General features: G+C 47.4%; 9 protein-coding genes and 1 non-coding gene across 26 annotated transcripts in view; 6 read left to right on the top strand and 4 right to left on the bottom strand.

Moving 5' to 3' along the window:
* Positions 1 to 14,155, top strand: part of SP1 (Sp1 transcription factor) — a 31,167-nt gene extending 17,012 nt beyond the window's left edge. For all 4 annotated transcript variants that reach the window (XM_058673893.1, XM_004583178.3, XM_058673892.1 and 1 more), the window contains exons 4-6: positions 5,744 to 5,912; positions 9,175 to 9,374; positions 10,911 to 14,155. In XM_058673893.1, coding sequence (XP_058529876.1) covers positions 5,744 to 5,912; positions 9,175 to 9,374; positions 10,911 to 11,224 — 683 coding nt within the window. In that variant the 3' untranslated portion in view covers positions 11,225 to 14,155. The remainder of the gene's footprint in view (positions 1 to 5,743; positions 5,913 to 9,174; positions 9,375 to 10,910) is intronic.
* A 16,992-nt stretch (positions 14,156 to 31,147) lies between these two features.
* AMHR2 (anti-Mullerian hormone receptor type 2) lies at positions 31,148 to 39,568 on the top strand. Of its 3 annotated transcripts, XM_058673457.1 has the most exons (11): positions 31,148 to 31,422; positions 31,667 to 31,849; positions 32,003 to 32,194; positions 32,510 to 32,584; positions 32,770 to 32,882; positions 32,980 to 33,210; positions 37,296 to 37,410; positions 37,563 to 37,735; positions 37,899 to 38,046; positions 38,215 to 38,354; positions 39,179 to 39,568. In XM_058673457.1, the coding sequence occupies exons 1-11, from the start codon at positions 31,374 to 31,376 to the stop codon at positions 39,440 to 39,442; spliced, it is 1,683 nt and encodes a 560-aa protein (XP_058529440.1). In that variant the 5' UTR covers positions 31,148 to 31,373; the 3' UTR covers positions 39,443 to 39,568. The 3 variants fall into 3 exon arrangements, with proteins under 3 accessions (XP_058529440.1, XP_058529442.1, XP_058529441.1); XM_058673459.1 differs by lacking the exon at positions 32,003 to 32,194; XM_058673458.1 differs by lacking the exon at positions 32,510 to 32,584 and having other exon boundaries at positions 31,150 to 31,422.
* A 6,893-nt stretch (positions 39,569 to 46,461) lies between these two features.
* Positions 46,462 to 49,327, top strand: PRR13 (proline rich 13). Its single transcript, XM_058673634.1, has 4 exons — positions 46,462 to 46,569; positions 46,998 to 47,038; positions 47,305 to 47,657; positions 49,092 to 49,327. The coding sequence occupies exons 2-4, from the start codon at positions 47,020 to 47,022 to the stop codon at positions 49,131 to 49,133; spliced, it is 414 nt and encodes a 137-aa protein (XP_058529617.1). The 5' UTR covers positions 46,462 to 46,569; positions 46,998 to 47,019; the 3' UTR covers positions 49,134 to 49,327.
* A 15,162-nt stretch (positions 49,328 to 64,489) lies between these two features.
* On the top strand, positions 64,490 to 87,252 carry PCBP2 (poly(rC) binding protein 2). 6 transcript variants are annotated; one of them, XM_058673860.1, is made up of 15 exons: positions 64,490 to 64,704; positions 66,783 to 66,923; positions 67,501 to 67,524; positions 67,612 to 67,644; positions 68,256 to 68,372; positions 71,698 to 71,829; positions 72,638 to 72,766; positions 73,695 to 73,769; positions 75,460 to 75,552; positions 76,701 to 76,742; positions 77,937 to 78,009; positions 78,515 to 78,553; positions 79,471 to 79,526; positions 81,219 to 81,388; positions 86,825 to 87,252. In XM_058673860.1, the coding sequence occupies exons 2-15, from the start codon at positions 66,855 to 66,857 to the stop codon at positions 86,859 to 86,861; spliced, it is 1,089 nt and encodes a 362-aa protein (XP_058529843.1). In that variant the 5' UTR covers positions 64,490 to 64,704; positions 66,783 to 66,854; the 3' UTR covers positions 86,862 to 87,252. The 6 variants fall into 6 exon arrangements, with proteins under 6 accessions (XP_058529843.1, XP_004583227.1, XP_058529840.1 ...); XM_004583170.3 differs by lacking the exon at positions 64,490 to 64,704 and having other exon boundaries at positions 66,820 to 66,923; positions 79,474 to 79,526; XM_058673857.1 differs by lacking the exons at positions 64,490 to 64,704; positions 66,783 to 66,923; positions 67,501 to 67,524 and having other exon boundaries at positions 73,683 to 73,769; positions 79,474 to 79,526.
* A 1,157-nt stretch (positions 87,253 to 88,409) lies between these two features.
* MAP3K12 (mitogen-activated protein kinase kinase kinase 12) lies at positions 88,410 to 101,566 on the bottom strand. Of its 2 annotated transcripts, none has more exons than XM_004583167.4 (14): positions 101,323 to 101,566; positions 92,773 to 93,262; positions 92,502 to 92,685; positions 92,128 to 92,319; positions 91,777 to 91,935; positions 91,511 to 91,669; positions 90,894 to 91,002; positions 90,670 to 90,779; positions 90,451 to 90,567; positions 90,191 to 90,328; positions 89,443 to 90,067; positions 89,251 to 89,321; positions 88,884 to 89,157; positions 88,410 to 88,571 (listed from the first exon to the last, which is right to left on the bottom strand). In XM_004583167.4, exons 2-14 carry the CDS (start codon positions 93,218 to 93,220, stop codon positions 88,473 to 88,475), a joined length of 2,685 nt encoding a protein of 894 aa, XP_004583224.2. In that variant the 5' UTR covers positions 93,221 to 93,262; positions 101,323 to 101,566; the 3' UTR covers positions 88,410 to 88,472. The 2 variants fall into 2 exon arrangements, with proteins under 2 accessions (XP_004583224.2, XP_058529838.1); XM_058673855.1 differs by lacking the exon at positions 101,323 to 101,566 and adding an exon at positions 94,411 to 94,815.
* Positions 101,567 to 102,959: 1,393 nt separating this feature from the next.
* On the top strand, positions 102,960 to 106,986 carry TARBP2 (TARBP2 subunit of RISC loading complex). 3 transcript variants are annotated; one of them, XM_004583165.2, is made up of 9 exons: positions 102,960 to 103,190; positions 103,738 to 103,907; positions 104,392 to 104,494; positions 104,883 to 104,978; positions 105,380 to 105,452; positions 105,667 to 105,784; positions 105,950 to 106,077; positions 106,294 to 106,495; positions 106,611 to 106,986. In XM_004583165.2, exons 1-9 carry the CDS (start codon positions 103,138 to 103,140, stop codon positions 106,766 to 106,768), a joined length of 1,101 nt encoding a protein of 366 aa, XP_004583222.2. In that variant the 5' UTR covers positions 102,960 to 103,137; the 3' UTR covers positions 106,769 to 106,986. The 3 variants fall into 3 exon arrangements, with proteins under 3 accessions (XP_004583222.2, XP_058529257.1, XP_058529258.1); XM_058673274.1 differs by lacking the exon at positions 102,960 to 103,190 and adding an exon at positions 103,296 to 103,444; XM_058673275.1 differs by lacking the exon at positions 102,960 to 103,190 and having other exon boundaries at positions 103,834 to 103,907; positions 104,900 to 104,978.
* Positions 106,987 to 107,334: 348 nt separating this feature from the next.
* On the bottom strand, positions 107,335 to 108,586 carry NPFF (neuropeptide FF-amide peptide precursor). Its single transcript, XM_012926301.2, has 3 exons — positions 107,921 to 108,586; positions 107,572 to 107,693; positions 107,335 to 107,462 (listed from the first exon to the last, which is right to left on the bottom strand). Exons 1-3 carry the CDS (start codon positions 108,026 to 108,028, stop codon positions 107,345 to 107,347), a joined length of 348 nt encoding a protein of 115 aa, XP_012781755.1. The 5' UTR covers positions 108,029 to 108,586; the 3' UTR covers positions 107,335 to 107,344.
* Positions 108,587 to 115,330: 6,744 nt separating this feature from the next.
* On the bottom strand, positions 115,331 to 212,595 carry LOC101530922 (cyclic AMP-dependent transcription factor ATF-7). 3 transcript variants are annotated; one of them, XM_036492307.2, is made up of 11 exons: positions 212,317 to 212,595; positions 186,238 to 186,306; positions 138,865 to 138,908; positions 133,320 to 133,457; positions 128,481 to 128,638; positions 127,405 to 127,504; positions 126,766 to 126,879; positions 126,014 to 126,166; positions 122,505 to 122,702; positions 120,043 to 120,151; positions 115,331 to 116,180 (listed from the first exon to the last, which is right to left on the bottom strand). In XM_036492307.2, exons 2-11 carry the CDS (start codon positions 186,290 to 186,292, stop codon positions 115,963 to 115,965), a joined length of 1,287 nt encoding a protein of 428 aa, XP_036348200.1. In that variant the 5' UTR covers positions 186,293 to 186,306; positions 212,317 to 212,595; the 3' UTR covers positions 115,331 to 115,962. The 3 variants fall into 3 exon arrangements, with proteins under 3 accessions (XP_036348200.1, XP_058529255.1, XP_058529256.1); XM_058673272.1 differs by lacking the exons at positions 138,865 to 138,908; positions 186,238 to 186,306; positions 212,317 to 212,595 and adding an exon at positions 144,345 to 144,441 and having other exon boundaries at positions 115,331 to 116,183; XM_058673273.1 differs by lacking the exons at positions 138,865 to 138,908; positions 186,238 to 186,306; positions 212,317 to 212,595 and adding an exon at positions 144,345 to 144,441.
* Positions 212,596 to 249,949: 37,354 nt separating this feature from the next.
* On the bottom strand, positions 249,950 to 256,418 carry ATP5MC2 (ATP synthase membrane subunit c locus 2). 2 transcript variants are annotated; one of them, XM_058673277.1, is made up of 5 exons: positions 256,333 to 256,418; positions 253,634 to 253,702; positions 252,358 to 252,435; positions 251,661 to 251,854; positions 249,950 to 250,212 (listed from the first exon to the last, which is right to left on the bottom strand). In XM_058673277.1, exons 2-5 carry the CDS (start codon positions 253,670 to 253,672, stop codon positions 250,098 to 250,100), a joined length of 426 nt encoding a protein of 141 aa, XP_058529260.1. In that variant the 5' UTR covers positions 253,673 to 253,702; positions 256,333 to 256,418; the 3' UTR covers positions 249,950 to 250,097. The 2 variants fall into 2 exon arrangements, with proteins under 2 accessions (XP_058529260.1, XP_058529259.1); XM_058673276.1 differs by lacking the exon at positions 256,333 to 256,418 and adding an exon at positions 255,897 to 255,918.
* Positions 256,419 to 264,953: 8,535 nt separating this feature from the next.
* LOC118757633 (small nucleolar RNA U13) lies at positions 264,954 to 265,058 on the top strand. Its single transcript, XR_004995303.2, has one exon. It is a non-coding gene; the product is annotated as a small nucleolar RNA U13 (small nucleolar RNA).
* Positions 265,059 to 282,395: the final 17,337 nt, after the last annotated feature.

The following is a 282,395-nucleotide window of genomic DNA, read 5'->3' as shown; positions in this document are numbered from 1 at the left end:
TTTTTTTTAAAGATTTATTTATTTTTTATTACAAAGTCAGATATACAGAGAGGAGGATAGACAGAGAGGAAGATCTTCCGTCCGATGATTCACTCCCCAAGTGAGCCCCAGCGGGCCGGTGCGCGCCGATCCGAAGCCGGGAACCTGGAACCTCTTCTGGGTCTCCCACACGGGTGCAGGGTCCCAATGCATTGGGCCGTCCTCGACTGCTTTCCCAGGCCACAAGCAGGGAGCTGGATGGGAAATGGAGCTGCCGGGATTAGAACCGGCGCCCATATGGGATCCCGGCGCGTTCAAGGCGAGGACTTTAGCCGCTAGGCCATGCCGCCAGGCCCCATGCGAAAACTATTGGTTTTCTGAACCAATTCTTAACTCTCTGAAACCGTAGAAATGTACCAGAAAAACAGGGATGTGCATAGAGTAACTGTCCTTATGGATATGTTTTCTTTTTAAAGATTTATTTATTTTTATTGGAAAGTTGGGTATACAGACAGGAGGAGGAGAGACAGGGAGAAAGATCTTCTGTCCATTGATTCATTCCCCAAGCAGCCACAACGGCTGGAGCTGCGCTGATCTGAAGCCAGGAGCCTGGAGCCTTTTTGGTTCTTCCTGGAGGGTACAGGGTCCCAAAGTTTGGGCCATCCTCAACTGCTTTCTCAGGCCATAAGCAGGAAGCTGGATGGAAAGTAGGCCTCCGGAATTAGAACCTATGCTCATATGGGATCCTAGTGCATGCAAAGCGAAGACTTTAGCCATGAAGCTATTGTGCTGGGCTGTTGAGCTGGATGGGAGGTTTAAATTTCTAAAAGTGTTTTTAAATTTTTTGTTTTTGGGCCTGGGACGTTGGCTCAGTGGGTTAATCCTCCACCTAACAGGGCTAGCATCCTATATGGGCACTGGTTCTGGTCCTGGCTGCTCTACTTCCTATTCAGTTCTCTGCTTGTAGTCTGGTAAACGGAGCAGATGTCCGAAAGCCTTGGGAACCCTGCACGTAAGTGGGAGACCTGAGAGAAAATCCTGGCTCCTGGCTTCGAATCAGCTCATCTCAGCTCTGGCCATTGTGACAATGTGGGGAGTGAACCAGCAGATGGAAGATCTTTCTCTTTTCTTGTCTCTGTAAAATTACCTTTCTGAGTAAAAATAATAACGCTTTGAAAATTAAAAAAATAGTACATTTTAAAAATTTATATTTAAAAAATATTTATTTGAATGGTAAAGCATTGCATACAGAGGAGGCAGAAATCTTTCATTCACAGCTTCATTTCCCAGGTGGCCATGATTGCTGGTGTCTGGCCCAGGCAGAATTCTACCAGCTTTCCCACATGGGAGGCAGGGGCCCAAGCACTTGCCATTTTCCACTGTTTCCAGGGGCGTTAGGAGAGAGCTGGATTGGAAGTGGAGCAGGTGGGACTCGAACCAGCACCCATATGGCATACCAGCATCAGGCAAAGCTTACCCCACTGAACCACAATGCTGGCATTTAAAATAAATTTTCTTAATTCAGTTATTTGAGGGTGAGAGTCCTTATCCTCTTCCTGTTCACTACTCAAGTGAACTACACAACACCTAGGACTGGGTAGTGCCCCAGCGAGGAGCTGGGAACTCGGGGCATTTTTTGCTTGAGGAAAATATCTGAGCCATCACTTCTGCCTATCAACATCTTCATTAACAAAAGTTTGAGTCAGGCTCTGGAGCCAGACGTGGAAGTTGGGTACACTGATAAGAACTAAAGTTGTCTTAACCAGTACTTTAAGTGCTATGTTAAATGTCCACCCCTATATTTAAATTATTACTATTTTTTATTTTTAGGCAGGTGCTGTGGTTTGTCACACCAGCATCCCATATTGAAATGTTTCTTGGAGTCCAAGCTACTCAGCTTCTAACCCAGTTTGCTGCTAACATCTAGAGAGTAATAGCCCGAGTACTTGGGTTCTTACCCACCAATGTGGGAGGCCCAGATGAAGTACTGGTTCCTGATTTGAGCCTGGTTCAACCCAGGCTGTTGCCTACTTTTGGGGACTAAACCAGCAGATGGAAGATGTTTTTGTGTGTCTTGCCTTTGCTCTTGATCACTCTACCTTTTTTTTTTTTTTTTAAGATTTATTTATTTTGGGCCCAGTGTGATAGCATAGTGGTCAAAGTCCTTGCCTTGCAGGCGCTGGGATCCCATATGGGCGCCGGTTCTAATCCCAGCGGCCCTGCTTTCCACCCAGCTCCCTGCTTGTGGCCTGGGAAGGCAGTTGAGGACGGCCCAAAGCCTTGGGACCCTGCACCCGTGTGGGAGACCCGGAAGAGCTCCTGGCTCCTGCCTTCGGATTGTTAGTTCAGCTCCTGCCGTTGCGGCTGCTTGGGGAGTGAATAATCAGATGGAAGATCTTTCTCTCTGTCTCTCCTACTCTCTGTATATCTGACTTTCCAATAAAAATAAAATGAGACAGAGAGGAAGATCTTCCATCTGATTATTCACTCCCCAAGTGAGCACAACAGCTGGTGCTATGCTGACTCAAAGCTAGGATCCAGGAACCTTCCCCAGGTCTCCCACATGGGTGCAGGGTCCCAAAGCTTTGGTAGAGCTGCTGGGATTAGAGCTGGTGCCCATATGGGATCCCAGGTGCATTCAAGGTGAGGACTTTAGCCGCTAGACCACGCCGTCGGGCCCAAAGATTTATTTATTTTTATTGGAAAGTTGGATATACAAAGAGGAAGACTTTCCGTTCGTTGATTCACTCCCCACGTGACCGCAATGGCTGGATCTGAGCCAATCTGAAGCCATGAGCCAGAAACTTCTTTCCGGGTCTCCCACACTGGTGCGGGATCCCAAGGCTTTGGGCCGTCCTCGACTGCTCTCCCAGGCCGCAGGCAGGGAGCTGGATGGGAAGTAGATCTCCCAGGATTAGAACCCGTGCCCACATGGGATCCCGGTGCATACAAGGTGAAGACTAGCTGCTATGCCACCACGCCTGGCCTGATCACTCTAGTTTTATATAAATAATGGGGAGGAGTTGATATTTGAGAGAGAAAAGAAAATTTGTTCTTGCTTCCAGTGCCAGAAAGTCTGGGGAGAGCTGAAAGCCAGTAATGCAACTGAGAACACCGATTATTATGGGAGAAACCTAATTATTTGAGGTACCACTGCTGGCTTTCAGATGTGCATTAATGAGAACCTGAGATCAGGAGTGGGGCCCGAATCAAGCAGAGACACTGCCAATCAAATGCAGTCACTCCTGTGTGGGTCATGGAACTGTTCAAGCCGATGGCTCGCTCCTGCCTGGCTTTGTGTATAAGCTAAATACATGGGTCAGAGCAGCATCACCTTATTTTTACTTTTTTATTTTATTTTATTTTTTTTTAAAGATTTATTCATTTTTATTTATTTATTTATTTATTTTTTAAGATTTATTTTATTTTTATTACAAAGTCAGATATACTGAGAGGAGGAGAGACAGAGAGGAAGTGGAGCTGCCGGGATTAGAACCAGCGGCCATATGGGATCAAGGCGAGGACCTTAGCCACTAGGCCACGCTGCCAAGCCCCATTAAAGATTTATTCATTTTTATTACAGCCAGATATACACAGAGAAGGAGAGACAGAGAGGAAGATCTTCCCTCCGATGATTCACTCCCCAAGTGAGCTGCAACGGGCCGATGTGCGCTGATCCGAAGCTGGGAACCTGGAACCTCCTCCGGGTCTCCCACACGGCTGCAGGGTCCCAGTGCATTGGGCCGTCCTCAACTGCTTTCCCAGGCCACAAGCAGGGAGCTGGATGGGAAGTGGAGCTGCTGGGATTAGAACCGGCGCCCATATGGGATCCCGGGGCGTTCAGGGCGAGGACTTTAGCCGCTAGGCCACGCCGCCGGGCCCCATCACCTTATTTTTAGTGTGATTGTCATTTCCTGCCTGATTGGTTAATATGTATTACAGTATGAGCATTTCTTTCAAATTGTCACCTTTCTTTTAAAGATGTGTTTATTTTAATTTGAAAGATGGAAGTACAGAGAGATGACACAGAGAGATCTTTGTATCTGCTGGTTCATTCCCAAAAGAACCACAATGGCTGGAGCTGTGCTGGTCCAGAACCTGGAGCCAGGCGCTCCCTGCGGGTCTTCTGCATAGGTTCAGGAGATCAAACACTTGAGCCATCTTTTGCTGATTTATTTATTTTTTTTAAGATTTATTTATTTTTATTGGAAAGGCAGATATACAGAGAGGAGGAGAGACAGACAGAAGAGAGGAAGATCTTCCATCTGCTGATTCACTCCCTAAGTGGCTGCAATGGCCTGAGCTGCACACAGTCTGAAGCTAGGATCCCGTAGCCTCTTTCGTTTCTCCCACGTGGGTGCAGGGTCCCAAAGCTTTGGCTTGTCCTCGACTATTTTCCCAGGCCACAATCAGGGGGCTGGATGGAAAATGAGGCTGCTGGGAATAGAACCGGGCCCCAATCTTTTGCTTTCCCTAGGGCTATTAAGAGGGAACTGAATCAGAAGTGGATCAGGCAGGACAGGAACAGGCCTGTGTGAGGAGGCAGCATTGCAGGAAGTGGCTTTACCCATTGTGGTAGAAAACGGGGTTCTATGCTGTATTTCTAAACTGAGTTCATAGTAGCTACTGGTTCACTCCCCCATTTCCATTCCAATGTATACTTCTTTGTATTAAATCTGTTGTATAAAATGAAACATGTTTGGGTCCAGCACGACAGCGTAATGGTTCAGTTCCTCGCCTTGAATGGACTGGCATCCTATATGGGTGCCAGTTCTAATCCCAGCAGCTCCACTTCCCATCCAGCTCCCTGCTTGTGGCCTGGGAAAGCAGTTGAGGACGGTCCAATCCATTGGGACACTGCACCCATGTGGGAGACCCGGAAGAGGTTCCAGGTTCCCGGCTTTGGATCGGCACAGCACTGGCTGTTGCGGCCACTTGGGAAGTGAATCATCGGAGGGAAGATCTTCCTCTCTGTCTCTCCTGCTCTCTGTATATCTGGCTGTAATAAAAATCAATAAATCTTTAAAAAAAAATAAATGAGGAAGATCTTCCCTCCAATGATTCGCTCCCCAAGTGAGCCGCAACGGGCCGATGCGCGCCGATCTGAAGCCGGGAACCTGGAACCTCTTCCGGGTCTCCCACATGGGTGCAGTGTCCCAATGGATTGGACCGTCCTCAACTGCTTTCCCAGGCAACAAGCAGGGAGTTGGATGTGAAGTGGAGCAGATGGGATACAAACTGACACCCACATGGGATCCTGGCACATGCAAGGTGAGGACTTAGCCACTAGGCTTACCATGCTGGGCCGCAGAATAATCATTTAAAGCTTAACTGGAAAACGATACCTCGGGCCCGGCGGCTTGGCCTAGCGGCTAAAGTCCTCGCCTTGGAAGCCCCGGAATCCCATATGGGCGCCGGTTCTAATCCCGGCAGCTCCACTTCCCATCCAGCTCCCTGCTTGTGGCCTGGGAAAGAGGTCAAGCCCAAAGCCTTGGGACCTTGCACCCGCGTGGAAGACATGTAAGAGGCTCCTGGCTCCTGACTCCTGGCTTCTGATAGGCTCGGCTGTTGCTGTTGTGGGAACTTGGGGAAGGAACCAGTGGATTGAACACCTTTCTGTTTTTTATTTTCTCTCTAAATCTGCCTTTCCAATGAAAATAAATAAACCTTTGAAAAATAAATAAAAAATATATGGAGGACGTCCCTGGAATGGTTGGGGCTGTGATGATCTGCTCATTTGCTGCCCTTGATTTCCCCATTTCAGGTGATCATGGCGCTCAGCTTGGCCTCCATGGTGCGGGTGGTGATGGCATGCATGACGATCCAGCAGGCGGAGAGGAGGGCGAGAACAGCCCCGATCCCCAGCCTCAGGCTGGCCGCAGGACCCGGCGGGAAGCGTGCACCTGTCCCTACTGCAAGGACAGTGAAGGAAGGTAAGGTACAAGGCTCAGTAGATCCCTTTGTGGTTCTGGAGCATGTTTGGCTTTACATGCTGTGGTGTGTGTGAAATGTAACTCCTTCAGACCAAAACATAAGCAGTAACAAAAGGATCACAGTGCGTTTGTGTACTTTGTATTTTAGGAGCTTTGTTCCAGCGCAGACCCTTTCACTGCCTGTACCATTGCATGCTAAGCCTCTGCCTGTAGCGCTGCCATCCCATATGAGCTTCAGTTTGAGTCCTTGGTGCTCCACTGTTGATTGATTCAGTTCCCTGCTGATGGCCTAGGAAAGGAGCAGAGGATGGCCAGACACTTGGGAGACATGGAAGAGGCTCTGAGTTTCGTGCTTCAGACCAGCTCAGATCCAGCCATTTGGGAAGTGAACCAGGCCTGAAGCCAGGCGTCATGAGTTTGTTCCAGATCCCCCAAGTGGGTGTAGAGTCTGAAATACCTGGGCCATCTTTTGTGGCTTTCCAGGGTGGTGGCATAGCAGCCAGAACTCATCATGGTACCTATATGGGATGCCGGTGTTGCAGGCTACATCTTTTCTTTTAAAGAGAAACAGAGATCTTCCATCGCCTGGTTCACTGTTCAAATGACCACAATAGCTAGGAACCAGGATTATCTGCATCTCCCACAAGAGTGGCAGGGACTTAAATGCTTGGGCATCTTCCACTGCCTTTCCATGTGCATTAGGAGAGAGCCGGATTAAAATGAGGAGGCCAAGTCTTAAACCAGTACCCGTTTTGGATGTCAGCATTGCAGGCAGCGGTTGAACCCATTCTGCCACAACGCTGGCCCCTCGAGATGATTTTAACCAGTTTGCTTACAGAGTCACAAACACCTGCCTACTATCATGATTTCCGAATCCAGAGTTTTCCAGTCCTATTTTCCCTGGAAGTAGACAGAAGTGCCATCTCCATATAAGAGATTCTTCCATCAGAGAAGAATCCTACAGACCAGAGTTATGACAAGTTTTCTTACTAGCAGCACTTATTATTTATTTCTGGATAGTTGCCTGTTCTTTTTCCTTTAGATCACTGCTTCTGAAGAATAACAGAAAGCCGTAGTCTTTTGTCCATTATTTTATTTATTTGAAAGAGAACACTCTTTTTTTTAAAAAAAGATTTATTTATTTTTATTGGAAAGGCAGATATACAGAGAGGAGGAGAGACAGAGAGGAAGATCTTCCATCCGATGATTCACTCCCCAAGTGAGCGCAACAGCCGGTGTTGCACTGATCCGGATCCAGGAACCAGGTCTCCTGCGCGGGTGCAGGATCCCAAAGCTTTAGGCCGTCCTCGACTGCTTTCCAAGATCTTAAGCAGGGAGCTGGATGGGAAATGGAGCAGCTGGAATTAGAACCGGCACCCATATTGGATCCCAGCGTGTTCAAGGCGAGGACTTTAGCCACTAGGCCATGCCGCTGGGCCCAGAGAACACTCTCTTTTTACTGGTTTACTCCCTAAATGCTGCAGCCATGGCTAGGCCAGGCTGAAACCAGAAGCCTGGGACTCTCTGGGTCGCTTACAAAACAGGCCGGGACCCAAGGGCTTGGCATCACCTGCTTCACCACTGGTCCTCTCTGTCTCCTAAGTGACATGCAAAAAATCTTTTAAAATGTTCCAATAAAATTAAAAAAGAAAAAATAGCAAAATCAGGAAACTGCTAAAACAGAAAAGTAGTTTGGCTTCCTTGTTGTTTTTCCTGTGTTACAGGCAATCAGACCCTGTAAAGGAAGGTTCTGCTTTCCTTTAATAAAACCTAAGCCAATGAACTTATTTTGCTTTTGTTTTTGTTTTTAAGATTTTTTTTTTTTTTGAAAAGTCAGATACGCAAAGAGGAAGAGAGACAGAAAAATCTTCCATCTGATGGTTCACTCCCCAAGTGGGCATAATGGCCAGAGCTGTGCCAGTCTGAAGCCAGGAGCCAGGAGCTTCTTCTGTGTCTCCCATGTGGGTACAGGGTCCCAAGACTTAAGGCCATCGTTGACTGCTTTCTCTGACCACAAGCATGGAGCTGGATGCGAAGTGGGGCCACTGGGATTAGAACCGGTGCCCACATGGGATCCTAGCACGTGCAAGGCAAGGACTTTAGCTACTAGGCTACTGTGCCGGGCCTGAACCCAGGTTTTTTTGTGTGTGTTACAGCTGGATACACCATCGTGTGTGACAGTGGCATCCCCTGTCAGAGTAGCAGTTCAAGTCTCTAGTTTTGATCCAGCTTAATGCTGTTGAATTTGAGAACACAGAATAAAATGGCTGAAGTTGTTGCGCCTTTGCCAGACCAGGACAGAATCCTGGCTTTGGCAGTTGATGTTAACAGGCAATTGGAGAAGTGACAGCTCCTGGCTGCTGACTGTCTCATCTGTTTTTTTAACTACTTAAACCAGGGTAGGTGTTTAGCCTCCTAGTTATGATGCTGGTTAAGAGCCTCGGTTCATTTTCCATCTTGGGCTCCTAGCTTTAGCTCTCTGCCAGTACGGACACTGGAGGCAGCAGTGATGGCTCAGATCATTAGCTCTTCTGTCCTGAGAGGCCTAGCTGGAGTTCCTGGCTCCCGCCATCAGTGCTGGCCATGGCAGCTGTTTGGAGAATGAGCGAATGGGCATTCTTACTCTGTTTTTCTTTGTTTTTCCTTCTTCCGCTCTGAAGAAAAGTTAAAAATGAGTTAACTTCCTGAAAAGTACAATTGAAAAGCTTCATAAATACTCTGAACATGATTATCTCTTGAACTTAATGACAGTGAGATTGGTTAAGGAATAGGAGAGCAGGAAAGAACAAATGCCCACTAGAGGACAAACCTACAACTTCAATTTTGGGGATTAAGAGCAGAATTATTTGAATATTTATCTCTTTTCATTTAGGGTGTGTGTGTGTGTGTGTGTGTGTGTGTGTGTGTGTGTGTATCTATCTGTATTTGAAAGACAGAATGAAAGAGGAAGAGATTTTCCATTTGTTGGTTCACTCCTGAACAGCCAGGTGTGGGCCTGGCCCAGTTTGGTAGTCAGAAACTCCATCCCACATGGTGCAGGTCCCACGTACTACGCCATCATTTGCTGCCTTCCCAGGGATATCTGCCGGGAGCTGGATGACCAACAGAGCAGCTGGACTTTGTATGCTGGCTATGCCAACAGTGCTGACTCTGAAAGAGGAACCTTTTCAAAAATAAAGTTTGGGTTCATTTTGGGTAGGTTAGATAATTGCAGTTAATATTTTTTGTCTCTAGGATGTGTGATAAATTTGTGTTCTTTCAGGAGCTCTGGGGATCCTGGCAAGAAGAAACAGCATATTTGCCACATTCAAGGCTGTGGCAAAGTGTATGGCAAGACTTCACACCTACGGGCACATTTGCGCTGGCATACAGGCGAAAGACCATTCATGTGTACCTGGTCCTACTGTGGGAAACGCTTCACACGTTCGGATGAACTTCAGAGGCACAAACGCACACACACAGGTGAGCATGAGCTTAGGGAAGACAGAATAATAATAAACCAGCATGAAAAAATATATACTGTCCCTATGACACAAGTAGTTGAACTTTCTGAGCCGCTTGCTTTGGAAACTGAAATACATATATGGGTCACATTGAAATTGGAGTTAAATCTAGAAAACATTTCAGAAGGATTGAATGGGGCTAGTGTTGCTGTGCGATAGGTTGAGTTCACCATTAGATGCCGGCATCCTCTATGAATACCTGTTCCAGTCCCAGTTACTTCATCTGCAAATCCTGTTTCCCACTAATGTGTGTGGAAACATAGTGGAAAACGGCGTAATTGCTTGGGTCCCTGCACCCCTTTTTCCTGTTTATTTATTTTTATTGGAAAGTCAGATATACAAAGAGGAGGAGAGAGAGGGAGGAAGATTTTCCATCCGATGATTCACTCCCCAAGTGACTGCAACGGCCAATGCAGCGCCAATCTGAAGCCAGGAGCCAGGCACCCATTTTCCTTCAACAAAACCCAAATCAGGAAGACCTGGAAGAAAATCCAGGTTCTTGGCTTCAGATTGGCCCAGCTGTGGACATCTTGGCTATTTGGGACGTGACCCTCTCTCTATGTACCTCTGCTTTTCCTATAAAACTAAATAAATCTTTTGAAGAACTTTTAAAAAGATTTATCTATTTTTATTAGAAAGGCAGATTTATTGAGAGAAGGAGAAACAGAAATCTTGCATCAGCTGGTTCACACCCTAAAATGACTGCAACGGCCAATCTGAAGCCAGAAGCTTCTTCTAGGTCTCCCATGCAGGAGTAGGATCCCAAGGCATTGGGCCATCCTCTGCTGCTTTCCCAGGCCACAAGTAGGGAGCTGGATGGCAGGTGGAGCAGTTGGAACGTGAAGCGGTGCCCATATTGGATTGTCAGTGCTGAAAGGTGGAGAATTAGCCAATTAAGCCATTCCACTGGCCCCAAAAGTTTAACAGATTTAAGCAAAGAAGGAACTAGGTTTCAATCTGGTTTTGAAAGAGGGGTGTTTGTCTCTCTCTCTTTTTTTTTGTTCTGTGTTGCTTCCCAATTCCTACTTTGTTCTTTCCCCCAAAAAGAAGGTATTTACCAGAAGGTAAATACTAGAAGGTATTTACCAGGTATTTATCTTTTTGCTCTTGTCACTTACAAGACTGGTCTTTTGCCTAAAAGTTTGAAGGCAGTGGATTAGTGGTTTGTTGAAAAAATATCCATCACTAGTTTGTTCCATGAATGGCTGCAAAGGCCACTTCTGGGCCAGAACAAAGCCAGGAGCCAGAAACTTCTTGAAAGTCTCCCATATGGGTAACAGAAGCCCAAACACTCAGGCCGTCTTCGGCTGCATTTTCCAGGCTGTTAGCAGGGACCTGGATTGGAAGTGGAGCAGCTAGGACATGGACTTGGTATTCATATATGATACTGACATTGTAAGTGGTAGCTTAATGTGCTATGCCACAATGCTAGTCCCATTATTGTTGATTTCTTACCTCCTTTCTTTCTTTCTTTTTTTTTTCTTTTTTTACCTAGGTGAAAAGAAATTTGCCTGCCCTGAGTGTCCTAAGCGCTTCATGAGGAGTGACCACCTGTCAAAGCATATCAAGACCCACCAGAACAAGAAGGCAGGCCCTGGCGTAGCCCTGAGTGTGGGCCCTTTGCCCCTGGACGCTGCAGCAGGCTCAGAAGGCAGTGGCACTGCCACCCCCTCAGCCCTTATTACCACCAATATGGTTGCCATGGAGGCCATCTGTCCAGAGGGTATTGCCCGTCTTGCCAACAGTGGCATCAACGTCATGCAGGTGGCGGATCTGCAGTCCATTAATATCAGTGGCAATGGCTTCTGAGATGAGGCACCCTGGGGCCAGAGACACATGGGCCATACCCATCAACCCTGGGATGCAAGGTAGCATGGGTCCAAGAGGCGCGTGGGAGAGTGAACCATGAGGCATTAAACTGCATGGTGTTAGGAAAAATGGGGCAATGAAAACGAGAAGAGATGGGGAACCCACCTCTGTATCATCAGTGCCTTTTTGAAGGCGGGAAATATTAGTGAACATTCTGTTGCTGCCACCCTTGGATGAGTGTTGGACCCCGGTTTCTTTTTCCTCTTCTCACCCCAGCCTCTCCTTCCTACATTGCCCTTTTCAGCTCTCTCATGATGGATCCCCCCACCCTTTCCTAAAGCCATCATGCCTTGATAAATATATATGATCATTGAAATACTTTTTAACAAAAAACAGATTCTATATTATATATATAAATATATATAAAAAGATATATAAAGATACATTCACAGGGGTTGGCTGGGAGGAGGAAGGAGACCATTGTGTGACCAATACGCCTTGGTCATATTTTTTATATATATATATATATATTGCCTTATTTTCTGTGGCTGAGCCTTGTTTTGACACATCAAGCTTTTCTATGGATGTTGTCTTGGCTTCCCACCAGATTCAGCGTTCCTATCTTAAACTTTTAGTTTAATTATACAAACATAATGTTTTCCCATTCTTAATTTTATCTTTTTATTTGGGATCAGCTTCTTGCACTCCTTTCCTTGATTGAACCCTCTCTGTCTCCCCTTCTCTCAGCCGGTCACTTCATACTTTGTTTTTTATAATGATCCCTGGATGAGGCACTTCTGTCAATCTTTTTAAAGACGTTAGTTCCAACAGCAGAATGGAAAACCATTTACACTCGGGCTGACACTTGAGGTAGCTGTGGTGGGAGTATACAAAATATACTACTGACGCAGGCACCTTCTTGGCGCCAGAGAGTCAACTGCAGCTCCTCTCTTGATTAGAATCAGAAGCCCTTCTGTGGATTGAACAAGAGAGGCTTCAAAGGTGATTGTCTAAGATCAGTTTGTATCACCTGTGGGGAAAAAGAAATTGGGGGTCAAATAATAATGCGTAGAGGCTTTCAGTAGGGAAAAAAGATAGGTTCAGGAGAGGAAGTGATGCATAGTAGCCGGACTCAGGAGTTAGGGGAGCATTTGGACTTGGGTACCATTGTCTTCCAGGGCAACATTAAGCCTTGATGTGTGAGCTTCCAAATTCAGAATCAGAAAGGAAATATCCTTCCTCCTGAACACCCTGATGAATTTCTTTTCCGCTGTGTTGTGAAGGGGTATCAGCCAATGAATGTGTTCCAGGTTTCCATTCTGCAGAACTCCAGAGCAAGTCCTAAGAGGCAAGACAGTTGTTCTTAAGGTCTTTTCCCCAAACCTTTCCTTGTCATGTACTTGGCTGGTTCCTAGGGGAAAAGAAGCATGTGATCAAGGGAATGATAGCCCAGAACAAAAAAAAATCTTGTCTTACCACTGGTCTGTAAAAGAGATGGGGGGAGAGATCATCCTACTTTCTCTGTGGCCTGATTTCAGAAGAGACTGATCCAAAAATTATAGCGGCAGGGAACTCTTAGTGCGTTGGGCCCTGAGAGGTGAACGCAGCCATGGTTGTCCTCAAGGCCCAGCCAGTAAAAAGCATTGTCTCTCTTGACCTTCTGGTATCTGTCAGAGAGCTTTTCACTGTGAGGAAGTGTGGAAACGGCTGTGTGGTATGCGTGTAATCTGTTAGGTTGGGGATAGGTTTTTTTTTTTTTTTTTTTTTTTTTTTTTTTTAAGCTAATATGAAGAGAGACCTGCAATAAAAAAAAAAAGTACCCTGATCTGATAGAAAGTGAAATGTTTCTGTATGATTGTGTGTGTGAATGTGGGTTTGTTCCTGTATATATCTACATACAGATGAGAAATTATATTTGAAATTGTTGGAAAATAAATCACATTCAGATCAAATGCCTTTCAGGCCCATTACCTAGAAATCTGCCTTGAAACCTGGGTGTGTTCCCGAGGTAATCTCTCTGCTTTTGCTAAATCATTTACAATTGTGAATGGGGGATATTCTACTGCACTTTTTAAAGGAGGAACTATTTTTGTGTTTCAAAGTGAAACCAACATTCAGAGCTATAGCAGAGTCTTGTTCTTAAGTGTGTTTTTTTTTTTGTTGTTGTTTTTAAATCTTGGCTACAAAAGGTGATGCTATGATCCTACTATATATTTTATATAAAAGACACCCACATTAGGTTTTGGGTAAGTTTGTGTTGTTTAACCCGAGATACAATAACTGTTAACACCCTAAACAATAATTCACTCTTTTCTCTGCAGACTTACTAGAACACTCAGGAACTGTTTTAAGGAACTTTCCCCAGTTCAGATTCAATTAGTGCTGAAGTCACAGCCTTCCCTGGCCAGCCACTCTCATGCCCTTGATTCCCACTGAAAGGCGGGACTCAGACCTGTCGTCTTCCATCTGTGATCATGTACTGGGTCTTAGTGTGGGGGAAAGGAGCAGGGCCAGCAGGAGGAGGCAGTATTCAAGGAATGGAATCTTGTTCAGTATGACATGACAAGTTCTAAACTAGCTTAATGATGTGAAAGAGTATAAGCCTTTAGGTTATTTGATAATGTGTCTTGAATGAGAAGCTGCTGGTCTACCGTCAGCCCCCTTCAATAGCATTACTGGGAGTGACTTGACAGCCAGTTCTTTGCACTTGCGCTATGACCTCCTTATTACCAAGGAAACTCTATGTCCAGTACCTTCCCTGGCCCCTTTGTCTTCCTGCGGTGATTGAGTCATTTAGTCTTTTCCCATCAGAAGTTAAAAGGCTACGTGCTTCAGAATCGGGAGCTTGCTCTTTAAATCCCCTCTCCTGCAACTTTGGGCCAGCAGAAATGAACTGATGTGCTTATTGATCTTCAAGTTGTTTTTGCATGAGATTTTGGGTTGTTGTTTTTTTTTTTTTTTGTAATGACCAAACCTCACAGGGCGGGGGATGCCCAGAAAAGCGGCGGTGGGAGTCACTGGCTCCCTCATCCGTGCAGGTTTTCCAGTCATTTGCTTCTCCTTTGGTTTTTCTCACTTTTTACCCAGTAAAATGTGTAACAATTCACACCTTCATCCTTCAGGAACCTTCTAGCCTGCACTCTGTGTGTGGGTGCTACTCAGAATGCAATTTAATGGGTTGTTTTTCAGCTTGGTTTTAAAAAATAAATAGTACTTTTGATCCCAGCAAGTGTAGTCTGAAGTGTGGGGGTAAAGATTATGATTGTGGGAAGGGTGGAGACAAAAGCTGTAAATTACTATGGCTGATTTATTTCTACTATATACATATATATATTTTTTGCTTTTGTATATCCTATATAGGAAATTAAGCGTATTTTTTTAACAAATCTGAGAAAGCACTATGAACTGCAGGTGTTCGACTTTCAGAGTATATTTTGTATTGTTAATATCTTCACATTGTGTGAATACTGGAAGCTGCAGATCTTTGCTAGAACGCAATAAATTTATATACTTTTTAAGGGGGTTCTTCTGGGGGTGCTAATCAGGCCCCTGTTGTGCTTTAGGGGAGCCCTGGTGCTATTTCCTTCAATTTGAAGTGCCCTGATGCCTTTTGAACCCTGGGATCAGGTCAGAATAATTTTGGAGATCAGGTACCCAGAGAGAGAAGGGACAATTGAAGCTAGCACCAAGTGAAGGGTCCCTTTGTGTAACTCTTCTTCCCTCTAGCAGAAGCTGGGCGGCTTCTGGGAGTTGGGAGGAGAGATGTGAAATCTCAGAGAGCCCGTAACTTAGGCACAAGGATGAAAGGTGGCAGTGGTAGTTTGGGGCAAAGGGAGGAGGATATGGCACTTCTCCAGCCCCGGAAACGTTGCCTTTGAAAACTGCTGATAAAAGATGGGCAGGTTATTACTTTAGTTTGGGAGACTGTTCTCTCTCTGGTTCCTCTTGGCTGTCGTCTGGGGCGTGGGAGTAGGGGGACAACAGCAGACTTTGCTGGGAGGATAGCAGGCCAGCTTTGAGGTTGACCTGACTTTTTTGTTTTTCCTCTGTCTGCCTTCCCTAAACAACAGCCCCCTGGAAAACATCAAGCAGCCATAGGCTTCAATTTCTTTTCCCCCTTCCAGATTTGGCTCACTTGCCTTAGATTAAAAATTGGGAAAAGAAACAAAGGGGAATCCATTGCTTCATTTCTCCCCTCGATCTTTTCTACCCTGACCTTCCCAAACCGCAGAAGACTTTGTTTCTTCCACAATTTTGTGTAAAAGTGGAGAATTTCATCCTTTCTTCAGTATAAAAGAGCCCCAGCCTTCTTGGTTTGTGCTGAGTTGAAGTGTGCTGATTTGTCTTCCCAAGTCCCAGCACAGTATCAGAAAAGGAAAAAAACAAAGAAAAAATGTAAAAGGAGGGTGTTAGGCTGAGACTACATGTAGTGAAGATTATTCAAGCCTTCCCTGGACTCTGTGTTTTCCTCTATTTTGCCTTCAGGAATTACACTGTGCCTTCTCCACGGGGAAGTGGGCTTGCTCTACCCAGTCCTCCTTTCGCAGTAACTGCTCTTGACAACGTGGACAAAGGCAGGTCTTCATCCTCCTCAGGATCCCTGCTGCCCACTGACATCCCATAGTCCTGTTGTAGAGTCTTAAGACACAAAGATTTTGGGGAGAACAATGCTGAGGTGAACCGGAGGAGATCCCTTCTCCATACACACCCGGGCCTGCCCCGTCTTTCCAAACCAAGTCCGTCATCCTCGGGGCGAGGGGTAGTGTTCCAATCTCTGGTGCCTAAAACAAATTAATTTTTCTCTTAATACTGGCAACAACCAGCCTGCACACCACTGTGGCCTTTTCCTGAGAATCTCACACTGTGTTTGTTACTGGTTTCAGTCCAGTTATCACCAGGGCTGTGTGGGTAAATTCGTTAAAATGCTCCCTCATCCTGCTCTTTCCTCCCATACTCATGGGGATGTACGATGCTAACCTGTGACCTTCCACCCTCCTGCTCCTCTTGTATCTTACTTTCTTGTCTCTCTTCCCCCCAACCCCACCTTTTGTCTCTGGGTATTTGGGGGCTTTTTTTTTTTTTTTTTTTTTGCCTTTTGTACAAAGATTAGTTTCATTGTAGTCTGTAGCTCCTTTGTAAACCAATTAAAAATTTTTTTAATAAAAAGCCATGTCTCTGGTGTATTCACAGGGTTGGGAATGGGGAGAATTCTAAATCCAACAAAGATTTCCAACTACACTGTAGTGTTCCCATCCATATGTGATTGTTGTACACTTAACTGACAAGTGCCACAGCTCCTTAGAAGTAGGGAGGATTAAAAGAGGGATATACTTTCTTTTTTCAATACTTCTGGAAAAATAACAAACAAAAATTAAGCTCTTTGCTCAAATAATTTTGAATGTGGTGAAATTGCCACCATAGTATGGAGTTGCCAAATAATCCTCACCTGCTTTTCCCTCTGGTTGACATGCTACTGTAGTACATTGTCAACATGCGAAAACTCACGTGGGAATGTCACACTCAACTGCAGACCGGGTGTAGCCACTTTTCAGTTTGAGGTCCTTTTGTCTTGCAGGATCAGTTCCAAGGTATAACATCTCCCTAGCGTGTCTCTCCAGTCTCTGTGACAGTTTCTCTTGGCTTGCCTTGTTTCCCATGACCTTCACGGTGTTTGAGGATACTATAGATCAAGTATCCTGTTGAATATCCCCCAGTCAGGTTCTTTGATGTTTTGTTGTGAATTTAAAGAATACTATAGAGGTGAAGTACGTTTCCCATTGCATAGTGTTAGAGAATGTGTGGTATCTGCTTAACACCATCGGTGACTGAGTTTATTAGTGTTTTTCAAGTTTCTAACTGTAAAATTACAATTTTCCTCTTCCCTGTTCTCTGGAAGTGAATCAGTAAGAATAGGGAATCAAAGCAGGGCCACTGCCCCTTCCTGCATTCCTACTAGTCCACAGCTCCCCTTGGGGAGTATGGGGAGCCAGAGCTGAGTTTGGGCCAGGCAAGGCTGCAACATTTGTTAGCATTTGTGAGGGCCAGGTCTGGGGTCAAGCCAGGGTAGGCCAGGCCTCAGCACTGAATAGCATGCAGGAAAGTCGGGACAGGGTGTGAGCCACACTGGGATAGGCTGGGCCTGGCTGGGCTGCAGTGCCCACCAACGACAGCTGAGACAGCACAGGCAAGACCCAGGGCTAGGGAAATGCCTGATAGGGGAACTGTGGAGACTGCCTTACAGGGCTTCAGATCCTGCTGGTGATCGCAAGAGCTGGGGTTGTGAGCAGACCCGGCTGGCCAAGGCTATAGCACCCATTAGAATGTGTGTGGGTTAAGTCTAAGGGCGAAGCAAACTGCACAGGCCTCCAGCACCCGTTGGTGCTCATGAGAGCCAGAGGGTGTGACACAGGCCAAGCTAGGCAATGGCACCCACCAGGTCACGTGAAATCCAGGTCAAGGGCTGAGAGCCTGAATGGGTACAGGCCAGTCAAGCTGGGTTATGGTACCCACCAGTGAGTGCCAGCATTGGGGGCTGACCATATCAGTCTGGGCAGCAGCACCTGACAGCACATGTGGGATCCAGGATTAGGACTAGGCCTGATAGAGAAACTTGAACAATTTCCCTGCTAGGCACAGCTCTTGCTAGTGAGTGCAAGAGCCAGGGCTGGTAGCAGGCTGGACAGGCTGGGCTGCAGCACCTGTTGGCACATGTGTGGACTGGATCTGGGGATGGGATGAATTGAGGGCCAGAACAGAGTACAGCCAGGATAGGTTGGACCGCAACACCTGCTGAGGGTGAGCCAGGCTGGGCTAGTCTGTTGCTCCAATTTTCAAGATCTAGGGGTGGGCTGGGCTGAGTCAGGCTAATAGCACCTGCTGGCGAATGCTGAGAATGCGGGCGGTCTACTCCACCCTGGGCCATAGCACCTGCTGGTTCATGCAGAATACAGATCTGGGAGCAGGCTTGCTAGAGGAACTTCGGGTACTCCCTGGCTGGGCTGCTGCTTGCAATGGTGAGTGGGTGAACTGATCTGGGAGCAGGTCAGGCTGGGATGGGCTGCTGTATCTGCTGGTATTCACAAGAGCCAGGATGGGTGTGGGCCAGCTGAGCTAGGTTGCAGCACCAGTTAGCAAGTGCTGAGACTGGGTGCGAGTCATGTTAGACTGGACCACACTAACCCTTGGCAGGCGCAAAATCCAGGGCTGGGACATGCCTCTCAGGGGGAACTATAGGCACTCCCCTGCTAGATTGTATCATTACTGGTGAGCACAAGAACTAGGGCTGGGGACTGGCCGTGCTACAAGATGGTGGCATATGTCAGCATTCATGAGGGCCAGGTTTGGGAGTGGGTCAGGCTGAGCTAAGTCACAGATCCCATGGATGTGTACAAGAGATAGATGGGATGTGGGCTAGGTCAGGTTGGGCTGAAGCAGACACCAGCTCACACAAACTGGGGGCTGCTGTTAGGCCTGGTAGAGGTATTGGGAGTTACCCCTACTGGACCTCCCACTTAAGGACCAGGTCTGTGGTAGGCTGGCTGGACTGGGCTGCTCCACCCATCAGTTCACGTGAAATATGGGGCTAAGGTGGAACTGATGAAGCTGCCTCCACTGGTATGTGCATTGAATGCTGCAGGTGACAGACTAAACCTGACCCTGAACTGGCCGGTGCAAATAGGGATTGGGTCTGAGGTCACTCCAGGCGACATTTCTTGGGAGACTCCTCGACTGGACTGATGGACTCAGATCCTGGCCACAGGGGTAATCGCAGGATGTGTGGTCCGACCTTGGAGAGCATGTATTGGAACTGGACCTCCTTAGTTGCTGATGCCTGTGCAGTGAACAGCATGTCCAGATGCACATGGGTGACACGATAGCCGCTCAGCTAGGCCAGCAGAGGACATCAACTGCCTTGTCAGAGATGGGAAGCAGAACAGTTGGGACAATCCTCCTGACCAAGATTTGCAGCGTGTTCCTGGGTTTGCGCAGGCATTAAGGTGAACTTTGTCAGCCAGTAGACCTTGGAAGGATTTTCTCAACCCTGAAACATTGCAACCGACGTCTCGGGGCTATCAAAACCACTCAAGTGGGCCTGGTGCAATAGCATAGCAGTTAAAGCCCTCACCTTGAACGCCCTGGGATCCCATATGGGTGCCAGTTCTAATGCCGGTGGCTCTGCTTCCCATTCAGCTCCCTGCTTGTGGCCTGGGAAAGCAGTTGAGGACAGCCCAATGCTTTGGGACCCTGCACCCGTGTGGGACACCTGGAGGAAGTTCCTGGCTCCTGGCTTCAGATTGGCTCAGTTCCGGCCGTTGCAGTCACTTGGGGAGTGAGCCATCGGACGGAGGATCTTCCTCTCTGTCTCTCCTCCTCTCTGTATATCTACCAATTATATATACAGATATACAGAGATATAGATATATCCTCACATATCCTCACATTAGCTGCTAGGCCACCATGCCGGGGCCCAAAAATAAATAAAATTTTTTTTTTTTTTTTTTTTTAGTCTCTCACTGACACTGACACGCAGTCACAGACAGAAGGGCACATGGGGACCACAAGTCTCCCACTTGCTACATAGTTTTACATTTTAGCTGTGAAAGTCAGTTTCCAGAGCCAATTGGCTTTTTTTTTTTTTTAAGATTTATTATTATTGGAAAGCCGGATATACAGAGAGGAGGAGAAACAGAGAGGAAGATCTTCCATCCGATGATTCACTCCCCAAGTGAGCCGCAACGGCCAGTGCAACGCCGATCCGATGCTGGGAACCAGGAACCTCTTCCAGGTCTCCCACATGGGTGCAGGGCCCCAAAGCTTTGGGCCGTCCTCGACTGCCCTCCCAGGCCACAAGCAGGGAGCTGGATGGGCAGCGGAGCCGCCGGGACAAGAACCGGCGCCCATATGGGATCCCGGGGCTTTCAAGGCGAGGACTTTTAGCCGCGAGGCCACGCCACTTGGCCCTAAATGAAATCTTAAAAAAAAAAACAACAAAAAAAAAACCAAAAAAAAAACAAGTAACACTCTGCCTCATAATGGGGTTTCTGGGGTGTCACCAAAGGATCATTTCAATCCCTGGGTGCTGATGTGGTCTGACAGCACGGAGCACCCCCCTCTCTCCGCTGCAGACACAGGAGAAAAAAGGAAAAATACTGAAACGTGTCCCACCCACCTTCTGTGCTCAACCCTCTCCACCCTAATCAAGTCCACCTGGGCATGCATCCCTCTCAACTCTGTAAACAATATTAATTTAAAAAAAGCAAGGCACGTGCTGTTAGGCTGATGGGAGTAGAACCTCATCCAGGGGAGGCAGTATCCACACTTTTGTCTGCACTGGGGCTGCTGTCCTCCATTGCTGCCTCGTCCCATTGTGCAGTGCTGCCTCTGGGAACACTTAGATTGGCTCCTGTATCTCCTAGGTACATTTATATTATTTTGTTTGTTTGAGAACCAGAGAACTGACATCTGCTGGTTCAGTCTCCAAATGCCCACAAGTCTGGGCTGGGCTGAAATGCAAAATTGGGCATTCAGTCCAGGTCTCTTCCAGTGTGGGTGGTGAGAGCCCAACTGCTTGAACCATTACTTCCTTCCCAAGCAAGGTCCACATACACAGGAAACAAGTCAGGAGCCGGAACCTCATGCTGAACACAGGAGTTCCAACATAGCACATGGGTGTCTGTCTTTACTAGGCTAAATGTGGGCTTCCGTTTTTTGTTTTTTTTTTAATCAGTTTTTGTCTTTGCATTTTGCAAAATTATATTCTGAGACTTTTAAAAAGTGACTTTATTTTTGGAGGGTATGAAGAGGCAGAGATAAAGAGCTTCTATCCACTGGTTCATTCCCAAATGGCTGCAACTGCCAGGAGCTTCAACCAGGTTTCCCACGTGGGTGGCAGGGACCCACAAACACTTGAGTCATTCTACTGCTTTCTTGGGCTATTAACAGAGAGCTGGTTCGCAAGTGAGGCAGCCGGAACACAAGCTGCAGATGGGAGCTTTGCCTGCTATCCTGCTATGCCATAACATCAGCCCCAAGATTATTCATTTTTTTTTAATTTAAGATTTGTTCCTTTTTTTAAAAGATTTTTTAAAATTGGAAACTAAGTAAAATATCAGATGTACAGAGAGAAGAGACAGAAAGATCCTCCATCTGCTGATTCACTCTGCAGGTGGCTGCAGCAGCTGGAGCTGAGCTGATCCGAAGCCAGGAGCCAGGAGCTTCTTCGTGTCTGCTATGTGAGTGCAGGGTCCCAAAGCATTGGGCCGTCCTCAACTGCTTTCCCAGGCCACAAGCAGGGAGCTGGATGGGAAGTGGAGCAGCTGGAATATGAACTGACGCCCATATGGGGTCCCAGCATGTGGTAGATGAGGACTTTACCCAGCAGGCTACTCCACCAGGTCCTGTTCATTTTTATTGGAAAGACATTGACAGAGAGGAGAAACGGAAAGACCTTCTATCCACTGGTTCACTTCCCAAATGGACGCAACGGCCACAGTTGAGCTGATCTGAAGCCAGGAGCCTCTTCTAAGTCCTCCACGTAAGTCCAGTGTCCCAAGCTTTGGGACCATCATTTGCTGCTTTCTCAGGATACAATCAAAGAGCTGGATGGGAAAGTGGAACAGCTGGAACATGAATTGGTGCCTATATGGGATGCTGGCGATTGCAGGTGGAGGATTAGCCAATTGAGCCATTGCACCAGGCCCTATTCTCTTGTTTTTAAAATATTATATGCTGAAGAATATGCCTCCTGATCTGCCAGATAATATCCCCCCACCCCCATGGACGTTGTCATCCCACTTCTACCACGGAGTCTATTGCAAAACCTTCCCCGTGTCTCCCATTGACCATCTTTGCTTCATTGAATATTATCTTTTTAAAAAATTTCTTTTTATTTTCTTTTTAAAACTGTGTATAATTGAGAGAGATGTACACCCATGTGCACCTCTGATTAGGATGGGGAAGGTCAGGTGTGGTGGGTATTGCAACCAAGCCCAGATGGGTGCAGCCCACACCCTGTCCTGGCTTTCCTGAGAGCCAGAGGTGCTGTGGCCTGGCCCAGCCCACACCAGTACTGCAGCCTTGCCTGTCCTGACCCATCCCCAGCCCTAGCTACTGTGCTCCCTGGCAGTACCTCAAGTTCCCCTACCAGGCATGCTCCCAGCACTGGATCTCACATATACCCAGTGGATGCCATGGCCCTGCTTGCCATGGTCTGCTCTCAGTTCTGGCCTTTGCATATGCTAGTGGGTGCTACAACCTGGCCCAGCCCAACCCTCTCCAAGCCCCTGTTCCCATTAATGTTGGATGAATTTTGTGGCCCAGTCTGGCTCAGCCCATCACCACCCCAGCTTTCCGCGCAAACTGATGGTTGCCTACAGTCCCACAGAGATAATCCCATGAGTCCCCTAAAGAAGCTGCCCCCAGATCCAGTTCTGTCACAGTCTGGTGGATGGTATGGCCCTATTTAATGTGGCCCACCCCCTGCTCCAACACTCACAGGCAGGCACTGTGGCCTGGCCCATCCAGATATGCCCACAGCCTCAGCTTTTTCATGTACCAGTGGGTAAGCAGGTGATGCAGCCCAGGTCTCCCAGGTGGCTGGGGGTCTTGGCCTGACCCATACATGCCTTCCGGTTTCCCCCACCCCCTCTAAAACACTTCGTCTCTGCTCCCTTGCCTACCTGCATGTGTAGTGGTCTGGTCCATGGAAGACCCTAGAAGTTATTCCTCCCCTGTTAAACATGCCCTCAGATGCTCCCACTTCACTATGTCCCCAGGCCCCCTTCCCCGGGCATTCTGCAGCATCTCCACTGTGGGGGCCAGGGTGGCAGTCCTGGCTCTGAATTTCCTGCTTCTCCGCATAATCTTTAAAAAGCTAAAAATAGACTAGGCAACTATGCTGGCACACTGATATAGTTAACATAAATTTGGCATTAACCAGGCCCAGAATGCCTACCAGCTACTGGCTGCTTTTCTCCCAGTAATAGAACACTTTCCTAGGTACAGAACAACCTAGGCAGTTGCCTACAGCTGGGGAAAATGATTAAGTCTTTTAAAGTTACAAACACCAGCCCCTGCCAGGAAGTCTTCAAAGTTGGAAAGATGGATACCATTAATTACTAATTTTCCATTTCATTGTTAGCGGACGATTTGCCTCTTAGTTCAAGGGGAAAAAGTGGAAGTGTCTATTTTCAAAATTGCCTCTTCTCTAAAAAAACAGTAGACAGAAAACTTTAAAACATTAGTGGGGTCAGCACAAGTGTCTGGCTTCCATCTGTGTAGGCGGGCTTGTAGCAGCCTGGTGGGATGGACTTTCTGGGGGATGGTGCCGGCGGGGGGAGAGTGGGGATCTGGGGGCTCACACTGAGGCAGGCGGAGTGAGCCTGGGCATTTCCGTACGTGCTTGATTCTGGGTGGGGTGAAGGGAGGGCAGAGCCCTTAGTTAGCATGCTGGCATGGTGTGCTGGTGTTACGGGCTTGGGGACCTGTACATGTACTTTAATCTTAGGTGGGCAATGGTGTAGAGTCCCAGGCCAGCATGCGTGCCAGGAGCTTGGGACCCTAGTGGGCAATCAGAGCTCCAGGCAAGTATGCCACCCCACTGGAAGACTGGGCTGGGGAAGACTGGGCTGGGGAACCCATGTACTGTGCACAGGTACTGTGGATTGCTCAGGGAAGGGAGTTACAGGGATGTGTGGAAGAAGGCATAACCGCTGAGGGAATATGTTGCAGGTGAGAAATGACTTCTGGGGGACATCCACTGGCAATTCACTGTACTTACAGGTAAGCAAGGGGGCTGAGACCAAGCAGTTTGGAGAAGGGATGCTAGAGGGCCTTTCTGGGTCATACCAATGCACCAGCCCATGTGGGAGATCTGAGCTGAACTAGTTAGCATTGACCACCACTACTGACCATCACCACTGGTGGACACTAAAGCTAAGGCTAAATCACAGTACCCACCAGTGAGTGTGTCAGAACATGAGATTGGTTATGTTAGGTGGGCCATGGCACTAATCAACACACGAGAGAACCAGGACTGGGGACAGATTTTGTGCGAGATGTATGGGCTCATCCCTGTAGAACTGCAATATCTGCTGGTTAGCTTAAGAGCTGGGGGTTGACAGGCTGAGCTAGGATGACCATGACCATGAACCCCAAGACACTCATGCGCATGATGTTGGGAACAGACTGGGTTGGTCCAAGCCACATCACCCTTAAGTGCACCCAAGAATAGGGTGCAGGGTGGACCAGTCCACAACATTCACCGGCTCACACAATGGTCAAGACAGAGGCGGCAGACTATACCAGGTAAGGGCTTAGCACCTGTTGGCACATGTGAGAGCTGGGTCTGGGAAAGGGCCTAGTGGGAGAACTTAATGAACTCCCCTGGTGGTCTGTGGCTCTTGTTGGTGAGCACATGAGTCAGTGCTGGGTGTTGGTCAGGCCAATCAACACTGTTCCACTTGTCAGCAACTGTGTGGGCTGGTTCTGAGCGGGGTGGACCAGGCAGAGCCAGGCCAAACCTTAGCACCATTGCATGTACAGGAGCCAGAGTGGAGTGGGCCATACTGGGCTAGACTGTCACACCTACCAGTTTGCATGAAAGCCAGGGATGGGGCAGACTTGGCAGGGCTAGGTTGTAGCAGCCACCAGTTAGTAGAGACTGGGTGCAGCTGGGCCAGGCCAGGCTGCAGCATCCAATGGCAAGGCCAACACAGGGGATGGACTATACTGGGCTGGGTCAGAGCAACCAAGATCTGAGGCTGGGAGCAAACCTTGTTGGGGAACGAAGGAGATGTCCTGGCTTGGTTGTGGTTCCTGCTGGGAGCACAAGAACCAGAATGGTGGAGAACTGTGCTGGATGTGGCTGCAGTATACCTCAGCATGGTTGTGGACTAGGTCTGGGGTACATCAGACTCTGCTGGTGCTCGTGAGAGCCAAGGTTGGTTATAGGATGGGCTGGGCTAGATCTCAGCATCTGTTGAACCATGCAAGAGCTATGTCTGGGGGTGGGCCAGGCAGGGCTGGGCTGTAGCACCTAATAGTAGGGGATGGAATGGACATGGGCTGGTTGGACAAGGACACCCGTACCTGCCAGGACCCAAGGGGGACCAAGTCAGGTTGGACCAAGCACCCACCAGTGTGCTCGAGATCTGCGACTGGGAGGTGGCCTGATAGAGTTTGGGGAACTCCTGTCAGGATGCAGTGAGTGCAAGAAGCAAGCCTGGGAGCAGCCCAGACCAGGCCAGGCTACAGTACCTGCTGGCATACAAGTGAGTCAGGTCTGGGAGTGGGCCAGGATGGGCCAGTTCACAATACCCACTGGCAGATCTGAGAACCAGGGGGGTGCAGGACAGGCCAGTTTGGGTCACAACACCAGCCAGTTCACATCAGGGCTGGGATTGGGGGCTGGCTGGGCTAGGCTAGGCTGTAGCACCCACCAGCATGAGCTGGAAGTGGGGGCAGGCTGTAACACCTGCCAGCAAATGCTGAGGTGAGGTGGGCCATATCAGACTGGGCTGCAACGCACAGCACATATAAGACTGGCAGCAGGGGAGGGTGAAAGAGAGTGAGTCTGATAGGGAGGCAGCAAGGACACCCTTGATGGACCACTGCTCCCTCTGGTGAGAGTGAGAACTGGGACTTGGGGCAGACCAGGCTAAGCAGGGCTACAACACCTGTTGGCCTGCATATGGGTTGGTTTAGGCAGAGATCCAGGCTGGGCTAAGTGACTATATCCACTGGTTATTGCATGAAGCAGAGTAAGTGCAGGCTAGGCAGGTTTTGCCACAGCATCAGCTGGCAAGTGCTGGGAATGGGAGAAAATCCTGTCAAGTTAGACTGCAGAAGCACCTGGAAAGTACAAGATCCGGGACCAGGAGTGAGCCTAGTAGGGACACTGGGGATGCAGCTCCTATGGTGAACATGAGAATCAGGACTGGGGGTGGACCTGGCTGGACAGGTGGTAGCACCCAGCGGCATGAGTGTAGGCTGGATAGTGGAGTCAGTGGGGCTGAGCTAGGCAACAACACCTACTGGTAAGTACAAAAGCCAAGCGGAATATGGGATGGACTGGACCAATCTACTGTACATACTGTCGTTTGCAGGAAATGGGAGTGGGCCTGGTGGGGGTTACTCACTTGCTGAATATGATGCGACGAACAACATGCCAGATGGTCATGGGGGTATGGCAGTCGGTTGGGACCTGCAGAGAACATCTAGTACCACTGCAGAGGATGGAGGGCAGAACAAATTGGACAACTCTCCCAGACAAACGTCAATAGCAAGTATCTGTGTGAGTGGAGACTCTAGGATGAACTGTGTCAGCCAAGGGTCCTTGGAAGGATGTCCTAATCTTTGCCACAGGGTGACACTGACACTCCTGAATTCCCCTCATTGCTTCTTTCCCTGTTGCTCCAAGGCGTTGTTTTCTTCATTGCTTCTCTCCCTTAAGTCCTGCCCACTCTTACCTAAATGTTGTTCTCTCCCAAATCTTGAGTCCTCAATTTTTTTTTTCTTCTCCTGCAAGCCTGCTTTCTGGACGTCTTTACCTAAACATCCTACAGGTAGCACTAAATGTGTGAGAAGGGAAATCCCTTCTGTTCCATATATTACTTAACCATGGATGACCTGACCTTTGAATATTCCTGCTGGAAACCTCAGCATCATCTGTTAGTTCTCTCCCTGTTTGGGAGGCAGAGCAACAGAAATGCCTGCATTAGCTAGGAATGGGACCAGACTAAAGCCAGGAACCCAGAAATCCACATCCACCTCCCAGGTGACTGGTAGGGGCCCAAGTGCTTGTGTCTTCCAGGTTGCACAGTAGCGGAGGTAGAATTGAAATCCAGTTACCTCGGTGATGAGTTGTGGAAGTCCCAAGCGGCAGCTTCACCCACTGTGTCACCCATCATTGCAGGAGATCTCCCTTGGTTCTCTGTCTGCTACCTGGTGGGCGTGGCTCACAGCCTGCCTGCATGCAAGACCTGTAACATGACTGGAGGATCGAGGGGAATAGACATGCCTTCTAGCCAATTACAGTGTCACTGGGGTGGGACGGACTGTCAAAAGATGCCCTTCTGCCCTCCCCTTTCCTAGCCTTTATAAGCTTGTAGTTTCTTCACAATAAATGGACATCCTTCACCTGTTTGTCTCTGGTGATTCTTGTGGCAGAAAGCCATCACCGTACCCCTCGGAGGCCTCAGGTCCAGCTAGCAGGAATAAACCCAGAGAGTCCATCCTATTACCTAAGGTCTTGGTATGATTTCCCTCATCTCCATTCATCCTTCTTCATGTGGGCCTATAATTCTCGGTTTTATCCCTGTGCTATACTCTGGCCACACCCTTGAATTAAACGCTTTGCCATCTTCTTGTCTTTGGAGATGATACAAGTATCCTTTCTTTGTTTTTTAAACAATTTATTTTTATTGGCAAGGTAGATTTATAATGTACAGAGAGGAGATACAGAGGGAAAGATCTTCCATCCACTGGTTCACTCCCCAAGTGGCTGCAATGGCTGGAGTTGAGCCAAATCTGATGCCAGGATTTTTTTTTTTTTAAGATTTATTTTTATTACAAAGTCAGATATACAGAGAGGAGGAGAGACAGAGAGGAAGATCTTCCCTCCGATGATTCACTCCCCAAGTGAGCACAACGGCTGGTGCTGCGCCGATCCAAAGCCAGGAACCAGGAACCTCTTCCAGGTCTCCTGCGCGGGTGCAGGGTCCCAAGGCTTTGGGCCGTCCTCGACTGCTTTCCCAGGCCCCAAGCAGGGAGCTAGATGGGAAGCGGAGCTGCTGGGACTAGAACCGGCGCCCATATGGGATCCCGGCGCGTTCAAGGCGAGGACCTTAGCCGCTAGGCCATGCCACCGGGCCCATTGATGCTAGGATCTTCTTCTGGGTCTCCCGAGTGGCCACAGGGTTCCAAGACTCTGGGTCATCCTCTACCACTTTCCCAGGCTGCAAACAGGGAGCTGGGTGAGAAGTGAAGCAGCCGGGACATGAATGGGATCCTGGTGCCTGCAAGGTGAGGATTAGCCAATTGAGCATCACGAGAAACCTTGGGGGAGGTGGTCGGGGTGGAGCACTTTCCTCTTCATTAGTGTCTATACCCCAGGTTGAATTAACTTCTTTGCTCTTGGCCTGGACAATTTCTTGTTGCTACATCTAATGGAAGAATTCTGTTGTTTGCTTGCTAACATGCCTTTCTAGACTAAATTTCTTTCTTTTTTTATCTATTTTTAAAATTTTAAATTAATTTATTAATTTTATTGGAAAGGCGGATATACAGAGAGGAAGAGAGACAGAGAGGAAGATCCTCCATCCGATGATTTACTCTCCAAGTGGCTGCAGCAGTCAATACTATGCCGAACCGAAGCCAGGAGACAGGAACTTCCTCCATATCTTCCACGCAGGTGCAGGGTCCCAAGACTTTGGGCCGTCCTCGACTGCTTTCCCAGGCCACAAGCAGGGAGCTGGATGGGAAGTGGAGCCACCGGGATTAGAACCGGTGCCTACATGGGATCCCGGGCACATTCAAGGTGAGGCTAGGCCACCGCACCGGGCATAGACTAAATTTCTAAAAAGCTGGAATCATGTTAGCTTTTGCTGCACCAACTCCTAGTAAAATAGCCCCATTTTTTGTGTGGGGTGGTTAGGCTGTGCTCTAATAATTTGCTGAATGAATGAACAGATCACTAAACCCTATAGTCAGTGGTTTAAAGCTAAATTAGTGTCACTGCTGCCTTAAACCCAGGTCCCTAATGAAGTTCATGGTGAAGGTACAGTCTGAGAAGTCTTCCCTCTTTAACTGTAAAGCCTTTTCAGGATCTTCCGCCCCAGAATTAAGATTTTTTTTTTTTTTTTTTTTTACACCTCAACTCTAAAATCTGACTGCCCCAGGTAGGTACGGTTTCTCTCTGGACAGGGCTAGTTACTCCAGGTTTTCTGGGGTGGGGGGAGACTCTTCTTTCTCATCCTGCTCCCACTCCGAAGGAGTTGCCTGAGACACTCCAGACAGAAGAAGTTATTTGACCTTCAACTTCCCCCACCGACTACCACCCTCCTCAACCCCCTTCCTTCCCAGACTTATCTGATCTGGGGGTCCAAAGACGGCTGGAGCTAAGTACAGCATTCCTGCTGGCTGGCACGGCCCTGCAGGCTCCTGAAAGGGGCCCTAGGGAGGGTGAGCAGCTGTCTCCAGCTGCAGTTTCATAGCTATTGGGGCTTCTTGTTCTCCCCAGGAGAAAAACCGCTGAAGCCCAGAGCCCTGGTCTCCGTCAGATCACTCTGAGAAAGGGCTTCTAGTCCGACACTAGGGGTACAAAAAGGCTGGGGAGACATCGCCTGGAGGGCCCGTCCCATTCATAATGGAGGCAGCTGCTCACAGGTGTAGAACTGCTTAGTGTTGGCCAGGTTCATAGTCCAGGCAAGAGTCAGCTGAAGTTGGCACTCCTGTCTTGCAGCGGGAGCCACAGCCCTCTCCTACTAGCGTGCTGACATTCTCCCCGCACGCCCTATGTCCTCCCTTCTCTCGTTACAGTCCTTGTCCCTGGGACTTGAGATACATCCTGGGTGATGCACGACACGTCCTTGTAGCCCCAGTATAGCCCGGGGTTCCCGTGTCTGCCGACCTCTGGTGGTGACTGTGTGAACTGCATCCTAGCCTTTTCCTGTCAGTGGCCTGCGAGCAGGTTATGTACCTGTTTTCTCAGTAATAACAATATTTAGTGAAAATCTCTCTCTTATTGCTGAATTTTATTTACTTTCATTGGAAAGTCAGATATACAGAGAGGAAGATCTTCTTGATTCACTCCCCAAGTACTGCAACGGCCGGAGCTGAACCCCTCCGAAGCCAGGAGCCAGGAGATTCCTCTGGGTCTCCCACGTGGGTGCAGGGTTCCAAGGCTTTGGGCCATCCTCAACTGTTTTCCTAGGACACAAGCAGGGAGTTGGATGGGAAGCTGGGCCACCGGGCTTAGAACTTGTACCCATGTGGGATCCTGGTGCATGCAAGGTGAGGGCTTTAACCGCTAGGCTATCGTGCCAGGCCCTATTCCTGAATTTTATGTATCTATCTCAGGCATATGGTATATTACAAAGAACAAATCCTGAGCTTTAGAGTCAGACTTGACCCAGGTTCAGCTCCAGCTGAGTGACCTTGGGCAACTTACCTAGGCTCACTCTTTGGAACCATCTCCGTGGTAGAAGTGAGGTGATTGTAAAGGAAAAGGTCATTGCTGCACCCTGGCATGCAATAGATGCCCAATTAAAACACAAAAGCTTACCTTTTCAATAATGGTGATGTGTTCGATGTATGACTCAATGTCATTTCTTAAATATAATGTTTAAAAATTTTTTTTATTTGAAAAGAGATTCACATATTTAAAGAAGAAACAGAGAGAAAGACCTTCCATCTGCTGGTTCGTTCCCCAAATGACTGTAACAGCCAGAGCTGAGCTGATCCAATACCAGGAGCCAGAATCTCCCACGCAGATGCAGGGTCCCAAGGCTTTGGGCCATCCTCTGCTGCTTTCCCAGGCCACAACCAAAGAGCTGGATCAGAATTGAAGCAGCCAGGACTAGAACCAGCACCCACATGGGATCCCAATGTCATAGGCAAAGGATTAGACTCTTGAGCCACCATGTCAACCTCATGGTTTTGTTTTTAACTCTTTCTAATGCTTGAGTTTGAAAAACAAAGACCCTGATAATACAGGTTGTGAAGTTTCCCTCTCCTGAATATATGGAGAGTGTAGGATGTTTCAAAGGAGTTGACATCACTTGGGTTTCCAGCCTGAGAAACACCCAGCGGGCCCAGCACCTTCTTAGGGTCAGCGAGAGGCAGAGATTGGATGTCCGGCATCACCAGGCTCGCAGCTGGGCCTCCAGGGCCCCTTTTTTCCCACTGCGCAGTGAAAAGAGGAGGATAGGAGATTGGTTCCATCCTCCTCCCTTTCCCGGCTCTCCCCACACCCACCCTCTCCCCCACAGCCTCCTTCTCCCTGGAGACTGGGCTAGGACGAAGGAGGGGCGGAGTTGGGGACTAGGGGATCTGAAGCCCCACCATGCCCCATATCTAAAGGAAGCTGCGGCCAGGGCCAGCCGTGCTGGCTCCCGCAACTGCCCCCTCATCCAGGCCTACCAAGAGCAGGATGCTGGGCCCACTCGGGCTTTGGACGCTGCTTCCCACGTCTGTACAAGGTAAGTGTACCCCAGGGAGTGGTGGGGCCCATGAGGGACACGGGCACTTGGGAGAGATGGTGGAGCTAAAGAGCTCATGTGTCCCAGCGGGAATTGGGGGCAGGTTCCAGGCCCCATCCTTCTGTGGCCTCACCACACTGACTGTGCAAGATAAAAACTGCGCTTTAGCTACTGGGTTTTTTATTTTTGCTCCAACATTAACTCCCCTTTTTGAATCTTCCCCTTTTCCCACCCGGACCCTCAGCACCCCCAAACAGGAGGACCTGTGTGTTTTTTGAGGCTCCTGGCGTGCGAGGCAGCACAAAGACACTGGGGGAGCTGCTAGATGCAGGACCGGGACCTCCCAAGGTTATCCGCTGCCTCTACAGCCGCTGCTGCTTCGGGATCTGGAATTTAACCCAAGACCAGGCACAGGTGGAGATGCAAGGTGACTGACTGACAGGTGGTGGCCAGGATGGGAGACCGGACATGCTGGGTGGTACTGAAAGGGGAGGCATGGAATGTGTGGAGGGGGAGACAGGTGACTTAGTTCCAGGCCACACCCTGCTCTCCCCCTTATCCCTGCTTTCTCTTCTATCAGGATGCCGAGACAGCGATGAGCCAGGCTGCGAGGTGCTCAGTTGTAACCCCAGCGCCCGAGCCCACACTGGTCCTGGCTCCACTCTCTTTACCTGTTCTTGTGGCGCAGACTTCTGCAATGCCAATTACAGCCATGTGCCTCTGCTGGGAAGCCCTGGAATTCCTGGCCCCCAGGGTCCCCAGGCTGCCCCAGGTAGCCATACAACCCCCTCCCCACAGTAGTACTGCTGGAACCTAGCGTGTGGAGGTGGCAACAGCACAGCTGTGAGGGGTGCGGGGGGGTGGCTAGGTTAGTGTGAGAGACAGATGTAGGGCCAATTCTCGCCCTACCTCCCTGCCCCGGAGCTTCCCTCTCTTGGCCTTGAGAAGTTGGTTGCCCTGGTGACGGGAGATAAGGGGGCTGGCGACCAAGGTGGGGGTGAGTTGGGGGTGGTAGTGGGGTGGGAGGGCGGGGAGAAGAGTCTACAGCTGGATTTGGGGCTGGACTCACTGGCCTTCACCTTTCCAGGTGAGTCCCTGTGGATGGCACTGGTGCTGCCGGGACTGGTTCTGCTGCTGCTGCTGCTTGGCAGCATCGTCGTGGGTACTCACCTGCCCCACCCCTTCCTGTCCCACTAAGATGCTGCCCACTGTCCCCCACTGCCTGCTCCTCAAATCCTCATCCCTCTCTCCAGGCACTTCTCACCCCCATCACCTCTTGCTAAAAATCCCCCTCCTGTTTCCCCATGCCCTGTGAAGCCTAACTGCACGGCTTCTCTCTTGCCCTAGCTCTACTACAGAGGAAGTCCTATGGAGAGCAGAGCCGGCCAGAGCCAGAGGCAGACTCCCACAGGGACTGGAGTGAGGAGTTACTGGAGCTGCCCCAACTATGCTTCTCGCAGGTGCCCCGCCCCCCAGGGATGGGCGGGGGTGGGGGACAGGTGCCTCTGGTCATCACTCCTCCCCACCACCCCATACCAGACCTGTTTCCCCCACCAGGTCATCCGGGAAGGAGGTCATGCAGTTGTGTGGGCTGGGCAGCTACAAGGAGAGCCAGTGGCCATCAAGGTCTTCCCCCACCGGGCTGTGGCCCAGTTCCAAGCTGAGAAAGCCTTGTATGAGATGCCGGGCCTGCAGCACAACCATGTTGTCCGCTTTGTTGCTGCTGGCCAGGGGGGCCCCAGCCCCCTACCCTCTGGGCCTCTACTGGTACTGGAACTGCACCCCAAGGTAAGAACTAAGGAGTGTGTGTGTGCTTGTGTGTTTGTGTGTTGTACACGGCAGCAAGTACTTAATTCCTTATTGCCAGTGTAGGAGACTCGCACGGAATGGTTGGCTGCTGGCTTCCACTGGCCCAGCTCTAGCTGATGTGGGCATTCAGGGAGTGAATCAAGCTGATGGAAAAATCTCTCTCTGTCTCTGTTCCTCTGACTTGCAAATAAATGTAAAATAAATTTTCAAATTTAAAGACCTTTGCCCTCCAAACTCATTCAACAAAAATTTACAAACTGTGTCACACACTGTACTAGATGTTACGAAAAACACAGCCTCCACCTATGGATTTTATAGTCAAAAGGGGAAAGCAAATGGAACCAGTTAACCATGTCTGAATCTGTAGCGTGCAATTGGTTCACTTTATAGAAGTAAAATAAGCTATATTAAAAAAGAAAAGAGAAGAGGGCCTGGCACATAGCCTAGCAGCTAAAGTCCTCACCTCACCTTGCACGCACAGGAATCCCAGATGGGCGCCAGTTCTAATCCTGGCAGCCCAGCTTCCCATCCAACTCCCTGCTTGTAACCTGGGAAAGCAGCCAAGGATGGCTCAAACCCTTGGCACCCTGCACCCAAGTGGGAGACCTGGAGGAGGCTCCTGGCTCCTAGCTTCAGATCAGTGCAGTTCCAGCCGTTGAGTCAAAGGACAGAAGATCTCTCTCTCTCTCTGTCTCTCCTTCTCTTTGAATATCTAACTTTCAAATAAGAATAAAATAAATCTTTTAAAAAATCTAGTACTTTGAGATCTGCATTATGGCATAGTACATATAGCTGCCACCACTAACATCCTACAGGGATGCTGGTTCCAGACCCAGCTGCTCCATGTCCAATCCTACTTCCTGGTAATCCGCCTGGGAAAGGGCAGCAGATGACACAGGTACTTGGACCCTTGGACCCACATGGGAGGTCCAGAAGAAGTTCCTGGCTCCTGGCGTTGGCCTGGCCCAGCTCCAACTATTGTGGCCATTTGGGGATTAACCAGTAGATGGGAGATCTCTGTCTCTTTGTGCAACTCTGCCTTTTAAATAAATAAATAAACAAAAGCATTTTTTTAAAAGATTTTATTATTATTGGAAAGCCGGATATACAGAGAGGAGGAGAGACAGAGAGGAAGATCTTCCGTCTGATGTTTCACTCCTCAAGTGAGCCGCAACGGGCTGATGCGCTCCGATCCGAAGCCGGGAACCAGGAACCTCCTCCAGGTCTCCCACACGGGTGCAGGGTCCCAAGGCTTTGGGCCGTCCTCGACTGCTTTCCCAGGCCACAAGCAGAAAGCTGGATGGGAAGTGGAGCTGCTGGGATTAGAACCGGCGCCCATATGGGATCCAGGGGCTTTCAAGGCGAGGACTTTAGCCTCTAAGCCACACCAGGCCCTAAACACATTTTTTTAAATTTGAAAAAAAATCTAGGACTTTGCCTGGATTCTGTGCCATTTCCCCATCTACTTCCTGCTCTGCATTACGTAGGAAGTTTCAACACATTTCTGAATACTTTTTTTATTTATTTGAAAAGTGTGTCCAGGGAAAGACAGAGATCTTCCATCTGCTGGAATATTACTCCACAAATATCCGCAGTCAGTACTGGGCCACTGGGACTGGACCAGGCCAACGTCATCAGCCAGGAACCAGGAACCTCATCTCCCAGGAAGGTGGCAGGGCCCAAATACTTAGGCCATCTTCTGCTGCTTTCCCAGGAATGTTAGCAGGGATTAGAGTAGAGCCATAGGACTCAAACAGACATGCTTTGGATTGGGTCAGCTGTGGCTGTGGCAGCCATCTGGGGAGTGAACCAGTAGATGGAAGATCTTTCTCTGTGTCTCTCCTTCTGTCTGTAAATCTGCCTTCCCAGTAAAAATAAAGAAATCAAAGAGAGAAAGAACAGAGGGAAGGAGGGAAGGAGGAAGGAAGGAAGGAAGGGGCTGGCATTGAGGATGCGAGCTGTACCTGATGCACCACGACAATGCTCCACTTTTTTTTAGACTTGACCTTCACCAGGAACACTATAAATGCTCCTGACTAGCTCGTCCATCCTCCTCTGCTTCTGTGTTGGTCCCAAGATCTCTGAGGGAATAAGAGATGATGCTTAATAGTGAGTGATGTGAGTCAGCGTGGATTCATGGTTTTCATTTTCTCACTCACAGGCCGCAAAGAAGCCAGCTGAAGTCTGGCTTATTTTATATAGCTTATTTTACTTCTATAAAGCAGGAATTCTGGGTCTAGCACGAAGGTTCAATTAGCTCATCCTCCCCTTGCCCCCGTGTGAGAGACCTGGAAGGAGCTGCTGCCTCCTGCTTTTGGATCGGCTCAGCTCTGCCCATTGCGGCCATTTGGGGAGTAAATCAGAAGATGCAAATTTTTCTCTCTCTCTCCTTCTCTCTGCCTTTCCAATATCATCATAATAACAATATATATTTTTTTAAAGTAGGGATTCTGATCCACCTGGAGCTCACAGATGTGTGTGACTGGAAGCCTGCTCCACCTCATCTGTGCTAGCTCTCTCCTCCATCAGGGCTAGGAGCCAGAGGTGTCTTCCAGGTCTCCCACGCGGTGTAGAGTCCCAAGGCTTTGGGCCATTCTCTACTCTAATGTAGCCTGGCCTGCCTCTACCCACCCCAAGTCCCAAATCTCACTGGTGGTGCCATAGCCTATCCCTGCTTTCCCAGGCCACAAGCAGGGAGCTGGATGGGAAGTGGAGCAGCCAGGACTTGAACCAGTGCATATGTGGGATCCTGGCACTTTCAGGAGAGGCTTAGCTAATTGAGTCATTCTTTCCATTCCTGTTCACCCTCTCCAAATGTCACAGCCCCTGCCCCTACTCTGTCAGTCCCTGCACCTCTGGAGAGCCCCCTCGTTGACTCCTTGCCACTGGGCCAGCTACAAAATCATTGCTGATTTTTGCCAGCCAGCAAAAATCATTGCCATTTGTTGGACTTTCTCTCCCTTCCCAGACAATGTTAGTCATCCCTGTTCTATGCTCGTGACACTCGATTCACGTCCCTATCCTGGGGTTTATGGCACCCTGCATTTTATGGGCATCATTATCTCTTCGCTGACCTGGGCAACTTGGGGTTGGAACATACTCCTGGACGTGCCCAACACTAGCTGAATGAGAAGGAACCCCTGTTACTCCTGGCCCATCACTTATAATCTGCCCCCTACTTGCTGTTCTCCTACCCTCCCCGTGGGTTCCACCCATCCTAGCCCAAACGCACCAGGACCCCCTTGGGCCAGATAGTTCATGAGGAATGCCCCTGACCACCTGCTAAGCCTTGTCTGTCTTTGGCTGTCTGAGTCAGTAGAAGGTGGAGCTCAGAAGTGAGTGGTGAGTCAGTTTGCATTCAAGGTCCTCTGTCTCATGTGAGAAGTATTGAGGCCGCAGAAGCACCTGCCCCTCCTAGGGTTGTTGCAAAGGTTACAGGAGGCCCTGTGGGCTGGGCCTACAGCTCAAGGTATTCTCAGTGCCCCTGGCTGCCATGTCCAACCTCCTGACCCAGGCCCATGCTCGCTCCTCCACTATGGAGTCTGCCTGAGTTTGTCAACATGTCTTTCCTTCTGGAAGGTGCAGGAAAAAGCTGATTTCTTTCTTTCCTTCCCTTTTCTTTCTTTCTCTTTCTCCCTCTCTCTCTCTCTCTTCCTTCCTTCCTTCCTTTCTTTTGTTCTTTCTTTCTTTGATTTCTTTATTTTTACTGGGAAGGCAGATTTACAGACAGAAGGAGAGACACAGAGAAAGATCTTCCATCTACTGGTTCACTCCCCAGATGGCTGCCACAGCCACAGCTGACCCAATCCAAAGCCAGGAGCCAGAAGCTTCTTCTGGGTCTCCCATGTGGGTTCAGGGGCCCAAGGCTCTGCTGCTCTCCCAGGGCACAAGCAGGGAGCTGGATGGGAAATGGAGAAGCAGCTGGGACACTAACAGGCATGCTTGTGCTTACAGGTGGAAGGTTAACCGATTGAGCCACCACGCTGGCCCTGTCAGTAGGTTGCTGTTCCAGTATGGAGCTGTGTGTGTCTTGTTCTTCTTTCTGCTTCCCCCATCCCCTCCAGGGCTCCCTGTGCCAGTACTTGGCCCAGCACACCAGTGACTGGAGAAGCTCTCTGAGGATGGCATTGTCCCTAGCCCAGGGCCTGGCATTTCTCCATGAGGAGCGCTGGCAGGATGGTAAGCATGAGCTGGGAGCGGGAAATTGGAGGCAGGGGAGCCAGGAACCACGTAGCTGCACCCCTGATTCTCCCTTCACATGGAGGGGACCAATCAGGTTCAAAGAAAAACGAAGAGGATCCATAACCCTCTAACATGGGACTTCCTCCCAGGCCAATACAAGCCAGGGATCGCCCACCGGGACCTGAGCAGCCAGAATGTGCTGATTCGGGAAGACGGGTCATGTGCCATCGGAGACCTGGGCCTTGCACTGGTGCTCCCTGGCTTTGCCCAGCCCCCAGCCTGGGCCCCAGCTGAACCCCGAGGCCCAGCTGCCATCATGGAGGTGAGTTCTCCAGGTGGAGGTGCTGCTCCCAGAGACAACCACCTGCTGTGGCTGTCCTCCAGCAGGGACTGCTTGGCATCGGCGTGGTGGAGGATGCCCTTGAGCCCGCAGTAGGGACTGGCCCAGAGATAAAACCCGGCCCTCCACGCATGGTCCTTTCCAGGCCGGCACACAAAGGTACATGGCGCCAGAGCTCCTGGACAAGTCTCTGGACCTCCAGGACTGGGGTACGGCCCTCCGGCGAGCTGACGTCTATTCTCTGGCCTTGCTCCTCTGGGAGATCCTGAGCCGCTGCCCAGATCTGAGGCCCGGTAAGGACGGCTGGGTTAGTCCACCACCCCGGCTCCAGCTCCCTATTTACCTACTTGAGGGCCAACCACCTCTTGACCTTGTTCCCAGAAAACTATGACTGCCCCCCTCACCCCACTGCTAATACTGACACCCGCCCCTCTGTCTGCCCTCTACTATCCTGCCCTCAGACAACAGACCACCACCACCCTTCCAACTGGCCTATGAGGCAGAGCTGGGCAGCGCCCCCTCCGCCTGCGAGCTGTGGGCCTTGGCTGTGGAAGAGAGGAGACGGCCCTGCATCCCAGACTCCTGGCACTGCTTTGTCACAGTAAGAGGCCACAGGCAAGCTGGGGGTGGGGGGGCTGAGCTTCGAGAACACCGTTACCATGGCAGGTCACCCCTCTGCACCTTTCTCTTCTCATAGCCCTCCACTTCTTTGTGTTCAGCTGCCGCTGGACACTTTTGTTCTGTCTACCCTACCTCTCCCACAGAGCCCACTCAGTCTGTCCACCTGAGACTCATGATAGGTGGCCCTTGGGCAGTGTCCCTTTCTCCTCCCTGTGGTTATTTAGCTCCGGTCCTCAGAGCTCTGTCCTCCTGGGAGCTCAAGCTGGTTTTGTTGCTTATCCTGTATCCTGCCCCAAGTACTGTGGAGCCCAACTATCGGCACCATTGGGCTTCCTTTCCTTCCTGAACATGGCTTTTGGCTGCGACTAGGTAAAAGCCAGGTCTAGGCATCAAGGTTCCAAGCAGTGGCCTCATGTAGTGTGTGTGTGTGTGTATGTGTGTGTGTATTGAAAAAATAATGCCCTAACAGGCAACCCCTTCTCTTACTACCTGCTCAGAACTTTCCACCGCTCACGTGTCCAGATGAAGGAAGCCAGGCTCTTAGTTGCTGGAGAGGAATAAGGCTGATTGGCTATTAGTGTGTTAAGCTGTATACATGAATTAGCTTTATAGAGGAACAAGGGGACCCTCATGGAAGGCACACAGGCGGCCCATCTCCTAGGGAATAAGACTTGGGCTGGGCTTCCATGAGGTGCAGTGCAAGGCTCCCAGCAAACACAGAAGGCGAACATGAACCAACAGGGCACACAGACCTTGCCCGCTAGCCTCCCGGGTTGTAGCCCGCCTCCCGATCCTTCTCCCCAGGAACCTGGAGCACTGAGGGAGCTCCTGGAGGACTGCTGGGACCCAGATCCAGAAGCGCGGCTGACCGCCGAGTGTGTACAGCAGCGCCTGGCTGCAATGCTTCACCCTCCGGAGGCGAGGCCCTTCTGGGAGGGATGTCCACTCGGCCGCCCCGAAGACGAGTCAGCCTCAGCTCCTGCCCCTGCCCTTCTCCCTGGCAGACCTCAACAGCCAGGCCCCAGCTCCCAGAAATCCCAACCTGCTGGCACCGTTTCTCACATGTAAATAAGGCAGCTTGCGTGCAGTCTGCAGAGGCGATCGCGTGCCTGTCTGCCCTGTCTCTCCACTGCCTTCCCCTTGACCCTGACCTAGTTAGTATTCAGGAAGAGAAATAAAGTCAGCTTTCCTAACGCATAACCTCGGGTGTTCCTCTTTTTGGGTGATCCTGGTACCCCCTGTGTCTCTTTCTCTCCTTCTTTCCCCAGCATTTGTGCTTAGGTGAGGTGGAAGATGGGAAGATACCATGCTGGACACTGGGCAATGAAAGATGAACGCCAGCAAATCCCTGCCTTGGAGGTGCTCAGAGACCTGGGACTCACACTGTTGGGGTCCTGCACCGTGTCCCTGGGGCACTGGGAGGAGGGGAGGTAGGTCCTGGAGGAGCAGGGATTTGCCAGGAGCACATGGGCAGAAGGGTATTCCCGACCCAATGAGGGAGGATAGCACACAATGTGGAAAACTGTACGCAATGTGGAAGACACATGTTTGAAAGGAAGAAAGGGAAAGTGACAGATTGTCTATCTGCTGGTTCACTCCTCAAATGTCTGCTAAAGCCAGGAACCTGAAACTTAACCCAAGTCACCCAAGTCAGGGGCAGGCACTGAGGATTTGAGAGCAGCATCAGCTGCCTCACCGAGCAAACATTAGCAGGAACCTGGAACAGAAGTGAAACAGCTAGGGGACTCATCAGAGGCTTATCTACTATGCCAGGGTGCTGGCCTGTGTCCTGGCTGCTCCATTTCCCATCCAGCTTCCTGCTTAAGGTCTGGCAACGCGGTGGAACCCGAGTCCTTGGGACTCTGCACCCACACAGGAGACAGAAGAAGCTCCTGGCTTCAGATCGACTCAGCTCCGACCATTGCAGCCACTTGGGGAGGGAGTCAATGGACAGAAGAGCTTTTTCTCTGTCTCTCTTTCTCTCTGTGAATCTGCCTTTTAAATAAAAATAAATCTTTAAGAAAAAAAAGGACAAATATGTGAAATGTCATGTACATAGTTATTCGTTTCAACATTGTTTTGAATTGCAGAAGTTTGGAACTAGCATAAAGGCCATTGATAGAGATCAGTCAAGTCAGTGATTGCATATCCTACAAAAGAATAAAATGCAATTGTAAAAGACTAAGCGGACACACATATAGAAAGATCCCTAGGATGTAGTATGGGAAGGAAACTGCAAGACCTTGAATAATTTGTGGCTTTGCTATTGAAAATGTAGTATGAAGGTGAAAGATTGTCCTAGTGGTTAACTCATCGGTGAGGACACCTTTCCTCCGAATCAGCGTCCTTGGGTTTGATCTCTGGCTTCAGCCTCCTGCTGAAATGGATTTTGGCTCAAGGGCTTGGATTGTTGCCAAGCACACAGGCGTGCCTGACTGCTGGCCTCAGTCCAGTCCAGGGCTGGCCACTGTGGGAATTAGGGGGGTAAACCGACCGATGGAGACTCTATTTCTTTACCTATCTGTCTCTCTCCCAGTACTTTTCAAAAAAAAAGAAGTTTGAATTTATTAAAAGAAAGGTAGGTGTCAATTTTTACTTATCTGAGCATACATGAACAATGGAAATGTGTGTGTGTGTGTATGGATAACTGGAGCATGCGGGCTGGGGAAGGCTAGATAAAAGAAAAGAGTGGAAAAGAGACCTCACTTTTTGTATTTCCATCTTTTTTGGCTTTTAAATTATGTGGACTGGGGGCCCAGCGGCTTGGCCTAGCGGCTAAAGTCCTCACCTTGAAAGCCCGGGATCCCATATGGGCGCCGGTTCTAATCCCAGCAGCTCCACTTCCCATCCAGCTCCCTGCTTGTGGCCTGGGAAAGCAGTCGAGGACGGCCAAAGCCTTGGGACTCTGCACCCGTGTGGGAGACCTGGAGGAGGTTCCTGGTTCCTGGCTTTGGATCGGCGCAGCACCGGCTGTTGCGGCTCACTTGGGGAGTGAATCATCTGATGGAAAGATCTTCCTCTCTGTCTCTCCTCCTCTCTGTATATCTGACTGTAATAAAATAAATAAATCTTTAAAAAATTATGTGTACTGGGACCAGCATTGTGGTACAGCCTGAATCACATATAGGTACCAATTCAAGCCATAGCTGCTCTGTTTCTAATCCAATTTGCTGCTAATATGCCTGGGAAAACAACACAGGATGGCCCAAAGCCGTGGGCCGCTGTACCCATGTGGGAGACCTAGAAGAATTTCCTGCCTCCTGACTTTGGATCAGCTCAGCTCAGCTGTTGTGTAGCCACTTGGTGAGTGAACTAGCAAATGGAAGATCTTTCTCTGTCTCTCCTTCTCTCTGTAAATCTGCCTTTCAAATAAAAATAAAGCAAGTCTTTAAAAAAAAAAGATAAAGAGCTCATCATGAACTGTAAGATCTGATTGTTATCCTCTGGAATGATGTTAGTCAAAGGCCAGTAGAAGTTGGAAGCCTTGGGCCTGGCAAAATAGCCTAGTGGCAAAAGTCCTCGCCTTGCATGTGCTGGGTTTCCCTTATGGGTACCAGTTCATTTCCTGGTAGCCCTACTTCCCATCCAGCTCTTTGCTTTTGGCCTAGGAAAGCAATAGAGGATGGGCCAAAGCCTTGGGACCCTATGGGATACCAATGCTCGCAGGTGGAAAATTAGCCAATTGAGCCATCGCACTAGCCCCAGCAAGCAATGATTTTGAGCCATCACCACTCACTAGCTCCCAAGGTTTGTATTAACAGGAAGCTGAAATCCTGGAGCTTAGTATTAAACCTAAAGCATTCTGATATGGGGCATTGGCTTTTTATCTACTGGCTCACATGCTCACCCCAAGGGCAGCCTCACCCTGGGGAGAATGAACCCACTCCGTTGAGAAAGACATAAATGTCTGTGAAAGGCACCACCTCTCCACACTATCGTACGCCAATCAAATTTCAACCATAGCTTTGCAGGGCACAAACCATATTCAAACACAACCCTGATTAATGTATAATCGAAAAGCAGGGCGGTATTCAGTACTTGCTTCACAAAAAGGAGCTGCCATACAAGGTAGTATAGATGGACTTGAAAACAAGATGTTGAATGAAGAATTCAGATAGCAGAGACCAAGTGTTATGTGAGCTCATTGATAGGGAACTCTAGAATGGGTAAATCAATGGAACGTTGTTAGTGGTTGTTTGGGGACTAGGCGGCTTAGGGTAGAGGTGGGAGAAGAGTGGAGGTTGATTGCTAATAGACATTGGGATTTCCTCCATTGGGAATGAACCTTTGCTAAAATTAGGTGATGGATGGAGTCAGCATTACAGCAAGGTAGTTTAAGCCTCAGATTTTGGCACCATTGTCCCTTGTGGGCACTGGTTTAAGACTTGACTGCTCCACTTCCAACCTACCTCCCTGCTCATGCACCTGGGAAAGCAGGGGAAGACGGCGCAAGTGCTTGGGCCCCTGTATCCATGTGGGAGACTTAGAAGAAACTCCCAGCTTTGACCTGGCACAGTCCCAGCTATTGCATCCATTTTGGGAATGAGCCAACAAATAGAAGTTTTTTCTCTTCCTGTTTTTTCCCCTATTGTAACCCTGCCTTTCAAATAAAAAAAAAATCTTTAGATAATAAATATTATTATTATTATTTATTAAAGATTTGCTTTTGTTGAAAAGACAAATCAATTTACAGAGAGAAGGAGAGACAGAGAGAAAGATCTTCCACCTCTAGTTCACTGCCCAAATGGCTGCAGTGGTCAGAGCTGAGCCAACCAAAGCCAGGAGCCCGAGCTAGGAGCTTCTACTCGGTTTCACACATGATGCAGGGTCCCAAGGCTTTGGGCCATCCTCCACTACTTTCAAAGGCACAAGGAGGGAGCTGGATGGGAAATGGAGTAGCTGGGGCATGAAACACTACCCATATCAGATACCAGAGCTTGCAAGGCGAGGATTGAGCCATTGAGCCATCATGCCAGAAGAAGCTCCTGTCTCCTGGTGCAGTTCTGGCCATTGTGTCCGTGTAGCGAGTGAACCAGTGGATGGAAGATGTTTGTCTCTCCTTCTCTCCAGAAATCTGATCTGCCTTTCCAATAAAAATTAATTGTAAAAGCTTTAATTAAAAAATGTTTTAATGTATCTGAAAGGGAAAGAGAGAGAATACTCTCAAATGTCCACGACAATTGTGTCTAGGCTGGGCTCCAGTGGGAGACAGGAACTCAATCCAGGTCCCCCACAGCAGTGACAGGGACTCAAGCAGCTGAGTCAGCATCACTTCCTCTCTAAGTCAACATTAGCAAGCGGCTGGTGTCAGCTGACAGAGCAGGGTATTGAATACAGGCCTTCTGAGGTGGGATGTGGGCGTCCTAACTGACATCTAATCACTAAGCTAAGCACTGCCCTATGATCCATTTCTTTTTTTTTTTTTAAAGATCTATTTTATTTTTATTACAAAGTCAGATGTACTGAGAGGAGGAGAGACAGAGAGGAAGTGGAGCCACCGGGATCAGAACCAGCGGCCACATGGGACCAAGGCGAGGACCCCAGCCACTAGGCCACGGTGCTGAGCCCCTTATGACCCATTTCTAAGTGTGGGTGTGTGAGTCTATATATGCTCATGAAGTCATTTGTTAATTGTATTGCTATGATACTGAGCCTCTATACCATGCCTTAAAACAAAAAGAGAGAGATTTATTTTTATTTGAAAGGCAGAGTTACAGAGAGCAGAGACAGGAGCGGGAGATCTTTTACCCGCTTGTTGATTCCCTAGATAGCTGTGGTAGATGGGGCTGTGTCAGGCCCGAGCCAGGAGCCTGGAACTTGTTGTGAGTGCAGCACTTGGGCCATCCTGCACTACATTCTCAGATACATTTGCAGGGAGCTATATCAGAAGTGGAGCAGCTTGAGTGGGGAGTCCAGAACGCTGGCTTAATTGGCTAACCCTCTACGGATGTGTGCCCTGGTTCTTCCACTTCCCATCCAGCTCCCTGTTATGGCCTGGGAAGGCAGCAGAGGATGGCCCAAAGCCTTGGGACCTTGCACTCGCATGGGTGATCCAGAAGAATCAGGAGATCCTGGCTCTTGGCTTTGGATCAGCTCAGCTCCAGCTGTTGTGGCCGTTTGAGGAGTTAACCAGTAGATGGAAGATCTTTCTTTCTGTCTCTCCTCTCTATAAATCTGCCTTTCAAATAAAAATAAATAAATCTTTAAAAGAGGAAGAAAGAGAAGGAGGAGGAAGAAGAGGAAGAGAAGTAGAACAGCCAGAACATGAACCGGCATCCATATAGGATGCTGGTGCTGCAGGTGGAAGCTTATCCTACTACTCCACTGTGCCTCTGATATACATATACACATGCTAGATGTTATCAGGTCTTAGTTTCTCACAATCTGGCAGTCTTCCTCTCTCTCTCTCTCTCTCTCTCTTTAAGATTTATTTATTTTTATTGGAAAGTCAGATTTACAGAGAGAAGGAGAGACAGACAGAAAGATCGTCTGTCTGCTGGTTCACTTTCCAAGTGACCGCAGTGGTTGGAGCTGAGCCAGTCTGGAGCCAGGAGCTTCTTCTGGATCTCCCACATGGGTGTAGGGTTCCAAGGCTTTGGGCCGTCCTCGACTCCACAAGCAGGGAGCTGGATGGGAAGTGTAGCAATTAGGGTATGAATCGGCACCCATATGGGGTCCTGGCATGTTCAAGGCAAGGATTTAGTCAATAGGCTATCACATTGTGTCCAGTCTCCCGCTCTTAAGTTAAAGTTTGGTTACCCTAATTTCATGGTTGCAAGCTCACTGTTAACTGAAGACTGACTCTTGGAATGGAGGAGTCCTGTTTGGGTCCTGGGTTAGAAGACCGAGTTATTCCAGCTGACACACGTTTAACATGTTTATGTCAGGATGTGACCTGAAGCCTTTGGAACTCCAGACTCCGAGTACACCAGCTATCAGTCACCTACTGGTGACCCCTGGACTGACATCACGAAGGTTCCTAAAAGAAGGGGCCAGCTCCCGGTGAAGCGCTGGCCAAACTGGTGGTGCCGACTTGGCCCCACCCTGGCTTTGGTGTCCATGTGGGAAGTAAATCACCAATGGAAGATCTCTCTCTCTCTGTAATTCTGCCTTTCACAAAAATAAAATAAATCTTAAAAAAAAAACTTTTAAAAATATAACTTTCCTAAGGCTGATTAAAGAGTTGCAGAACAACTAGTGGGCCTGTGCAACACTAATCTCTCAACCCCAACCTGACTTTTTTTTTTTAAGATTTATTCTTATTTTCATTGGAAAATCAGATATACAGAGGAGGAGGGACAGAGAGGCAGATCTCCTGTTCTTGATTCACTCCCCAAGTGACCTCCGACCACCCACTTGACTTAAGTTTCCCATTCCTGGAGTTAAAGCCACAGCCGCCTGGGCGCGTTGCTTTGCAAAGCCAAAAATCACCCCAGGCATCATCAGTCATGGGCCAAATTGGTCAAGACCAAGACTTTCCAGGTTGTGAGATATGCAACAGTTTGAGGGTGGAGGGTCGGGAGTGCAGGAAAAGCCATTGCAGTAATGGATGATGGTGCGTTGGAGGCAGAGGAGAAGACAGAAAGGGAGGTCTTTCATATCTGTGCAGGGGACGAATGTATACTGGGTGGTGTTGGCTTGGGGTGGGGGAGGAGGAGAAAGATGAAGCAGAGAATGGATCAAGGCTTGATCCAGCTTTCTGATTTAGACCAACTCATCGGAAGTGAGAGTCATGCCACTGAGATGAATCACGAGAGTTATTAGGAAATCTGTTATCTCCAGCAAGACTGTTTCTTGGCTTCCCGCGGAGGATTAAGAGGGCAGTAGCAGGAGGAACTATGGGCCTCGCTGTTTCGGGGCGTTTCCCTGGAGCTCTGTGTGTGTGTACCCCTGTGTTGACAACGCTTATCGCGTTGTAATCATCGTAGGAACAGGGAGCTCAGCTCCGGACTTTGCTCGGGGCACGGCTCCGCCCCCTGCCCCACCCACAGGCTTCCGGGAGTCACCGCTTCCTTATGGCACAGGCCGATATCAGTGATGGACAGGTGCGCTCTCCAATCTTCAGGCCGGGTGGACGCGCAGCTACCAATTAGGTGCTCACAGAGGCGGTTCCAAGAAGTATTGATTAGGGGTGACAAGGAAGGGAGAACCGAGATTGGGAAGGAGGCGACTCGAGTGTGGTCGGCGGTGGTAAGGTGACGGGGCACCTGGAGCTTTTCTAATTTACTTGTCTCATTCGTGGGTCGCGAGGTTCCCTGCGCAGCTGAGAACTGGGATCTGCATTTTTCTCTTCTGTGTATTGGAAGAGGGGTGTGACGTTTTCGAACTAACTTCTGGTGTGAAGCAGTTGAGGGTCTCGGGGAAGGGAGCTTGGGGGGCGGCCGGTCCTTTGTGGCCCCCGGTTGATTAGGACTCTCCGGAGGGGAGAGGAGTGCGGACTCTGTCTTCTTCGGAGGAGCCAAGGTCACCACGGGGCGAGGACGGGGCTGTGCCTAGAGAAGTGGGAATAAAGGGGGTCTTTCCTTAGTTGGAGTGCGTGCTGGATTGCTAAGTGGGAGAGACTCCGGTGGGCCGGAGAGGTTGGGGTCTGAGCGTATTTTTGCCTTGTTTCTTTACTCGTTAGGTTGCGGGTAACGCCTGAAAACATGTGGAATCCCAACTCGGGTATGTGTTTTTGTTGTTGTTGGATTTTTGGGGTGCTCGTGGTATCTTCTGCCTTGTATGGAGAACTTTCCCTGTCGGTTTTCCCCATCCCCACCCCCGCCTTTCCGCATTCAGTCTTCCCTGGCTCCCCACCCCTCCTTTCTCTTTCCTGCTGTTTTCATTTTTGTGGCGTGACAAAGCTGAGATTTCTTTCCTCGTGTGGTGGTTTTGTTATCAGATGCTCTGGGCAGTTCTAATGTTTGCTTATTTTCTGGTTCTTCCACCAGGACAACCAGGGCCAAATCAATACCCTCCCCCAGCCGGCTGCTACCCGGGAGGTCCCAATCCACCACCCCCCTGCAATCCGGCTTTTCCTCCGGGTCCCCATCCCCCTCCAGGACCTCCCCACTGCAATCCAGCTTTCCCCCCAGGTGGGCCTCATCCTCCTCATCATCCTCCTCATCATCATCCTGTGCCACAGCCAGGATGTCCAGGCTGCCATCCTCCAGGTCCCCACCCTGCTCCCTACCCGCCTGGCCCCGGCATGCCTCCTGGGCCAGGAATGGTGATGGATAAGAAGATGCGCAAGAAAATGAAGAAAGCTCACAAGAAGGCACACAAACACCACAAACATGGCAAGGTCAGTGCCCAACCCACCTGGGATTTAGGGGGAGTCAGTCTGTGGATGGCAGAGGTGGCCCTTATTGGGGGTCTAGGCTGTGGTTCTTCCTTTCTGGAAAGTATTTCCTTTATTTTATTCAATTTCTATTTTATTATTATTTTATGATACAGTTCCATAGCACCTGGGATTTCCCTTTTCCCCTCCCCAAATCCCCCTCTCACTGAGTTCCCCTATATCATTACTATAGTGTAGTTCTTCACTGTAAAGTGTTTCTACTGGGAAGAATTGAACTATCTTGAAATACAAGGGGGCGTCCAGAAGTTTCTGGGAAGATGGAGTTAAAAATGCGATTTAGTACAGAAATTTTTGAAACCCACGCATTTCCTCCTTGCCTCTCCCCCACTCCAGCCCCCGTGATACATTACCTGCCATGAACCTTTTGAGAAAGCCTGCATTTTAGGGCCCTTCTCATCTGGAAGGAGCAGTAGACTCCTGTCTGCTTTGAGCTCTCCCGAAACTTTCTCCCTTCCCTACCTCTCAGGTGTGGTTTGCGGAAGTCGGACACACCCAGTGAAGCCATTCTGAATGTGTCTTTATAGGGACAGCCCTGGAACAGTCTTCTATAATAATTAACAGGATCTTCTGGCCCTAGATGGCTGAGTGTTAATTGCAGCAGACTCAGCCAGGGGAACCTGAGGGCCTGAGCAGCCCTGGTTCAGCTGTCCACAAAGCCCGGGGCTAAGGGCGGTCATACTCCACTGCAAGGCCAGGTATCTTCCTTGTAAGGGAGTGTCAATGAACAGGGCTTAAGGACTGCTGTGTGAGGATTTAAACTTCCCCTGGATTTTGAGCAGAACTTTGTTTACATTTTCCTGTCCCCTTGTATCCCTCGCCCTGCCCCTCCCCCTCCTGTCTATTTACTTTGTGGGTTTCTCTAATCCTGAAAGTCTGAAGTTTTGATAGTTGGGAGTGTGCATGTAAGCCTTCACTCCGGACTTGCCACTTGCTCTGGTGGGTACTGATGGAGGAGGGCAAGCATCCACAGCTGCTGTCTCTACCCTCTTCTCAGAGTCATGGAATCTAGTTAGCATCCTAGCTCAGTAGGGACTTAACAGGCTACTCCACAATAAGCATTTGGGAGATAATGTGCCTGTGCCCTGAATTTCCCCCTCGCCAAAGCACTGGCTCAGGTAAGGAAAGTTGGTTACTTTCATGAGAAAAGCCGTATGTCTGTCAAAATCTGTGCAGTGAGACAGGAGGGTTTAATCCGTTCGTATAGGCTCAGTGTTGAAGGAAACCCTTTCATTTGTTGTTTAAGCCTAGTGCAGGAATCCGCACCTTCTTCCTGAAGCGGAAACCAGGAGGACTTGGCGGGAAGGGAGGGGCGCCACAAAGAGCCGTCCTGAGGCTGTTTGGATCTGATGCTGTCTCCTTTCCCCTCTCCCCTTGCAGCACTCCTCCTCCTCCTCCTCCTCCAGCAGTGATTCTGACTGAATGCAGGGCCCGGACCCTCCCCTCAAGCCTCACCAGTTCTGCTCTCCCGCCAAGCTTCAGATGCCATGTTGTCCTGGGCTCCATAGCCCCGGGTCCTGCACCCCCGCAACCCACCCCGCCTGAGCCTTTCTTTACCCTGCTGTTCCGGGCCCCCGACTGCCTAGGGAAAAAAACAGGAAGAAGATCGACAAGGGCTAAGCAAAGGCCGACTTATGACTGCTGGTCTAGATTTTAAGAGCTGAAGAGGGTTTTTTTGTTTTGTTTTGTTTTGTTTTTGCTTAATCAGGGGAACTGTTTTCTGAAGATATTGAGCTAAATGCTGAAGACAAGTTTAAGATCTGAAACGTGATTTTTTTTTTTCTCTGTAATACTTGTGATTGTGGGTTTGTGGACACTCTGACTCTGGAGAATAATCTGTACATTTGTTCTGATGGTGGCAGAGATGTTTGCCAGCAGGCCTTTCAATTGATTGCACCGACCACGAGGCTGCTGGGAAGTTCAGGGTCATTTGGTTAATGAACTTTGAGTGCTATTTTGGAACAGAATCTCACTCCGTAGTGAAAGCTGCTGTCTCTGATCTTTTTGTTTCACACTTCTGGGTCCAAATAAAGCCATTTCTCCTGGTTTCTGTTCATCTGTGCCATACCTTAGTTGGGCCCACCAAATTCTACTCCTTTTGCTACCCTTTTGCAAAGCCTTTAGTTTTTTTTTTTTTTTATTTGAAAGGCAGAGAGGTGGAGAAAGTTACCGTTTGCCACTTAATTGCCCACATGCCTGCAGTGACCTAGGCTGGTCCACGCCCAAGCTGGGAGCCAGGAACTCAATCACATCTCCCAAGTGGGTGGCAACAATGCAGCCGCTTGAGCTGTCACCTGCTCCTTCACAGTGCCAGTTCACAGGAAGCTGGAATGGGTGTGGACTGGACATGAAGTCTGATGTGGACTGCAGGTGTTTGAAACATCCGTGTAACTTGACTAGGCCAAAGTGCCTTCCCCCACAGGTCCGTTGAAGTCCATCTATTTAATGTTAAGAAACTAGAACATCATCAAAGAGGACATCAAGCTGTTCCAAGCTTGCTAAAGTGTAAAGAGCCTTCATGATTAATTAGATGAATAGATAGAGACGATTTTCTTATTTTAAAGATTTATTTATTTATATGAAAAGTAGAGCATGGAGGCTGGGGGAGTGGAAGAAGGAGGGAGAAAAAAAATCTTCCATCTGCTCATTCACTTCCCAAATAGCACTAGATCAGGCTGAATCCAAGACCCAAGAACTCCATCCATGGTCCCTTCTGAGGGCAGGGGACTATGATCTGCTGGATACCCAGGAGCATCAGCCAGAAGCTGGATGACAAGCAGAGCAGCTGGGGCTGGCACGGTGTTGTAGTAGGCTAATCCTCCGTCCTCTAGTGCCAATATCCCATATGGACTCCAGTTCCAATCCTAGCTGCTCTGCTTCTGATCTGACCATGTTTATGGCCTGGGAAAGCAGAAAAAGATGACCCAAGTCCTTAGGCCCTTGGATCCATGTGGGAGACCGAGAAACCCCTGGCTCTGGATCTGCTTGACTCAGGCTATTGTAGAAGCAAACCAGCAGATGGAAGATCTCTACCTCTCTGTAAAATCTGTATCTCAAATGAAAAACATTTTTTTAAATATTTATTTTTATTGGAAAGGCAGATATATAGAGAGGAGGAGAGACAGAGAGGACAATCTTCTGATGATTCGCTCCCCAAGCGGCTGCAACGGCTGGAACTGAGCCAATTTGAAGATAGGATCCTCTTCTGGATCTCCCACACGGGTGCAGGAACCCAAAGCTTCGGACCGCCCTTGACTGCTTTACCAGTCCACAAGCAGGGAGCTGGAACGGAAGCGGAGGTGCCGGGATTAAACTGGTGCCCATATGGGATTCCCGCACGTTCAAGGAGAGGACTTTAACCGCTACACTATTGTGCCAGGCCCTGAAAATATTTTGAAAGAAAAAAAAAAAAAGCAACCAGAGCAACTGGGACTCAGCCCAGCATTCTGATAGAGGCTGCTAGCAGTGCTACAAACTGCCAGGTGCATTTCAATTTTTTTTAATAATTTATATTGGAAAGTCAGACTGAGAGAAAGATCTTCCATCCACTGGTTAACTCCTCAAGTGGCCTCAATGGCCAGAGCTGAGCTGATTCGAAGCCAGGAGCTTTTTCCAGGTCACCCACATGAGTGCAGGATCCCAGGCTTTGGGCCATCCTACATTGCTTTCCCAGGCCACAAGCAGGGAAGTGAAAGGCAAGTGGAACAGCCTGGACACATGCGGGTGTCCATATGGGATCCTGGCACGTGCAAGGCAAGGACTTCAGCCACTATGAGCACCATATCAGGCCTGCAACTTTTTTTTTTTCAAACTTGTTAATAAAGGTTCTCAAGCCTGGATCCCAGGAGCCATGAGACAGGAATTTTGGAGTTTGACCCAAATCTATTCATTAAGATTTTGTAAGACCTGGTACAATGACTCAAGGCTGAATCCTCAATAGTATGGGCAATAGTGTATGTCCCAGCTGCTCCACTTCCCATCCAGCTCCCTGCTTGTGGCCTGGGAAAGCAGTCAAGGGCGGCCCAAAGTCTTGGGACCCTGCACCCACATGGGAGACCCAGAAGAAGCTCCTGGTTCCTGGCTTCAGATCGGTTCAGCACCTGCCATTGCAGCCACTTAGGGAGTGAACCAGTGGGTGGAAGATTTTTCTATCTATCCTCTCTGTAAATCCGCCTTTCCAATAAAAATGTTGAATCTTTAAAAATAAGTAAATAGGAGGCCTGGTGCTGTGGCCTAGCGGCTCAAGTCCTCACCTTGAATACCCTGGGATCCCATATGGGCGCCAGTTCTAGTCCCGACACCCCCGTTTCCCATCCAGCTCCCTGCTTGTGGCCTGGAAAAGCAGTCAAGGATGGCCCAAAACCTTGGGACCCTGCACCCGCTTGGGAGATAAGGAGGAGGTTCTGGGCTCCTGGTTTCGGATTGGTGCAGCACCGGCCGTCGCTGTCACTTGGAGCGTGAATCATCGGATGGAAGATCTTTCTCTCTGTCTCACCTCCTCTCTGTATATCTGACTTTGCAATAAAAATAAATAAATCTTTGAAAAAATAGGTAAATAATGCATCTTTGAAAAGCCAACACCATGACGTAGTAGGTTAAGCCTCTACCTCTACACAGTAGGTGATGCCAACATCCCATATAGATGCCAGTTTGAGTCCCAGCTGTTCCACTTCCTGATGTGCTACGGAAGGCAGTGAAAGATGGCCCAGGTCCTTGGGCCCCAGCACCCATGTGCGAGATCTGGAGGAAGTTCCAGGCTCTGGCTCCAAACCAGCCCAGTTCCGTGGCCATTGCTGCCATCTGGGGAGCTCTGCAAAACTGCCATTTGTTTGTTTATTTATTTATTTATTTATTTATCTATCTATTTATTTATTTAAAAAAGATTTATTTTCATTTGAAAAGCAGATTTTAGAGAGAAGAGGTAGAGAGAGGTTTTCCCTCCACTGGCTCGTTCCCCAGATAGCTGCAGTAGCCAGAACTGAACTGATATGAAGCCAGGAGCCTCTTCTGGGTCTCTCATGTGGGTACAGGGATCCTGGCACTTGGACCATCTCCCAGTGCTTTCCTAGGCTATATATATATATATATATATATATATATATATATATATATATATATGATGCTAGATATATATGTGATTATATATGATGCTATGATGCTGGGACATGAACCAGTGCCCATATTGGATGCTGGCACCACAGGGTGGAGGGTTTGCCTGTTGAGCTACTGTGCCAACATCTGTAAAACTATATTTACAAAATAAATTGTTTTTATTTGAAAGGCAAATTTACAGAGAGGAGAGACAAGTCTTCTCTCTGCTGCTTCCCTATTCCCAAGTGGCTGCAAATGCTGGAGCTGAGCCAATCTGAAACCAGGAACCAGGAGCTTCCTCTAGGTTTCACATGTGGGTGCAGGGTCCCAAGGCTTTGGCCCATCCTCAACTGCTTTCCCAGGCCACAAGCAGGGAGCTGGATGGAAATTGAAGTGGCCAGGACAGGAACTGGCACCCATATATGATGTGACACTTGGAGGCAGAGGATTAGTCAGCTGAGCCAACATACTGGCCTTCAACATAAGTAAATCTTTTAAAAACTAAATACATTTAAAAAAAGGATTTGTAAAACGCAACAAACTTATCAAGTGGATAGCAAAGACGTGCTTAGAGAAAAGACACATTGCTTGTTCGAGAATCAGGTGTGTTTGTGTTTTGGGTGCTGCAACTATGAAGATAAGAAAGACAACCTGCCTTTCAGAACCCTCAAAACCTGATGCAGCAGATGGACATGTGAAAGGGATGAAAATACAGTAAAAGTGACAACCATCAACCATCACGAATCAAGCAGAGGGAGGATTGATGATCTGGGGCTAGGTTCAGAATGAGTTCCAGTCTCTGAATGAGAAATAACATCAGCTAACACATGCTGAGCGTTTGTTCTGCACCCAGATAACTAGAGCAAGCTTCAAAGCTACTCTGAGGTGGTCCTGTTCCTCCCGCTTTGCGGAGGAGAAATGTTCAAGTGTCACAGGCTGATTCAAAGCTAGGAAACAGGAACTTCTTCTGGGTCTCCCAAGCGGGTGCAGGATCCCAAGGCTTTGGGCCATCCTTGACTGCTTTCCCAGGCCACAAGCAGGGAGCTGGATGGGAAGTGGACATGAACTGGCCCCATATTGGATCTTTGCATGTGTAAGGCGAAGACTTTACCCACTAGGCTATTGTGCTGGGCCTGAATCCTCCTAACTTATATTTCTGTTCTGATTTTTTAGAAAATCCAGGGTCCTCAGCGCAATCTCTGAGTGGCTAGATCCTCACATTGTATGGGCCAGGATCCCAAATGGGCATCAGTTTGTGTCTTGGCTGTTCTACTTCCCATTCAGCTCCCTGCCTGTGGACTGGGAAGCAGTAGAGGATAGCTCAAAGCCTCAGGACGCTGCACCTGTGTGGGAGATCCGGAAAAAACTCCTGGCTCCTGGCTTCTGATTGGCTCAGCTCTGGTTATTGTGGCTACTAGCGAATGGATCTTTCTTGCTGTAAATCTGCCTTTCTAATAAAAATAAATAACTCGGGAAAAAAAAACGAAGAAGAAAAGAAAATTCAAAGCTAATGCCCATTTTTCTTGTGTCCTGGATTTGGGGGTTATTATAATTTTTTTGTTTCTTTTAATTTATTTAAAAGGCAGAGTTACCAAGAAAGAGATCTTGCCTCTGCTGATTTGCTCCCCAAATAGCTGCAACAGCTAGAGTTGGGCTGATCTGAAGCCAGGAGCCAGGAATTTCTGCTGGGTCTTCTATGAGCGTTCGTAGAACCTAAGGACTTGGGCCAGCCTCTGCTGCTTTCCCAGGTCATTTGCTGGGAGCTGGATTGGAAGCAAGGCAGCTGAGACTCAAACTAGTGCCCCTATGGAATGTTGACACACAGGCAGCACGTTTATCAGATACACCATAGTCCTAGTCGCCCTCCCCCCCTTTTTTTCCCCTTCTGGCTGCTTTGTTTTCCATTCCCTTGCTCTTCCTTTTAGAGGAAGATGTGGGTATGGGGGAGACGGGAGGGGATGAGAAAAACATGTTGACATATTGACATACCAGAAAGAAGAGAGTGAATGGAAAACGGAGCAGAACTGGAAAAGAACATTGCCTCAGCCCCTTCCTATCCCTTCCTAACAGGAGCGCCCACCCCCCCCCCCCCAGCTGTTTCTAAGTCACAATACAGAGCACCTTTTGTTAGGGGTCGTTTTTTTGTTGTTGTTTTTCAGCTTTTTAACGGCCAGCGGTAATTCTGTGTATGTAGTTAGAGGGAAAATGCAACATTTTTTTTTTTAAGCAGGGAGTTCAGGAGAAATTAAGGTTTTCCTCTTATCTCCGATTGCTCCAGAAGAGCCACAAGTTTCAGACTCTTTTTTTTTTTAAGATTTATCTTATTGGAAAGGCAGATGTGCAGAAAGGAGGAGAGACAGAGAGGATCTTCCGTCTGATGATTTACTCCCCAAGTGGCCGGTGCTGCACCGATCTGAAGCCAGGAGCCATGAAATTCTTCCTTGGTCTCCCAAGCGGGTGCAGGGTCCCAAGGCTTTGGGCCATCCTTGACTGTTTTCCCAGGCCACAAGCAGGGGCTGGATGGGAAGTGGAGCTGCTGGGATTAGAACCGGCAAATATATGGGACCCCGGCACGTGCAAGGCAAGGACCCTAACCTTTACGCTATCGTGCCGGGCCCAAGTTTGACTCTTGCATATCTCTAGGGCTGTGCTGTGTGCAGTCACATTCCCCCCCGCCCTTTATTTCTATCCCTCCCCCGCTCCATATCAAACCAAAGCACATCATAAGCTCCCTTTCTATCTCACATTTTCATCTTTAGTCAGGTGTCCGGGAGTTGGCTTTGCGCGTTACTCACGTACAGTGCCATGTACCATAGAATGACATCTTGATGAACAGCCAGCACATATGATGGTGCACCCTTTGATGATGGTCACATAAGATTGTATTATCTACTGACATCACAGCTGTCTTTGTTGAAGGGCACTCTACAATGCTTGTCCAAGGATGAAATTCCCGTAGAGAATCATTTCTCATAGTAAACCCCTGTCATAGAGTGATGCATAGCCCTATGTGTGTGTTTCAAGACAGGTTGATTTATTTGAAAAAGAGAGAGAGAGATCTTTTATCTATCCTGTGGTTTGCTCCCTAAAAGGCCGCAACACCTACAATTGGGCTAGGCCAAAACGAGGACCCCTGGAACTCCATCTGGGTCTTGCATAGGGCAGGCAGGGTCCCAAGTACTTAAACCATTACCCGTTGCTTATCCAGGCACATTGGGTGGAAGCTGGGCTGGAAGCAGAGCAGGTGAGACTCTACCAGGTGCTGAAACAAGGGGTACCAGTGTGACACGTGGGGCTACAACACCAGTTCCCTGTCTGTATGTTTACAAAGCAATTAAATTCTCTTGCTGGCATTTGAATTATTCAACCAGTGTTACTGCTGCAAGTTTAGATTATTTTCAGTCTTGATATGAACATCAGTATTGTAGAGAGTATCTTGGTATAAATAATCTTTGCCAGAGTTTAAAGAATTGGTAGCCCATGGTTTTGGGTGGCTCTGAAGCATTTTTGGCGGACCTACTCTCTTTACTGGAATATCAGACATTTTCAGGGTAAAATCAATATTTCATATATATATATTTATTTATTTATTTATTTATTGGAAAGGCAGATCTACAGAGAAAAGGAGAGACAGAAAGAAAGATTTTCTATTCCTCAAGAGCTATAATGGTCAGAATTGAGCCTATCTGATGCCAGGAGTCAGGAACCTTTTCTGGGTCTCCCATGCAGGTGCAGGGTTGCAAGGCCTTGGGCCATCCTCCAGTGCTTTCCCAGGCCACAAGCAGACAGCTGGGTGGGGAGTGGAGCAGCTGGGATTCGAATCGGTGCCCATATGGGATCCTGGCGCTTGAAGATAGAGGATTAGCATAGGGCCTGGAAGAATCAAATCTTCAACTGAACCACTAGCCTATATTTCTGCAGGCAGAAAGTCCGGCCCTTTGTCTTGATCATTCTTTGTACACTTTAAAAAAGACATTTATTTTTATTGGAAAAGCAGAGTTAGAAAGATCTGTCTGCTGTTTCACTCCAGATGTCCAGAGATGAGCTGATCTGAAGCCAGGAGCCAGGAACTGCTTCTGGGTTTCCCCCGTAAGTGCAGGGTTCCAAGGCTTTGAGCCGTCCTCCACTGCTTTTCCAGGCCACAAGCAGGGAGCTGAAAGAGAAGTAGAACAGCTGGGATATGAACCAGCATCTGTATGGGATCCCAGCACATGCAAGGTGAGGAGTTTACGTACTAAGTTACCATGCCAGGCCCCTATAAATGGGTTTTGTACTCTTTAGTTTTCTATAATTCTCTCCCAACCTTTAAGACTTGTTTATTTGACGTCAGAATTGCAAAGAGAGAGGGATTAGGAGAGCTATCTTCCATCTGCTGAGTCACTCCCCCAATGACTGTCAGGTAGGTGTGGAGCCAGGCTGGACTGAAGCCAAGAGCTTCCTCTGTCTCCCACATAGGCATCCAGGGCCATCTTCTACTGTCCTTCTCAGATCATTAGCAGGGAGCTGGATCAGAAGCAGAGCAGCCAGAGGACACAAACCAGTGCCCATATTGGATCCCAGTGTCTTGCGCCCACTGAGCCACAGTGACAAGCCTTGGATAGTTTTTTGAGTTCCCGGTTCAAAGCTTGGAGCTGGCTCAGCTTTGGCTTTTGCAGATATTTTGCAGGTATTTTGATAGTGAGCTAGTAACTATGATCTTTCTGTCTCTCTTTAATAAATACAAACAAAAAAATATCTTCTATGAGATATGTGCTGATCTTGCCGCAAGTAACAGCACGAGCCTTTGCTTAATTGTTGCATTGTTGGAATCATCTCCCTGTATCAAATTGCTGTGCAGCCCTAGACAACTTTACCCCTTCTCTGTGCTATTTATTTATTTAAAAGGTTTATTTATGTTTATTGGAAAGTTAGATTTTACAGAGAGAAGGAGGGAGAGAGAAAGATCTTCTATCTGCTGGCTTACTTCCTAAGTAGCCACAACGGCGGAGCTGAGTCAATCCAAAATCAGGAGCCAGGAGCTTCTTCTGGGTCTCCCATATGAGTGCAAGGATCCCAAGGCTTTGGACTGTCTTCTACTGCTTTCCCAGGCCACAAGCAGGGAACTGGATGAGAAGTGGAGCAATTGGGATTAGAACTGGTGTCCATATGGGATCCTGGCGTGTTCAAGGTGAGGACTTTAGCGACTTGGCTGCTGCACCAGGCCCAAAATAGATAAAATCTTAAAAACAAAAATGTTTGTTTTGCTTGGGAAATCAGTTACAGAAAGAAAGAGCGAGAGATAAAGAGAGAGAGAGAGCTTTCATCTGCTGGTTCACTTCCCAACTGGATACAAGAGGCAGAATTAGGTTGGTCTGAGGCTGAGAACCAGGAGCTTCTTGCCGGGGTCCATACAGTAGGTGTGGATGGCACGAAGGTGTGAAGAGAACAGCTCCCCTGCTTGGCAGGGCCCGGGGGAGCTTCCAGCTGTTTAGCAGGGCCCGGCAGATTTCTCTCTGACCACCTTAAAGCAGTCTCTCCACCTTTTTGCATGGAAACTCAAGCACCCCACTAAGAATTCTGTAATCTATTGAGGCATTGTTTGCCCTGTGGGATGGCTTTAGGAATGTACTACTAATTAGCAGGTAATCGCATGTGCCTTAGCCTTGGAGTCCTAGCTGCCGCTCCATGACTACTGTTGAAGAATGAATAATGGCTTGCTTTGAAGAATATGAATACAGTGTTTTAAAGAATTATCTCTGGGGACACCTGCTTAGCCCTGAAGTGCAGACGGAATGACCGAATGTCTGTACATGCCCCCTTAGTCTTGAAATAAAAAAATAGAACAATTAGTTGCTTGTGCAAAAGCTGTGAGGTTTTGAGTAAATAAAAAGGACAGCTTTTTCTTGGGCTGTTGTGAGAACACACCAAGTGTCAGTGTCTGTGTCTTTCTTTATCGCCGACTCCACGCACCTTTCCCAAACTCCAGACTCTCGACTGGAGCTGGACTCCGACAGCTTCTTCTGGCTCTCCCATATGTGTGCAGGATCCCAAGGACTTGGGCCATTCTGCCCTGCTTCCCATGTCATTAGCAGGGAGCTGGATCAGAAGTGGAGAAGCCAGGACAATAATTGGCACCCATAGGGAATGTCAACTGTCACAGTGGAGGATTACTAAGCTATACCAACATGTTTCCCCATTTTTTTAAGATTTATTTTTAATTTAAGAGCCAGATTTATAGACAGAAGCATAGACAAAGAGCTACAGAGATCTTCCATCCACTGCTTTACTCTAATCTAGGAGGCAGGAGCTTCTTCCAGGTCTCCCATGTGGGTGCAGCTTCCCAAAGCTTTGAGCCATCCTGGACTGCTTTCCCAGACCATAAGCAGGGAGCTGGATGTGAAGTATGGCAACCAGGTCATGAACCAGCACCAGTGTAGGATACTGGCATTGCAGGTGGCATTGCATTACCCTTTTGGCCCCCTTAAAAAAAAAAAAAAATTTATTTTGGGCCCAGTGTACTAGTGGCTAATGTCCCGGCCTTGCATGCACCGGGATCCCACATGGGTGTTAGTTTGCGTGCTGGCGGCCCTGCTTCCAATCCAGCTCCCTTCTGGTCACCTAGGAAAGCAGTGGAGGATGGCCCAACGCCTTGGGACCCTGCACCTACATGGGAGAGCTTGCAGAAGCTCCAGGCTCCTGGCTTCGGACTGGCGCAGCTCTGGTCATTTCAGCCACTTGGAGAATGAATCACTGGATGGAAGATCTTACTCTCTGTCTTTCCCCCCACTCTGTATTTATGACTTTCCAATAATAAGTAGATAAATCCTAATTTAAAAATGAAAAGATTTAATCATTTGAAAGAATTACAGAGCGAGAACGAAAGATAAAAAGAGAGCTTTAGCTTACTGTTTTACTCTCTAAATGGCCGCAGCTGGGCCTGGGCCAGCCTGAAGGTCGAAGCTTCCTCACGGTCTCCCACACAGCTGCACGCTTCACAACTGCGTTAGCAAGGAGCTGCATCGGACCCAAACTGGTGCCCACTTGGGGTATAGGCATTGTGGGTGGTGGTTTATCTCAGTGTCCATGCTGACCCTAGATGGTTTCTTTTCTTTTTTCTTTTTTTTTAAAGATTTATTCATTTTATTACAGCTAGATATACAGAGAGGAGGAGAGACAGAGAGGAAGATCTTCCATCCGATGATTCACTCCCCAAGTGAGCCGCAACGGGCCGATGTGCGCCGATCCGAAGCTGGGAACCCGGAACCTCTTCCAGGTCTCCCACGCGGGTGCAGTGTCCTCGACTGCTTTCCCAGGTCACAAGCAGGGAGCTGGATGGGAAGTGGAGCTGCCGGGATTAGAACCGGCGCCCATATGGGATCCCGGGGCTTTCAAGGTGAGGACTTTAGCCGCTAGGCCACACCACTGGGCCCGTACATATTCATTTTTATCCCAATTGTCAGGGGGAAAAAGTGACCCTTCTCCATTTTTTTTTTTTAACACAGCTTCCATCCAGCTGGACTATTTCCCAGTTGCCTGCAATGCCCCCAACTTGGGCTGAAGTTGGGAGCTAGGAATTCTGTTCAGATCTCCCCTCTGGGTGGTAGCAGCACAGTCATGTAGGCCGTCACCTGCTGCATCCAGAATCTGCAGCATCAGGAAGCTGGATTCTGGAACTCCAGGCAGGCATTAAGCCCAGGCTGCCCACTCCGAGGTGAGTATCCTAACTGCCAGACTGCTGCTAGTCTTCCCTCCAACTGCAAAACTGTGAGCCTCGGCCCAGCCTCAGGTAAGTCAGCTCCTGTGTTGGCTTTGTATTTTTTTTTAAAGATTTATTTATTTTTATTGGAAAGTCCGATATGCAGAAAGGAGGAGAGACAGAGAGGAAGATCTTCCATCCGATGATTCACTCCCCAAGTGAGCCGCAATGGGCCGGTGCGCGCCGATCCGAAGCCAGGAACCTGCAACCTCTTCCAGGTCTCCCACGCGGGTGCAGGGTCCCAAAGCTTTGGGCCGTCCTCGACTGCTTTCCCAGGCCACAAGCAGGGAGCTGGATGGGAAGTGGAGCTGCCGGGATTAGAACCCGCACCCATATGGGATCCTGGGGCGTTCAAGGCGAGGACTTAATTTTTTTTTTAAGGATTTATTTATTTGAAATACAGAGGGGGCAGGGCTGACATCTCATTCACTTGATAGCTTGCTCCTGAAACACCTGCAGTAGCTGGGGTTGGACCAGGTGAAAGCCATTGGTCGGGAATTCAGTGTGGATGTCCCAGGGTGTTGGTTGGGATTTAACTAGTTTTTTTTTTTTTAATAGCAATTATTTGTTCATTTATTTGAAAGTCAGTTACAGAAAGAGAGAGAGCGCTTTCTTCTGCTGATTTACCTCCCAGATGGCTACAAAGGCTGGGGCTGTGCCAGGCCAAAACCAGGAGCCAGGAGCTTCTTCTGGGTCTCCCACATGGGTGCATGGTCCCAAGCTGTTTCCACTGCTTTCCCAGGCATATTAACAGGAAGCCTGATGGGATGTGGTGCAGCTGGGGCTGGAACTCACACCCCCTATGGAAATTAGGCCCTGCAAGCTGGAGTTGGACCAACCAGATTACAGCACTAGCCCCCTGGGATTTAACAACGTCTCCCCCTGGTGCTCCTGGGCTCTGCATTTGTCAGAATCTGCAATCAGAAGCCAGAGCATTTAATCCAGACATTCACATGTGTGACATGGGCGTTCCCAGCAGCATATCAATTGCCATGCTGGACAGCTGTCCTCCATCCATATAGGGGAGCTGTTTCTCTTCAGGTGACTCTCACTTCCTCTCCTGATTGCAGCTGCTCAACAAGCCTTGACTGATGTCAATGCCCACAGGACCTGGGCAAGGCTTGATACTCAGGCAGGATGGGTACTTGCTTTTCATTTCCTTATTTTGTCTTACTTCCTGCTAGAGTATCTCTCTGATCTTTTTTTTTTTTGAAGTTTTTTTTTTATTGGAAAGACTGATCAAATTGGCAGAGAGAAGGATCTGAAAACCAGGATGGGTGCAGGACGGGCTGGGTCTGACCACATCTCCAACCAGAGGAAAAAAAAAAAAAGACTCGGAGGAAGATCTTCATCCATTGGTTCACTCCCCAAATGGCTGAAATGGACAGAGTTGAGCCAATCCAAAGCCAGGAGCTTCTGCTGGGTCTTTCACGCAGGTGCAGGGTCTGACCATCCTTTACTGCTTTCCCAGGTCACAGACAGCTGGATGGGAAGTGGGCAGCTGGAACAAGAACTGGCATTCATATGGGATCCTGGCACTTGCATGGTCAGGATTAGGCAATTGAGTCATTGAGCTGAGCCCATTCTGATTTTTTGCTTGTTTTTGTTTTGTTCTGTTTTTTTTTTTTTTTAAACTTTAATGTAGGGGTTAGTTTTCTTCCACAGCAGGTTAAACCGCTGTTTGGAACACTCACAGGCCAGTCCTGGCTGTGCCCTTTGAGATCCAGCTTCCTGGGAGCCAGTAGGTACTAGCTGTAGTGCTCGGGCTCTTCACAGCCATGTGGGACGGAGCTCATCTCCTTGTTTTGGCCTGGCCTGGCCCTTGCTGCTTTGGGCATTTGGAAAGGAACCAGTAGTTGGAGAATCCTTCTCTCTGTTGCTCTCAAGGCGAACATTAACAAAAAAGGTGTTAATGTGGAAATTTCCAGATACATACATGGAGAGGGAAATTAGTTTCATGACCTGTATCCCCTCATGTAGCTTCAATAATTATAATGCCTGTCTTGTTCCAATCTGTATTGTTTTGCATTGTTAATGGGAATTGGCAAAGTTTAACAAACAGTACAACAACCAGCCATACGGCTGTCACCTACTCAGCAGTGTTCATATTTTGCCATATTTGCCTTATCAATGTTCCCACGTGAACCAATTGAAAGCTTGTTGTATGCAGCATGTCCTTGATGCTTTTCTATTTTTGAAAGACTTATTTATTTGAAAGTCAGAGTTACACAGAGAAGGGAAGAAAGAGAGAGGGAGAGAATTTTCTGTCTCCTGGTTTATTCCTCAAATGGCTATAATGGTTTGGCCAGGGTGGAAGCCAGGAGCTTCTCTAAATCTCCCAGGTGGGTGCTGGGGCCAAGCACTTGGGCCGTTTTCCACTGCTTTCCAGGCACATTAGCAGAGAGCAGCATTGGAAGTGGAGCAGGCGAGGTTTCAACCTGTGCACTTATGAGATGCAGGTGTCTGAGGCAGCAGCTTGCCCTACTTTGCCACAGCAGCAGCGCCAATCTTTATCCTTAACTATTACATCGTGCATGTCCGAAAAAGCATTTTTCTCTGTAATGATAATTCCATTATCACATTTTGGAATCTTCTCAATTGTTCCCAATGTGTATTTTTTTTTTTAAATTTTTTATTTATATTGTTGACAATCTTTACATAGTTAGTTACGGTAAAAAGGTTCAGGGGCTATAGGGAAGTGGGTAAGACTATTATGTCCATCCCAAAGTGTACTATATAGCCTTCCCCTCCCCACTAAAACCAGGATCCAAGCAAGATTTACACATTATATTTGGATTTTACTGCCTGAAAATTTTTTTCTTCCTTCTTGCTTTTCTTCTTCTCCTTTATTATGTTATTATGGAGAGACTGGGCTAGTTGTCATGTGGCCTGTTGCACATGTTGAATTTGTAGAATTTTTCCTAGTATTGGTATTTAATTTGTTCCTTTAGTCCATATAGATTTTCTCTAAGTTACTTGATTAGATCAAGATTAAGCAGCTTTGACAAGAATACTTAACAGATGATGTGTACTTCTTGTAGAAGCTAATCAACAGCCACACAATTGTTCTATTTTGCAAGTTTTACCACGTACTTAGGGAAGGTGCTGTCTGCCAGAACTCTCCATTTATTTAATTAATTAATTTATTTTTGGTCTTAATGTACGATTTGGAAATAACCTGTGAGGTGAGATTTGACGCCACAATATCCTATTCCCTAACAGCCCTTTTCTTGAAATTTTAATGATGGATGACACTCTGATACTTGCCTGAATTAATATTTCATTCCTGGTTGCAGAATGATGATTTTCTCACTCTTTGCTTCTAGATTTAGTGAAGTGAACTCTTTAAAAAGGAGATTTTGGTTGTTGATTTCAATTGAACGTAAAATCTCAGATCTTCCAATCACCACATTTTCGGTTAGGGGTTGGTGTATGAGTCACCTCAGATGTAAAAAGTTACCTCCTTTTTTCTGATCATTCTTTCTCGGAGTGTAGGAGTGCAGACAGCTGGGTTTTCCTCAGATCTCGTCATTTCCCCCCCCCCCCCACCGCGCCCCCCATCCGTGTCAGCTCCTCTGTGCTTAAATCCCAACTCTGCTGCCAGCTCTCCTCAGCGCGCTTAGCTGTGCTTCGCAGTAGGACCGCTAGGGGGAGACCGAGCCCTCTCCGCTCCCCCACCTCTTACGCTGCCGCTCTATCACCCTTCTCCGCCATTCGCTCTCAGTCACTCTCTCGCTGGTGCCGGCCGGGCCTCAGGAGCCGCTCTAGGCTGTCGGGAGGCCGCCCGCCTTTGCGTGGGGAAGGTGTGGACGACGCCTTCGCCTCGCCGGTCCCCGGGGCGGTTAGTGCTTCCGGGGTCGGAGGGTGCGCGGGGTTGAAAGCGGGCCGCTCCGCCCCGTCCCCCTCCCAGACCAGCAGAGGCAGCCGCCGGAGCAGCCGCAGCCTGCGCCCTCTCCCGCCCGCCCGCCCGCCCTCCGCCGCCCTCACCCGCCCCGGGGTCTCTGTCCCCCTTCCTCCTCCTCCTCCACCCCCCCTCCTCCGCCCGCCCGCGGGGCCCCCCTCGCCTTCCCGCCCGCCCCTATTGTTCCGCCCCCGGCCTCCCGCCCTTCCCCTTCCCGCCCGCTCCCCTTTTTTTCCCCCCCCCCGAGTCTCGCCTCGCGCCTGCAGGTAAGCTTCTTTAAGAAAAAAAAAATTTTTTTTTCTGTCTGTGTGCCCCCCCCCCCCCCGCCTTGGTGGTAGCTTGTCCGGGCCCCGTGGGCTCCGCGGGGAGCGCCGCCTCCCTCGGTCGCGGCCCCGGCCGGCCGTTCACGCGAGGCCCTGGCTCCGGCGCGGCCTAGTAGGCCTCGCGCGACGCCCGGCCCCCTCCCCCCCGGGCCCGGGCCGGCGGCGGCTGCGCAGGCGGCGGGGGGCGCGCGGCGGGGCGGGGGGCCCGGGCTCGGGGGCCGCGGGCTTCGGGGGGCCGGCGCCCCGCGGCTCGGGCGCTGCTGGCGCAGCCACGCGAGGAGGCGCCGCGGCCGGGCCCCTCCCCCGGGGGCGCAGCGCCCCCCCACGACCGCGCCGTTCATTAGGAGCGTTATTTATTTATTTTCCTGGGTTTTTTTTTTTTTTCGGTCGTGAGTAGGAGGAGGGGGAGGGTTTAAAAAAATTTTTTTTTTCTTAAAGCGGGAGAATGCTTGGAGGAGCGAGGGGCGGGGTGGATGCTGCGGAGTTCCGTGTCGGGCTCCCCACTTGGCCAGGGGATCGGGGACGTTGTCTCGGGGTAATGACGCCCTGAAGTCGAGCGGGCTATTTATAGAAGGGGGTGCTGGCGTGCGGGATGAGCAGCTGGATGCGGGGCTGGGCTGGCTGACCTAGTCTCCGGCGGCCATGGCGCGCCGTCAGAAATGCAGCTGGGTGCCTTGCCTCGAGTTCATGCAAGACTTGAGGTGTTTTCCATGCCCTTCCCCAGCTGGCATCGTGGGGAGCGGTGTTTGTAAAAGTGCTGTGGCTGTCGGAAGGAGGGTCATTCGCAACCTGACGTTGCCTCTACACCGATCCCCGTGTTGTTTTTTTTTTTTTTTTTAATGTGAGTGAAAAAATGTTGAATTCTGGGATTTTGCCAGCAATTAACTATAGGCTGAAAATAGAGAATGATGTGCTGTGGGGATGGCTGCACTTACATAATCACGCGTAATCGCACTCTGAAGTAGCCAGGGGACAAGTTTGCCATCAGTTCTGAAAATACTTCGGATGTGGGCTTTGTGTTTCAGCAAAGTCAAGCCAGTGACTGGTTTTGTGAAGCGAGAGAGGAGGGTTACCGTGGCGTTCTGAGGAGATGGGTGCTTAAAAATGTCATTGGAAATCAATTAGTGGAAGCTGGGAATTTTTTTTTTTTTTTTTTTTTTTAATTTGGATTAAGTGTGCTAAGCAGGGGTTGAAGACAAAAGCAAAACTAAAATCAGAGGGGAAGGACCTTCTTGGACAGTGAAAGTGTTGTTACTGTTATGGCTTCAGTTTTAAGGAATGCCAAGTTTGTTCTCTGGGAGAGATTTGAGACTTCGCAGAACAGGCTTGAATAAGGTTACTGCACAGACATGAGGGTGATCTCTTAATTCAGAGTAACTGTCAAGTTGTGCTGTGAGAAGAGGGCTCCTGTCATCCCCAGCAGGATGTGGAACCCCTCCTGCATGGAACACGCCTCGGTAATGCCTTTTTCAGTGAGGTGGTTGACCTACATCTTAATACTATCTATTGGTATATCCATCTGTTAGAATTAAAAATTTGTAGTATGAGGTATGTGTATTGTAGAAATTGCTTTGAGAGAGAATCGATGCGTTTTTTTTCTATAGTGTTTTAGGTGAAATGTTACCCAGTAGGGAAACAAATCATCTGCTGTGATTGTGTTTGTGTTGTTTGTATTGGGATTTGTCTTTGTAATTTCCAGGTATTTTCTCAATTTTTAATTTACTCTTCTGAAGGAGACTGCTGCACCTTTAGCAGTTTCCTTAGAACTCTGGTCTGTGGGAAGAATTCTCATCCCGAGAGTCAGCAGAAACCCTATCACTACTGTTCAGCACAAACTGGGAAGTCACCTTCTGTGTTGGGTAACAGATCTGAGCTGTAAATGTTACTGTCAGGCTGGTGTGTATGCAACGCTAATGGGATGTCATTTAAGGAAAATAATTAGAGACGTTGATAATAGTGACAATAATTTAAGAGAATGATTTCCCTATTGTTCTCTGACTGTGGCCATGGTTGCTTTTCAGTTTGGCCTTCACCCCCACCAGTGACCAAAGACTTGACCACTCGAAGTCCAGCTCCCAAGAACATTGCTCGACATGGACACCGGTGTGATTGAAGGTGGATTAAATGTCACTCTCACTATTCGGCTACTTATGCATGGCAAGGTAGGCACCAGCTTGGGAAATTAGGTCATAGTAACTGCTGAGGGAGGGGCGGGGAAGAGCTGACATGCATCTTGGAGCTCAGCAGATTAGCACTGTGGGGCGCCTGGCTTCAGCACTCTTCTGACTGGATATGTGTGTGGTGGGAAAATGGACAGACTTGACTAGGAAGCTCCACTGAGCAGGAAAGGCTTAGCAGAGGCTAGGGCCAAAGACTGTCTCCTGACTGGATGGTGTGGGTTTATTTATTTCTGATGGACTTTGTTGCAGCTCAGTTTACAAGTGTTTTATTGTGCCCAATTAATTACTGGAATCTTGTAGCAGGAAGACATTTTGGTATTTTCAGAAGTGATTTATAGTGAATGCAAATACTATTTAGTCACTTTTGCATTTTTTTCCCCCAAAACTTTTGGTAGCTTCTCTCTTAAATTATAAGAAAAGTAATTATTTGCCTTTTCAGTAAATCCTTTTTCCATTCCTTCAGGGTGGTACGGTGGGTTAGCTGGACAGTAAGAGGAATTCCTTTTCATAATTACCATTTCTGAGCTTCATTTATTAATGCTTGTTTCCTTCGTTGTAGGAAGTTGGCAGTATTATTGGAAAGGTAAGACAATTTCAACTCTGATTAGTGTTTTACTCAGTGTTGGTTGAAGTAGCAGTTGGAATTCATGCATGGCTTTTCCTCTTACAGAAAGGAGAATCTGTTAAGAAGATGCGCGAGGAGGTAAGTTATGAGAGGACATTGGGATTGTAGACTTTGAGAATTGAAAACTTTCTTTAATAACTTACTTTGGAAGTGAAGAAAAGGAGAGGCGGATGTTCCATTCACTGGTTCATTCCCCAGACGGCCATAACGGCTGCTGGGGCTGGACCAAGTGAAGCCAGGAGCTGCTCCTGGGTGTCTTGGGTAGAAAGTGCCTAAGCGCTTTGGCCACCTTCTGCTGCTTTTCCCAGGCTGTTAGCAGGGCAGCCAGCGCAGAAGAGGAGCAGCTCTGACACAAGCTTATGTCCATACGAAATGCCAGCTTGACCTGCTACATCAAGTGCTGTTAAAACAACTGGAAGGCCTCAATAGGAGGAATTTGTGTATATGTTTTTTTTCTGGTTTGGTTGTTTGTATTAGCAAGTAGTATTTTAGGAAATGGTTCTGACAAGCTTCAAAATTCAGGTAACTTGTAGATTTTGTTTGAAGACAGACTTGAAAGTTTGAAATGTTGCTGACTTTGCCTCATATCAGGATTGATTGTGTAGGTAGATTTCTTGCCCCTGTTACTTGGGAGGGACTGTTTGTCCTGTGTGTGCTGAGCTCTTCCGCATTTTGACTCTTTTATACAGAGCGGTGCACGGATCAACATCTCAGAGGGGAATTGTCCTGAGAGAATTATCACTTTGGCTGGACCCACTAATGCCATCTTCAAAGCCTTTGCTATGATCATTGACAAACTGGAAGAGGTTTGTTGACATGCCCCTCCCCCATTTTCAATTTTTGATGATTCCCATCTACTGGCTCAGTTCTCAGATACTACTGATGGCCACGATGATGTTAGAGCTGGAGGCTGGGAATGTAGTCCACAAGTCTCCTGTGGATGCCAGGAAGTGAGAGTAGGTAGCTACAGCTGGGAATCGGGTCGGGTCCACAGATGCTGCTGTGGGGCATAAGCTAAATATCCAATATATAGTAATGTTTAAGTGCATAAAAGTAGCTTTTTGTTTTTAGTTTACTTAATACAGATTAAAATACAGTTGTTCACTCCTCACATGCCTACAATAGCCTGTGCTGGGTTAGGCTGAGGCCGCAGGAATCTTGGGGCCCAGTTTGAATCTCCCATGTGGGTTTCAGGGAGCCAGCTACTTAAGCCGTCACCTGCCTGCTGCCCCCCAGGATGTACACTCTAGTGCAGTGGGAAGTTATAAGTGCAGTAGGAAGCCTATTTATTTATTTATTTATATTGGAAAGACAGATTTACAGAAAGAGCAAGTTTCTGTGATTTCACTCCCCAAGTGGCTGTAAGAGCCGGATCTGAGCCAACTTGAAGGCCAGAAGCTTATTCCAGGTCTCCCTCATGGGTGCATTGTTCCAAGCCTTTTGGGGTGCCCTCCACTGCTTTCCCAGGCCACAAGCAGGGAGCTGGATGGGGAGTAGAGAAGCCGGGGCATGAACCAGCATCCATGTGAGATCCTGGCACCTGCAAGGCAAAGATTGAGCCACTCAGCCGTTGTGTTGGGCACTTGTCTGAAGATTTTGTTGACCATCCTTCAGACTGAATAACCATTGTGGTTCTGTGTTTGGCTTCTACCTCCTTCTGCTGCAGTAATGCAGCTAATTGTGCAATTATACCAGTAAGGGCTGCTTACTTGGTGGTTGGCACTTAATGGTGCCTGAAATCTTACCCTTGTGAAGATCAGGAATGTTATCTTTGGACCCATAGTTCCATGTCCAAAATGTACTATTCATTTTTTTTTTTTTAAAGATTTTATTTTTATTACAAAGTCAGATATACAGAGAGGAGGAGAGATAGGAAGTGGAGCTGCCGGGATTAGAACCAGCGACCATATGGGATCCCAGCACATTCAAGGTGAGGACCTTAGCCACTAGGCCACGCCACTGGGCCCCTATTCATTTTTTTTTTTTTTTAAGATTTATTTATTTTTATTACAAAGTCAGATATACAGAGAGGAGGAGAGACAGAAATATCTTCCGTCCGATGATTCACTCCCCAAGTGAGCACAACGGCTGGTGCTGTGCCGATCCGAAGCCGGGAACCAGGAACCTCTTCTAGGTCTCCCACATGGGTACAGGGTCCCAAGGCTTTGTGCTGTCCTCGTCTGCTTTCCCAGGCCCCAAGCAGGGAGCTGGATAGGAAGCTGGGCTGCCGGGATTAGAACCAGCACCCGTACGGGATGACGGGGCGTTCAAGGCGAGGACTTTAGCTGCTAGGCCACGCCGCTGGGCTCTAAACGCGTGTTTTTTTTTAAAAAGATTTATTTTAATCGTAAAGTCAGATATACAGAGGAAGATCTTCTGTCTGATGATTGACTCCCCAAGTGACCGCAACAGCCAGTGCTGTGCCGATCTGAAGCCAGGAGGCTCTTCCAGGTCTCCTATGTGGGTGCAGAGTCCCGAGACTTTGGGCTGTCCTCGACTGCTTTCCCAGGCCACAGGCAGAAAACTGGATGGGAAAGCGGGGCTGCCGGGATTCGAACCTGCCCCCATATGGGATCCCAGCAATTTCAAGGCGAGGATTTTGGCCTTTGGGCCACCATGCAGGACCTGAAAATGTAGTATTCATTAACAGACGTTTTTCAGGGCTTATGCTTAAGCAGTTTTCAGGTCTTTTATTCATGGAGATTAAACTGATGAGTGTTATTTATACCACTTAAATCTTCAGAAAGCTTAACCAGGTTGAAACCTTGACTTTTTCTTGTTGCATTTTGTTAGGGAAAGTACGGGTTTTGAACCAATAGTATTTCATTTCCAGTCTAGTTTTTTTTTTTTTAAGATTTATTTTTATTAGAAAGATATACAGAGAGGATGAGGTCTCTACATATTCTGGTTCACTCTCCAAGTGACCACAATGGCTGGAGCTAAGCTGGTCTGACTTCCAAGTGGGTGCAGGTTCCCATGGCTTTGGGCTGTCCTAGGCTGTTTTCCCAGGCCAGAAGCAGGGAGCTGGAAGGGAAGTGGAGCCGCCAGGATATGAACCAGTGCATGCAAGGTGAGGATTTAGCCACTAGGCTACTGCACCAGGCTCTATAGCTTTCCTTTAAGATTTGTTTATTTAAATTAGTAGCACTTCTATCTATTGGTTCACTCCCCAAATGGCTACAACAGCCTTTATGGGGGCCAGGCTGAAGCCCGCTACCTGCTGTTCCTTTCAGGTCTCCTGTGTGAGTTGCTTGTTGAAGTGGTGTAAGTGTCTGAGCCTAAATTGCATTTACCTACCATAAAAATTTACAATAGTGTTTCTAGAGTGATGTTTTTTTGGTTTCTAACTTTTTAGTTTTATAAGGACAGAGTTGATTTGGATTGAAATGTTTTGCTTTTTAAGATTATATATTTGAAAGTTAACAGATCCTCGTAACCACTGATTCACTGTATAGCTGCAATGGGGAGGGTTGGACCAGGCTAAGCTAGGAGATTAGAACTCCATTCTGAGGTCTCGGATAGCAGGTACCCACGCACTGGCCATCTTTTACTGCTTTCCCAAGCACATTAGCAAGAAGCTGGATTGGAAGTGGAGCAGCAGCTGCTACTTAAACTGGTACTCCTGGGATTCCCCTGTTGCAGGATGTCTAACCTATTATACCATAATGCTTTTCACTGAGTTTGTGGTTCTTTTTAAAGTTTTTATTTGATTTGAAAGAGTTGTGGAGAGATCTTCCATCTGCTGGTTCACTCTCCAAATGGCCACAATGACAGGAGCCAGACCAGTGTAAAGCCAGCAGTTTTCTTCCAGGTCTCCCACACGTGTACACTTAGGCCATTTTCCTCTGCCTTCCCAGGCCATTAGTAGGTAGCTCGATTGAAAGCATATATATAAGGGGCTATGTTATCCCAGTATGGGATACTATTGCCACAGGTGGAGGCCTAACCCGTTGCCCTGTGGTAGTTGGCCCTGTACTTAACACATGACAAATGACTTGTTGGTCCATTTGTCAAATTGCTATAGTAAGCAGAACTGCCCTAGGCAGAAGCCGGAAGCTTTGTCTCTGTCCCCCATGTTGAGTGTGTTTCCAGGGTTCTACTCAAGCCTTCTGGTGTTCGTTCTTGTTGCAGGACATCAGCAGCTCTATGACCAACAGCACAGCTGCCAGCAGACCTCCAGTTACCCTGAGGCTTGTGGTTCCTGCAAGTCAGTGTGGCTCTCTCATTGGAAAGGGTGGTTGCAAGATCAAGGAAATACGAGAGGTTGGTGGCTGGTTTCTTTGGAAATGTCAACTAATTTCCAAGTGTGGCTCTACTAGATTTTGGGACAGCTTGGTAGTTTGTTTTTTAAACACAATTCCAAGGTTTGAGTAACATCAGAACGTGAAAATGTAATATCCAGTTACTGCATGTGATGTGTGCCCAGGTTTTTCTCCCCCTTCAGTTCTTCAGTTTTAATAACTTTATTAGGCTTACGTGATTATTTTCATGTGTAGAAGAGATTACAGTATTTTTGACCAAATTTCATAGCAAAGAGAAAATGAGAAGAAATATTGAAGTAGTTATAATTATACTTTCCATAAGTTACTGTAACTCCCATTATTTAGAAAGTTTAAACTGAAAGTCGCGCAGTTTGGTTTTGGGAGGAAATTGGATGGCTCCTGAAGCCACTCTGATGTCTTGGGAAGTGTACAGTACATGCCATGCAAGGTGAAATCTTGGTTTTGTTAGCTGATGTGCTGGCTGCACATTTTAATGGGAGCCTGACACAGTGGCTTTCATTAAGATATTTGTTCAGTAAGAATGGAAAGTTTATGATACTTATGAAGTTTGGTTCTCATAGAAGCAGTTAACAGAGGGATCGAAGGGCCTTTTTTCTTGAGCAGATTAAATTTATGCATTTTTTAAGCTTTTTTTTTTTTTAAGCTTATTTTTTCAATGCCTAATTTAACTTTTGTTAAACTGTCTGGGATAAGGAGAGTCCAGAGGGAAGATGGGAAGTGGGATAAGCATCCCTGACACTTGGTATGAGTTGTTTTTCTCTAATTTGAAATTTGTTTTTATCCCAAAGAGTACAGGGGCTCAGGTGCAGGTGGCAGGGGACATGCTCCCCAACTCAACCGAGCGCGCCATCACTATTGCTGGCATTCCTCAGTCGATCATTGAGTGTGTTAAACAGATCTGCGTGGTCATGTTGGAGGTAAGCCCTCAGGCTCATGCTGGGGGTGGGGGTGGGTGTTACTGGGGACAGAGGAACTAATCTATATTTAGTAAGACTAGAATTAGGTGAAGCTGTTAGAAGTCTCTACTGGGGGTGGGGAAAGAGGTTCCCTGAGTTCCTATTTTTCTTCCCCTAGCTTTGACTTTGTCTCTGAGTAAAAATAGAAACTGCTAAGCAGCAGTGATCTTTTGACTCACAACAATTCTAGTTGAGCTGGATACGGGAAGATTGAGTCTCTGGATTTAGACTTGGTGACCAAAAAAGCATTTAGATTCTTAAGAAATTTTCTTTTGGTTAGCATTCTTTTTCATTAGAGCATGATTTAATCAAAGTGGCGTAGGTAAAATAGAAAATCTTGGCTGGAATTTCTAATGAATTAGGTCCTTATGATAGAAGGAGAATAGCAAAATTAGGGGGAAGTTAATCTTTTTAAAACAGATGTATGGAGTTGGTCCTGTATTGGTTTGGAAATAGTTTCCAATTAGAATTTAGGAAAATCCTGATCAGATCTTTCGGTTATTTTTATGTAACTCTTATGTTCACATTGTTTGGGTATGTTATTTCTAATTTTGTCTTTTTGTCCTCTATTCAGGCTAAGATGGTAGAGCCTCAAAATTAGCAACTGAATATGAATTTGGGTGTACATAAGGTGTTCTGTGTTGGACAGATTTATCTGAAAATGTGGAAGTAGTGTCTGAGCTGATTACAGGGGCATCTTCCCTAATGGGTGCTAGTGTGAGCTGTGTAGGTAATGGGAGGTTAGATTGAGCCCAGGAGTGCGCCATAGATGAGAAGATGGAAATAGTGGTTTTTAATTTAACTGACCTGTGTGAGCTAAAGCCACACAGCTTAAGCAGCTTTGAAACCTTATCTCTTTTTGTTTTTTTCCCTTCTGACTCTCTCCCAGTCCCCCCCGAAGGGCGTGACCATCCCGTACCGGCCCAAGCCGTCCAGTTCTCCGGTCATCTTTGCAGGTGGTCAGGTAAGAGAATTATTTTCTTGTGGGCTGGAGTGAACAGAAATAATTTGAAATGTCAACATTGCCAGCAGCACAACCAAGCCACGCTGCATGCTTGCTGAAATCTACTCGCCATAGTTTGATTGCTTTTAGTTTTATTTTTTGTACTCGAGAAAGCTATGAATGCCAAGCCCTTACTTAATTTTTAGCAGGCAATGGAAGTTTTGTAGGCACTCGGAAGATGTAATCTATTTGATAATTTAAGGTGGGTTGAATGGAGAGTTACATTGCCTCGCAGTCACTACTTCTGTTCTTACCCCATCCACCTTTAAACATTTAGGGTGATGTTTAGAGGTCCAGATAAAGGTAGCAGAGAATTGGACCTCTGCATTAAATGGATGGTGGTCTCTAAATAGGGGATCCTTGAGTGTCCTACAAACTTCCCCTCCCCTCTCCTTCCCCTCCCCTACCCCTTCACTCCCAACCTCCAGTGGTGTTCCCTGGGCTCTTGGCCTGGTAAACCCTGGTGTGAAGCCTTGCGATGCAATAGATCAGCTGGGGTACAAATTCAGTGTGCAAGAGGAAGAGGAGGAGAGCATGTTGGGCTGTGGTGCTTGTGACCTTTGACATTAGAACACCAAAGCACCCTGTGGCCTCTCTTCTCGTCAGTCGGAGCTCTTGATCTTGGGCATGTGCTTATTCTGAAGTTAGACTTCAATGGCAAGAACCTTGATCAGCACTATGGCAGTTTTATGTTTTGTTGGTAAATATTTGAGGAGTAGGTAGAACAGCTTCTGGTTGGTGACTGCCTAACTAAACAAGTGCTTTGCTCACAGTGCCTGTTCCCCCTTGGGGCTGGCCTGTTAGAAGCATATTCAGTAAGTTGTTTGTATTTTATCTCAGAACCATTTAGAAGGGAAACAAACCTGGAGTCCATCTCATTCATGTTACTGAGTTGGCGCAAGTTTCAAGGGGGGGGCTTAGTTAAATAGTTCTGGGAGCTTTAATTAATCACTTGACATTTTTAGCCTGAAGAGTTGACTGCCTTTGGTCAGAGGGCTTGTACACAGCTCTGGGTAGTCGTGGTCTGCAGAGGTCAGGGACAGAGCAGCCAGGAGGGTTAGCTGTAGGAGTCCCTGTCCCACTGGAACTCCGCATTCCTGCTCTTCTGGATTCTCCCGCTCCGCTGTGGAGTGCTAGGTGACAGCAGTTCTGCCTTCCCTCCCGTCTCTTCCCCGTCCCACCTTTGCTTTCAAACCTGTCTGCTTCCCTGTCCTACCTCCCTGTTCAGTTGGTCACCCTTTAAAAGCTTGTAGCTTCTTCCATGAGGGGTCCTATGGGTTATTCCCAGGGGCCAATTTAAATACATTAGTTGATGCTGTGTCCACAGAAGGACATGTGTGTCTTTTGTGCCTTTGTGGCAAAGTGGGCTCTGTAGGGGCTTGAATTAATCTGACCCACGCTGACGGGAGCATCAGTCCTGTGGCCCCTTCTTTTGATTCTTACTGTAAATAGCCCATTTGTGCTGTGTGAAATCTGCCACTAGGTAACTTTTTTTTTTAATTCACTGATTGCAGCTCGTTTCAAATTGTGTTGTGAGCTCCTTTTTAAGGAAAAAGAAAACAATAAACAACTTTTTTTGTGTGAATTTCATGCTGGTGACAAGGTGCCGGATTGACAGCCCTGGAGACTGAAATCCTCTATTTATCCACAGGACAGGTACAGCACAGGCAGCGACAGTGCGAGCTTTCCCCACACCACCCCGTCCATGTGCCTCAACCCTGACCTGGAGGGACCACCTCTAGAGGTGAGAGGGGATGTTCAGTCTCCAAGGCTCACTCAATCCTTCCGCCTCAGACGAGACTGCCAACACATGGGGGGCCAGTGGCGCTGGTGATTTTTGTGCTGTGGACAACCACCTGTCCACGGGGACCTGGACTGACCCCCCCACCTCATTTCACACTGGCCGCGTAGCCCACCAGATGGTAACACCAACTTTTTTTGATTTTTTTTTTTGATTTTTTTTGATTTTTTTTTTTTTTTTTTTTTTGTTGTTGTTGTTGTTCAACCCTCTTCTCCCTCTCCCATTTCTCCCACCCCATTTTCACCTTCCTCTCACCCACACCTGGGTATACTTTTGTGGGTTCTGGCCTTGTGATGTGAGAAGCTTCACGTCTTGTTAACCAGCCGCTCCTTCCCTTCGCTCCCTTCCTGGTCCCTTTTCCTTTCTGCCTTGTAACCCACCCCATTGCCCTAATAGACCCAGCTCCCTTTTTGGGAGGTTATGGTGGTGGGAGGATGGCATCATGGGAGTTGCAAGTTCCTTTTATGGAGGGGAGGTAGTAGAAAGCAGGATGTAGAGCAGAGATTTTGGGTGTGTGTGTGCTCATGTGTCTGTGTGCATAGGCATCTGTGATCCCTAGTGTTAGGGACCAGCCAGCATCCATTGGCTTGAGATCTTCAGGCAGATGTAGAGAAAAGAATAGAGAAAAAGGGAATTGTCTGAAAACATTTGATAAAAGAAAAAGAAAAAATATGTGGTATAGGTTTGTACAGATAAGTCTTTGACATCACCATGATTGGGATTTGGGTTGGGGTGGTGAGGGACAGAGTATTTACCCTGGAGGGTGTGTAGAGAGAGGAAGGGGATCAGGGCTTGGTCAGTTGAGGCATTGTTTAATCTCACTTCCCATGTTTTTATTAAGAAGCAGGCAAGTTTATTTTTGCAGGGAGCCTGAACGTTTATGATCCCTAGAATAAAGTCATTGCAGGGCTCAAAGAAACCCGACTTGGGTCTGACTGTATCTGTGAGATTCCATTTACTGCCTCTATCTAGTTCTAGTTCAACTCTGGCTTCCTGGCTAGTTGAGGTCCCACCCCCACCCCCACCCCCACCCGCACTGAGTGGCTGTCCGTGATTGGTGTTTAATAGGAACTGTTTTCCTCCTTTTGTAGGCTTATACCATTCAAGGACAGTATGCCATTCCACAGCCAGATGTAAGTTTTGTTTTCACTTCTTGTTTTGAAAAGCTTCCTCTCCCATCCAAAATTGTCTCACTCCTTTCTTCTAAGTTGCCAGAAGTGAGTTGGGTCGTAAATGTTTACAATATTAAGTTGTTCTCTTCACAAAGTGAATCCCATACTTTGACACTTAAATAATCAATCTTTAAGCAGGGAATATTAACTGTTTTGACGTTTAATCCTGGAAATGATAATCCAGCAGCTGATCAGCTTCAACTTTCCCTCACTCTGCGTAAAGAGAATTGTGCTGTGTGTGCTGACATTTGTTGTCTTGACACAGTTGAAATTACGGTGGACTGTGCTTCCCTACAGTCTTCTCTTGGTTGGGGGGAAGTGGGAGGTTGTATTTGTCCTTGGATCCACCTTAATCTGAGGTGAAAATTTAAAAAGCATTTGGAGGGAGGGAGGGAGGAAGGGCTTTATTTGGGAGGGATAGGGAGCTGAAAATTTGGGAATTGATTTGAATTCAGTAAAACATTTTTTTTCCTTAAATATTCAAAAGTGCTGATATTTAGGCTTTAAGGACACTTCTGACATTACTAAACTTACTTGGGTGCTGAGCATTACATCGAGCAGTTGAGTTGGCTCTTTGTTAGCAGTAGCCCCCTAGAGGGAGAGGTAGACTAAAGTAGTAATGATTTTAAAATAGGATAGTTAACATAGGTGAGGGAAAAATAGGAGTAGAAGTCAGTGGTGGTAAGGGGGGGGGTGAAATCCCAGTTTGGTTTCTTCTCTGCTCCCTGCAGTCTCCCTGTCCCCCTCACCTCCTTCCCTCTTCCCAGTACTGATAGAACCCTGCATGGTGTGTTTCCCCTAGCACCAGTGCACAGTTTGTTTACCTAGCCTGTCTGTGCTTGTCCCTGGGGCAACTGTTGTGCAATGGCTGCAAACACCTTCATTAAATAGCCCACAAGGGGATGGTTGTTGGGCGGGTGCTGTTGCTTTTCTGGTCACACACCGAAAATGCATTCATTCTCCTACACTGACAGTACTCTTTACCTTTCGTATTCTGCCCCATCCCCAGGTCTGTAATGTAAGCCTCATCCCAACCTTGTGTTGCAGTTTCAGTAGTAGAATTAACTTTGGGGATCCGGAGCTCTGAGTACTTAGATCTGAATGTGTTTAAGCTTTGTTATTCTAATGCCAACTTCTCCTATTTCCTCCTTGCAGTTGACCAAGCTGCACCAGTTGGCAATGCAACAGTCCCATTTTCCCATGACGCATGGCAACACCGGATTCAGTGGTATGGATACCTCAGTGTTTATTTCTGTACGGTATAGTTCAAGGCAGAGGCCAGTCCCAAGGTCTCAGCTTGACATCTATTTAAAACAAACTTCATTACTCAGCATCCTGCTGTTTTAAACTTGGCCTGTCAATGGCTAGACCCAAGGAGGTAATGTGTTTGTTGATGTGCTTTTTATTTGGGTTGAGTTAATCTAAAAGAAAATAAGACCCTGGAAGGTTTTGGGGTAAGGTCTGGGGATGCTTGTCAGGTAAAGGGAAGGCTGTTATTTCTTCTAACCCATCCTGACTGCTGCCCCCTTGACCTGATCAGCACCTCCTTCTCCCCACTAGCTATTCAGATGGGTAGAGACAATCCATTTGTGCCAAATTGTGTAGTGTTTTTGGTTTTGTTTTGTTTTGGTTTTTTTTGGGCTTTTTGTTTTGTTTTGTTTTGTATAAGGAATAACTTGTCCGATAGGGCTAGGATGAGACCACCAAACTCATTTTCACTTGTATCTTAACAGGCATTGAATCCAGCTCTCCAGAGGTGAAAGGCTATTGGGGTAATGATTAAAAAAAAAATCTGTAGTATTCTACTGTTATATTAATAAACTGGTGGGAGTCTTGTTTCACTGCCCATGAACCATACCAGAAACACACATGGCAGAGAGGAGCTGAGAGAGCTAAGGGGTGGGCCTGGTGCCCCTGAGGGTCCCTTGATGGATCTGGCCAATCCCCTTTATAAAAACGCAGCTGAGAGTAAGATGAAGTTTGAGGGCTAGCTAGCTGACCTGGCCTTCCAGGTGTCACTGTAGCTGAATTAACGGTGTTTACTCATGGGTTTTTTTTTTCTTTTTCTTTAAAAAACATAAAAACCAGGAGAGATTATCAAGTAAAAAAAGATAGGCAATAAATCTGGAGAAACAAGCTCCCCTCACCTGACTGCCATTTCATTTTGACCTGTAAGTCTAGGTTAGGGGTTAGGTGGATAGGGGTGGAGGATGTTAATCTGATGCAAATATATTTAGAGCAACTCTTTGTATGCCAAACGTCCATGGTACCAGTAGGAGGCATGATATTGACACTGGTGCCAGTGAGCATCAGGTGAGAAAATTTGAATACAACAGCCGGAAATCCTAAGTAGAAAAGGAGTAGGACAGAATGGCTTGATGGATAGATTTTGGTTTTGTCTGAGGATACCACATTCCCTTGCCCCTTGCTTCCACTCCCTACCCCCAATACGCTGGGCTTTGCAGGAAATGGCATGAAATCAACTCTTCTGAATGTACAGAAGGACCTTTCCAGCAATATTCTACACCCCTCTCCCCTCTTTCCTCTTTGAGGCTTCCAAGTTAGTGATGAATCCCAACAGCCAATGCTTGGTTTCCAGTTAATTTCCTTCTGTTAGTGAAATGTGCTAATCAGTGGGGGTGTTAGAGTGCTGTGTATTTGAACGGCCTTGCTCTCTTCTGTCTTTCAGCAGGTCTGGATGCATCTGCTCAGACTACTTCTCATGAACTCACCATTCCAAATGATGTAAGTGTGTCAGTTGAAATGCATGTAATGAAAGTAAAATAATTTGATTTTAAAGACTAGAAATTCATTCAATAATTCCCTGCTACTTAATAGGTGTAGGGAAAGAATATTTGGACTTCAAATTAAATTTTTCTGAAGTACAATAAAATTGTAGCTACAAATCTGGAAGATACAAGGGAGAAAGAAGCTTTTTCTTTCTGCCAAATTCTGATGGTCTATGTTTCCTTATGTGCAATGATCCATTAGTTTTTGATCAACAGGGTAGTTTTTTTCCTTTTTTTTTTAGCATAATTTAAAAAAAAAATTTTGAAGATTTATTTTTATTGTAAAGTCAGATATACAGAGAGGAGGAGAGACAGAGAAAAAGAGCTTCCATCCGATGATTCACTCCCCAAGTGGCCGCAATGGCTGAAGCTGAGCCAATCTGAAGCCAGGAGCCAGTAGCCAGGAGCTTCTTCCAAGTCTCCCACGCAGGGTCCCTAAGCTTTGAGCCGTCCTCTACTGCTTTCCCAGGCTACGCGCAGGTAGCTGGATGGGAAGCAGGGCTGCTGGTATTAGAACCAGCCACCATGTGGGAGGACTTTAACCACTATGCTATTGCACCGGGCCCAGTTTTTTTCTTTGTTCAAGTCAGATATACAAAGTTAAAGATCTTTCATCTGATGAATGATTCAGTCCCCAAGTGGCAGCAGTAGCCGGAGGTGCTTCTGGGTCTCCCATGTGGGTGCAGGGTCCCCAGTGAGTAGGGCTGTCCTCAACTCCTTTCCCAGGCCTCAAGCAGGGAGTTGGATGGGAATTAGTACTCATGGGATCCCGATGCGTGCAAGGCGAGGACTTTAGCTATTAGGTGGGGCCAACCTGATAGTTTTTAAGCATGTATGGCTTTTGTTTTTTTTAAGATTTATTTTTGTTGGAAAAGCAGATATACAGAGAGGAAGATCTTCCATCTGCTAGTTCTCTCCATAAGTGGCCACAGTACCTGGAGCTGAGCCAATCTAGAGTCAGGAGCTGCTTTGGGATCTCCCACGCGCGTGCAGGGTCCCAAGGCTTTGGGCCATACTGAATTGCTTTCCCAGGCCACAGGCAGGGAGCTGGTTGGGATTGGAACAGCTGGGATATGAACTGGCACTCGTATGGGATACTGATGCATGCAAGGTGTCGCGCCCGCACGTATGGCTGTTTACATTGAGAATTATGAATAATCAGTTCAATGATTCAGTCTCAAGTCAGGTGCTCAGTAATCCCTTATGATTCGTAGTATTGCCAATTACAAATAGGACCCAGTTTTGCCTTTTACAATAGCAAAAAATCTTTGAACTTGCAGAATTTAGAAATGGGGGGACCAGTTGGCAATTCCCAGGCTAGTTGAATTTAAGCATTGTTGCTGCCCAGAAAAACTAAGGCCATCCAACTAACAAGTTTCATATCTTGCTTATGCTGGTGTTTGGGGTGGGGTGGTAATACTATGAGAAGAGAAATAATGAACAACTAATGCTGTTAGCTTAGAGTTGACTGATCTGTGGTGCTTATGTACAAGACTGTAATGTAATCTGCAAGTCAAGATTTTTTTTAATCAGGCAGGTATTGGGTAAAGTGCAGGTGGTAGTTTTTATTGCCATGTTCTTGAATTCAAGCTGTAGTTAAAGGGATAGGATGGAAGTTGTTAATTTGGTTTTATTTTTTCCCCTTAAGCTGATTGGCTGCATTATTGGGCGTCAAGGCGCCAAAATCAATGAGATCCGTCAGATGTCTGGGGCGCAGATCAAAATTGCGAACCCAGTAGAAGGATCTACTGACAGGCAGGTTACCATCACCGGATCTGCTGCCAGCATTAGCCTGGCTCAGTATCTAATCAATGTCAGGTAAGTTTGCCCTGTTTTATCTTATTAATGCCCACACAGTAATGTATGTGTTGGGGAATGTTGCAGTGTTGTTTTCATCTAGTGTAGCAGGGAAGTTACCAGATTGTGATAAATTTGCATGGGGAAGGGAAGCATGAATTGCTTGGGTTTAATTTATTAGCTGGGAAGTGGTGAGGGTAGTGTATTTGACTAGTAGGCAGAGCACCCAGGCTGACAAATGTGATCCTGGTCTCTTGTCCATGTCATGTAGACCAATGTTTCTATCACTGAATTTAGGTAATAGACCAGTGTGACATCAAGGCAGTCCTTGAAAGCAGTGGGTTACAAATGCATGCTGTTGTTCAGAGCTTGTGGGGGAAAGGAGGCAGGGTTTTCAGCAGAAATACAAAGAGTTGCTGTCTCACTGTTTTCACTGGTCTTCATCTGTTACAACTTCTTAAGGTTCAGTTACCCAAAAGTACCTACTCTGAGACAGTCAGAAGGACATCCTGGAGGGTGTTTGTATTTCTTGCTTTCTTAGCTTAAAGGCACATTCTTGATTGGTCACCATTTTAAACCAGTGTTAGCAGCGTTTTTCCCAAGGGACTTACTAGTTTTTGATCCTTTTTATGAGGAGTATGTCTAATACTCACCTTTTTCATGAAGTATTTGTGCTCTTAAGCATGAAAGATGAGGTCCCAGATGTAGTGCAAGGGAGAATTCCTCAGTATGATTGAGGCTTATATTGTCATGCTGGTGTTCCGTGTGTTGTTGTTGTAGTTTATAATCCTTCGTTTAGGAACATGATCTGCAGTAGTGATTCTGACTTGCACCATAACACTCTTTCCTTCCTTGGAAGGCTACCAGTCTTGGTATAGAAAGATGTTTTTTTCTGTGCTTGGCTCTGTCCTTAACATGTGAGAATTGCTGTTGATTGTAGTACATAGCAAGTTTGTGCACAGAGGCTGTCTGCAGAGGTGTGCCGCTTGTCTTAAAGGCTTGGGAAGTTCTTCTGCTTTGGGTAGGCTGACCCTGAGTGTTGTGACATGGCCTGCCCCTGGGTGGCAGTGATAGGTTTGGGTTAGTCCTTTCTGTATCATTCTCATTGAATGGCTGGCAGGCTTTCATGACGGTAAGGATTTGGGTCCGATTTGGAGGCGGGGTGTGGGATGAGAGGTTTTTACATGAAGGAAGAACTGTATGTATGGAAAAGCTTACTCTGTCACCTTGAACCCAGCTCATCTGCAAACTTATTAATACCAGGCAGAAAGGATTTTACTACTTTGTTAATGAGTTCTGAACATTGCTGCTTTGTGACTATGGAGTTTTTTGCTGACACAATCTGTTTGCTTCTGTTCATTCCTTTGTGAGTTACAGGACATAGGGTCGTCACAGTGGAGTCCTAGAGGAGAGCCTCTTTGACGCATTGCCGTCAGGGTTAGACTGGCCCCAGCATAGGCATTGGTGAGGTGCCCATCATTACTGTCTCTTGTATCAAGCTTGAGAGTAGAAGCAGTATCATTTTTTGCTTTCAAACATGACTTGGTAATGCTTGAGTTTCTCTTCCAGTTCTGTAAAGTTCATGTTGGAACTGTGGTCAGTCAGAGACACAGAGCCCTTTGTCCTCCCACCTTGCACTGGAACAGCTTTGGTGGTTTTTATTGACACTGGTGCTCCGCATTTTTCTTTGCATTCTGTCTGCTGCCTCTTCCCATCCTAGCTGTATATTGGGTTGTTTGCTGTGGCGATGTAGATAGACCGAAATATTTAAACTCCGTATAGGGGAATAAAATTCTGGTGATTGACATTCAAAGCTCTGCCAGGTAATTGATTTAGTTCATTTTTCTTTAGAATGATGAACTGACATTTGATCATATGAGACATTTCTTTGATTTAGGGGTTAGATAATATTTCTACCTGAAGTCGTTGTTTGTGACTTCTGGATTGGGTTATGAATATCAGATGCGTGGACGTGTAATGTTCTCTGTGATTGCTTAGTCAGCTTTTTCTTCAGTGTAGCCCTTTTCAGTGGTAAAGTAAAGGTGGTCAACTATATGGATTTAGAGGGTGGGACACAAGCTAATACAGACAGCTTGTTAGTTACTAGGTCTTCCTAATTGGCAGCCAGAGGAGCTTACTAATAAAACTGAAGCGGTTTTTGTCCTGTACTTTTTCCCTTTTGTGGTCTTCCCTTCCACCCACCCTTTTTTTTTTGTTCCTTTTTTCCTCTGTTACAGTTTAGAAAACGCTAAACCCTCCTCCCAGGCAGCCTCCGTCACGATCCCTGATCACCTCAGCATCAACCTCTCTCAACCCTCCACCCCTTCTTCTTCTTCTTCCTCCTCCACCACCACCCCCTCGCTCGCCACAGCGGGGACCTCCGACGCACCCTCCAGCCTCCCCAACCCTCTTCCGACCGCCCCTTGTGTCTCCAGTCTGCTTGGCATGAAACCCATCCCTCTCCTGGCTCTAAATGTTGTGTCTGCTGCTAAGGGTACCGGGGCTTCAGCTGCCACCACCACCACCTCTGCGGTGCCATGTGTAACTAACAAACTGAAAGGCGAAAAACAGAGATTCTCCCCCTACTGATTGCATATCTTGAGGTACCTCCTCAAGTGTTTTCTTGGTTCATTTTTATTTCCTTTGTTAACATTGGTGAGAACCCAAATATTGTGAGCTTGTGATCATTTCGTTTTTACTACTTGGGGTGGGGTGGGGTGGGGTGGGAGAAAGTGGGTGGGGGTGGGAGACAGTGGTAACCTTTGTCTAGGTTAGGCTGGTTCCGCTGAGTGCCTGTTTCAGAGGCTGACTTGTTGAATTCTTTATCTATAGAGCCACAGTTCTTGCTCTTCTTTCCCAATTCTGTTGTGGGTTTTTTATTTGTTTTTGTAGCTTTATTCTGCTTTAGAATATAACAATGTGTTAGGTTCTGTGTTAATGAATAAAAGTTTCTCCGTTAACCCCCTCCTTTTAAAAAAAAAGTTATTTAATGGTTAAGCTATCAATAGGCCTTGGTCATATTTGTGTTTCTAGCTGTAATAAAGTTGCCACACTAAGAACCCTAGCTCGCCGTGTGCTGTGAAGGGTAAAAGGGGTGGGAACTTGTGACTGCTCACTGTAGGGAGTCTGTACACCTGGCTGTGGCCTGTTTGTATCCCAGGTTAATTTTTAGAGTTCTTTGTCAGTATTCCCACCAGAAGCACTGGCCTTGGCAGTGGAGCTTGAGGGGCCTTCCTAATTGGCAGGAAGCGACACTACAGAAGAACAGCTTCTCTTGGTTCCCTCATCTTGTCAGTAGCAGCAGCAGAGCTACAGATACAGCCCTGCTGCTGTGTGCTCTGGAGAGTAATTACCGTGAGGAGCTTGTCCAAGGTACACAGACACAAGAATTCACTTCTTCACCCAGAATGGTGGGGTAAGGTTTGATAAATTGGATGGGCAGATTTTGTCTTCATTCCTCCCAAGTCCAGAAGTTAATGAAGGCTGAGAGAGCATCTGAAACCAGCTCTAAATGATCAACCGAATTCCTTTAACTTCCTACCTCCTGCCTTCCCGTCTCTGTGCCAGTATTGGAATGAATAAGAAATCATGTTTTTAGATTTAAGAGGAACTTTAGGGATCAGCTAATCTATAACTCTTCAGTTCACACTTAAGAGATAAACTGAAACCCCAAGAGAGGTTGAAGTTGTAGATCATAGAAATGACTAATGAGTGCTTCGCTTCTGCTTACCTCCCTGAATGAAACCTTATTTTCTTCCCCTACCATGGGAAGGGTCTCTAGATATTGACACATGGAATGCCAAAGGTTGTTGATACCCCCCTGTCCAACCTGGGTGTTGAAAGCCTCCTACACTTAGCAAGGCATGTGGAGATTTTTTTCCTTGACCACATTTCCCACATTCCCTCCCCTTCCTCTTAAAGCTAACTGCGTGCATCTCCCCTGTGTCATCTCTGGGATTGTGGTTCCTCCACACCAAATGGGGCCTTCCTGTAGTACATGCCCCAGGCTGCATGAAGGAAGGGGGTGGGTCAACAAACTGCTGTCTCCCTGTCCTGCTTAGGAGTTTAATTCCTCCTTTGCCATGCGGGCCAGCCCTCCCTTGGTAATCTCCTTTCTAGTTAGGACTTAATCATGCTGATACCATCTCCCCCCAGGGACCTGGTTTTTATTTATCTAATTCTTGATTGGAAGGCCTCTTAACCTAATGAATATTCTCTAAAGAAGGATTGCTGGGAAGGAATCCAGATGTTTAAGGGGCTGCTACATCACCACTTTCAAAGGTACTTGGTGTTAATTTTTTTAAAAGCTTAGAGCTCCCTCATGTGGTCCTTCTGTCCTAGAGCTCCCAGACATTTTGGTTCGCTTCTCCCCTCTCCTTCCTCACCCTACCTCAGTCTGGGGGCAAGAGTGCTTCTTACCTTTTTGAATCAACTCTTAATTCTTTTGGATTCTAGGCCAAGATAGTACCCAGCGATTCCTTTCTTAGACTACTTCCATTTCCACTGAACCCTTTCATTTAGGCCCCACTGTATATCTTGCCCGATATTATTCTATTTTTAAGGTTGGAGGCAAGAGTCTACCTCATTTTTAAGATCTAAATATTTATCTTCATGCAGTGGTGGATAAAACTTTTAAAAGTAAAGAGTCTGTATTCCAAAAACTTTCATTTTCTGGCCCTAGATTTTTGGCTACTTGGGTCAGCGTTTGGATTTTCATTGTGCACAAGATGCAGATGGTGGACTGTGCTCTTTTGGCCAGATAGAACAAATAGGTTACAGTGGTCAGTTTAAAATCACTATGAAGTGATGTGCATGTTACAAAGTGTAGTTGCTTACCTGATGTATTGGAAAGCATTCTGCATGCCCAGGTACCTTTCCCTCAATGCCCCAAATTTGATTCCTGGGCCTCGGATACATATCTGAACCAGAAAGACATCAACAGAGTGAGCCAGGGAATTACTCTGCCACCTTAAGTACTGAATGGTAGTGTTAACTGTATAATTCAGGTCCTTTTAACATCCATTCTACAGCCTCTTCATAGTGGTAGCCTTGATGCTGATAGAGGTAGCCAGAGCTAGTTTAAAGGCTTCTTAGGATTGGTTCAGCACTCACCCCTTGAGACTGAACTGGTATTCTCATAGCAGGAAGGGAAAAATGCACTCAGCAGTGATGAAACACTGGGTCTGTGTATCCTAATATTCCAAAGGGTGCTAGTCGTGAGCGACATATTTTCAGATTGCTTAACATTTCCCGCAAAGGCTCAAAGAACATAGTTAGAGGCAGTTGGTAACCCAGGCGGTGTTTCCCTCCATTCTTAGGGAATGTAGCAAACCGTCTCACTGGACAGCACAGCGGTGTGTGTGTATGCTCTCAGTGTCACCAGCCAGGCTGAGTCTGTGAGGTGTAGTGGGCACTGGGAAAACTAACTTTGAGTTCTTGTGTGTTTCTGTGTTACAGGCTTTCCTCGGAGACGGGTGGCATGGGGAGCAGCTAGAACAATGCAGATTCATCCATAATCCCTTTCTGCTGTTCACCACCACCCATGATCCATCTGTGTAGTTTCTGAACAGTCAGCGATTCCAGGTTTTAAATAGTTTGTAAATTTTCAGTTTCTACACACTTTATCATCCACTCGTGATTTTTTAATTAAAGCGTTTTAATTCCTTTCTCTGTTCAGCTGTTAATGCTGAGATCCATATTTAGTTTTATAAGCTCCCCCCCTTTTTTTTGTTTTTTTTTTTTTTTGGCTCATGAATTTTTCTGTTTGTCATGGAAATGTAAGAGTGGAATATTAATACATTTCAGTTTAGTTCTGTAATGTCAGGAATTTTTCAAAAAAAATTAAAAGATGGACTGGAGCTTTTCCTTTGTGAATAGAAACTGGACGCCACAGTGATTCATGCGGGTTTATTCCTGTTGTCCTGCTGTTATTTTTATACCTTTATGCCTCACAAGACCCTGTTCGGGTTCTGAATAGAAACCTCTCTACCCAGTGACTGACTGCCCACTCTGCTGGTTGTTTTAGTGGTCCCTGAGCTCATTTAACCCTGCCCTTGATTGACCCTTGTGTACACCTGTGCCCCAGATGGCGTTTGTTGTCTTCTGCGCAGGCAGGCACTTGCACTTATGGGGGGGAAGGATGCTCACACACAACACACAGGAGCAGCTTCACATGGAATTCAGCTGCTTTGGAGTGTCCTCTTGTTTATGCTTGCATATTACAAGTCCCTGTGTTTTAATAACTGTGTTTATAGTCCTTTATAATTACACGTATTTAAGTTCCACTTCTGTTCTTAACACTAAGAATTGTTTGGCAAAGTGTATCTGCTACTGTTTATGCTGGTAATTTTTTTACAGCTGGAGTTGATATTTAGTGAGGGACAAAGCCCAGAGGCAGCCACATATCCCAAAGTCCTCAGACTTGTCCCCGGCTTATGTGCACTACGCATTTATTGACCAAGAAAACCCTCAACAGCTGGGCCTGCATGGAGTGGTTATATTTCAGGGTTTTTTCACAGGGATTACAATGACAGTCCCCACCCCAATCAGGCACCAGGATAAAAGCAGGGACTAAACAGCACCCCAGTTCTTCAGCCTGAGCCATCACATGCTATCAGTCTCCTAACCTCCCCTGGGCCCCAAGCTGGTGCTTAGGAAGAGGAGTGGAGGGACAAGGAAATGAGATACGTTGCCACCTGAGAAACCTCAGAGGGGAGGACCCAGCCTTAGTCTCCCTCCTCCCAAGTGCAAAATGTGTAAACAGAGTAAACGGAAAACAGAAAAGTGCAGTCTTAAGTGGTTCCCTCTCTGGCCCCCCTCCCCTCCAGAAGGCATAGAGACCAGCCTGGCTTTCCTGTTGCCTCATGGCTTGCTGCACATAAGGAACAGAATGAAGCCGGTGCCCTTAACGCAAAGCTCCAGGGCAGTACTTGTTCATTTTGACAGCTGCCAGTGTCCCTACAGTTTATCAGGTGAATTGGTCAGGGGTCAGTCTCTCTCAAGTCTGGTTTAAGGCTGGGACAGCCCCATCATTTTCGGTTGATTATGTGGCGCATATATATAATTTTTATAAATATTTCTCTATGTACAGGGAATAAGGTGGCTTTCATGGAGGGAGGGAGGCTGGGGGCCGCAAGGCATCAATGCTGTTGGAGTTGTCCAATTCAGTGCTGTCACAGTCTGAGTCCTCAGAATTGGGAGGGCCCTGTGAGGAAGAGCAGAAATGCGATGAGGTGGAGCTCAGCATCTCTGGGCATCACAGATTAGATTTCCTTCAGGGCCTCCCACTTTACTAGCCAGATGCTAAGGCCATTGTCCCACAGCATCAGACCACCTATTCCGGGAGCCTTTCTTGGCTGCTATTTTTAACTGCTGTGGTAACTTCCTCACTCAGCTGCTTTGTAGCATTGACCTCATTTCACCATCTGGATATTTGTTCCCTGGTACTGGAGGAGTCTCCATCCTTTCTGGCTTATGCAGTTGCTCCTTAACAGCTGGTTCTGTTAATGTGACTCACCTGCTCACCTCTGAGTAGGTCCTGGTGTGGGACAGGCAGGGAGCTGGGTTCAGGATCCGCGGCCACCTCAGAAGCTGGTGGGTCCAATGGGATTTCTGAGCCCTGGGAGCACATGTCATCAGATCGTTCATCTGGCCGCTCATCTGTATTGGTACTGCCAACTTCAGGTGTGCCACCAGGGGAAGGCTCGCTAGCTGTACCTTCCTCCCCGTCTGATGGATTCTCAGAGCTGAAGGTAGAGAGTGACTGGCGCATGTTCAAGCCCTGCGGCCACCTACATTTGTAGAAATGGTGGGTTACAGCTTGCTGCTGCCTCTATGGCTCAGCAAGCAAGATGGTGCTGTTCTTCCCAAGTTGGGTTGCTCACCTCTGGCTTGATGTCAGCTCTACTTCACTGTCTACCTCTCCTTCCTCCTCCTCTGATGAGATGCCACGTTTCTGCAAGAGACGGGGTGGGGAGGGAGTCAAGTGGTTGGCAGAATGGCAGGTCATTAGGAACCTCAGAACAGGTGAATGGCACCTTAAACCAGCAGCGTAGTGGGGTGACGAGGAAAATTACCTGACTTCGTGTGACAGCAGCCCTGTACAGCAGTGCAGCTGGAGTCAAGTGCTGGGACCCAGCCCGGCTTCCTCCCCGGCCTGCAGTCCCTTCCCTTCCAGGTCCTAGCAGCCCCACACCTTCACCAGGCCCTCCTGGTGGAGGCGGCTCCCCTTTAGCTCCCCCAGGGGAATCTGGGCTGGTGGAGCCAGGAGCTGAGCCTTCACTTGGGGGGGTGTCACCCCGCATTGGAGGTGGCGATCCAGGATCCCCGGCTGCTCCCGGGGTGACCCGGCCCCGGGTTCCTAATGCTGCCGACAGCAGGTCTGGGGATGATGAAGACATCTTGCGGAGCAGAAGGTCATGGTGGAGCCCACGGAGGGCAGGGGGACAGGCCTCCCAAGCTGAAGGGCCCCCTCCCAGGGCCCCTGGGCCTCCTAGTCCTCCTGGGTCATGAGGTGGCACAGCTGCTCGAAGCCCAGGCAGGTCCCCACAGCTGCCCTTGGCGCTGGCCTTCCGGTGACGGGTCTTGCCACGGCGATTCCGTCCTGGTGATGGGGGTCCCTTAGGACATCCAGGAAGCCCCACCCCACTTAGGGCAGCATCTAGTTTAGGTAGTAAGGACTCAGTCTTGAGGATATCTGGCCTGGTGGGGAGGAGAGTTTGGAAGAGTCAGGCAAAGGAATGAATGCTCAAAGCAGCCTGTGAATACAGGGGTGGGGGGTGCAGGTGCGGACCCCTGCCTGGTCGGGCGTCTTCCCTTCCCCACCTTTTGCTGTGGGGCGACAGCTTCTGTGGCACATTCCTCTTCTTGATGAGCTTCTCCATAGTATTGCCATGCAGGAGTCCTCGGGAAGGGTGTGACTTGAGCAGGCCTGGACACCTCCGCTCCAGAGCTTGTTCCCGCCTACAGACCCACGCTCCCATTCAGTCTGGCGTTTGGGCAGGGAGGAGGGGCGCCCAGCCCCAGGGAGATGGGATGGGCAGGGAGAAAACAGGTCAGTGCTTGCAGACCAGCGCCGGCCTTACCTGAGCAGCTCCCGCTCCTTGAGTTCCAGCTGCAACATGAGGGCGTTGAGTTCCATGTACAAGTTGTTGGCTCGTTCCAGCTTCCGTTCGTAGTGCTCCCGAATGTCCAGCGCGTGTCTGAAACAGATTGTTCTTGGATGCACCCTGGGTTCCCCGGGCCCCTGCTGAGGACTGGGACCCCCTTGCCTGCCTCCTGCGCAGCACAGCCTTGGGGTGCACCTGAGCTCTTCTCGCCGCCGCATCACCAGCTCCTCCTCCAGGCGGTGCAGGCATGTCCCTTCCGACTTGATCTTCTCAAAGTGCAGCTTTACTTCTTCCCGCCACTCTGCCTGGGGGTGGAGAGGTAATGAGGGCTGAGGGCCATCCCTTCACCCCCTGGAAAGAGGACAGGTGTTGGTGGAAGGCAGTAAGAGTCAGGTCTTCCTGTTCCTACCCCTGCACACCTGGGACTTAAAGTAGGTCTCCTGGGGTGTGGAGAGCACATCCGCTGAGGCAATGTCCAGGTGGAGCAGGATCTGTCGGAATGACGGGCGGTTTCGGGGCTTGCTGTTCCTGGAGGGGAAGATGGTGGGCCAGATAGCAGCCTAGGACTTCTTTCCACAGTGAGACCCCGAGACCCTGATTCTGGAATGTATTGCATTCTTATGCTCCAGGAATTACCTACTCAAGTACAGTGCCCTGCTGTGTGTGGACCAACTTGCCAGCCTTAGTCACTGCAGAGATGAGGCAGGTCTATTTGGCCCCAGATGGAGCATTGCAGGCCCCCTGCCTTCCGAGCTAGCTCAGCTGTAACTGTCCCTACCCCTACCTGCCCCTTGGTGCACAGCAGATGTTACTGTACTCAGGGTTGATGCATGAGCCCATCCGAGGTCGAGGTACGAGTCTGTCAGACCCTTGTAGCCCCCAAACCCCCATAGTACACCTCTTGCTGCTGGGTTCATCTGGGAATTCAGCTGGATTTAGGACTGGAAGGCCAGGTTCTAGGTGGAGGCTACCCACCTGTGGCGCCTGCTTGGCTTCCCAGCTTTGTCATGCCCATCAGCCCAAGCCCCCTCCTCACCAGCACTGGCGAAGCAGGATCTTGAAGCCGTCCGGGCAGCTGGAGGGCACAGGCAGATGGAGACTGTTGCTTCCCACCCCCCAGATGATGGCAGAGGAGTCCACATCTTTGTAGGGAATCTCGCCAGTCAGCAGTTCCCACAGCACCACACCGAAGGACCTGAGGAGCAGAGGGGTTTCTTGTGGAAACCCTGCTTGCCACTGACATGGGGCTCAGGTCAATCCCCCAGTGTGCCTCCCCTCCCCTTTCCTGTGCAGGCTGCTCACCAGATGTCCACCTTCTCAGACACAGGCTCATTGCGGATCACCTCAGGGGCCATCCAGGCCACGGTGCCTGCAAAGGACATCTTGGTGCTCTTGTCACTCAGCTCCTTGGAAGTGCCGAAATCTGAGATCTTGACCACGTCATCGTAGGTGATTAGCATGCTGCAAAAAGGGCAGGTGCAGTCAGCTGCACCCTGTGACCCCCACACTCCCAGCCCTGCACCTGATTCCAGGGGTTTCCACGGCTGACAGACTAGCCACAGCCCTCCAGGATAGGCTGTCACTTTGAAATTTTCTGGGGTGGCCTTGGGGAACCTGGGCCAGAGGCTGGCAGCAGGGAGCTTGTGTACTCACTTGGGGGACTTGAGGTCTCTGTGGATGATCTTGTGCAGGTGTAGGTAGTTCATACCACCCGCGATGCCCATGGACCAGTCCACCAGCAGGGAGGGGGTGACAGGGCGGCCAGCCCGCAGCACCTCGTACAGCTGCCCCTGGGCGCAGAACTCCATGAGGATGCAGTAGCAGGGGGCCTGGGTGCACACGCCCCTGGGGGGCCAAACAGCAGTGTGAAGGCTTCTGCTGGCCAGCCTTCACCTCTCTTGCACTTGAAGCCAATCCCACTCCCCCACCCCACTGTTTCCTGACCATGCCATTTGGGGAAGGATGGGCCAGATTCCCATCAGCCCAGGAGGATCCCAGCCCCTCAGTTCCTGCCCTGGGGGTCTCACTTGAAAGTGATGATGTTGGGGTGCTTCAGCTTCCGCAGGTGCTTGATGTCTGTCTCCTTGAGGTCTCGCACCTTCTTCACAGCCACCTCCTCCCCATGGAAGCGCCCCAGGAAGACGGCGCCCTGGGCCCCCGAGCCCACCCACTGCAGGTCCAGGATTTCCTCAAAGGGCACTTCCCAAAGGTCTGCGGGTAGGAGGCATGGACCACAAGGTCAGGGTTAGAGCGCTGCCTGAGGCTGGGAGGGGCTCCCCCAAGGCCATTGTCGCCTACCTTCCTGCTGCTGCTTGTGCTCTGTGGAGTAGGCTTTGCCTATCATGGTCCAGACGGGGCGCAGGCAGCCAAAGAGGCCTTCGAGGAAGCCGCTGCCACTCTGGCACTGGAGCCGCACCTCGTCCGCTCGCACCCTGGAAGCCCTGCTCTCAGGAGACCCGGTAGCGCCCCCGGGCCCGCCCGCCTCCTGCTCATGGAGCTGCAGCACGCTGTTGGCAAAAGGCTCCGGAGGTGCCTCTCCCCCGGGGGAAGGGCTGGGCCCGCTACCACCACCCTGCCCAGTGAGGGGCACGACATCTCGAAGCACACACTGCGTAGGTGTCAGGTCCTTCTCAGGGGTGCAGTCTGAAGTGTCCGGGTCCAGCTTGCGCATGGATGCCTCGCTGAGGGTGGATACAAAGCCCCCAAAGGAAGGGGAGGGCGTGCGAGTGTCATGGAGGCAGGCCATGGTGGCTGGGCCCTGCGTTGATGGTGTGGCGATTGGCGGGTCCTGTGGAGAGGAAGGAGCAGGCAGTTAGGGCTGGTACCGGGGCTGCTGGGTCAGCACTGGAGCCTCACCCCCTCATCCCCATCCAGGCCACCACACATTCTTCAAATTTCCTTGCCTGTTAGGCACAGTAGGTGCACCTGCACCTCCCACTCAGGTACTTGAACTTGACCCCACAGGGACCCCTCTGGGGTGGGAGCCTATGACATGCTCCGTGCAAAGGGCAGATGCAGAAGCTGGGTCACACCAGGCCATGTCACTGCTGCTCCCCTTAGCTCCATCTTGTCCTGCTCCCCTCCTTCGTCAGGCCCTGCGAGGCTGCAGCTGCCCCGCAATCTGGGAAGTGGAGGTTGCTAGCTGTGTGCATGCTATGGGAAAGGCAAGCTCTACAAAACAACCCTCAAGTCCTTGCCCTCAGGGAAGCTGAGAACAGGGGTCTGCACCTGCGTGTGCGAAAGCGCTACCTGCCCTAGGAACAGCCAGCTCTTCCAGTCTTTGTCTGGTCCCCAACTTGACACCAGGAGAACTTGATCCTGAGCTCCCATTCCCTTCCCTCCCCACCTGCCACCTAGTCAGTAAGTCTTGAAGTCTGAGAACCCCTCTCCTACCTAGTTCCTCAGAGTAGGTCCTGTGTTGGTCCCCGAACCACCCTGGAAGGAGCTCCTGGCGCTGACGCACAGTCTGAGCTGGCCCTGGAAGATTCCCTTAGAGTGTGTGTGTTGGGGAAGCTGGAATTCACCTCCAGCTTACATCAGGGAAGCTGATGCCGCCCTAGATGCTCCCTGCTGGTCACATCCCTGCCCTCACGGGCATCCCGGACAGCAGCCACTTTGGGGCTTCCAAGTCTCCCGTAAGCCCAGTCTCTAAACGCAAACTGTCCTCAAGCCTCTACTAGCCCATCCACCGCCCTTGACCTAGCAATCTCAGCCGGTACCACCCCCAACCCAGGCCTCCCCAGCCTCATCCCCTTCCCCTTGCTGGTCCCCAGAACTCAGCCCTCCACGCGACCTCAGGCTTTTGAACAGGATACCCAGATAAGAGTGGAATCGCCAGTGCAGCCTCCCTGGCCCTGTACCACCTCCCACCAGCCGCCTGTGCTGTCCGCTGTAATGCACATGAGATTGGCGGGGTTGAATCGGGGTCGCGCTCACCTGCCTGATCTCTGGACCCCCAGGGCCGGGACTGGACTGTCCAGAGGCAAGGCCCCCAGGAGTCTCGGATGCTCTGCTGCCTGGGTTTGGCCAGGGAACAGGAATGGTGGCATTGGGTCGTCTAGGGAAGAACAGGGACCACCCACCGGGCCAAGAGTCCCCAAGTCCAAGTGAAGATCATTTCAAAGCGGAGAGGAAGGGGTTACGGCCTTAGAATCCCCTCCCCTCACTCCCGACCTCCTTCCCGGCTGTCACGTGGCTGGGGGCGGGGGTCCGGGTGGGCTAGAGGACAGGACAGAGCAGGCGAGTGAGGGAGGACAGAGCAGCACGCTGGGCGCTGCGGCGTAACCATGACGACTGGGCCCGAGGCAGCGCGTGAAGTCACCAGGACAAGATTAGCCCAGGGTCACGTGAGCGCGGGGGCGGGGCTGTGCCGAGTGGCCCGGACTGTCCACGCGGGTCTGCGTGCACCGACCCCGGCGGTGACCTGCCCGGCTCCGCCACTCCACCCACAGCGCCTCGCACGCGCAAGAACCTCCAGCTGGGGCAAGGCAGAAGGAGATCTGGGGGCTCGGGTACAGAGCCACGAAGGAAGGGGTCGAGGGCCAGGCGCAAAGGGCACCTCAGAGCGGAACCAACGCTGGGCTCCCGGCCCTCCGCAGGCTGCTCCGTGGTTTCCGGCTGGAAGCGTAGCCTGCAGGATGCACAACCCCGGACTGCTTACGGCCCCTCGCAGGCTGCAGCTGGCAGGGCTGGGCATAGGCAGGTGACCCAGGTCACTGAGCAAGTGGGAGATGATGGAGCCGGTAGGCAGCTTGGCCAGGCGCAGTCCACCCCCACCTCACCCCGGGAACCGGCCTGGGATCCCCTTCCCGGAACCCCTGATGCCCCTTTCTCAGTCTACTGGGAAGGCCTCCCCTCCCCCGCCAGGCCCCTTTCAGCCTCCTTTATCCCTCACCCACCAGCTGTGCCCCACTGCCCCCAGCTGCGCCCCTGGCGCCAGGGCTTAGGGGAGGGGGAAGGGTAGGATGGCAGGGGCCCCAGGCCCAGACATTCGGTCACCTTGGTGGGGGGAGCTGTCTCCCAGGTCATTAATTATTCAGCACTTGGAGGGGAGGGGCGGTTCACTTGTCTACCACTACATCACTCAGTGCAGACTTACTCATCATTTGCCTTGGACTCAGGCAAGGGGAGGGCGGAGTGGGCTCTCAGCCTGTCTGGATGCACTAACGTGGTAATATGGCTGTGGATGGGACCATTTATGCTTTGCTGGCGCCCCCTGGTTCAGGGTGAAAAAGAAGGCTGCAGGATGTAGTGGGGCAGAAGCCCGCCTCACCCCCACGCACTCTAGCCTAGGATGCTGAAGGCTGGCTGCTCCCGAGCCTGTGGGGGTACAGCTCACAGGCCAAGCCATCTGTCTGCACCCTGGGCCACCCTCCTCGTGGCTCGACACTGTCCTCTACTGCACACACTGGTCATCTGGGAAGGTCCCCCCTCACCCTCGGGTGCCTACAGGAGCTGCTGGGGGAAATACTTCAAGGAAAAGGCGTCCCAAGCTCCTGGAACTGCATGGGGATAGAGTCCCTCCGGGAGGCCCTGGGGTACTTCCCTGAGGTGGGGTCCACACAGCACCCCTAACCTTGGGCCTCGAGTAGCAGCTCCTGAGCTATGACATTGCTTTCAGGAGGTTGGGCAGAGACATGGGTGGCAGTGCCCGTCCCCCCCCCCCCACAGCCGTTGTTTAAGGGAGGGGCTCCCTAATCCACCTACTAGCTACTTCCTCTCTGTCAGGTAGAGGCCCCATCTCATCTGTGGGACCAGCTGGTGGGAGGGGGGTTGCCCCTTCTGCATTCCCCCCCAGCAGTGGAGGTCAGGTTCCAGTGGAACAGCAGGAGGCCCTGACCACTCCCCTTTGGAGTGCACCTGCTGGGAACTGCTAAGTAGCTCCTTCCTAGGCTCTCCTAGACTTCATGGGGGTTTTAGGCAAAGGGTGGTGGAGGAAGGGGTGGGTGGGAACCACAGGGGAACCTGGAAGAAGCCCAGCATGTTTTCACAGAGTTCCCGAGCTGGACCTACACTTGAAAAGTTAAGTTAAAGTAAGTAAAGCTGCTGCTAGAAATGCAGGCATCCCCTTATAAACACCAGGTTCCAAGTCCTGGCTGCTCCACTTGCAATGCATTCCCTGCTAATGGCCTGGGAAAAGCCCATGTGCTTCATCCTCTGCCACCCACCTGCAAGACCTGGAAGAAAGTCCTGGATTCCTGGCTTTGGCCTTACTCAGCCCTGGCTGTTGTGGCCATCTGGTGGGGGGACCAGTGGATGAAAGTGTTTTTTTTTTCTTTCTTTTTAAGATTTATTCATTTGTATTGGAAAGTCAGATATACAGAGAGGAGAAGAGGCAGAGAGAAAGATCTTCTATCCACTGATTCACTCCCCAAGTGACCGCAACGGCCGGTGCTGTGCCGATCCAAAGTCAAGAGCCCAGATAATCCTTTTCTGGGTCTCCCACACGGGTGCAGCGTTCCAAAGCTTTGGGCCGTCCTCGACTGCTCTCCCAGGCCACAAGCAGGGACCTGGATGGGAAGTGGGGCTGCCGGGATTAGAACCGGCCCCCATACGGGATCCTGGCGCGTTCAAGGTGAGGACTTTAGCTGCTAGGTCATGGGGTTGCGCCCCGAAAGTTTTTTTTTTTTTTAAAGATTTGTTTTATTCCGGGCTCCTGGTTTTGGATCAGCTCAGCTCCAGCCACTGTGGTCACTTGGGGACTGAATCAATACATGGAAGATCTTGCTCTTTCTCTCTCCTCCTCTCTGTGTATCTGCCTTTCCGTAGGAATAAAACAAATCTTTCTTTTTTTAAAAAAAAAGATTTATTTATTTCTATTACAAAGTCAGATATACAGAGAGGGTTCCAAAGCTTTGGGCCGTCCTCCACTGCTTTCCCAGGCCACAAGCAGGGAGCTGGGTGGGAAGTGGGGCTGCTGGGATTAGAACTGGCACCCATATGGGACTGTCAAGGCGAGGACTTTAGCCGCTAGGCTACCGTGCCGGGCCTGAAAGGTTGTTTGCTAATACTGTCTTGCAGAAAATAAATCTGGAACAAGAAAGTTTGGGGTATGTGTGGTGCTATAGCATGTTAAGCCCCCACTTGGGACACCAGCATCCCACATTTGGAGTCCTAGTTCCTCTTGCTGGTGTGCCTCCTGGGAAGGTAGCACAGAACAGCTCAAGTACTTGGGCATCTGCTGCTCAGGCAAGAGACCCTGAGGAGTTCCAGGTTCCTGACTTAGGCCTGGCCTAGCCTGCGTGGTGTGCACCTTTGGAGAATGAATCTGTGAGTGGGAAATGAGCCCTTCTTTCTCCTTTCTCTGTTGCTGTCTCTTTAAGCAGATGAGAATAAATACCTCAGGAGACCTGGCTGGAGTGCATGCTGGCTCAAAGGCTGAGTCGGCTTGGGGTATGGCTCTGCTCGTGTGTACCCCAGGAGGAAGTGATACTTCAAGTCTTTGGATCCCTGCCACCCACATGGGAGACCCAGATTGAATTCCAGGCTCCTGGCTTTGGCCTGGCATGGCTTTGCCAGCTTTTGCTGGCATTTGGAGAGTGAATCAGAGTATCTCCCCAGCTGCTGCTGTGGCATAGCACATTAAGCCTCTGCCCGCAGCACTGGACTCCCAGCTGCCCCTCTTCCCATCCAGCTCCCTGCTAATTGCCTGGAAAAACAGTGGAAGATGGCCCAAGTTCTCGGGTCCTGCACCCATGTTGGAGACTGGGAAGAAACTCTTGGCACCTGACTTCAGACCACCCCAGTTCAAGCTGGCACCATTTCGAGAGTGAATCAGCAGATGAAAAATCCCTCCGTTACGCTGCCTTTCAAAAGGAAAAAAAAAATCTTGGGTGGCAGGCTAATCCACCCTGTGACACTGGCATCCAATATGGGTGCCAGTTTGTATCCTAGCTACTACTTCCCATCCAGCTCCATTTGTGGCCTCAGAAAGCAGTAGAGAAAGAGGATGGCCCAAAGCCTTGGGACCCCACACCCATGTGGAGATCCAGAGGAAGCTCCTGGCTCCTGGCTTCAGATCGGCTCAGCTCTGGCCATTGCGGCCACTTGGGGAGTGAAACAGCGGACAGAAGATCTTTCTCTGCTTCTCCTTCTCTTTGTAAGTCTGCCTTTCCAATAAATATTAATTTTTATATATTTTTTTCTAGGCCTTTCAAGTAAAAAATATATTGCAAATAAGTAAAACTTTAAAGGCTGTAAAGACAAACACCAAAATGTAATCACATCTTGGTAGGTGAAATTAGGAGTATTTTAGATTTTTTAAAACAGATTTATTTACTTTTTTTTATTGCAAAGTCAGATATACAAAGAGGAGGAAAGACAGAGAGGAGGATCTTCCGTTCACTGATTCACTCCCCAAGCAGCTTCCGGGATTAGAACCGGCGCCCATATGGGATGCTGGAGCATTCAAGGCGAGGACTTTAGCTGCTAGGATACTATGCTGGGCCCAAATTTCTTCTTTTAACTCTATTTTCTAGTATTTAGGTACTCATTTTTATTTGCTTTTAAAAGAAGACATCAATTTTAAATGTCTTAAAAGATTCCAAAAGTATCTTTAATTTCCAAAGATAAAATGGATCTTCTGGAGCACCCCCATTTTGGGGCCCCTGTGCTACCAGTTGGGAGGAGTCGGGAGAGGGGTGTCCCCTGGGAATGCAGGCCTGGGACTCCCACAGACTGGCTGAGGTCTACTCTGGGCTCCTGAACAGCTGCAGGAGGACGGTGGTCAACCCTGCCTTGTTATGTACGGAAAGCAGCCCAGACAGACCCACTTGCAACTCTCACGGGCTTGTACAGTGGCTTAGGAGCCTAATCCTCCACCTGTGGTGTCCCATTCCATATGAGCGCTGGTTCAAATCCCAGCTGCTTTACTTCCCATCAGCTCATGGCCTGGCAGAGCAGCTGAGGACTCTGCACCCTGTGGGAGACCTGGACGAAGCTCTTGATTCCTAATTATGGACATGCTGTTGTGGCCATTTGGGGAGTGAACCAGAGGGAAATTCCCCTTCTTTCTTTTTAAATTTTCTTTTTCACATAAATGAATAAATAAACAAAACCAAAAACCTAGTTCTTGCCCCATGCTAAGTTTTTTGACCTTGAACAAGCAAAGTTTCAGTTTCCTCATATCCACAGAGGTGAGGATGACAGCGTCTGACTTGTCCTGCGCGGTGATCAGGAAAAGCAGAAGGCGGGAGGCTCTCAGCTGACCCTCTCTCCCTCCTTCGCTGCTCACTCCTCAGTGCTGGGCAGTGGGAGGACAGGTGGAGAGGGCGGCAGGAGGGGAGAAAGCAGGGCATGGAAAGCTGCAGCCCTGGGCAAGGGCACCACACAGGCAGCGACTCGAATAGGTGACCTGCTCCTTTGGAACTGGGCCCCAATCCTTCTGAGGGCAGATGAATGGGGCTAGGAGCCTCTGCCCAGGTTCCCTGGAGGGGTCCCCCTGCTGCCCCAGTAGGGGTTCTGGAAAAGGGGGCCCTTCTTTCAGGTGGACAGGATGGTGCAGGGTGACAGGTGAGCAGGATTTTGGTGCTAGCACTCTGCTTGGTAAACCCAGCCTCTGCTCACACCAGCACAGGGAGCGGGGGATTAGCCACTGGGTTCCAAGCTGAAGCCTACAAACCCCAGAATGACCTCCAAGACAAACCTGTCTCCTCCACCCTGAAGTGGGTTTCTGAAAGGGGGACACTTAGTTCCATGGGTTCTGGGAGTGCTAGGGGTGGGGTGACGTGCTCTTGCATCACCCGCTGTCAGTGAGGCCAGGGACCAGCTTGGGGACAGCCTGGGAGAGCAGTGCGGGAGAAGAGGAACTGGGCCCCGGGCTCAGGGCAACTTCACGGGAGTCAAGCCAGCAGAGCTGAGTCCCTGCTGCTGGCCTTGAGCACAGATGGAGTGTGTGTGTGTGTGTGTGCTCATACACGCGTGCCCCAGTGTGTACTCCCTCCAACCTGACCGCTGCTGCACAAAGTGCGAGCTGAAAGGTGGGGCTTCCACCCTTAATCCCGAGGGTCAACGATTCCCTCCCCACCACCACCCTACAGAACCTTGATGCCTAGTCCTGCCGCCCCCCAGCCCAGGCCAGGATTATCAGCGGCTTTCAACCTCTGAGGGAAGGAATCCTGGCTACTTTTTTTCCCCCCACCAGTGAGTTTGAAGAATCTGATTGGGACAGGGCGGGGGCTCTTGCAGGAGCAGACTTGGGGAAAATGGGTTAGGGGCGCTAGAGAAGAGGGAAACGTGGCGAGGGGAGGGAAGAAGACATACAGGAGTGGGGGAAGGGGAGGACCCAGCACCTGGAGGGAGGTGAATGCCACAGCTGGAGGGGATTAGGGCGTCGCAGCTGCAAGGGGAGGGGGCGTCCAGGAACTGGTGCTCTGGGCCGCGTCTGCAGGGCCAGGCCGCTCAGTGGGGGTGGGGCGGGGGTAGGCAGTGGATGCCCCGGCCTCGTCCTTCCTTTCTGTCCCTCCCGGAGGCTGAGTGGGAGGAGAGGAGGATGCTCTCCGGCCCTCAGTGCTTTAAGTCTGTGAGCCCTCCTTCCTTCCCCCACCATCACTCCCCACCCCAAGCCTCCTTTTCCAGGTCTGGAGGCCCAAGGGCCTCCCCGCTGGGCCGCGCGACATCCCTCCCTCCGGTCCCCACAGGCGTCGGGTCCAGGTTCCCAGGTCTCCATCCCCAGCAGCCTCAGCATCCGCCGCGCCACCTCCCTCCGCCGCGCCGCATCTGCATCCCGACCTTCCCCTCGGCGCCCCGATCCCGGACGCGGGCTTGCCCCCCCCCACACCCTACCCTCCTCGGTCCTCTTCCCCACCCCCATCCCCTCACGCCCCCCCAACGACTCGGCCAGGCTCTCACCTCGGGGGCCCCTCGGCCGCAGCACAAAAGGCGGCGCTGCTGCAGCCCCGCTCCGGATGCTGCTCCCGCCTCCTCCTCCTTCTCCTCCGCCTTCCCTCCTCCTCCCCCCGCTGCCCTCCGCCGGACTCGGGGGCGCCGTCACGGCGAGGCTGGCGAAGCGGCCGAGCGCACGGTGCCCTCGCCGCCCTCCCCGGACCCCGAGCCCGGTGCCCGCTCGCCTCCACCTCGCGCTCCTGCCGAGGCCCCCGCCCCTGGCCCCCCGGGACGGACACGCCCTGAGCGGGGGCTGCTGCGCCGGAGCCGCCGGCCTCTTAAAGGAGCCCGCTGCCATGGGCGCGCTCCAGGCTCGTCCCTGCGCCGCCCGGGGTGCGCACGCCGCCCTGCTGCCTCCGTTCGTGGGGTCCCACCTCGGGCCTGGCGCTGTGACCAGCCGGGCCTGGCGCCGGAGCACAGTGCTTTCCGGCTGCAGGAGGTGTCCCCGGCGCTCGGACCCTGCTCTCCCTGTTCGCGGGGTCCCACCTCGGGCCTGGCGCCGGAGCACAGTGCTCTCCGGCTGCAGGGGGTGTCCCCGGCGCTCTCACCCTGCTCCCGCCGCCCTCTGCCTCGCGGTCGCCGCCTCAGTCCCACCCAGTTGCAGTGCGCTTGGGCTGCAGGCGCCCCATCTCTCCCAGCGTTCCGGGGTGACTCCTACCCCCCGGCTCCTGGCACAGGCACGGGATCCCTGACGCCTTTTAGCGGATGACTGAGACCGGGGCGCGGGGAGCTAGGGGATGTGCACGCACACGACCGGGGAGACAGCTCATCTTTTATTTTTTACAGACAGTCGCCGTCCTCCCCGGCCCCCTTCCAACGTGTCGTCCACTCTAGCCCGATCTCAAGGCCCCCGGGGAGGTGTGTGTGTGCTTTCTCCCCTCTCAGGGTGCGGGAGGCCCGCTAGCACCGCTCTCAAAGGCGTGAACGGAGAAGCGACAGCCGCCGGGGGAGGAAGGGGACGCCGGAGGCCGCCACCGCGGGCGCACGTGCGGCCCCGGCCCATCGACCCCGGCCCAGCAGCCACGCTCGCGTCCAGGCACGGGCCGCGCCGCCCAATCAGCACCGCTTCCTCAGAAAGGGGCGGGCCAAGACGCCCTCGGCTGTCCCCGCCCTTCCCACCCCAGCCAATCCCAGTGCGCTCGGAGAAGGCGGCCGCAACCGGAGTAACCAATCACAGCGCAGGAGCTTCCTTGCGCACTTGAGTCCGCCCCTCCTCCAGCAGCCACAAGGATGCCGCGCGAGCTTCTGGGTTCTGTAGTTTTCTCGAATTCGAAAGGCTTCTCTTCACCACCAGCCCCGCCTGCAGCCGCTTCTACCCGGCCAGGAAGCATGCCCACAGTTAAGGACGCATGTCCACGGCCTCACCACAGCCAGGACGCATGCCCACAGCCAAGGACGCACGTCCACAGCTTCACCACAGCCTGGACGCATGCCCACAGATAAGGACGCACGTCCACGGCTTCACCACAGCCAGAACGCACGTCCACGGCTAGGACGGGCCAGGAAGCCAGCGGGCTTCGGCAGGACGGCGGAAGCCACGCCCCGCCCACGAGGTCCGCCCCTCCCACAAGGCTGTGCGGCGTCCGGCCGCGCGGGGGCTTGTGGGGCCGATGGCGACGCCCGGCCCGGGGTGGGCGGGGGACGGCGGCTCCCAGCGTGCCCCGCGGCGGGCCCTGCCGGCCGCGACTCCGGGCTCGGCCCAGGCCCTAGCTCGTCGGCGGGCGTCCTGGGGCGCGCGTGGAGGCTGCAGTCACGGTGGCGCCCGCGGGGACGGAGGAGGGAATGAGTGAGGAGGAGCAGGGCTCCGGCACTGTCGCGGGCTGCGGGCTGCCCAGGTGAGCCGCCACCCCGGGGAAGCCGGCGGGGCGGACCGCGTGCGGGCGGCGCGGCGCCGGGGAGCGGCGCGGCCCCAGCATGCACCTGGCCGCAGGCTTTTCCCGGCAGGCACCGGGGGAGTGGGCAGTGGTTTCCCGGCATGCATCGGGGGGTGGTGGTCACCGCTTCCACCCCTAAGTAGTTTTGACGTTGGCCCTGTTCCCAGGCTGCACTGGAGCACTGGGCTTCATGCCCCCCACCTTCAGGGCACTGGGTGGGTACTGGGTTCCCGGCCTGCCTTGTGTCGGGCGGTGAGGGGGTCTGCACTTCCAACCTGCATCGTGCCACCCCCACCTGCCCGGGGTAGTGGACACTGCTCTCCCAGCCTGCACCTCACCACCAACGACCTAGCCAGTGGATGTTAGACTCCTGTGCACCCGCAGCCCCCCGGGCTCGTACCCCTTTCTGTGTCCACCCCCACCGTCTGCCCAGGTCTGGTCTGGCGGTGCACGGCCAGGTGGGTGCAGAGAGGGGAGGTGTGATGTGGGTCTGTACCCCTGCCCTCAGTATAGAGCAAATGCTGGCCGCCAACCCGGGCAAGACCCCCATCAGCCTGCTGCAGGAGTATGGGACCAGAATAGGGAAGACGCCCGTGTACGACCTGCTCAAAGCCGAGGGCCAAGCCCACCAGCCTAATTTCACCTTTCGGGTCACCGTTGGCGACACCAGCTGCACTGGTGAGGAAGGCTGGGGTGCTGCAGGCGCAGGGACTGTGTCCCCCACATCCCCCTGGGGAGAACAGGACTCTGGGTGGGTGGGGTGTCAGGTCGGACATGGGGGCAGTGGAAGAGCAGGCAGGACAGAGTCCCAGCTGGCTTGGCAGGCTGTGGAGGGCCTGGGGCCCTGGGTCCACAGACACGGGCTCACTCCGGGCACGGCGGTGGGTTAGTATCTGCCCGTTTGTTGAGCGTCTTAGGAGGGGCAGTACGGGGCTGGGACCCCATCTGTGTCTTTATTGAGGGGAAAGAACCTGCTTTGCTGGGCTAGGGGAGGACAGAGTCAGGCTTTTCCTGCTTAAAGGGTAGGCTCAGCTGTCTGGCCTGGCCAAGTTCTAACTCCATCCAGCAGGTGTGGGTGGGAGGTTGAGGCTGCCCAGAGTGTCCCTGGGATGCTAGGTGGTCCTCTTGTCCCTCCAAGTGATACCTACCCCCAACTTCCCAGGTCAGGGCCCCAGCAAGAAGGCAGCCAAGCACAGAGCGGCTGAGGTGGCCCTCAAACACCTCAAAGGGGGGAACATGCTGGAGCCGCCCGTGGAGGACAGCAGGTGAGGGACGGGTGGGCATGCTCTCCTAGGAGCCCTGTTGTCAGGGACCACAACCCGGCCAGCCTCGACCCGGGTGGGTGCGTGCGTGGGTGGGGGGCTTCTGGGGCTGGAGAATGGCTGGCGCCTCTGGGTGATGGCTCTAGCCTGGAGCCTGGGTCTGTGCTGGGGAGCTCTGCCCCAGACACGCTGCCTCTGCCTGCACAGCCTCCTGGGCACTCACTTTCCTGAGCGCCAACCCTCTCCACTTCTTTGATCCAGTGATGGGCAACAATGGATCCTGGGAAGGAGAGCTGCCAGGCCGAGCCTCCCAGGCCTGGCTCAGTTGGGCAGGGCCCGTGTGCCCCCAACACAGGGGTGTGACCCTAGGGCCCCCCTTCCCCTTGGGAAGTTCTCTCTCTCCCCTAGACTCCGCACTGCCTGAGGACGCTCCGGTCCTTACTGCAGCAGCCATGACTGCTCCTGTTCCATCCACTGGCCTCACCAGGTAGTCCTCTCTGATGCCTCGAGGTGGGGAGGGAGGGGTCCTGGTGACCCCTAGCCTCTGGTCCCCGGCTGGTCAGAGTTATGAATACAGACAAGCTGGGGGTGGAGGAGCTTCATGTAACCCTGGGGGGGATTTTCTACTGCCCCAAGGGGTTTGCAGGCCCCATTTTCTCCCAGATGGTGCTCCTGGGCAATCAGGTGTGTGGCTGGCCCCTTGCCCAGTGTCCCCGTCTGAACTGAGACGGCCCTGGGACCCAGAGGGTGGCCTCCCTTGGGTGGGTGGGAAGGGAGGGAAGGAAGCAGAGGTGGAGGCCGACGGGCCATCTGGTGGGGAGCAGGGAGCTGGCCCTGTGGGCACCTGGGAAAGGACCACCGGCTTACCCCTGTGCCTTTCTCCTTCAGGAGCTCTCCTATGGAGATGCAGCCCTCCGTGTCCCCCCAGCAGTCAGAGTGCAACCCCGTGGGGGCTCTGCAGGTGTGCCCAGTCTCATCTGCCCTGGAAGCAAGGCCATGAGGGGAGGTGGTGTGATGTGTGTAGCAGGGAGAGGGTATGGGAGGGGCTGGGCCCTGCACTGCTCCCTTTTCTGGGACCCCAGCCTTCCTGTTCCTGAGGCAGGTAGGGGGGTGGTGGTGCTGTCTTTGGGGAGTTGTCTGGCTTAGCCTCATGGCCCCCATGCCTCCCTGCGAAGGAACTGGTGGTGCAGAAGGGCTGGCGGCTGCCCGAGTACACAGTGACCCAGGAGTCTGGGCCCGCCCATCGTAAGGAGTTCACCATGACCTGCCGAGTGGAACGGTTCATTGAGATCGGTAATGGGGTTCCCGCAGCCCCCAGCCTTACTCTGTGGTGCCCCAGCTCTCTTTTCGAATGATACCTCACCCCCCAGGGAAAGACCCTTAATGCCAGCTTGGGCTGGGTATGGGCACAGGGGGGCTCTGGGCACCCACACGCAGGAGCCCTGTCCCCTCCCACAGGCAGTGGCACTTCGAAGAAACTGGCCAAGCGTAATGCAGCAGCCAAAATGCTTTTCCGCGTGCACACTGTGCCCCTGGACGCGCGAGATGGCAACGAGGCAGAGCCCGATGACGACCATTTCTCCCTCGTGAGTAGCTGGCACAACACCCAGCAGCCTCCCTGGCTCCCAGGCCAGCTGTGGCCCCGCTGCTGACCCCTACACCTCATAGCCAAACCCTGCAGCTCTTCAGGGTTAGGAAGGCTGGCACGAGGAATGAGCTGGAGCCAGCTCTCTTCCTGCACACTGGGCGCCCCACCCTTGGCTTGCACCTGCCTCAAACCTCCCCTGCCTCAACCTTACCAGGGTGCTGGCTCCCGCCTGGACGGACTTCGCAGCCGTGGGCCCGGCTGCACCTGGGATTCCCTGCGGAATTCCATGGGCGACAAGATCCTGTCCCTGCGCAGCTGCTCCCTGGGCTCGCTGGGTGCCCTGGGCCCCACCTGCTGCAGCATCCTCAGTGAGCTGTCGGAGGAGCAGGCCTTCCATGTCAGCTACCTGGATATCGGTATGCCGAGCCATCCCGGGGAGCTGGGGCATGCCGGGCGGGAGGCTAGTGATCTGGGCAAACCCCGCCCTGACCAGCATCGCCTCCTCCCTGTCCCTACTCTCTTGGCCTCCAGAGGAGCTGAGCCTGAGTGGGCTCTGCCAGTGCCTGGTGGAGTTGTCCACGCAGCCAGCTACCGTGTGTCATGGCTCTGCAACCACCAGGGAGGCAGCCCGGGGTGATGCTGCCCGCCGGGCTCTGCAGTACCTCAAGATCATGGCGGGCAGCAAGTAGAGCCCTAGCTGGACTCACGGATGCATACCCCTGTGTTCCCTGGGCCCACGCCCCGGCCCCCTCGAGAGGCGCCCTCTCTACCTCGGACACAGACTGCCTGCCTCGAGGCTGGGGGACATGGGGCTGGGACCCCACTCTTGTCCTGCAGCCGGGAACGAAGCCCAGAAGCTGGGCTTGTGCTGGAGGCCAAATAAATGTGCTGCTCCTTGGCGTCCTGAGCCCTGCTGTGTCTGCTCCAGTGCAGCGGGCATGCCAGAGGGCATATGTGCTGCTTGTCCCCCTGGCCCAGTCTTAGCTGCTCTGGTTTCCAGCCCCTTCTCCACACAGTCTCAGTTCACTCTCCCTGGCATGCTCGCCTTTGGGAAGCCTGCCAGCTGCGAGACTAGCTTGTGCAGATGGAAGGTCAGATACAAGCGCGTGCATTTCTTTCTCTCTCTCTCTCTCTCTCTCTCTCTCACACACACACACACACACACACACAGGTTCGGCAGCTGGACAGCTTTATTGTGGGGGACACAGGGCATCTTAATGTGTGAGCCCGAAACGCAGACACCTCCTTGTGGCAAGACCCATTTGTCATTTCTTCCCAAAGCGCTGGGGTGTGGCCAGGCTCCAGAACTGGGAACCTGGTCCCTGGCCCCCTCGGGGACGCAGCCGTTGGTTGTTCCATGGTCCCCCGGTGTTTCTGCCAAACCTTGGGAGAGATTCACCCTGGCGTGAGGCCCTGCCCTTCCCATCTCCTCTGTCCCTGTCCTTGTCACTCCCAGCCCCTGCCATGCGTGGGTCCTTCCTTTCAGGCTCACCTCTGGGGCTGGAACTGGAAGGCTGGGCTCCGGCCCTGTCTCTCCATGGCCTCCAGCAGGGAGCGCAGGAGGGACCCGGTGCTGTGGGTGTCCTGCACTGCCCGGGCCCCACTGTCTTCTTCCTGGGCAGAGGGGTATGGAGTGGGAAGGGAGCGAGCTGCACAGCCACCCCGGGCTCCAGGGAGGGGATAGCATCCAGGCGCAACAAGCAGGGAGCTGAGGACCCGTTTTCTTAGCTGTGAGGACACAGCAAAGACCCCCCCAGCAGCCAGAGCATGTCCGAACCTAGGGCAGAAAGCTCGGCCAAGGCTGGGGAGGATGGTGACATGGGGCCAGGGTCTCAGCTTACCACAAAGAGCTCATTTCCGTCCCAGTCCCTTGGTCCTTCGCTGTGGCCCCAGCCGCTCAGCAGCAGCAGAAGCAGTAGCATGACCATGGCTGCTCGCCTGGAATCCATGCCACCCGCTGCCTCGGCAGGGCTTCACCCCACCGCCTCTTATACCTGCTGTCCCCCTGCCCCCCACCCTCAGCAGCAGCCCGAGGGGCTGTCTGTAGACAGGGATGGAAATGCAGGGTTCCATTAAGAGTCACCTGGGACACCCCTCTCAGGGCCTCTGGAGGGACTTCCTGCTCTCAGCTCCCACCCCCAGCCCCTAAGCCTGGAGTTGCAGACTTTATTAGATGCATAAATCCTGTCTCAAGAGCTCAAGACACATCATGAATTGCAGACACTCTGTCACAGCCAGGCCCTGGGGGGCCTTGTAAGAACCCCCAATCCCTCAACAGGTTGGAGAATGTCAATTTATCACCTCTCTTCTGGACTTGAACCAGAAAGCACAGGCAAGAAGGAGCTGGCTGCCACTACCCAGGGCAAGAGCAGAATTCAGGTCAGGGTTGGCCAGGGGACAGGTGGGCAATGGGTCTCCCTAGGGCCTATTCCCTCCCTGCTTGGAAGCTTCAAACGGCAGTGTCCCCACCCTGAGATCTGCCTACAGGAGGGAGCAAGGGGTGACTTCAGACCTTTGTGGGTGCAGCCACCCTCCACAGCTAGGGCGCTGCTGCCATCTTGTGGCCACTGCTCTGTACTGCCAGGCGCCTGCCCGGTTCCTTTCCCGGTTCCTCCAACCTGAATGGTGAGGCAGGGTGGAGAGGTCCCAAGGCACAAGTGTGACACTATAGGGCTGCACCACCCTCTGTCCCATCTGCCTGTGGTCACTGCTGCTTTCTCCTGGCCCTGGCTCATGCATTTTGGAGTAGGGAAGCAACTTACTGCAGAGTAAACATTTGCCTGAGCAGTGGAGACACCCAAGTCCTGTATCAGGGGGTCCGAGTTTGAGCCCTGGCTTCACTCCTAATTCCAACTTCTTACTAGTATGCACTCTGGAAGGGAGCAGGTGGTGGCCGAAGTCTTTGCATCCTTGCCACCTATGTGAAGGCCTGGGTTGAGCTGCTGGCTTCTGGTTTTGGCCTGGCTCATGCCAGCATTGCTTGCATTTGGAGGAGTGAACCAGCAGTTGGCACCTTGGTCTGTGTGTGTCTTTCTCTCTGCCTCTCAATAAATTAAATATCAAATAAAGAACCCTGTGTTAAGAACAGTAGTTTCCCTGCTTCCTTCTAACCCTGGTTCCCACAATGGATGGGCACCGTGACAGAAAGAAAGCCTTCAACCCATCCATGGACCAGCTCTCCATGTCTCTGCATTTAAGTGTTTCCTCTCCCAAGACATGGGGACATTACAAAGGATGACTTTGCAGGGTGAGCGTCTCCTGGGATGACGTTTGTTACTCATTCGGCACTGGACAGGGCTGAGTGAATGGCAGCTGCACAGCCCACGCCTGGGGAACTCACCAGCTCTGGAGCCTGTCTTCCGCACGTGCACCTTCCACATCCTCGTAGCTTCTGCCAGGGCTCTTGGTCCGTTAAGTCTTTCATCTCTTTTACGTATAAAAAAGCCCTTCTCAAGTCTGAAGATGGAGTTCATTGCTTCCCTCCCCTCCTTTAAAGCAAAGCATCTAGGAACCAACTAGATATGGAGATCTGTACAGGCTTTGGGCAGTTGTAGGCAGCTCGCACCTTTCCTAAGCTCTGTCCCATATTTGGTCTCAGTCCCAACAGACGTCATCCTATATTGCAGCTATTGCTTCTTTCAGGGAAGCATCAAGTCTGTGGGTGACAGTTTGTTGTTGGGGGAAGTGGCCTCCACGTCACATGGGCGTCCCTGTCGTAACAAGGGGTGGCCTGGTTTGGTAGCCTAGTGGCTATAAAGTCCTTCCCCTCCACATGCCAGCATGCCATATGGGCACTAGTTTGTATCTTGGCTGCTCTACTTCCCATCCGGCAGTCAAGAATGGCCCAAAGCCTTGGGACCCTGCAGCCACATGGGAGACCTGGAAGAAGCTCCTGGTTCCAGGTTTCAAATCTGCTCAGCTCCAGCTGTTGCAGCCACTTATGGAGTGAACCAGCAAGAGGAAGAGTTTTCTCTTGGTCTCCCCTCTCTGTAAATCTGTCTTTCCAAAACAAAACAAAAAATAACAACAAAAAAAATCTTAAAAACAAAACCCAAAGCAACCACTCCCATCCCTAGAGGCGGCTGTGAACACAGACCCCAACCCAGACTGCCTGCTCTTCCACCTGGCACAGAGTGAGCAAATGGGCAAGCACTTGGTGCTGGCAACCTGCTGCTTCAGGCCAGCATGGCTCAGATTACCACCGGCAAGCGGGCCTGAGCTAGTCTGCTTCAGAGGAGCTGGGCTGGGGAGACAGGCCTCTTCCATGCTGAGAAGTTGGCCAGGCCTAACCATTCTAACTCATACTTGCACTGGCTTGCTTTCTGAGTTATACTCACGTTGCCTCAACTTCCCTGTCTTGGTTTCAGTTCTTGTAGCAACTTCCTTTCTTTCCTTCCACCACTGGCCTGCCCGCTTTCTGGGGGCAGATCTCTCTCCCTAACAACCAGTTGCCATCAGCTAGCTAAGTTGCCTCAGTCCCACTGGGAAAGCATGGGGGTGCAGGCTTGTTCTGTCAGGTAGTTCACTGGCCTATTGTTCTCAGACAGCCACAGATGCAAGAGCGACTTCCCAACACCTGTGCCCTATCCTTTGCACATGCTCTGCCTGGGAACTCATACAGACCCCACCTCTGCTTCCAGACCCACCTCCTGCCCCTTACCACCAAGGGCTTCACTTCTGTGTCTGTGCCTTCCCAGTCATGCTGGAAACTTCTTGTAAGTGTTGAGCAGGGGGGAGGGAAGGGATTACAAGCGCTGATAGGTCACTGGCCTCAGTTGCTCCCCCATTCTCAGACACATCACACGTTAAGTTCTCTGTGAGCACTCCTTGCCCAGGGTCTGGTCCCTTGCCTTTCGTCTTGCCGTATTTTAAGGAAATCATTCTCCTTCCCTAGACTCTGTCTTCCCAGTATGAGAAGTAAGAGCAAGGGAGTGAAGATCACACATGGAAAGTCCCTGAGTTCCCAGAGCCATGGATGGCGTGCCTTGTGGATGGGAGCAGAGAAGCATCAGACGTTAAATAGTTCTCTCGATAGTTTAATGTTATATTTGCAGCATAAATAAGGCACAATATATGTCAGGAGAGGGGGAAAGGCATGGCTGGGGGTAACTGCTAAATGGCAGGGGGAGGGCGGGACAGTCAGGATGAAGAGCAAAGCCCCTGCCTCGGCCCGTCCCAGGAGATCGTGAGAGCCTGCTCACAGGGGTCATGCTGGATGGGGTGGCAGGGAAGGGCAGAGACGGTTTGTAACAAAACAGCCTGTAGCATTGTGTCCTCCCACCCATCAAAGCCTACCCTGGACTGTGCAGAGCCAGCGCCAGGGTGAGTTCCTTGGGGAGATGGAGAGGTGTTGCTACATGTCAAAAATATATAGCTGAACAGAGATATAATCATAGATACACACTGCTGCTTCTCAGCAGACTCTACGTGGGGATGCCGCAACCTCCGCCCTCAGGTCGGAGCCTCTCCCCTCCCTGCCCAGAAGGTGTGTGTGTGGGAAGGGACAGCTAATGCACCGGCTGGTCCTTAATGAGACAAGCAAGTGCGGTGACCAGTCTACAGGGTGAGACAGGACACCTCTGTCCACAAAGATGCAGGTGCAAGTTCTAGGAGGAAGACCAACCTAACTTCTGAGATGAGTGATGTGGTGGCGGTGAGGGGGACTGAATGGGAGTAGAGGAAGGGACTGGAAGAAGTGGAAAACTCTGTCATTGATTGATTGATTAGGCAGAGGATGGTATTTAAAAGGTCCTTAACACCCTGTTAAGGAATTCCCAGCTTGCCCTTAAGGCACTGCTTCTCCAACTTTAGTGTGCACTGGACTCATCTGGAGTGCTTGGCCAAAACGCCTGGAGTTCCTGAGGCAACAGTTCTGGAATGGGCCCGGGGAAGGTGTGTTTCCAGCACATGCCCAGGCAACAGTGATTCGGAGTGTAAAAATCATTCAAACTGGTGCTCACGGCTGCCTCCGGCCAGCACATGGCCGCCAGCAGCTGATGCTGGCGAGGCCTCCCTCCTGCCCCCATTACAGAAACCACACGAGCCCTGGCAGTAACAGGACAAAGCTGTTGTTTCTGCAGTGGACTGAGGCTGCCTCACCCGCCCTGCTCTCCCCTGCCTTTCCTCATCCTGGAGGAAGACTTGACCATAGAGACACCACATCCCCAGGGCAGAGGGCGCCAATGGGGTCTGCAGCGACCGCTGGCTTCTCACCTGGGTGGGGGTGGGGATTTACCTTCATATGCACATGCAAGCAGAAACATGGAAGCTTCAGTTCATTATGATGAGAGGGATATTTAGGGCTGTGGGAGGCTGCGGTGCAGTGGGGTCCCCTCATCTGCCTTGGGATCCTCACCTGTTCCGCTCCTGCCATGACCTGATCCTGCCTAACACAAGCAGAAAAAGCACAAAATAGGCCTGTGTGGAGGAGCTAGAATTGGCGCCTAGGCGGATTGGTTATGGAGTCAAAGAACAGAAGAAATGGTATCTTTCCTTCCTGCCAAACAACATACAGCATTAATGGGAGACCATGACTTCTGGATAGGCAGGAAGTTAGGAGAGACGAGATTTCTGGTGGGTCACACTGTCTCGGAGGGCTAGCACCTGGAAGGAGCCTGTTGGGGTGGGGAAGCAGGGAGCCTCCCTGCTCCTCAGAGAGGGAGATGGTTCAACACGCGCAGCTGGGCACAGCACTCCAGCTACAGCACGGGCAGTGCTGGGGGCAGTGACTGGAGAAGGGAGCCAGGAACAAGCAGCCAGGCCAAGGGCGGTGAGACCAGTTCTTGTCACTGACACCTATACTCTACACAGCCAAGCACAGCGGCAGAGCGTTGGCAGCTGGATCTGGGGGCACAGTCAACAGGGGGAGATAGGTGTACACCTGCTGTGCCTCCCGACAGCACAGGCGCCTCTAGGCTTTTTAAACCAATTCTAACCCAGCTTTTAAGGGAAAAAGGAGAGTGCAAACCAGAAGGCGTGGCTCTGACACCTTGTGCCGGCTATGTCTCTGGAAGCGGGCGAGGAGAGGGCCTCCATCCTGTCCCCACTCCCAGCTCCTTCCTGTAGGCCCCTGGGAGCTGCGCAGGCTTCAGGCTATTCAATTCTGGCCCACATGAGTCCAGAAGACCAAGGAGAGGTGTGAGTGGCTACAGGGCTGGCAGCAGTAACAAGGTCTGAGAGCAGCTTCGGGGGAGCAACAGTTCGCCTTCCTGGAGGAGGGGAAAGGGAAGGAGACCCCCTCAGGGAGCTGCATGGCTCTGGTCCTGTCCCTGGACCCCGCATTCCATTGCCATGGTTCTGGCAGTGCCCCTTGCTTGGGTGCCCAAACTACCTTCCATGGATGAAAACGAACCAAGGACTCAAGAGAAGTGGACCTTGGAGCTGAGGGACTAAACAGACCTTTCTTGTAAGTTTGCTGTCTAACACTAGCAGAATGTGCGATGTTCTGACCCGCTGACTCTTAATTTTAAAAACAGTTGACTGATGGGGGATAGAGAAATAGTCCAGGGTCTTCGGGAGGCTCCTTAGGAGTCATAAACTCAATCAAGCTTTTAGGCAAGGCTGCCGGTGGGAAATCCAGACAATAACAAAGGAAGCGAAAACTAAGGCAGGATAAAATCCCAGGCAGCTTCCATCAGATGGAAAAGCCCTGAGCCCAGGCCTGGCTGTGGGTGTTCACGGACAAGTGCACACCCTGCAGGTGGCAACCTGCCTGTGACAGTCTGCCACGCATTTGTTAGTCTGATGACCTTGGGGGCTGTTCTTGTAGAGGCCCTGTGGGCAGAGGATGAGCTGTGGGTAGCTTGTTCTGCATCGGCTCTGAAAGGCAGGAAGGGGGACCTGGAAGCAAAGTCACCCAACACAATCACCTATTTCTCACTCGGAAATGGGAAGCGCATCACTTAGAATGTTTTCTCATTCTCCTACAGCCAATTCTGGAAGATGTAGTAAGAAGGAAGCTGGCAGGTCTTTGAGGCGGAGGTAGGAGAGATGGAGAAAATATTCATGACCCGGGCAGATGGCAGAAGGTGGCTCTGGGACAACTGGAAGGATTTCATGGTGAAGGGCTATTAAAGCTGACCTCTCTTAGCCACAGGCCTCTGGCTGGAGTGCTTTTGATGGCCATGGAAAAATCGCATAGTTAGAGCCCAGGGAAGGCCAGCGGTCCTAATGAAGGAGAAAGAAGAGAAGAAGCAATGAGCTTCTCTCTTCGTGACACAACTCTTCAAGGTGACAGTGACTGAGAGGCAGTCGTAAGTTTCCCGAGGCAGGCCACGCCCTGGGCTCCTCTGCGGAGCCCTGTGCAGCTTTGGCTGCTCTGCTTTTGATCCAGCTCCCTACTCATGCGTCTGGGGAGGCTAGTGGAGGAAGGCCCAGATACTTAGGCCCCTGGCACCAATGTGGGAGACCTGAAGATAGTTCTTGGCTTATGGCTTTGGCCTGGCCCAGCTCTGGCTATTGTAGCCTTCTGGGGAGTGAGCCAGCAGATGGAAGATCTCTGTTTCTCTCTGTCATTCTACCTCTCAAATAAATAAAAATACACTGGGAAAAAAAAGAAGAAAGAAAACTCACTCAGGACCTTGGCTATCATGCTGAGAGTCCTGGAGAAGAACTACATTTAGGGGGCAGAGAGCAGAACTGAGTGCAAGAGACCGACAGTGTAGGATCAGGAAGAGCCAGCTGCCAGGCTAGGCACCTAGTAAGACAGCAGTCCCAGAGGTGATTGGCACTTCTCTTTAGAAGAGAAGGCAGATGTGTGAGTCTGAGGTGGTGGAAGAACTGGGGACTGCAAGAGTCCCTTAAATGTCAGCCTCCATGAGGGCTGCACCTGACCCATTTAGTTACAGCAGCAGCAGGCAGGTGGGGTGTGCGCAGGGCAAGGAGGGAGAGGTGGGAGCTGAAAGATGACCAATGAGGGCAGCATGCATGCTTTGGGTGGTGACCTTGAATCAATGAGTGTGGGACTCTGATGGAGCTTTGAGCTCCGTTGTCCCTGGCTGCCCCTGGATTTCATCTGAAGGAGGGTGAAGGGGAGAGGGGATCAGACAGATCCTGGGCTCTTTCCGCTTTTGCCACCAGGCAGTATCTTTTAAGGCCACAAGATGAGGTTGCCAAGGCTTAGTGGTCTTTTGACTCCGTCACTAGCCTTGGTAAAGTCAAGAGACAAAACGAGGTACCCAGATAGCTCTGGAAATAGATGAAAAGGAACTAGAACTCTTGGGTTTCTTTCTTTTCTTTTTTCTTTGGTGGCGGGCAGGGGGAAGGAATAAAGCTTCTGGAAGAGCTGGAAAAGATGGCTACCTCATACATCAGAGGTGACCTTGCATTCTCTGCAGGTAGATGCTCTAGCCAGAATGCAGGAAGGGGAGACAGGGTAAATAAGCAGCTGCTAGGAGACAAAGTCCTGAGTCCATGGGGAGGCAGGGGCTGGGCAGTGGGCAGTGAGCCATCAGATTTAGCCTCCGACTAGCAGGAAGTAGCACACTGGGAAGGAACAGCTAACAGCCATGGCTTAGAGACAAGGGAACTGAGAAAACCACCCGACCTACAACTGTAAGGGTTAGTGTTAAAAGAGACAGGTATACGTGCATGGGGCGGGCAACTGTCCAGACCATCTGGAAAGGCCTTTGGCTGTGGGTACATCAGGAACCTCACGCTGGGGGGATGAGCTATGTGGCTCTGGGGCTGGGAAGCCCCAGTACAGGTGTCAGACAGACATGACCATGCGGCGGAAGAGAAAAGCCCACCTCTGTCCATACTCACAACACACAACGTTTCCCCCCTTAAGGCCACGTCAGAGGCAGACGGGAGGTGGTAAGATGACATCTCTCTTGGCTCTTGGGCGGGCAAGCTCTGGCCGAGTACCTCTCCACCAGGGGAGGCATCATCTGCCTGCAGACTGGGACTGTGGGGTCATGATCACATGCGACTGCATGGGCATGCTCAGTTCTGTCCTTTGGCTGGCCATCTGAGTGAGGACTGAGGTGGCCACGGCTTCGGCAGCGGAGCGGACACTGAGGCCGTTGCTGGGGGCTGTGGCTGAGCTGTGCTGGATCACAGGGGCTGGAGACCCCGTCGGCTCTGAGCTTTCTTTGGGGCTTTCTGCTGGGCAGGAAGGCAAAGAGCAGAGAGCAGACGGTTAGAGAGCATGGTGGGCAAAGGGGCAGGCCTGCCTGTTCTAAAGGAGCCCCTGAGAAACTCATCTGTTCTATGAACCCTGGCTTCTAAACTGTGGGTTAGAGAATGGGAAGTGGGGAGAAGGGAAGTAAAACCCAGGCTACAGTCAGCTCCATCCCTCCCCATCAAGGGAACCCTCTGCATCTGAAGGATGGAGGCTTGGCATCCGTGTGTGGTTCACTGCCCCTGCTGGGAACCCATTTTTTCTCATTCATATATTCAAAGATAAGTTTAAACTGAGTCTCGTTTTTGTGATCTTCTCAGATTAATTCCCACATTAATTCCCACGGGGGCAGAAGACAAGCCTGATAAGGCTCAAGCTACAGTCACAGGATGTTCTAAACATCCAGTCCTTGGTCAAAGTTCGGTTAATATGTAATACCACAAAGAAGATCCTCCCGGCAGACATCTGGCCAGTTATTCATGGTTGATAACATATTCTGGGCCTGCCGCAGTAGTTCAATTGGCTAACCCATATGGGCACCGGCTGGTGTCCTGGCTGCCCCACTTCCCATCTAGCTCCCTGCTAGTGGCCTAGGAAAGCAGTGGAGGATGGCAACCCTTGGGCCCCTATACGCATATGGGAGGGAGACCCAGAAGAAATTCCTGGCTGCTGGCTTCGAGTGACTCAGCTCCGGTTGTTGTGGCCACTTGGGGAGTGAACCAGGGATGGAAGATCTTTCTCTGTTTCTCCTCTCTTTTAATCTGCCTTTCCAATCAAAATAAATAAAAATCTTCAGAACAAAAACCTTTCCCATGATCTCTGCTACATCACAAGTGGAGTATAGTATTTTACCACTACACAAAAATCTAGACTGCACAAAGATAACTCCACGCCATGTTACTGAACCTCTTGTCACTTCTATTGCTGCCAAAATAGTCATGCGCGGAGTGAAGGCAAACCTTTAGAGTGGATTCCATTTCTGACCTCCTGATGAATGCTTGGGTCTTCTCTCAGGATTTAAATACTGCTGCCTCTGCAAACTTTCCTGTTACACTCAGGAAACTGCCTGTCCCACTCTCCATGCTTTCAGAGCATGGGCTCATTTATTCATCAGATGTGTGTTCAACGCCATCCAGGGGCCAGGCTCTGGGGTCTACAGCAAATAAAACGGGAGCCCTGTTTTCAGGGAGTTGCCAGTCCAGGGGCTCCCTGGCCACAGCTCCTTTTCTCAGAATTGGACACGATGTCTTACTTGTCTGTGGTAAGCATCCACCATAAGATCTACACCAGCTGGCAGGAACCAAACACCTTCTTACAACCAGTTGTAATGAATAAGTAGTTTAATGGGCTGACTGCTTGTCAGCGTCCCTGCAGGGACTGAGCGCTACACTGCTGTGTGGACTACATGCCGACTGAGCTCCTGTCTGCTTCAGTCTGTCCCTGGGAGCTGCAGCAGCTGGTCACTTCAGTGCCTTTTTGTCTAGGCTGACAGACCACGGCACTCAGCTGGTTTTCCTCTGTCCTCCCTGGCTTCCTCCCCATCTCTGTGGATTCTCTTTAGCCTGGATATGTTGCATGCTCAGTCCTGGGATGCCCTCTCTATTTCTAGCTATGCCCTCTCCCTTGGGGACTTGGTCCAGTTCCACAGATGTAAAAATGAATCCTTTAGCACTGCAGCCCTGGCCTTTCCTCTGACCTGTGCATGACAGATGAGCAGAAGCTTACTTGATATCTGCAGCTGCCAGTCTAACAATTCCTAAGGAAAGCTTCTCTCCAACCAATTCCTCTTTGGCTTTCCCTCAACTAATGACCATTCTTGTGGTTGCTGCAGCTGAAGACTTTGGTACATTTGAAAAAAAAGATTTTTTTTTCTCTCTCTCTTTTTTGTTTCCTCTCACATAAGCAGGGTGGACTGTCATCACACCCATCAGTCTAACTTCAAAACACGTCCTGAATGCAACCTCTTGCTACCACATCCACTGCCGCCATCCTAGTCCAAGGCTGTATTATTTCTATGGACTCCAAAGTGGGATGTCTGCCTCTTCCCCTTGTCCTCTTGCCCCCGCTGTCTCGAACAGACTGATCCTGTTTAAATCGAAGTCACATCGGTGGGCTCACTTCGCTGCTGAGAACCCCCTGTGGTCCACCCTGAGTGCAGAGTCAAAGCCAAGGCTTTGTGACTGAGACCCTGTGAGAAGTGCTCCTGCCCCCTCCCTGGCCTTGTGGCCAGCCCCCGCCTCCTGTGCGTGGAGCGTCCTGGGAGCACTCCCGCACTGGTCTTTGTGTTTGCTGTGTCTCCTGCCCACACAGATGCAGGGCTGGCTCGTTCACGTCTTTAGGTCTTTATTATTCAAATGCTACCTCATCTAAAATTTCAGTCCTTCTGCCAACATTTCATATTACCTTTCCCTGGTTTATTTTTTTTTTTTCTTCCAGCAGTTACTGTTATCCAACATACCGTATTTTACCTATTTGTCTTATTTATTGTCTGTCTCACCTACTAAAATATAAGCTCCTCAAGGGCAGGGGTTTAATCTAATATATTTGGCTTGCCAGCATGTAATATAGTGCCTGGCACAGAACAGGCACTCAATCAATATCTGCTTAATGAATGAATGTACCCTGAAGTACATATTAAAATTTAAATAGAGATGCTTAAAACTGGTCATGTGGTTACTCTTTCTATGGGAACACGTCTACGACATGATAAAGACAGCTAGTGGGAAAATAATTCAATATAACAAAATTTGATAGTCAACATTTCTGTGAATTTATTTAATTTTCAAAGGGAAACTGGCATTTATTAGCTTTTACTATCCATAAGCAAATTATTCACAGTAATTTCAACTTCAGAGCAGAGCTTGTCCTGAGCACAGCTCTGCAGCCATCTCTTTTTGGCATTCTTTTATTGTACTCATAGATTACAAGCTGAAATCAACATTAGTCTGTCATTAGAAAAGATAATGGACACCAGTAGGGGCAGGGGTTTAGCCTCAGGTTAAGGTGCTTGCATCCCATGTGGAAATGCCTGAATTCAACACGTATCTCTGGCTCCTGCTAATACAGGTTGGGGAAGTGGTGGTGACAGCTCCAGGAACTGGACTCCATCCACCAGCATGGCAGACCTGGATTGAGTTTCTGGCCCCGAGCCCAGGCCTGGCCCAGTCCTGAACACTTGCAGGCATTCGGGGGGGGTGAGTGTGGATAACGGCTTTTAGTCTACCGCCGCTTTGCCTCATAAATAAATAAATAAATAAACAAACAAACAAATAAGTAAAAAGCTGCCATTTAAATCTTTTCTAGGCCTACACATCGTCTCAGAACAAAAAACAACTGAATATATATCTTGGCTGTACCACTTTACTAGTCTTGTAACTTCAGGCAAGGAACCTGATGTGAGTGTAGTTTTCTCACATATAAAAGGAAGTGATATCAATTTCAAGAGAGAACTGAGAGGATGGTAGAGTGCCTAACACAAAATAGGCACCCAATTAATCACATTCCACTGATGATTTGGACTAGCACCCCATGGTGCTTAATCCACACGGGGCTGTGGCTGACTCCTTTCAGCTGTGGGTAGATGTAATCCCCAGGGAAAAGACTTGAGAGCTTCTTCTGCGTTCTCCTCGGCTCAACGCCTTCACCCCCACCATGCTGCAGAATCCAGGTAACTCTGTGTTGCGGATTTTGTTCCCTAAGGGCTACTCGTGTATCAGTCTGAGTCTCCAGAACATTCAGGACGGGTTATGACACTGCACACAATTGAGACAACGACTCGGTTCATGCACATATTGGCTGCCTGACTTGGCTTCAGTTGTGAAGTCAACCTAAACAGCAACTCACCTAAATAGCCTTGAGTCTTCTTCTGTAGTGCAGTGACTGGGCAGTCTTTATGAGCTAATAGTAGCTGTTTCAACTGAGCCACCTCGTTGCGTAGTAACGTGACTTCATTCTGAGGAGGGTGTTAGAAAAGAGTATCAAGAAAACTCATCCTCCATTCTTAGATCCCTGCTGGCTGTCCTGAGTGGAGACGGAAGGCTTCCTTGGTTGTCTTTCCTGAGGTGAAATAAGATACCGGTCCAGGACCCAGTGTAATAGCCTAGCGGCTAAGTCCTTGCCTTGCATGAGCTGGGATCCCATATGGATGCCAGTTCATGTCCTGGCGGACCTGCTTCCCATCCAGCTCCCTGCTTGTGGCCTGGGAAAGCAGTCGAAGAGGCCCCAGGCCGTGGGACCCTGCACCTGCGTGGGAGACCCGGAAGAGGCTATTTGCTCCTGGCTTTAGATCAGCTCAGCTCTGGCCGCTGTGGCAACTTGGGGAATGAATTAGTGGATAGAAGACCTTCTCTATCTCTCCTCTCTGTAAATATGCCTTTCAAATTAAAAAATAGATAAATCTTTAAAAACATAGTAAATAAGATTAACAAAAAACATGATTTTATGCAAAGTAACATTAGATATAGCCTTTGAGTAAGAAAAGCCTACTTTCAGGAATATGTTTAACAGTTCTACCTAAGTGTGTGCAATGTTCATGGCGGTGTTGCTGTTCTAGTAAAAAAATAATCAGAATCGGGCTCGGCAGCGTGGCCTAGTGGCTAAGGTCCTCGCCTTGATCCCATATGGCCGTTGGTTCTAATCCCGGCGGCTCCACTTCCTCTCTGTCTCTCCTCTCAGTGTATCTGACTTTGTAATAAAAAAATAAAATAAATCTTTAAAAAAAAAAAAAGAAGGAATGGGGGAAAACATTATTCTGATTATTTATTTTTCTTTTTTTCTTTTTTTAAAGATTTATTTTATTTTCATTACAAAGTCAGATATACTGAGAGGAGGAGAGAGAGAGAGGAAGTGGAGCTGCCGGGATTAGAACCAGCAGCCACATGGGATCAAGGCGAGGACCTTAGCCACTAGGCCACGCTGCCAAGCCCCGCCCAAATTCCTTCTAATTACCTACAGGATGACTACCACACAGCCACTAAAGTCCTATCCATGACTAAGGATACTGTTAGGGCTCCGTGTTGTGGCGCTGCAGGTTAAGCCAACACCTGTGATACTGGTATCTCATGGCAGTACTGGCTGCTTTACTGCTGATCCAGCTTCCTGCACCCGAGGAAGCAGCAGCAGATGACCCAAATGTATGGGCCCCTGCCACCCATGTGGGAGATATAGATGAAGCTCTTGGATTTGGGAAGGACCAGGTCGACTGTTGTCATTTGGGGAGAGAACTAGCAAATGGAAGATCTCTCTTGCTCTGTGTGTTTTGTGTGTGTTCGTGCTTGCCTCTCTCTATAACTCTCCCTTTTAAATAAATAAATCTTAAAAAGAGATGCTGGGCCTGGTGCAGTAGCCTAGTGGCTAAAATTCTCCCCCTGCATGTACCAGTTTCCCATATGAGCGCTGGTTTGTATCCCAGCTGCTCCACTTCCCATCCAGCTCCCTGCTTGTGGCCTGGGAAAGCAGTGGAGGATGACCCAAAGCCTTGGGACCTTGCACCCAGGTGGGAGACCTGGAAGAAGCTCTTGGCTCCTGGGGAATGAATCATCCTACGGAAGATCTTCCTCTCTGTCTCTCCTCCTCTCTGTACATCTGACTTTCCAATAAAAATAAATAAATATTTAAAAAGACAATGTTCTACTTGTGCTCATGATAACTTTTTTTCTTTCTTTCATTAAGTTGCATTATCTGAGGTCACACACTTTCTTTGAGTGTCCATGACCACTGACCCCAATGATGATTTAAGAGCACCCTGGGGTACTAAGTCACCCACAGATGACTCATTCTTTTCTTTTTTTAATGCAGAGTCAGATATACAGACAGAGAGGAAGATCTTCCATCAGATGATTCACTCCCCAAGTGACCACAATGGCCGGTGCTGCACCGATCCGAAGCCGGGAACCTGGAACCTCTTCAGGGTTTCCCACGCAGGTGCAGGGTCTCAAAGCTTTGGGCCGTCCTCGACTGCTTTCCTAGGCCACAAGAAGTCAGCTGGATGGGAAGTGGAGCTGCCGGGATTAGAACTGGTGCCCATATGGGATCCCGGGGCATTCAAGGAGAGGACTTTAGCCACCAGGCCATGCCGCTGGGCCCGGATGACTCATTCTTGTAGCAAATTTGAGGGTACAGGGCATCCTCACAATCCCCAGGGAATTGATTTCAATTCCAAGAGTTCAGATTCTTTCTAGACTGTCCGTGGCTTAACCCCTGTGTGTTCCACTAACTCAGTTATTATCTTCCTTTGGATGCACTGGTCCAACTTTTTCCTTCTTTCCAGACTCAGCAATCCCAATCACCATCCAGGACCCACTCACACTCAGCTGAATGTTCTGAGAAGTCAGCTCCTCTGCCTTCTTTTCTAGGGATGACACCCACAGCTTCCGCTTTTGGCGGCAGCGGGATGCAGCAGCCCGGTTGCGTTCCAAAAAGCGCTGTCGCCGCTCATCCGGGTCTTCATCCACTGTGCGCCGCCTTCGGCCTCCGGTACTAGGAGTGGGCTGGGCTGGTGAGACCTGAAGCCCAGAAAAGAGGAGTTACTTGATGGGAACATGAATCATTTCCAAATCAAGCCTGGCACCAGGTGACCAAGTAGCATCTGGGACAGGGATGTGCCAGCTGGCCTTTCACCGTGTCCTTGGGCTTCTCCTTGGAAGCCGTTCCTCCTGCTGCCCTGTTTCCCTGGGTCTTTCCAGTCCCATACTTAGGCAAACCACAGTTCCATTCTGGGACAGACAAAATGAATTGGTTTGACCCTCCACCTGTGGTGCCGGCATCTTATATGGATGCCAGTTTGAGTCCTGGCTGTTCCACTTCCAATCCAGCTTCCTGCTAACATACCTGGGAAAGCTGCAGAAGACGGCCCAACTCTTTGGGCCCCTGCACCCTTTTGAGAGACCTGGAGGTGGTTCTAGGCTCCTGGCTTTTGCAACTGGCCTAGCTTTGGCCACTGTGGTCATTCGGGGAGGGAAGAAGCTGATGATACAAGACCCTTCCCTCCCTATCTCCCCTCATTTTACTATAACTTTCTTTCAAGTAAAAATAAATGTCATAAAAAAACCTCTAGGATTGCTTTCTGTTTTTTTCAAGACAGACTTGTTTTTATTGGAAAGGCACATACACAGAGGGAAGGAGATACAGAAATATCTTCCATCTGCTGGTTCACTCCCCAAGTAGCTCATGGCCAATAGTGGAACTGATCTGAAGCCAGGAGCTTCTTATGGGTCTCCCACATGGGTGCAGGGTTCACGGCTGTGGGCCGTCCTTGACTGTTTTCCCAGGCCACAGGCAGGGAGCTGGATCTGTAGTGGAGCAGCCGGGAGACAAACCAATGCCCATATGGGATCCAGGTGTGTACAAGACGAGGACTTTAGCCACTAGGCTACCACGCTGGGTCTACTTTCTGTTTCTTAACAACAGGATGCCTGTGCCGTTGGCATCCCATATGGGTTCTGGTTCATGTCCTGGTTGCTCCACTTTCCATCCAGCTCCTTGCTTATAGCCTGAGAAGGCAGTGGAGGATGGCTCAAGTTCCTGGACCCTTGCCCCTGTGTGGCTGATCTGTTAGAAGCTCCTGGTTTCAGAATGGCTCTGCTCTGACCACTCTAGCCATTTGGGGAATGAAGCAGCAGGTGGAAGATCTTTCTGTCAATCCTTCTTTCTGTTAATCTGCCTTGCATTTATTTCACTACCAGGGAAACACGGGCTACTGCAGGGAGATATGGACTAGCATACTTTTTAAAATTTATAACCAGTTATCAGTTATCCTCAATATCTCTTGCTTGTTTCTAAAAAGATTTAAAAAAAAAAAGTGAATCAGATTGGTGATGGAGGACTGTCCTTCATGTTTAACCTTTAGGCTGCAGTCCCCTGTTCCTAATGCACTTCCGGATCATCTTTCCCTTCTGTCAGCTGGTACCCACTCAGCAAAGGCAGACCAATTTTACAGGAGCAGCCAAAATGAAACACAATGCAGGAAAGGAAGGTCAACCGTCTGCAAAAAAGAAACCATATGATGTAAAACGAAGCCAAAAGTAAATGCTTTTCTGGATTTGTATCTATTAGGGAAGATCTATGTTAGTGTCTCCCAAATGACAGCTCACATCAGTTTCATGAAAATAAACATGAGTTTATTAAAAAAAAAAAGAATATTATACTCTACTCCAGGCCCTATGGAATTATATCCTCCATTAATATAGACAATAAAGAATGATTTTATTATATCTTCTCTCCTGAAAGAAAAAAAAATAAATAAGAGAGGGAACCACAAACTCTGTTGAATGAACAAGTGGCTGTGGATCACTGCTTTTCACTACTAAGGGAACACACTTTCTTCAAGAAATTGACAATAATCCCTCTCTTGAGATTTTCAACGATCTCTTTGTCTTCTTTTGTAAACACTAATGCTTGAGAAGGAAGATGAAAGAAAGGAAAGGTTAGGTTCCTGTCTCTCATAGGCAGTTATGCAGAGAAAGACGGTAAAAAAAAAAAATACATGAAAGGCTGAGAAAGCAAGGAATGAGTGGTTGCTAAAGAAGAAGCCACATACTTTTCCCCCAAAAGGGAAAGCAACTCAGCTTGGGTGGTGGGCGGGGGCTTTTCCAGTGCCGGGACTGGCTTTGGAGCGGGTTACAAGACAATGAGTAGGTTGAGTTTCCAACAAGAAACCCCAAATGAAAGCTTGTGTTGTTGGCCAAGCTTTAAGGTAGCATATGGCCATGAAATGTTTGGACATGTGGAGCTAACTGATGAAGCAGGTGGTGGCATGCGGAAAAGAGAGGCTGGGCAAAGGAGGCAACTCCAGAAACCAATCTCAGGCCACTGTCACCTGTCCAGGGCAGACAATATGAAGACTAAGGACTATTCTATTTCCAAAAAAATCTTATTAAAACTGAGAGCTTCTTGAGAACAGAATTGGACAACTAAAAGGGATCCCTCTGGCTTTCAAAGACTTCTAATTTCTCTGTGATATAAAGGTATTGAATTGGCAATGAGAAGATGTGTTGCTTTGTTTTTAATGATTTATTTACTTATTTGAAAGTTAGTTATGGAGAAAGGGAGAGACATTCCGCTTGCTGTTTCCTCTCGGGGAGCTGGAAGCCATACCCCGGGCTGGGATGAAGCCAGGACCTTCACCCGGGATTCCTATATAGGTGCAGGGATTCAAGCACTTGGGCCATTTTCTGCTGCGTTTCCCAGGCCATCAGCAGAGAGCTGAATCTCAAGTGGAGTAGCCGGGGCATGGACTGACATCCACTTGGGATGCTGGCCAATGCTGTCAGTAGCTTTACCTGCTATACCACAATGCTGGTCCTGTTTTTAAAAAAATTTTTTTTAAATGAAGTCATCTTAATCCTATAATATTTCATTGTGTTAATAAAGAGTTATTATCTGGTTTTTGTTTTAAGTCTAATCAGGTAAGGTTTTTTTTGGGTAAGATTTAATAGGCAGGAAAGAGACCGAGGGAGCCTCCTTTTTTGAAAGCACAATGTGGCCTGAAGCAAAGTTCTGTCACATTCTAGAGGATTCTGCAGAGATATTAAACCATCATTCACATATGGAAAAAAACCAAAATGGATCCTTCTCCTCCCCCCCCCGCCAGGGTTCTACATTATTCAGTCTGTTTGCATGTAAGTCTGACACAAGGGTAGATGAAGAATGTGTGTTTTGCTGTCGCCAAGCTGTCAACAACAGCCAAAGGAGCAGGAAGTGCCTGGGAAGCTCAAATTCATTCTCGGATTTTCTGCCCTATGAAACACAGATATGACATAAAGAGTAACACAGGCTGGTGACGCAGCTGGGCCAGCTATCCAAAGCCCCTACTGACCTGTGGTTGGGCAGGGGATGGGGCATCAGGATGCTGCATGAGGATCTGGCTCTGCTCTGGACGGGCTGTCACCATGGTGCTGGCGGTATTCACCACCATGCCACAGCCACCATTGATGGAGGAGACTTGGTGAGTCAGGGTGGCTTTCAGTCTCTGCGGGAAAGGATAAGAAAGAAAAATAAAGGGTGAGGTTCTATTGAGGGGGAGGGTGGGCTCAGACTTTACTATTGACCTTACAGGTAGGTAAATTTCCATCCCAATTTTCCCTTAATAGAAGGATTAAAAGAAAATGTCAGAGCACGGGGGAGTGGGGGAGAGAAAGAAACAAGCACCTGGATCCCTAAAAAGTCGACTCTGCTCCCTGGCTGCTGTCCTGGGCCCAGTGGCGGGGTGGGGGCCGCTGAAGCTATGGCGCCTGGCTGATAGCTCTCTCCTGGCCTGGGGCCAGAGATGGTTACGCAGCTCTTCACCTCTTGGCCAGCTCCCCTGCCCACTCACCCACCCTCCATCTGTCAGCCTGGAACAAAAACTGTAAGTGTTCCATTCCAAACAATCTGTGCTGCCTCTTTTCACTGCCACGGTCTACGTGCCAGGATGGAAAGGTGGAGAGAGATGGGAGTTGTGAATCGGGGCCTTTTCTTTTCTAGACCTTGGGCCCTCAGAGGTTCTTTTGCTCAGCTCACTCAAAACAACTGGGCTGATACCACCTCTCTCAGAAAGCCCAACGTTACCCTGGGCTGGGAGATACTTACCATCTTTGCTTCTGATGGCATAGGGTGGCCAGAAGGAGAAATGGAACCACTGCTGTTAACTGGTGGGCCAGGGATACCAGGAATGTTGGGCACCATGGACACAGGTCTTGCCAGCTGGATCAACAGAAGGTTGGAAAACCCAGGAGGAGACATAATACTATTGGTGAGGCAACAGTTTTCCTAAAATGAAGTGCTTTTGAACTTGGCATGTCAGGGCCTGTTTTGTGCAACCCGCCTGTAGGGCATGCAGGGACAGCTTGGGAAATACCTTCCCCCATGGAGTACGACAGGGCAGGGAACCTGATTCTTCAGTGCTGGGATGAGAAGGGCTGGGGCTATACCTTGAGGAGAGTGGTGGGCAATTTGGGAGGTACCCTATAAAGCCAAGTGCAATGAACCAATCAGTGGGCTGGTAGAATCAGGTCCTAGACAGGAGCCAAATGTCCAGATGAGCCTTTGTCTAGTGTTCCATAGTGCTGGTCTGGCGGAGGTTAGTGAAGAGCTTGGGCAGGCTGCCATGCTCAATACTACAGACCAGGGCCTGCATTTCCCTGGGGCTCATGCGTGTTTATGACTGTTCAGGTGGAAGGGAGGGATCAGCATGCTGGTAGGGTTGGCTGCTCCAACTACACAGCTCACCGATATAACAGAAGGCATCTGTACCGGAGGCCCTGGCAGCACAGGCATGGTCTGTCCATTAGCAAGATGCATGACGAGAGGGAGGGAACCAGTGGGAGACCTAGAGAACACATCAAGCGAAATGTTCACTGGACCGACCTTTAGCCGATAGTTGTTGCTCCTGTAATTACTGCAGATTTCTCAGTTTTGTCTAGTTAGGGAAAGTACAAGGCAGCACTGTAAAAGCTTGACACCCTCTTGAATATGGGAAAAGCAGAGAATGGAACTTCATTTACCTTGCAGATGGAGAGAGAAATGGCAAAATCTGTATAGCTTGCAAACGAAGCAAACTCAGATGGTAGAATCAAATCCTGATTACTAATGATTTAGAACAACTCAACAAGCATCCCTGTAACTGCCATGTAGAAGCTCCGTTGAGCCAAAGTTGTCATTCTGTAAGCTGAATTATGACATACGCTGGCCAAATTCTCCTCTGTTACCTTCCATGGTTCGCTCTACCCTGCCCCCAAGCAGTTCCTTTTCTTTTTTCCTAGCAGGTGCATGGGTCAATAACCTCTAAGAAGCCAAATCCTTACGATAATTTCTTAACCCTTAGGTAACAGGGAAGAACATTTTAAGTCATCCCATTAGGAAATCTGCCTGGGTCAGCCCAGGACTGGAGACAAACAAATGAACTCAGAGGCAGCAAAGATCAAGAACCCTGATGGCCTAACAGGCACATTAGATTCAAAGAAAGCCCTCATGTGGTGGTGCCCAATAAACTAACAGAGCAAGGTCACAAATGAAATCTTTTTTCTCTGTGTGACTGCTACCATTATGAGGAAATTCCTAGAGCCTTAAGGATTTTCCTTAGATTGAAGAAGTATTAACTCCCCAAATTAAGGAAGGATTACCCTCCAGCCACTCTTTGCTTATGTACTTAGAAAAGTCAAAGAGATTCTGTTCCTGGAGGACAACTTGCCTTTGAGAGACAGACTCAGGGACTTGTTGCCCTTGGGAAGTCACAAACAGCTCCTATTTTAGCGAACACTTTAACAAAGTGCAAAGATTCAGGCTCCCCTCATCTCTTTACTTACCCCATTTGCCTGTTGGATGGTGGAGCCTGAGTGATGACAGAGGTTGGGGAGGGGAGGGTTGGATGAAGTGGATCATAGCCCAGATGGAGAGGCAGGGAGCCAGGACGTACGATGGTGGGTGTGGGGGTAGAGATCACCACAGGTTTGGGAGCAACCTCCTGAGAAGAAGAGACCAAGCAATCACACAATGCTGTAAGGGCTGCTCACAGGAAAACACAAGGCTGAGGAAATTGAGTATGAATTTATGGAAAGAGCACCACAGCCATTTCCACACATTATGCCCCAATTCTGTCATGACCAGAGACCTACACATCCTCCACCCACTGAGTTAACAACTCTTAGCCATCTCCACTTCAGGTGACTCACTATATAAGTGGGATGACAGTTTTGAAATCTCTGGAGAGGCAGTGTAAAACTACATCAATTCAGGGATTATTAAGGAAAAAAAATTTAGACTCTAGATACTTTCATTGCAAGCTCGATGGCTGGGTGTGCTCTGACTTACAGTGGGAAAAGGTAGGGAGGGAGGCTGGTGATGAGGCAACTCAGTCTCTCCTACAAAGGGGCCAAGGGGCCGGTGGCTTTTCTGCCTGTTGATTCTGGTGGAAGGTGAAGCTTATGACTATGCTCTGGGCTGAGGGTAGGTCAATCTGAAATTTAGAGGAAAGGACTGGAGGGAGAGGAGGGGGAGTGAGATCTGTGTCTGTGAATTATGTGAGGTTTGTTCACCTTACTCAAATCTAAAAAAAAAAAGGTTAAAAAATTAACTAGAAGTAATAAGAAAAGGGTTATAGGAACTTGGACAATGATCATATTGTAATAAAAGAGAGTGATTCTCACTACTAAACTGTTAGGCTCTTAGTCCAGCAATGGCCAGAAGCAGCTCTGAAAGCAGCTACAGTCTTGGGCTGGCAAGGTAGCCTAGTGACTAAAGTGCTCGCCTTGCATGTGCTGGGATCCCATATGAGCACCAGTTTGAATCCTGGTTGTTCTATTTCTCATCCAGCTACCTGCTTGTGGCCTGGGAAAGCAACTGAGGATGGCCCAAAACCTTGGGACCCTGCACCCACGTGGGAGACCCAGAAGAAGCTCCTGGCTCCTGGCTTTGGATTGGCTCTGCTCCAGCTGTTGTGCCACTTGGGGAGTGAGCCAGTGTGTGGAAGATCTTTCTGTCTCTCCTCTCTGTAAATCTGTCTTTCCAATAAAAATTAATAAATCTTGAGGGGTGGGGAGAATCCCAGTACCTATGAAACTGTGTCACATAATACAATGTGATTAATGAATAAAAAAAAATTCCAAAAAAAAATTAATAAATCTTTAGAAAACATCTACAGCATTTAGGTTTGTTCGTGGATGAAAAGGGGATGGGTGGGATGCTTGTAATGTTTATTGAGAAGGTAATTATGTGAAGCCAAAGTCAAACTGGAAGAGAGATGAGGTACAGATGCTGTATCTCCTGGTGGTCAGCACTGTGCCACAGTAAAGCCACTGCCTGCAGTGCCAGCATCCCATATGGGTGTCATCTGTTATTCTATACAGTTCCCTGTTAATGCACTTGGGAAAGCAACAGAGGATGTCCCAAGTGCTTGGACCCCTACACCCACTGAGGAGTCCTAGAAGAACCTACTGGTTCCAGACTTCAGCTTGGCCCATCCCTAACTGTTGCAGCCATTTGAGGAGTGAAACAGTAGATGGAAGATCTTTCTTTTCTGCCTCTGGTTCTCCCTTTCTGCAACTCAACTTTGTCTTTCAAATAAGTAAAATGAACATTAAAAACAAAAAACAGATGGGGGCTGGTGTTGCTGCACAGTAGGTTAAGCTGTCACTTCCAATGCCAGCATACTATTCTGGATGAAGTTTCTGGCTCCTGACTTCAGCCTGACCCAGTTCTGGTTATCTGACAAATGCAATGGTAGATGGAAGATCAGTCTCTCTCTCTCTCTCTGCCACACTACCTTTCAAATACATCTTTTTTTTTTTTTTGAAAAAATTTATTGGAAAGTCAGATATACAGAGAGGAGGAGAAACAGAGAGGGGAAGATCTTCCATCCAATGATTCACTCCCCAAGTGGACACAATAGCCAGAGCTTTGCCAGTCTGAAGCCAGGAGCCAGAAATTTTCTCCAGGTCTCCCACGTGGGTGCAGGGTCCCAAGGCTTTGGGTCGTCCTCTACTGCTTTCCCAAGCCCCAAGCAGGGAGCTGAATGGGAAACAAGACTGCTGGGATTAGAACCGGCGCCCACGTGGGATCCTGGTGCATGCAAGGCGAGGACTCTGGCCACTAGGCCACCACGCCGGGACCAAAATACATCTTAAATACAATACATCTTAAATATTAAAAAACAAACAAATAAAGACCAGGCTCTTAGTAAATATTCCCTTTGAGATGTTTCCCTTACGGAAGATTTTTTTTTCCTAAACTATTTATTGTCAAATTTCTGAATTGTGTATTTTTTTTCACCTCATCAAAGCATAAAAATGTATTAATCAAAAGCCATTATCACAAAATGAGTATTTATACATGTAAAATTAGGGTTCAGGGGCTGGCATGGTGGCATAGCAAGCAAATCCTCTGCCTGAGGCATTGGTATCCCTTGTGGGCACTGGTTCTAGACCTGGCTGTTCCACTCTTGATCCAGTTCCCTGCAAACGGCTGGGAAAGCAGCAGAGGATAGCCCAAGTGCCTGGACTCTTCATCCATGTGGGAAACTAGGAAGAAGCTCCTGGTTCCTGGCTTCAGATAGCTCAGCACTGGATGTTGCTGTGATTTGGGGAGTGAATCATTGGATAGAAGATCTCTCTCTGTCTCTCCCTCTCTTTGTTCTAACTCTTTCAAGTAAAATGAATAAATGTTTTAGGACAATTAGGATTTAGAGGGCCCAGTGTGGTAGCCTAGTGGCTAAAGTCCTAGCCTTGCATTTGTCAGGTTCCCATGTGGGTGCCAGTGTGTGTCCTGGTGGCCCCACTTCCCATCTAGCTCCCTGCTTGCGGTCTGGGAAAGCAGTTGAGGACAGCCCAATGCCTTGGGACCCTGCACCCATGTGGGAGACTCGGAAAAAGCTCCTGGCTCCTGGCGTTGGATTGGCTCAGCTCTGGCCATTGTGGCCACTTGGGGAATGAATCAGTAGACAGAAGATTTTCCTCTCTGTCTCTCCTTATCTCTGTATGTCTGACTTTCCAATAAAAAAAGAATAGATCCTAAAAAAAAAAAAAAAAAAAAAAAAAGATTTGGGCCAATTCAGCACACCAGAAGGTTCTTCCGTATCTTGTCTAATGCATATCTTTGCCTCACAAGAGGCAAGCACTGTCCTGAGTTTTTTTTAAAACCATGTGTTTTATTATTTATTTATTTGTTAATTATTAATTACATTGCATTATGTGACACAGTTTCACAGGTTCTGGGATTCCCCCAACCCCTCCCCGCACCCTTCCCTCCATGGTGCATTCCTCCACCTTGCTGCTGTATTACATTTCAAATTCAGTCATGTTCTGAGTTTTATCATCAGATAGTTCTGCCTCTTTTTGAACCTCAGATAAGTGGAATCATGTAGCATACACTTTTATGCTATGCTTTGGTTTTGAAAGGCAGAACAAGACATATCCTCCATCCACTGATCTACTTTCCCGAAAGACTGTGAAATCCAGGTCTGGGCCAGGTCAAAGCTAGGAGTGTGCAACTCATTATAGGTCTGCCACGAGGCTGGTAGGCACCCCAGTACCAGGGACCTGCTGTTTCCCAGGGTGTGGACAAGCAGGAGGCTGGACTGGAAACAGTACCAGAAATGGAAATCAGGGCCTGCAATAAGACATGTGGGTATTCCAAGTGGCAACTGAACTGCTGCATCAAATGCCTGCTCACATCTGGCTTTTGTTGTTTCATATAAGGCTAATGAGATCGTCCACATTTCTGAATAATCGCAGTTCACCCTAATATCACATAGTACTTCATTTTAGAAATATAGCACAATTTATTTACTCATCCTTTAACTGATGAACATTTGGAATAACTCCAGGCAGAGTGAGAAAGAGAGAGAGAGATCTCCATTTGCTGGTTCACTCTCCAAATGGCCATGACAGGCTGAAGCTAGGAGTTGGGTCTCCCGTGTGAGTGGCAGGGGTTCAAGTGCTTGGGCCATTATCTGCTGCCTTCCTAGGTACTTTACAGGAAGGCTTATCAGAAGCAGAGGAGCTGGGACTTGAACCCGCATTTGGATAGGACATGTGGGCTTTCCAAGCAGTGGCTTAACTTGTAGCACCCACAATGTCGATCTCTCCCTCTCTCTCTCTCTTTTTTTTTTTAAAGATTTATTTATTTTTATTACAAAGTCAGAGATACAGAGAGGAAGATCTTCTGTCCATTGATTCACACTCCAAGTGGCTGTAACAGCGGGAACTGAGTCAGCCTGAAGTCAGGAGCCCAGAGCTTCCTTCAGGTCTTTCATGCGGGTGCAGGGTCCCAAGGTTTTGGGCTGTCCTCCACAAATTTCCCAGGCCACAGGCAGAGAGCTGGATGGGAAGTGGGGCTGATGGGATTAGAACAGGTACTCATGGGATCCCAGTGCATGCAAGGTGAGGATTTTGGCCGTTAGGCTACCGCACGGGGCCCCATCCCTTTAATACTTCTTTTGGATAGATTTGTGCAACTAATTTTTCCTCCATAAAGCTGGTAGCTGAGAGGTGGAATTTTTGAATGAGAGAATAGGTGTAACTTATATAAATGTAATCAGTAACCTTCCTCTAAATATAATCAATCCTCCTATATCACACACCATTTATGTAACCAGTGAATCAAAACCTGACCTAGTAACATTTGGGGTGACTCCTGGTAGAGAATTTTACCTTCTCCTTTTGTGGTGGGGAACAGGGGCTGGAAGCAGGGCTGTCAGGTGGGGATGAGTCCACCTCCACTGGCTCCTCCTCTTTGATTTTCACGTCTGGCGTGGAAGGCAGAGACATGTCAAGGGGTCCAGCAGCAGCCTGTTGCAAAACAGAAATGAACAGAGTTCAGGTGCTTGATTTCCTGTGGGTTGAATTAATTGCTTTCTAGTCACCAGATACGTGCATATGCTTCTAAGAAGTTCAGTTGCTGGTCACAGCACTGAACTGCAAAACAAAGCACTGTGGGGCTCAAGCTCAAACCACGTTACCTTCTCAGGGCTTCTGTTTCCTTAACTATAGAACGAAGTAAGAACTACTTCACCACTGGTAAGTAGATACTCATAGAGACCTGGAGCATGGGTGGAGGGAAGGGATCCCTTTTATCCATGCAAATGTTATGATTAAAATTATTTCAAGAAAGTATAATGATTCCTGAATCGAGTGCCTGCCTCTTTTCAACCGGCTCTGTTGGCCCCTAGAAAGTGCTGGCCAAACAGAAGGACTGGATTACTCAACTATCAGAAGCAAACAGACAAATTGGCTACTACAGTACTGCAAACAAGATAAGCAAGGTCTTTTCTGGGCAATTTGCCATACTTGAAGGTAATCTCACCCCAAAATCTGAGGTTGAAGGCTTCAGAAGTTTCAGGCGGGTGGGGTTTTTGGGATAACAGAGAAAGGAAAAGCTGATCAACAAACCAGTGGCAGAAGTGAGAAGTTGGTCTTAGGAGGACTGGAGAAAGGCAGAAGATAAGGAGAGCACTTTTCTGGCAGTGGTGCAACCTCCTCGCAGCTCTATGGGGCCGGACATGGCTTCGCAAAGGAACAATACAGCATCCTAAGTCACAGGTATCCCAGGAAAGGAGAGATGGCCTGGCAGCCCAGCATCATGACAAAATGGAGCCTTTGTTCTATTCTTCCTATATCTTGGGCTCCTGGGGGAAAGAGGATCTTATTTCTAACTCTTTCCTTGCTACCTTAATCCCAAGAAATCTTCCTGGTAGCTGAGTAAACTGTAGATACTCTGACATTTGTCCCTACGTGAAAGAAGAGCAGTCCTGTGCCTTCTCTCCAGTTCAGTGAGATTGCACAACAGCAATCTCATTTTGGCTACATTGAAAAAAAAAAGATTTATCTATTTGTATTGGAAAGACAGATATACATAGAGTAGGAGAAACAGAGAAGAAGATCTTCTGCCCACTGATTCACCTCCCAAGTGGCTGTAATGGCTGGAGCTGAGCTGATCTGAAGCCAGGAGCCCAGAGCCTCTTCCAGCTTTACCACGTGGGTGCAGAGTCCCAAGGCTTTGGGCCGTCCTTGACTGCTTTCCCAGACCACAAGCAGGGAGCTGGAAGGAAAGTGGGGCTGCCAGGACTTGACCTGGCACCTATGCAGGATCCCGGCGCATGCAAGATGAGGACATTAGCCACTAGGCTACCACACTGGGCCCAGGCACATTTTTCCCCCCTGCAGGGCTGACAGTTTTGGCCATATCTGGCTAATTCTGGAATCTCTCAAGTCCAGAGACCAGTGGGAAGAAGGGACTTCTAACAAAACACAGCCAGGGGTTTAAAGTCCTCTGGGAGCATCTACTAGGAAAGCTGTGGTTCAGGAGAGTTCCTGGCTTGTTAAATTCTCCTGGAGTCTGGGCTTCTTACCAAGAGGAGAGGGGAAACACCGCCCCTGTGAACGCAATGAAGAAACACCACTGCATGCTGGACAAGAGAAGGCCTGACCAGCTAGGGCTTGCCCCCAGCAGTGTCAACTGAGCCAAAATGGCAAAGGCAAAGACTTAGAGCTGTTGAATGCAGGCTACTTTTCTTGAATTTGCAAATAAGTTTGTATCAAAGTTCTCACATTCTGGTGGACTGAAGATGGCAGGGGAAGTGAGGCAGGGGAGCTGTAAAACAAAACTGTGTAGGGCCTGGCAGTGTGGCCTAGTGGCTAAAGTCCTCACCTTGAACACCCCGGAATCCCATATGGGTGCCGGTTCTAATCTCGGCAGCTCCACTTCCCATCCAGCTCCCTGCTTGTGGCCTGGGAAAGCAGTTGAGGACTGCCCAATGCTTTGGGACACTGCACCCTCGTGGGAGACCTGGAAGAGGTTCCTGGTTCCCGGCTTCGGATTGGCACAGCACCTGTGGGCCATTGTGCTCACTTGGGGAGTAAATCATCGGACGGAAGATCTTCCTCTCTGTCTCTCCTCCTCTGTGTATATCTGGCTGTAATAAAATAAATATATCTTTAAAAAAAAACTGTGTAAGTTGAAGCAACTAAAAGATAAGAGAACTGGGCCATTAACGGAATAAGACTGTCGTTATACCACGATTGCCTTGTTCTACCATTTGAAAGTAGATCTGGGGCCAGTGTGGGGAACAGCAGGTTGCCCACATGGGTGCCAGTTTGAGTCCTGGGTGCTCAACTTCCCCTACAGCTCCTTGCTGATGCTCTTGGGAAAAGCAGTGGAAGATGGTCAAGATTTTTGGGCCTCTGCCTCCCACGTGGGAGACCTGGAAGAATCCCTGGCTGCTGGCCTCCACTTGGCTCAACTCTGAGCATTACAGTCATCCTGTGAGTGAACCAGTGGATGAAGGCTCTCTCTGTGTGTTCCTTTCACTCTATAATTCTGACTTTCAAATAAATAAATAATTGTTTAAAACAAAGTAATACAACAATAAAAGCCAAGCGCACAGAAAGTTAAGGAAGTTGGAAAGAACTTGACTGATACAATTATTTTATATTTCACCATCTTACAATTAAATCTGGATTTAAAATCATGCTTTACTCTCCTGATTTATCAGATACCTTCCACTTAGAAGAAAAACACTCTTATGAATACTTATCTTAAGTCCAGGATTTTCTATATTTTGATGACTCCATACCTCATTATATCATGTAACTGTGGGATATACATGTTTATATATGTTATATATTTTTAAAGATCTATTTATTTTGATTGTAAAGTCAGATATACAGAGAGGAAGAGAGACAGAGAGGAAGATCTTCCCTCCAATGATTCACTCCCCAACTGAGTACAATGGCTGGTGCTATGCAGATATGAAGCTAGGAGCCAGGATCTTCCTCCAGGTCTCCCAAGCGGGTGCAGGGTCCCAAGACTTTGGGCCATCCTCCACTGCCTTCTCAGGCCACAAGCAGGGAACTAGATGGGAAGTGGGGCTGTCGGGATTAGAACCAGCACCCATCTGGGATCCTGGCACGTTCAAGGCGAGGACTTTAGCTGCTGGGCCACCTCACTGGGCCCCTATATGTATATGTTTTGAGGGGCCAGTGTGATGCCTATATGGGCACCAGTTCATGTCCTGGATGCACCACTTCCCATCCAGCTTCCTGCTTATGGCCTGGAAAGCAGCGGAGGATGACCCAAAGCCTTTAGACCCAGAACCCGCATGGGAGACCCACAGGAGGCTCCTGGCTTCCGAATGGCTCAGCTCCAGCCGATGCTGTGATTTCGGGAGTAAACCAGCACACAGATTTTTCCTCTCCTTCTCTCTGTAAATCTGCCTCTCCAATAAAAATAATAAATATTGAAAAAAAAATATATGCTTTGGATAAAGACACTAGATTTTTTGTTAATTACTATAAAACACAGGTTTGATCTTAAGCAGTGACTAATAATATATAATTCTAATTCTAAAGTAAACTTTGATTCTCACCCCTCACCCTCAATCTCTTAGTCAATGGAATGACCACATTCCAACTCTGCTTTTTTCAGCTATTTCCTCTGGTTTTAAAACTAATGGATTCTCTAGGGAACTGGAATATAAAAAATGCTAAAACTAAAAACCACAGCACTTCAGGATATAAGGAATTCCAACATTTTCTTTTTCTCCACAGCGTTCCTCCACTAAGTGGCCTACATATAACGGCACACACTGTAATAGCTTCCACCCAGCGGTCTTACTTCTTCTACCTTTGAACCACACAGGGTAAGTCTGGTCCCTCCTTTATGTGAAAGCCCCTCAAATATTTGAAGAATGCAGATTTGTTGACATAAATCTCTCTTCCAAGAAAAATTGTCTGAATTTTCTTACACATTCCTGATGTGACAAGATTCCTAGCTCCTTCAGGATCCTGGCTGATCTCCTAGGAAAGGCATTAGGAATATCCTCCTTTGACTTTAATGCCTCACACAGAACTTACAAGCTATGTAATGGCAAGAACCATGTATACTGAAACAGCAGAAACTTAACAAATATTTGTTGACTGGGGACTGAGAAAGACAAAACTCTGGGAATTTTGTAGAAATACACTAATGTAATAAAATCTGAGCAATGTATAATATTTAACACCAACGTATTCATAACAAAAATCATTTTAATATATATGTTAAAATTATATATATTTAAATCTTACTTGCAAGGCACAGAAACAGAAGCAGAGGGAGAGAGAGAAAACAAACAAAACAGAAATTTTCCACCTTTTGGTTTACTTTCCAAATGTCTGCAATTGCCAGGACTGGCCCAACCCAAAGCCAGGAGCCTGGAATTACATCAAGGTCTCCCACACATACAGCAGGAACTCAAGTGCTTGAGTTATAAACTTCTGCCCTCCAGGATGCATCAGCAGGAAGCTGGTAGGCAGGACTCAAATTAGTCTCCAACAGGGGTTGTGGGCAAATCAAGAGGTGGCTTAACTCTCTGTGACAAGATCTCTGCCCCAGAAATAATTTAAAGTATTTTATATTTACTTATTTAAAGGGCTAAGACACAGATCTTCCACCGACTGGTGAGAAAGGGCCTGTAAGAGCTGGAACTGGGCCCGGCTGGGCTGAACCTGGGTCTTCCACATGGATGGTACTTTTTATACCATCTGCTACTTCCTGCGGGTGTCAAACAGCAGGAAACTAGAATCGAAAGTGGAGTTGGGAGCCCGGCACGGTGGCCTAGTGGCTAGGGTCCTCACCTTGAATGTGCCAGGATCCCATATGGGCACTGGTCCTAATCCCAGCAGTCCTGCTTCCCAACCAGCTCCCTGCTTGTGGCCTGGGAAAGCAGTGGAGGACGGCCCAAAGCCTTGGGACTCTGCACCTGTGTGAGAGACCTGGAGGAGGCTCTTGGCTCCTGGCTTCGGATCGGCTTAGCTCTAGCCATTGCGTCCACTTAGGAAGTGAATCATTGGATGGAAGATTTCCTCTCTGTCTCTCTTCCTCTCTGTATATTTGCCTTTCCAATAAAAATAAATAAATCTTATAAAAAACAGTACCAATGCTCATTAAAAACAAACATTGAAGGGTTAATTTTTGGTGAAGACTGACTTGTATAGATTTTCTGAATGGCCCAGTAAAGATCTGAAGGGCCATGATTTCATGCTTTTATCAATAGATTACACTAAGGTACAATGAAAACAGTATTCGTCTGAACACCATTGCTTTTAGTTTTGGTTATGGTGTGGCAAAAATCCCGTATCTTGCCTTTTTCTCATCCTCATCTGCAGCCTTCTTGAATTCATGTTCAAAGGAGCTAGCAAGTTCATTGAAGAGTCCCACTTCCTCACAGTTCTTCAGGAATCTAGTTGGAGTAGGAGTTTGATCTGTAGAGATGAAAGGAAAAGAAAATGTTTTTTAGTTTTAATCTGAAATTAAAATTTACAAGCATAAAGAAAAAGCATTATTTGTTCCATTTGGAGACAGAGAATCTGTGTGTTACGACAAATTTGCTTTTACAAAGCTCTGGCAGGTGAAGGCTGGTGCTGGGCCACCACATGGGGTCTGTGTTGTGCGGCCTCATGGCCAGCAGGGGGAAGACAGGACAAGGTTTTGCTTGACTGTCCATGTAAACACCTTTCTCTCACTGCTGGCTTCACCTTCACCATGGAAGTGAAGTGGAAAGCCTCCAGATCCGAAAGTCAAATACAGTTAAGCAATCATTTCTTTCCAAGTTGATTTCCTGTTACATCTGAAGTGAACAGGCGTAGGCAGAAGACTGTTAAGAACCTGCTAAAGAGAAGGCACTGAAGATCAGGTGGCTGAGTTTGCCTGCTAAGGATCTGTCCTCTTCTGGAGGCATCCCAGGCAGATCCAAGGGATGGGAAACAGGATAGCAACATCTAGGAAAGGAAACTGCAAACAATAGAGCTTGGTTTGTGCAGACCCGTGCCCAGAGTAAATTCCGGAAACCAGGATATTTGGATTTAGATTTGCCAACCAACATATCCCCTCAGGGGCTGTATAAATCTTTCCCCAGGCCACAGCCCCTGCCACTGGGAAGAGGGGGGCCGCTGGTATCCCTGAGAACTTTATAAGCAGCTTAAATTTTAGATCTCAACTTCTCTCTTCCCATCCTGTGTTTCTGAAATTGAATCTTTTTTTTTTTTTTACCTTAGATTTATTCCATTTTTATTACAAAGTCAGATATACTGAGAGGAGGAGAGACAGAGAGGAAGTGGAGCTGCCGGGATTAGAACCAGCGGCCATATGGGATCAAGGCGAGGACCTTAGCCACTAGGCCACGCTGCCGAGCCCAATGAAACTGAATCTTGTTCCCTGATCCTGTTATAATATTTTTCTGACATACTAGTCACTTCAGGGATTCATTTCATACTCCACATTATGAAACTGAATGACAGAAATAGAATAATATTTACATTATACTTGTTACATTTAAGGAGTAAAACCTGGGGTGAAAATCTCTCCTTTTAGCATGAACAATTGGAAATAGTTCAGTAGGAATTTTCCATGGAAACAGCATTTCTCTTTCTCTCTCTCTCTTTTTAATTTAAATAAAAACCTCTTCTGAATTGAGATATTTAGAAAAGTTACCACTACCTCCCAAAATAGCTTTAAAAGGTTTTCTGGCAGCTTTGGTTGGCTAATGATAAAGTGAGCAGTGGTAATATCATCCTGTATGCTTAGAGAGTACTTCAGCAAGGGCACACACAAAATCACAGCTCAAGTGTATACCAGGAAGGTGCAGCCGAAAGCATGGCCATGGCTAAAGAGGAACTTTTGGACTTCTGATTTGAGGCCCACAAAAACTTGTTTCATACCATGTTGTTCATGTTCATTTTTGGTTCTAATACTGTAATGTCTCCCTGTATTAAATAAATCGAACGCCTCACCTTCCTGGTGGCCTCAAACTTTCAATTGGCTCTGGTTTCTGAACCAACAGCCTCAATCCTGAGCCTGCTCTGATGTTCCGTAAGAGATGACTTAAATGTTCACCGAATATGGTGCAGCACACATGTGTGCATACTTAGGGGAGAGATAGGAGTACTAGCCAAACACCAGACATGCCCTGGAAATTTATGAGAATGTTCCCTAGTTGAGGAAACCAAAGTAACACACATAAATTGTATCATAGTATATGAAAATAAGTGCCATGTATTATAGAGAATAACCCTGCTGTAGACATTAAATAAAGACATATGAATGACACAATAGTTAGGAAAAACTTGAAGAAGTAAAACCATAAGTTACACTTTGCAGAACGGCTTTAGATCATGGGTGGGGGATGTCTGGGCCACAGCCATATAAGGCCCATGAAATAATTTAGTTTGGCCCTGCCAAGGCAACTGCAGGCAGGACTCAAATTCAATAAATCTACAGCAGGCTAACTTTAAAAAAGATTTATTTGTTTCATTTGAAAGCCAGAATTATAGAAAAGGAGGAAGGGGAAAAAAAGAGAGATCTTCTATTTGCTTGTTCACTTCCCAAATGGTTGTGATGACTAGGGCTGGGCCAGGCTGAAGCCAGGAGTAAAGAACTTCTTTCAGATCTCTTATGGGTAAACTAAGCACTTCGGCCATCTTCCATGGCTTTCCCAAGCATATCAGCAGGGAGCTGGATTAGAAGTAGAGCAGATGGGACTCAAACCAGAACCCATGTAGGCATGTAGGATACTGACAAGATGGTGGCTTAGCCCATTGTACCACAGCACTGGCCCCTGGCAGGCTAATTTTTAAGTTGGTAATTTTGTATGGCCTGTGAATGGTACTATAAATATCCAAAAAGTCCTTGGCAGAACAAAGGGATGCCCACTCCTGCTTCAAGAGAGAGAGAGAAATGTATGAAAACTAAAAAGAGTAGTACAGTAGAAGATACAGGGAAAGGCAGGGAATTGGAAATCATGTATGGATGAGGGAGGAAATATATGTGGAGAGCAAAAGAATCATTTCCACTTGCAAGGTGTATATAAAGTTGGATGGGCACCCGGCACTGAGTTGGGCCTGAAAATTCAGGTACAAATAGCCTTAAAGTAAGAGAAAACAGGAAGGACAGATTTTGATTAGAAGAGATGAATTTAAGGAAGACTAACTTTTTCCCTCCTTAACTTTCCATGGTTCATTCTGGTATCCATAGTAGCTTTTCCCCTTACTGCCTATTAATTTAATTTAACCTAATTCAGTTCAATTAGTTAAAAAATATTTTTTTATTGGAAAAGTGAAGTCACAGAGAAAGAAGAGATTTTTCATCTGCTGGTTCACTTCCAAAATGGCCCCTATGGCCAGAGGTCTCTGGCAGGTCCAAAGCCAGAAGCTTCTGGGCCTCCCACATGTGTGCAGGAACCCAAGGACTTGGGTCATCTTCTGCTGATTTTCCACCTACATTAGCAGGGAAGTGGGGCAGCCAGGATTGAAATGACACTCATATGGCTTTCTGGCATTGCAGGTGGAGGCCTGGCTTACTGCAACCGCAGAGCCAGCCTGGAAGACTTAACTTTTTTTTTTTTTAAAGATTTATTTATTTTATTACAAAGTCAGATATACAGAGAGGAGGAGAGACAGAGAGGAAGATCTTCCGTCCGATGATTCACTCCCCAAGTGAGCCGCAACGGCCGGTGCTGCGCGAATCCGAAGCTGGTAACCAGGAACCTCTTCCGGGTCTCCCAAGTGGGTGCAGGGTCCCAAAGCTTTGGGCCATCCTCGACTGCTTTCCCAGGCCACAAGCAGGGAGCTGGATGGGAAGTGGAGCTGCTGGGATCAGAACCGGTGCCCATATGGGATCCCAGGGCGTTCGAGGCGAGGACTTTAGCCTCCAGGCCACGCCGCCGGGCCCGAGGAAGACTAACTTTTTAACAGTATGCAAGAAGGATTAGAATGAAAGACTAGTTAAGGAGAATCTGAAGAAAGAAGAAAACTACTCCAGATTTTGAAGATACTGGTATCAGCAACTGCAAGGGAGAGGGAGCTAGTTTAGAGGAGTTAGAGGTTAAATTCAGTTGTTGGCAGGGAAGATCAGAGCGAAGGTCAAGTAAAAGTGTTCAATCTAGGAGAAGATGGGAGAATTAGCAACCCAGAGAGGACAGCTGAAGTCATCTGCTAACAGGATGATCACTCCAAACCTGAGTGTAGAACATGAGGATATTTTTTTTCCTTGGGACTGTCCTGTGGCAACATCCCTCACCATCCCGGAAAATTAGGCATCAATCCTCCTGCACATATGAAATAACATCTCCAATTTGATAAGCTTGTCCAAAATGTACTTCTTGGGCCCGGCGGTGTGGCCTAGCGGCTAAAGTCCTCGCCTTGAACGCCCCGGGATCCCATATGGGCGCCGGTTCTAATCCCAGCAGCTCCACTTCCCATCCAGCTCCCTGCTTGTGGCCTGGGAAAGCAGTTGAGGACAGCCCAATGCTTTGGGACACTGCACCCACGTGGGAGACCCGGAAGAGGTTTCCAGGTTCCCGGCTTCGGATCAGCACGCATCGGCCCGCTGCGGCTCACTTGGGGAGTGAATCATCGGATGGAAGATCTTCCTCTCTGTATATCTGGCTGTAATAAAAAAATGAATAAATCTTTAAAAAAAAAATGTACTTCTGTAAACTTTTTATATCAATTCTACTTAACACTAATTCTCTCAGGATTCATATTGTTTTACTATGCACTTGTAATCATCTGTATACACAGATGATTTTCCTTTTTTCAGGTACACATGCCCTAACATAATTATTTACTTAGACTCTTCCATTCTTCCCCAAGACCTCTTACACCTGTTTCAAGGATAGCTGGTAACAATGGCCCTTATTTACGTCATTTCCCCAGGATTATAAATCTACATGCTCCTAGCAGACAAAAGCATCTGATTCACACAGTAGATATTTAACCAATATTTTCAAAATTAATATGGAATAGACCTGGAAGGTCCACTCAGGTCCTTTTCACTGCCTGTATCAGTATGGAGAGAAGGTTCTGGCTTTCCTTCTCCATGTCTGGGGTAGCATTTGGACTAGTAGGATATACTCAGAGAGATTGTCCCTAGCCGGAATTCTAACTGATGTGATAACCACCACCCAAGCACTTCTTGAGTAAATCCCCGAGTTACAGTTGCTTAACTTGGACTGAATCAGAACTTGTCAGAGCATGAAACAGAAAGGCCCACTGTGGTTTGTATGTCTGTGTAGCTGAAACGACACAACAGAGCTGCTCCATGAAGTGAGAGCCGCTACTGAGAGTGCTCCCTGGAGGACAGCACACGCCAGTGAGGCTATACCTGAAACAACTGTGGAGAGCGGCCAGGCCATCGAAATTGGCTGAGAAAAGTCTGGCTGACTCAATGTCTTGTTTGAGGTTTAGAAATGCACCTTCAATGGTGTCTGGGTTCACAAGGGAAGTTGAATTTATGAACTGATAGTCGGCCTGCTGGAGGAAAACTGACACCCAGTGGCAGAGAGGCAGCCGGAGATGTCGGCTTTTTGTTCACCTTTCACTGCGGGGAGGGAAGAATGTCAGAGGCGGCTTTTGTCTGTAAATCTTTCAAAGTCTCGGTAAGGAGAAAGCAGAGGGGCAATAGACTGAAACACGCTACAACAAAACTCCAACACACCTACACTCAAAAACCACAGGACCCAATCTTGTTATTGTACAGAAAAAAGCACAATAGAGCCTGGGAGTTTTTTCTTGATTAAATGCAGATCACATAAGGGCTCTTAATGAGAGCAGGGGAGTACAGCCCTCAGTACATCTGGTCCCTGGTATTCATCTTAACTGTCTGGTGAGATCAAGGCACGTGGCTTGTGGGGCAGCGAGTACCTGCGATGATGACTGAGTCAGTTCGGGCTGGGCCAAATTTCAATGTCATCTCATGCTTGTGTTTATGAACTGCCAGGTGGTCCTCGTTTGTAAATCTCTGAAACAAAACAGAAATGGAGATGTGAAAAAAAAAAAGTTCTCGATTCAGTGGCCTTTTAAAATGTCCCATGAACATTCTGCAACGAGGTTGTTCCTTGCAAGAGGGACTAGAGATGGAAGGAAAAGGAGAAAAAAAAAATTGAAGTTGGAGAAAAGGGAAAAGGATGGGGGAAGAAGGTGCTGGAAGGCAGGGAAGAGAGGCGAGGGGGAAGACAGGGTGCCAACTGCTCTGTAACATCAGGTCCAAACAAGAGGAGTGGGCAGATTGCTGGTGAAGTGGAATCCAGGCAGGAGGCTCCAAATGAAAAAAAATAATAAAAAAATCAAACTCGCAGTGAACATAGGAAAAACAATTTTTAATAATAATAATAGAGAGAAAGGGAAAGGCTGGATACTCATTGGTCATCATAAACATAGGAAATTCAGAACGAAGCTCTCCATGGTGGGGCTGAATTGGACTATTTTATGAGGGGCTAACAGGGAGATAAATTATGCAGGATTAGGAGAACCATTTAACTTCCTGGCCCCCACAGAGCTGCAGCAGGCGCCTGCGAGGCTATTTGGCTCCGGGTTTTAATGAGCCAGGACGGAGCTGTAGAGGATTGAGGCCCGATGGCCAGCAATAATGGCACACACCAGCCCCATCGGCCAAATGCTGTCTCTTCTCATCGGGCAGCCCGCCTGGGCCCCATCAGCCATAAAGGGGCCAGTACAATGCTGCTGGCTGTATAATGGTAGAATAAAAATGCAAGCAAAAGAAAAAACATGTTTTAAGAGTAGGGAGGAGCCTGTGGGCAGGATGAGGGAAGAGAAAAGGAGATGGTGTCATGATTTTATTTGTTTAGAGGTTTGGGTGAAAAGAAAATGAAGAGGTGAGGCTCAGTTTATCTTAGTTTATGACTAAATCAGATGGAGCTACTGGACAATAACTTATGCTCCCATCCCTTAAAGAGGAGGTGAAGGGACCAGATAAACTACAGTAATTCAAAAGAATAATTCCCTTCTAAGTCCCATTGAGGCTGTTGGCCATGTTCCTTCATTAAAGCAGGCCTGCAACACAGCAATAGCTCAGATGCTGCCTAAGCCATGGCTCCTTTGCTGGGAAGGCTCTGAAATACCATTCTTTGTGCTCCTGAACAGTGTCTGCTCAGTCTCCTCTTTTTACTTTCTTCATTGGATGTGCACTTGCTGCCAAACCGTGCACTTTTAGCCCTTCCGTAGCTCTTCTTGACAGAACACCAAATACACTAGAGTCGGCCACAGCCTAACTCCTACCCGAGTCAGGAAAGCAACACAGAACTAGAACAGCCTCTTGATATTAGCTGAAAGTAGCTACTCCCCAAATTCACAATCCAGCTTTTATTTATTTATTTTTTAATTTATTTTAAAGGCAGTGTTACAGATAGAGGAGGAGGAGGAGACAGAGAGAGAATCTTTTATCTGCTGACCACTCCCAAAAGGCTGAAATGGGGGCTGGGACTGGTTAAAGCTAGGAATCAGGAGCTTCTTCCAGCTCTCCTACCTAAGTATAGAGGCCCAAAAACTGGGGTCATCATCTGCTCTTTTCCCAGGTGCATTAGTAGTGAGCTGGGTTGGAAGTGGAACAGCCAGATCTTAAATGGGATGCCAGAATCACAGGCCAAGCCTTGACCTACTTTGCCACAATGTTGGCCCCTAAATCCAGCTTATGAGGTAGGACTTGCAGGACTGAAGGGTTGAGGAAATATTCAATTAAAAGCATCAAGATCGGGCCCAGCGGCGTGGCCTAGTGGCTAAAGTCCTCGCCTTGAACACCCCGGGATCCCATATGGGCGCCGGTTCTGGTCCCGGCAGCTCCACTTCCCATCCAGTTCCCTGCTTGTGGCCTGGGAAAGCAGTCGAGGATGGCCCAATGCTTTGGGACCCTGCACCCACTTGGGAGACCCGGAAGAGGTTCCTGGTTACCAGCTTCGGATTGGCGCAGCACCGGCCGTTGTGCTCACTTGGGGAGTGAATCATCGGACGGAGGATCTTCCTCTCTGTCTCTCCTCCTCTCTGTATATTTGACTTTGTAATAAAATAAATAAATCTTTAAAAAAAAAAAAGCATCAAGATCTGGGGTGGTCATTTGGCTAGGACTGGATCCCACATTGGAGTGCCTGGCTCTGAGTCCCAGCCCCCGCTGCCCTTTCCAGCTTTCTGTTGATGCATGCCAGCCTGGGAGATAAATGGAGAGGGTCTCTGCCGTCAGGTGGAAGGCCCTGCCCGGGTTTCCAGCTCCCAGCTCTGACCAGCCTAGTCTCAGTCATTGGAGGTATTTGGGCTCACCAAGAACTTTTCTCCACTGTTGATCAAGTTTTTCTTTTACTTATAGATTTCTAGAAGTAAAAGAGGGATGAGATAATAGTCTGTTAACCAGTGGTATATTTGTAAGTTAAACAAATCATTGCAAAAGGTCTGGAATTAACAGGTATCCAAGTAGAATTCAGTGTCTAATGAGAAAACACCACTTGAAGGCCAAATGAACACTTGTAGATAAACAGGTTTATATGTTTTCATAATGAATTTGAACTGTTATGAGTTTCATAACACTTTTATTAAACAAAAAAAGAGGTATATTCTAGACTCTATCATTGCTTATACCAACAATGTCATGCCCCACATAAAGAGCAGAATGCTGGAGTCAAGACTATAACTGAAGGACTCTATTACTGTAGACCACAGGGGACAATGGGCAGGAGAGAGAGAGGGAGGGGCAGGGAAGGGAGGAAACTTCATACTTGCAAAATTGTAAAAAGGAAAATCAGAATTTAAAAAATGGAAAAAAGGTATTTTATTTATTTGAAAGGCAGAATTATGGGGGCAGGATGGGGGGAAGTGGAAGAGAAGGGGAAAGAGGGGCCAGCCCATCTCCCTGCTATTTCTTTTATTATTTATTTTTTTTTTCTTTAATATTCATTTATTCATTAATTACATTGCATTACATGACACAATTTCATAGGTACTGGGATTCCCCCCCTTCACCCCAAACCCTTCCCCCATCATGAATTCCTTCACCTTGATGCATAACCACAGCTCAAGTTCCGTTGAGATTCCCTAATTAAAAGTTTACACCATACAGAGTCCAGCATCCCACTTGTCCAGTTCAAGTTCAACGGCCTCTTAGGGAGGCCCTCTCAGGTTTGTAGGCAGAGCCAGCAGAGCGTCACCTTGATCAATTAGAAGCTCCAACATATCATCAGCAACAGTCCAGGTATGATGAGGCTGGTGCAGAGTCCACTGATTGACATAGTCCGTCTTAGGGTGCTTCTTTTATTATTTTTAAAAAAGATTTATTTATTTTTATTGGAAAGGCAGATTTACAGAGTAAAGGAGAGATAGAAAGATCTTCCATCTGCTGTTTCATTCCCCATGTGGCTGCAATGGCTGGGGCTGAACTGATCAGCAGCCAGGAGCCAGGACCTTTTTCCGGGTCTCCCAAGTGGGTGCAGAGTCCCAAGGCTCTGGGCTCTCCTCTTCTCTTTTTCAGGCCACAAGCAGGGAGCTGGATGGGAGGTGGAGCAGCTGGAATACAAAATGGCACCCATATGGGATCCTGGTGCATGTAAGGGGAGGGCTTTGGCTGCTAGGATATCATACCAGGCCCTCTTCCTGCTATTTCTAGTATTGTTCTTCTGTTCTAAGGCAGAAAAGTGAGAACAAAATTTGACACTTTTTGTGAAAGTAAATGCCAATCTGGCTATTGTTTTGAACATTCCTTATATTTTCTCCCATTTTTTAAGAGTTTACACTTCAAGAATTCTCTCTCAGTGGGCACACTAAGCACAGTGGCTAAGTTGCTGCTTGGGATGCCTGCCTCCTGTAGCAGAGCGCCTGGGTTCACAGCTTGGACTTCTCATTCGTGCTCCTGCTGACGTGTGCTCTGTGAGACAGCGAGTAAGGATGGCGCAAGTAAGGGGCTCCCTGCCACCCATACGATAGGCCAGGACTGAGCTTCTAAGTACTAGCTTCTACCTGGCTCAGCTCCAGCACTGAAGGTATTTAGGAAGTGAACCACTGGATGGAAGTGCTTTTCAATCTCTCTCTCTCTCTCTGCCTTTGTCTTTCAAATAAATAAATAAAAACTAGGTGCCAGAATTTGACGCAGCACTTACGTTGCTGGCTGGGACATTCACATCCCATATCACAGTGCCTGCTTTGAGTCTTGGTACCTTTATTTCTGATTCATCCTACTGCTAAGGTGTATAAATTAACTCTCCAAAAATAGTCTCCTTCATTTCAACGGCAGAGTATCAAAAAAAAAAAAAAAAAAAAAAAGAAGAACCAGGGGGAGAGAGCAAGAAAGACTGATCTTCCATCCATGGTTCATTCCCTATATGGTCACAACAGCAGGATCGGGCCAGGAGCCAAGAGCTTCATCCAGGTCTCCAGCATCACCTGGGCAGTCTCCAGTGCTTTCCCAGGAGTATCAGCAGGAAGCTGGAATGGAAGTGGAGAAGCAGGGCTTTGAACTGATGTCTATATGAGATACCCACATCACAGGTGGAAGCTTAACTTACTATGTCACAACCCTGACAGCAAGAAAATAGTTTCTCAATTAAAACTGCTGAAATTACTAAGATATAGATATTTTGGTCTTAGTAAAAATATAGATTATTCTACTGAATTATCGTAGGTGAAGTGTCTTCTAAAAGGATTTCCTTTAAAATTACTGGCCATTTAAAAATCTAGTTCCCGGGCCCAGCACCATTGTCTAGCGGCTAAAGTGCTTGCCTTGAACGTGCCAGGATCCCATATGGGCTCCGGTTCTAATCCCAGCCGTCCCACTTTCCATCCAGCTCCCTGCTCATGGCCTGGGAAAGCAGTCGAGGATGGCCCAAAGCCTTGGGTTCCTGCACCGGTGTGGGAGACCCGGAGGAAGTTTCTGGCTCCTGGCTTCGGATTGGCGCAGCACTGGCCGTTGCGGTCACTTGGGGAGTGAATCATAGGACAGAAGATTTTCCTCTCTGTCTCTCCTTCTCTCTGTATATCTGACTTTGCAATCAAAATAAAATAAATCTTTTAAAAAAAACCCAGTTCCTTGTTTGTGAATACCCTTAAGGAGTTTTCCTTTGTTCTTCATTTTTAACTTCAACTAGGATTTTGGCTAACAGCCTTAGCCATGCAGGGAACATTCATCCTGGCCGTAAGGTAAATAACAGTAATTCTCAATAAATGTGTGGTTGGGATAATAAAGTTCACTGGAGATTTTTTGTTAAAGTGAATGCCAATCTGGCTATTATTTTGAATGTTCCTTTTATTTACTCTATGTCCAAGGCAGCATGGGGGGGCTGAGGCGTTGTGGTATAGCACATTAAAACTGCCCACATCCTGACAAAATGGACCAGTCTGCTGTACATACTGGCAAACACGGGAACCAGGGCAGGAGGTGGAGCTGGTGGGGGTTACTACGGGTTGCTCCAACTAGGCTGCAGCTCCCACTGGCTTGTGTGAGGGCCGAGGGTGTGGTGGGTAGAATCAGGCTGGACTGCAACATCCATTGGATCGTGTAGAAGACAGGGCTGGAAACAGAACTGACCCAGCAATTGCAACCACCAGCTGAATGGGGCAACGGACTGTGCCGGAGCGTGTATTGGCAAGCATTCTGTATACAAAATCTGGTCTGGGAACACCTCAGACAAAGTTTCTTTGGGGATCTCCCCAATCAAACTGCCAGACTCAGAACCCCAATCATGAAGAGAAGTGCAGGTTCCATGGTCTGACCATGGAGTGCAATTGTCAAAGCTGAGCCTCCCTAGAGGCTCAGATGGAGCAGTGGACAGCATATCCAGGTGCACATGGAGGATGTGGCAGTCCATCAGAACCTGGAGCGAACACCTGGTACCATAACAAAGGACGGAGGACAGAACAAATCAATCAACAACCCCAGCCATGTGTATAAAAAAATTAAAAACAAAAACAAAAACGGCCCACATCCTACATGGGGATGCCAGTTCAAGTCCTGCTACTCTCTTTCTGATCCAGCTTCATGTTAATATGTAGGCTTGGCTGTTGTGGGAATTTTTGAAGTGAACCAGTGAATGGAAGATATCTCTCTAGCACTATCTGTCAATAAATAAAACTTCAAAACAGGGGTTGAAGCATCTGAGGCACACTGGATTAGGAAGACAGTTTTATGAAGGGAGAGGATTTGCATCCTGACATGGAAACTTTTTTTTTGAAGATTTATTTATTTTCATTACAAAGCCAGATATACAGAGAGGAGGAGAGACAGAGAGGAACATCTTCCATCCGATGATTCACTCCCCAAATGACAACAACGGCTGGTGCTGTGCCGACCCGAAGCTGGGAACCAGGAACCTCTTCCAGGTCTCCCACATGCGTGTAGGGTCCCAAGGCTTTGGGTCATTCTCCACTGCTTTCCCAGACTATAAGCATTGAGCTAGAAGGGGAGCAGAGCAGCTGGGACACAAATAGGCACTCATATGGGGTGTAGGTGCTTGAAGGTAGAGGATTAGCCAGTTGAGCCATTGTGCTGGCCCAGTTTATAACATATTTATTTGAAAGGCAGATCAATAGAGAGAGGGAAAAACAGAGACAAAGAGATCTTCTACTGCCTGGTCCACTCCCCAATTGGGCACAACAATTAGGTCAGGGCCAGGCAGAAGTCAGGAGATGGCCACTCCTTTAGGGTCCTCCACCTGGGTGGTAGGGGCCCAAGAACTTGGGCCGTCTTCTGTTGCCTTCTCAGCTGCATTAGCAGGAAGCTGGAACAGAGGTGGAGCAGCCAGGACCCACACTCTGATATGAAAATAGGACTCTATAAGTGATGGCTTAACCTGCGGTACCACAAAAACCTCTCCTGCATTTCATTTCTTCTGGATATAGCTAATTTAAATTTAATTCCATGGAAGTTCAATCATATGCCAATAATGAATCTTTATGTTCAAATGTATACACTATAGCAGTGGTTCAAGAATAACTTTGCCACTACCTCTACTCCCAAAACATTTGGAGCCATTTTTGCTTGTCACAGATTGAGAGGATGCTGCTGGGATAGAAGCCTGGGATGACCAATTCACAGGATAGTCAGCCAAGAATTAGCTAATCCAAATGTCTGGTATGCTTCTGTAGAGAAACCATGCTACAGAGAAGAAAAAAGAAATCCTACATCGGAGAAAGAAGGAAAACAGACTGCTTTTTTCCTTTGCCAGACTGCCAACACATGTTTTTGGACCTGAAACTTGGAAGGAAAAAGCACAGGCAGAAAACTCTCAATCTCATTTTATAAAATGGCTGATGTGCTGCAGATCTGCAAATCTGTAGGAGAGAAATTAGGATAGAGACAGAAGGCGCTGTGATAGGGAGAGCATATCAAATGGCTTTCTTACGCACAGCCTTATTAGTCACAATGAGATGAATACAGAGCCAGCTAATCAAAACAATTTTGGCAACTTCTGATTTTTTATTCCCTAATGGAGGTGGGGGGGAATAGCAAGAGGATTTTCCTAGTTTAAGAAGCATAAATACAACGTCAGGAATACGATGAAGTCAATGTGAAAACTGGTATTAGCTTCAGAATGAACAAGGCACACACAGTTTCATAATAATTTATCATCACAGAGAGAGGTGGAAAGACAGAGAGAATCCTCTACTCATTGTTTGCTCCCAAAATGACCACAATGGCTGAGGCTGGGCCAGACCAGACCAAACCGAGCAGCCTAGAGCTCTACTAGGTCTCTGCCATGGGTACAGGTGCTCAAGCACTTTGGTTCTATTTTGCTGCCTTCCCAGGAACATTAATAGGGATCTGGGATGGAAGTGGAGCAGTTAGGACCTGAATGGGTGCCCACATGGGATGTGTGGGTCCTAGGCCACCTAAGCTGCTATGCCATAATGTAGCCTTGCAATTAACTGACCATTTCCAGGATGCTTCATTCCCTCTCATCCTCCTGCAACAGAGGAAACAGGAATGCCACCTCCTAGCAAACCAATTGCACATAGCTCAGTGAAGAATGAGGAACAGCCTGAAGAACAACAGATGTAGGAACTACAAACCAGGAACAACTTTCAAGAATGAAGTCTTGATTTTGATGTCTTTTGTTTTTAAATATACACATATATTTAAAAGCAAAAATATATTTATGCCATATATATTATAAATATATATTGTGCTACATAAATATATATACCTGTATTTAAATATATATATTTATAATATATAGCACAAATGTTAAATGTGTCTCAGCAAATTTTCATGTGAGCATGTACCTGTGTAACACCACAGACACAAAATGTATCAGACACTCTTCTAGATTCCCTTATAGTTCTCTCGTCTTAAGCTTTTAAATGAAAAATGCTTTCTAACATAGCGCACAGCCTGGCCATACAACATATATTTAGCTAGATCCCTCTTCTCTTTTCCTTTTAAAAATCTCAAGATAAACAGGCATTACAGTTAAAACAACAAACACTCTTTTTTTGTAGAATAACTCAATGTATAGGGACAGTTCTTCTCCTAATTCCACTTAGTCTGGTCTCTCTGAATTATTTTGAAAAAGCAAACACTGAACAAAACCAAAAAGACAACTCGGGGCAAATGAAAGTTCAGGCCAAACCAAAACTTAATTTTTGCCTTCTGACTTGGAGCCCAGCAGAAACATGTGGGCATTAGGACCGTTTTATAGTTTCAAGTTAGATCCTTGGTAAAGCATCGTGACCAATGGCATTTTTGTGCAATACGCATTCAACTCCTAGCCAGGCTCATTCCTGCAATGTTGTTTTTGGCCACCACCGCTCCAGGTTTCCGTGTGGTTTGCCTCACATTTAAAAATGCTCCTATATCCTGACCTGTGATGAATTCAAGTCCCTTCCCGTGTTCCAGAATAGCAGACTCGGGGAAGGAGACAATCAGAATTCTTTCATTACTAGGAAATGAGCCTTGAATGCCTAAACTATAAGGAACAATACTAGGAATTGAGTTTACATTTGTGATATGCTGAAACTCAACTACTTCTTTTTCCAAAGTTTCTGGGCTTGGCAGTGTTTCCGGAACAGAACAGCTTTCTTCTACTACTCTATCTACACTTGGGTGCATATTTTGACAAAAAAGAGGGTGTTTTAAAAAAAAAGCCACAGAAAACCTAGAAGCTATGGGGAGCAGGCTTTAGCATGTAGTGATACAAATACAGAGCAGAAAGGGGGAAGAATAACTGCTTTTCTGAACACGATCTAATCCCTTCAGGTGAACACACACGGGATTTCTAAGAGAAGTAATTTTAGGGAGGTGTGCAGCAGTCTTGGCCAGGCTTAAACCCCTCACTGCAGAGCATCTATTCGTAATGGGAGCTAATGTTAACGTTCATATTTGGGAAAACAGGGAAAGGAAATAGGAGGAAGGAAATAAAGACACACATACACGGACCTCCAAGCCAGTGTAACTTTCATTTCTACTGTGGTCAATCCCAGGCTCGCGCTCTCAACTTCGAGATGCTGCTGTTTACTAAATGACTCACACATCCAGCTCTGAACATTTCATTGCTCTTGCATGAATCATTTCGAAGTACAGGACTGTTCAACAAATAAATACAGCAGCTCCAATGCTGCTTGTGTGAGCAAAGTAATTTATAGAGGAAAAATAAGGACAGGAAATTTCTGCCTAAAATACCCTAAGAGAAAATGTTGTCAGGGGAATGAGGCAGGACAAACTAAACAGGAGAGGGAAAAGCTACACCAACTGGCACCTACAGTAAATTCATTTGCCTGTGGATTGAGGAATTTGCTGCTTCGGGAAGGCTGTTTGCGTATCTTAAAGAGAAGATTCTGGAGGCTGACAAATTCTTCCTTCGGTGACAGGGTACATTTTTATATAGCAGTAAGAGAATAATGGTTAAAACCTTTTTATCATTCTTGGATTCTAACATCTTAACAGGACATATTTTCATAAACATATGATGGCTTTCCATCTCTGTTTCCAAAGTAAATGTCATTACACAAGTAAGAATTAGTGCATCCTCACCCTGCATTGACATTGGATTCTCTTTGTGACAGATAGGTACCTTCCTGTATGCTAGAATCACACTTACTGTTATATGTAAGGACATGGTGCCATGATTTTATGGGTAAATTCACTATTTTATTGCCAACTTATTTCCCTGTGCAAAACTTCACCATTTATAAACAACATTTTAAGTTCTTTCCTCATTTCCTTAAACCAGTAGCGGTCATTTTAACCACACACTTTTGAGCACTTTGTTTTAGCACTACCAACGCTTGAAATGTGTAAGCAGAACATCAGCATTAAATAGGTGCTGAACAGTGTCAAGAAATGGATTCTTTCAGGCCTGGTACAATAGCCTAGTGGCCTAGCCTCACCTTGAACACGCCGGGATCCAATATGGACACCGGTTCTAATCCTGGCGGCACTGCTTTCCATCCAGCTCCCTGCCTGTGGCCTGGGAAAAGCAGTCGAGGATGGCCCAAGGCTTTGGGATCCTGCACCTGCGTGGGAGACCTGGAAGAGGTTCCTGGTTCCCGGCATCGGATCAGCGCGCACCGGCCCGTTGCGGCTCACTTGGGGAGTGAAACATCGGATGGAAGATCTTCCTGTTTCTCCTCCTCTCTGTATATCTGATTTTCCAATAAAAATAAATAAATCTTCAAAAAAAAAAAAGAATTGGATTCTTTCTTTTTTTTTTTTAAAGATTTTATTATTATTGGAAAGCCGGATATACAGAGAGGAGGAGAGACAGAGAGGAAGATCTTCCATCCGATGTTTCACTCCCCAAGCTGCCTCAATGGGCCGGAACTTAGCCGATCCAAAGCCAGGAGCCTGGAGCTTCCTCCAGGTCTCCCACGTGGGTGCAGGGTCCCAAGACTTTGGGCCATTTCGTACTGCTTTTCCAGGCCACAAGCAGGGAGCTGGATGTCAAGTGGAGCTGCCGGGATTAGAACCGGCACCCATATGGGATCTTGGTGCGTTCAAGGCGAGGACTTTTAGCCGCTAGGCCACGGCGCCAGGCCCAGGATTCTTTCTTTTTTAAAGTGTGCCCTGGGATATCTGGAAAGGCATGTTCTAACCAAGCAGGCAAGTCGTCAGAGACACAGAAACAAAAAAAGGAATATTACAGATCTAGTCAACATTGAATTGTTGAGTCTTTATCCTTAAGTTTTAGGATTCATAGCCGTGCTCTATTCTACTCCATATTGGCCAATGATAGAATTATTCCTCTAAGCAGCGTAAATACTTAGCAATACCTAGTCAATTATTTCTGTTTTGGTACCTTGTTCCCTCCTATTTATGACAAATGTGAAAATTCATGAGCCCCATGGGTGCTGTTCTATGCCAAGTAAATTGCAAATGCCCAATAAATCACAGCAGAAAGGAAACTGAGATTCAAAAGTCAAGAAAGCCAACTTCAACAGGGATTGGAAGTATAGAAAAGAAGAAGATAGAAAGTTTCCTCTTGTTTGATTTCATGTTCCGTGGTTTCAGTTACCCATGGTTAATTGAAGCTTGAAAATATTAAATAAAAAAACTCAAAAATAAACAATTCCTAAGTTTATACCGATGACATTCTGAATAGTGTTAATGAAATCTCACTGTGTTGCCTTGCTACATTTCATGCAAGAAAAGAATCAACCCTTTGTCAAGAGAATACATCCTACCTACCGGTCCATTAGCCACTTCATAGCTGTCTTGGTTACCTGACTGCCCCAGCAGTGTAGTGCTTGTATTCAAGGAACCCTTGTTTTACTTAATAGTGATACCTAAGTCATACAGTAGTGATGCTGGCGATTTGGATATGCCAAATACGAACTGTACAGTGCTGCCTTTAAGTCAAAAGGCGAAAATTCTAGAGGAAAAATTACATGCCGAGGTTGCAAAGATATACTGCACAGTAACATACTCTGAGAACAAAAATGAACATTCACATAACTTACTTTCACAGTCTATTGTTAAAAAGGTCCTATTTTATCTTCAGTACTATTGCTAATTTGTTCTATACCTTATTTATAAATTAACCTTCATCACAGGAATATATAGGAAAAACCACTATAGAAAGTTCTACACTATCCTGCTTTCTGTCATCTACAGAGACAGGGCCATCTTGAAATCTATTACCTTTGGATAAGGGATAGACTATTATAAATACTATTTCTTGGGCCTGGCGCGATGGCCTAGCAGCTAAAATCCTCGCCTTGAATGCGCAGGACCTCACAAGGGTGCTGGTTCGAATCCCCACAGCTCCACTTCCCATCCAGCTCCCTGCTTGTGGCCTGGGGAAGCAGTCGAGGACAGCCCAAAGCCTTGGGACCCTCCACCCATGTGGGAGACCCGGAAGAGCTCCTGCCTCCCAGCTTTGGACTGGCATAGTACCGGCCATTGTTGTCATTTGGGGAGTGAATCATCAGACAAAAGATCTTCCTCTCCGTCTCGCCTCCTCTCTGTATATCTGACTTTGCAATAAAAATAAAATAAATCTTTAAAAAAATACTATTTCTTATCAGTTTAGGTTGGGAAAGGTTAGGTATTTTGTTTTTATTTGATTTCTATTTCTTTTTTGCAATCTGTATTTCTCATGTGGGTGGCAGGCACCCAGTCCTCTTATCCATCACCACTGCCTCCCAGGGTCCACATTTGCAGGAAGCTGTAGTCAGCAGCCAGAAATAGGTACTTGAATATGGTAAGGAGGCATCCCAATCGCTAGGTCAAATGTCCATACTTTGTCTTTTTTTAATAATATTCTCTTATGATATTACCCCCATAAGAATATAAACTAAGGGCCCGGCGGTGTGGCCTAGCGGCTAAAAGTCCTTGCCTTGAACGCACCAGGATCCCATATGGGCGCCGGTTCTAATCCCGGCAGCTCTGCTTCCCATCCAGCTCCCTGCTTGTGGCCTGGGAAAAGCAGTCGAGGATGGCCCAAGGCTTTGGGACCCTGCACCCGCGTGGGAGACCCGGAGGAGCTTCCAGGTTCCCGGCATCGGATCGGCGCAGCACCAGCCGTTGCGGCTCACTTGGGGAGTGAAACATCGGATGGAAGATCTTCCTCTCTGTCTCTCCTCCTCTCTGTATATCTGACTTTGTAATTAAATAAATAAATCTTTTAAAAAAAAAGAATATAAACTAAATTGTGTCAAATTACTCTAAAATGATACTTCTTTATGGGTTATCAGCCTTCTGGTCTACCCACCACCCTCCCTCTCCTATATTGGAACTCTGGTTTGAGTCCCGGCTACCAGCTGCTTCCAATCAAGCTTCCTGCCAATGGACTTGGGAGGTAGTGGCTCAAGTGTTTGAGCTCCTGCCACACACATATGGGAGATCTATATGAAGTTCCTATCTTCCAGCTGTGGCCTTGTCTATCCCTGGTTGTTGTAAGCATTTAGGGAGTAAACCAGGAGACTATCTCTTCCTCTGCCACTCTTTCAAATAAAATAAATAAATATCTAACAAAAAAGATAGCTGTCAACTGATGCTCTGTACAACTGGATTCCTTGTGAGGAAGGGGTAGTGAGGCAGAAAGAGGGAAAAGAAATAGGTTTGGGAAAGACACTTCTGGCTTTTTCGTTTTTTTTTTTTTTTTTTTTTTTAAGATTCATTTATTTTTATTGCAAAGTCAGATATTTACAGAGAGGAGAAGAGACAGAGAGAAAGATCTTCTGTCCACTGATTCACTCCACAAGTAACTGCAATGGCCGGTGCTGTGCTGATCCGAAGCCAAGGGCCCAGATCCTCCTCTGGGTCTCCCACATGGGTGCAGGGTCCCAAGGCTTTGGGTCATCCTCGACTGTTTTCCCAGACCACAAGCAGGGAGCTGGATGGGAAGCAGAGCTGCCGGGATTAGAACCAGCACCCATATGGGATCTGGGCGCGTTCAAGGAGAGGACTTTACACGCTAGCCTGTGGCACCGGGCTTACTTCTGGTTTCTTAATCCCCAGTCTCAACCTTTTCCCTTGCCTGCCTTATAAAAATCAGAAAAGCGAGAAGAGGAAAGTTCCTGGTGCTGCCTGCTTTTGCTTTTCATTCTCTGATGATAAGACAGTAAGAATGAAGATGAATGGCCCAGCTCGGTGGCCTACAGCTAAAGTCCTCACCTTGGACGAGTCAATCATCAGACAGAAGATCTTCCTCTCTGCCTCTCCTCCTCTCTGTGTATCTGACTTTGCAGTAAAAAAATAAACAATAAATCTTAAAAAAAGAAAAAGAGTGGTTACTTTTCTTCTTCTTCTTCAAAAAAAGAATGAAGATGAAAAAGGTAAACAATAAATATGGTAGAGAGGTAGATACAACCTAAGGCCTGACAGATTTGCTTTGCTATAGAAACAGTCTTAATTCTGCACTTTCTATGTCACGAGTGCTCACATAATTTTAAACCACTGTCAGGCACCTGCAGCTGAAACCATGGCTGGCCAATACATGATGCTTCTCTGGAAGCCCAGATCCATTTTGATTTTTCTATCTACCAGGAAATGGAATACTTAAGAAAGAACTTATTTTACATCTTCGTGACTATTCATCAGTTGCACTCTAACACAGAGTTCCATTTTCACATAGTAGGCCAAATAAAGTACTCTGTCTCATCATCACCTACTGACCAATGCTCCTAGGAAACATTGGCTATCAACTGAGTTTTTGGGAAAAACAAAATAGTAGGAGAGAGACATCTTATGATGCTGCCCTTCAAATGCAAGCAAGAAAAGCTCACTCTTCCCAGTGGAATGGAGTCTTAGGCGGAGCCACATCTTTCCTTAACACTGACTGCCTCCTATCCCTCAACATCTAACTTCTGGCTCTTTATGCAACTCCAGGGCACTCATGGGAACTATGCTTAAGAATTAACAAGGACAAATGCATTATCTTTCTTTAAATGGCAGCTACTTACCTGGATGGATTAAATGCCCAACAAACTTTAAAAGTCCACAGGCTACAGGCAAAGAAACCCCAGCAGCAATTCAGCCAGGTCCCATCCTGCATCGCTTACATGGCTAATTGCTTCCTCCACAGCTCTTGCCTAATGGTAAAGCTTTTAGTACTTCACTTTCCAGATGTAGCCACTTAGTGGGGAATAGATACCATTAGAGTCCCCAGAGGGATAACTGTAATTCTTAACAAAACATGGACCGCTTCTTCTTTTAATCAAAATAATTACCAGACAACCTTATCAGGTTCTTGTTGCTACTAATGCGTCTACCTTGTTTTAAATCTCATTTTTCCCAAATTGTTATTAGAATACTATTAGGTAGAGTCCTTGAAAAACACACCAAATACTTGTCTTCTAATTTGTTATACAGTGGATGGTTTGTAATTTTATCTCACAAATGGATGGGAAGGACAGAGATTATACTGTGCAAACTGGCCCTGGGGACCAGCATTGTGGCACAGTGCATTAAGCTTGCAATTACAATGCCAGTGTCCCATATGAGTGCTATTTGGAGAACTAGCTGCTCTACATCTAATCCAGCTCCATGCTAAGCTACCTGAAAAACAAGTGAAGATACAAGAGTATTTGGGTTCCTGCTACCCACGTGAGTCCCAGATGAAGCTCCAGTTTCCTTCTTTGGTCTGGCCCAGGAGATCCCTGGCTGCTGAGGCCATTTGGGGAGTGAACCAGTAGATGAAGACTAATATTTTCATTCTCTTTCTCTCTCTCATTCTCTCTGTGTATGACTTTGCCTTTCAAATAAAATGAATAAATCTTTAACTAAGGTCCCCGCCTTGCATGCGCCGGGATCCCACATGGGCACCGGTTTGTGTCCTGGTCATCCCGCTTCCCATCCAGCTTCCTGGGAAAGCAGTCAAAGATTGCCCAAAGCCTTGGAACCCTGCACCCACGCGGGGGGAGCCTGACTCCTGGCTTTGGATCAGCTCAGCTCCTGTCACTGCGGCCACTTGGGGAGTGAATCAATGGACAGAAGATCTTCTCTATCTCTCCTCCTCTCTGTATATCTGACTTTGCAATAAAAATAAGTTTTTTTTTTTTTTTAATTGAAGAAAGTATGTATGCTAACCACTAAACGAGCAAAACTCCTAACATCACTCTTGTGGCTTGAGCAGCTGAAAATTAGATCGTGAAAAAGCAATACTACCAGGACTTTTGAGTGTAGGAGTTTTTGAGTGTTTACAAAGAGCTGAGCAGCGCATATATAAGAAAACACAGAACCCACTGTTTGGACTTGATAGACCACTGGGACACAAATAGTTCACTTCGCACAGGGCAAACTGAACCCCCATTAAGAAGGACCATGAGGATGTCACCACAGTATTTTATGGCCTAAAATTCTGCCAGCTCCGGATTTTAGACTGCCAACCTGCCCAGGACACACCAAACTGACAAGACCACACATTGTAAATAAGGAGTCTTTGGCCCATTCAAACACATTTTATCACAGTGATGTGGGTCTGCAGAGCAACATGCCCCATTCCCATCAAGCAGCACAAACAGGCTGCTGCCCACTGCTCAGCTCAATCTCTTCTCTGACCCCTGCTCACTGTCCAGGAGTGAATCTTACTATCTGCTGTTCTGTATTCAATAAAACATTTTTCTGCTTTTAAATACCCACCACCAGATCATCTTCGAACCCTAAAATCCTAGCAGATCTACAATAACCAAAGCTCTCTCCTGATCTTTAAGGGCTTACATAATTTAATACTAAATGAGGCCAAGAGGAAATCTAACTGAAGGAGGGATCCAGACTTCATTGTAAAACCAAGTAATTAATTGACAGAACAACAAGGACACACACACACACACACACACACGCAGAGGTCAAAAATAGTTTGAAAATGCGGCAATAAGATGCTGTTTTAAGCTATCAAAGCTTAAGCACCTAGAGGCTCAATAAACCACACAAGAAGTCAGTTCAGTAAAGAAATGCTTCAAATGCTTTGGCAGGCTTCCTGAATAAACCACAAGCTGGGCTCCAGCATGGGTGGCAGGAACCCAATTATTTGAGCCATCATCTGCTGCCTCCCAGGGTGTGTGTGCATCAGTAGGAAGCTGGAGTCAGGAACAGAGATGGGACTCACAATATGGGATGTGGCAGCCCAATAGTCAGTTTAACCAAGGGCCAAGTTCTACCCCAACACGGAATGATTTAATGAGTTCTGTTTCTGTCAGAGCAAGCAATTAGGAAAATCTTTTAATTCTGGGTATTTGCTTCTCAGCCACAAAGGCATTCTTTTAGAATGTTGGCTACTAGGGCCTGACGGAGTAGCCTAGCAGCTAACGTCCTCGCCTTGCATGCACTGGGATCCCATAGGGTGCTGGTTCTAGTCCTGGCGGCCCCGCTTCCCATCCAGCTCCCTGTTTGTGGCCTGGGAAAGTAACTGAGGACAGCCCAAAGCTTTGGGAGCCTGTACCTACGTGGAAGACCCAGAAGAGACTCCTGGCTCCTGGCTTTGGATTGGCGCAGCTCTGGCCATTGTGTTCATTTGGGAAGAGAATCATTGGATGGAAGATCTCGATGGAAGATCTTCGTCTCTGTCTCTTCTCCTCTCTGTAGACCTGACTTTGCAATTTAAAAAGAAATGTTGGCCACTGACTATAGCCTACATTAAACAAAGGCATGCATGGTTCTGAGTTCCGACTGCTCCACTTTCGATACAGCAGCCTGCTAATGTGCCTGGAAAAGCAGTGGAAGATGATCCAAGTATCAGGCACCTGCACCCACCACATGGGAAACAGGGAAAAGCTCAGGCTCTAAGATTCGGCCTGGCCAGCCCTGGCCATTGTGGCCATTGAGTAGTGAACTAACAGATGTAAGAACTTTTCTTTCCTCACATTTGTTACTCTTTCAAATAAATAAAATATTTTTTAAAAAATAGGTATGCAGACAAGGGACAAGTATGGACTCTACTACCTAAGAGTAACAGCCATGGTGAGGCACAAGGGAAAGCTTGAGCTGGGAGATTGTCGCAGCCCAGCCTCATCTCCCGCTCATCTCCACCACAGTTCAGGCTTTGATGCACCAAGCTATATTTTTAAGCTTTTTTTTTTGAGCATATCAAACTGTTTCATTCTTTTACATCTACTGTTTTCCTTATGTGTGGGATGTTCTTTATGTTCTCTGGCAAAATTCTATTTATCTTTCAAAACCTGTTACAGTATCATTTATTCTTTGAAGAAAGAGCATTTCCTCCAGGAAGCCTTCTCTGGTGTCCACCACAACTCTTAGAACTTGTAAGTCCTTATATTAGCATATTTACCATATTCTTTGATGACTACATTTTCCTGCCTGACTCCATTTTGACAGTAAAGCCTTACACATCTGTCACTAGGATCTAGCATTGTGTATCTGCACATGGTACATGTTCAAATACACACACACACACACACACGCACACACATTTTAAAGATTTATTTCTATTGTAAAGGCAGATTTCCAGAGAGGAGAGAGAGAGAGAAAGATCCTCCGCCCACTGACTCACTCCCCAAGTGGATGCAAGAGCAGAAGCTGAGCTGATCAGGAGCCAGGAGCTGCATCTGGGTCTCCCACATGGGCTGCAGGGTCCCAAAGCTTTGGGTTGTCCTTGACTGCTTTCTCAAGTCACAAGCAAGGGGTTGGACGGGAAGCAGGGCTGCCAGGATTTGAACTGGTGCCCATGTGGGATCCTGGCACGTTCAAGGCGAGGACTTTAGTCCATAGGTATCGTGCCGGGCCCAAGGTTACATTCTTTTTTTTTTTTTTAAGATTTATTTATTTTATTACAAAGTCAGATATACAGAGAGGAGGAGAGACAGAGAGGAAGATCTTCCATCCGATGATTCACTCCCCAAGTGAGCGCAATGGGCCGGTGCTGCACCGATCCGAAGCCAGGAACCAGGAACCTCTTCCGGGTCTCCCACGCGGGACGCAGGGTCCCAAAGCTTTGGGCTGTCCTCGACTGCTTTTCCCAGGCCACAAGCAGGGAGCTGGATGGGAAGTGGAGCTGCCAGGATTAGAACTGGCACCCATATGGGATCCCGGCGTGTTCAAGGCGAGGACCTTAGCTGCTAGGCCACGGCGCTGGGCCCTAAGGTTACATTCTAAAGTACCCAATATTACAACTTCACCACATGCATTTCAGAAGACACAATTCAATTCATAACAGCTTGCAAACAAATGTCCCTGTCCTAATTCCTATATAGGGATTAAATTAACAATTTCGAGGTGGGGAGATTATGCAAGTGGATCCTTAATGACAGAACAAGTGGTTTTTTTCTTTTTAAAGATTTATTTATTTTTATTGGAAAGGCAGATAATACAGAGAGGAGGAGAGACACACAGGAAGGTCCTCTATCCATTGAATCACTCCCCAAGTGACCACAATGGCCAGTGCTGCACTGATCCAAAACCAGAAGCCAGGACCTCCTCCAAGTCTCCAACGTGGGTGCAGAGTCCCAAAGCCTTGAGCCATCTTCGACTGCTTTCCAAGGCCACAACCAGGGAGCTGGATGGGAAGCAGGGCCACCGGGATTAGAACTGGCGCCTATATGGGATCCCAAGCACGTTCAAGGCGACAACTTTAATGGCTATGCTATCGCACAGGGCCTAGAGTTTTTAAAGAGTGGCAAGCTCTCGACTTGTGGTCTGGGAAAGCAGTGAAGCATGGTTCACGTGCTTAGGCCCCTGCATTCACTGGGAGACCCCGAAGTTCCCGGTTCCTGGCTTTGGATCAGTTCAGTGCTGGCTGTTGTGAGCACTTGGGTAGTGAACTGCAGAGGGAAGACTGGTATCTCTCTATTTGGAACTCCACCTCTCAAATAAATAATAATAATAAAATAGGAGCTGGTGCAGTTGTTTATCAGGCTAATCCTCCATCTTCCAGCGTCAGCATTCCATGTGGGCACTAGTTCTAATGCCGGCTGCTGCAATTGCAATTCAGCTCCTTGCCTATGGCACAGAAAGGTAAAAGAGAACGGCTTAAGTCCTAGGGACCCTGCACCAATGTTGGAGACCAGAAGAAATTTCTGATTCTTGGATTTGGGTTAGCTCAACTCTGGCCATTTGTGGTCATTTGGGGAGTGAACCAACGAATGGAAGATCCTCTTTCTCTGTCTCTGCTGCTCTCTGTAAATATTTCTCTCTTAAAAAAAAAATCTTTTAAAAAATAACATTTTGAAAAAGCAAATAAATTAGTAAAACAGGGGCCTGGTGTAGTAGCTTAGTGGCTCAAGTCCTCCCCTTGCATGTGCTGGGATAGCATATGGGTGCCACTTCCAATCCCGGCAGCTCCACTTCCCATTCAGCTCCTGCTGTGGCCTAGCAAAGCAGTTTAGGATGGCCCAAAGCCTTGGGACCCTGCACCCGCATGGGAGACACGGAAAGAAGTTCCTGGCCTCAGATCAGCTCAGCTCCAGAGACTGCAGTTGCTTGGAGAGTGAATCATTGGACGAAAGATCTTTCTCTCTGTCTCTCCTTCTCTCGGTGTATCTGCCTTTCCAATAAAAACAAATAACTCTTAAAAAACATTCTAGTGCTACAAAAAATATAAAAAACACACAGAGGAGAAAATATCCTGTATAATGGGAAAACAGAAATGGATTCAGGCACGGTGGGGTCTACAGTCCAAGAAATGCGGCAGTGTTGCTGGAGTTCTTGGCAGGAGCTCTGGTCACTCAGATCTGGCTCCCATGGGGGAGATGTGGCAGATTCTTCTCCCCAGGGTCTTCAGCATCAGCAGAACTTTCATGGCATGGCTCTTTGGTGCTGTGGCCTGTGGCATAGCCCTCTCCCCTCTCTGCATCACAGCTTCTCTCAGCTGTGTTCAAGTGCTGGTTTTTTTTTTTTTTTTTTTTTTTTTTTGTATTACAGCTTCTCCTCACCACTAGCTCTGTCAAGCAGTGCTGCTGAGTTTTAGTTGGTTTTCAGTGATGGGTTCTTTGTCTTGTGACCATGTGGAACGAGACACACAGACGATGTAGGAATAAACAAAACTCTTAGGCAGCTGGGAGGGCCTGCCCCACATGGCCCTGTTTGCTCTTAAGGGCTGGTTGCCTGTAGGGATGCTTGTCCAGAGCTGTTTCTTAGGACTACCAGGCTGGCATTTTTATGCTTCTAAAGCAGGAATTTCTCCCTAATTCATAGAGGTGTATGCTAAGGAGTCATGTTTTGTGAACCAATCAGGGATCTGACATTGGAGCAGTCCATTTTGCATAGAAGTTTGCAGCTCCATTCAGTGGCCTCAACCGCACCTGAAAATTACATTGGACATGTTTCTCCAGTCTCTTGTCTCCCTCTCCTTTGGACATCCTGGAAAGTTATACTTTTTATACTTCATGACTGTTTTCTTTGCTACATTTTTTTCCTTTCCTCTCCAGGGGCATGTGGACTCCTCAGCAACCAGAAGCTGGGAGAGGCAAGGCAAGAGTCCTCCCACAGTGTTTCCTCATGAGGCTCCCACCCTCCTCGCTCTCCTCACACCTTTGTTTCTGACTTCTGGCCTCCTGAATTGTGACAGAACACATTTCTCTTGCTCTGAGTCACCCACCAGGCCTACATTGTTACAGCAGCCACTGGAAACTTGACATACGGTCTTCTAGTCTAAGCACAATGACCCCCCCACTCTCAGAGCAGCACAGGAGCAGGCAGTTAACCAACAACAACAGGGACACATTGCCAACCAACGACACATACTCCTTAACCCCTCACTTATCTGTTCCTGTCTCCTAGGGTAAGTTCATAGAGACACTGCTGGTTGTTTTACATAACCACAAGCAAGCAAATGGTTTCCGTCTACCTTAAAACATCTGGGGGGTATCCTAGTCCACTTCCTGTTGCTATGAAATACTGAGTAATTTATAAGCAATAGATGTTTATGTGGTTCACCGTGCTGGAGAGAAGTCGGGGGCATGGTGTGAGCATGAATGAACAAACTGCCTTGACCATCTAGAATTTTCTAACTTCCTTTAATGCTCTTGCTTCGGAGTCCAACACCTTTCCAATGTGTATTTAAGCTTCTCATGCAGGACAAGAGTTTGTGTACATGGGCCAGGTGTAGTAGCCTATTGGCTAAAGTCCTCACCTTGCATGTGCCGGGATCCCATATGGGTACCGGTACTAATCCAGTCAGCCCTGCTACCTCCCATCCAGCTCCCTGCTTTGGCCTGGGAAAGCAGTCGAGGACGGTCAAAGTGTTGGGACCCTGCAACCTGCATGCGAGACCCAGAAAGAGGTTCCTGGCTCCTAGTTTTGGATCAGCGCAGCTCCAACTTGGGCCTGCTATGGTAGTGAATCAACAGATGGAAGATCTTCATCTCTGTCTTTCCTTCTCTCTGTATATCTGACTTTCCAATAAAAAAAATAAATCTTTAACATAACATGTTATGTTTTGAATGTTATATGTTGTGTATAAACTAAAATTGAAGTATAGGTGAGGTGGTCACAGAAGGTGAATGGGAACTCGCATTTACTTTTAACATATTGGTTACTCATTACTATGTCAATTAATTCCATAATGATGTAAATTTTTGCTGATGATATGTTGGAGCTTTCAATTGACTGGGATGATACTCTGCTGGCTCTGTCTTCAGACCAGAGAGGGTATACCTAAGAAGCTGTTGAACTTGACTGGACAATAAGATGCTGGACCCTATGCTTGGTATACGCTTGCAATGGGGGAATCTCAACTGAACTTGAGCTGTGGTTATGCAACAAGGTTGAGGAATCCACCATGGTGGGAGGGTTTGGGGAGGGGTGGGGAGAACCCAAGTATCTATGTAACTGTGTCACATAATACAATGTAATTAATGAAGTTAAATAATAAATAATTAAAAAAAAAAATCTTTAAAATACAGTAAGTTGGGCCCGGCGGTGTGGCCTAGCGGCTAAAGTCCTCACCTTGAAAGCCCCTGGATCCCATATGGGCGCCGGTTCTAATCCCGGCAGCTCCACTTCCCATCCAGCTCCCTGCTTGTGGCCTGAGAGGGCAGTCGAGGACGGCCCAAGGCTTTGGGACACTGCACCCGCGTGGGAGACCTGGAAGAGGTTCCAGGTTCCCGGCTTCGGATTGGCGCGCACCGGCCCGTTGCGGCTCACTTGGGGAGTGAAACATCGGATGGAAGATCTTCCTCTCTGTCTCTCCTCCTCTCTGTATATCCGGATTTCCAATAATAATAAAAAAAACAAAAAACAAAAAAAACCCAGTAAATTGATTTTGGTATAAAAATTTGAAATCCTTGTAGATAAAGCTTTAAAATGGCCATGGAAAGTTATTATGGAAAAACTACGCATGGATTTCAAAAATTTTTACACCCAAATCAACATATCTCTTAATTCCATTTCCCACAAACTTTCTGAAGTACCTTTATAGATGAAAAATGAAAGGGTAAAAAATATAGTATACCAAAACTAAACAAAAGGAAGTGAGAGTTGCTGCATGAATTTCAGTCAGAGCATGCTTCAGAGCAAGGAAAGACTTCAGGGACAAGAGGGACATTACATGATGATAAAATGGTCAGTACTCTTGATATTCTGAATCAAATTAAAACACGACTTATGAAAATGTGTGGGATGCAGCCAAAGTAGTGAGCAGAGGGAAATGAGTAACAACCAAATTCTAGAATCAGAAAAGATCTAAAATCAGTATCAAAGTTTTTATCTAGTAAAGTGCCTGGCAAACTGAAAAATGAGCAGATTAAATCCAAAGTAAGCAGAAGAGCAGAAATAAATTAAAAATAGGAATCAATGATAAATCAAACAAAAAGAAAATCAAGAGGTAGGCTTTGGAAAAAAAATTAAGAAAATCAATAAGTCTTCAGCTAGGATAACCAAGGGTGAAAAAAAGATAGAAATTATTTATAATCAAAAATAAAAGAAAGGAAACACCACAGAGCCCATGGACATTAAAATGAAACAGGAATACTGAGAACAAATGATCTCAACTAGGTAGAATGTCTTTTATACCACTGCTTTTCTACACTGTACTAGAACTGTTAGCTAACACAATAAAACGGAAATAAAGTTACACAAATTATCAAAGAAGCAATAAAGCTGTCTTTACTTACAGGTGATGTAATTATCTATATAGAAAAACCCAAAAGAATCAATCACAGAAGGGCTGGCATTGTAGCACAGTGAATTAAGCTGTCATTTGAGATGCTGGCTTCTAATATCAGACTGTCTCTTTCCCAACTGCTTGCTTTCTGATTCAGTTTCTTGATAATGCATCTGGAAAGGCAGCACAAGACAGCCCTCTTACCTGGGTCCCTTCCACCATCTGAGAGACCCGGATGAGATTCCTGGTTCCTGGATTCATCCTGGCCCAGATTTGGCTGTTACAGCTAAGTGGTGAGTGAACTAGTAGATGAAACATTTGTCTCCGTCTCTCTTTTACTTTCTCTTCCTCTCTCACATTCTGCACTCTCTTGCTTCCTCTCTCCCGTTCTGCCTTTCAAATAAATAAATACAGCATAAAATAAGTAAATAACAAAATAAAGGTGTTATGGGGGTCTGCATGGTGGCACATCAGGCTGATCATCCACCTGCAAGTGCCAGTATCTCCTATGGGCTTCAGTTCGTGTCCTAGCTGCTCCACTTCCCTTCCAGTTCTGTGCTTATGACTTGGGAGAGCAGTGGAGAACTGCTTAAGTCCTTGTGCCCCTGCAACCACGTGGGAGACCCAGAAAGAAGCTCCTTGCTTCAGATTGGCTCATCTCTGGCTGTTGTGGCCATTTGGGGAGTGAACCAGTGGATGGAAGATTCTTCTGTGTCTCCTTCCTTCTCTAATAGCTGCCTTTCAAATAAAAATAAATACTTTTAAAATTTTTATTTTGTTTTGTTTTGTTTTAAAGAATAGGTGTAGTGTAGTGGGTTAAGCTGCCACTTAAGCCTGCTAGTTCAGGTCCTGGCCTATGTTCTGCTAATGTGCCTGGGAAGCCAGCAGATGATGGCTCAAGTATTTGGGTCCCTGCCATTCATGTGAGAAACTTGGATGGAATTCCTGAATCCAGGTTTCAGCCCAGTCCAGATCTGGCTGTTGAAGACATCTGAGGATAGAAAATCTGTCTTTCTCTTCCCCTTTTCTCTGTTCTTCTGTCATCTAAACAAATAAATACATCTTCTAAAAAAAGGAGGTAATGCTCTCTTAAGGTTGCACAACGCTCATGTCTGCCTCTTAATAAATCCTACTCTTCTGTTCATCTCTAAGAAAATAAAAAAAGAAACGAATAAAGTTGGCTGGAGGACTGACACTACCTGCCTTTAAAACCTGGTGTAGGGTCCGGCGGCGTGGCCTAGCGGCTAAAGTCCTCGCCTTGAAAGCCGGGATCCCAAATGGGCGCCGGTTCTAATCCCGGCAGCTCCACTTCCCATCCAGCTCCCTGCTTGTGGCCTGGGAAAGCAGTTGAGGACGGCCCAATGCATTGGGACCCTGCGCCCGCGTGGGAGACCTGGAAGAGGTTCCTGGTTCCCGGCTTCGGATCGGCACAGCACCGGCCCGTTGCGGCTCCCTTGGGGAGTGAATCATCGGACGGAAGATCTTCCTCTCTGTCTCTCCTCCTCTGTGTATATCTGGCTGTAATAAAAATGAATAAATCTTTAAAAAAAAAAATAAAACCTGGTGTAATATTAGAGTCATCCAGAAACCACGGTAGCAATGAAAGAACAAACAGATCAACAGACTAAGACATGCCAGGGATATGCCCTGTGGTGCAGCTGGCATCCATATCAGAGGGCCGAATGCTGGCTGCACTGCTTCTGATCCAGCTCTCCGATAATGCATCCTGGCAGGCAGCAGATGAGGCTCAAGTGCTCACACATCCATCACCTGTGTGGGAGAGTCAGTGGAGCTCTGGGCTCTCGGCTTTGGCTTGTCCCAGACCTGGCTACTGCCAGCACTTGGGAATTGAACCAACAGACAGAATATCCCTCCCCATCCCCAAAGTTCTGCTTTTCAAGTAGATGCAAAAACAAAAACAAACAAACAAAAAACCAGAGGGCTCAGAAATAGAGCCATATAAATATGATGCCTGACAAAATAGCAAAGGTGCTCTAAAACTGGATATCCATACGTAAACTATCAATTTAGATACAAATCTTTCAGCTCTTACAAAAATTACCTGAGACAATGACAGAGCTGGGTGTAAAACACAAAATTAGAAATTTTCTAGATTAGAAGATAACAGGGGGAGACTGAGATAACCCTGTTACAACACTAAAAGCATGATCCATGAAAAAAAATCATAAGCTAAAATTCATTAAAATTAGAGATTATGCTCTGTAAAAGAAAATGGGACTGGGGGAAATGTTTATAAAGGACACATCTGATAAAGGACTATTATGCAGGTGAACAGATAAGTGCACTGTGGCTCATTCACACAATGCACACTGCTAAGTTAAAGAAGTCAATGCGAAAAAGACAAACTACACGATTCCAACTACGTGACACTCTGGAGACAGTAAAACCATGGAAACAGTGAAAAGGGAGTAGAAGAGAGGACTTTCAGGGCAGCGAAGCTGTTATGGGTAATACTATAATGGTGGACCCATTTGTAAAAATCTACCAACGGACACTGCCCAGCTGGAATTTTTAAAAAGTATTTATTTATTTATTTATTTATATTAGAAAATCAGATATACAGAGAGAAGGAGAGACAGCGAGGAAGATCTTCTGTCCACTGATTCACTCCACAAGTGGCTGCAATGGCTGGAGCTGAGCTGATCTGAAGCCATGAGCCCAGATCCTCCTCCGGATCTCCCACATGAGTGCAGGAACCCAAGGCTTTGGGCCATCTTTGACTGCTTTCCCACACCACAAGCAGGGAGCTGGATGGGAAGCAGGGCTGCCAGGATTAGAACTCACCATTTCACTCTGCTTTGCCTCACTGGAATCTTATGTTTGTGGAAACAAGAGGTAAATGAGATCTCTCTAATTTCTATTTCCTGGGAATTAAAAAAAAAAAGAGAGAGAGAGAGAAAGATGGAAAACTACTAAACTGGGCTGGAAATGAGGTTTAGCAAGTTAAGCCACCTCCTGCAGCTCTACTTCCAATCCAGCTCTCAGTTAATGCACCTGGGAAAGCAGCAACGGATTGCTTGGGCCATTGCAGCCTTTTGGGAGACAGGGAAGAAACTCCTAGCTTCTGGTTTTTACCTTGCCCAGCCCTGGCCGTTGCAGATATTTGAGGAGTGAACCAGCAGACAGAAGACCTTTCTTTCTCTCTGGTTTCCAAATAAGTAAACTGTATCTTTAAAAATATTAAAACCACTAAGTAAAAGTAACTTATTGTATATGTACTTTCATAGAGTACCTACAAAACAGCTTGAAAAGTTAAACTGGAGTACTTACCACATGTTATTCTAATGTTAACACACACACACACTCTCTCTCTCTCTCTCTCCAGCTTCCAAGCAAGATCTGTTGTATCCTTGACAGAACTCCAATGCAATTATGTCTTAGCCATGGACTGTTCTATCATCACTTCCCCTTTGTTTCAGACACAGCATCCTTGCCCTTCCATTCATGTGGTAGAGGAAGAATTTGCTTCCCAGAAACACTTAGTCACGGCATTTTACTTAGGTAAGGGAAAAACAAAGAGCCATTCCACGTTGACAATCTGATTACTGTCCACGGAGGAGTACAACGCCTCCTTCAGGACTGAGGAATAGCCCATAAGGTACAATATGTTCAAACCTTTAACTACAGCTCTGCCAACTGTTGTGGACACAACTCTCTCCCCTGTGCAAATGCGTTTCACTGAAAGTACAAATCTCACAGGCCCTATCTAGGTGCAGCTTCAAATGCATGCACATAAAGTGAAAGAACGCTGACGTAAAAGCTGCTTTTCACTACAGCAATAATCTAGGTAAAGCCTCGAAGGAAAAATTGAAGAGAGAGTAATTACTTTGAAATTAATACAGTTTTTAAAAAATTTATTTGCTTATTTTTTAGAAAAGCACATTTACAGAGAGAGAGAAAGAGAGACAGAAAGAGAAGGTCTTCTATACACTAGTTCATTCCCCAAATGGCCGCAATAGCCACAGTAGAGCTAATTTGAAGTCAGCATCCAGGATATTCTTCCAGGTCTGCCACGTGGCTTCTGGGTCCCAATGACTTGTGCCATCCTTTGCTGCTTTCCCAGGTCATAAGTAGAGAGCTGGATCCAAAGCAGAGTAGCCAGGACATGAATAGGCACCCACATGGGATGCTGGCACCACAGGGTACAGAATTTGCCTGTTGAGCCACAGTTCTAGCCCCATAAATCCTACTTATTATTATAAATCCCTAGTGGTTAAAGTCCTTGCCTTGCATGCACCGGGATCCCATAAGGGTGCTGGTTCTAATCCTGGTGGCCCGCTTCCCATCCAGCTCCCTGCTTGTGTCCTGGGAAAGCAGTGGAGGACAGCCCAAAACCTCAGGACCCTGCACCCATGTGGGAGACCTGGAAGAGGCTCCAGGCTCCGGGCTCCTGGCTTCGGACTGGCTCAGCTCCAGCCATTGTGGCCACTTGGGAGTGAACCAGTGGACAGAAGATATTTCTTTGTCTCTCCTCCTCTCTGTATATCTGACTTTCCAATAAAAATACAATAAATTAAAAAAAAAAAAAAGAATGCTGCAGTGGAGCTTATCCAGTGTACCACCACCACAAAACACTGTATGCAACGGCCTGCCTCGATGATTCAATTGGCTAATTTTCCCCTGCAAGTGCTGTGATCCCATATGGGTACTGGTTCTTGTCCTGACTGCTCTGCTTCTAATCCAGATCCCTTTGTGGCATGGGAGGGCAGTGGAGGATGGCTCAGGGCTTTGGGACCCTGCACCCACATGGGAGACCCAGAAGAAGCTCCTGCTTCTTGACTTCTGCACAGCTCAGATCCAGTCATTCCGGCCACTTGGGGAGTGAACCAGCAGATGAAGGATCTCTCTCTGTGTATCTCCTTTTCTTTACAAATCTGCCTTTCCAATAAAGATAAATAAATCTAAACATACACACACACACGAAACAAAAGAATACCACATGCTTTATAGAAATTACTGAACCCCTCAGAGCCTTAGTTTTCTCATCTGTGAACTGTAGCTAATACAAAATTCTCCACCACAGTTGCTGAGATTAAATAAAACAACACCTGTGGTGCTCTTTTACACAGTATATTGTAAGAGCTCAGTCGGCTATGGTTATTACTGCGGCTACTGTAATACTGACTAGGCCAAACATGCTTGATTGCCTTTTGTGCTCCCCACAGATTGTCTGGATGGAAAGATGATTTTTCCTGTACAAAACAGGAACAGGATCTTTCTTATACATTTTATATCATCCAGCGCAGTGGCCCAGTGGCTAAAGTCCTCGCCTTGCATGCACCGGGATCCCATATGGGCACCGGTTCTAATCCCAGCAGCTCTACTTCTCATCCAGCTCTCTGCTTGTGGCCTGGGAAAGCAGTCGAGGACGGCCCAAAGCCTTGGGACCCTGCAACCTGTGTGGGAGACCTGGAAGAGGATCTGGGCTCTTGGCTTTGGATCAGCGTAGCTCCAGCTGTTGCAGTCACTTGGGGAGTGATTCAATGGATAGAGGACCTTCCTGTCTTTCTCTCCTCCTGTCAGTATATCTGCCTTTCCAATAAAAATAAATAAATCTTCCAAAAAAGTTTTATATCAGGTCCCAGTGGGATGACTCAGTGGCTACATTCTCACATTGCAAGAGCTGGGATCCCATATGGGCACCAGTTTGTGCCCTAGCTGCTCCACTTCCCATCCAGCTCTCTTCTTGTGGCCTGGGAAAGCAGTACAAAAATGGCTCAAAGCCTTGAGACACTGCACCCGTGTGGGAGACCCAGAGGAACTTCCTGGCTCCTACTTTTGGATCAGCTCAGCTCCAGTCATTGTGGCTATTTGGGGAGTGAACCAGCAGAAGGAAGACCTTTCTCTCTGTCTCTCCTTCTTTCTGTAAATCTGCCTTTCCAATAAAAATAAACAAATCTTTTTAAAAAAACTTCCTAAATTGAAATATTATATTTGTTCAGGGGTCATTCCACTGAAGCCTGCCATCTATTATTGCCCTAACCTCAAATAAAAACTTTCATTCCTCCAAATCGGAGTGCTAGTCTGAATCTTGACTGGTCTACTTCCAATCCAGCTTCTTATAAATGAGCCTGGGAGGCAACCCATGGTGGCCACCCACAAGGGGGACGATTATGAAGTTCCCAGCTCCTGCTCCTGGCTTCAACTTGGCCCTGCTGTTATGGGCATTTGGGGAGTGAAGTAGCAGACAGAAACTCCTCTCCTCTGTTTCTCCATCTTTCTCTGCCCCTCTCACCTTCAAATAAACAAATATTAATGTTAAGCACTCAACAAGTAAAATGTGTGAATACTGTATGATTTCTATTGCATGACACTGTAAAAAGAGGCAAAATCATGGAGATGGTAAAAAAAATCAGTGCTCATCTAGAGATTAAGTGAGGATTCTGTATTTAATATAACTTTTTAAATGTTATTATTTTATAAAGGTTTTTAAAAGTTTATCTACATATATGTGTGTATACATATGCATACATACATATATAATTTAATAGGCAGATTTACAGAGAGAGGAGAGACAGAGAGAGGCCCTTTATCTGCTAGTTCAGTTCCCAAATGGCCACAAGTCAGAACCCAGGCTGGTCCAAAACCAGGAGCCAAGAATTTCTTCCATGTCTCCCACATAGATGTGGGGATCTAAGCATTTAGGTCCTCCTACCCTGCCTTCCCAGGCCATCAGCAGGGATCTGGGTCAGAAGTGCCTGGGTTCAAGTCCTAACTCCACTTTTGATTCTATTTCCTGCTAACATGTACCTTACGAGCAAATAGGTGACAGCCTACAGAGCTGGATCCCTGCCACTCACATAGGAGATCTAGATTGAGTTTCTAGCTTCTAACTTTGGCCTGGTACAGTCCAAGTTGTTGTGGGCATGAACCAGAGGATGGAAAATCTCTTTGTGCTTATCTCTCAAACATAAAACTAAGGGCCCAGGTTCCACGGCTCAACAGGTTAATCCTCCACCTTCACGTATCAGTATCCTACAAGGACACTGGTTTGTGTCCTGTGCTCCACTTCTGATCCAGTTCCCAGCTTATGGCTTGGGAAAGCAGTCAAGGATACCCAAAGCCTTGGGACTCTGTGCTCATATAGGAGACCTGAAAGAAGATCCTGACTCCTAGCTTTGAAGCAGCTTAGCTCCAGCCATTGCAGCCTTTGGGGAGTGAGCCAGTGGGAAGATCTTTCTCTTTGTCTTTCCTTCTCTACATAAATGTGACTTTCTGATAAAAAAAAAAATCTTAAAAACAAAATGGATTGGAAGGAACATAGCCCTGCTGACTTATGAATCTGGAGCAGAAAAATAAATAAGTAAGAAGTAAGTAAGTAAATCCCCATCAGGTGGTAAAAGCAAAGAAAAGGTATAAAGAGAAAGGAATAAAGCAAAATAAATAAACAAACAGTACAGCTTAATTTCAAACTGCTGAGGACAGTAACTAAAGAAAAGAATCCTCCTTGAGAAACAAAGTAAGGAGAAGACAGACAACTCTCACTGTGGCTTTTTAGACAGACTGGTGTGCAACAACTGGAACAAATCTACTTTCCTCAGAGAAACAGCGTAGAAGCCACGATGCTTACAAGAGACACTTAGAGTCTCAGGAGAAAAATCACCACCACTAAAGCCTCTTGGCATCCTTACGGTATCAGCCCAGTGCCTCACACTGTGGTTAACGAATCAGAGCATGTCTCGGTAACCAAGTCTGCAACCTGGGCTGGTGTCAGTCTTTTTGGTGGATTGAGCTATTTTTCAGGGAAATCAAGGGATAACTGCCCCAGTATCAGAAGATCCGATCCTTGGGTGGAGAAGGGAGGCATTCCTTTTGCCACAGGATGGTTCCCTTATGAAACAACACAAATGGTTCTTTGAGAGACCTGTCTTTGATAAACAGAGCTGCAATTTTGAATCTGCTGAGTGCTGAATACGGCACTCAGTTTTCTACAATGACTCAAAGGACCCGGCAAAACTGTAGATTTATTCTCTGACTTTCCTTGCAGAGCCACTCAAGTTTTCAAAGGCAAAGATTTCTTTCCTTCCATCCCTGGGAATTGCAAATTTCACTTGGGATTCGAAGACAGAGCTGTGTTTGCTCAAAATCTGACATCATCAATGTGAAAAACAAGATTTAAAAGCTGGAATGATGGCTTGCAAATTCAGTCTTTAGAACAGAAGTTGGTTTGGCACTTCAAGCTGCTGGCATAATCAACAGCCACATAGGGCACATGGTATGCCAGACTGGGAATGAGCTAATTTCACAAAATTCATTTTCATTCTCTCTGTACTTTCACATGACAATTGCAAATAGACCAAAGTCCCACCAAAGCATAATCTTAGGTAGCGTATGTCACTGCACAAAGAAATTTCAAAGTAAAAACAAAGACATTGTTACAAAGACATAAACCCCAAGCTCCCATCTTTTCTCCATGGTATTTTCCCTTTTGAAGTTGCATCTTTAACATGAAAATTCTGTGAGAAAATTTAAGATGCAAAATTCCCCTACAACAAAGCATTTATAGCCTTTCTCTTGCAATTTTAACAATGAGATTATAAAAGAGACAAAATTTCCTATACATCTTAACTCAGAGGTAACACCCATGTCCTATCATTTAAGACAGTCCTTACGAACAGTCAACCCTCAACAGACAGAAGAACACTAAGCTTGAAAGTTAAACATACTCAATTTCTGTTTAAAACATTTTTGGTTATTTTATGAAAAGCAAACAAGCAAAAAAGCTAAAATTTAGACGTAATGACTTCTATTTTGATTTTTAAAAACACACTGAGCGAGTACCCTGGAATACGTGCTGAAGCAAAGGGGTTAGCAACAGCAAAACATGACACAGAAAATCACATTGCAGAAAAGCAGAGTAACATTTTTTTTCCCCAAACAAAATACATATCCATTGTTATAAAAATTAAACGGAAAAGGACAAAAATAAAAATGTCTTCAATACAGATAATACCAGCAAACAATTACATCTTAGAGGTTTAGGATAACTACAGGGCTGACATTTAACCAAATATCTACTAATAATTGTAAACGTCGCCCTTTCAAAGGGGTTTATTATTTGGTTGTAAAGTCTTCACTAACACCAAAACCTGTATCTGAATGTGACTAAACTGCAGCTGAATGCTTTTTTGTTTTCCTTCTTAAAGCATTATAATTCAAAAGGAGCACTGGGTTTTAAGCCACTGGGTTATGTTTAGAAAGCTGATGTTTGCCCAGTTATAATCCTCTGAGCAGAATGTCGGGATTGTCTTTCTTCCCTTCAGAAAAATCTTCCAGACAGCATCTCTTGCACCTTGCTCATAATGTACAATTTATCGGCATTTCTTCTCCTTTCTAAATGGCCAGGAGGGGAGGAGAACCCCGCAGCCACTGTGTGTGCTTAGTAATGGCGCTTTTACTTGTCACTGTACAAGCCCTGTTAAATATTTACAGCACACACAGCAATATCTAGTCCTAAACACCCAGTTGTGAGTTTGAATTTTCTCAGAAATAAATCTATGACAAGTTTTCCCCAGCAAAATGCCAGAAGACTTTACTAACAGCTTCGAGACCCGGAGGGTCCAGAGGAGCAGTTACAGGCCATCTGGTGATTACTTATTATTATTTATACAGCTCTGTTAGATGTACACACAGATGTGTTATGAATCCACATACAGAGAAGCCCTAACGAGGACTTCAGACAGAATGTGACTGCATGAAAGGAATCCGCTAACCAGAGAGAGGGAGTGCACTGGCTGCTTTTTAATCGGCTGCATTAGCTTTAAGAATGTTTGATAAAAGAATGAAGAATTTCCTTAACAATCTCAAAATTTCGAAGTCAACAAGCTAGCCACAAGTGGCGTTTCCAGGGTGGCCAAAGAGGGATAAATGGCAGAGGCTCTGCAGAAATGGCAGTTTGTAAAGAGGGGCTCAGAAGAAAGACCTTCTGATCAGGAAGATCTGCACAGATGCAGGACTTTATTATATATTTTTCTACCAGGAATGCTTTCAGAATAATTTCTGGGCTCCCATTCCATAAACTAAACTATATCCAAGGAAAACAAAAAGGAGTAACAAAGATTTCACCTTAATTTTCTGAGAACACCACCAGTTAGGTTCAGACACCTTTTGATTTGCTTTTGGCACACCCCAACAAGGGTGGTTTTAATCTGCTATGTTCTTAATAGCATCCTAATAGATATATCATAAAAAAATGAAAATAACCAACTACATGTTTGTAAGGGGAAGTTAGCAGTACCAAATCTGAAAGTAAGAAATTTGACTTTAATTCCTTGTTCTTAACACTTCAGTATTTTAAAAATCCCAGTCCCTACGGGATACATAACAGTGGTCTACTTCTATCACAAGGTTGCATATAAAACTGCAGTAGACTAGAAGTTGCCACACAGTCAACACCATGTAAAAAATAAGATTCACATTTGGCCTAATTGTGTATACTGCAGTGTATTTTCAGCTGCCTGACAGCAGGCAGGCACTCCTACCAGATGGGAACTGAATGAATTATTGAATGAACTATGAATTATTAAATAAAATTTGAATTTTTTTAAGCTCTTGGCAGGGGGTGACGAAGAAAGGTTTATTTGCCCAAAATTGCCTTCACCTGTGGAAGCATGATGCCTATACCAACACATCCACCTACCAGACTCATTTCTTCTCCTGTTATTTTCCAACTCAAGATGCTTCCCTAACATAAAGAATTCATATTCAGCATCAACTCATTTCTCCTTGCTTTTCTTTTGTGCTCATGCCAGGTAATAGGGAAAATTGCCAAAGGAATAGAATGAAAGACCCAAAATCCCATAGTACCAGTATCGTCCATTTAATTGGGGGACTGGGATAACAGGAACCATCTCTATGGACTTGTGTTATACAGGCAATAAAATATATACCTTTGCAGCATGCCAGCATTTAACCAATCATAGGAACTATTTGTTGCCTCATATATTACAGAGCAATAGAGACTTAAGGGATAATGTTCATGGAAGCAGAGGACATGAAGCAATAAACAGCTTTGGAGGTTGGTTAAATGCCAAGTGAAGCCAGGAGTACAGCACCATAAACGTTATTCCAATTATATGACAAGATAAGGTGGTATAGGAGGCTGCCCTCAATCCCACCATAACTAGGGTTCTATTGCTATTCTTGGCCTTAGAAAGGAAAAGCAGACCATAGAGGCTTTGAGTTAGTTACATGTTTGATGTCTCCCAAAGGCACTGAAATGTCCTCTGGGAAAAAAAAATAAGATCTGACAGTTAGATATCTTCAGGGACAATAAGAGGAGAAGTCCCTCAGGTCACAACCAAAGGATTTTTCCTTTTTTAAAAAAATTTAACTAAGATATTTCATTTTATTTAAATATTTTAAAGAGCGAACATTCCTCAACTATAATTTTTATTTTACTTACTAATTCTATTAGATTTAGAATATTTGCATATAGAGTATGTGTACTCATTGGATGATTCAGGAGAAAAGTTTTATTGAAAATATAAAAACACAGTATGGCTTAAACTAGATTTTTGCATTTTCTTCAATTTGTACCTTAAAATTATTTTTATTTTTTTTTAACATTTTAAATATTTATTTAATAATCTTTTTAAATTTAAAAATTTTTAATTAGTTTCAGCAGGTTCAATGTAGTATGTAGGTACAATTCTAAGGATTTAATGAGAGTTTATACAGAGTGGTTAGTTAAAATACAGAACTTTCTCAGTGACTAATGATAGAAATGTGTTCCTGTTCTTAAGGAAAAGTTCTAAATAATAAGCTGATAAGACTAGCTTCTGCTCAAAGACTTGATTAAACAGAAAGACTATTTAAATCCACACAACTTGTATTGTAAACTAGTGCCATATATTTGAGAGAGAGGTGCAGAAATACGAAATTTGTTGATTCCTACTAAAAAAACTAGGTAAAAGACAAGTAATCTAGGGGCAGGAACTGTGGCACAGCTGCTGAAAACTGCCACCTGAGAAGACCACATTCCATATGGGATTGCTTGGTTAAAGACCCAGGTACTGGGCCCGGCATAATAACTCAACTGGCTAATTCTCCCCTCAAAAGTGCCAGGATCCCAAATGAATACTGTTTCATGTCCCAGCTGCTTCACATCCCATCCAGCTCTCTGCTTATGGCCTATGAGAGTGGAGGATAGCCCAAGGCTTTGGGATCCTGCACCCACTTGGGAGACCCAGACAAGGCTCCTGGCTCTTGGCTCCTAGCTTCAGATCGATTCAGCTCTGGCTGTTGCAGCCATTTGGGGAGTGAATCAGCAGATGGAAGAGTTTTCTGTCTCTTCTCTCTGTAAATCTGCCTTCCCAATAAAAACAAAACAAAACAAAAAAGCAGAAAACAGCTACTCCATACTTCTTTAACAGATATTCCATTCACTAGTTCACTTCCCAGACAGCTCAAGGAACCACGGCTGGGTCAGGCCAAAACCAGAAACCAGGAGCTGCTTCTTGGTCTCTCAGGTATGTGACAGGCACCCAAGCACATGGGGGTCATCTTCTGTGGCTTTTCCCAGGCCATTAGCAGCAGGGAGCTGGATCGGAAGGGGAACAGCCACGACACAAACCAGCTCCCATATGGGATGCTAGTGTTGCAGATGGCAGCTTTACTCCCTAGACCATAACGCTGGCCCTACTCCATAAATTGGATCCAGCTCCCTATCAATGCACCTGGGAGCTTGGGCTCCTGCCACCTAGGTGGGAGATGGAGGTTCTGACTTTTTTTTTAAAGATGTATTTTTTGGTTTGTTTTTTATTGGAAAAGCAAATGTACATAGAGGAGGAGAGACAGAGAGGAAAGTTCTTCCATATACTGTTTCACTGTCCAAGTGGCCACAGCGGCTGGAGCTGAGCCAATCCGAAGCCAGGAGCCACGAGCTTGTGCCAGGTGTCCTATGTGGGTGCAGGGCCCCAAGGCTTTGGGCTGTCCTCGACTGCTTTCTCAGGCCATAACCAGGGAGCTGGATGGGAAGCGGGGCTTCCGGGACACAAACCAGCGCCCAAATGGGATCCTGGCATGTGCAAGGCGAGGATTTAGCCACTGGACCACTGCACCAGGCCCTGGCTCCTGGTTTTAACTTGGCCCAGGTCCAGCTGTGTGGGCATTTAGGGACTGAATCAGTAGCTGAAAGATCCCTCTCTGTCACTCTGCCTTTCAAATAAATAAATACATTTTTGTTGAAAAAAAAAAGGCATCCAGCTGTATCCACATGAAACAACATCTCAAATTCAACATGACTGACAGAAACAATACTTTTTCCTGTTTCCAAACACAATAGAACAATATCTTTAAAGTATGCATTGTGCTAGCTTTATTATTATTATTATTTAGCTTAGTTGAAAGGCAGAGTTACAGGAAGAGGAAGAGGCCTCCTCCATCCACCACTTAACTCCCCAAGTGGCCTCAGCAGGCAGAGCTGGGCCAGATGGAAGCCAGGAGCTTCATCAAGGTTTACCTTGATGAAGTAGAAAGGCAGGGGCCCAAACACTTGGGATGACATCTGCTTTTGCTTTCCAAGTGTTATTATTAGGGAGCTGTATCCGAAGTGGAGCAGCCAGAAATTAAAAGTACCCATTTGAGATATTGTCATGGCAGGTAAGTAGCTGCACTGCAATGTGGCCCCTAGAACAACTTTATAATTTATCCTTATGTAAAAGTTCATCCACAAGTTATTTTAAAAAATCTATAGGTACTTGTACAGTAGTTAAAATGTTGCTTGGAAAGCCTGTATCATACACCAAAGTGCTTGGGTTGGAATTTTGGCTTCACTGCTGATTTCTACCTCCTGCTGAAACATACACACACCCTGGGTGGCAGTCTAGCTTTTTGGATCCCTTCCACCCATGTGGGAGACCCAGACCAAACTCCTAGTTCCTGACTTTATCCTGGCTCAGTCCTAGTCTTGCAGGCTTTTGGGATATGAATCAGCAGATGGGAGATTTCTCTCACTCTCACTGCTTCTTTGCCTTAAAAAAGAAAAAAGTATGAGTTGTATTTTTTTTTTTTACAATATTCATCTCTCATGACCAATTTGAAGATTCCCTTATGCATTTATTTCCAATTTTTTTTGCACCAAAACAAATGTTATCTTTTTTTTTTTTTTTTTTTTTTTTTTTTTTTTTTTTTTAAAGATTTATTTTATTTTCATTACAAAGTCAGACATACTGAGAGGAGGAGAGATAGAGAGGAAGTGGAGCTGCCGGGATTAGAACCAGCGGCCACATGGGATCAAGGCAAGGACCTTAGCCACTAGGCCACACCGCCAAGCCCCAAATGTTATCTTTTAATTCCATTTTCCCACAGACTTTCTGAAATACCCTTGTATTTCTATTATCTAAACAACACAGAGGAAATACGATTTTATAGGCATAATGTTTTTAATGGATGCTATGTTATAAACACTTCAAAATCCATACTACTGAAATTCAACAAATCTTGTGCCAAAGGGGTACCTGGGGCATTGTTGCCTTAACAACACTAACCTATTCTCGTGAGGCAGCCTCTACTAACTCCGGTTCTACCCACATCCCATGGAGAGGTGTCAGCAAGAACACTGCTTTCCCTGGTTCCTCTTTATGAGGCCTCAAGAGAAACAGAGTGGCAAAATAAGAAGAAGGGCTAAACAACTATACCACCTGTCTTTTCAGATGAGAATGCAGACATCACAACCTTCACCAACTATCTTTAAAAAAAAAATACATGCAGTACATTTAGCACTCAGCTGTGTCACATCAGACTTACTGTTGGGAAGTGGACCATGAACAGAATCCAAAAATAACAGCCATTAAAGACCTAGCAACCAAAACATGTTTATGTATCCATTGAAAGCCTGGTGGATTTGATTATATAGTGGAGAGCACAATCCACTAGTCTATTTTAGGTAAGTTTCCCTTTCACCTTCCTTTAACATGAAAGCATAGGATGATCTCTGAGTTTAGAGGTGTCCTGGGTAAAGTCTGTGCAGGCAACAAAATACCAGAATAATACAAAAATCTGATTTTTCTTTGCTTTTGAAGACATAGTCTCCTGACTTGCGATTTGCTTTCATTCCTTCTCCTTCTACCTGGTAGGTGCCAGTGCTTTTGCATGCTGCTGTGGGAGGTTCCAAACACACCTTTTGAAAATAACCATGGTCCTTCTTACCCCTTCAGGGACTTACAAAGCCTTTTTATTATTCTATCATTTCTGGGACAAAGAATGAGAAGCAACGATACAATGATAAGTAGATTATAAATAGTTTACAGGCCTCAAGGTGGCTCCTGAATGAAGCCATGCTCAAGAGATACACGGAAGTTGGATGACAGGCCAAGGGTGGCTAACTTCACCTAATGTATCTTCCCTGCTTCATATGACATAAAGCCATCAGCGTAAGCTTTATAGGGACCCCACTCTAGCATTACTTGTGACCAGGTTTTGGGAGAAACTTGGAAGAAGACCAAATGTAACTTAAGAATTATTCATCTCGGGCCCGGCGGCGTGGCCTAGCGGCTAAAGTCCTCGCCTTGAAAGCCCCGGGATCCCATATGGGCGCCGGTTCTAATCCCGGCAGCTCCACTTCCCATCCAGCTCCCTGCTTGTGGCCTGGGAAAGCAGTTGAGGACGGCCCAATGCATTGGGACACTGCACCCGCGTGGGAGACCCGGAAGAGGTTCCAGGTTCCCGGCTTAGGATCGGCGCGCATCGGCCCGTTGTGGCTCACTTGGGGAGTGAATCATCGGACGGAAGATCTTCCTCTCTGTCTCTCCTCTGTATATATCTGGCTGTAATAAAATGAATAAATCTTTAAAAAAAAAAAAAAAAAAAAAAGAATTATTCATCTCAGCTGACCATAAAGTTCTTACATACAAAAGAGGCAAAGAATCATGCTACATAAAAAGTCAAACATAGCAAGTCATAAGCTGTTGCTTTCTATCATTTCTTTTATGAAAGAAGTAACTTGAATCCAAAAGGGAGCAGGAATTTCCCTGAGTTCTACATTCACCTTCTCCCTTGGGGGCGGGGGAAAGCATTCAAAACCTAAGCCAGGAGCTACAATGAATCCTAAAAATCAAACTACTAACAAACAACTCAGAAATGGGAGGGAAAAGCAGGGGAAGGAAAGGCTTATGGCAAACAGAATCCAACAATGCAGGGAGGAACCAAAGTAAAAAGTCCCTATTGTTTCCCTACTGCCAGGGGAAAAAAAGGCAGACCAAAAACAAAGAAATAAACACAAATTTCACAGATTCCTGGAATCTCACTGCATATGATAGCTCTTTTTTCTGACAAAACAGCCTAAAGAGATGTTATTTGTATCTCTCTTCCTCCAAGAACTTAGAAGATGCTTTTCCTTATTTCTTGCGTATTTCTATTTGTATTTCTTTGAGAAGTTCTTGCCTGGGTGATGGTTTTAAGCATACAGTATACAAGGGGGATATAAAAGTTAAGAGATTTAAACAATAAATAGGAAAAGACACTGGTAAGTGGAGAAAAAAAATCTGTAATTTTCAAAGAAAAGGGTTGTCAGATTGCAGTTGTGGGAGTACAGAGTAATATTATAAAATTCAAATATAAAAATTTATAAGAATCATTTTATATTTGCATTCTAATAAAACTGCCATAAAAGTGAAATTCACCCTATTGTCTCAACTGCATTGGTTTTTTTTTTAAAACGTAAAATGTAACAGAAACCAAATAAGCAAGCAATCAATAACAGAGTTGAAAACTCAGACAAATTTAGAATGCAGAATACTGCAAAATACAAGAACTTTCAGAGTATCTTTTCTGAAATTTTCAGCATTTATTAGAACTTACAATAATATTCCTTTTTTTCCCATTTGTGTCACCCACCATCTCCACCTCATCTGCTTCTCATTCAAATTTGGACTCTCTGGAATTCAGCTCTTTTGTCTAAATATTTACAATGTTTAATAGAACTAGTCTGCAATATCATATACCACCAGTAAGTGTCACTAGACAGTCACATGACATTCTCTGCTGAGGTAAAAGTCAACCCTTCAGGGTCTATCTATAAAAGGAATTAAAGAAGGCAGTTAAAAACTTTTTTTAATTCCTTTTTTTCATATTTTGTTTAACATGGCAAAATGAGACAGTATGGAAATAAAGAATTAAGAATGTACAAAATTTAAAAAAGCAATTACAATAAAATTATTTTAAAGACATACAATGAAAAATACCTGACAATATATACACATATGCAAATGATTACGTAGCAGTTGACATACAGTGCATTTGGTGGCATCACTTAGGGAAAATGTTTATATAATGCTGAGAGAGTTCAGGTTCTATGTTGCATTTGTCTTTCCTAAATTGGTATCTGTTCTAGCTGTTAATAATTTTCTGGATCAATAATCAAGAAAAAAACTCTTTTTCTTTTTATTTGAAAAAATTCAAATAGACTCTGACAAATTAGGGTTCACAAGGAATGGATACATTCTCAGCTGCTTCTCCAAATATGTTAAACCAATTTTTATTTTCATGCATGCTGAAATGATATCTCTAAACTTGCTGTGTATTTAGATGGACAGCTTTAGACTGAAGGAGAGCAACACGTATTCTTCAACACTGTATATTGGGAAACAAACACCAGTAGAATAACAATATGGAAGACAGCAAGGCAGGTTTCGTTTCGTTATGGTAGAGTGCCTACACTTCCTCATAACTTGGATTTACACACTGCAAATCCTCTGATCTGATTACCTCCAGTGATCACGTAAAATACCGGCTTTAAACTCTTTGCCTTAGTGATAAAACAGCCACTTTGATTCACAACGAGACATTCACAATAAAGTATATTGTAAACGTACCTGTCCACAGCCCGGGGCATTGCACACAAACGGTCTGTCGTCTCCCATATTTCATATAGCAGAGCGGAGCTGAGGAGTGGGAGGTAGGGAAAAGTTATGTTAAATACGTTAGAGCAAGAAAAAAAAAAGTGCTTCAAAAATATCAAGCCTAGAAACAGGTGTTCCAGGAATGCCATCTATCAAAGCTGTAAACACAGGCTACTTTGGGGAGATCCATTAAACAGGTGGCATATGCTCCACTGTGCCTCAACTGAAACTTTTAATTAGAAAAATTTAGACCTAAATAGTCAAGGAATTTGAACCTGTGCTATATTTTCACTCTTTTTGTTACAGTATACAACACACTTCTCTCGTCTGCTGAATTACAACCAGGGCAGTTCCTCATGTCAATAAATCCACTGAACGCTCGATACGGAAGCCATATTTCTAAACTAGAAAAGACCAAAATTTGTCATTTAATTAATTAAGGGATTATAGGAGGGGTGCTCCATTTTACAGGGCCATAATCTGGCTCCCTGGTGTATAAACTACGAGACTGTTGGCAAGGGTCGTTTATCCCAGATTATTGCCAAACAAAACAAAGCACCCATCCTATTGGGCTACACGGGAAATGATTTTCATTAATAAAAAAATAAAAATAAAATAAAAACCTCCTCTCCCCACTGGGAGCCTCCTTCTCCCCACACCAATCGTCTGTGGCAAATGGAGAAATATCCGTGCCCTTCCCCCCCCTCTGATTCTATTTATGGCCAGGTTTTTAAAAGCAGCAATAAAACAAATGTCGACTCTTTGGGGGTTTACTGGGTGAATATGTTCCGGCTGTTTGTGCTGCTTTCGGCTAGAGTTGTTGGGCTGCTCTGCTGTAGCCAACAGATGTGTGCTGCTGCAGGGTAGAAAAGAAACGACACTAAAAGGCATTACACACATCCCCTCTGTTTCTCTGAAGAATTTCACAGATTTTACACTGTTTTTAAATTATTGAAGCTAAATTCTTGAAATGTTGACTGAAGCTCTTCATCAAAGAATGGTAATTCCAGTGTGAATGTGCTGGATAAATTTCACAAAATTCCAAATAGGGACAAAAAATAGACATAGAGATGGTACGGATTAGTATGCAAATCACAGTAAAGATTCCCAAAAGCTAAACAGTATTTTGGAAGGGCAGAAGAGAAAAATGGGGAATGGGAGGGGGCCTGGAACAAATAGTTTCATAGAATGAATTCCTGAAAGATATTTTTAAAATACCTCTCCATAAAATAGAAATGTATCCAGAAGAATGTGAACAGGAAAGATGAGCGAGAAACCACAGTTTGAATAAGTCTGGAAATGACTTCAGAATTTAAACCAATGGTAACAATTTTATATTAGAAATGTCAGCTCAATCTCAAGCCTCCATTAAAAGAAAACGTTCACATGCTAGAATGAATCTGGTAATCCGAAAACCACGCTTAAAACTCAGAAGGTGGTTAGGTAACAGCTTTCCTGCTCTCTCAGGACTCACTCTGGGGTTAGAAACCAGTATTTCTGGTTGTCTCATCAGTAATTCCACCACTAATCGGTGTTTAAAATTGTGGGGTGCCCCAGAAGATAGAAGGGGCTACGTGGTCATCTTTCAGTGTGACGGGAACACGGTCTAACTATGAAGGAAACCAATGCTGCAGCCTTGCTGTAATGGAAGGCGCCTGTGTGTACACACGTGTACACAGATTGATATCACATTTAGCCAGGATAAATTGCTTCAATAAATTCTGTTCCTAGGAGAGGCTAGCTCAAGCTGATGATTGGGTACTGGGAAATGAGAGCTTCATTCTTCTTCACACAGCCCCAGGGCAAGAGGGTTTTTTTGGTTGGTTGGCTGGTTTTAAATGCACGCTGATTTTTTTTTTAGCACTTTCTAGAGCCTCAACATAGTGCCAACAAAACAAAACAAAAACGGAATAAATAAATGCAAACACCAAAGCCATTATGGCTGAAAACTCAGGGCCTTTTTGGAAGGCAATTCACCTCCGGAAAATGTCCTAACTATAGTGCTACAAATAATTCCACTTCCCAAACCCAGGATGTCTTCCTAAGATGAGAATTTTATTTAACATATATTCAACCAGGAAGTAAACTACAGGGTTAGAATAGACATTACACAAGGATCCAGCAGAATTCTTTTATCTTGGTCCTTATTTTCCTACCTATTTTGAGGAAGGAAACGGTCTCCACCAAGACAGATGTAGGGCAGAACTGGCATGGGAAGGGTGTCCCTCAAACCACAAACCACAAAATTCAAATTTTAACTTGGCTTTGCACAATCACATTACAATGTACAACTTCCCAAATTTTGTTTAGTGGTATCTTTCTTAGGAAAGAAATGGAGAATCAAGCAGTTTTAAAAGGAAAAAAATATATATGAGGGAGAAGAAAAGCATAAAAATTGGACATAGGTAAGCATTTTCACTGTTGTTCAATATTCAGTGGCCGTACACTAACTAGGCTTTCCTGCTTCCTTCCCAATTTGCTGGCCTTTGTTTTGCCATTTTCACTAAAGGGAATGAGATCACAATAGAAGGAAGAAGGCTTTTTCTCTTAAATACCCACAGTTCTTCTTCAATCATTCTCGCAATCTCTTGCACCTTGTCATTTTTACCATTCTTGCTTTAAGTATTTTTTAACTTTAAAATACCTTTTACAGTTTAATATTCAACAAGAGTAATGTTTCTTATTTTAAAAAATCCAGCTAACAAATTAAAAAAAAATAACTTCCAGTCTGCTGCATTAATTGTTACAAATAAAGAATGTCATCACTTATTTCTATTTAACACTTAAATGAATCTTTAATTATCAGGTCAAACTGAAGCTGCTTCAAGACAAAGAGGCCACATATTCCTGGAGTATAAACAGATTGAGACAAAAAGTGAAATCGTGAGGAAGGATGCTGCCACTCACTAGAATTTAACTCCCAGCTTGTCTGTAATTGTACGTTCTGACAAGTAGAGCATGTGTCTGGTCTCGGCATTCACTGTCATTTCCTTCTCCATTCGTTCTTCAGGATGAAACACAAGCAGTTTAGAGAACTAAGCAATCAATGGCAAGAGAGGGAAACACACACTCAAAGAGGCATTGGCAAGGGTGTGTGAGATGCTTTCAGCAAGGATCTTAGAACAGGAAAGCAAAGATGCATTAACAGGCTGTCCCAGCGGCCAAGCTTTGTGAAGAAAAAGGCTGAGGGAGGCACAGGGACTGAAATGCACAACAGATACAAATGAACGTTGACTCAAAGTCATCTGAATGCTGGCAGTGAAGTGAAGACCCAAGGTTTAGAGAAGGAGTTTTTAGTAGCTGAGATTATTTCCAAAAAATCTGTTTTTTCTTCAGAGCCAACATGCAAGTAATAAAATGTTCTCTGTGTATATACAGATTGATCTATTTATGTATATTTTAACAGAATGAGGAAGAATTCTGTCACTAAGGGCTACAAAGTCAGTTCTCTGAACCCAGGTGTGATATGATCATTTCTCTAGTAACCAAATGATGTTAATAAGATGCCCAGCTCTAAGAAAAGAAATTAAAGCTATTTACAAACACATTTTGGGGCTTTTGTTAGGTACCTAAAGACAAACTTGGCTAGGTTCAAAAAATAAGATATATGCACCATCATTCTCAAAGATTCACAAAAATCAAGAAGGAACTTAGATTGGCTATCATTCATTGATTTGAAACACACCTCTAAGGACATATTATCTGACAAACCAAAATGGACATTAAAGTAAAAAGATGGAGCCAGCATAGTGACACAGCAAGTTAAGCTGCCACCTGTAGTGCCAGCATCCCATATGGGTGCCAGTTCTGAACCCCAGCTGCCTGTCTTCCCATCCAGCTCTCTGCTAACACACCTGGGAAGGCAGCAAAGGAAGATCCCAAGGATTTGCATCCCATGCCCAGGAAGGACAGAGCTCTAGGCTCCTGGCTTTGGCTAGGCCCAGTCCTAGCCATTGTGGCCATTTGGAGGGTTACCAAGCAGATGCAAGAGCTCTCTGTCTAACTATGCCTGCCTCTCTGTATTCTGCCTTTCAAATAACTGAATAAAGCTTTTCAAATAGGGCCCAGCACGGTGGCGCAGTGGTTAGGGTCCTTGCCTTGCACGCTGGGATCCCATATGGTCGCTGGTTCTAATCCCGACGGCCCTGCTTCCCATCCAGTTCCTTGCTTGTGGCCTGGGACAGTAGTTAAGAACGGCCCAAAGCCTTGGGACCCTGCACCCGCGCGGGAGACCCGGAGGGGCTCCTGGCTGTTGGCTTCGGATTGGCTCAGCTCCAGCTGTTGCAGCCCACTTGGGGAGTGGACCACTGGAGGGAGGATCTTCCTCTCTGTCTCTCCTCCTCTATGTATATCTGCCTTTCCAATAAAAATGAATAAATCTTTTAAAAAAAAAGCTTTTCAAATAAATGAATAAATGAAAAATTATCGATTAGGGCCCAGTGCTGTAGCCTAGCAGCTGGAATCCTATGTGGATGTCAGTTCGTGTCCTGGCTGCCCCACTTCCTGTCCAGCTCACTGCTTGAGACCTGGGAGAGCAGTCGAGGACGGCCAGAGGCCTTGGGACCCTGCACCCACATGTGGGAGACGTGGAAGAGGATCCTGGCTCCTGGTTTCAGATCCTCTTGGTTCTGGCCATTGTGGTCATTTGGGGAGTGAACCAGCAGTGGAGGATCCTTCTCTCGCCCCTTCTCTCTGTGGATCTGTCTTTCCAATAAAAATAAAAATAATAAAAAAACAAAAATTACGGATTAATTTGCAAGATCAATTAGAGGCTCCCATGTATGTTACATAGGAGTTAGATTCTTTGCTATTTCTCCTGCTGTCTAGCAGAATCATCAAATTCTTCTGCTAGTAACTACAGGATATAGAAAAGAGCGTGTGTATGTGCGCACACACACACACACACAGAGAAGCAGATAACTGTAAAAGATTCAAGAATAAGAAAGTTTAAAACTAATAACCACAGTTTGTTTTTGTATCAAGCATGTTTAGTTACTTTTATTTTTAACACAGTTTTACTGATCATGGCCAGATTTTTTTTTAAGATTTTATTTTGGGGTTGGTGCCATGGCTCAATTAGCCAATCCTTCACCTTCAAGCACTGGCATCCCATACGGGCATCAATTCATGTCCCAGCTGCTCCATTTCCCATCCAGCTTCATGTTTCTTACCTGGGAGAGCAGCAGAGGATGACCCAAGTCCTTGGGACCCTGCACCCTCGTAGATCAAGAAGGTCCTGGCTCCTAGCTTCGGATCAGCTCAGCTCTGGTCACTGCAGCCACTAGGGGAGTGAAACAACAGATGGAAGATCTTTCCCTTTCTGTCTCTCCTTTTCTCTGTAAATCTTCCTTTCAAATAAAAATGTCAAAATATTTAAAAATATATTTATTTTTCTCGAAATTCAGAATGAGAGAGAGATGAACCATTTGCTGGTTCACTCCCTAAATGGCTATAATGGCCAGAGGTGACCATTCCAAAGCTGGGATCCAGGAGCTCCTGCATCTCTCACATGAGTAAAGAGGCCTAAGCACTTGGACCATCCTCTGCAGCTTTCCCAGACCATTAGCAGGGAGCTGGACTGGGGTTGGAGCAGCTGGCACTTGAATCAGTGTCCATTTGAGATGTCAGCATTACAGGTGGAGAATTGGCTTGCTATACTACTGTGCTTGCTCTAGTTTTCTTCTTTCTTTCCTTTTCTTTCTTTCTTGCTTTTAGATTTATTTATTTGAAGTGTGAAGTGACAGAAACGACAATGATGTTTCATTCTCTTGTTCACTCTATAAATGGCTGCAAAGTGTGAGAGAGGGCCAGTGAGAAATAAGATCCTGGGGCTCCATGTGGGTCTCTCACATAGAGAGGCCCACATGGAAGAGGTCCACACCCTTGGCCCACCTACTGCTGTCTTCCCAGGCACTTTAGCAGGAAGCTAATCAGAGGTAGAGTAGCCAGGACTAGACCTGGTACTCTGATACAGAAGGCTGGTGTTGACTCAGTGGCTTAATCCATTGTGTTACCACAATGGCCCTAAATCAGTTTTAGAGTTCATTAATTCAGGGCAGGTGTTTGGCACAGCAGTTGAAACACTTCTTGGGATACCCACTCCTCTATCAAAATACCCAGTTTAAGTCCTGGCTCCACCCTATCCCATCCCACTTGCTGCTAATATGCATCCTGAAGGACTAAGCACCTGGGTCTCTGTGACCCATCTGGTAGACCCAGGTGGAGCTCTGAGCTCCTGGCTTCAGCCTGGCCCAGCCTGACTGTGGTGAGCATTTCGGGAATGAACCAGCAGAGAGGATATCTGCCAGCCTCTCCGCCTTTCAAATGAAAAGAACAAATGAACAAAGAAACAAATTTTAAAAAGAAATTTTGTTGGTTCATCAAGCCCCATGAATTCTGTAAGGTCTCTGGCCCTCATTGGGATGACTCGCATTCTAAGGAAAAAACAAGACAAGTAAATAAAGTATTTTTAGATTATAACGACAGAGAGTACTATGAAAGAAATGGTGACTACCAAGGAGTTGTTTGTGATCAAGAGGGGAATGAGGGAACCAGCATTGTGACAGTGGATTAAGTGGATTAAAATATTGCCTATAATTATTGCACCCCACAGGGGCACCATCTTTTTTTTTTTTTTTTTAAGCTTTACTTATTTTTATTTGGAAGGCAGAGTTATAGGGAGAGAGAACAGAGACACAGAGAGATCTTCCACCCACTAGTTCACTCCCCAAATGGCTACAGTTGGAGCTGAGCCGAAGTCAAGAGTCAAGGAACTTCATCTGGGTGTCCCATGTGGGTGCAGGCACCCAAGCATTGAGGCCATTTTCCACTGCTTTCTCAGGTGCATTTGTAGGGAACTTGATCAGAACTGGAGTAGCTGGGATTCAAACCAGTGCCTGCATGGATGCTGGTGCTGCAGGTGGTGACTTCATCTGCAGCACCACAGTGACAGTTCTGGGTACCACTTCTTTTTACTTTATTTTATTTTTTAGATTTTATTTTATTTTTATTTGAAAAGAAGATTTACAGAGAGAAGGAGACAGGAGAGATATCTTCCATTTGCAGGTTCACTCCCCAAGCGGCCACAACAGCTAGAACTGAGTCAATCCAAAGCCAGGAGCCGAAGCTTCTTCTAAGCTTCTCACATAAGTGCAGGTTCCCAAGGCTTTGGGCCGTCCTTTGCTGCTTTCTAAGGTCATAAGCAGGGAGCTGGATGGGAAGTAGGACAGCCAAGACATGAACAGGTACCCACATGGGATGTGGTGCTTGAAAGTGAAAGATTAGCCTGTTGAGCCAAGGCACTGACCCCCTAGGTGCCACTTCTGATGCAGATCCCTATTAAGGTGCTTAGGAAAACAGCAGAAGATGTCCAAGTGCTTGGTTGTCACCAACCACATTGAAGACCCCAATGAAGCTCCTGGCTTCAGCCTGGCTCCGTCCTGACAGTGCAGCCATTTGGGGAGTGAGCCAGTGGATAAAAATTCTCTCCCTCTCCTTCGCTCCCTATCTCTATAACTCTGCCCTTCAAATAAATAAATCAGTGGCCAATATTGTGGTATAGCAGGCAAAGTCTCCCATCTATGACACTACTAATCCCATATGGACGTCAGTTTGAGTCCTGGCTGCTCCATTTCCAATCCCACTCTGTAACAGCTGTTTAGGCCATTTGGGAGTGAATCAACAGATGGAGGATCTCTCTCCTTCTATTTCTCTCTGTAACTGTGCCTTTAACATGAGAAAATAAATCTCAATAAATTAATAGATAAAATAAATAAATCCTTTTTAAAAGGAGGGAGAAGGGAATGAGGGAGACTATAGGACCTAGGCGAAGACCTGAGGAATTCTTTCATAACAGCAAACACTCAGTAAATGTTTACTGATTTACCATTTAACAAATATTTAGAGTTGAAGGGCTGGTGCTATGGTTCAGTAGGCACCTATGCCTAGAGCACCAGCATCCCATATGGGTGCCAGTGCACATCCCAGCTGCTCCACTCCTGATCTATCTCCCTATGCCTAGAGAAAAGTGGCAGAGGATGGTCTGAGGTCTGGAGCCCCTACAGCTACAAGAGAAAATGGGAAGAAGCTCCTGGTTCCCAGCTTCTGATCAGCTCAGCTCTAGCTATTACTGCCATTTCTGGAGTGATCTAGTAAATAGAGATCTCTCTCTCTCAGTCTACTCTCTGTAAAATCTGTCTTTCCAAAAACAAAAAAACTAAAGCGTTCATCAGAGCTGTTAAGATGTATATCCAAAGAGCAAGTACTTAAAACTCCAATGTCCCACACTTAAGTGCCTTGGTTCAATTTCTGGCTACGGCTGCTGACTGCAACTTCCTGTTGATGCAAACCTGGGGAGGCAGCAGCAGTGACTCAGGTAACTGCGTTTCTGCCACCCAGTTAGGAGATCTGGATAGTGTTTCCAGCTCCTAGCTTTGGTCTCCATCCAGCCCAGGCTATCATGGGCAATTGGGGAATAAAACAGCAGGTTACATAGTACTATATAGAAAAAAGTGGACGAGTAGTCAGGTTATATAGTACTTTCGGGAGCACATATTTGGGCAACCTTTGGGAAACAATTTGACAATATTTTTAAGTATCTTAAATTTTTTATAGCCTTTGAACAAATTATTTTAAAATTATTCTCTTGAGGCTGGTGCCACGGTATAGGTTAAGCCTCTGCCTGTGGTACCAGTATCCCACATGGGTACTGGCTTGAATCCTGGTTGCTCTACTTTCAACCTAGCGCCCTGCTGGTGTGCCTGGAGAACAGGGGAAGATGCCCCCTAGGCCCTAGTACCCTCTCAGGAGACCCAGTGTTTTCTGACTCCTAGCTTTGGACTAACCCAGCTCTAGCCATTGTAAACATTTCGGGAGTAAACCAGTGGATGGAAGATCCACTCTTTCTGTGACTCTGTTTTTTTTTTAAAGATCCACCCTTTCTGTGACTCTGTTTTTTTTTTAAAGATTATTTTTATTGGAAAGTCAGGCACACAGAGAGAAGGAGAGACATAGAGGAAGATCTTTCATCCGCTGATTCACTCCCCACGTGGATGCAACGGCTGGTACTGAGCAATCCCAACCCAGGAGCCAGAAACTTCTTTCCAGGTCTCCCACATGGGTGCAGGGTCCCAATGCTCTGAGCCATCCTCCAACTGCTTTCCCAGGCCACAGGCAGGGAGCTGGATGGGAAGTGGAGCTGCTGGGATTAGAAATGGCGTGCATATGGGATCCCAGCACGTTCAAGGCGAGGACCTTAACCATTACGCTATCGTGCTGGGCCCCGCCTCTGCCTTTCAAATAAAAATAAATAAATCTTTAAAAAAAAAAGATTAAAAAGTCTTTTTTTAAAAATTCTAAATTCTAAGAATAAAATAAGAAACCAGAAACAGGCCATTTATATATTAGGATGTTCATCACAGTCTTACTTACGTCATGCTAACAAAAAGAAGAGGCAGTAAATTAAATGTTCAACAAGAATGGCTAAATACAAATAAAGGGCCTGTCACAATAGATTATATTTAACTGCTCAGAATAGCATTTTGAAAACTAAGGCTGTAAAAAGATGCTGTATATTGAATGAAGACAAAAAGTTGCACAGGCACCATAATTCATAATTCTTAGTCCGTTAAAAGACAGCAAAATAGTAAGCATAGAAAAAGATGAATTAACATACTAGTAAACACAGTAAAAGATGAAAAAATTAAGACTATCTCTGAACAATAGTATTCAAGTTTTTTTTGTACCTTTCATGTTTTTGAAGTAATTATGATTATAGGTTGCTCTTAACAAATAAAAATTATAATGTATTCTAATAATTAAAAAGAATATTAACCTGATAAAAACATGTCCTTGAATTAAAAAAAAAGCTCATCACATCTGTCAGAATTTTTTTAAAAGATCTTATTTATTCATGATTTATTTGAAAGGCAGAGTCTGGCTCCTGCCAAACTATTCTGAAGTGCTAAACAGTAAATTTGAAAACTATACAAAGTTGTTCAATCTCTACTACAAAGCAACAAAATCAATCAGAAAGTTCAAAATGGATTAGAAATCTTTTCTGGGGCCAGTGCTGTGGCTGCTGTTTGTTAAGCCAGCTTCCCATAGTAGAGCACCTGTTTGGGTCTCAGCTGTTCTCTCTTCCTCTCTCTTTAAGATTTATTTATTTTTATTGGAAAGTCAGGCACACAGAGAGGAGGAGAGACAGAGCGGAAGATCTTCAGTCCGCTGATTCACTCCCCAGGCGACCACAACGGTCGGAGTTGAGCTGATCAGGAGCCAGGAGCCTCTTCTGGGTCTCCCACACGGGTGCAGGTCCCAAGTTCTTGGGTCATCCTCTACTGCTTTCCCAGGCCACAGCAGGGAGCTGGATGGGGTACCAGGGTATAAACTGGCGTCCATATGGGACTCCAGCACATGTAAGGTGAGGACTTTAGCCACTTGGCTACTGTGCTAGACCTTTTTTATCTTTTAAGGCTATTTTTATTAGAAAGGCAAATCAGATTTACAAAGAGAAGGCAAGACAGAAAGATCTTCCATCCACTGGTTCACTCCCCAAATGGTTGCAGCGGCTGGGAGCTGAGCTGATCCGAAGCCAGGAGCCTAGAACTTCTTCCAGGGCTCCCATGTAGGAGACAATTTGTCTGACAACTTGCATATCTTATAAGCATTTATTACTAAATCGTGTATTTCCAGCAATTTAGTTTATAATGTAAATAAATTCCTAGAAACATGAATGAGAGAGACGACAAATTCTTAAAGTATCATTTCACCCAGTAAAATTACAGATGATAATTTCTCATTGACAGGGCAGGGAATACATTCTAAGATCAAACCATGAGCAGTATGGAACCTTCTCTGCACCATCTTTATTCCTATATGCTCTACAGAACTGCAACACAGAACCAAAGTTAATCTGTCCTTTTATGCTTTATGCTCTGGTGCCTCTTCTGCATTACTCACTACTCCTGTGCTTGGAGGCCACTATTAAGTGCTATAAGGATTTCTTGAACACAAGCACTAGGACAGAGCAACAGTTAATCTGATAAAATGACTGTAAGTGACTCACAGGGGGGTTATACATACACTGCTGGACAGATGATTCACATCCAGGGCAGGACAGTGTAAGACTTCAATATACTACCTGGAACAGTAGTGTACAATTGAAAACTTCAGAATTGCTTATTTCTGAAAATTTCCATTTAACATTTTGGACTGTAGCTGACCACAGGTAACTAAAACCACAAAATGCAAAACCTCAGAAAGAGGTCTTTACAACTTTAATATTAAGCATGTTCTATTATAATTATTTTAAAATTCATAATCAAGTTATATATATATATATATCAAGGGGTTGGCAGATTTTAGCTGCCACCCAGTTTTGAGTGGGTCAGAAGCTAAGAACGGCTGCTACATTTTACAAATGGTTGAAAAAAATGTGAGCAGCAGGTATTTGGTCTAGTGGTTAGGACAGCTGCATTCCATATGCACTTAGAATGTCTGGGTTCAAGTCCTGATCCCACCCTAATAAGGCGAACACTGGGAGGCAGCAGGTGATGGTTCAAGTCATGGGTCCCTGCTGCCCACATAGGAGACCTCAATTGAGATTGCAGCTCCCAATGAAAGCTGCCCCATATCCCTCAAAAGCACATTTGGGAAACCAGTGCATATGAGCACACACTGTCTCTACCTTCAAATACATTTCAAAAATCAGAAAGCTTTAATATATAAAAATTATTTAAGAAATTTAAATTTTAGTGTCCATAAATACTTATATTTTAAATAGGCTTACATTTTAAAATATGATACAGTCACATTTATTTGTGAATCATCCATGGCTGATTTGTGACAGAATGGCATAGCTGAGTTGGTACAATAGAGACCACTGGACTGCCTGGCCTTAGTTTGCTAACTGCTGGAATATATTCTGTCATTAGCAAAAACATGTGGTTAATTAAAATATCCCAGGGCAGCTGTTTATGACACAAGGGGTTAAGCTGCTGCTTACAACACCTGCATCCTATATCAGAGTGCCAGTTTGAGTTGCAGCTATTCTGCTTTTGATCCAGGTCCTGTTTACATATCCTGGGAAAGCAGTGGAGAACAACCTGCACTCACACGGAGACCCAAAGAACTCCTGACTCCCAGCTTCAGACAAGCCCAGGCCAGGCCACTGTGGTCATTTGGGGAATGACCAGTGAATAAAAGATAATCTTCATCTCTGTGTGTGTGTGTGTGTGTGTGTGTAACTGCTAGCTTCAATCTCCATCAGTGTGTGTGTGTGTAACTGCCAGCTTCAATCTCCATCAGTGTGTAACTGCTAGCTTCAGTCTCCATCAGTGTGTGTGTGTAACTGCCAGCTTCAATCTCCATCAGTGTGTGTGTGTGTGTGTGTAACTGCTAGCTTCACTCTCCATCAGCGTGTGTGTGAGTGTGTGTAACTGCTAGCTTCAAACCAGCCCAGGCCATTTGGGTAATGAACCAGTGAATGGAAGATAATCTCTCTCTCTCTCTGCAACTGCCTTTCCAATAAAAATAAATCTTAAAAAAATAAACAAACAAAAAACACCATCCTGGCTGATTCTCTTGTGTGATCAATGATCGTGGACCTGCTGGTCCACCCTTTAAGAATCACTTTAAGAGAGCCCAGTGCATTGGCATAGCTTATTAATCCGCCACCTGCAGGGCTGGCTCCTATATGGGCATCGGTTTGAGTCCTGACTGCTCCATTTCAGATCCAGCTCCTTGCTGGTGACCTGGGAAGGTAGTGGAGGATGGCACAAATCCTTGAGTCCCTGTACTCATGTGGGAGACTCACAAGAAGGTGCAGGTTTCTGGCTTCAGGCTAGCCTAGCTCTATTCGGGAAGTGAGTCAGAGGATGGAAGATCTTTCTGTCTCTCCTTTCTTCTGTAATTCTGCCTTGCTAATAAAAATAAATAAATCTTTTTAAAAAATAGTAACTCTAAAAACCTCATGAAATGAAAAACAGCCATATTTTTCAAGTTTGGCACTATCAGAGAGCAGTTCTTAAAGTAGACGGCTAAGATCTCTCACAGCTTTGCGGCGACTTCATGGGGTAAAGGCACTCATGTAAGACCTACTTAAACAGCACGATAGGCATTTGAAAGTAGCAATATTGTAAGTTTGCAGCTGTATCTACCTGTTTTTGTGTGTATATATATATATATTTTTTTTTTTTGAAAGGTACAGAGAGAAAGATCTTCCTTCCACTGATTAACTTCCCAAATGTCTGCAATGGCCAGAGCAGATCCAAAGCCAGGAGCTGGGAGCTTTTTCTTGATCTCCCACGTGGTTGCAGGGGTCAAAGGTTTTAGGCCATCCTCTGCTACTTTCCCAGGCCACAAGCAGGGAGCTGAATGGGAAGTGGAGCAGCTGGGGCACAAACTGGTGCCCATATGAGATCCTGGTGCTTGCAGCCAGATGGTTAGCTGGCCTCCAACACAGCAGCTAGCTTTATGACACTATCAGTTTTTTTTTTTTTTTTTTTTTTTTTTTTTTTTTAGATTTATTTTTATTACAAAGTCAGATATACAGAGAGGAGGAGAGATAGAGAGGAAGTAGAGCTGCCGGGATTAGAACCAGCGACCATATGGGATCCCGGCGAGGACCTTAGCCACTAGGCCACGCCACTGGGCCCGACACTATCAGTTTTGGGGCTGGCATATTTGTGCTGCTTGAGTCCTGTGGCTTCACTTCCGATCTAGCTCCCTGCCGTGCACCTGAGAAAGCAGTGGAAGACAGCCCAAGTGCCTGGGCCCCTGCCAGCAACATGAAGGACCCGGATGGACTTCCAGGCTCCTGGCTTTGGCCTGGCACTGGCCCTGACTATTTGAGGGGTGAACCAGCAGATGGAAGATTTCTCCTTGTCTCCCCTTTGGCTTTTTAATTCTGCCTTTCAAATAAATGAATAAATCACTTAAAAAAAAAGACTATTCACTTTTCAAATTTTGGTACTGTATCAAAAAGAATACAAGCACTCCTTTTCCTACTATACACATGTGTGATCACTGTTTTTCTTCATACACTTAAACAAAACATAGTAGACTGAATGCAGAAGCAGACATGAGAATCCAGCTGTTTTCTGTTAAGCCTAATGTTAGAGATTTGAAGCTCTTCTCCCTATTTTGGGGGGGAAGGGAGGGAATATAGACACAATTCTGTTAAAATATAACAAGCTTGTTATTATTATCTTTATAAAAATTATTATTTAAATAAGTTTCAGCTTTTACTATACTAAATATCAACATATACAACCCAGATAAAATAAAACTTTCTGCAGTCTTCAATAATTTTTAAGAGTATAAAGGAATGGGTACAAAGAACAGAGTCTGAGTCCGACTATTTTTAACAAATATACAAACAGTAGAGAAACTAGATAGATCAATTTAGAAGGTTGAAATTAAGCTTCTGGATTTCAGGTTCAGACATGCAGAGACAGATTTCAAAGGAGCCAGTTGAAGAGACAGAATAACTTTGCAACAAATGACTGAAAAGAGATGAGGGTGAGAATTAGGCTGAATCATAAGTTATGCAACACATGGCCAAAGCTTAAACCTACCTGGAAACAGGTCAAAAAGGCAACTATTTCACTATAAAGTGGATGTTTTTGTTTTGCTTTTTATAATTTTAGTATATGTGCTGCTGAAGCGAGCACTGCTTTTTATAATTTTTTGAGCCTTTCTAGGCTTTTGGAGGATTCAGAAACTATTCTTAACTCCTTCTCTAGAAAAGTTAATCAAACTAAAACAACACGCATTTCTTAAAGCCACAGCAGGAAGCAAAGTTAGAAATGACTAGAGAACACTGTATCTATCTATATTTCGTTTCAACATGAATTTTAAATATAGAAAAATTTCTGGAAACTGGTAAGATATCAAACAAAATCAAACCAAAAACAAGTGTTGGGGCCTGGCACAGTAGCCCAGCAGCTAAAGTCGTAACTTTGCATATGCTGGGATCCCACATGGGCACCAGTTCTAATCCTGGCAGCCCCACTTCCCATCCAGCTCCCTGCTCGTGGCCTGGAAAGCAGTTGAAGGATGGCCCAAAGCCTTAGGACCCTACACCGTGTGGGAACCCAGAAGAGGCCCCCGGCTTGGGTTCGCTCAGTACCGGCCATTGCATCCACGTGGGGAGTGAATCAGCAGATGGAAGATCTTCCTCTCTGTCTCTCCTCCTCTACGTATATCTGACTTTCCAATAAAAATAATCTTAAAAAAAAAAAAAGAAGTGTTATGTCTTTTTTTCTTTGGCTCATTTTCAGATAAAATATGATCACTAAAACAGCAAACCAACAGCTATAACTCCAAAACACTGCTCTTTAGGGATTAGTTTAAAAATCTTGAAAGGTTTAATTTTAATACACTGTAAACAGCAATATCAAATCTGAATAACTGATTTCAAAACCCAACAAATTTGGTTCTGCGTAAGAAAAACCTGCAACATTCCACATCAATAATCATAGAAAGACTACAATGTTCTAGCAAAAAGATGTTCTATTTTCTCTCCATATGTTTGAAAGTCAGGAACCTAGTCAGGTGTATTCCAACACTGTCTGTCCCAAATACAATTGTGTAAAATATAGGCAACTATATCATCAAATGTTAAAAAAAAATTTTAAACAAATCACGCTAAAAGAGCCATGTTGATACCAGAACATGATGCTATTTGTTAAACAAAACATGGTGCTATTCAAGTTTAATTTAAAAAAAAAAGCTTAATGACAAGATACTTGGTGCCAATACAAGTAATCTGTAATGTTCTAATGAACAAATCATCTTGATTTTGCAATAATCAAGTATACTCCTACATCAGAAGGATTGGCTGTGCCTTTTTTTTTTAAAGATCTATTTATTTTTATTGGAAAGCAGATTCACAGAGGAAAGGGGAGACAGAGAAAGAACTCCCATCCACTGGTTTACTCCCCATGTGGCCACAACAGCAGAATTGGGCTGACTGAAGCCAGGAGCCTCTTCTGGGTCTCTAACGCGAGTGCAAGGGCCTAAGGCTTTGGGTTGTCCTTGTCTGTGTTCCCAACCACAAGCAGGGAGACAAATGGGAAGTGGAGCAGCAGGGACATGAATTGGCACCCATATTTGATCTCAGGTGTGCAAGGCAAGGATTTAGTAACTAAGGCATAGCACCGAACCCCTTATTTTTTAATATGGGGGAAAAAGTTATGTCTTTAACTGCATGGAAATTTAAGTCCCATAAATGTTTAGCAAATAAATATTCACTATGTCAGATATTAATAACCCTCCGACAGTGTACTGTAGAGAACCACAGTGGGTAATTCCACTCAAGAAAGCCAGCAGGGTTTAGTAAGTAGGCAGGAAGGACTACAGGCAGAGCAAACTGCTACCACAGAGGCCCACACCACATTATCACCAAGGAACTATTTAACCTGAATGTTGGCTACCTTGTCAGATTTTCATAAACTGATACTTATTAAGGAGAAACTTAATACCGGACAGAAAAGAGAAGATTTTTGCACAGTCCGGTTTCAGGTGTGTAAGAACATTTTTAGGGCAAAGATTATTAGATGTCAAGAAAAAGCTAACAAAGTAAAACTAGGGGATTATAATTAATTTTTCTTTAAAGAGTGGAGATTCTGAAATCCTCCACTAAACTTACCTTCAGTTTAGCTAGGAACATCTCCTAAATGTTTGCCTAGATTGTTTGAGAAGCTAGAGAACAATCTATCTGTTAACACAATCTTTCCTGAGTTTAACACTCTTCCTTTCCAGGGAAGCTCTTAACAAACGGTTACTTTCAAAACTAAACTGTACTTTGCTCCATTGTACACAGGCAGTCAGCACTTTACTCTGAAGACCAAAATTTAAAAAAAAAAAATTTTAAATAAAACAAAATTAAAAGGAGTTTATAAAAAGGGCAAATAATGGCACAAAAGAAAAAAAAGATACTATGAACAAAGAAAATACTCTTTTGACATCAAGTGTCCACTGGGCAAAATGCTGCACAAAATATGTCACGATAAAATATTTTCGAGACAAGAAATGACACAATGGAAAGTATCTGTTGATGCTTATTTTGTTTTGTTTTTTGCTCAAAGGAATCATTCTTTCTTAAAATCATTTATATTCCTTATTTGTTGTTTATCCTTTCCCACAGGGTCAATAGAACCATTTCAATTTCGTTTTCTTAACGGTCTATTTTTCTTCTCAAGTCTTCGACAGTTAAGCTTCTTGATCTGAGTTTCTGTTTATGAATGTCTGCACTGGAAGGGACTGTGAGGGGTCATCGAGTCTATGCTACTTTCCCGGAGAATTCGTAACTAACATCATCTGCTAGATGAGAAGTCATGAAAATCCACCTGTCCCCACCAACCTTAATCTGCACAAACACTTCCACTCAACATTTACAATTTTAAAAAATGAAAGTAAGAATTAAAACCCCAAAAGAGGAAGGTGCTTTAAAAAGTGCATTTATCAGCTAAAATTGCTCAAACATAAATTCAACTGTCAGGTCTAAAATTAACACGCAGGAAAGTTGTTGGCGGCCAACAACTGCAAGTCTTCAGTCCCTAGAGATGCCTTCTGATGTTCTATCTGGTTTCTAGCATCATTTCACCTACAACCTGGCAAAAAGACCATCACACCAAAACAACTATACCTATAAACGGCAAGGGTATGTATTTACATTTGGTGTAGCTTTAACTCAACCCTTCCTCCCAAAAAAGCCAAAAAGGCTGATTTAACTAGAGGTGCCAACACTACAGAGAAGCTACACTGTAACTATTCTATGGGTGGTAGCTTCATTCTTTTTATTTTTAACTTAAAACATCAGAGTATCAAGTTTCTTCCTAAGAGTTTCCAAAACAGAATTTCATTTGATGGTCAAAAATGCACAAGATACAACTGCTTTATAATTATGATATTTTTAATAATTATTTTTTCAAGAAAGAAAGAAATGAATAAACCTGGAGTCTTAGAAATGGAAAATCCTAACTAAAGAACTGTGAGGGAGCTGGCCTTGGGACACAGGTGACTGCATAGCTGCTTGTGATGCCGGCATCCTCTGCTGGAGCACTAGCTCAGGTCCCAACTGCTCTGCTTCCAATCGAGTGCCCTGCTACTGCACCTGGGAAGGCAGCAGAGGCTGGCCTGGCCACCTATGAGGAAGACCTGGGAAGAGTTCCAGGCTCCTGGTTTTGGCCTAGCCCAGCCCCAGCCACTGAGAATATTTGGAGAATGAGCCAGCAGAAACCTCTTTTTCTGTTTCTCACTCTCTTCTGTCATTCTTTCAATTAAAAAAAATTTTTTTTTCTTTTTTTTAAGATTTATTTATTGGGAAGGCAAATTTACAGAGAAAAACAGAGACAGAAACAAAGATCTTCCCATCCACTGGTCCACTCCCCAAGTGGCCGCAGTGGCTAGAGCTGAACTGATCCGAAATCAGGAGCCAGGAGCCTCTTTCAGGTCTCGCATGCAGGTGCAGGGTCCCAAAGCCTTGGGCCATCCTTTACTGCCCTTCCCAGACCACAAGCAGGGAGCAAAGTGCATGCAAGGCGAGGACTTTAGCCATTAGGCTACTGAGCTGAGCTCTCACAAGAAGTTTTTAAAATAATCTTTTACAAAATGTGTGAGGCAAGAGAGGAAGAGTTCCACATTGTAAATTAGTACATATATAATTTCTCAAGATTCTGAACTGAATTATACACACTACTTTCCATCCAGCTCTCTTCTGGTGGCCTGAGAAAGCAATAGGGGACAAAGTTTTGGGACCCTGCCCCTATGTGGGAGACCTGGAAGAAGCTCCTAATTCCTGGCTTCAGATCAGCGCATCTTCGGCCTTGTGGCCATTTGGGAGTGAACCAGAAGGTGGAAAATCCTTCTCTCTCTCCTTTCTGACTCTGTCTCTGTAAATCTGCCTACCAATGAAAATACTTTTTTTTAAAAAAAGTAGTATTAAGATAGCTAAACAGCAGCTAACACGTAAGTTCTCTGGTTTGTTTTTGTGTAGGTGCAAATTGATTTGGTCTGTCTGGAATGCGGTCTCATTTTGGCATACCATACGGGAGTCCCTGGTTTGAGTCTTGGCTATGGTACTTCTGATCCAACACTGCTAATATGCCTGGGAGGCAGTAAATGATGCCACAATTTTTTTTAAAGATGTATTTTATTTTTTATTGGAAAGGCAAATTTACAAAGAGAAGGAGAGACAGAGAGAAAGATCTTCTGTTTCTGGTTTACTCCCCAATTGGCTGCAATGGCTGGAGTTGAGCCAATCTAAAGCCAGAAGCCAGGAGCTTCTACAGGGTCTCCCATGCAGGTGCAGGGTCCCAAGGCTTTGGGCCATCCCCGACTGCTTTCCCAGGCCACAAGCAGGGAGCTGGATGGTAAGTGGAGCAGTAGGGACACAAACTGGCACCTATATGGGATCCCAGGAGTGCAAGGCTAGGACTTTAGCCACTAGACTATCTCGCCTGGCCTAATGGCCCAATTTCTTACCACCCACATAGAAGACCCTGATAAAGTTCTTGGCTGCTGGCTTTCGCCTATCCCAGATCTGGCTGTCACAGCCATTTGGGGAACAAATTCCCCTCTCCATCTCTCCCTCTCTTTCAGTTACTCTGCCTTTCAAATAAAATAAGTAAATCTTTAAAAAGTAGAGATACAGCGCCCGGCGGCATGGCCTAGCGGCTAAAGTCCTCGCCTTGAATGCCCCGGGATCCCATATGGGCGCTGGTTCTGATCCTGGCAGCTCCACTTCACATCCAGCTCCCTGCTTGTGGCCTGGGAAGGCAGTCGAGGACGGCCCAAGGATTTGGGACACTGCACCCGCGCGGGAGACCCGGAGGAGGTTCCAGGTTCCCGGCTTTGGATCGGCGCGCACCGGCCGTTGAGGCTCACTTGGGGAGTGAATCGTAGGATGGAGGATCTTCCTCTCTGTCTCTCCTCCTCTCTGTATATCCGACTGTAATAAAATAAATAAATCTTTAAAAAAAAAAAGTAGAGATACAGGGTGTAATATAAAAGAAGCTGTGCTCACCCAACCCTTGTGCTTAGTATTGATAATTTATTTTGAGATTTTATAGTCAGAATGTAGACAAGGAATCCTAAAACTCAAGTAAATTGATAAAGTACCCAAGCTTTATTAAAAAAAAAAAGTCATCGTCATCTAAGGAAGAGTTGGAAAAACCACCAACTGGATATGATACAGGACACCTATAACAACTTAAATTGAGAAATAAGTTACTTACGGTAATCTTAAATAAATATATGTCATTGAAATATTCACATACTTTAAAACCTAGAATTTTTAAAAATTACTAATTAATTTGAAAAGGCTGAATGACAGATATCCATCATGCATTGTTCCACTTTCCACATGGCCCTAACACTCAAGACTAGACCAGGCAAAATCCAGAAGTCACATGGGTATTAGGGACCCAAACGCTTGGGCCTTCTGTGTTGCTTTCCCAGGCACCACAGCAGGAAGCTGGAATGGAAGTGGAGCAGCCAGGACTTGAACTTGTATTCTGACTTGGGATGCTGGCACTACATGCAGTGACGTAACCTACTGTGCCATGATACCAACCTTGGGACTTAGTGGTTTAATGGTGCATATATATCATCAATCATGTGAAGCCTACGTGTTGACAAGGAATTAGATTTATTGTGGTTTTAGATGACAGACCTAAAGAGCTTTAGCACCATGTAGAAAACGTTCTAAGAGCACAGCTTCCCTGGGATGGAGGTTGTGATATCAGGATAAAGCTGCTGCTTGGAACACCCACACGATGTAACACAGTGCCTGGGTCAGGTCCCACGTCCTCCACTTTCAATCCAGTTTTTGTCTAATACATATTGAGAGGCAGCAGACAATGGCACAAGTGCTTTGGCCATTGTCACCTGTCACATGGAGATGTGGATTGAGTTCTGGGCTCAAAATTTCACTTGGCCCAGTTCCAGCCATTATGGGCTTTTTGGAAGTGAACGAGCAGATGACAGTTCTCCCTCACTTTTTCTCTGTCACTCTGCCTTTCAATTAGATGCAAATAAACTATATTAAAAAATTAAAAAAGGAGGTCTGGCACAGTAGCTTAGTGCCAGTCTAAAGTCCTTGGCTAAAGTCAAGGCTACAGTCCATGTCTTACACACTCCAGGATCCCCTATGGGTGCCAGTTCATGTCCCAGCTGCTCCACTTCCCTTCCAGCTCCCTGCTTGTGGCCTAGGAAAGCAGTCAAGGACGGCCCAAAGCCTTGGGACCCTGCACCCGTGTGGGAGACCCGTATGAAGTTCCTGGTTCCTGGCTTTGTATCGGCTCAGCTCCAGCCATTGTGGCCTCTTGGGGAGTAAACCAGCGGACAGAGATCTTTCTCTCTGTCTCTCCTTCTCTCTGTATAGCTACCTTTCCAATAAAATAAATAAATAAATAAATCTTAAAAAAAAAAAAAAAAAAAACAAATAAAATTAAAAAGGTAGGACCAGTATTGTGACATAGTAAATAAAGTCATAGCCTGTGGCGCTGGCATCCTATATAGATGACACTTTGTGTTCTGGCTGCTCTACTTCCAATCCAGCTCCCTATTCATAGCCTGGGAAAGAGCCAAAGGATGGCCCAAAACCTTGGAACCCATGGAAGATGTGGAAGGAGCTCCTGGCTCCTGGCTTCGGATTAGCTCAGCTCCAGTTGTTGTAGCCACTTGGGGAATGAACCAGCGGACAGAAGAGCTTTCTCTCTGTATCTCTTCCTATGTAAATCTGCCTTTACAATAAAAATAAATCTTTTAAAAATATTCATTTCAGCCCAGTGTGATGGTCTAGTGGCTAAATTCTTACCTTGCACCCACCAGGATCCCATATGGGCACTGGTTCATGTCCTAGCTGCTCCACTTCCCATCCAGCTCACTGTTTGTTGCCTGGGAAGGCACTGGAAGCTGGCCCAAGGCCTTGGGATCCTGTAGCCACATGGGATCCCCAGAAAAGGCTTCTGGCTTCAGATCAGCTCAGCTCTGGCCATTGTGGCCACTTGGGGAGTGAACTAGGGGATGGAAGATCTTTCTGTAGATCTGCCTTTCCAATAAAAATACATAAATCTTTTTGTTTAAAAAATCACTTAGGGCCCGGCGGCGTGGCCTAGCAGTTAAAGTCCTTGCCTTGAAAGCCCCGGGATCTCATATGGGCGCAGGTTCTAATCCCAGCAGCTCCACTTCCCATCCAGATCCCTGCTTGTGGCCTGGGAAAGTAGTTGAGGACGGCCTAAAGCTTTGGGACGCTGCACCCGCATGGGAGACCTGGAAGAGGTTCCTGGTTCCCGGCATCGGATCGGCGCGCACCGGCCCGTTGTGGCTCACTTGGGGAGTGAAACATCAGATGGAAGATCTTCCTCTCTGCCTCTCCTCCTCTGTGTATATCCGGCTTTCCAATAACAATAAAATCTTCAAAAAAAAAAAATCACTTATTTGAAAGTTACAGAGAGGGAGAGACAAAGAAAAAAATCTTCCATCCTTTGGTACATTCCCCAGATGGCAATAACAGCTAGGATGAAGTCAAGCTGAAGCCAGCCGCAGGAAATTCTCCCAGGTCTGCCCACATGGGTGCAGGGACCCAAGGTCCTAGGTCATGTTGCACTGCCTTCTCAGGTACCTTAGCAGGAAGCTGATTCAGAACAGCAGCAGGGACTTGCCCCAGAGCCTATATGGGTTGCTGGCACTGCCTGGTATGCCAAAACACCAGGCCCCAGAAGGCAACATTTAAAAATGAATTACTTGGGCCTGGCACAGTAGCCTAGCAGCTAAGATCATTGTCTTGCATGCGCTGTGATCCCATATGGATGCCAGTTCTAATCTGGCAGCCCCGCTTCCCATCCAGTTCCCTGCTTGTGCCCTGGGAAAGCAGCTGAGGACAGCCCAGGGCCTTGGGACCCTGCAACCGCGTGGAGACCTGGAAGAGGCTCCTGGCTCCTGACTTCAGATCAGCACAGCTCGGGCCTTTGTGGTCACTTGGGGAGTGAATCACTGAACAGAAGATTTTTGTCTCCGTCTCTCCTTCTCTCTATATATCTGACTTTCCAATAAAAATAAAAAATAAATCTTTTTTAAAAATGAGTTACTTATCAGAACTTAAAATTGCCTTCTTTGATATCTTTTTTTAAGATTTATCCATTTTTACTGGAAAGCCCGATTTTTAGGGAGAAGGAGAGACAGGGAGGAAAGATCTTCCATCCACTGGTTCAACTTCCGAGGGGCAGTAACTTCTGGAGTTGGAGCTGATCTGAAGCCAGAAGCCAAGAGCTTTTTCTGGATCTCCTACATGGGTGCAGGGTTCCAAGGCCCTGGGCCATCCTCAACTGCTTTCCCAGGCCACAAACTGGGTGGGAAGTGGGGTAGCTGGGATGTGAACTGGTGCCCACATGAGATTCCAGCACATACAAGGCAAGGACTCCAGCCATTAGGCCACCATACCGGGCCCTCTTTGAAATCTTTTTAAAGATATTTTTCATGACGATTTTTTTTTTAACTCCAGAATAACGGACTCATTTCCAGCAAAACCAACAACAAAATTCATATTTTTCTCTTGTAAATGAATACTGAGTCTTTGTTTTTCCTCCAAGAAACAACAGCATCTGTATCTCTGGTACCCTTATCAAGAGATATGTGACAAAATATACCAGCCTGCCAACTAGTATCAGGAAGAGAGCTGGCTCTATTAACCAGTTAGATGGCGGTGCTTCATGCTCCACCTAAAACTTCCCAGCAAGGAGCAGGCTCCTCCTTAGCGGATGTGGATAGGAGGCTGCTGGGGAACGCCGCTCCCTCCCACTGCAGCCTGGGAAAAGCTCAGTCTTGACAGGCCCACACAATCACTTCTGAGAACTTCAGAGCAGCTGTGTGCCGGCAGAGCCAGGGACTTTACGGCAGGCACAGGAGGAGCACTAAGAGTTGGGTGAAAAGAAAAACAATCTTCATTTTGGGTTAAGAGTGAGCAAAGAAGCCTATGACACAGCTATAGCAGCCAGCAGTATTTTAAAATCATGGTAAACCAAAATGTTTCAGAATTACAACACGAATGCTATCACAAGGTGCAAGCTCTGATCCACAGGTTGGAAAATGGGCAGGTCTTTCTCTCATTTTCTGCTAAGCGGCAAAAGTCATGAGAAAAACAAAATCTCGCATTTACCAGTGCCCAAGCCAAAGCCATCACAAACTCCAAAAGGGGAGACCAAAACATGGGACTTTGCTCTCTCACTGGATTTTTTTCTTTTTGGTACTGCTGCCAAGCAAACTGTGAAAATGTTCTGAATGTTCAATAGCAATGCTCTTGATGTGAAATACTGGAGCCTAACTCAGTAGTTAATGCTAAGAGGTCAGTAATTAATTGGTCTCAATTGTGCTGGGAGAAGGGGAACCACTTCCTACCAGGAGAAGTTTGAACTGGCTGCTGAAAATCAAAGGCTAACACAAAACTACATACTCTGGTTTCTCTTCATATTTAAGAGCTTTACTGCTAGTTCAGATAATGTTTTACTTCTCAGAAGTAAAAGTAGAGAAGGAACATAAAGAGGAAAAGATCTGTGCAATAGCAAAGAAGTAATTGGCTCTATTAGTTATCTCGTTATTAAATGATACATAAAGGGCCACGGTCTGTCCTTTTTCTGTACAGAACTAAGAACAAACTGGTAAGACTACTCAGTATTGCTGCCAAACTTTTCTTTATATCTTTTCTTGCAGACACGTTACATTTCACAATAGCCTCCACTTACCTTACATCCTCCATGTTTAAGTACAAATTGTGTTTGATTTCCCAAACCCTCACCCTAAGATATTATGACATATCTTCAGTTTCGGAGCCTGAACACAAAGGAAGAAACAGAAATTTCTACTTTCCTGAAATACGTGCCTATTTTCTTCACACTGCTAATATATATAAAAATAAAGGAAAAACGAACTGCAGCCAGCCATTTAACAACTCCTCAAGAATGCGCCAAGAAGACACTTTCAACAAAACAAACTTAATTTTAGTGGCTTTGTGTTTCCAATGTCGACAGAGGCCGATTTTCTCCAGGAATTATACTACCACAAGGAATGTAAGCACAGGGAGTATAAAAGCTTGAGAAGAAAATTCTGCACACACTCCCCCCATCTCGCCCCACACCACAAACCTACACTTGAGATGACACGACCCTCAGAGATACTAAAATAACTTCTGCACGCAGCAAACACACTTTCCAAGTTAGAAAAGTAGCAAGGCGGGAATCTGGGTAGGAGGTGCACTGGGTAGTAAACACTTCAGCCAGAAAAACATAACAAGCGATTCAGAGCAAACATGCAAGTCCCCACGGGAGCTCCAACTGGGACAACTTAATCCCAAGTCCACATCCCTGTGTGTTGGACGAGATGAAGTTTGGAAGGTGGAACGGGAGAAGGAAAAAAAGAGAGAGAGAAGAGGGGAAAGTGTATTGTATTTTTCTCCTCTGTCCCTGTCCCAGCATTCCTGCAGGCTGAGCACCGTCTGGGTGCCATGTCCAGCAGCAGCAGTGCTATCTGACGTCCCGCCGGCTCAGGTACCTGCTTAAAAGACCTGAATGCATCAGCCTGCTTCTCCTGAAACACGGCCCTGACTCTTTCCAGCTCCCGCACCCACGGCCTAGTCAGCGTCCCCTTACATCTTTTTCAACTCATGCACTTGATTTCCTCCAGGTCCTACTTTCCCTGCATCACATCGCTGACATGCTTGTGATTAATTCGACAGAAACGCTCTGACCCTCATTTCCGATCATCTACCCCGATCTTTGCAGCCAAATCGCATGCCAGTTTTCATCTGATCAGGATCCTCGTTCTCACCTACTTATTCCTACTTCCTGGCTATTACTTCTGCCTTTTCCAATGCCAAGCTTCTAGTCCCTCTCTTTGGGAGGGAAGCTCTCGGGTCTTCACACACCAACTTCAGTACTCCTCCACTTTCTCTCCCGTTCCAGGCTCCTTCCTCTAGGCTCCGCTAGGCTACCTTTCCCTCAGGATTCTGCTGCCCCCTCCATGCCACGCCCTGTGCCCCCCGGGGCTACTTACCCCAAGTTCTCCCCACACTTCAGGCCTCTGGCCCCGCCTTCCACCCCCCTGTCCAGGAAGGAGGGCGGGAGGAGGGAGAGCAGAGGGGCGTCCCTCCCAAAGGCAAAAGCCAGCTCCCATTAGCGCTCATCGCCGCCAATCCCGGCGTCCTGCTCTCTCATTGGCAGAGCTTCGCCTCGGCCCCACCCTCTTCCTCAGACAGGGCCCGGCCACCGCCTCAGCGCCCCCGTCCAACACGGACTGGGAGGGGAGACCCCGGCCCGGGACGCTGTGACTGGCCAGAGCTGAGGGCAAAGACTCCCGTCCGATCACGGACTTAGCTAACGTTCACAGGACTCACCCGCTAGTAGCTCCGACGCCTCCCGCCCGCCCGCGCTCGCTCCCACAATCTGTCTCCAGCTCCTTCTTTTCCCCCCCTCAGCGGAGCAGCTACTTTCCTCCCGTCCGGCCAGGCGCGCGCACCTCTCGCGAGAAGTAAGGGGGTGGAGGGGTGAAGGGAGGAAGGGCGAGCTCCGTGGGGGCCGGGGGCGGGGCTTGCGGTGGGCGGGGCTGGCTGGCGAGGCTGAGCGAGTTCTGTACACACAGGCTGCACGTGTTCGGCTGTGCAATCTAGGGGGGCGAAGAAAGGAAAAGGGAGGTGAGGGAATCCTGATAGCTGCGTGTCGTGGTGGAGCAGATACTCTAGGAGCATGAGATTGTAGTCAGAGGGACGGGCACTTTTTAGAAAACGAAACAAAATGATAACCTTGATTAAAAAAAAAAATCAGGTGGGGAAGTTTAGGGAGGAACTGAGGCAGCTACAATGGGGGAATTGGGGGTCGCACGCAGGTGAGTGGTTGTGGCTCTGTGTGTCACTGTAGGGCGTGGAGTAAGGGAGTGAGGGTGGTACAGGGCAGGGTTCAAGCACAGGAAATAGATACCTTTTAAAAAACCATGCTGGTTGTTGCTCTGCCGTCTGCCAAAGTCATCCTTGTCCTTAACAGGTGGAGGAACTTAATATCAGAGGACCCGCAGAAGAGTTGTTGTGGGCCAGACATACGAAACTGCTAGGGGATTGGAAGACACTATGTATTATATTTTTTGTTGGCTCAGTAATTACTTTCACGAAATGTAACAGGACTTAGTATGTGTTAAGGCTCTGGTGGAGAACACATCGGGCAGGCCCCAGCCCTGGGAGAATGTGTGTTATAGGGGAGGGAGGAAATCATCCCTAAACCAACAGACTCCCCCCACCCCCACCCCGAAAAAAAGACAGTAAACAACTGCTTCAGGATAGTGAGATAAGTGACTCGGGGTAGCAAAGAAACTGTTTACTACTTTTGTTCAAACCATGAGTTCTGTAGAAAATTTGAGAGGAAGCATCAAATGCAAAGGATGCTAGTTGGAGTTTGAATGCTCCACTTCCACTCCATCTCCCTGCTACTGTACCTGGGAAAGCAGCAGAAGATGATCCAAGGGCTTGGACCTCCGCACCTATGTGGCAGACCTGGCTCCTGGTATTGGATTGGCCCAGCTCCAGGCATTGCAGTCATTTGGGGGCATGAACCAGCAGAAGGAAGATTTCTTTCTCCTTCTCTGTGTAACCCTGCCTTTCAAATAAATACATAAATCTTTTAAAAAATGGAGACTGTAGTCAAAATGTTATGTATGTTTTATCACAACTAAAAACTAGGGCCTGGCGTGATGGCTTAGTGGTTAAATCCTTACCTTGCAAGTGCCAGGATCCCTTATAGGCACCAGTTTGTGTCCCAGCTGCTCCACTTCCCATCCAGCTCCCTGCTCTTGGCCTGGGAAAGCAGTGGAGAGTAGTCCAGAGTCTTAGGACCAGAGTCTGTGTTCTCTTGCAGTTTTTGCTACTCAGCTTTCTGGGCTGGCTGCCTGGGATCTTCAGTATCTCCACAGTACTCGCTAAAGAGGTAGTGGTTTTTACTTAGAGAACAAAGGTGAAGCAGAGGTATACAATAGCATTCATTCTTGTGAATTCAGAAAACCTGAGAAGAGTCTTGCTACCCACATGCTCACCCCTAAAGCAATGCCTACTTTAAAAAAAGACAGCGACAAGGTCTGAATGCCAGTTTGAGTCTGGGCTGCGCCTCTTCCTATCCAGCTCCCTGCTAAGGCTCCCAGAAAAGCAGTGAAAGATGGCCCAAGTACGTGGGCTTCTGCCACTTTAATGGGAGAACCTGATGGAGTTCCAGACTCCTGGCTTCAACCTGGCCTGAGGAAGCCATTTGGGAAGTGAACCAGCAGATGGAAGGCTTTTCTATCTCTCCCTCTTTCCACCTGTCAAATAAATAAAACTTAAAGGAAAGGCAGTGTTCGAAACAGATTTCCAATACATGGGGGAAAAATGTATGTAACAGAGATAGCATTATAGGGCCCAACATGGTAGCCTGGGGGCTAAAGTCCTCACCTTGCGTGCACCAGGATCCCACATGGGCACTGGTTCTAATCCCAGCAGCCCCACTTCCCATCCAGCTCCCTGCTTGTGGCCTAGGAAAGCAGTCGAGGATGGCCCAAAGCCTTGGGACCCTGCACCCACATGGAGACCCAGAAGAGGCTCCTAGCTCCTCTTGTGGAGCCAGCTGCTTGTGACCAGCTCAGCTCTTGTGGCCTCTTGAGTGAATCAATGGACAGAAGATCTTTGTCTCTGTCTCGGCTCTCTGTATATCTGACTTTCCAATAAAAATAAATAAAATATTTTTACAATAATAAAAAAAAGCCAGCATTATAAATCAAAAGAGAAGGGATTCTACAAATTGTGTTGAAGCAATTGCCTATTAGTCTATACATGTAGTAACTAACATTTTTAGTTCTTAGAGGTACTAAGCACTATTCTAGATGCTTCTGTGTGTATTCATTCATTTTTCCCCAGGGTCATATTCCAAACCCAGTCTCTCCCTTGAGCTGCAGGCTGATGTTTCCTGCTTGACAAATTTACCATGCTTTCTAATAGACATTTCAATTTTACCATGTCTAATTCAGAATTTCCCCCTTTTTCTCCCACATGCCCCTTTCCTAGTCTTCCCTGTCTTAGTAAAAGATACTTTCATTATTCCATTTATGTTTTTAAAATTGAGACATACCTCACACATGAAACTCACCTTTAAATAGTGTATAATTCAATGTTTTTAGTATATTCACAAAATTATGCAACTATTACCACTCTCTAATTTCAGGATATTCTCATCACCAAAAAAGAAACCCTGTATAGTTGCTCATCAGTTAACTAGCAGCTGAGAACGTAATCTCTGTGTCTTTCATGTGTGTAGCAGGGCCACAGTCACTTGAACCATTCCCTGCTGACACCTGCGTTATCCAGGAGGCTGGAATTGGGACTAGAGCTGGGACTGTCATCCAGGCTCTCTGAAATGGGATGTGGACATCTTATCTGCTGTACCAAGAGTCCACCCCCTCAGCCTACACATGTCTTTGAATCTTTAGTCTGGGTAAACAGCTTATGGTTTTATCTTGGGTTTTTTTGGTTTTTGTCATTTTTTAAATCCATGTTCCAACCTCTGCCTTTTAGAGATCATTTTCATTTTGTATAATTACTGATAAGATAGTATTTATACCTGCCATTTTGCACTTGTTCTCCATGTCTTTTTCCCCATTACTGTTGTCTTTTCTGTTAAATAGATGTTTCTAGTGCACCATTTTAATTCTCTTGAGATTGCAATAAATATCTTAATTTATGGTACTCCAGTTTAGACTAACAGCAGCTTAGTTTTAAGGGTATACGAAGGCTGTTAATATACAGTTTTATTTCTCCCTTTTTCCTTTGTACTCTTATCACCATATAAATCACATGTTTGTACAATGTATTGCCTTTAACATAGACTTCTAATTATTATTTTCTATAGTTGTCTTTTAAATATGATAGGAGAAAAGGAGTTATAAACAAAATTACATGATAACATCTTTATACATACCTTTATAGTTAACTTTATTGCTCTTCATATCTTTGTGTGGATTATAATCACTGCCCAGCACCCTTTTATTCCAGCAAGAAAGGTTACCTTTGGCATTTCTTGTTTGCTTATTTGTTTGTTATCTCTATTTTGTTGAAAGGCTGAGAGACAAAGATGGAGTGTGTGAGAAAAATCTTTCATTCACTGGTTCCTTCTCTGAAAACCCACGACAGACAGGGCTGGGCCAGGCTGAAGCCAGTGGCCAGGAGCTCCGTCTGCATCTTCCGTACTCATGGCAGAAACACGGGTACTTGTGCCATCATCATTTGCTGCTTCCCAGGGTACTCATTTTGGGTGTGCATTTGGCTTGGTGGTTACTACACCAGACCCACTGGAGTCTCTCCTGGGTAGCAGGGACCCAAGCCGTTGAGCAGTCTTCCTCGGCTGTCATTAATGGAGACCTAGATCCGAAGCAGAGCAGCCAGGACTCGAACATACAGTTTGATATGGGATGTTGACACATGTAGCCATGGGTTAACATGGTGCTAAAATCCCTGCCCCCCAAATATATTTTAAATGGCTAGCTTTGGGTCAGGTAAACTGGGGCATCAGGTGAAACTGCTGCTTGGGACAGCTGCATCCTGTATCAGAATGCCTAGGTTGCAGTGTCACCCTGATCCAGCTTCTTGCTAATGTGCACCTTGGGAGGCAGCAGTGGTGGCCCAAGTGCTCTGATCCCTGTCACCCATGTGGAAGACTCTGATGGAATTCCCGGCCTACTGCTTTGGCTTGGCCTGGCTCTGACTGTTGCAGGCATGGAAGGTATGTTCCTCTGTCACGTTCATTGTCTTTCAAAGAAATAAACTTAACAGATTAAGAAAGTCTTTAAAAGCAAAATTTGGACTTTCTTTGGGAAAGATTTTTATTGACTGATTTTTTCCCCCTGTATACACTTATAATTTTATTTGCATATTTCATAGTTTCTATTGAAATCTGGACTTTTTAAAAATAATGTAATGTAGGCCCAATACAATGACTTGCAAGTGCCAGGATAACATATGGGTGCTAGTTTGTGTCCCAGCTGCTTCACTTCCCATCCAGCTCCCTGCTTATGACCTGGGGAAGCAGTAGAGGACGGACCAAAGCTTTGGGACCCTGCACCTGTGAAGGAGACCCAGAAGAAGTTCCTGGCTCCTGGCTTTGGATCCTTCATCTCTGACTGTTGTAGACTCTTGGGGAGTGAACCAGGGAGTGGAAGATCTTTCTCTGTGTCTCTCCTTTTCTCTGTATATCTGCTTTTCCAATATAAATAAATGAATAAATAAATCTTTTAAAAAACAGCGCAACGTGAAGGGTAAAAAGGGTTAATTTGCCTCCTGTGGCTTCTGCATGCTGAATACCTGGTTTGAGTCTTGAACCTTTCATGTGCAGTGCAGCTTCCTGCTAATGCACACATTGGGAGAGAGCAGATGATGACTTGTGTGCATGGGCCTCAGCCACCCAGAGGTGACACCCAGGTGGAACTCCAAACTCTTGGCTCCAGCAAGGCTCAGCCATGTCTTTTACAGTCATTTGGGGATTGAACAAGTGGATGCGCATTGTTGCTGTCTCAACTCCTTGTCTCCCTTTCTTTTTTCCTTTTAAGTAAAGTAAAAATAAATAGATAAGGACCCAGCACGGTAGCCTAGTGGCTAAAGTCCTTGCCTTGCATGCGCTGGAATCACATGTGTGCGCCAGTTCTAATTCGGGCAACCCTGCTTCCCATCCAGCTCCCTGCTTGTGGCCTGGGAAAGCAGTCGAGGACAGCCCAAAGCTTTGGGACCCTGCACATACATGGGAGACTTGGAAGAGGCTCCTGGCTCCTGGCTTCGGATTGGTGCAACTCCAGCCATTGCAGCCACTTGGGGAGTGAATCATTGTATGGAAGATGTTCCTGTCTGTCTCTTAAAAAAAAAAAATCTAAAAAAAAAAAAAGAATTGGGGTGGTGACTGGCTGAACTAGGAGTGAACATGGAACCCACCAACAATCAAGGATGCTGGGGCTGAGAATAGGCCAGGCAGGTCCAGGCTGCAGCACCTGCATGTGCATCCTAAAACAGAGTGTAGGGTGGGTTGGCCCGCAAAATCCACCAGCTCATACAAAGGCCAAGATGGAGGAACAGGCTATGCCTGGCAAGGGCCTAGAACCTGCTCGAGCATGTGAGAGCTGCGTCTGGGAGTGGGCTGAGTGGGGAACCTGGGAGATTTCCCTACTGAGCTCAACACTGGTGAACACATGTTCCAGACCTAGGGGTCAGGCAAGCTGGGCATGGTAGCCTCACCCATTGGCAAGTGTGTGGGTTGGTTTTGGAAGGGGGCAGAACAGGCAGGGCCGAGCAAATCTTTGCCCACTAACAAGTGCAGAAACCAGGCAGGAGTGCAGGTCATGCTGGGCTAGGGTGTCACTCACACCTGTTGGTTCACATGAGCCAGGGATGGGAACAGACTGAGTAAGGTCAAGTTGCAGCACTCACCAGCAAGAGTTGGGACTGGGGACAGGCCAGGTCAGACCAGCTTGCAACATACAGAGGCAAAGGCTAAGACAGATGAGGGACTATGCCAGATCGGTTCAGAGCAACTACTGGCATGCACAAGATATGAGGCTAGGAACAGGCCTGACGGGAGCAAAGGGGACGCCCTAGCTGGGTTGTGGTTCCCACTGGTGTCTGCAAGATCTGGAATGGGGGGCTGCTGTCTGGTCTGGAAATGGCTGCAGAATCCCTCAGCATGTGTGTGGACTGGGTCTGGGTTGCACCAGACTGGACTGGAATCCAACACCCACTGATGCTCGTGAGAACCAGGGTAGGTATAGGATGGGTTAGGCTAGGTCTCTGCCCCTGCTGAGCCAAGTGTGAGCTGTGTCTGAGTATGGACAAGGCTTGGCTGGGCTGTAGCACCCAATAGCAAGAACCAGAATGGGTGAGAGCCGGTGAGGAAAGGCCACTGTTCCTGCCAGGACAGGAGGTAGACTAAGTAGGACTGGCCAATGGACCCACTGGTCTGCGCAAGATCTAGCATTGGGAGAGGTTCTGATGGAGGAGCTTGGGGAACTCCTCTGTTGGGACACAGTCCATGCAGGTGAGTGCAAGAACAGGGAGCAGCCCAGACCAGGTCAAAATATGGTATCCACTAGCATACATTTGGTGCAGGTAGGGGGCAGGCCAGGCTGTGGTCAGTCCATATCACCAACTGGCAAATCTGAGCACCAGAATGGAGTGTGAGTCAGGTCAAGTCAGAATGCAATACCAGCTGGTCCACATGAGGGCTGAGACTGGGGGTAGGCTGGGCTGGGCTAGGCTGTGGCCCCCACTAGCGTGAGATGGAGTTGGGGGTGGGCTTGGCCTGGCCAGACTACCTCACCCACTGACAAATCCCGAAGTGGGACGGGCTTTGCCAGACTTCACAACAACATGTGAAACATCTGGGGAGTGGGAATGGTCCCAGTGAGGGGTCTGCAAGGGCCCCCCTACTGGGCCACCACTCCCACTAGTGAGCATGAGAGCTGGGATGGGGGGCAGACCAGGCTGGACAGGGCCACATCCGATGACGTACATGTGAGCTGGATCAGGGGAAAGCCAGGTTGGGGTGACTGTACCTTCTGGTACATGCATAAGCCAGTGTGACTGTGAATTGATTGGGCTTCGCTGCAGCATCAGCCGGCAGATGCTGGCACAGGGACCAAATTCTGTCAGGCACAGGCATGGCTTAAACAGATGGTGGTACCCACTGGCACCAGTGTGAACTGGATAGTGGGGCTGGTTGGGATGAGCTGGGCTTCAATGCCCATCAACAAGTATGAGAGCTGAATGAGCTGTGGAATAAACAGGACCAGTCTGCTGTACATACTGGCAAGCACGGGAACTAGGGCAGGAACGGGCCTGGTGGGTTTTTTTGTGGGTCGCTCCAACTAGACTGAAGCTCCCACTGGTTTACATGAAGTGCGAGTATGTGGTGGGCAGGATTGCACTGGTCTCCAACACCCATTGGGTTGGGTAAAACACAGAGCTGGAGACAGAACTGACCCAGCAATTTCAACTACCAGTGTATGCATAGGCTGATTTGGGTGACAGACTGTGCCGGACCCTGTATTGGCACACACACACAAGAATCAGGTCTGGCATGGCCTCAGATGAGGTTTCTTTGGCGGTTCCCTACCAAATGAACCACTGGACTCAGAATCCTAACCGTGTAGAGAATTGCAGGTTTCATGGGCTGACTGTGGGTGTGGATGTGTCAGAGCTAGGCCATCTGAGTGGCTCATACAAAGCAGTAGACAGCATATCCAAATGTTCATGGAGGATATGGCAGTATATTGGAGCCTCCAGAGGACACCTGGTACCATGGCAGAGGACAGAGGACAGAGGACAGAACAAATTGATCAACTACTCCAGCCAATCGTTGGCAGTAAAGATCTGGTCATATGGAGACACTAAGGTGGACTATAGCAGCTTGTGGATTCGGGAGAGATTTCATTGTGATTGGAGTGGCGGGATCACCAGCAGTTCAGGACTAAACTATCAAAACCTCTTGAGAAATTCATGGTGTTGTAAATTTCTATTTTTCTTCCTGTTGTTGATTTTGTGTTGTGGCTTTTCATTTAAGAAGGATGTGTGGTGAGTGTGTAATGGAGACTATCATGTCCAGATGTGAGGATGCAGTACAGTGTGAATCTCTAGTCCCAGATCAAAAACTATTAGCTATATCTTGACAATAGGGTGCTGGAGTCTCTGCAGTTGTCCATGCCAGCAATGATGGACATGTGACTGTTTATGAAGAGCTATGCAATAATAATAGTATAGGGGAATTTGGTGGTGGGAGGGAGGAGGTTTGGGGAGGGGGCAGGGGAAATCCCAAGGCCTATGGAACTGTATCATAGAATAATGATAATAATTTAAAAAGAAGTTAAAATAAAATAAAAAAAACTATGTTATTATAACTTCCATTTTATGGAAGAATTTTGGGGCCCAGAAGACTTAAGAAGCCTGCCCAACATTACATAGCTAGTTATTAACAGAATCAAAGTTTACTTTTAGGAAAAAAAAATGTGGACATTCTTCTGACACTAGAAGGGGAAGGATTCCTAAACAGACTTAAAAAACTGTCCTTGGGCAGTTATTTGGCCTGGTGGTTCAGCTGCCAGTTCGGATCCCCACATCTCACATTGGAGTGCCTGTCCTTCAGTACTGCCTGTCTGCTTCCACTTCCAGCTTCCTGCTACAGTGTACCATGAGAGACAGAGGTTAATGGTTTAAATAGTCGGGCTGTGCCACTCAAGAGGAAATGTGGTTTGTACTCCTGCCTCCAAAGGACCCTGATCCAGCCTGAACTGTTGTGGGGATTTGGAGAGTAAACCAGCTCGCTCACTCATTCTCTGTCCTTTACTTATCAAGCAAGTGATTTTTTTTTTTTTTTTTTGAAGAAAGCATATTTTGGGACTTCATATAGTAGCCTAGTGGCTAGAGTACTTGCCTTGAATGAGCCAGGATCCCATATGAGCACCGGTTCTACTCCCAGCAGCCCCGCTTCCCATCCAGCTCCCTGCTTGTGGCCTGGGAAAGCAGTCAAAGATGGCTCAAAGCCTTGGGACCCTGCACCCGTGTGGGAGACCTGGAAGAACTTCCGGGCTTCTGGCTTCAGATCAGTGCAGCTCCGGCCATTGCAGCCACTTGGGGAGTGAATCATTGAATAGAAGATGTTTCTCTCTGTAGATCTGCCTTTCCAATAAAAATAAATAAGTAAATCTTTTTTTTAAAAAAATAAGGGGCCCGGCAGCGTGGCCTACCGGCTAAAGTCCTTGCCTTGAACGCCCCGGGATCCCATATGGGCGCCGGTTCTAATCCCGGCAGCTCCACTTCCCATCCAGCTCCCTGCTTGTGGCCTGGGAAAGCAGTTGAGGACAGCCCAATGCTTTGGGACCCTGCACCCACGTGGGAGATCCGGAAGAGGTTCCTGGTTCCCGGCATTGGATCGGCGCACACCGGCCGTTGCGGCTCACTTGGGGAGTGAATCATCGGACAGAAGATCTTCCTCTCTGTATATCTGACTGTAATAAAATAAATAAATCTTTTTAAAAAAATAAAAACAAAAAATAAAAAAAAATAAGAAAGCAAGCATACTCAGGCCCAGCACAGTGGCTCAGTGGCTAAATCCTCACTTTGCAAGTGCCAGCATCTCCTATGGGTGCCAGTTTGTGTGGTCCACATCCCATTCAGCTCCATGCTTGTGGCCTGGGAAAGCAGTGGAGATGACTCAAAGCGTTGGGACCCTGCACCAAGGTGGGAGACCAGGAAGTGGCTTCTGGCTCCTGGCTTCAGATCAGCTCAGCTCCAGCCTTTGTGGTCACTTGGGGAATGAACCAGCAATGGAGGATCTTTCTGTCTTACTTCCTCTCTATATATCTGCCTTTCCAATAAAAATACATAAATCTTTAAAAAAAGAGAGAGAAAACATTCTCAAGGCTGGTGTCATGGCAGAGTATGTTAAGCCAACAACTACAACACCTACATCTCATATGGGTAGCAGTTTGAGTCCTTTACTGCTCCACTTCCAAATCAGCTCCCTGCTGATGTGTCTGGGAAAGCAACAGAGGATGGCCCAGATGCTTGGAGGTCCCTGTACCCACATGAGAGATCCAGATGGAGTTCCTAGCTCTTAGGTTCAACCTGATATAAGCCCAGCTTGCTGCAGCCTTTTGGAGTATGAACCAGTGAATGGATGGCCTCACCCACCTCTCTGCTCCTCTTTCTCTATAATTGCAGCTTTAAAAAAGAGTTAAAACATAACTCTTTTTTTAAAAGATTTATTCATTTTATTACAGCCAGATATACACAGAGGAGGAGAGACAGAGAGGAAGATCTTCCGTCCGATGATTCACTCCCCAAGGGAGCCGCAACGGGCCGATGCGCGCTGATCCGAAGCCGGGAACCTGGAACCTCTTCCGGGTCTCCCACACGGGTGCAGGGTCCCAAAGCATTGGGCCGTCCTCAACTGCTTTCCCAGGCCACAAGCAGGGAGCTGGATGGGAAGTGGAGCTGCCGGGATTAGAACCGGCACCCATATGGGATCCCGGTGCTTTCAAGGCGTGGACCTTAGCCGCTAGGCCACGCCGCCGGGTCCAAATCATAACTCTTAAAGGAAAATATCTAAAGGACTGAAATTCTCAGAATCAGTGGAGATAAGTCATGAATTAGAATATGTTTGCAACTTATGTAAGTGAAGACTTTATATCAGATTATACATAAAGAATCTTTAGGAATCAAGAAAAGCTCAGGCAATAGAAAAATGGCCTGAACAAAGGATAAGAAGGGACGTTTGTAAAGGAAACTCAAACCTAGCAATCAGGGAAATGGAAACTAAAATAGGAGATTCTATTTCAGTTGTGCTTGCAACACTGGCATCCCGTGTGGGCACTGGTTCAAATTCCAGCTTCTCCTGATCCAACTCTCCAGTAGTGTGCCTGAGGAAGCAGTGGAAGATGATGCAAGTACTTGGGCCCCTCCTGCCTAAGAAACAAACTAGATGGGGTGCCAGGATCTGCCTGGCCCAGCCCCAGCCAGCCATTTGGGGCGTGAACCAACGAGTGGAAGATTCTCTCTCTATACACACACACATGCACACACACATACATACACATACATACATATATCTTGCTGTGCCTTTCAATTAATAAATAAATCTTTAAAGACAAAGCAGACTGGTGTGTGTGTGTGTGTGTGTGTGTGTGTGTTTAGGTTTATTTTTATTTGAAAGGCACAACAAGAGAAAGAGATCTTTCACCCGCTGGTTCACTCTAAGTTCCAGAGTAGCTGAGATTGGGCCATGCCAAAGCCAGCAACCCAGATCTCCCAGGGTGAGGTAGGAGACCAAGCATTTAAATGATCACCTGCAGCTGCTTCCTGGGATGCATTATTAGCAGAAATACTGGATACGAAGCAAAATAGCTGGAATTGACACTGTGTCTCTAGTAATATGATATGGAATCCCAAACAACAGCTTACCCCACTATGCCACAATGCCCAGTTCAGATGAAAACTATGAAGTGTTGCAAGTATTGGCGTATAGCTATTGAGAATGTCTAGTATAGCTACTTTGGAAAGCCATTTCATTCTAGTGCATAAAGCTGAAAATAAATACACCCTAGTGACTTTATTTGGAGAAGTATTCCCTAGAGGAGTGTTTGTGTTTGTATATAGAGAGCCTGTTCACCGTTCACTTCTTTACTGCAGTGGAATGAAGCAAATGTGGAAACCACCTAACTGTCCATCAGTGGGAAAATGAGCTCCCATACAGTGGTTCAAGCAAATGAGGTATATTCACATTTATTAACCTAGACAGATGTCAAAAATACAGTGTTTTTAAAATTTTTAGATTTATGTGAGAAGCAGAGATACATGTTATTAATGGTTTATTATTTATATTGTTTGTGGATCTCATTCATATTGGCAGAGTGGAAAAAACAGGTAAGCATTTAGCCTAGCAGTTGAGTCCCACCTCCTTCATTTAGTACCTCGTTCTAGTTCCTAAATACTTCTTCAGCTTCCTGCTAGTATAGAACTTGGGAAGCAGTGGTACTGTCTCAAGTCATTGTGTTCCTGGTGCCCATGTGAGAGACATGGATTGTGTTCCTGACTTCTTGCTCAGCTTGAAAATCTCCATTATATGGGGAATGACAGGGCTAGGAGCTCCCTTCTGTCACTCCCCAAGTTCCTGGAATGGTAGTAGCTGAACTGATGCAAAGCCAGGAGCCAGGAGCTCTTTTGGGTCTCCCACGCGGCTGCAGGCCCCAAGGCTTTGGACCGTCCTCGACTGCTTTCCCAGGCCACAAGCAGGGAGCTAGATGGGAAGTGGGGCTGTTGGGATTAGAATCGGCACCCATATGGAATCCCAGCACATTCAAGGTGATGACTTTAGCTGCTAGGCTACCTCGATGGACTCTATATTTAATTTCTTAAAGCCCTGCCAAACTGTTTCTCAGAGTCTCTGTCATTTTTCAGTCTCATCTGCACTATGTTGGAGTCCTGCTTGCACTAGTAGGTGTGTGGTAATCTCTCATTGTGGTTTTAATTTACATTTCCATAATGACTAATGATGTTTATCATCTTTTATGAGCTTATTTGACATCCTTATATGTTCTTAGAGAATTATCTGTTCAAGTTCTCAGTCTATTTTTTGAAAGTGGATTGTTAATCTTTTTGACTTGCGTGAGTTATTTATGTATTTTACAAAGACAAGTGCTTTGTTGGATATGTAGGTTTATTTTAAAATATTTTTCTCTAGTCTGTGGCTTGCCTTTTTAACTTTTTCTTGATTTTCTTTTTCTTTTTTTTAATATATCTATTTGAGAAGCTCAGTGATGGAGAAGACGAAAACAGAGAGATAAGGGAGCCCCCGTGTTGGTTCACTCCCCAAATGGTTTCAACAAATGGGGGTGATCCTGTCTGAATCTAGGAGCCAGTGATATAATCCAGATCTCCTGTGTTGATGATAGGAACCCAATTATTTGAACCATCTCTGCTGCCTGCCAGGGTCTGCATCAGCATGAAGGTGGAGTCAGGAACCACAGCTATAGTTTAGAACTGAGCCCAGGTACTCTGATGCAGGTGCAGGCAGCTTAACTACCAGGCAACATACCTCATCCCTTGCAACTTGCGTATTTTCTTTCTTTTTTAAAAATTTACTTGAGAGGGTCTGGCGCTGTGGCCTAACGGCTAAAGTCCTTGCCTTGAACACACCCGGGATCCCATATGGGCACCGGTTCTAATCCCGGCTGCTCCACTTCCCATCCAGCTCCCTGCTTGTGGCCTGGGAAAGCAGTTGAGGATGGTCCAAAGCTTTGGGACCCTGCACCCACGTGGGAGACCTGGAAGGAAGTTCCATGTTCCTGGCTTCGGATCGGTGCAGCACCGGCCATTGTGGCTCACTTGGGGAGTGAATCATCGGATGGAAGACCTTCCTCTCTGTCTCTCCTGCTCTCTGTATATCTGACTTTGTAATAAAATAAATAATTCTTAAAAAAAATTTACTTGAGAGCCAGTGTTGTGGCACAGGGAGTTAAGCTGCATCTGATGCCAGCATCTGATATGGGTGTGGATCGGTGTCCTAGCTGCTCCAGTCTGGCTCCGTACTAATAAAGCAGCAGATGATAATTCAAGTATTTAAGCCCTTGCTATCCATGTGGGAGACCTGGATGGTGTTTCAGGCTCCTGACTTTGGCCTGACCCAACCCTAGCCATTGTCATCGTTTGGGCAATAAACCAGTAGGTTCTCTCTCTCTCTCTTTCTCTCTCTCTCTCTCTCTCTCTCTCTCTCCTTCCCTCTCTCTCTCTCTCTCTCTCTCTCATTCTGTCTCTGTCTCTGCCTCTGTAAGTCTGCCTTCCAACTTGCAGATTTGCTGTGCATTAAGGGAAGGCAAAGCAGAGTGTCGTTTAGGAAGTACTGCACCTAGCTCTGCACTGACACTGGTTTCACAAGCCTCAAAGGGTTACTCCACTCGAGTGGCTCTCCAGTTAGAATAGGAGCTTATGGCAGTCAGATAACCAAGCGGGTGGAAGGATCTTCCCAATTCCGTTAAATGACCCATATGCCAGTTTTCTCTGGAAATACTTTACAGCTATACCAGCAAGTATACTCTACCAGTTCCTAATCATCCCTCAACCATCATCGACATTTAACACTCACTATGGCCTGTTTACCATAGTTTACCAAAGCTAACCTGCTTCTACCACCACTAGGTGCCAGAGTGTCAGCAGCTCTAAGTCTCCAATGTGACCAGTTCCCTAGGGCAATCAGTTACCTACCTGGTAACAGACTGATTGTATTGATCCATTTCCATAAGGGAACAAGGTGTATTTCTTTCTTTTTTTTCCCCCATACTTTTGAAGATTTTTTTTTATTTGAAAGGCAGACAGACAGGGGAAGAGGGGGAGAAAGAGAGAGAGAGAGTGCTTCCATTCACTATTGCACACTCCAAATGGCCACAACAGCCAAGTGTGGGCCGGGAGCCAGAAACTCTATCTTGGTCTCTCATGTGGGTGGTAGGGCTCTAGTGCTGGGGCTGTCTTCTCCTGTCTTCCTAGACACCATAGTGGGAAGCTGGATCAGAAGCAGAGCAGCCAGGATTTGAATCATTGCTCTGATATGAGATGCAGGCATCTCAGGCAAACAGCTTAACCCTCTGCACTACAACACAAACCCCTAATATTTGATTCTTACTGGAATAGACATTTTTTGTAGCTATAGATTGACCTTCCCTGCATGCAGTGCTGCAGCCTAAACTATCCATGGAATTATAGAGCGACATGGTTACCATCCTAGTATTCCAGCAGCTTCTGGTCAAAGAAGTCATATCACAACAGAAGGAATGTGTCAGTGAACCCACATGCATGGGGTTCACAGATCTTGCCATGTTCCCTGCCTTCATGTGAGAGAATGATGGAATGGCCTTTTGGAGACCTGGATCCAGCTAGGCAGCAGCACCAGGGAGGGCAATACCTATGTGTGCTAAATTAATGTTCAGTATATGGTGATATTTATTCTATAGCTGGTGTCAAGGGGTGAGAATGGGAGTGGTACCACTCACCATGGGTGTGGGTACCAAGGTGACAAGAGTGGTTCATTTTCTGTGTCCACAGATTGGGACAGGTAGTGCCCAGATGTTTAGTTAAACATTATTCTGGGTGTGTCAGTCAGTGTTTCTGGGTGAGATTACCATTTGAGTTAGCAGACAGTAAGCAGGTTGCCATCCCCAAAGTGAGTGGGCCTTATTGAATCCTCTGGAGATCTGAAGAGAACAGAGAATGCTGAAGGGAAATTTACTCAGCTTTGGGTAAGCTGCTCTCACATGGAGATTGGAACTTAACGCTATCTGTATTCCTGGTTCTCAAGAGCATTGGGCTGATTTTTTAAAACAATTCATTTATTTTTTTTTGTTTGTTTGTTTTTTTGTTTTTGTTTTTTTTTTTTAAGATTTATTTTATTTTTATTACAAAGTCAGATATACTGAGAGGAGGAGAGATAGAGAGGAAGTGGAGCTGCCGGGATTAGAACCAGCGGCCATATGGGATCAAGGCAAGGACCTTAGCCACTAGGCCACGCTGCCAAGCCCAATTCATTTATTTTTATTTAAAAGATAGATTTATATAGAGAGGGAGAGTTACATAGACAGAGAGGTGGGACGGGCAGCTGGAAGGAGGTCTTCAGATCTTTCTTCCAAATAGCCACAATGGCCAAAGCTGAGCTTGGAGGTTTTTTGGGTCTCCCACACTGGTGCAGAGGCACAAGGATTTGAGCCATCATCTGATGCCCTCCTAAGCTATAAACAAAGGGCTGGACAGAAGTGGGCAGCTGAGATACAAACCAGTGCCCATATGAGATGCCAGCACTACAGAAGGAGGATTAGCTGGCTGCGCCATGGCACTGATCCCTGGGGTGAAATTTCTACCATTGGTGCTCCTGGCTCTTAGGCCTTTTATCTCAGACAGAAATTATATTGCCAACTCTCCTGGGTCACCAGCTTACAAATGCCAGATTGTGGGACTTCTCAGCCTCCATAATTGTGTGGGCCAATACAGTATAATAAAATTTAAATACAAACACACACACACAGAGTAACACACAAGAGAACATGGTTGGGGGAAAGGAAATGAAAAAAATAAGCTTATTTTGGTGCAAAATTTTTTGCCTTTGCCAAACCCAAGGTTGTTTTTCTCTTTTAAAAATATTTGTTTATTTAATTTTATTGAAAAGGCAAATTCATTTATTTATTATATTGTATTGGAAAGGCAGATGTACAGAGAGGAGAGACAGAGAGAAAGATCTTCTGTCGGATGAGTCACTCTCCAAGTGAGCCACAACGGCCGGTGCTGCACTGATCTGAAGCCAGGAGTCAGGAACTTCTTTCCAGGTCTCCCACGCAGTTGCAGGGTCCCACGGCCCTGGGCCGTCCTCAACTGCTTTCCCAGGCCACAAGCAGGGAGCTGGATGGGAAGTGGAGCTGCCGGGATTAGAATTGGCACGCATATGGGATACCAGCGCATTCAAGGCAAGGACCTTAACCATTATGCTATTGTGCCAGGCCCGGAAGGGCAAATTTAGAGAGAGAAGGAGATACAGAAAGAAAGATCCTCCATTCACTGGTCTACTCCCCAAGTGGCTGCAGTGTCCAGAGCTGAGGCCATCTGAAGCCAGGAGCTTCTTCTGGGTCTCCCACGTGGGTCCAGGGGTCTAAGAGCTTGTACCATCCTCTACTGCTCTCCCAGACTACAAGAGGAGAACTGGATGGGAAGTGGAGCAGCTAGGGCACAAACTGGCACCCATATGGGATCCTAGTGGTTGCAAGATGAGGAGTTAACCACTGACTGAGCCAGTGTATCGGGCCCCAAACACAAGGTTATTAAAAGTTAGGTTTCCCATGCCCAGATGCTCATGGAAGACATGACAACCGGTTCATTGAGACCCACAGAGGGTATCTAGTACCATTAAGGCAAAAAAAAATTGGACAGCTCTCCCCGCCAAGATTTGATATTGAGTTTCTGGGCAAATGGAGACTCTAAGATGAACTGTGTCAGCAGATGGACCTTGGAAGGATTTCCTCAACCTTGGAGCAATGAAATCAATAGCATCTCAGAACTATTGAAGCCACTTGAGCTTGAGCAGTACCCTCAGAGCATGCTCCATACTGGGGACCCTGAGCTGACATCAGGTGGCCATCTCCCATCTCTGGATACTGATGTGTTTCAGCTGCTGGAGGCAGCCCTCATCCCTTCTCTCCCTACTTTCCCCAGATACAAGAAGAAAAAAGGAGACTGGAACCAATTGTCTCATCCATTTTCCCCCATTCCTCGACCCTCCCCACCCTAATCTGTGGTACGCATGGGCATGCATCCTTTTTAATGATGCAAACATCATCAAAAATACAATGAATTTATTATTTTTTTTAAGAAGTTAGGTTTTCTTATAGTTTACCTTTATTTTTTTCAAAGATTTTTTTTTTATTACAAAGTCAGATATACAGAGAGGAGGAGAGACAGAGGGGAAGATCTTCCGTCCTATGATTCACTCCCCAAGTGACCACAACGGCCAGTGCTAAGTCAATCCAAACCTAAGAGCCAGGAGCCTGGAACTTCCTTCCAGGTCTCCCACGCAGTTGCAGGGTCCCAAGGCTTTGGGCCATCTTCGACTGCTTTCCCAGGCCACAAGCAGGGAGCTGGATGGGAAGTGGAGCTGCCAGGATTTGAACCGGTGCCCATATGGGATCCCGGGGTGTTCAAGGCGAGGACTTTAGCTGCTAGGCCACAGCGCTGGACCCCCATGTTTACCTTTATTTTTTAAAGGTTTCTTTATATATTTGAAAGTCAGAGAGGTCTTTCATTTTCACTGTCTAAATGACTGCAGTGACAGGGCTGGGCCAAGCCGAAGCCAGGAATAAGGAGCCAGGTGCTTTATCCATGTCTCCCATGTGGATAGTAGGTCCCAAACATTTGAGCTTTTCTTAGGCCATTAGCAGGGTGGGGCATCAAAAGTGAAACAGTTGGGGTAGGAACCGGCAATCTTATGGTATGTTGTCATCATGGGTGGGGTTTACCTGCTGTGCCATATGGGATCCCAGGGGCGTTCAAGGCGAGGACTTTAGCCGCTAGGCCACGCCGCCGGGCACCGATTTATGTAATTTTTAAAAAGATTTGTTTCTCGGGCCTGGCGGCATGGCCTGGTGGCTAAAGTCCTCGCTTTGAATACCTCCGGATCCCATATGGGCGCCAGTTCTAATCCCAGCAGCTCCACTTCCCATCCAGCTCCCTGCTTGTGGCCTGGGAAAGCAGTCAAAGACGGCCCAAAGCCTTGGGACCCTGCAACTGCGTGGGAGACCTGGAAGGAAGTTCCTGGCTCCTGGCTTCGGATTGGCGCAGCACCGGCCGTTGCAGTTCACTTGGGGAGTAAATCATTGGATGGAAGATCTTCCTCTCTGTCTGTCCTCCTCTCTGTATATCCGACTTTGTAATAAAAGCCAGGAACTTCCTTTGGGTCTCCCACATGGGTGCAGGGTCCCAAGTCTTTGGACCATCCTCAACTGCCTTCCCAGGTCACAAGCAGGGAGCTGGAAGGGAAGTGAAGTAGCCAGGATATGAACCAGCACCCATATGGGATCCCAGTGCATACAATGTGAGGACTTCAGCCACTACGGTACTACACCGGACCCAAATGTTTCATATTTTTAAAAATGTTTCATTTATGCCAAACATAAAGATGCAAGGATAGCATAAATAGGGGCTGGCATTGCAATATAGCAAATCAAAGCTGCTTCTTCCATATCAAAATGCCAATTTGAGTCCCAGCTGGTCTGCTTCTAGGACAGCTCCCTGCTAATGCACCTAAGAAAGCAACAGAAGATGGTGTGAGTACTTAGACCCTGCCACCTGTGTGGGAGATAAGGATGGCGTTCCTGGCCTCTGGCTCCTAACTCCTAGCTTCAGCCTGGCCCAGCCCTGGCTATTATGGCCATTTGGGGAGTGAACCCGTAGACAGAACATCTCTCTTTTTCTACATATCTATCTTTCAAATAAATAAATATTAAAAAAAAAAAAAAAAAGAGTGTGGGGCCCGGCGCGATAGTCTAGCGGTTAAAGTCCTCGCCTTGAACGCGCCAGGATCCCATATGGGCACTGGTTCTAATCCCGGCAGCTCCACTTCCCATCTAGTCCCCTGCCTGTGGCCTTGGAAAGCAGTGGAGCACGGCCCAAAGCCTTGGGACCCTGCACACGTGTAGGAGATCCGGAAGAGGCTCTGGTTCCTGGCTTCGGACTGGCTCAGCTCTGGCTGTTGTGGTCACTTGGAGTGAATCATTGGATGGAAGATTTTCCTCTCTGTCTCTCCTCCTCTCTGTACATCTGACTTCACAATAAAATTAAGCAATCTAAAAAAAAAAAAAGTGTGAATTACTTTTTTTCTCAAACCTCTGACTAATTTTGTGTACCAAAGTAGGACATTCTTTGGGCCTCGTTGCCAGGATCCCATATGGGCGCCAGTTTGTGTCCCAGATGCTCCACTTTCAGTCCAGCTCCTGGAAAAGTAGCAAAGGATGGCCTAAAACCTTGGGACCCTGCACCTGCATGGCAAATCAAGAAGAAGCTCCTGGCTCCAGGCTTTGGATTAGCCCATGTCTGGCTCATTGTGGCCACTTGAGGAATGAACCAGAGGACAGAAGATCTTTCTGTCTCTGCTTTTCTCTGTAAATCTTCCATTTCAATAAAAAAAAATAATAATAAATCTTAAACAAAGTAGGACATTCTCCTAGGCAACTCAGTAAAATCATTAGAATTCTGGAAAGTAATCTCTGATATGTGGCTACCGTATAATCTATGAACCCCATTTTAGCTCTTTCATTTGTCGTCAAAATATCCTTTAGAATGATAGGAACCATCCCAGTGTCCTATACTGCAGTCAGTTGTCACTGTTGCCATGTCACCTTAGCTTCCATCAATCTGGAAGTGTCTTGGTCTTTCTTTGACTTTAATGACCTTGACATTTAATAAAAATTGCAGTTCAGTTTTGGATGTCCCTCTATTGGACATTTTAGCTATTTCCTCATGACTGGATTCAGGTTGTGCATTTTTGTCAAGAATCACAAACAGGAGTTATTCTAATTGCAATCTATTTATTTTGTTTTGTCCCATTATTGACAGTGTGAACTTTGAACCCTTGATTATGGAAATGCCTGCCAGATTTCTCCACTATAAAGTTGTTCCTTGTCTCTCTCTAATGAATGAGGATTTTGTGAGAAAGTTCTTTGCAACTTTGGAATATCATCATCATGTTTCCAACCATTAGATGCACTATTTGTTGATGTTTTATGGTTTAATTATTACTGCCATGGTTACTAAATGATGTATTTTAATTCCATCTTTCCTCCTACACTTGTTACTCGTCATTTTAGAGGGGGGAAAAAAGCTCTTTACTTCCAAATCATTGTTTATTACTATCAGAACGACTCATGGATTCTTGGTTTACTTACTGGATCTTCATATTTTTAAAAAGGCTTTTTTTAATACTTGTTGGAAATTCAGATATACACAGAGGAGGAGAGACAGACAGGAAGATCCTCTAGCATTGATTCACTTCCCAAGTGACCGCAATAGCCAGGGCTGAGCCAATCCAAACCTAAGAGCCAGGAGCTTCTGGTCTCTACATACCCTGGGTGCAGGGTCCCAAGGCTTTGGGTCATCCTCAACTGCTTTCCCAGGCCACAAGCAGGGAGCTAGATGGGAAGCAGGGCTGCCAGGATTACAACCGGCACCCATAGGGTATCCCTGTGTGTTCAAGGCGAGGACTTTAACCGCTAGGCTACTATGCTGGGCCCTGAATCTTCATCTTTTACTGCCAATAGTTTTATGTTCAGGTTGTCCCAGATTTGGCCAGTGGTAGCTCCCTGGAATTATCTGCTGTATCTATACTTTTCATGTTTCCATTTCATTTTTCCTTCTTCTCCTTCTTCTTCTTCCTCTTCCTTTTCTTTTAACATAATTATTTATTATTTTTCAAATGGGATTTCTTTATTTGAAAGTCAGAGAGAGAAAAGGAGAGAGATCTTCTGTCTGCTTGTTCACTCCCCAAATGACTACAATGGCTAGGGCTGGTCTAGGCCAAAGTCAGGACCTGGGAATTCCATTCTGGGGTCCCATGTGGGTGGCAAAGGCCCAAGTCCTTGAACCATCATCTACTGCTTTCCTAGTCACTTTAGTATGGAGATGGATCTGAAGAGACTTGAACCAGCCTCATATGGATGTTGGCTTAACTTGCTGTACCTCAATCCTGGCTGGTTCTCTCCACAAATGGCTCCAAGAGCCAGATGTGGGTCAATCTTGGGCCAGGAGCGCCATCCCAGATTTGCCTAAATGACAGGGTTCACTGTCAGCAGTGAACCAACCAATGGAAGATCTTTCTCTTTCTCTGTCTCTCCTGCTTTCTGTGTTATTCTGCTTTTCAAACAAATAAACCTTTTTTATTTACCTTTATTTTTAAAGATTTGTGTATTTTTATTGCAAAGTCAGATATACAGAGAAGAGGAGAGACACAGAGAAAGATCTTCCGTCCAATGATTCACTCCCTTAGTGACTGCAATGGCCAGAGATGCGCCAATCCAAAGCCAGAAGCCAGGAACCTCCTCCAGGTCTCCCATGCAGGTGCAGGGTCCCATGGCTTTGGGCTGTGCTCCACTGCTTTCCCAGGCCAAAGCAGGGAGCTGGATAGGAAGCAGGGCCGCCGGGATTAGAACCGGTGCCCATATGGGATCCCAGCGTGTACAAGGCAGGGACTTTAACCACCACACTATTGCGCTGTACCCACAAATAAACTTTTTAAAAAAATTATTGTGTGGCTACTATGTCATAAGTGTTTGCAATCTTATCTCTAAAAAACATACTTATATAAATATAGATTGAGTATTCCTTAACTAAAAAATCTTTGGAATCAGAAGTACTTTAGATTTCAGATATTGGGAATATTATTTGCATGTACATTATGAGATATGTTAAGGATGAAACCTAATTCTAAACCTGAAGTTCTTTTATGTTTCATATACATTTTAATCAAATAGCTTGAAAATAATTTTACATATTTTTGTGTGCTTATTTGTGTTTGTGTGCATTTGTGTTGAAGATTTTTTTATGTGAAAGGCAGAATGGCAGAGAAGTACCCACACACACATAGATGTGGTGGGGTAAAAGAGGAAGGGAGACTTCCAAGCACTTGCTCACTCTCCATATGGCTGCAACAACTAGGGCTGAGCCAGCCCCAAGCCAGGAGTCGGGGTGGCAAGGATTCAGGCACTTGGACCATCATGTGCTGCTTTCCATCAGACATTGGCAGGGAGCTGGATCAGAAGTTAAAATGCAGGCATCCCAGGTGGTGGCTTGATGTGCTACACCACAACACCCACCCCAGTGCCGGTTATGACTGCAACGTAATGCATGAGGTCAAGTGTGGAATTTTCCACTGAGGCTTTATGTTGGTATTCAAACAGCTTCAGAGCTGGGAGCATTCGGATTTTCAGATTGGGGTGCTCTAAAAACATACAAGGGTGCTTCCAAAAGTTTGTGAAAAAGTGGAATTAAAAGGTAAACTTGGGCCCAGTGCCAGTAGCCTAGCGGCTAAAGTCCTCACCTTGCACACACTGGGATCCCATATGGGCACTGGTTTGTATCCCGGCTGCTCCACTTCCCATCCAGCTCTCTGCTTGTGCTTTGTGAAAGCAGTCGAGGAAAGCCTTGGGACTCTGCACCTGCATGGGAGACCCGCGAGAGGCTCTGGTCACCTGTTTTGGATCAGCTTAGCACCAACCGTTTCGGCTACTTGGAGAATGAATCAACAGGCGGAAGATCTTCCTCTCTGACTCTCCTCCTCTCTGTATATCTGTCTTTTTAATAAAAATAAATAAATGTTTTTTTTAAAGGAACAACATAGTCAAAGCCTTGAATTCTTTTACTAAAAATAGTATTTATCAAGTATTTACATTAGGCCTGGTACTATTCTGCATTTTGGGGATACAGCAGTGAACATGGCTCGCAAGAGTGGACTTTCCAGTAGCTTGCAAGTATAAAATATGTGTGGCTTCCAAAGTTCATTACAAGAGACATCCTTTTGGAGGAGGAAACACAGAGGCGAGTTTTGAGTGACAAGGAGGCAGACATTGTTGGAAGACTCAGGGCCCCCTTTCAAATTTTACTATAAAGTTATGGTAATGAAAACAGTTGTATTGAGGCAAGGTATTTGGCACCATGGTTAAAATGTGTAATGGAGGGCCCAGCGTCGTGGCCTAAAGTTCTCACCTTGCAAGTGCCAGGATCTCACATGGGTGCCGGTTCATGCCCCAGCTGCTCCACTTCCTTTTCAGTTCCCTGCCTGGGAAAGCCGTAGAGGATGGGCCAAAGCCTTGGGACCATGTATGTGGGAGACCCAGAAGAAGCTCCTGGCTCCTGGCTTCAGATCAGCTCAGGCTGTTGTTGTTGCTGTTACTTGGGGAGGGAACCAGGGAATCTTTCTGTCTGTCTCTTCTCTTCTCTGTATATCTCTTTCCAATAAGAAATAAATAAAATAAATCTTTAAAAAATGTATTTATTCTTACTGGAAAGGTAGATTTACAAAGAGGAGAGACAGAGAGGAAGAACTTTCATCCGTTGATTCACTCCCCAAGCTGATAAAAAGCCAGGAGCCCAGAGCTTCTTCCGGCTCTTGCATGTGAGTGTAGGGTCCCAAGGCTTTGGGCCGTCCTCGACTGCTTTCCCAGGCCACAAGCAGGGAGCTAGATGGGAAGTGGAACAACTGGGACATGAACTGGTGCCCACCTGGGATCCCAGTGCATACAAATCGAGGATTTAACTCCTAGGCCATTGTGCTGGGCACATATGACCCACTTGATTTCAACAAAAGTGCCAAGTGAATTCGATGAAGGAAAATATTCAGAAAAGTTATGGTGAAAGACTTAGGCATTCATTATGCAAAAAAGAAACAACAAGAATTTTAATTCATACTTCGTACTACATATAAAAATTAAAGTGAGGGGAGGGTATTGTGGTATATGTGGTCAAGTTACAGCTGTGGATGCCCCCATACCACATCAGAGTGCCTTGAACTGAGTCCCACCTCAGCATCCAGTCCAGCTTCCTGCTAAAGGACATCCTGCGGGAGCCCAGCGTGATGGCCCAGTGACTAAATCCTTCCCTTAGATGCGCCAAGATTCTATACAGGTGTCAGATCATGTCCTGGCTGTTCCATTCCCTTCCAGCTTCCTGCTTGTGGCCTGGGAGAGCAGTAAAGGATGGCCAAGGCCTTGTGACTCCACAGCTGCATGGAAGACCTGAAAGAACCTCTTAGTCCCTGACTTTGGATTGGCTCAGCTCTGGCCATTGTGGCCACATGGGGAGTGAACCAGTGGACAGAAGATCTTTCTCTATGTCTCTCCTTCTCTCTGTAAATCTGACTTTCCAATAAAAATAAATAAATCTTTAATTAAAAAGACACACATACACATCCTGGGAGACAATGCATAATGGCTTAAGCACTTGAGTCTGCATCCATGTGGGAGACCAGGATGGAGTCCCTGGCTCTTGGCTTTTGCCTGGCCCTACCCCAGCTGTTGCAGGAATTTGAGGGTACATGGAAGTCTGCTTTTCTCTTTCAGATAAATACAAATAAATATACTTTTAAAGAAAAAGGTATGTCGCAATAGATGAACATAAATAGAAGCTTAGAACTATTAATCTTCTAAAAGAAAATATAATTCAAAACCTTTGCAATCTGGGGTTCACATGAAGATTTCTTAGGACATGCAAGAAAACACAAACCATAAAAAAAGTAATATATTTAGACTCTATCAAAATTAAAAACATCTACTTTCCAATAGACCCTTTGTAAAAATATGAAGACAGTCACAAATATTGGACAAAATATTTTCAAAATATGTGCATGACAATAAAGCACTGGTGTCTAGAATAGGCATACACAAAAAGCTCTTAGAGTTCAGTGATAAGAAGCAACCCAGGCGGCCCACTGGCTCAACTGACTAGTCCTCTGCCTCGAAGTACTGAGATCCCATGTGGGCACCAGTTTGTGTCCTGGCTGCTCTACTTTCCGTCCAGCTCCCTGCTTGTGGCCTGGGAAAGCCGTTGAGGACAGCCCAGAGCCTTGGGAACCTGCACCCCTGTGGGAGACCAGGAGGAAGTTCCTGACTCCTGACTTCAGGTCAGAGTGGTACCAGCCGTTGTGGTCACTTGGGGAGTGAATCATCGGACAGAAGATCTTCCTCGCTGTCTCTCCTCCTCTCTGGATATCTGACTTTGTAATAAAATAAATAAATCTTTAAAAAAAAGATGCTGAGCATCACTCATCCTGTTGAGATATAAGCGACAACCACCTCGTGATCCCAGCACATGCTCCCTAGAGTGGGTCAGGTGCGTACGTATAGTGCAGAGTGCCGGGGAGGATGAAGAGCAACTGGAATGCTCCGGGAAAGTGAAGCAAGATGCCTGCCCTGGAAAAACAGCCTGGCAGTTTCTTACAAAGCTCCACCTACATCTACCACATAACCCAGAAATGGCACTCCTAGATGTTTACCCAAGAGCAGCAAAAACATGCCCACACGGCGAGCTGTGCACGAACACTGACAGCAGCCCTATTGTCATAGCCCCAAACTGGAAACTACCGAAATGTGTGTCACTATCAGCTGGCAGATGGATTAACACTTCGCACTATACCATATATATTAGGCAGGAATAATGCATGTATTAACATGGATGAATTTTGAAAGCCTGGTAAGAAGCCAGACATGCAAGTCCACGTATTGTATAATGGCCTTTTAGTGACATTCTGGAAAAGGCAAAACTAGGGACAAAATAGTAGATCAGTGGTTTCCATGGGCTGTGGGGAGGCAGGGATTGACTACAAAGGTGTACTCATAAATTGTTTGAGTGGTAGACAAATGTTGATATTGCAGTTATGATCATGACATGATTATGTACATGTCCAAAATTCAGCAGATTGCATGCTTAAAAATACTGAATTTGGGCCTGGAGCAGTAGCCCAGTTGCTAAAGTCCTCACTTCGCATGCGCCAGGATCCTATATCGGCACCAGTTCTAATCCCAGCGGCCCCGCTTCCTATCCAGCTCCCTGCTTGTGGCTTGGGAAAACAGCAGAGAATGGCCCAAAGCCTTGAGACTCTGCACCTGCCTGGGAGTCCCAGAAGAAGCTCCTGGCTCCTGGCTTCAGATCAGCTCAGCTCTGGCTGTTTCGGACACTTGGGGAGTGAAACATTGGATGGAAGATCTTCCTCTCTGTCTCTCCTTCACTCTGTATATCTGACTTTCCAACAACAACAACAAAAATAAAATCTTACAAAAAAATACTGAAGTTAGCACAGTGGTTAAATCATGGCTTAGAGGGCCCGGCGACATGGCCTAGTGGCTAAAGTCCTCGCCTTGAACACGCACCAGGATCCCATATGGGCGCTGGTTCTAATCCCGGCAGCTCCACTTCCCATCCAGCTCTCTGCTTGTGGCCTGGGAAAGCAGTCGAGGACGGCCCAAAGTCTTGGGACCCTGCACCCGTGTGGGAGACCTGGAAGAGGTTCCTGGTTCCCGACTTAGGATCGGCGCAGCACCAGCTTTTGCGACTCACTTGGGGAGTGAATCACTGGCGAAAGATCTTCCTCTCTGTCTCTCCTCCTCTCTGTATATCTGACTTTGTAATAAAAATAAATAAATCTTTTTAAAAAAATCTTGGCTTAGAATGCACATATCCCTTATTGGAGTGGGATTGCTACCTGGCTCCATTCCTGACTGTGGCCTCCTGGTGATGGGCACCGAGAAGCAGGGAGACCTCGACTGAGATTCTGGCCCAGTCCTGGCAATTGTCAGTATTGAGGATTGAACTGGAAAATGGAAGATCTCTACCTTCTCAAATTATTTTTTTAAAAAATGGTGAGTTTCACTGTGTTTAAGTTATTCTTTAGTAAATCTATATTAAAACCACAGAATTACTCCCCCTGGAAATGAGTGTGGTTTTAAAACAGTGTCCAGAATTCTTTGAACACTCCTCACTTGCAAAAGTAGAACCTTAGGACTGACCTTAGGTGTTACAGTTAGGACCCTGCCAGCAACTTGTGCATCCTGTATTGGAATGCCTGCTTTGCGCCTCATTTCTGCCCATGAGATAGAGGGAGAAATCTGCTTCCAGCCACATGCTCGCTTCCCAAATGCTTGCAACAGCTAGGCCTGGGCTGAGCTGAATCCAGGAACTCCATCTGGGTCTTCCATCGGATGGTAGGGACCCAACTACGGGAGCCATCGTCTGATACCTCCCAGGGTGCACACTAGTAGGAAGCTGAATTAGAAGTAGAGGTGGACCTCAGTCTGATAATAACAGAGGCATTGAGGAATGTCACTCTGGGGAAATACAAAGTACCATATTGTGAAAGACACATAGCCTTGTGGAGAGACCTTGGCCAACAACGTTGTGAAGGAGACATCCTAGAATTGGGTCCTTGAATCTAGCTCTTCAGACAACTGGGGCTGCAGCTCTGGGTGACACGTTGTCTGGTATCTTGTGAGAAATCCTGAGCCAAAATCCACTAGCTCAATCACTCCCAAATTGCTGAGCCACAGAAACTGCCATAGTATTTGCTACTTTAAACCCCTAAATCTGGGGTTATCTGCTATATGATTATCTATATATCTATATATTATATATGTGTATAAATACAGGCATTGTGAATATAAATAATTTTTAATTTTTAAAAAAAATTAAAATATTTTTATTTATTTTTATTGGAAAAGAAGATTTATAGAGAAGGAGAGATACAAAGATCTGTCTGCTGGTTCTCTCCCCAGGTGACTGCAATGGCAGGAGCTGAGCCGACCTGAAGCCAGGAGCCAGGAGCTTCTTCTGGGACTCCCAGGCAGGTGCAGGGTCTCAAGGCTTTGGGCCATTCTGTACTGCTTTCCCAGGCCACAGTGAGCTGGATGGGAAGTGGAGTAGCTGGAACACGAACCGGTGCCATATGGAATCAGCGCATGCATGCAAGGCAAGGATTTAGCCACTGAGCCATCACGTCTGCTCCCATTGGTGGCTTTATTCAGAAGAAAAACATAATAGCAATTCTGCTTTAAGCGATTACTTTGCTAGGGAGTGGGCAAAAATGGAAGCAGGGATATTACTTAGATGACTACAGTAGCACAGGTGAGAGCTGATGGTGCCTTAGCCCAGGGTGGTGACGGAGGAGGTGGGTGAGTAGAATCCAGAAAGTACAGGCATTAAGGAGGAACCTTTGGTTTTGTTTTAAAGGTTTATTTTTTTTATTGGAAAGTTAGATATACAGAGAGGAGAAACAGAGAGGAAGATCTTCCGTCCAATGATTCACTCCCCAAGTGGCCGCAAAGGCTGGAGCTGAGTCGATCCGAAGCCAGGAGCCAGGAGCCAGGAGCCAGGAGCTTCTCCTGGTTCTCCCACGCGGGTACAGGATCCCAAGGCTTTGGGCCATTCTCTGCTGTTTTCCCAGGCCACAAGCAGGGAACTGGGTGGGAAACAGGGATGCTGGGACATGAACTGGTGCCCATATGGGGTCCTGGTGCTTGTAAAGCAAGGACGTTTAGCTACTAGGCTACTGCACTGGGTCGTTTTTGTTTTTAATATTTGTTTCTTTATTTTGAAAGGCAGAGATGGAGAAGGCAGAGGCATAAAGAAATCTTCCGTCCCATTTCACTCCTCAAATGGCCTCAGTGGCCAGAGCTCAGCACTGCAAGGCTTCTGGACTGTATCCACTGCTTATCCACTGGAAGTCACTGACAGATTTTAAATAGGGGAGTGACTAAACTCACATTTTAGAAAGATAATTAGTAGCAGCTACAAGAAGTTTTAATTGAAGAAGGGAACTGTTGGAAGCCAAAAAGCATTTTGAATAACTTTCCAATTTTGTTTTTGAAGATTCATTTATTTTATGTGAAATATAGAGTTACATAGACACACACACACACAGAGTCAGAGGCTGGGGAGGGTTAACAGAGGTTCTCCATCTGCTGGTTCACTCCCCAAATGGCTGAAACAATTGGGCTGGAGTAGGCTGAAGTCAGAAGCAGGAGTTTCATCTGGGTCTCTCACATGCTTGCAAAGGCCTAAGCACTTGGGCCATCCTCTGCCACCCTCCCAGGCACACCAGCAGGGAGCTGACCACAGGTGAAGCAGCCTGGACTCAAGCTAGCACCTATCTGAGTGTAGCTTGACTTACTACACCGCAACACTGGCCCCATAACTTCTGATCTTTAGGAGGGAACACAGTACAACAGAAAGAGCATAAATGACTTGGGAGTCACTTAGATCCAAGTTCAAATCTTGGCATATCAGGTTATCATCTGTTACAGATAGAATTATGCTTCCCCCGGAGTTTCCTGCTAGCACATGTTGCAGTCCTAACCCCTTGTAGCTTGGAAATGTTGACAAATGTAATTAGTAAAGGTGACAACATCATACTCAAGTAGGGTGGGCCCCTAATGAAGTATATCTAGTGTCCTTTAAAAAAATGGAAATTTGGCTCAAGTGACTAATCCTCCTCCTGCAAGCACCAGGATCCCATATGGGCACTGGTTCATGTCCTAGCTGTTTCACTTTCCATCCAGCTCCCTGCTTATGGCCTGGGCAAGTAGTGGACCTTGCTCCCACGTGAAAGATCTGGAAGAGGCTCCAGACTCCTGGCTTCTAATTGGCTTAGCCCTAGCCATTGAGGCCATTTGGGAAGTGAACCAGTGGATAGAAGATCTTGTGTCTTCTCTCTGTAGATCTGTCTTTCTGATAAAAATAAATATAAATCTTTTTAAAAAAAAAGGATTGGGGGAACTCAGACAGACACACATATACACAAAAGCGCAGGTGCATAGTATTGGCAAATGGAGATGAATGCAAAGACATATAAGCCAAGGGGTGCTGAGAATTGCCCACAAACCACTAGAAGGTGAGGGAGAGTATAGAAGGAATTCTTCCTCACAGCCCTTAGAATGAAGCAAGCTTGCTAATCCCTTGACCTTGGGTCTTCTAGCCTTCAGAACCATGAGACAATGCTTCCTATTGTGAAAGCCATCAGAACCATGAGGCAAACAATACACCGTCTGTGTGACCGTGGACACACTATTGAATCATGCCTAATGCCTGGTGTCCTAATGCCGAAAGTGGACATGATTTCTCTCTGCCTCACAACATGGTCATGAGGAAATAAGATGGCATTTGTAACAGCCTGGTATGAGACGGGTCCGTAGGACGTTTACTTGCGCATTGGGAGGAGGTCACCAACATCACCCAGGAAAAGTGAGATCTCACTGGAGAGCTTTGAAAAGAAATAGGTAAGACAGCATGAGAATGATGGGTCAGATGACCTTGGAACCCCTTTTTTCCTGTTGGATTCCTATGAGGAGCCCTGGCACTGTGTGACTCTTTGGAATCGGAGCTTCTTTGGGCTAGTCACTAGGACAAGGACCAAAAGTACCTTCCAAGGCGGAAGATTGAGGCCAATTCAACTAACTGTTGGATGAAAACGCAGGGTGGGAAGGAGGCGAACAAATCTGGAAGGAATGTGCCAGACGAGCCTTGGGCTCTGGCCACTGCAGCCCAGTCCCTTAGATCATAGATTGGGTTTGGGGGTTGTCCTCTTCTCAGCTCCAAAGGGAAACCCAGCAGAGCCTCCCCAAATCTCTGGAACGCCCAGTCCTTTCGGGCAGGGAGTCTCTTGCCAAAGCAAACAATCCCAGCTCTGCGATTGTGCTCTGGCTGGGGTAGGGGAGAACAAAGATCTCTTTCTTTGCTTCCCTAAATCTCCAGTCTCCAGCCAAAGGCGCTGTTTACACAATCTTCCCTGGTGAAGAATTTGTTCCTTTTCTCTCTGGGTTGCAGCTGGAAAAGATTGATTCTCTCTTTGCCTATTCCTTTTTCCCTTGTCCCTAGGCAGGAAAAGTGCCCAAACCCAAACCACCCACCCTAAGAGAAGCAGACAGAGCACACGGAGCAGTAACTCCAAGGTCCTTTTTGTGACGAGGGAGAAAGCCTCCCTTTGGGTGGCAGGCATACTGGTCCCAGAAAGGGAGGGAGGCGGGAGAGATCAGAAGTCGCGCTTCCCTCCATCCCAGATCTGAGTGCTCCACCTTTTCTCACCGGCAAGGTTTTTGCAGGTCCCTTTCCAGGAGGGACTCAGGGCTTCGGAATCCATGTCAGATGTTGCTTACAGCTTTGAAAGGAGAAGAAAGTGGTTAGGTTGAAGATAGTTTCTAGTAAGAGATGGGAAATGGGTTTCTTTCGTCTTTGCTGGTAATTTCAGCAGTGCAGATCGGTTGCTCCCCTGAGCCCCCCAAAACCAAAGCAGGGGAGAGAAAAGGAAACCCCAGAGTGGCACAGCCTAATTTTAGTACTGGCAGAGAATCCCGGTGTTAAATAAACGGATAACTAAGAAAACAGCAGAGACAGAGATCGCTTAAAACGCTCTAGGTCTCCAACAAGAAACTTTCAAACCCAGTTTCATTAATTTCTCTGACATCTCATGGAGGAAGACAATTCTTTGCCCATGTCACACAGGGAAGCAACCTGAAACACAGGAAGAGCTGACCAAAAGCCATCCAGTGTGAATGACTTGCTCCTAGGCTTCTAGAACTTTCGAGCTGGTGGGCTGCACCAGAAAATTGTATGGGGCTCTTACTAAAGCACAGATTTTTTTTTTCCTCTGAGTTAAACGTGGTCCCTATCTGAAGTCCCCATGGACTGTTCTGTTGCTAAGGGAGCCATGGGCCTCACTGTTTGTTGCCCTTTGCAGCTACGTTTTGGAAACTTGAAGTTGGGGCTCCAGCAGTTGGGCGCTGTGGATGGGCAAAGCAGTAGAGGACAGAGGGGCTGCAAAGCTGTTGGGGCTTAGGCATCCTCTCCTCAGTGCCCCCCACCAATTCCTCCCCTTCACTGCCTGGGCCTGCAAGATATGCAGTTTGTTTCTGTAAAAGCAGCTACACTACACAGTTCCTGGAAGGCTATAATCCACCATGGTTAAAAATATCCATTTGGGCACAAAGCTGAGCCAACAAAGCTGAGCCTACGCAGGAATGGGAGGAAATAGCAGTGGGTAAAATGAACCCCAGTTGGCAAGGCGGTGGGGGGATGGGGGAAGCAAAATGCTACCTATTTGCAAGATAGCAGGAGGGATACAGTCACTGTAAGAGCAGTGCATCAATCCCCCTCCCTGGGAGATCTCAACAACGGGCCACTTCCACTTTGCTCACCTGCTCCAGCCACATCCTGGCCCCCAGCTGCAGTATTAGCCCAGGGTTGCTGTTCCATCTCTTTCTACCTAGAGAACCTGAAGAACTAGTGAATTAGAATCTTAGTTCTCTGTCTGTTAAAACAAGGTCCAAGTTGGCAGGCGTGGTGCTGTGGTGCCTTCAACCCTTCAATCAGAGCTGGGAAGGAGGCCCTCATTCCAAATTGGAGTCGCTGGGATGGAGACCTGCCTCTACTTCATGCCATCTTACTCTAAGGTGCCTCCACGGTAGGCGTGAGTGATGGTTCAAGTGCTTGGGTTCCTGCCACCCACCCCTGTGGGAGGCCTTGGTGGAGTTCTCAGCTCCTGGTTTCAGCCTGGCCCAGTTCTGACTGTTGTGGGCATTTAGGAGGTAGCCAGGGGATGGCAGCTCTTTCTCTCTCTCTGTAACTCTACCTTTCAAATAAATTAAATAAATATTTAAAATAAAAAAGTGCTTAAAATTTGGACTATTTTCTGCTTTCCCAGGTACATTAGCAGGGAGCTGGATTATAAGATTTGAACTGGTGCTCATATTTGGAATGCTGGCACTGCAGGCGGCTGCCTAATCTGTTGCACTACAACACTGGCCCCAGCTTTCTGTTTTTTGTTTTTTAAAACAAATTCTCACTCTTAGGGCTGGTACTGTGGTTTAGGATGCTATGTCTTCAGCTGTGGTACTGGTATCCCATGTAGGTGTCAATTTGAGTTCTAGCTATTCTACTTTTTATTTTTATTTATTTATAAATATTTATTTTTTATTAGAAAAGCAGATTTACAAAGAAAAGGAGAGACAAAGATCCTCCATCTGCTGGCTTACTCTCTAAGTGGTTGTAATAGTCGGTGCTGAGCCAGTCTGAAGCCAGGAGCCAGGAACTTCTGGGTCTCACACACAGGTGCAGTCCCAAGGCCCTGGGCCATCCTCCCCTGCCCTCCCAGGACACAAGCAGGGAGCTGGATGGGAAGTGGGGCAGCCGGGACACAAATTGGCACCTGTATGGGATCTTGGTGATCTCCCTGCTTAGGATGCCACAAGGTGTTAAAGGGGCTCTATTTTCCCCCTCTCCCCTTTTCTCTTTCTGGCCTACTCCACTCCTCAGCTATGACTCTGTGTGTGTGAGTGTGTGTGTGTGTGTGTGTGTGTGTGTGTGTGTGCTTTCTTTCCATCACATAAACTTTACTACTTTGTGCACCATATATACGTGCCTATGTTTAGGTAGAAGGTAAGGCTCTGGGATAATTAACCCCTTCTCCCCTACTTCTCTTGTAGTTGTAGCACTGAGGTCTGTTACCTTCCTGCTGCTGACCAAGGGGTCACTGTCAGCTGTCACAGGCCACGTTCTGCTCCTAGCAAATGGTCCCCTTCATCTTCAAAGTTAGTAATGGCACGTTAACTCCTTTGTTCTCTTCTGCTACCAGCTTGAAAAAGCACTGTTTTGTTTATTTATTTATTTTTTAAGATTTTATTTTCATTACAAAGTCAGATATATAGAGAGGAGGAGAGACAGAGAGGAAGATCTTCCGTCCGATGATTCACTCCCCAAGTGAGCCGCAACGGCCGGTGCGCGCCAATCCGATGCCGGGAACCAGGAACCTCTTCCAGGTCTCCCACGCGGGTGCAGGGTCCCAAAGCTTTGGACCATCTTCGACTGCTTTCCCAGGCCACAAGCAGGGAGCTGGAAGGAAAGTGGAGCAGCTGGGATATGAACTGGCACCCATATGAGATCCCAGATGTGCAAGGTGAGGACTTTAGCCTCTAGGCTACCACACTGGGTCTGACACTGTGAATTTTAAAATGGAGGATATCTTAGTGGATCTGATCCAAACCCAAGAACCTGTTTAAAAATAAACAGGGCCTGGCGGCGTGGCCTAGCGGCTAAAGTCCTCGCCTTGAACACGCCAGGATCCCATATGGACGCCGGTTCTAATCCCGGCAGCTCCACTTCCCATCCAGCTCCCTGCTTGTGGCCTGGGAAAGCAGTCGAGGACAGCTCAAAGCCTTGGGACCCTGCACCCCTGTGGGAGACCTGGAGGAAATTCCTGGCTCCTGGCTTCGGATCAGCTCAGCTCTGGCCATTGTGACTACCTAGGAAGTGAACCAGTGGACAGATCTGTCTCTCCTCTCTATAAATCTGACTTTCCAATAAAAATAAATATTAAAAAATAAAATAAAATTCACAGTGTTATCTACCCTAACCAGGGCAGTGATAACAAATCCATAGGCTCTGAGGATTCCATTAGGGCATCCTTAAAAAAAAAAAGATCCTGAAAAATTCTGCTTATGATAGCACTTACTGAAAATCTGAGGAAATTACTTTAGGAGAGGGAAGCAACTAAGAATAAACCCTCTCCAACCACTGACTCTTAAGAGATGCCAAGCAGCTGGCCCGCGGGGCCTAAGCTCTTGCCTAGTAGTCGATCCAAACTGTCTCCTGCTGTTTCTAAAATGACCGCTTGAGGCCCAAGGTACTCATGTTCACAAGGGTTTGAGATCAGATGCTTAAAATTATTTGAAGAAATGCCTGGGGACGAAAAGATCTTCCGGTGTTTTCATTTCTGCTCATTGAGTGGAGTGAGGACACCAGGTGTCTTGACCTGCTCCGTGTGGTCCACAGCTGAGACAGCAGTTGAGGACGGTGTGGTAACTGGATAGATCCCCCTCATCCTCATCCCCAGCTGGTAAAGGGCAAACAGGGGTGAAAGATCTGGAACACCCTGCTCCCTCAGCCTCAATCTACCTGGAGTCTAGTACCTCCCTTGGGATTTTAGTTACTTAATAAACCAGCAGTAGGGCCCGGTGCTGTGGCCTAGCAGTTAAAGTCCTCGCCTTGAATGCGCCGGGATCCCATATGGGGGTCAGCTCTAATCCCGGCAGCTCCACTTCCCATCCAGCTCCCTGCTTGTGGCCTGAGAAAGCAGTTGAGGACGACCCAAAGCCTTGGGACCCTGCACCCGCGTGGGAGACCTGGAAGAAGTTCCTGGCTCCTGGTTTTGGATCGGCGCAGCACCAGCCGTTGCAGCCACTTGGGGAGTGAATCATCGGACGGAAGATCTTCCTGTCTCTACTCCTCTCTGTATATCTGACTTTGTGATAAAAATAAATAAAATCTTAAAGTAAAGCAAATAAATAAATAAATAAATAAATAAACAAACCAGCATTAAAGCTGCTGTGGTAATCTGCTTTATCATTTTGGAAAGAACATGAATTTGTATCCACAGTCACTTCAGTAGTCTTACTCTATTGGGTAAGAGCTGACCTGGCCCCCTAATTGATCACTGCCGGTGAAGCCTCTGAAATCATTTAACCTCTCAGTCTTTGTGAAGGAACAGGGTTGAAACAGAGTAAGACTGAGCACTTGCTGTATTTTTAGGGATACGAGCGCTGAACAGGACAGTCCCAAATGAAACCCCCTGCTTAACAGCAAGCTTCCCTAAACTGCATAACAGACAGCCCACCTGTTGCACAGTTGCCATCCCATGAGAGTTTGATGCTGCTAAAAATTTGCTGAGCTGTTTTTTTAAAAGTTCAACATAAACACAGACCTAACTGGCTGCATCGAACCTTCTAAGTGAAGCCTGCACAGCTGCCTTATAGCTCATTATCATGTTAAAGGACATACCTCCAGTGACATCTCAGCAGCCACCCTGGGACACGTGATGTACATAGACATGGTGTGCCAAGGCACATGCGCAGTGGAATCTCCCTGTTCCTGCCACATTCCGACACTTGTTCTGCCCCACTCACTTTAACTTCACACACTCAAACCCTTTTTCTGTATGGGAAGATGTATTCTGAAGAGGCAGTGTTTTTTCTATTGTAATGTGTGACAGCAGGCAGGGCTGCTTCCGAACACTGCCTCAAGACTTGACAGTGTCAGTTGGACGAGTCTGTGCATTCCCATTCACAATTTACCATGGACCTTAATTGTTCATAAAAAGGAGATACGTGCTCTACAGTCATTTAGAGGATTAATGCTCATCTGACGGGGTGGATGGCGAGCAGAAAATTTCAGACTGACAGCATTAAAGGTAAATCAGAGTAACAGAGCTGGCAAGAGAGCCAACTGGGGAAAGGAGGGAAAGCACAGATAGAGGCACAGGGCAAGCCCTAGGTACAGCCAATAGTCCATTTTGGGTCGAGTAGGGAGATAAAGGTAAAGCTGAGAAAGCCAAGGCCAGATGACAAAGCCAGTCCTACATGGAAGGTTCACCTGGCAGTGATGGCTAGAAATGTTAGACAAGAAGTCAATTCAGTTACTGCTCGAAGGGCTGGCACCATGGTGTGGTGGGCTAGACTTCCACCTGCAGCAGTCCATAGGACTCTGCTGGCTGCTCCACTTCTGAGCCAGCTCCTTGCTTATGACCTAGGACAGCAGCGGAGGATGGTTCAGGTCCTTGGGCTTCTGTACCCACATGGGAGACCTGGAGGGAGATACTGGCTTCGAATCAGCTCAGCTCTGGCTGTTGTGACCATCTGGGGAGTGAGTCAAGTAGATAGAAACTGTCTCATCTCTGTGGCTCTGCTTTTCAAACAAAAGATAAATCTTAAGAAAAAATAAGAGAGGCTACTGAGCTACATCCCCATGGGTGACAGCGAGTGCCTATGACAAAAGGGGACAGCCCACTGCTCATTCTAAGCCAGCACTGTAGCTACTACTGATCCCAGTGTCCCATGGCAAGCAGCAGACCAGGCCAGGTGACGCTCCTTCACAGGGAGTGCTATTTTGAATGCATTTTTCCTGAAACATGGATGTAAGTATAGGTGAAGACAGAAGACCCACGTGGAGTCTAGAAGCATCGCCACCCCCAGGCCTCAGACTCTCACTGAGGCACTTAGCCAACAGTGGTAGGAAAGAAAAATACACTGGAGACCCAAGAAACATTTTATAATACAGTATTTATTTGTCTTCCCTCTGTCAGCCCTGAGCCAACCACTTTCCCCTGGTCGCCTGGGAAAGTACAAGAAGCAGAATGTCCAGGGCAGACGTGGTGTGGGAGAATGAATGATCAGAGGTGGAGAGGGCTCCTTCACATGGCGAAGAGGATGAGGAAGGCCACCATCAGGCAGAAAAGCCCCATGGCCTCGGAGAGGGCAAAGCCCAGAATCGCGTAGGAAAAGAGCTGCTGCTTCAGAGAAGGGTTCCTGGGAGAGGGAGAGAAGAGACTGAATTTCCAGTCCACATAAGGGGCGCCCATGAGGTGGCTCTGAGTAAATTCTCCTTGTTACACTTGTCTGATGTGAACTTTTGGGGGTGACATCATCATGCCCTGATACACCAAGGGCTCTTCTGGGACTAGGGGAAGTGGACGATTTAAAAATCCTGTCACATGACCAAGTACATGTAATATTTTGCCAATGCACCAATATCATTACCATAACTTGAGACTTGTGGGCCTAGCCACTTAATATGAAGGCCCCAACAGGACAGAAGAACGTTCAGAGTGACCAGGTCAACCCAGAGCAGTGAGTCAAACAATAGAACGCCAACCTACATTGGGGTTTCCCCTTTGGTTCCCTAGCAGTCTTGGGGCACGACCTCACGTTCCTAAGGCTTTAGGGGAACCAACCATTCACTGTTCCAGACCCCAAGAGAGTCAGAGACCACCTTCTCTCATTTCAAAACCCTCCAAGGATTCAGGGCTTTACGAAACTAAACAATGGCCTGTGGGTTCTATTACAGCAGTCAACATGGGATGAGGGACTCCTGATGCTGACAGTCAACACACAATTTGCAGTCCTCCTTCTGTGTGTGACACCCCTTCTGTTTGTCAGGATGGGTAAGGCAATACAGCACCAGCTTCTAACAGAACTCTGGGACAGATACAGTCAGGTTTCTTGTTCAACCCTATTTCCCCAAAGATGTTAGGAGAATGTGCAGGTCTAAGGGGATTAATGTCGTTCTAACAGGACACTGGGGACCAGTCCTTGGGGCCAGGGACCAACATGCTGGCTGCACAGGCAGTTTTCCCACCAGTGCCAGGGTATCTCCCCAAGAGAGGTATAGCAGCCTGTGGCTCCAGATCAGAGCATTTGAGGCTTTTTGGGCCATTTATGGTCTGCAGATTTGGTTTTATTTTTAATTCACATTTAATTCTACATACTGATGGGAGACAATGGCTTAGCTACATGTATACTTCATGTAATGATTAGGGCAAACATTTGTGGAGAGCACATTCAAAATATTTTAGCCACTATAAAATTAAAATAACTTTTTAAAAATGCAGAAACCATTCTTAGCTCAATCATTCAAAACCAGGCCTTGGTCCACATCTGGCCCTCAGGCCTTGCTCTGCCAGTCTCTGCTGCAGACCCAACTGAAGTTCAACAAAACGTTCTTCAGTGACGTCAGTAACTCCCTGTACTGCTACTGCGGCTGTCTCTAACCACACTGGCTAACTGAGCACTGGAAATATGGTCAGTGTGACTGAGGAACCAGAGACCTAAACTCTATGCGTGCCTAATTAATTATAATGCAAATTCACAATGCTCACATGTAGCTGCTATAAAGGATAGTGTGGCTCTAGACCCCAAATATTTCTGCCCAGACACCTGCAAAGCTCATCAGACAGCAATGAGGGTACAACTCTTACCTGGCATAACCAATGATGAGGCTCCCAAACACAGTCCCAATCCCAGCCCCAGAGCCAGCCACCCCAACCGTGGCAGCCCCAGCCCCAATGAACTTGGCTGCTGTGTCAATGTCCCTTGAGACGATGCTGGTTTGGAAGCTGCGGCTCGGGAGAAGCGAGGTCCGGGGACATGGGACTGCCACACTGCTCAGGCGCTGTGAAGAAGCAGGTAGAGGTCACGTTCCTTCAGTTTGGGAACTTCTGTGCAATTTACACCCTCTATGCTGCCAAATCCCAGGGTTTCTACCAGAAATAGCAAACTGTTTACCTCACTGGCAAACACAATCTTTTATTGTAGAAAGTAGATTTCAAATGCCATCAAGGCTCAGGGGTGACGGGCAAGTGAAGGATTGAGGTCCTGCCTGTTCCTGGTATCTCATGGAGGTCACATTCCTGGGACCCGATACTACCAGTACAAGTCAGTCCCCAGACTGACTAGGTCCCCTAGGGCAGTTAGCAGCAGCACACGTGTGGACATGGGTGCTGCAAGGGGTGTAAGCCCCATTAACTGTCTATGATCTCCACCCACAGCCAATGACTTTGAGCTCACGCTAATTTTAATCTGAGATGACTGGCCTCAGCAGGTACTCCCCCTACTGGTTCTGGCAGGCAACCCTCCTGATCGCTCACATTTCCCACTGCACTCAGGCTAAGGTACCTCATCTGTCAGCGTCTCTGGTCTCTTGAGCACCACGGCAGACAGCGGCCGGCTCAGCAGCTGGGAGGCGCTCCTGACCTGGTGGGAATGAGAGAGGCAGGAAGGTGAAGAACGGCTGTGAAGAAGAGCTTGAGAAAGTTGTCCCAACATCAAATAGGATCTTCCCCTCTTCTGGCGCCCCTCCCGTTCTTTCAAACTTAGAATCGTGGATTGCCCATTTTTACTTTTAGCACACTCTGGATTCAAGAACCTTCACCATTCCCTTGCTTGACACGCTTTACTTTAATCAAAGTCACTCTACTTCCTTTGGGACCCCAAGAGGTTTATGCCATGTCCCGCCACTGCCCTTGGGAAGGAGGACAGAAGTACCTGCTTCACCAGACAACACACAATGGTAACGGACAGCTCAGAAGGCAAGGCAAGAAGTGGGCCACTCCCATCCTGGCAGCCCTTTTGACTTAACCCCACACCAGCACCTCCAAAACAGCATGATTAACAACCTGGCTTCAGAAGCCAGAAACCCAGAGTCAGATCTGAATTTGGGAGCAGCTGTGTGACCTCGGGGGAAGTCATGTCAGTCTTCCTAAGCCTGTTCTCTCATCAAATGGAAAGCCTCTAGCAGCGCTGACTGGAAAAGTGAGATGTGCATACAAAAAAGCAAACTCAGCGCCAGGCATGTGGTAAGTGCTCAACAGGCAATAACCACTAACAGCACGCCCCCCCCCTTTTTTTTTTTACTTAGGATGAACCAACTGCCTTGACCATATAGAATTTTCTGATGTTCTTGCCTCGGAGTCCAACACTTTTCCAATGTGTATTTTAAGTTTCTCACCCAGGACAAGAGTCTGTGCACATGGGCCCAGTGTGACAGCCTAGTGGCTAAAGTCCTCGCCTTGCATGCACTGGCATCCCATATGGGCGCTGGTTCTAATCCTGGCTGCTCCACTTCTCTGCTTGTAGCTTGGGAAAGCAGTAGAAGATGGCCCCTTGGGACCCTGCACCCACATGGGAGATCCGGAAGAAGCTCCTGGCTCTGGATCGGCTCAGTTCTGAGCCACTGGCAGACTGGGTTCTGGTGATGAGAATGAAGCAGCCTACAGGGGATATGGGGCAGGGAGCACCTGACAAGCCCACCTTCACTCCTGCCAGGCTGCCCACCAAGCAAAGGGCTATCCCATCCCACGCATTCTTTATCCTCCAACAGCCAATCTGTGACGGCAGCAAAGAGGGAAGACTCGTCTTCTCGAAAACCCTCCCAGATCCAGCAGGTACTCACCAGGCAGGGAGTGGAGACAAGCTTGGAGCAGGCATACATTGTCAGGTCGTAGGGGCTGTAGCACACAAGCTGGAATGACAAAATCAAGTCTTGTCAACCTGGTCCTTGCTCGCCCCACTTCATCCTCACCAGCAGCTCTAGTAAAGCTTAACTGGCCCAGGGAGCCAAGCACTGTTAGGAGAGATGGAACGGGAACCCTCGGGTTATGGTTTTCTCCGGACACCTCACACAGCTCCTGCAGTTCCCTTATAACTGAGTGACGTCGCTTGGTCTGCACGAGGTGTCACCTGGCCCCAGCCTCAGCACTATTCATTCCCCTGCCAATACTTGGGAGGGGCTTTTCATTTTCTCACTGAAGTACCTGAAAGTATCTGCTTCCTCAAAACCCCTGTGGTTCCTACACTAATGAACAAGGTAAGATAAACGAGGAACTCTGCCATCACTCTAATTAGCAATGACTATTAAAGTGTTTTCACTTCAGCCCTAAGATCTAAAAAAGCCCTCATACCTGGCAGTACCCTAAATGGGTAGAACTGAGCTTACTACAGAAAATAGTGAGTTAAAGACCTAAAGGCTGGGGGGCGGGAGGGGGAGGACTCAAAGTGAAATGAGAAGCCCACCAGGAGTAGAATTTCATAGGTCAAGATCTCTGGAGATCTTGTGCCTACATTTCATATACATTTTCCAGATAAACTATCTCTCATAGACAATGATACGTAACTTACAGTAAGGTAAACCCTAGAGCATGATCTTTAAAGCTGATCTTTATTCAATACAGTTGAAGAATATAGACAGAACTAACCAGCTACTGGCTCACTCCCAAATGCCCCCAACAGCTGGGACTGAAGTCAGGCGCCTGAAACTCGAGTCAGGTCCCCAACACAAGTGGCAGGGCCCCGACTGCTTGAGCCTGCCGGACCCCCGGGATGCACGTTAGCAGAAGCTGGAATTGGGACTTAAAATCCAACACTTCCAACCCAGGGTGTTCCAGCAGGTGGCTTAATGGCTGGGCCCAAGTGCCTGCCCCTTAACACCAAATCTCTCACTCTCAAGTCATATGCTTTCTAACATGCCACAGGCTGAACTACTCAGTGAAAGGGAAGACTTGTAAAACGCCACTTCCCTCAATGAATGGACTCAGACTGTTTCAGCTTATAACATTAAGGAATCCAGCGTCTTACTTTCAATTCTGATCTGATCTTGACCCGACTTCCGTGTAGCTACGTGAAGCAAATTCAATTCTGCTGCCTCACCACTTGAGTTTTCTTGGGTCAAAATCCAGTTCTCTTCCTAGTACAGTACAGTTTGTATAAAAAGGATGACTTTCTTTCTCAGGAGATTCAAACTTGTTTAAAAAAAGCAGTTCACAGGGGAGTAGAATTTGCTAGCCTAAAAATTAACATGTAAAAAGGCCAGCATGGTGACTCAAGAAGCTAATCCTCCACCTGCAGGCGCAGGCATCCCATTGGGGCATTGGTTCTAGAGCTGCTGCTCTATTTCCAAGCCAACTCCCTGCTTATGACCTGGGAAAGCAGCAGAGGCTGCCCCAGGTTCTTAGGACCCTGAACCTGCATGGGAGACCTGGATGAAGCCCCTGGCTTTGAATTAGCTCAGTTCTGGCCTTTGCAGCCATTTGGGGAGTGAACCAGTAGATCGAAGCGCTTGCTCTATAAATCTTCTTCAAAAAAAAATGTAAAATTCTCACGTGGTGTTAGCAATGTAATAAACCGCTAAGAGAAAGCAGCAATTAAGGTAGCCTGCAGTTCATCTATATGCCTCCATTGGTCTAACCAGGAGCAGTCCATGGTGGTTAAGCCACACTCTGGGCACGGGCGCCATAGTATGAGAGCGATCCCCTCCCTCAATCATCCTGGGCTTTCTTAGTGTGTCAGCGACGTACAGGGTTGTTGTCTTAACTATTTCAAGGTGCAACTCTTCTTTTCCTGCCGATGACACCCGGACAGGAAAGCTGGCAGGTGCAAACTCGTGAGAGGGTCCCACCCAGCCTGGCTTTGAAACCGCAGCTTAGGAGTATCCGCTGCCGGCAACAGAAGCCCTTACCTAGCCCACCTATCCGGACTGCTCCGGCTTCACCTGAGCGCCAGGGAGGGCAACGGTGACAAAGGCCCAGGCCCATCTCCCCCGCCCTAGCTGTCCCCGGCCGCCACGTGCAGCACGGGGTGCTCTGGCGGTTCGCTTCTACCACGCTGACCGCTTTACTTTTCAAACTTAGAGGCAACGGTCACTCGAGATAATCAACTACCTTCATTGCTCCGAGCCCCTGAGGCCTGGGTGGCAAATATGGATTCAAAATAAAACCACGTGTCAGGCCGGGAGAAGGAAGTTGGGGGGAACAGCCTGGGAGTTGTGACAATTGTGAGGCCAGGAGGGCGAGAGAAAACGGCGTCTGTGAGGATTGGGCTGGAACAGCGGGGGGGGGGGGGTGAAGAAAAGAAAAAAAAACAAAGAAGACACTCCCCGATGTGACTGCAGCCAGCCCCGCCGCGAGCCACCCAAGATGGCGCCGGGAGGTCTCCGGCACGCGGACGGGAACAGCCGCACGGCGCGGCCACAGCGGGCGGGCCCGGGCACCGGGGTGCCAGTCAGCACGGGGAAAGGGCCCCAAAGCGTCCGCGCGAGTCAGGGCGGCCCACGCGCGTGCGCGGCGCAGCGACGGCCACGAGGCCGCCAGGCCTTACCTGCTCCCTGGGCAGAGAAGACAGAGAGGGGCGGGGGAGGGCGGGAAGAGCGCACCGCGTGGCTGTGCGCGTGCGCGGCCCGAGCCAACGAGGCGTCCTCCCCGCCAACGGCCGCGGATAGAGAGAGCTGGCGACGTTGCGGCTCGGCCCAGGCGCCACAGCGTCGCCTGCCGGCCCCGCGGCGCCCAGCCGGCCAGCCGCGCCACCTGGCGTTGGAGAGGAGGAAGTACAGGCGGCGCCGAGCGAGGACAGAGAACCAGGCCAGCTCCGCGGCTCAGGCCCATTCGCGGCGTGGCCTGCGGGGTTGGTCTGCACAGCGTTTGGAATCTTGGACTCACGTCCCCTTCCCAGGCATGCGCAGTCACATTGCCATAATCCCACAACACCACTCGGGAACTTAGTGGTATATAGCATACGATCAGAATGGGGGATTCAAAATGCTTAAAATGGAGCAGGAGGGAAACGAAGGCATTGGGATTCCTGATCAGCTGTCACCCCTGGACCCTGGGTCTGGCTGGATAGGAAACAGGCCAGTGGGAGAATAGTCAGCAAAATGCCTCAGCCACTTCTGGTGACTTCCCCTCCTTTTCCATTAAAAAGGCTGCCAAGCCTCGAGAAAACCCCAGGAGGCTAAATACGATCCACCTCTTTCCTGAGTCCTAGGATCAAGCAGGGCTAAGCGGTAAGGTCACGTGCTCACTCTGGCCCCCTGCCCAGGGTCACCTGTGCGAGCGGGGCTGACCAGGTAGCATCCCCGTGAGGTGCCCGGCAGAAAGCAGCGGAAGCCTTCCGCCCTGCCCCTTCCGTGCCTGGAGGAGAGGAGCGTGAGGGCTTCCCGGCCAGCACATCTTCTCCTAAGGCCTCTTTGTCCACCCCCAGCCAGGCTCTGGGCAGCGCTTGATAGGCCTACCCGTTTCCAAACCTAGCCATCCGGGCATCGCGCTGGTACGTGGCGCGAGAAAAGACGTGGAGGAAAAGCTCACCATTAGGAAAAAAAAAAAAAGCCGCGGCTGTAAATAAAGCCAAATCTGCCACCCTCTGAGGGGCCGTTTGTCCTCCCCTCCTTGGCCCCGTCCTTCCCGCCGCCCCCTCCCGGCTCCCGGGCCCCGCGGCGCCCCGGCCCCGAGCTCCTCCATTTAATCGGATTTGGGAGAAGGGGAGGATAAATCATGGCAGCAGCTTTACGGTCCCGGAGGAGAGGCGAGCCGCAGCCAGGCACACCCCGGCCGGCGATAAAAACCGCCGCTGAAAGCCCACGGAGCAATTTCCCGGGACCCCGAGCGACGCCATTACAGGAATGTAATTTTGCCCGGATGAGGCCCCGAGTTTAATTATCCTCGCGGAGGAATTTCAATGCGGTCAATCCATCTTGCAGGCGGGCGGCAGAGGGATTTATATGGGCCCGTTATTTCACACCTATCCTCCATCTGCATTTTTATGGCCCTGAGCTCCTGAAAGGGAGGGGAAGAAAGAGCGGCGAGGAGAAGCCGGAGAGAAGCGGGCGGGAAGAAGAGGCCGGGCTGGGTGTGGGGGCCCTTCCCGAGATCCGCGAGCCACAGCTTTCCCCCTCAGAAATCCTCAAATCTGTCGCCGGGGACGCGGGGGGCCGGGCGGGAAGGACCGGCCCTGCGATCCTCGGGACGAAGCAACAGGTCTTTGACCACGAAGGCGGCCCGGGGCTCGGGCGAGGCCGGCCAAGGTCAGCCCTGCAGGGCCCGGGCGGCCGCACCCGCATCGAGCGCCATGCGGCTCCTCCTCCGCCGCCCGCCGCCACCGTCCCCGCCCAATGGCCGCTGCGGCTTCTTTTCGGGGGGAGGTTGGAGTGAGAGGAGGCGTTAGGACGCTGTCGGCGGCGGCTCAGCGGCCCACCCGAGGAGGCCTGAGCGAAAGCTGACGCCGGCTACTCCCTAGAGAGACTACACCGCCCTAACAGGGTGGTAGGCTCCGGATTCAGATAAAACGGGTCGCCATCGCTGTGACCTTGGGCCACCTGTTTTAATTCCTTTGGGCCAACTCTCTCCTCTGGAGATGGAGAATGCTACCAGGGCGCACCCCACAGCTAATGTTGAGATAATATGTGCGAAGCTTTAAACAAGGTGCTGGGTACCCAGTCCAAATTTAAAAATATTATCGTCTTTGCCATCATCCTTGTAATATTATAGTTATGCACGTCACAACTCAAGGCTACACGGCTCCCTCGGGACTGTTTACTGCAAGATTCTTACAGTGGGATTCCCTGGACAACCATCTCAATACTTTTCTCAGTGGCCACATGAATCACGCAAAACAAGATAGCGTGGCTAGATAGCGATCTGCGGGGAGGCGGAGAGTGGGGACTGGAAGGGCTTTCCTGCAAGGTGTGAAGCAAGAAGTTGGATGGAAGAGAGCAGATTGTAAAGATTGGACAGAGCAATATGAGGAAGGGGTGAAGCTGAAGATAACAAAAGCTAGCCAAGAGTAGATGAGTGTCTAGAATCTTCTTCACCATGAGCCTTGAATATAAGGGTCTGGCTTCCCTTCTTTGACTGCAGTCCAGGATGGAAAGGGTGTGGAACCAGAACTAACCTTTCTAATCAACCCTCCCTTTCTCTACCAGGCCATGTAACAAGGGTGGCCTGATTGGCCAGCGTTTCTAATGACGGCTAGTGGCAGATTCTGACTGGTTGGCAGCCTCCCTGCACAGTGGTGACGGAGAAATGAGATTGATCTTTTCTTTCTTAGGATTGGTTAACAGCCCTCAGGGGACCCAGGGGCTCGTGCTGATTGACTGGATAGGCGAGGAGGGTGGGTCTCCATCTCACGCATCAACATTCTGAGTGTTCTTTTCCACAAAGGTCACCAAGGAGAGAGGCCTCAAGCCTTTGGACAGGAAACACAGTAGCTCAGGCAAGAAAGGGCAGACTTTGAGTTGAAAGCGCAGTCAGAGGGAGGGGGAGTGGAAAGAAACACAAGGATGCAAAAATAAATATATATTGCTGGTAGGAGGATGAGTGTAGGAAAGGGAAAATGCTAATTGCAGATGATCAAGTTTCTCTTATACTGGAAGAATCCCTTCTAGTGATCTATTTGTGGGGGATGGTGACCCCTGTTCAGCTTTTGTGTATTTTAAATTTGCTTAGATGTTGAACATTCTCATCACAGGGTCCAGCACGGTAGTCTAGTGGCTGAAGTCCTCACCTTGCATGCACCAAGATTCCATACAGGCACCAGTAATAGTCCTGGCCACCCCGATTCCCATCCAGCTCCCTGCTTATGGCCTGGGAAAGTAGCCAAAGACAGCTCAAAGCCTTGGGACCCTGCACCCACGTGGGGAACCTAGAAGAAGCTCCTTTCTCTCTGGATCTCCTTCTCTCTATATATTTGCCTTTCCATAAATCTTAACAACCAAAAGAAAAAAATTCTCATCACAAAAGCAGGCCAAGTTGGTAGGGTAATGGCTATGTTAGTTAGCTTGATGGAATCTTTCTATAATCTAACTAGAGATACAAACATCTTGTGCACGTGGCAAACTCACAAATATACACAATTAGCAGAAGCAGATTATGAGAAATTTCCATTTTATTTCTGAGGCTTTAGATGTGTTTTTGCTAGATGCCATGTTCTAGAATGTGGAACAGTTGGCTGTCTTGGAGGTAGGAGACCGAGCTTTGTCCCAGCCCTGCTACTAACTAGTTGGGTAACTATAAATATTTTTTTTTTTTCAAAGCTCCAGTTTGCTCATTTGAAAGAAACCAGAGAAAATGTTTCCTCCAGGCTTCCCTTTCTTTCTGCTGAACAGGCAAGTTTATACAAGTTCAAGGGGGTATTTCTGCACTGCCCGTCAGAGCTCCTCAGTTCATTTCAGGTTCCTTGCTGTGGTGGGTTGGTGGGTCTTGAATAATAAGCTTTTCTAATTTCCACTGCTCAACCAGTGCCCCAGAAAGGAAGCCTATGAGTCATCTATGCTGAAGAAAACAAAAACAAAAACCACAGTAGGCTGAGGAGGAGAAAAGATTCACAGTCCCCAGGCCTCTGGGCAGAGTTGGTGGCAGGACTGTTGACAAGCTGTGGGGGCAAGGGGCATGTGAGTGGGCTGCGAAGGCTCATTGGCGAAAGTCCTCATCTTGCAACTAACAGGATCCCATAATAGTGCCAGTTCATGTCCCAATGGCCTCGCTTCCCATCCAGCTCCCTGCTTGTGGCCTGGGAAAGTAGTTGAGGACAGCCCAAAGCTTTGGGACCCTGCACCTGTGTGGGGGACCCAGAAGAAGCTCCTGGCTCCTGGCTTTGGATTTTCTTTGTCCCCCTGTATCTTCTTCTCTCTGTAAACCTATCTTTCCAAGAAAAAGGAATAGAATCTTTTTAAAAAGCAAAAACAATTTTGGGTGGGGAAGAAGTTTAAGTTTCTTTGAATGTGTGTGAAGAATTTGCGGATGTGTTTTTTTTTTAATTTTTAATCTACAAACAATGATTCAGTCTATATGAACAGATTTGATTTTCACCCTTGGTACTGTCCCTTCTAAGCTAAGGAAGACCCACAGGTAAATACAAAATACAGATTATTGCAATGTATTGTGAACAGCAAGCTAGACATCTGGAATCTAGATTATGAGATAATGGTGTGATTTTGAAAAAATCAACTCACTGGACTTCAGTTTTTTATCTGCAAATAGTGAGAAAACATCAGATGATTATAAGTTTTCTTTCATTCTTAAGTATCTGTTAAAGATCTGGGGGCTGACATTGTGACATAGAGGGTTAAGCCACCACCGTGACACAGGCATTCCCACATGGATGCTAATTTGAATCCCATTTGCTCTGCTTTTGATCCAACTCCCTGCTAATGCATCTGGGAAAGCAACAGAGGATGGTCCGAGTGCTTGGGCCCTTGCACCTGTGTGGGAAACCCAGATGGAACATCTGGCTCTTGGCTTCCACTGGGCCCAGTTTTGGCCATTTTTGGAAATGAACCAGTGGGAGGAAAATCTCTCTGTATCTCTCCCTCTTTCTGTAAATCTGATTTTCAAATATATAAATGAATCTTTAAAAACAAAACAAGAGCATAGACCTGGGCCTTCTGGGTCTGCCTTGGTCTCCAGTGACTTAAGGTGATCAACTAATATTTATAGAGCCTCTGTCTTATAAAATCTTGTACAAATGGTACATAGATATGAAAACAGCTGAAGGGCAGGTGTTTGGTGTAGCAGCTTAAGCTACTGATTAGGATGCTTGCATTCCATTCGAGAGTGTGTAATCTAAATCCCAGGTTCTCTGCTTCCAATCCAGCTTCCTGCCGATGCTCATCCTGGGAGGCTGCATGAGACAAATATAGGACTTGGGTTCTTGCTACCCTGGTGGTGATCCACATTAAGTTTCAGGCTCCTGGGCTCTGTCTCGTCCAGATATTTTGGGGAATAAACCCATGGATGGAAAAATCGATCTCTTTTTCCATCTTTGAAATAAAATGAAAAGAATAATTTAAGAAGGAGAAAACACATTCTGCTGCCTTTGTACATTTGTTTATTTATTTATTTAAGATTTATTTTCATTACAAAGTCAGATATAAAGAGAGGAGGAGAAACAGAGAGGAAGATCTTTTGTCCAATGATTCATTCTCCAAGTGAGTGCAACGGCCAATGCTGCGTTGATCCGAAGTCAGGAACGTCTTCTAGGTTTCCCACACGGGTGCAGGGTACCAAGGCTTTAGGCTGTCCTCGACTGCTTTCCCAGGCCACAAGTAAGGCGCTGGATGGGAAGTGGAGCTGCCGGGATTAGAACTGGCGCCCATATGGGATCCCGGGGCGCATTCAAGGAGAGGACTTTAGCCACTAGGCCACGCCACCGGGACCTGCCTTTGTAAATTTATCTGCAGTGAGAATGACATGCACATGGGCCCTGTGGCGTGGCCTAGCGGCTAAAGTCCTCGCCTTGGGACCCTGCACCCGCGTGGGAGACCCAGAAGAGGTTCCTGGTTCCCGGCTTCGGATTGGCGCAGCACTGGCCATTGCGCTCACTTGGGGAGTGAATCATCGGACGGAAGATCTTCCTCTCTGTCTCTCCTCTCTGTATATCTCACTTTGTAATAAAAATAAATAAATCTTAAAAAAAAGAATGACATGCACATATATTGCTATAATGTGTGACAAGATTTAAGAGGCTGTATAGGTAATGGAAGTTGAGGAAGCCTGTGACTTCCAGTTAGAATAATCAAGGGTGCACTATGAATAAAGAAGGCTTTATCTTCCCTTAAAAAAAATAATGAGGCTTCAGCACAGTGACTCAATGGCTAAATCCTCACCTTGCAAGCACTGGGATTCCATATGCACACCAGTTTGTGTCATAGCTGTTTTAACCTCCATCCAGCTCACTGCTTGTGACCTGGAAAAGCTATGGCATGTGGCCCAAAATCTTGGGGCCCTGCACTCACTAGGGAGACCTAGAAGAAGCTCCTGGCTCCTGGCTTTGAATTGTCTCAGCTCTGACCATTGCAGCCATTTGGAGAGTGAACCAGTAGATCTTTCTCTCTGTCTTTCCTTCTCTCCATAAAATCTAATCTGCCTTTCCAATAAAAAATAAAAAAGTAAATTTTTTTTAAAAATGAAATATTTGAATAATGCAAAGAATAAATATCCACATAGTCAACAGTATTTATTGAGCATTTGCTTCTTGGCCTTTTGGCTAAGATCAAGTGTAGTATTTATTGAGCATTTGCTATGTTCTTGGTACTGTTCTTAGTGCTGGAAACATAGTCATAAACAAAGTGGGACAAAAATCTTTGACTTCCCAAAGCTGACATTTTATGTTAGTGATGAAACATGATATTAAAATGAATATCTATTAAGCCACTCCCCAAAGGAAAGAAAAAAAAATACCACTGCTACAGAAATCCCATAGACATCTGTTCTATTGCAACCTCTGATTTTTATGTTCAGCATTTTCTGGATGTTTTTCCCTATTTTCACTATATACTACATTTTGTCCTTTTTTATTTTTAAAAAATAGGTATGTATTTATTTGAGAAGCGGAGAAAAGGAGATTGGAAAAGAGGGAGTTAGAAAGAGTGAGGTTGCATCTACTGAATCACTCCCCAATTGTCTACAATGGCTGGGGCTGGGGCCAGCCTGAAGCCAGGAGCCAGATACTCCATCTGGGTCTCCAACATGGGTAGCAGGATCCCAAACACTTGAGAACCAAGAACTTGAGTGCATTAACAGGAGCTGGATTGGAAGTAGAGAAGCTGGGACTTGGAAGTGATGCTCAGATAGAATGATTGGTGTTGCAGTTGGGAGCTTAACGCACTGAGCCATACCACTGATTCCTTTTTTTTTTTTTAACCATTTTAAGAGTGATATGATATCTTTCATAGACCTCTTCCACTATGTTTCCGGTCAACACTGTATTAGTAGATTTCACCCATGTTGATGTTCATAGCTGTAGTTTATTCACTTTCACTGATGAAGAGTGACCCACCAACTTGTTGATTAGTTCCCCTGTAGATGGGTGCTTAGGTTTTTCTCTGCCTTTTTGCCATCCTGATGGCAATCCTGCTTTGAACATTTGGTACATTTCTCCCAGTGTACGTCAGTAGGAGTTCCTCCAGAAACACAGGGAAGGGAATTGCTGGGTTGTATCTTTGACTTTGCTGGATAATCTCACTTTGTTTTCCAATATTTATGCCCACCAAAGTATATAAGAGTTTTGGTTGCCACCCTTTCCTTGCAAATTCTTGATACTTAGCCATTCTGTGGATATAAAATAGAATTTTCTGATGGCTGGGATTTATATTTCCCCGATTATTTTTTTTTAAAGATTTATTCATTTTATTACAGCCAGATATACACAGAGGAGGAGAGACAGAGAGGAAGATCTTCCGTCTGATGTTTCACTCCCCAAGTGAGCCGCAACAGGCCGATCCGAAGCCAGGAACCAGGAACCTCTTCCGGGTCTCCCACGCGGGTGCAGTGTCCCAATGCATTGGGCCGTCCTCAACTGCTTTTCCAGGCCACAAGCAGGGAGCTGGATGGGAAGTGGAGCTGCTGGGATTAGAACCGGCGCCCATTTGGGATCCCGGGGCTTTCAAGGCAAGGACTTTAGCCACTAGGCCACGCCGCCAGGCCCATATTTCCCCGATTATTAATGAGGCTGAGCATCTTTTCACTATTTATTGGCCATTCAAGTTCCCTCTTCTGTGAAATGCCCGGTCAGGGATGTCCTTTGTCCATTTTCCTGCTGGGTTGTTTGTCATCTGCCTATTGATTTTTGGAATTAACAAATATGTATGATAAAGCCCAGGACATTGCTTTGTTAATGACAGCTATCTGTTTCCAGTATGGAGCTGGGTTGAGAGTTTAGTGGTGGCTCCAAGGATGGATGATTTCTGTTCCAGTTCAGAGTCCTCGTTCAGTTGGATTAATTAATTCTTAATTCATTCATCAAATATTTATTGACTGTCTAGTCAGATATCAAGCTAACCACTGAGAATAAAAAGAGATCCCTTATTTGCCTACCGCCTTACCTCTTCCAAAGCCTAACTGGGTCCAAACCATTAACATCTCTTGCTGATCCACTGTAATAATGTCCTAGTTGGCCTTACCATAGTCTGTAATAAAGTAACTAAACTGGTCTTTTAAAATATAGATCAGATCCTTTTTGTGGTACATAAGCATGATGGTGGGGTTTACACCAGTTTGTGTGAGATGTGCTTCCATCAAATTTTGTTACCATGTTGGCACATAACCCATCTGTAGGGAAGTTAGCAAGAGAGAAAGAAAGAACCAATGAAAGAGAGAAAGGAAGGGAGGAAGGAAATAAATGTAGGCCAGATTTTGCTACTTAAAACCTCCCAGGAGTTTTCCAGTGTTGTATAAAACTTTCCAGAATACAATAGGTAGCTCCCACTAAAGGACACTTCAAGCTGATTGTTCTCTCTCTACCTATTTTTAAAATACGTATTTTAAACATTTATTTATGTTTTATTTGGAAGGCAGAATTACAGAGAGAAAGAAATGGAGAGAGAGCCAAACAGCCACAGTGGTCAGATGTGGGCCAGTTTGAAGCCAGGAACTAGGAGCTTTATCCAAGTCTCCCACATGAATGCAGTGGCCCAGGGTCTTGGGACTTGGGCCACCCTCTGCTGCTTTCTCAGGCACACTAGCAGGGAACTGCATCAGAAGTGGAGCAGCTGGGACTTGAACTGGTGTTCATATAGGATACTGGTGCTGAAGGCTGAGATTTAGCCTGCTATGCCACAGTCAATATTCTTACCTATAATCATGCCTTGGTTCACTTTTGCTTCATTTAATCCTCAGCTCAAATGTCACCTAATTATGATTTGTATATTTGTCCCTGCAACTTAGCAGTTGAGTTCCCAGAGTCTTACATTAATAGGACTAACACAGTGAAAATTTAACAATTCAATTTTGATGTTTAGCAGCAAGGCTTTTGGAAAGTGATTAGTTGGATTAGACCATTAGGGGGGATCTCTCATGACTGAACCTTGCTGGTTTTAGTGCTTGCTTGTTTTTAATGATTTATTTACTTGTTCGAAGGGCACAGTGACAGCCATCTTCAGTCTGGTGGTTCACTCATCAAATGGCCTCCACAACCAGGAGCCAGGAATTCCATTTTTTATCTCCCGCACTGATAGCAAGGACCCAAGCATTTGCAGCATCAGCATCCCATTTTGGAGTGCAGGCTCAAGTCCCAGATGCTTTGCTTCAGATCCAGCTTTCTGAGATTGTGCCTGGGAAGGTAGTGGTAAATGGCCCAAGTGCTGGGGCTCCTGCCACCTACGTGGAAGATCTGGATGGAATTCCAGGCTCCTTGCTTGGGGCCTGAACCAGTCCCAGCTATTGTGACCATTTGGGGAGTCAACATGTGAATGGAAGATCTTTTTTCTTTGTCATTCTGCCTTGCAAATAAATAAGTCTTTAAAAAGATTTATTATTTTTGTATTGGAAAGGGTAGATTTACAGAGAGAAGGAGAGACAAAAAGAGATCTTCCATCCGCTGGCTTACTACTTCTCAGATGGCCTCAATGGCCAGAGATGAGCTGATCCGAAGCCAGGAACCAGGAGCTTCCTTCTGATCTCTCACATGGATGCAGGGTCCCTAGGTCTTGGGCTGTCCTGCACTGCTTTCCCAGGCCACGATCAGGGAGCTGGATCAGAACTGAAGCCGCCACGACACAAACTGACACCCATATGAAATGCTGGTGCTTGGGGGCAGAGAACTGGTCAGTTGAGCCAATGAATTGACTCGTAAGTAAATCTTTTTCAAAAAGACAAATTTGGTTTTGTACACAGTGATCCTGAAGTTGTCTAAGATGTCCCCTGAGCTGTTCTCTCTTTCTCTTCTAACTGGGTAAAACAAAAAAACCTCCATGTAAATATTTCTGGGTTGTTCCTCATTTCTGCAAGTATGCCACGGTCACTAGGTTCTGTTTTGTGTACTTGACTTGGGTACCCATCTAAGAGTAAAGGTCCTCCCCAGCATCTCCAGAGAGGTGAAGGCAGGGCCTGGCTCCAGAAAGGTGCTGATGAGTACCCAAAGCAGCCCGAAGACTCTCAGACATAAAGGATAGAGGCTGGCAGGACAGACCAGCCACACAAGCGGGCTCCATAGTCTGTTACATTCTTCCAGTTAGTCTTGGGAGTTGGGAAAGGCAGGAGAGAAGGCCAGTACCTAGCAGGGAGCTGCCCAAGTCTCTGGGAAAAAGGTGGATTTGAGAAGCAGTGAGGATGCAGACAGGGGCAACTGTTGGTGGGCAAATCTGTAGCCTCTTTAGCCACCAAGGGCAGAAAAGGAAGGACAGGAGAAAGTGAGTTGGAGTGTTGTAAGAAGATGAGTGGGATTATCTCAAATATTTGTGGGGTGCAGGAGGAGATTAAAAATATAGGCCTTTAGAAGTGTGGCTTAAGCCTAATGCTTGCGTTCCATGTCCCGTATCAGAGTGCTTGGCTTTCAGTCTTAGCTCCACTCCTAATCCCACCTTCCTGGAAGGCAGCGTGTGATGCTCATAGCACTTGATTTCTTGCTACCTCTATGGGAGACCTGGATTGAGTTCCTGGTTTTCAATTTAGACTTGGCCCAGCCTTTGGAGGGTGAACCTGCGGGTGGGAGCTCCCTCTGTCTCTCTGCCTCTCAATCAATCAAGTATATAGGTGTATATATGTATGCATGTGTGTGGCTGCATATATATACCCACATACCAACTGTGTAAATATATAAAAGCTGTGTATAACAGCTAACAAACTGTTTACAGCATGATCCACCCTCCTATCTTGACAAAGATGTCAGTGTCAGCTGACAGGTTTATATGTAGAATCTGGAACTCCTGTAGTCATTCTCCCTCCTCTTCCTCCACCTAGTCTGACCCTGAGATTCTTGTCCCACATCTGGCTCTAGCTAGCCAGGGCATCACAGGGAAGTGTGCATGCAGTGCAGCACACATCTGTGCTCCATCCAGGCCAATGGGCCTAGACATGTGCCCGGCAGCTCAGGCTACACTCTCAGAGCTGGGGCTGCTCTGGGAACTGGATCCTGGTCAAGCAGAGGAGAGGCAGAAGATGTTGACAGACACATCCACTTGGCGTTGATTTATCTCCACTCTGGCAGAGAAGAGGACCCAATGCTTGGGCCTATGTGTGAAACCCAGATGGAGTTCCTGGATCCTGGTTTCGTCCTGAACCAACCCTGACTATTGTAACCATTTGGAGAGTGTTGATGGGAGAGAGAGAGAGAGCAAGACTGGTGTTTCATTCCCCAGATGATTGCAACAGCCAGTGCTAGGCCAGGCCAAATCCAGTCAGGAGGTCCAAACACTAGGTCCAAACATCTTCTGCTTTCCCAGGTACAATATCAAGCAGCTGGATCAGAAGTGAGCAGCCAGGACTTGAACTAGATACCTATATGGAATGCCAGTGTCTCAGGTAGCTTATCCCATCATGCCATGGCATCAACCAGAGAGCATTCCTCTTGCCTGGTCTAAGGAAACGGATTTAAAAACCAAAGGACTAGATTTAATCTCTATTTGTTCTTCTTTGATCCTTGGAAGATTCCCTGGAGCCTCAGTTTTCTTATAAAATGTGCATTATTCAGAATTACTGTGAGAATTAAATAAGCTAACAGATAGAAATGCTGGGTATTTGTTTTTTGAAAATGTATTTTTTGAATATTTATCTTATTTATTTAAAAGGCAGAGTGAGACAGAGAGAGAGAGGGACAGAGAGAAAAAGAGAGAGAGAGAGAGAGAGAGAGAGAAAGAGAGGAGAGACACAGATTTTTGGTTCACGTCTCAATAACTACAACTATCAGGACTAGGCTAGGCTGAAGCCAGGAGTCTGGAACTCCATTAGGGTCTTCCCTGTAGTCCCAAATACCTAGACTATAATCCACTGCCTTGCCACAAGCATTAGCAAAAGCTGACTCTGCAGCAAAGTAGCTGAGATTAACACCGGCACGCCAATAAGGAATGCACTTGTCCAAGCAGCAGCCCTATCCACTACGTCCATGCCCGCCCCCAGTCAGTTGATTGTATGCAGATAAATGAGAAAATGGAACCGCTTAATTGCTTTTACAATCTGTTTCACTGAGGGTACCAGCTGGCTGCTGTTTTGGTTTTTGCTTTTCAGACTGAGACAGAGGGAAGAAAAGGCATGAATAGATACAAATAATAGAAAATCCCTCACAGCACTTGCGGGTGACTTTGAACTTAGACACACATTGCAAACACACAGGAACTCTCTCCAGCACACAGGCCAGCCCTCTAATGCTGCTGCACTCATTGTTCCCAATACGCACAGGTTCCACCGTGCATGTCACTCTTGCTGCTTCCTGCAGCTGCAATGCCTTCTGCCTTCTCAGACATTCTAATGTCTCCCCTTTATCTTTCCCTCACTCCTCCCATTAGCATCCTTGCCTCCCGCAACCTCTCCCTGTGAGTTTCCTACTGAACTACTTACTTCCTTACTTCCCATAACTTACTTCCGCGCTTTATCATTGATTGTTTCATATTGTTCTTTCTCTTCCACATGTTCAAGCCTTGTCTCCCTGACTAGAATTGAAGCTTACCATAGGTGAGAGCTGTATTTTGAATTCGCTCCCATTTCCCAAGATGTCTATATATTTATTTACTATACATTTATTAAGTTTCCATATGCCTGAGCTGTGCTAAGTGCTGGGGACATAGCGATTATATGAGTATATAGGTACATGTGTATCTTTCATATGTGTGATATTTATGTCGTGTGTGTGTGTGTGTGATTGGAGAAGCTAATAATGTAATGGACTCATGGTTTGATAACTGCTCATAAAAGTGTTGAGCACATAATGGGACTTCTATGTAGGTCTGATGGATTGATGAAACGTTCTGCTTTTCAGCTCGTCATTCAATGAATGAATTCATTAATGAAACAACTGAACAAGGAGCCGCTGATACAGCTATGCTGGGTGGTTCCCCACCATACAAACTTCAAATGATAAGATTGAGGGCCTGGTGTAATGGCTCAGTGGCTAAATCTTCACCTCGCATGCACCAGAATCCCATATGGGCGCCAGCTTGTGTCCTGAATACTCCATTTCCTACCCAGCTCCCTGCTTGTGGCCTAGGAAAACATTTGAGGGTGGATAAAGTCTTGGAACCCCGCATCCATGTGGGAAACCCAGAAGAGGCTCCTGGCTCCTGGTTTGGATGGGCTCAGCTCTGGCCCTTGGGGCCACTTGGGGAGCGAACTAGTGGACAGAAGAGCTTTCTCTCTGTTTCCTCTGTAAATCTGCCATTCCAATAAAAACAAATAAATCTTTTAAAATAATTATAAGATTGATTTTGAGGGAGAAGTAATCTTTAGAGTCACCAAAGCAAAAACAAAACAAAACAAAACTCTACTTTTTTTTTTAACTTTTTAAAGGCTTATTTATTTATTTGTATTAATCTAACAGCCAGCACAACAGAGTCAGAGAGCTAGAGAGATCTTCCATCTGCTGGTTCACTCCCCAAATGCCAGCAACAGCTGTGACTGAGCCAAGCTAAAGCTGGGAGCCAGGAACTCCATCCAGGTTTCCATGGAGACAGGGACTCATGTCCTTGAGCCGTCATCTGCTGCCTTCCAGGGTGTGTCCTAGCAGGAAGCTGGGTCTAAAGCAGAGGCGGGGGACTATTTCAGAAACTCAAATACGAGATGTGAGCATGCCAACTGGTTGCTTCACTCACTGCTTTGTCAGGCTATGTTCACTCCCTTGGGCAGGCTCTTGTGATGAAATTGTAAAGTATTTTAACAATACTGGAAAATGCTTTTTATCAATTATGTCCATGAGGATAACACTTCTTTTTTTTAAGATTTATTTTATTTTTATTGGAAAATCAGATATACAGAGAGGGGAAGAGACAGAGAGGAAGATCTTCCATCTCCTGACTCAGTCCTCAAGCTGCTGCAATGGCTGGAGCTGTGCTGATCTGAAACCAGGAGCCAAGAATCTCTTCCAGATCTCCCACACAGGAGCAGGGTCCCAAGGCTTTGGGCTGTCCTCTACTGCTTTCCCAGGCCACAAGCAGGGAACTGGATGGGAAACAGGGCCTCCAGGATTAGAACTGGTTTCCCTATGGGATCCTAACGTGTTTGATGTGAGGACTTTAGCCACTAGGCTACCACACCAGGCCCAGGGTAGCACTTTTGTGTGCTAGACACTGTACTGGCTTCTTTACAGGAACTACACAAATCCTGACCACAATCCTATGATGAAGACACTGCTATTATTTTTGCTTTATGGAAGAGGAGGCTGAGACAGAGCTGGCAGATGGGAGGGGGCAGGGGAGGAACCCAGGAAGGCTGACTGCTCACTGTGCTGTCTAGACATTGCATTACAAGAGGGGAAAACTCAGTTCTGTTGCTGGCCTGGCCAGTGGTTCTCCGTGTGGGCTGTGGGGGGCATCTCCTGTCTCTGGTCCTTCTGCTCACACAGACAACAGCACCAGACGGAAAGGCCACCGTCGTCCCAGCAGCCTCAGCTGCCTATGTCTGGTGATGAGCCTTAAAGTTCATCTTTTCTGGGACCAGGGGCAGCCTGTGCCATCGTTACCCGTAAGACGGGTGTCCTGCTTCCTTCTTTAGGTCGTAAGTGATGATTGTGACAGCTCCACGCAAGCGAAGAGCTGACTGGTGGGGGAGCAGAGAGAGCTTCAGGGCAAGGACCCTCATTCCGCTGTCCTTCTGCAAGTCCATTCCTCAATTCCTTGTTTCAAAGGGAATTTTCCAGAATGCTTGCTGTCCAGGGTCCATTGACAGAACACACAACCAAGACTAAGCTGTGGCTGAAAGGTGTTGGGTCCAGTTTTAAACAAGCGTGGGTCTTTGTTGACATCAAGCCTGGTGCTCCGAGGCACCTCCTTCTGGAAAGCCAAGCTACCTGCGTTCTCCATTTTGTCCCTTCATCCGTGGGTTTTAGTTTCCCACGTGCTCAAAGCAGAGTAATCACCTGAACAAGTGTGCTCAGTTGGTTGGCATCGGTCGGGATTTTAAACCGGCAGCCTTTATCAAAATGGCTCTGCCGCTATCCTTCGTGTTGCTGTTTGGTTCGGCTCTCCCTCCTTCCCCTCCTGGCCTGTTGTACCCAGGGTACCTTCTCAACAGGGGGTTCCTTGCCCTGTGTCCTCTCCCGAGGCTTCTCTGCTATCTGGCAGTCTGGCTGGGCCGCCCTGCTACCGACCTTTCCGGCTTCAGCATCACTTTGTCAATTTCTTAGAATCATTTACTTGGTTTGCTCTCTGTGCCTCAAAGCTTCTCCATCCCTGCAGAAAAAAATTTTTGCATTGCTCAGGGGATGCTCATTCTTCTTTCTCTCCCCTTCTCTCCTACAAATACACACCCAAGTGGCAGGCAGATTTAATTTCTCCCCTGACCTTATCATGCCCCCAAATATCAATATAAGACACTTCCTGCCTTTGGGGGGCCGGGGGCTCCATTTGAGAGCTTCCAAGGGCTGAATTTCTGAAGCATCCTCTATACCAGATGCAGCTCAGGAGCTGACAGGAAAGCTCAGGCTGGGTATGTGTGGAGTGCTTGTGAAGGTTATTTTCCTTAAGCTGATGCTGAAGGTAGCTTTGAGCCTAGGAGAGGAGGGGAGGTGGCAGAGAGGTTAAGGGGGTGAGAACAAAATCGGTTTCTGGCATTGGGGGAAAGGTAGTCTCCATCTTTGCTTTTCCAGATCCCCAAATGTACCAACAACGCTTGCAAAGGAATTCAAACAGAGACACCCATGAGCTGCACAAGACAGAACTGAAGTAGGGGTGGTGGAGAATCTGGGGAGACTTCTGAGAGCGAAAGCTCAAGGACAGGTCCCCTCCGGAGTAGGGACAGCTGCCGTGCAGCGGATCCTGCCCTTCGAAGTCCGCTTCCTTCACCCCAGCCCAAGCGAGGGAGATGCACTCTTTGCTGGGGCGCTCCTTCTCCATCTGCGCTCCCCCCAACTTCCCGTCAGCTCGCGCCCCCTCTCCGGCTCTCCCCTCACGTCCAATCCTCGCTGCTCCCCTGGATCCTCTCACGAAGCCTCTTTCAAATGCAATTATCGAATTAATTGACGCGCGGACCCAGAGGCAGGCAGAAAGGGGCGGCGCGAACACCGGCTGGTTCGGATTTATCCTGCGGCCTCCGCAGGCCCCGGCGCCGCGCGAGATTTACTGGGCTTGGAACACGGCGACACTTCAAACCTTTGATTAATCATGTTGTTCTCCCGGCCCCATAATTTAGTTGCTCTTTTTTTTTTTTTGCCCCCCTCTTCCTCCTTGCCTGTTTTTATCAGTAGAAACAGAGTCCTCATCAGCTTCAATTACAAATATTAAGCCCTCCACCACTCCCCCCTAGAGGCGCCCACCCGCACCCGCCCAGCTAAATCATCGCTGAATTAACATCACGATCGGCGGCCCGCGCGCCTTCCGCCCGCAGCCGAAGCAGCTTGTGCGCGGGCGGCGGCTGCGCCCGCCTGGCCCTCCCCAAGCCGGACTGAGCGCCTGGGTGGGCTCGGGACCCCGAGCTCCCGCAGGGGGTGCTGCGGGTGGAGGGTGGTCCCGGGCTGCAGACGCACGGACCCAAGAGAGAGCGCCTTGTGCAAGCCGCTCCAGGGGCGAAGCGAAAGGCAGGCAAAGGGGGTGGGAAAGGGGCGTGGGGTCGGAGGGAAGCGCAGCTGTATGCCAACCAGACGCACGGGCAGGCTCGAAAGCTGCAGATTTGGGAATGCCCTGACTCAGGTGTTCGGGTTAACGATGTGACCCCCTGGAGGTAGGGACAGCTGTCGCTGTTGGAGTCAAGGCGGTCCGAAGGGAGAGTGGGGTGCGATTTCTCCATTTTCCTGAGCGTGCGGAGAAAATGCGCCTTCCCTCGAAGGCTTGAAGTCTTAAGGAAGACCCAAGAGGAGGTTGAAATACTGCCCCACGGCGAAGACTTTTGGATTTGAGGGCCCTCGAGGTAGCCAGACCGCTCTATAAAGTTTTTTTTTTTTTTGAGGAAGGTTTGGGGGCGTAAAAGACATAACTATTCGACGTCCCACTCAAGAGAAGGGGAAAGAGGAGAGGTAATGTCCTGACCCTATCAATCCTTGAAGAATGAAGGAGTTCGGGGAGAAAAATGCCAACCCAGGAGTCTAGGTTTGCAGCTATTTTCATATTCACCTGTCTCCAGGCTTGCCATCCATCTCCAGGATTCGATTTCTGCCTAGCAACATCGCGACCAATCAAGATGCAATTAAACCTGCCAGTTCGGTGTCTCTCGGACCGGGATTGGTTGCTCGCTATCTGCGCATCCCAGGTTTTCATTGGCTATCGGCCACCTGTATGGAAATAAGGCTTAGCCGGGACTTGGGCCCTTCCAGCCGGGCAGACCTGTGGCTTCCGGCGCTGAAACCTGCGGCTCCGAGCAGAATTCCTGGGCTTGCGCCTCTCCCCACCTGCCCCCCAAGAGATCTCTCCACCCTTTCCTCTTCTCTCTCTGCACCTTCCTCTGGGGGGCCTAGTCTGAAAGAAACGCGACCAAATAGCCCAGAAATAATGTGGATTTGCACGCTTTTGGCATCGATGCATTCTCTCGGTTTGCTCTCTAGATTTTGCCCCTTCCTCCAGCCAGTGTCGCCACAGCGTGTCCCCTTTCTCTTTCCCAGATCAGATCAAGAGATGGCTTATCTCTTCATGGAGCCTCTCCGTCTCCTCCCCACCACCTTTTCTTTCGAGTCCAGTTCTACTAATTCCTGACCACCTCCTCTTTCCTTTCAGGACCTCGGCATCTCGCCACTTCCTACACCCCAACCCCCCAACCAAAAAAAAAAAAAAAAATCTCCATCCTCTCTCGCCATCCATTTTCTCCGAGGGAGCCGAGTTTGACAGCGAATTCATTCCGAGCGGGGAGGGTGATTTATTCTTCAAATATACCGACAAGTGCGGGCATGATGGAGCCCATTAAAATGTTGGGAGATTGTTTTTATGATTGAAGTCTGTATTACTCCGACCATAAAGAAAGAGAGCAAGGAGTCATTAGCATTTTCATGATGGTGTATTTCTGCTTGTCTCCAAGCCATCACTCATCTTTACTGCCCGTCCCTTTGCTCTCGCTCGGCTACAACGAGGAGAGACTGCAGCCTGGGTTGGGGTTGGGGGTGGGGGAAGCGGAGGCCAGAGATTCCCCCCTCCACGCACACACACACTGCTCTGCCCTTCACGGCCACATCCTCACCCTCCCTGGCACACGGATGAGGGGGTGAGAAGTGGGACACCAAAGATGTGCCTCAACTTCTTGCTGCCCCTGAGTGGTGGGGGCAAGGGCTCTTGCCCACACGGTACTTGGATGTGTGAGCAGGCCGGGGGTGCTAAGGGGGGCGAGGGGTCACTCCTTCTGTTCCACGGTGCCTCCAGCATTATCCTTGCAGAAGTAGATTCAGAAATTTTTGGCTGATTGCCTTTGGCTGGAGACACCAGGGGAAGAGGAGGGGTTTAGAGGGAGGAGACCACAAACCCTTGGTTTTGGAGATTGTTGGCAGGGAGTTGGGTGCCTGGCCATCTGACTTCTGCCTCTGCTACTCCCTAAAGAGCCTTTTGACTTGGAACTTGAGTAGGAACTTGGAGTCAGGTGGCTGTGGGTGGAACACTGCCCTCAAGTGGCCAGGGAGCTTGGAATCACCTACTCTCCTGTATCCTACCCCAACCCTTCAGCACACTGACATTCACGCCTGGTTGTGTGTGGCCTTGTCTGTGTATCCTACTGCCCCAGCATGGCACTTACATGGGCATCAGTTGAGAGGAATAAACGCTGGAATGGGGTGGGAAGTAGAAATCATAGCTACCAAGGCATTAATAATCGTGATAACAGTGCCACTATATTTTTGATCTAGTGGAAGGACACCCAGAGATAGATAGATAGATAGAGAGAGAGAAAGCAAGCTTTCATGAGTGTCCTCTTCCAGATGAGCAGACCAAGGCTGAGGTAGGGGAAGGTGAGTCAAGAACACAGTCTTCACTCAAGTGAACAAGAGCAAGTTCAGAACCTGGGCTGCCTTCACCATCTGGTGCAGGGTGTCTCAAGTACAAGCCAGGTTGACTGATAGCCCACCCCACCCAGATTCATAGGAAGAGAGGAACACTGGTAAGAGCTTTGGCCTTTTGGTGACTGGGCCAGGGCATTTGGGCAGTGGACAGCATGGCTGAGTGTCATCCCTTCCTAATCATTTGGAGAGCATTCACTGCGCACCTGCTGTGTCTTCTTTTGGCTCCACCACACTTTGCCCTGAGATGGGCACCTGATAGGGCTCTCAAGTCTGGGGCAGTGGGAGAAGGACCCACCTACTCCCATCCTCCCCCTCCCCCAGCCTGCGGAATGCCCAGAGGTGGCAGCCGCATGGCTCCAGATTTACAGCTGCCCTGGCACTGGTGCCATAAAAGCAAACGATCCTTCTCTGTACTAATTTCTGTGTAATTAGATCTCTCCTGGCATGGAAAGTGGGGAAGTGGGGGGTGGTCAGGAGGGGAGGGTGCCAAGGACTCTTCCCAGATCCTCCTTAGGAGGAAGGAAGAGGGGCTTTAGGACATACATGGCTTCTCCAGAAGTAGGTGGGCCTCTGTAGGCTCATTCACTGTGACAGAGATGGGTGAGGCAGTGAGGCACCCGTGGAAGTTAGGAGGCAGAAGGGTCAACATGCTTGTGCCCAGGATGGGGACAGAAGAACGAGTGAGCCTGCCCAGAGATCGGGGGGGGGGGGGGCAGCAGGTGCACAAGGAAGGTGTCACCACGCTCGGGGAGCTGCATATGGGGTTCCTGGCACCAGCTAACATGCCAGGACTCCTGAGTGACAGCTCCTTCAGACCCAGCCATGTCCAGATCCACATCTGCCAAACAGTGTGGACCTGCAGGAAGGCAGATATTCACTCTACGATTGAAATGCAAACCTCAGAGTATCTACACATCCTAGGAGCAAAACAGACCTCTGATCCCTCCCTGCCCTGCCCCACCTCATCCTCACTTCTCAGAAGCAGGAAACCAAACGATGCCAAGGATCTCTTTCCTTAAGCAGGCTTTTTGTTTCAGAGCCTTAAAGATGCATCCGAGGAAGCCAAGTCAAAGATGAGACTCGATCAAGTGTTGGGGAGGGGTAGAGAGGGAGTGTGACCGGAATCCTGCCTTTCCTTGTTGCTATAATGATTTCTGTTTAGCTCTACCCCATGGCAGCAGACTGTGCCCCGGGCATGCCAGAAATTCCATCGGCTGGCCACTTCCACCAAGCTCAGTGTTGGTCACGATCAGTTGATGGAGCATGTTTGTGTCAGAGAGCCACCTGCGTGATTGTCCTCTGTGGGTTAAACCTCTCTGACAGCAATCCTCCCGGGGAGTCGGCCAGCCCCTGCCAGAAGGGAGCCCTTTTCTTGTGCTGCCATCCTGGGGCAGCTGCAGGCGTTAGAATGTTCTTCAGCACAGTCAAGCTCTGTCTTTGTTTTCGTTTCACAATAGTCTGTTTCCAACTACCTGTCATCTCTCCTTGAGTTATTCTCCTGTGTTAAGGCCTGTTCAATCTCAGCCCTAATCGTCCCCCCACATAGCAATAACAATTAGATAACCGCTGGAAAATCAGGAGATTTTGATCTCCACAAATGACTGGCACGTACTTACCTGCAGCCCTTGTGCTAATGGGCAATTGCTGATTAACCCGAGTCATGAAAATGTGTCGCAATGTGGGAAGATTTGTCATGCCTTGTTATCGCTTCGTACGGCCATCCGTCCCGATCCCTGCCATGTCCTCAGGATATCTCTGTCCCAATAAAACACGCTCACGATATGCTTGGCTAATAAAAAGGAAAGGAGCGGCATATGGAAAATAGAGTCATAGCCACGCATGTGAGTGGTGTGAGAGTGAACTGCCACTATTGTTGTCAACATGACTCCAGGTGTATCTACTGTTTTCCTTGACCCTGAAGGTGAGGCCAAATACTCATGGTAGCCCTGTGCCAGGGGTAGTACTGATGCCCTGGCAGATGGAGAAATGGGTCCAGGTATGGAGTTTGCTGCTAACCAGGGTACCAGTTCCCCTCCTCCCCGCCCCCAGAGCAGTCAGTTTGCAAAGTCTGCAACCTCTTTCCTGCACTGAGACGGGTGAATTTAACCCTAACAGTGCCGCCCTGAGAGCATCCATACTCTTGCCATGGCACTGGGCCACGAGCTAAGCTAGGTCCTGGCTCCAGGACATTACCCAAGTACCCAGCGGAGAGCCAGGAGTTTACAGCCTTAGGTTTTGCCGCTTTTCTCCTTGGTTCTATTCTAGCCTTCCCCCAGTGGTACCCACACGCAGAGTCAAGGGCGGCGTGACACGCACCAGCACTGTTGTACGGGGACACTTACATGCCCGATGTCTCTCGACAGGCAACAAGCAGCAGGCTTGTAAACTCCAGCAGCCTCGGGACGGGCCTTCTCCTCTCCCAGGCGGCGGTGGGGCGCGCAGCCAGCAGGGGTCGCCGGCGCACCAGGAATTAGCACCGTCCTAGTCGGCTTCCTTGAGCAAGCCGGGCGAGCGGCAATGTTCCTCCTCCTATGCTTTTCGCTTAAGAGCTCTTGCTGATCCCTCCCCGTCCCCCGCCTTCGTCTCCCAGCCCCGCAGACCCTGGAGGTGTCTGGTGGTGAACTGCGGTGGTAGCAGCCTAACTTGGGGAACTTAGAAGGCAGGTGCAGGGGGTTGCTATCCTGGATCCTGTTTTGAAGAGTAACAGGGAGCTGGAAGGGAGCATGGAGTGCCCAGCCCTGGATTTGGCCTGGACTGGGAAGGACTCTCCAGCCTCTCAGTGCTTCCCTGGAACCTGCCTGTACTCCCTGTCGCTGCCACCCTTTTCTTGTCTCATCGTCCATGCATTCAACCCAAGCACCCCCACACACCCCCAGGACTCTTTGGCTCCCTCACCTGGGGAGGGCTAAGAATGAAATGATGGTGGCCAGTGGTTTGGGGTGAGAAACCGTGGTTTGGGGAACACAGGGGAAGAACCAGGTGCCCTTTCAATAGAAGCAGGTGCCAGGGGTTTGCTTTCTGCATGCAGGAAGATGGGGCAAGCCCCGGCTGTGGCGACAGCTATGGTTGCCTTTTCAGAGTGGTAGCTCAATGCTCTTCTCTGCGCCACTCCTCTATGATAGCAAAGACACCTGGTTCTTCCATCCCCATCTATCTGCTGTCCACTGCAACACTCGCCGCTGGCCCCCCTCACCGCCCACCGCCTCCCCAAAGCCTGCCAGGAGCCCAGTGATTGGCGGCTGCCTGCTGCAGGGCCTGCTAGGTTTATGACTTTGCAGCAGCTGGGAAGAGAGAGCAAGGCCAGAGACAGAAAAATGGAAACCGACCAAGAAACTGAGAAGGATGAAAGAATTAAAAGAGAGGGAGACAGAGGCCAATGCAGTAAGGCGTGGAGAACAACAGAACCCCAACATTCAACCAGTGAGGGGTAACAGACTGTGGAAGAGGGGGCCCTGCACACCAGAATAGCAATGCTAAGAGATAGGACGATGTAACAGGAATGGGGATGGGAGGTGGAGCAAAACACAGCCAGAGCTTCCTCTTCTCGCTCTCTGTGGGGATGCGCTGCCTTGCCAGTGGGCAGGGGTGATGGCAGTGAGTTAGGGTGGGACAGGGACTTGGGCATGCCCAGAAATCACCCTGAGAAATGCAGGGGGACCCCGACTTTCCCCACATCCATGCTTCCATGTGCTCACAATAGCATCTTTTGTGGCTGCTACGTCTGGCAGAGTTTCTTTCTTTCTCTCTTCTCTCTTTCTTTCTTTTTTGGTTGTTTGACTTATTTTTATTTGAAAGGCATTTTTTACAGAGAGAGAGAGAGAAAGAGAAAGTTCTTCCATCTCTGGTTCACGCCCCAGCTGGCCACAATGGCTGCAGCTGAACTGATCTGAAGCCAGAAATCAGGAGCTTTCTCCGGGACTTGCACATGGCCGCAGGGCCCCAAAAACTTGAGCCATCCTCTGCTGCTTTCCCAGGTGTCTTAGCAGGGAGCTGGATCGGAAGTGGAGCAGCTGGGACTTGAACTTATACCCATGTTGAATGCCAGTGTCAGAGGTGGAGACTTAACCTACTGTATCATGGCACCGACTCCTCCAACTTGCAGTTTCGTTCCAATCTTATTATATGTGCTGCCGAGGCGAGCACCAACTTGCAGTTCCAAGGCAATCTCTGACATGTCCTGAGCACAGCCTGTGATCGGATGTGGAAAAGGCTCACCCGGTGTCCAGGGAAATGAACGGGACGTCAAAGCCCGAGTCTCAGTAGAGATGTGAATGTGTTAGTGCTATCCTCTAGCCAGCGTGAACGGACTCTGGCAGAGTCTCACGCTGCATTTTCCTGATATCATGACCATGTGTTGCCCTGGCTCTTTGCGATGACATAAGCTCCTGAACAGGACTGTCCTTCTCCAGGGCGCCCCCTGGAGGCAATCAATGGATAGCCCCTGGAGAGGTTCTGGAGGAGCCTGGATCCTCCAATGAGGACCATGGGGGATGGGGGGGAGGGAGCGGGGGAGCGGATTTCTGCAGCAAAGGTGGAGCGGGCAGTAGATCTTTTAGTGTCGGGGTTCTGTGAGCCCTTATCTGTGGACCTACACTCAGTGCTTCCTTGTGCCTGGCCGTCTGCCCATCTGTTCATGAGAACTTTTCCAGTAAGGTGCCACCTCCACTGTGCAGCTGTGGGCTCAGAGAAAGCATGTGTTTTTGTCTTTTTTTTTTTTTTTTAATTGCAAAGTCAGATATATACAGATAGGAGGAGAGACAGAGAGGAATATCTTCCGTCTTATGATTCACTCCCCAAGTGATCGCAACGGCTGGTATTGCACCGATCTGAAGCCAGGAGCCTCATCTAGGTCTCCCACGTGGGCGCAGGGTCCCAAGGCTCTGGGCCATCCTCGACTGCCTTCCCAGGCCACAAGCAGGGAGCTGGATGGGAAGTGGAGCTGCTGGGATTAGAACTGGCGCCCAAATGGGATCCCAGCGCATTCAAGGCGAGGACTTAGCCGCTAGGCCACGGCGCCGGACACAGAGAACATGTTTTGTTTGGGGGGAATATGCTGAGGTGGGCTGATGAACCTGCTCTGTAGGGCACTAAAGCCTGGGGATGCCCATGATGCCATACTTTCCTTGATTTTGGAGATTCCTGCAGTTTTAGAGAAGAGGGAAAGCACAGAGGAAGTTGAGAAATGGAGGAGGCCAAGGCTTCTAAATTCAGGCACTGCGGAGCTGGAACTATGGGATGGCAGGCAAAGCTGCCACCTGTAGCGCTGGCATCCCACATGGGCACTGCTTCGTTTCCTGGCTGCTCCACTTGTGATCCAGCTCCCTGCTTATGTGCCTGAAAAAGCAGCAGAGGATGGTCCAAGTGCTTGGGCCCCTGTTCCGATGTGTGAAACCCAGATGGAGTTCTTGAACTCACCCTGATTGTTGTAGCCATTTGGAGAGTGTTGATGGGAGGGAGGGAGAGACAGAGAGAAGAGACACAGAGAAGAGAGAGAGACAGACAGACAGACACTCCATCTGGTGGTTTATTCCCCAGATGACCGCAACAGTCAGTGCTGGGCCAGTCCAAATCCAGGAGCCAGGAGCTTCATCCGAATCTCTCACATTGGTAGCAGATGTCTCAGCCATCCTCTGCTGCCCTCTTAGGCCGTTGCTATGGAGCTGGATTGGAAGTGGATCATCCAGGTCATGGACCAGTGCCCCTACGGGATGCTGATGGCACCTTAGGTGATGACCTTGTGAGCTACACCACAATGCTGGGCCAGATTGATGTAAGATTACTGAGGTATTAAATAAATTGCTTAGGGGGTAAGTCTTTAAGATCTGGTCCCCAATCTTCAGTTCTAGCATCTCAGGTGGACTGGCTGCACTTGAGGGTTTGGGAGCACAGCTGTTGTGGGAAGTGACTGCCCTGGCTGGCAGTACAGGTGGGTTAGGATTCACTCTGGGGGTTGCCTGCCCCTTGACCAGCCAGAAGCAAGCAGGATGGCTGATGGTGTCCCTTTTCCTACTTTTTTCTTTGACATTTATTTTTTGTGGAAACAATGGTTTCACCCACTTTCCTATAACTCTTGACCCTTTGTTCCCTAACCAACTATGTAAAATTTTTCAAAATTAAAAAAAAAGATTATTTATTTTTATTGGAAAGTCAGATATACAGAGAGGAGGAAAAACAGAGAGGAGGATCTTGTGTCTGCTGATTCCCCAAGTGGAGAGAACGGCCAGAGCTGAGCTGATTTGAAGCCAGGAGCCAGGAGCCTCATCCAGGTCTCCCACGCAGGTGCAGCGTCCCAGTGCCTGGGGCCATCCTCAATTGCTTTCCCAGGCTATGAGCAGGGAGCTGGATTGGAAGAGGGGCAACTGGGACACGAACCAATGCCAAATGGTATCCTGGTGCATGCAAGGCGAGGACTTTAGCCACTTGGCTATGGTGCTGGGCCTTAAAAAGGTTCTTAAAAATTATTTTCATTTTCTTTGAAAGCCAGAGAGTCTGAGAGATCTCTCATATACTGGTTCACTCTGTGAACGTCCATAACAGCCATGGCTGGGATAGGCCAGAGCCAG

Source organism: Ochotona princeps, chromosome 15, assembly GCF_030435755.1.
Source record: "Ochotona princeps isolate mOchPri1 chromosome 15, mOchPri1.hap1, whole genome shotgun sequence".
NCBI lineage: Eukaryota > Metazoa > Chordata > Mammalia > Lagomorpha > Ochotonidae > Ochotona > Ochotona princeps.
This window is presented reverse-complemented; position numbering and strand designations above follow the sequence as displayed.

Excerpts from the sequence above, each read along its gene's own strand:
- NPFF (XM_012926301.2), bottom strand. The coding sequence starts at position 108,028 with ATGGATTCCAGGCGAGCAGCCATGGTCATGCTACTGCTTCTGCTGCTG. Across the intron at positions 107,694-107,920 it reads ACGGAAATGAGCTCTTTGTG|GAAGAAGACAGTGGGGCCCG; the intron begins GTAAGCTGAGAC and ends CCCTCTGCCCAG. Across the intron at positions 107,463-107,571 it reads TTCCAGTTCCAGCCCCAGAG|GTTTGGCAGAAACACCGGGG; the intron begins GTGAGCCTGAAA and ends ATCTCTCCCAAG.
- PCBP2 (XM_058673860.1), top strand. The coding sequence starts at position 66,855 with ATGGACACCGGTGTGATTGAAGGTGGATTAAATGTCACTCTCACTATT. Across the intron at positions 76,743-77,936 it reads ATGCCATTCCACAGCCAGAT|TTGACCAAGCTGCACCAGTT; the intron begins GTAAGTTTTGTT and ends TCCTCCTTGCAG. Across the intron at positions 79,527-81,218 it reads AACTCACCATTCCAAATGAT|CTGATTGGCTGCATTATTGG; the intron begins GTAAGTGTGTCA and ends TTTCCCCTTAAG.
- AMHR2 (XM_058673457.1), top strand. The coding sequence starts at position 31,374 with ATGCTGGGCCCACTCGGGCTTTGGACGCTGCTTCCCACGTCTGTACAA. Across the intron at positions 31,423-31,666 it reads GCTTCCCACGTCTGTACAAG|CACCCCCAAACAGGAGGACC; the intron begins GTAAGTGTACCC and ends CCGGACCCTCAG. Across the intron at positions 37,736-37,898 it reads GCCCAGCTGCCATCATGGAG|GCCGGCACACAAAGGTACAT; the intron begins GTGAGTTCTCCA and ends GGTCCTTTCCAG.
- TARBP2 (XM_004583165.2), top strand. The coding sequence starts at position 103,138 with ATGAGTGAGGAGGAGCAGGGCTCCGGCACTGTCGCGGGCTGCGGGCTG. Across the intron at positions 103,908-104,391 it reads TGGCGACACCAGCTGCACTG|GTCAGGGCCCCAGCAAGAAG; the intron begins GTGAGGAAGGCT and ends CCAACTTCCCAG. Across the intron at positions 106,496-106,610 it reads TGTCAGCTACCTGGATATCG|AGGAGCTGAGCCTGAGTGGG; the intron begins GTATGCCGAGCC and ends CTTGGCCTCCAG.
- LOC101530922 (XM_036492307.2), bottom strand. The coding sequence starts at position 186,292 with ATGAAATATGGGAGACGACAGACCGTTTGTGTGCAATGCCCCGGGCTG. Across the intron at positions 122,703-126,013 it reads CATCCCCTGCCCAACCACAG|GTCTCACCAGCCCAGCCCAC; the intron begins GTCAGTAGGGGC and ends TCTGGGCTTCAG. Across the intron at positions 116,181-120,042 it reads GAAGACTCAAGGCTATTTAG|AAAGCCCCAAAGAAAGCTCA; the intron begins GTGAGTTGCTGT and ends CCTGCCCAGCAG.
- ATP5MC2 (XM_058673276.1), bottom strand. Across the intron at positions 251,855-252,357 it reads CAGAGACGCTGACAGATGAG|CGCCTGAGCAGTGTGGCAGT; the intron begins GTACCTTAGCCT and ends GCTTCTTCACAG. Across the intron at positions 250,213-251,660 it reads CTCATCATTGGTTATGCCAG|GAACCCTTCTCTGAAGCAGC; the intron begins GTAAGAGTTGTA and ends TCCCTCTCCCAG.
- MAP3K12 (XM_004583167.4), bottom strand. The coding sequence starts at position 93,220 with ATGGCCTGCCTCCATGACACTCGCACGCCCTCCCCTTCCTTTGGGGGC. Across the intron at positions 91,003-91,510 it reads ATCCTGCTTCGCCAGTGCTG|GAACAGCAAGCCCCGAAACC; the intron begins GTGAGGAGGGGG and ends CTTCCCCTCCAG. Across the intron at positions 90,780-90,893 it reads AGACCTACTTTAAGTCCCAG|GCAGAGTGGCGGGAAGAAGT; the intron begins GTGTGCAGGGGT and ends CTCCACCCCCAG.
- PRR13 (XM_058673634.1), top strand. Across the intron at positions 47,658-49,091 it reads AACACCACAAACATGGCAAG|CACTCCTCCTCCTCCTCCTC; the intron begins GTCAGTGCCCAA and ends CTCCCCTTGCAG.